Genomic DNA, 240,234 nt, shown 5'->3' with positions numbered 1-240,234 from the left:
AAAGACAAGGCAGTTTCTTCGCTGTGGTGTTTCTAAAAAGATGACTGAAACACAATTATGTGACAAAGCCTCTAGAAACTGTAATCAAACTGTCTTTTCTAAGATTATGGCAACAGCAATGATAATTTGTTGTCTGTATCATCATAAAAAATGTAATAATACATTAATGTCTTTTTCAATGCCGTCTTTTTGGAATTTTTAATAAGTCGGCGGAAGCATTCGATTTTACTGCACAGCATATCAATTATATAGTAAAAGCACTCTCCTTTTTTAGAAATTTCATATGTTATTTTCATGGCCCAGGGCAGCAAAAATCAGCATCTGTGAAAACGAACCATTTCCTCTGAAAGCTTCAGACCAGGAGGAGTCAGACTCTAATCTGTGGCGAGAAAATTATGTACAGCCTGAAGGGATACCACTGACAGTGACGACAGGAATCATTTTGTCATCTTTTACATTGCTTCATAACATGGTAAAGTTGTTAGAAATTAGAAATGTGCCATGATAATCAGCACATATACTCTATTTGTTCAGTTTATGTTTTTTCTCACTGCAGGTTAGGAAGCGCCTAAGAAATGAGTAAGTGAAAGAGAAAGGAAAAGTATCATGACCAAAAAGAGCTTTTAAGCCTGTTATCCAGTTGATGGAAGGTTCTGCAAATTAAAGAGGAAAACTTGAATTTGTGGAGAAAATCATCACTTAAACTAGACACACAGAGAGGAAAACAGAAAAAGGAAAGAAATGTCATAGAAAAAGTTTTTTTTATAGCACATTCCTGCATTACAGATGATCCTTGATGAACTTTGGCACATGAAACCAAAATTTGAATAGAAAAAAAATAAAATAGGACAAAGAAAAGCATTTAAATGAATGTATGTATACACCAATATATTCATTGAATACATTATATACATACATTAATACATCAAAATGCACATACATACATGACTCTCCAACAACTGGCATTCCTTTCCCAAAATTACATTTTAGGGCAGTTTTGAATCATCATTCCAAGCATCAAAATAACCCATAGTACCCTTTTCCCACTGCTTGGCATATCTGCAATTAGATGTGTATAGTCTGAGAATGCATCTGCAGCCACAGCTACTGCAGCTCTGACCTTTAACCTTTTACTTTTAGTTTATATTGTTCCTGACATCAGTGTCATACATGTCACTGTAAATGTGAGTGAGTGTTCAAGTTGAACTTTCTTAGTGTTCAGCCGGACATCAATGAGTTTCTTTCTCCTCTCTTGACCCTTCTAGAGCTAATTATCTTATGCATGCTGGTGTATTATGGGACTACTCTCTGCACAAAGTTCAATGAGTCATCTTGTCAAAAGGATTGACCGGTCAGTCTCCCTGGAGATGTTTTCTGCCCTTCACCCTCCTCACTTTCTCTTTCTCTGTCAAGATAACACAGTATTCAAAGACACATGTACTATGCTAGGCTGGGCTTCTCTCCATGCTTTTTTAAAGGGTATAGAGTAGTTGAATAAATACATTGTCCCTTTAATACTTTTCTTTGTCGGGCTGTTCATTACTTTAGTCAGAGGTCTAATGTGCTGAGAACAGACAAAGTGGCTGCATGACATTGATGTTATATTTGCATTGACACACAGTATGTGTCACTGTGTGTAAGTTGTGACAATATAGAAGTGGCCTAACAATACCAATAACACGTTCACATCCCACAGCATCACATCTATTGGGTCATAGCATTGTTGTGACTATTTTTATGCTTGTAATTAAATAAAGTGTCTTGTAGCGATGGAGCCACAGCACCTGTCGTTTCTGTAAATTGTAGTTTAGATTTACTGTTTTCATTCAGTCTTGATGGCATTTACATTGGCAGCAACACCCTGTCTTCACCACACCAACAGCAAAGTTTACAACTAACTAGTGAACATAGAACATCAATTAAGTGAAGGCCAAAGAGGAGAAAAAAAAGGATGAACATTTGATTTACATTCATCAGGTTTCCAGAAGCTTGACCTCAAATTAATAGTAATGCCACCTTATATCAGCTGCATGATTAAAGAGGGATCAGTCATGCTTCCTAACATGATATTATGATAATGATGGTGCTCAGAGCTTATTTTACTGTTTCCAAGTGACCCAAATGTAATTTAGTACAGGTGTGAGTCATTTTGTGAATTCTTTGTGCACTTTTTTTGTTATGTTTTGCTTAGTTTTTTCCAAAAATCACATTGAGTGCATGAATCATCAAAGACATCCTTTAGATCCCTGCCCAGGGTGTAGCATGGACCATTTGTACACAATAGATTTTCTGTGCAAGTGCCAGAAGAACTACTGTACATAAAATGATTAAATCCCACTTTGCAAACTTTTCATTTACTGTACATCCATGGGCGTCATGATTTAACTATTTGCCTGAGCCTCTCTGTTAGAACTGTAACAAAAACATCACAAAAAAACTATAGCAGTCAAATCTGCATCTCCCCTCTATTAACAAATCTACGAGTGCACTAGAACATTCTGCTTTTTTGCAGTCTCCATCTGTGGGTACATACAGGAAACCAGAACAAAATGGACAGCAAAAACAACCCCACTTTAATCTTTCCCACTGATGAGATCAATTTCACAAAGGAGACAAGAGCGAGGTGCCGCTGGCGGTCAAGCAGCTTCCCATGGGTAAGAGTGAGTGGGACAGACACTCCAAAGAGGATGAAACTAACATGAGTTAGAGAAAGACAGAGGGAACGGGAGCTAGTGATGCACCTGGACACCAGATGGTTCATCAGCAGGTCTCTCTTTGTCCTCACTCACAGGAAATGGATCGCTGAGGGCCACACTGTTACCTAATTACTACAGGACCACACACACAAAGCGCAAATACGAAGACATCCACAGTCCCTCAAACCTACACGTCTACACGTCTGCATGCTTGCTGTATACACCTGGATGCACACACACAAGCACACACACACACACAAACACAGGCACTGTGCCAGCTGTCAAATAGGCCACTCTCCTGCTTTCCTCTTTCTTTTTCCCAGAGTGCATTTCAGCACGGAGCTGTCAGATGGCTCTTTATTTCCGACTGTCCCAGCATGTCCTGCCAGGCCTCCACACACACACAGTGACAGCACCATTTACACACACACGGTAAGTAGCTATATACTGGATGATTTACAGACAAACCCACACTCGCTATGTATTATTTTCTTTGAAAACCACATTTTCATTCACCCATGCAAAGACACATGCCCAGATCCAAAACTGTACTACCATACAGTAGCAGGAAAAAGTATGTGAACCTTTTGGAATGTCATGTTTTTTTGCATTAATTGGTTGTAAAATACGATCTAATCTTCATCTAAGTCAAGAGTAACGACTTGTCTTTAGTGAGAACAACTATAAAAACCTCACAGTGCAACTGGAACCCTTTGAATAATGACCTGAAATAGAGCTACTTCAACTAACAAAAACCCCTAAAACTTTTTGAGTTTGCTCTACTTAATAAGAATACATTTGTGTCATACTTCGCCAAAAGAAGCTTTCAGAGGATCTACAGTCCAGTATTGATGATTTACATAAAGCTGGAAAGAATTACAATGTGATGTTAAAGACTATAGAAATTCACAAGCTTTTACAGTTAGTCAATCAATCTACAAATGGAGACACTTTGGGACTGTGGCTACTCTACCAGCACGTTAAAATGACCGTAAGAGCATAAACTCATCAATGAGGTAAAGAAACAAACCAGAGTGACAGCTAAAGATTTGAAGGCATCATTGGAACTGACTATGGCAGGACACTACGAAGGAAGCTGCTGCTTACTATAAAGAAACATTGCTGCATGTCTGAAGTTTGCCAAAGAGCACACTGACACTCCACAGCACTATTAGAAAAATGTTTTGTGGACTGATGAAACTAAGATTGAACTATTTGGACTACATCTGGTGTAAAAAGGGCAATGTGTATCACCATGAAAACCTCATCCCAACTGTAAAGTATGGTGGAGGATACATTGTGATTTGGGCCAATGGTCTAGAGAGATGGAGTGGCCTCAACCCATCAGAGATGCCATGGAAAGCCACAGACACTGGACGTCCAAAGAATATGACAGAGCCAAAGGAGTTCTTCAGGAAGAATGGGCAAAAATCCCTCCTCATATCTACACACACTCATATCTACATACGTATGCACATTTCACTCACATTTAAGCATCGTACATGTATTATCATCACGTTTATTCTAGCTCTCTCAGACAACCTCATATAAACAGACTCAACAAAACGGCATCTTTTAATACCCTTTTACAGTATAACTGAGGCAACACAGACACCCTGTTGGACACAGTGTCAGTAGCACAGCCCACCTCCATCATCGCTATAATCAGGAAATCAGCTGTCTGCTACTGTGAAAAAAGACTAATGACAGTGGAAAGGTCAGCTGATGGACGGAGAGGAGAGGAGAGGAGAGGAGAGAATTCAACACGCTATGATTGCATCAAACTTTTCCATTCCTCAATATATATATATATATATATATATATATATATAAAATATACAATCAGTTAAATGAGTGACTTTACTCATCTGAACTTTAAACACAGCGTGTGAAACCAAATCAGCATTCACAAACACATTCAATTTGTCTTTGAGGGAGACACTGCAGACTCCAGCTGAGTGTTTCCACTTTATCACGCCTTCCCTAGCAAGCAGTGCCTGAACTGTGAAGCATTTCTCAACATATACAGTCACTAGTCTTGCACAGTGACACAACTTTCTACATTATACTCTGTGTTTTTGCATGTATGTGTGTGTGTGTGTGTGAGGACAGAGAGTGTTTTGCCTCAGAAGAGGAAGTTGGCCATGTCGGTGACGATTTAGTCTGTTTTTGCTTTTAGGGTTCCTTCGCTGTCTGTTTATGTCCGTTGCCCGTGGAGTAAACAAACCAGGTGTGTTTACATCCACTGTTTCTCACCACTGCACCAAATTCTTGAGTCTGAAGAAACATTCTTTTGACTACTTCGTTCTCCTCCTTTATGCAGTATTTCAACAATTTGCAATTATCCAAATGTCACATCATAATAAAGGAACAGTTAAAATAGGTTACATGACACAAGCTGACCATTATTGCACTGCAATGATTTAGCAGTACGTGATCAGGTAATTAAAAGAACAGAAACACAAGCAAAAATCTAAATCAAAGCAGAACAGGCCAAGATATACCTGAATACCTGTAAACCTATACTGAAAATAACGTCCCCCAGAGCCCAAGAAAGACTTTATACATCTGTTATTCCTGGCTAAGTTGTGCTTACTCTGAAATGTACTTTTAATTTGTACAATAAGTGCTCTTTCATTTCTTCTTCCACTTTTTTCTTAAGTGATTCTAGTGATTTTACTGCCATTATGTTGTTCCAGTCACAGCAACAACAAGGGTAAGCAGGACTCTAATCTGTCATTTTCAATAGGTCTTGATGGGAAGCAGAGACAAAGTCTTGCTGTATTCAAAAAATGAACAAACAAACAAAAACCCCTCATTCACACTGATACAAAACACTGACACTATTGCACAAGTGTAATCCGTCGCCGGAGTGCGGATGCCAGCTTTTGGCCTGGTAAATGTATAAATTCCCAACCCTTGCCAGAATAACCCTGCCAAAACACTATCTCCATTACTGTGACATCTCTAAAGTGCATTTTACTCGTTGGCACAATATATCCAAAATGTCAAGTCTCCTGTTGCTGTTGTAATAAGCCTCTCGGTTGCCAACTGGCTGCCGCGGCTCACAAGTGGCGCACAGTTACAGCACCAGCTGTGCAGCATTAGTGTTTGCAGCAGTATCTATTTGTGTGTTCCACCAGCAGGGGTGTAGCAAGCAATTATAGGTCCATGTGGAGGACGGTGACTGTGCCACTTTTCTCTCCTTAATCATCATGAATATTTATCCTTAAATCAAACACAAGCTCTATCACCAGCCAGTTATGAGGTTTTAGTGAAGTAGTATTAGTGCTACAGCAATTGCTGTCCCAACTGGTGGTCCCCAAAATGAACCAAGGAAGTTTTGTTTTAGTCCAATCAAGAAAACGTTACAGTCAGATAACTTGAAAGTTGAAACTTGGACGCTCAAAAATCGACCTCATTAATTTATCTGATAATCTGGACTCCATTATGAGAAATTTGGAAATTGATGTTCAATGGCCGTGATCTTTCGACCCTCACGAGGCACTGCATTAAAAACAGATCTATTCTGTAGTGGAAATCAGTTCACGGGCTCAGGAACACCTTTTAAAGTCCCTGTCAGTGAACACAGTTTGCCACAGCATCTACAAATTCAAGTTAAAACCCTACCATGCAAAGAATTAAATATATAAACAAGTCCCAGAAATGCAGCTGTCTGCTCTGGGCACAAACTCATTTAAGGTGGGTGAAGTGGAAAACTGTCCCTCACCAGTCAAAATTGGAAATTGTTTTTGGAAGTCGTCCTTCAGGCTAAAAGGAGAGTCACTGTTCGGCTTGTTGCCAGAGCACAGTTCATGAAATACAATTTTCTTTTTAAAACCAAACCAACTGGTACAAAGTGTATTACTGTATACTGAACACAAACACACGACTCTCCCAAGTCATTTAAAGACAGTTATAGATTGCTATGACCCTAAAACCCATAGTTGTTCGGTTAGTAAACTACTCACAACCCCTAACTCCTGAATTCATCTCTTGAAAACGTCATTCGATTTTTGTTGCCAAAGTTGCACTTGAATAGTTCTACTTGATCTCAGTCTTTCATCTTTTGTACCGATGATTCAACTGGTTTCGTGCCAGAGCAAGTCGCAGCAATGTTCCAGCTGAGTCACAACTGTTGTCACAATTGAGTCACGTAACACCGTCTGAGAAAAACCAAACGGGACTTTTACTTCTGAGAAGCCGAAGTAGCTCCTCACACTTTGCAACTCCATATTGCTGTTGAGGAATCAGTGAGTTTTTATCCACTTTGAGTCTCGCGTGTTTACATGTTGGCTGTCAGTCATCCAGCCGCCTTGCTCCTTCTCCAGGCTGCTGGTGAATCTTTCCACCGTAGTTGAACGAGGATCTTTTAGCCTACATCTGTCTCTCTCACTCCCTCGCTCGGTTTCGCGTTGTCCTCATCTCACATCTTTAGCATGTCATTCTTGGATGAGAGATCCCTCCTCTGTTCTCTTCCTGAGATTTCCTCCATTTCTGTTCTGTGTTTTGTGGGAGTTTTGCTTTATCTGTTCAAGCATCTAAGGTCAGAAGGTTTTGAATGTTAAAAAACTCCTTGAGGCAAACTTGTGACATTGAGCTTTATAAATAAACACTGATTTGGTTTGCACTGGATGTTCCAATAAGCAGAATACTTTGAATGCAGAAGAAAGATAAAAAGAAGGAGTCTGTTTTGGGGATTTTTAAGCTCAATTGCTTGTTAATGTAGTGACTGTGTTGAGACTGTGAAGGTCTTAACACAGATTTGTGTGATTTGTGATGCAAATGAACTAAAACAAAGCCTGAAATATTTCTGATAGATAGTGAACTCATTCCAGTCCAGACACGTTGATGACCACCACTGCTTGGAACAAACCAAGAACCTGCCTTGACACAGTCCTAGCCGCAGACCCTCCATCTTGGAGTATCTGCATCTCCTCCAGACTCACTGATTGCAGCATCAGCAGTTAAGCGACTTCCAGCTGATGGATGCCCTCGATTCGACGGTGGTCAGTACAAGCCGGCTGGAGGGCGGCGTGTGTTCAACAACGGCCTGGAGGAAAGCCAAGCGTTGCCACGGTGACAGGGCTGCAAAGAAAACGTCTTTGTATTGTTACCAAGGAAACCACTGTGGTTATGTGGGGAGGGAGGGGGGGAAGGATGGACGGATGGGAAGAAAGAAAGGAAAAGGGAGAGATTAGGCAGAAGAGGCAGAGTAAAAATAACAGCATGAGGTGAAGGGAAGGAGAGGGGATGATGAGTCGTTGTTTGAGGTGCAGAGATATGAGCTCGGGTTTTATTATTCCTTCCATCTCGGCCTGTTTATGCTGGCTGATTCTCGACTGTGTGGGAGAATTTACAGTTTGCTGTAACCTCATCCCAAACAAAGTTACTCAGCAGATTCTTTTGACTCAGATGGATACAGCAGCGCTTCTTTGAGAAGCCAGCTCAAACCGAACACAATAAGTCAAGGGTTGGATAGTGTGGTGAGCTCTGCTACAGCAATCCCACTCTCCCTATTCGATACCTTCCTCTCTCTTACCCTTCTTTTCATCTCTGTGCATTTTTCCCCTCCCTCTTCACCTTCTCCTCGCCGTTATCTATTGCATCATTTATAGAGTTCTGAATAGTGACTTCATGTCTATTGCAGGCATTTTGATAACTTTGGAGCTGCTTTGCTCCAGGGCGTCACTAATTTCCATTGCGTTTGAATTGACTAGATAAATCTAACGGAAAAAACAAACAAATAGCACTGTGCATGTGTATGTTCTCGGCGTTTCTGGATTTAGAATATGTGAGTGTGAATATGTGTGAGACGAAGACACTGTTCTAAGTGGCTCCATCACAGCTCTATCTCACTATAATACATATAATGAATAATGAAATAATTTTACTTTGTTGCGAGGCCAGAGAAGTGTAGGTTGACAGAAGGACTTGACAGAGAGAGGATGAATGACTTTATTTCAACATGCTCTTGGTTACATTTGGGTTATTTATGCAAATGTATGCAACCCTCCCTTTCTCGGGCCGCTCGTTACTCAAAGCAACTGGAAATTTCTCATCAGTTTTTCTCCCCAAATTCTGCACTTCACACGCAGCTCCACACACTCTAATGTGCATGGGAGAGGGAGATTAGAGCGAAATTGAATCAAATCAAATCCCCCGAAATTGCACGGAGCTCGGCGGAAAGAGCATAGATCCACGAGGAAAGGTATCTGTTATCTAACACCAGCATTGCATCTCGTGTCTCCCATTTGCCTTCACTTGGTGAAGGGAGAACACAGCACTACTGAGCTCAGCACAAACTTTGCACAGTGGTCAGACTTCACCTTTTCCACGTTAAGAGTTTAATGCTTTCCTTCCTGAAACAATCAGGCCGTCGGGGAGAAAGCAGCACAACAGAAAAGCAGTCGAAAGAGAGGCAGAGCGGCGAGCGGCGCTTTGGTCTTAATTGATATTCCAGCTGATGAGTTGGAATATTCAAATGTCAGTAAGCTCTGTTATCTCATGAGGGAGTCTGCAGAGATTAGGGGATAGGTGAATGAGGGACACCACGACGTATCACGCTGCTAAATCCTGTCCCATGCAGACACACACAGAAACACACAAATTTGCTCGTGTGCAGTCATGCATACACAAAGTCAAATACACACACACACACACACACACTCTGCAGACAGGCAGTCCACCTGTCACACGCGCACACCTTTCTGCACCCTGTCACAACATATTCTAAAACGAACACACAACGACTTTGTCAGTCAAACATACACACTTCACCTCGGTTTTCTCATTCGGTAGTGTGTGCTTTCAGGCAAGTTGGTGAGTGAAGGCTATTAGCTCAGTGGAGTCTCTCCTGCTGTCTGTTTGGGCTCAGCTACAAAGACACATCACTGTTTTAAATCAATATTGCTGTGGCTGAATCCAGGCTGTTACACAGAGACTAGTGTGTATTAACCCTCAGCTAATACCAAACAAATCAGTTTCTTCCCGCTCTTCTTTGTACTCTACACTATATGGTCTGACACTATAATTCACGTAACACCTGAACTCTAAATGTACCAAATGTATTTCTCCTTATTTCTTGTAATTTAAAGGTTACAGCCTTCAAATTACACTATGACCAACTTGGAAACAAGGCACATGCACTCATCCATGCACACGCACAGGTACACTGTACACACTCTAGATCACCAAATACCAATATGCTGCAAGAATCAATATTTTATTTCATAGCTGACAGTGTTTCACCACTCGCTAGGCTGACTGCAGCAACCTGCAGTCAAAACACAGCATACACTCAACATTGATACTGTATGTACTGTACTAGTATATAAATGCATGGACAGACTGGTGTAGAGAGAGCTCCCTCTGTGAAAGCATGCATATTTTTATTCTCTAAGGGGTTACTCAATTTCTTCAAGAGCATTAAAATCAAAAGTTGAAATCTTGCTAAGTATTAAGATCCTTTATTGAGTTCTTTGTAAAAGGCCTTTTGACAGCAATCACAGTTTTAGGTCTTTTTAAATAAGTCACTACAAGCTTTGCACACCTAGATTTGGGTGGTTTAGTCCATTCTTCCTGGCAGATCCTCAAGCTCCGTCAGATTGGACAGGAAATATCTGAGCTTTGGCTGGGTAACTAAAGCACACAGACCTGCTCCGAATCCACTCCAGCATTGGGCTCTATACTTCTGATCGTTGTTGTGCTGAGCACGATCAGCTCCCTCACCAAGGTCCTTCTTGTCTGTTTACCCAGTTTGGCCAAATGTCCAACTCTGGGAAGGGTTGTGGTTCAAACATTTATGTTACTGCGCTCCATTTCTAAATTTCAGAAGTGACTTTGATGTGTGACTCTTCGAAGATAAAGTGTTATTGGGCAGGTTGTTTGGCGTTTTGGTATTTTAACTTTTTATTTATGCAGTTATGAAGTTTCAATCTTATTTATAAAACATTAATTATATTGTAGTTTCTATAAGTCAGTCATGTATTGCAAGATTGCAGGAAACAACTTAAATGCACAGTACACATTTATATGAGTTGTGTATTAATATTTGGCAACTTAACATAAACATTCATTAAAAATGATTTCTTCATAGTTATGTGCATATAGGTAGAAATTACTTTTTGTGATTTGAGTGAACTGATCCTTTAAAGCCCGAAAATCACTTTTCAGCAGCCGGTAGCCACTTTATGGTAGACATAAAATAATAGGGATGAAACGCATATTATAGTCACAGTGTTTTGTTTTTTAATCAACAATCAAGATATGACGCTTGAATAGAAAGTAAGTTAAATTACGTTTGGACTAAGAATGGTGCCAGAGAACAACAGACTGAAGATTAATAAGGCTAGAAGAAGACAGTAGAGGTACCAAAGAACAGTGAGAAGCAGTTATCATCAGTGATTCTTGGTAAAACTGTAGTACCCAGGAATTACTGAGTGGAAACATGACAGCAGTGATGACTTATACAGGAATTTTAAAATCAACATGCCAGTGACATTCCACTCTGAATCGGACAGAGACATTTCTGAGGAAGTCTGAATGTGATTCCATTGTTGGTCTGTTTTAATGAGCTTTGCCAGTAGCCTGGGGTAAAAGTGCAGTTGGATCCAGTGATAATGAGAAGCATTATGCCGCTCCTGCTGCCTCCTCGTGCCCTCCATTAAAACAGGACCTGAGAGTTGAAATAAGAGTTAAAAGAAAGGCCTGAGCTCGCACCAGTTTGGTGAGAGGAAAGAAGTTGAAGATGCTAGGGTGATATTTCTTGGCGTGACGACATTTTACTTCAACCGCCTTTAGGCAAAGCCATTTGGGGCCGTCTTCGTCTTTTTCATCACCATCGTCATCACGCCTCACTTTATTCTTTGAACAAAGAGTTTAGCTTGAATGCACGGCTTTTGTCACTCAGTTATTACTCATTCGGTCGTTACTCAGAGACTTTCTATCATCAACTTTCCCACTAACTCAGTAATTAACCAACTGAAGAATGAGAGTTTTCCCTGTGTCGTGAGCCTGGTGCTTTATCTGGTGTATGAGTAAAGTTGTTGTTTACTTATCCAGCAAAAGAACACATATCAATTTACAGTGACAGGCTTCTTGTAGGCTGCGTAAGATAAACTGGGAGTTTGTAAAAAATAGGCTACTTCAAACTGAAGACATTTATATACAGTACAATACAGCATATGTGACTTCTATGTGACAAACCTTGGCTTTAACCCTGGAGCAGTAAGCTTCAAGTTGCTAAAATGCTGAGTGGAGTCTGGCGTTAGTTCACTATTTGAGACTATAAATGATGCGGATCCCATTGCAGGTAATGATGTGATCCATTGTTAACATAAGTATATTGATTGGTGCAGCTTCAAAGGCACACAAGTGGTGGAGTTAAACCTAGTGAATCAGGACAGACAGCACGGCTTCTGGTCCGATATTTAATGACTGGGAGTTTCTGATGACTGGAGAAAGACTAAGCACGGTTGACTGCTCTTTCAATGATTGTTGTTTTTAATGAGCGGCTCTAACAGGTGTTCAGGTACTTGTTAAGAATCAGCGTTGTTGGTCTAGTTGGTCAAAGGGCAGGATTAAAGTCGACATAGTGAAGGCAGTCAGATGAAGAGACTAAAGATTCTACATCTTCAGTCTTTAGATGTAGAATGAAACCTGTCTGTTTTATTCATTAAATGAATAAAACAGACAGGTTTCATTTAGTAAGAACTGGCAGCTCTTATTAATTAGTGTTAGTAACCACTGAAATGTCTAGTGTAAGAGAAGGGATGGAGCAGATTGAACCATGACAGGTTCTCATGCATGAAGAAACAGCTGAATATGAATATGAGCATCACTCCAGACTGTATTTTGTCTTCGGTTTATTTTGTGCCACTCTGCTCTCCAATTATGAGGATGTGCCGGCCAAACAAATGTCAACATCTCTCTCTTCCTGGCCATTAACACGGGCATTTCGCTGTTATTTCCTGTAGATGGTTTGGAATACTTCCTCGAATCCAACAAACTCAGTGACGGTGTGTATGGGAGAGGACACTGGCTGTAATTTGGAGCCACCTGAGCTCAGGAAGGAAATGCTATATAGGAGCGTGCCCTTTATTAACTCAACTCTCTTACCTGCTTACTAATTGTACCATTCACTTGCTCCTGCTCTCTAACTCACACACACATAAAAACACACACACACACACACACACACACTCTCGGGGGCCCCTTACCACTCGTCCGTCCTGCTCTGGGCGAGGTGCCAGTGCACGCAGATGGCATTAGTGGAAGATGAAGTGCCCATTTTTGCAGCCAGTGAATTGTGAATGCCAGTTAGTATCCTAACTGCTATCTGATCAGCATCGCTGAGCGGCAAAGACTTGTTGACGCAGAGCACGATGAGCTACAGGTAAACCGTGCTATTGATGCAAAAAATAGATTTTTTTTACAGCATGTAAACCACCAGAAGATATTGAAATGAAGGGACGCGTTGTATATATCACTAAATCAGCTGAGTATTGTCCAGGTAGTAGTGAAGTGTCAGTGGCTGATTCTTTGCGTTCGTCTTCTCTTTGCGTTTGTTGGCATTAAATGAATAAAACACTGTGCTCCACGTACTAAAATGAAAATGTTCTGATCAGTGCATGACTCACACTTTGAGTTTTGAGGACTAAATTGAGCGTATAGTATTGTTGTGATTGTCGTACAGTACATTTGCACGTTGTTGTGAAAAGTGAGTCAAAGCAGTTGGAGATGACTCCGAGTGCCAGGTACAGCTGCTAATCAGTACCAGGCGGTCCTTTCTGCAGATTAGAAGTGGGCTGCTTGTGGCTCCAGAGCCATGTGATTGGCTACTTCTCTCTCATTCCCTCCATCTCTGCCTTGTTTATGATTCGGAGCGACTGCGTGGGTGAATTTACAGTTTGCTGTAACCTCATCCAAAACAAAGTTACTCAGCAGAATACTGAATCAGGAAGAGAAGATGCTGCAGCAGCAGCATCTTTGAGGCAGAATCAGAAATAAGACGAGTATGAGTTTGTGCTTTTTTTATTTTCTCTCTCTCTCTCTCTCTCTGATTCAGCATTTGTATGTTTCCAGGCTGGGTGGAGGATTATGCGAGATGTTTGTTGATGTGTATTTGTAGTTTCAATTCCTTCTCCGAGGAGGATGTGTGTCTCCACAGTGTGAGAGACCTTCAAACAAATAGACGCCCTTGTGGTTTTTTATCATTGTAGTAACTCACCAATTGGGCACTCATGTAATTACAGCAGTCCGCGGATAATTTCTGCTCTTGCTCCAACACATACACCTGTTGCCATGGCAATACATGTGGATAATTTCAGGTGCTTAATGTCTTGGCAAAAGCACCTCAGACTGGCATGGCATAGTATAGTAGTAAGGCAGGTGGGTTACACAGCCAATCACATGGGAGCACACACACACACACACACACACACACACACACAGTACATGCGCCGGAACAGTGAGCCTCCAATTAGATTACTCATTCCTAATCATAGCCTATTTCTTAATTCTAGCCTCTTGACATGATTAAAGAGAAAATTCTAATATTAACCCTGTTGTGAAAAAGCTGCTAAATGTGCAGTTTCTCCGTTTCTTTCTCTTATTTTCTTTCTTTTCTTTCTCCCTCTTGGCATTTTTCTTGATCTCTCACAGCGCTGTTCTGGGTTTTGGAGGTGATGGGTCACCTATCAGTGGGAGAGATAAGTTGGCTTTTCACTTTTGGAGGAAATAGAGCTGAAATTACTCTTTTGAACTTTGTGACTGCAGTTCTTCTGTTGCTCGGGTCTCCTGCTGGCTCCGCACAGCTTCAGCCTGTGCACTGATTGAAAACTGAGGTCGTCCAGTGGCACATCATCAAATCCATCTGCCTTCCAAAAGATTCTCTCTGGTATGCCACAAAAGGCTTTTACATATTTTCTTGTTCACCTATATATGCAGTTTAAATCATTTATAACATGAGCACTAAGAATTAGGCTGAGTAAATAAGTAGGTTAAGTATTATGTGCTGGCGAAGCAGTTAGTTGGAGTTAAAATGTAATAGGCAAATAATTCAAAAGGTCCTCGTTATCAGAAAGCTTTCTGTCATGCTGCTTTGAAGTATTCAAACATATTTATCCTTTTGCTCTGCTGAGAATGTACCAAGCAGTCTGGGCGCTGTTCAAATATCAAAAAGAAGCAATTTGGACTTTTTCATTTCAGCTTAATGTGTCTGTTGGTCCACGTACATTTGCAAAACTATAAGAGCATATCAGCACTAATGTTACTTGATTATCAGCTATCAAACTGTGCTAATCTTTCCACCACTGCAGTATTTGTTTCTCATTCCGGCATAATGCTTTCACTGCACAGTCAAGCTAGTGACTTCAGGAGGTTGTATTTTAACACAGCAGTGCTAAATGATTAATGTCAGCGTGTTACTTTGACCTGTTGAACACAGTTTATTCTGAGTGAGGGCACAAATGTCAAACGTTTCACGACAAGCAAGCCAATATATGCGACACTTCACTCCAAAACTGAACTGTCAACCTCTGTGGCATGGTTCACGGGTGATCAAAGATACTGTATTAGGGTAATGGACCAGTCAATGACTAAAACTGGAAAGAGAAAGTGCTTGAATTATCTTTATGGCTTAATACATGGACTGAACATCATGACATCTTCATGCACAATCTGTAATCTGTCTCATGGAAGTCTGCCCTACAACACGGAGTGCAACGCTAATTTGTGCGCCTTTAATGGCCGAACATGTTGATGGTGTAAAAGCATAATTAGTTAGAGATGTCCTAAAGCTAAATCAGGCTACACGACAATGTTTCTGGACCAGTTCCCTGTGTTCACAGACAGAAAGGCAGGTAGGCTTCTTCAATATGTCTGCCACGACCCCATAGATAAATGAACACATCACACCTGCTGGTAATTTAATGTCTGAAAATCACCTGAGTGCCGCGTCTGCTCTGTAGGAGGAGTGCGGATTTTCTCGCATTAACACCTTGATTCATGCAGGAACGGCACTGATGTGCTATACGGCTTTTGTTTATGCATTACGACTGTTTTATATGCATTTACATTAGCGCCACTCTCCTCATCAGCACAACTCTATAACAATCAATGTTTAACATTTAATGCCATCAGTATTAACCAAGTCAAGTGCAGAAGATTACTGTGCATCTTCTTACAGTTTTTCAGTCAAGCGCTTTAATAGGGACTGGATTTAGTCTGAGTAATTAGTGGAAACGTTCCAACAACACACACACGCACTGCCCTAGAAATGGATGTAAGTCTTCAAAAGCATCACGTCTGTCCTACAGTGAAGATTAGCTGTCTTTTTTTCTGCAGGTTTATGCATTAGAGCCAACACTGCGTTGATTGATGGAAATAATAATAATAATAATAATAATAATAACGGCCACATTTTGGAGCCAGTAAAAAAAACAGCAGCATATGTAGTTTTGTAATTCACTGGCTCTGAAAACAGGGAGGAGAAAACATGTGCTTCATGTTTTCTTGTGGATCACCTCTCAGAGAGCTCATGGAGGAGGTTGCAAATTCATAGAACTGCAAGGTGTGTGTGTGTGCGTGTGTGTGTGTGTGCGTGTGTATAAATAAATAGGAAGTGAGACCTGTTCATGGTAATACCGCTGCCTCATTTCCCTAGCTAATAATTGGCTTAGTCTGCCAAACTATTTCAAACAAAATAAGTCTAAAATCAATCTGCAGTGATGATGATTGAATTCGCACAACTCCAAACAAAACACGAATAAATGTACATCTTCACGGATTCAGAGTTTCTCACAGCACGTGTGGCAAAGTAAGAGATCAGTTCATCCCAACAGATGGATCCGAAATCTCTCAACTTTTTTCACTGTGATTGTGAAAAAACCCTCACTTTTTAATAAAGCTCATCTTTTTCATTCAACACCAGGCAGCTCCCAGTTAGAAACCTCACCTCATATGAAACTACATCAACATGGTGGTGACACGTGTCGTAAGCCATGAGAAATATGGGAACAGCTAAAAGTGATATTTAACACAGTAAAGACCGTTGAACCTGCTGTAGATGTAGAAACGACCTGAAGTGGATTTCGAGCATTGATTAAAATGAATTGCAACAATAGTGCAATGCAACAGAGTCATTTTTGAGCTTAGTGTGTCCCCAAACTTCAATGTACTGTAAGACACTAATTCCTACCACAACAAGAAATGTGCAATACATTTTTTTATTTTTTTATTTTTTTATGATGACTGGCTGTAGAGAACCGTCAGTTTATGTTGGCACAAGCAACCTAAGTGAAACTGAGTGGGAACTACATCCAACAATCAGCAATGTGACAGTCACATCACTCACTATTTTCACTCCTTTTTTTTTTGCCAATAAGACACGACGAAACATCCTGCGAGCATGTCACGCACTGTGCTCCAAAAGTGTATTTGAATAGAGTGTGTGTGTGTGTGTGTGTGTTTGAAGATATTGTTTTGTAATTGTTAATCCGCCTACACACCCATCTTTTCCAAACTGTGCTTGATTGACTGGCATCTCCCTGACCCCTCTTTCTATACCCTACCTAATTATTTTAGTCTGTTGAATTTGATGGCATCAAATTATCCCCAGCATATATTAGGAACATAACTAAAAACTAAACTAAACCACTTTTCATGATTCTTTAAGCGTCTTACACTTGGACTAGACTCATACAAGTAACGACTCATCAGCTCTGTCTTTGTATTATAGCTAAGAATAAAGGTTATGAGCCCGTCTGTAAGCACAAGCTACAACACAGATGACTGGGATTGAAGAGATTCATGGTGGATGTTAAAAAGGATTCTTTGTCACTAACCTCATGGTTCTTCCAACATGTGCACATCCTTCACTGTCACTGGCTATCAAAAGTGCTCCTGATCAGCCTCGCACACATTACTCTTTGATACAATAGATGTGACAGAAGAAAGTTGGTTTTCATAAGCCGGTGCGGGTCAAACACATGGCTGAACGATGATGAGTCCCGATGTGATGAGGATGACACGACCGACTTCAAAGGCACCAGCGGAAATCACATCAACTTTCTGACAGCATTTTTACACACCACTGGGACGCGCGTCACGCAGGCATGGGTGCACATGAATTAGCACATGCACAGGCACACGCAGAGCAAACAACAGGGAGGCATACAAACACCCATCAATCTTTTCCCCCTTCAGCTCTGCATCCTCTCTGCCTCGCCGTTAACTTTTTCCTCTCCTTCCTTGCCTTCACATACAAACACACACACAGCCACTCAGGTGGGGTAATTGAATGTGACAGCAAATCCTGAGAGGGTTGTTGGTGGGTTACCAGGTTAACCTATGAAACGTAACCCACCTGACATCAGCAGGTTGCCTCTGACACCTACAGCAGTCGTGATTGAATCATTCTAGCAAAGACCAGAGGCTAAATACAGTAGCTTCCTCTCCTTCAGCAGAGGTATTTTCACTTTTATGTGTGGTGCAGGAAAACCTCAGAGTATCAGAATGAATGTACTCACTCTTTATTGCAGCTGACAGAAGACTTCATCCTTGTCAGAGCAGTGCTAAACAAGGGAATGCACCACATTTAGGGCATTGACACATGGTCTTCACTTAATATGAGCAAAACTTGGTAAACTACTGTAGCTGGCCAGTTTCTGTTTTCACCTTATGAAATAAGAAAAAAAGGAAGTGGGGGAGAACCTGTTTATTTAAGCTTGCTTATTAATTTTGTCACTATGGGGCAGTAATTTCACACAGATGATGTCATATTCACAGGACACTGTATGAATTTACAGTAGATATTCAAACTTTAAATCAATCACTACTTTGTTCACAGTAAAGCCAAGTGAAACTTTATATGGTGCAAACATTGTATAGTGTAGCGTCAGAGGCAGGGGGCTGGCCTATTGTAGCCGTGCTGCTGCTTAGAATTTCAATTCATGCAACACAAAGGTCTTTGTACTGTTTTGACTGTGTCCTCAGTATTCACCAATGCTCTCATGTACTTCCATTTTTCAAACTTTGCAGCTGTATCCTCTGCTTCTGCTGCATTCAGACTCTCTCAATGGACTCAAAGGTTAATGGAGAAAGGTGCTTGCTAAATGCCACTAAAGCAGGAATAATGAATTTACAATATTAGATCTTTGAAAATAAAAACAAATGCTGCTCTTATGTGATACTTTTGTGTAAGGGAGTTATTTACAATATAACAAATGTCAGTACAACTTGGAATGAGGTTTTCTTGCTTCTGACGCTGACCCATGACAATTCCTGTTGGACTGCTCTGGAAGCAGTCGATTACAGCTATGGCTGCTAATCACGTTTGAAAAACCTCACTGGGCTTTTAGGGTTATTCAGTGATGAACTAAAAGAAAAGCAGTGTGTTTTCTTTCAGAATGAACTTTAGTCTCTCACATATTAAATACTTTTTTATGGTGTTTTCGCTGCACTTCAATAGTATATGCAGGGAAAAGAAGATAATCGTCCACAACAACAAGGAGATCTTCAGGATATTAGGTTGGAGCTAATATTGCACAGCCTCAGCTGTGTAACAACTTCAGGTTTCCTCTCATATCTGCAGTACATCTCCCCCTATGAGGAAGACGTAGGACCAAAAGGGAAAAGAGATTTTCATACTTGGACTTTCAGTGTCAAAAACATCCATCTGTGAAAGGAGATGTGTTGCATAGTTTAATTACACTTCTCTCCATGGGAAGTACAATATTCTAACAGGTCAAGACGGGATTGCAGTTGTCGTCAATTAATGGAGTGTAATGAGGAAGTCCGTCTTGAGGCACCCGCCACCACACTTCATTTATTGACAGCTCAAGAATCAACAGCGCACCCCCATAAGCGCTGGGTCGATGATTTCTCGTTTCAGCTGTTAAAATCTATCTGCAAGTCTACAACAGTTCAGCTCACACCAACAAAGCACATGCATGATGAAATTCAGCGCAATCACTCAGGAGCTACATGTTGTTGCTGTCAACCACTTCTTCCACACAATGAGGGAGCTTTAACTCAGCCAGTGCCACAAACATCAGTCACTGGTCTTCAGTCGCCAATGGCAGCTTTGATCTGCGGGATAAGGGCGACTTTGAGGCTATCTGCATGCAACCAATGCTTGACAACACGGCGATGAGATGAAAATGTAATGATGGAGACGGATTGAGATCAAGAGGAGAGGTCTGCTGTTTTCGTACTGTAACAGTGATACTGGGGGGAGATAATGAGGAGGAGAAAAGGAAGGCAGGGCATCGGAATCACGATGAGGATGGTGATGCTGATTGCACTGAGAAGGAATCTTTTAAATCCCACAAATGTAGACGGCATCTACAGTATCAGACACTGGGTTAGGCTTTTTTTTATCCATGGTGCCAGATTCTAGCTCAGAAAATGAATCTTAGTCACTTTGGTGACACCCTGACAATTATCTAACGCCACCATGAGGCTGACATTTTAGGTTTATAGTGAATCTTTCTGATACAGTAACTATTGGACTGCCATGACATTTTATATGACCATTCATGTCTGCAATTCCTAAATCTAAAAGGAAACACTGAGCTTTTAAGGAAGTTTCCCTGGCCTTCCCTCACTGATCAACTTCATAGTTTGTCAAGTGTGCTGCTGTAAACACTTTTGCTCCTGCAGTTCTGGCTCCATAACTTGGCTGAGAGACCCTCCACTTTCCTTGCAGTATATTCTTTTGATCTCATTAATCATGCTATATATATATATATATATATATATATATATATATATATATATATATATATATATATATATATATATTGTCCATAATCCATCCTCACAAATCAATATGAGCATTGTGATGCTGTGAAATCATCCATGCGGCGCCTCGCACATGTGCATGTCTGATAGTCATAGTTCTGAGCTGCAGAACTCAAAGAAAAGATTAGAAACTTTGCACTGGAATGAATTCTCGTCTGAATTTATTTCAAGCCCTCTCTATAAAGGATGTAGGGGGGTTTAGAGAGTATATCACAGGTGTCTGCGAGATAGATATGGCTCTTTAACACATTTATCCACACACCTGCAAACGCGCACACGCGCACACACACACACACACACACACGCACACACACACACACACACACACACACACACACACACACACACACACACACACACACACATATATTAATACGTAGCCAAGAGCAACAGCTGGATCCTTTCCCATTCCAGGAGCTAGCACTAGCTTTGCAGAGCCATGTGGCGTTTGCATATGCATATGTAAACACGCACTCACAGTGCAATGCTGGTGATTCCTATCTGCTCTCTGCATCAACAGTGGCATAGAGATATGTAGTCAGCGTGCATCAAGCTCTGTGTAAATATGCTCACCTCCCCTCCATTGGTCTATTTGTATATGCAGGTCTATTGTTTGCTCTTGATGTTGCAATTTGCATCAGCAATGATGTCAGGACAGCAAGACAGTTATCACTTATCACACTGTGTGTGTGTGTGTGTGTGTGTGTGTGTGTGTGTGTGTGTGTGTGTGTGTGTGTGTGTGTGTGTGTGTGTGTGTGTGTGTGTGTGTGTGTAATTTTTAGATACACGTACAAAAACTACAGAACATCCTCCACGTCTTGACCAACGTGCCTTTTCACAGCTTTCTCGTTATCAAAATGTTGCTGTCACTGGCCCTGTGCACTGTGGCCATGTGAGGTACAGCCTGAGTCATGTGAAAACAAGAAGCCTTTAATAATGCAGGATTCATCTGATTATTGCAAAGCTAGGCTTGTGCCCCGTAGGATGCTCACATGGGAGCATCTGGTTCCACATTACTGTATGTAACAGACATACTGTATATAGACAAACACAGCAGCCTGCCTGGATGCCAATCTCTCTATTATGGCTTTGATGTGCATGTGAGGCATCACTCCCGCAGGACGCTCTGCACTCGCTCCAGTGTGGATCGGCATTACTGGCAATATTACACACAGAATTATTATTTAGATTTCCTCAGAGGCAAAGTGAAAAGGGGAACGCTGGTTCTTGCATTTTATTTGAAGTGGGCTTTGTGCTTTTTGTTTGCACGTGTACAACATAAAAATTGCTCTTTCTTGTGCATGTGTTTAAATGCATTTAGCCACATATGGCAAAATACAGTATGTGTAGTGTACAAACAAAAGCACCGGCTCCAAAAGACATTTCCCCATATACATAGTTCAAATTACTGCAGGAAGTGCACGTACAGTATTGAATATTGCTCAAATGGTGAGTAGCTGCAAAAGCAACATGAAGACTTACTCAACACAGCCCAATACACAATACATCATGCATGAGCAGTAACAAGATTTAAGACATGATCAAATTTCTTTACAGCCTCATGAAAGGTATAATTTGAAACAGCAACTTTTGGAAAACCATCAGTAAGAAAAACTTCAGAGAGGTCGTGCATTGATCACACAGTTGCTCAGGAATTTTCTTTCGTGTTCAAAGTCATAGCAGCAGCCTCTTTCATGGGCTAAGGCCCCAGTAATGCATGATCCCATAAAGCAACCAGCTCCCTGGTTCAGACTTCAGGTTTTATAGGTGTGTCATGAATTTCCCTACAAGAATCATTAAAGTTGTCAAAATTTGTAAAAAGTTTATCAAATTGACAATATATGCATGTGATAGCAAAAAGTGCCTCCTTATTTACAGATCATACTTTATATAAACCAAATAACAAACTCCATTACCCGTCAGCTGAACTCCTTCCTCCCAGAAATAGTTTCAGCAGTGAAAGCATTGAGCTTCTAGCAAGTTAAATGATGTAGTTCAATTACTAGTTTAATACAGTATACAGGAAAAGTTCCTACAGTATGATTTACCGAGCTTAATCTGACTCTTATGGCGTAACATCAAATCTATACACATTTGCAGAGTTTTTATTTTATGAAGTTCTTTTGAAGATGAAGCTGAAGTACAGCGGTTCACACAGAGTTCAGGCTGATATTTAATCTGATGGAAACAAAGGGAGCGCTTGTCCTGCCTCTTTGTTCAGTCATGAGATCTGTCACAGTGATGTATTGCGTTATAAAACGTGAACTGGTGATGCTGGAAAAGATATCTTCGGTGGTGGTGGCGTGATAAGGTTCTGGTTAGAAACCCCCTAAACAAAGAGCAAAGTTGAGAGTGATGGGAGAAAAGCAACAACCAAAACGAGACACCTTCCCATTCAGGAAGGGGGTGGACAGGTAACCTAGAAGCAAAAATCGAACACTTAATGTCTGGTGGATTGTTGAAAAAACAAATCCTGGGAAATGTAGTTAATCAGTAACCAGAAAAGAACAAAACAGACAAAGTGGGTAAAACAAAAGACTTAATTATAACACTTCATCATCATCAATAACCAAGCTCTGACGACGCTGAACATCGCTGACGGTAAACAAAAGTGTACAGTGGACCCGTACAGTACATACAGCATGTTACAAACAGACAAGGGGCATCGGTGAGATATCCGCTAATTCAATTAGCACGGACAGAAGCTTTTAACCCCTAATTAACCCTCGGTTAATTACACGCGAGATGTTCAAGCACAGACCAAATCATTTCTTTTGACCCCGTCGGCTTCTAAACAATAAGAGTTACCAGATGATGAATCTCCTGGGCGAGATGCAGGACATATAGAACAGTTTTTAAAAGACGTTTGTGCAACTGAGCCCAATTGGTTAAGGTGATTTAACAGTGATTTTCTAATGACAAAGTGGAGATGACATCCAGCGTTTTTAATTAGATGCTGGAGGATCATCCAACTGATCACCGGCTGAGTCAGAGGGAAGCTCATTACCTCACTTGACCCTCACTTTAAACATCTCGACAAACGGCTCTATTTCTTGCATTTGGCTCACTGGGCAAAAACTAGCATCATGACTTCCATTATGTTTAATTCAGATTGCATTAGGAGCATCTGTTTGGGTGGATTGAAGCGGAGAGAATTTATTGGAGACCTCTGCCATCAGTGATTAGGTCACGAGCTCATGAGTATCATGAGCTCATCTCCATACAAGATATCGGGCACCCTCTGGATCCATATTCTCATTCTGGTCGGGTGTCCTCCGGAGCTGTGGTCTGAAAAGGCCAGGAGTTATTTCCATATTTATTGTGCTGTTTTAGTCCCAGATGAATAAATCAAAGGCGCCGCTAATGGCCTTCTACAGATTCCTTAATAAATCTCCGCTTTAATCCGCATCATTAAGTATTCGCTTGTGTGTGAGGTGGCTTCAAATGCCACAAGTACTTTGTTTTCATTTAGTAAAGAGTCCTTTCTAGCTCTTTTGGCGCAGCAGGTCTCTCACTCACTCTTTTTCCTGTCTGTCTCTCCCTCTGTTTTCCCGCCATGTCTTAACCTCGTGAGTTCTTAACTGTGGTGCTCTCTCTGATTAAAACCAGTGTACTAAGCCAATTAGGATGACCACAGGTGGGCAATTAGGAGAGCGAATGTGCAGCACATAGCTGAAGTGGGTCAGACAGGGCTACAGGTCCGGGACACTTCCTCCTTTGATTATGAGACACTTCTCTTACATCAGTTGCAACTTCTCTGTAAGAGTCATTAACACGGCTTCACTAAAAACAGTTTGTTTCCCCTCCTCTGGGAAAGAAACAACATGTGAGCGAGTTTCAGACTTTTTATGCTTTACCTTTTGCAGCATGAAGGGAGACTTAATAAAATCCTCTTCTACAGTACACAAGTCATTACAACATGCTTGAGGGGCGCCAGAAGAACAACTGAACACAAAGTCTGACTGTTGATGCTGCACAGGTGACATTAGCTTGGTAGGGAATCACCCCAGAGAAGCACCTAAGTGCCAAAAACATGTAATCTACATTTTACCATCAGTGCTGAGTGACTGTCTCCCATGTTGCTTCTCTTTTGTCCTCAGCGTGTTCCATGTAACGACTCGAAATGATGGTTTTATGCTTGCCAGAGCCAAAGAACCTGAAACAAAAGGCTGAATGTCTGGCCATTTAGCTGGCTGACGAAGACAGCGGCATTGCAGTGGGTGTGAAATGGGATGCTGGGCTGAGCATCGTGCATTAGGGAGGAGAACAGGTCTGTGAACGGTGTTTCGAGTTGACAGTCGGAGGTGCTGAACTCACACGAGCACCGCTCTCGCGCTGGTTCTTGGTGCATCATTTCTTCCTCATTTACCCCCTTGCCCTTCTCCTCCCTTTCCTCCCAGAAGCTTCATCATTTTCAAAAACACACACGCAGCCTCTGAGCCTCCGCCATCGTGCCTGCGTGTAGGAGGATCCTAATGGAACATCTGCATGAATAGGACATTTTCAGAATAAGCAGGGGAGAGGGGAGCTACATAAAGTAGTCAAGCTAAATGGGAGCTCAGCATGGTGAAGCAAAATTAATCATTTTAATATCTGCAACCTTAATTCTAATGGGAAGCTCTGGGTGCAGATACCAAACTCGTGGCAGGGCTGAGAGGAAATAACAAATAGCAAACTCCCTCCTCCTCCTCCTCCTCCTCCTCCTCCTCCTCCCTGGTATCCTCCACCAGCAGCATGGTGAGAAAAAGTTTGAATGCAGAAACTGAGCCTCAACTTCTCTTTTAAATAATTCAACAACTGGACAAGAAAAAAAAAAAAAAAAAAGCTTTTGGAAACAGAAACTTCTGGCAAGATTCTCTCTCCAAAGTCTCCTGCAGGGGGTTTTTCAGCAGGCCCAGGTCTGAGCAGAGAGGACTCTCTGGAGGAAGCACAGCTCGGAGGTAGGAATGGTTGGAGAAGGAAGGCGCTACTACAGCCACAGAGTGCTGTGTGATCTCCCCTTTCCCACCAGTTTGATGTGACTCACCACTGCTTGCCACTTTTCTGGCTGCACACACCTGCTTTGTTCATCCTCTGGGTATCACTTCTGATGTAGCCAACATGATTTAATTGAACAAGGTCCTAGTCGCCATCAAACGTAAAAGCTGCTACTGTTGTTTTCTCGGCCAGTAAAGTTAGAAAGTTACATCTGTGGGATTCAAACTGCATTAAATGACATTAACAAACAATGTTTATACTGAGTCCTCACAGCCCTCTGAATTCATTTGAACAGCTGCCTCAGCTCGACAAGTGGACAAACAGCTGCTGCAAACGATACTGAAAAACGAATGGTGCTTGTGTTGAGGGACAAACCTCACGTGGCCGGCTTCGCTCACTGTGGTCAGTCATAGTCCAGTAGGCATTCGGATGACAAACATGAAAAGATCAGCCTTTCAACACAACAGGGCTGTGCTTTTTAAACATAACAGAGGTATGATAATTGAATTGTAGATGATTTGACATGAGCCTGGATTTGTTGTTCAAAGTTGGTTTAAAGGGTGTTTTCAGAGCTCAAACCAACAAAAGTGCAGGTCACTGAACACTGGATCACGAGCAACATGTTTCAGCTTTTTGCAGATACAAATTATCCACCTTCTTATACTTGAGTTGGGAGACAATACCTCCTGAACTGAGTTGTCAGCCCTGTTTTGGAATTGGCAAGAGGTGACCCGAGAACAGTGATCTGTAGCAGCCTTAAACAAGATGACAACACCTTCAATCTAATCAGGAATACCCAGCAGAGGATCACCTTCCTCTGTCTAATCACTGTATCACTGCTAATTCAATCATTATGCATCACAGGCTCATATGTTTCTGCTTCGTACCTCTAATGGATGCCCACGGTGAATGTGGGGATTATGAAGGAGATGCTGACCTCACATCCACCTGTTTGACCTCCACTCCTCATGAGGAAGGTTTTATTGCATCCGCAACAGTTTCTTGAGAACACCGGTATCACTGCTCAACCCGGTCTCCTACAAAATAAGATTATTCATTTACGTTAGCACTTAGCTTCAGTCAGGCGTGTGCATCACTGCTGCCTGCATTATGATGAGACTTGTAACAAGTTAGCAAACAGTTGCTTATTTAAACATCCAGTAACATTAATATTCATTTGCAGTGCAGTGTTTCTCTCGCTCTCTGTAAAATTCTCTTATGTTCACCTGTTAATTGCTGCAGTCGTTAAATGGCCGGGCAGTTATCATACAATAGGTTTATTCAGGGTTTGTTTTCTTTCACTGAGAACAGCTGTCACCTGCAGAAAACAGAAAAATGTCGAGTGAATCGTGCTATTAAAACTGATTCAAGATGATGCCCAGCCGAGCTGCACGGGTATAATTCTTTGTGGCTTTATGTGTTTTTCTGTTACATCATCTCTGAACCATTGTTATTGTTATTTAATATTAGTTAGTGCAGCTTGATGTTAAAGAAAGTTGTGTGATTAACAATACTAAGAGTGCACAGTCATGCTAGAAGGTCCAGTAACGAACATTTGAAATCTCCCTGTGACATTTCTATGGGCTCCTACTGATCTTGTTTCTTCTGTGTTTACTCCACTGTCATTTAAATTCTCTCTCCATCTTCCACTTGGATCCACTTGCCTTGTTGCCCTCTTTCTAATTTCTCCTCTGCCTTCGAGAAGGTGACATCAGCCCTGAGCCCAGCTGTGCTGTGCCAGGCTCCACCATGCCCGGCCAACTGTCCTGCTCCGTTTGGCACTCCTGACTGGCCCTGGGTGTTTGCAGCAGCCCCACCTTCAAATCCCCACCATCTTTGTCCTGTTTCTCCTCCACCTACTCACTTTCACAACAATCAAACTCCACGCTGGTCACTGAGCCCATTTTCAGCTGTCATTAGCCTAATTGTCACACTGCCTACCTCTTTTCTTGCTTCCAAGTCTGGGCCTTGTCCACCTGAATGCCAAACACTCCAATCCAAAGAGCTACACCCCTCTGAGCCTGGCATGCTGTGCCCAGTCACATCCCAATTATCCCAACAACCCTGATTTTTCAACAGGCTTCTGTACAAAACAACCCCACATCTCTTCTTTCATTAACTGATGATTATCAGCTAAACTAGACCAGTAATGTGAGCACCTGTGTCATTACTGGGACAGCTACTTTATTTTACTCACAACATACTGTTTTCTACCTGCCCTGTGCAAGCAGCCCAGAAAATACACTTTCTGGTGGTCAAAAATCATTTAATGAATCTAAACCAACACCTTAGTTTAATTCCTGCTAGATTTTCTGCCTTTTACTGCAAACATTTGAATATACTGTATAATAAAAGCTTACTGAGTTGAACCTGTCTTGCAACTCTATGTATGTACATCTGAGGCATCATATTAGCATACTGGCAAAAGGTATAGGAAGAGAAAATGTACAATAGATGCAATAGATGAAAATGCATTAATATAGAACAACTCCTTTTTAAAGTGTAATTCTAACTTTCTGAAGATCTTTAGGAACACAGGATCAGTTTCCATGGATCTACTAAAGGTGTGAAATATAATTTGGCACTTCCTTAACTATTAAATGTCAAATGCTTTTATACAGAGAGACCTTTTAATTATAATGAGCAATCCGTTCATTTGAGGGATTAAATATAAAATTGCATTAAATATAAAATAACAGCATTACTTCAATAGACCACAAGCGTATAACAACACAACATTCATCTAGTCTCGTCCACATTGTATTCTTCATTATTACATGTGACCATGTCAGATTCATCATCCATTACATCTCACCTCCATCCATGTAGCTGATATTCAATGATGTGCCATTATCACTCACTGCATTAACACATTTGACATTTGTAGCCCATTATGCTGCACATTTCATTGCATTTTGACAAGGTTAGCAGCAATTAGACCACAACCAGTAGCTACATTGCCATTGCATTACTTCAGCACCAGCCACCGAGGGCAGACGAGGAGAGGAACATTTACATTTACATTTAGTCATTTAGCAGACGCTTTTATCCAAAGACACTTACAAGAAGGATACAAGGTACAAGGCAGGGTAAGCGCAATGGGGTCTTGCTGAAGGACCCCTACTGGAAGTAGGTCACAGCTGGGATTTGAATACCGGTCTCCTGCATGGAGGGCAATGATGTTACCACCTAACTATGCAGCCACTAGAAACAGGAACAGGAGGGGGGAGACAGTGTGAGGGCTAGCTTTGAAATATGGATGGATGACAACTACGACTACCCATATCTGAGATTTGTCTGCACTTTGATCCACGGCAGACGGCTGATTTATCCACAGACAGTCAGATGCCATCGTGAGTGGGAGATACAAGTGACAAATGGCAGCCTGGGACACAGGGTGGGGGTGGAGGGTTAAGGTGGAGTGGATATGAAAAAGGGAGGAAAGTGACGTGAGTGAAACTAAGGTAATATGGGGAGAAAGTGTAAGGAAGAGAGAGAGAGAGAGAGAGAGAGAGAGAGAGAGGCGGATTAGTAGACAGCTTGATAATTTACTGGTACATGGAGGACTATGTGTTTGTACTAACTAGAAATAGAGATTAAAGTAAAAAAAAAAAATGAAATACACAAAGAGTACGAGAGGAAAGAGAGTGAGAGATGCTGTGCTCAGTAAACTGTGATAAGTGGCAGGATGAGAGAGATGTTGTTCTGCCTCCAAATTACTGACTGCAGCATGTAAACATGATCCTGGACAGAATGAAGCTGCTGCTGCTGCTGCACTGATCATCGAGGGGAAAAAAGAAATCGTGAGGCGCAGCAAAGAGAATAACCAAGCACAATCATCTGTAATTGTAATCACAGGTGCTGCCGGCGTCCGCGTGTCTGTACCTGTGTGTTCACGTGTGCAGGCTGTGAGTGTGCGTGCGACTGAGGCGCACGAGGTAACGGTGCAGCCACACCGGAAAAAAACCAAACCACAAAACAACTGCGTTGTTTTATTCCATGCGGCTTGTCCTCTGAAGCATGAGGCACAGCTTGGTGCTTGTGAGCATCGCAAAAATGCAACAAGTCGGGCGCACACACACACACTAAACCCATAGTTGCTATGGAAACAGGGCCCTCAAAAGGGGCAAAGAGTTTTGAAGGATGCAAAAAATTGTACTCAGAGGTTCTGACTCACAGGAAAACAGCTTTATTGGAAAAGAAAAATGTAAGCACTTTTTTATTTTTTTGCTGCCATCAACAAATCATGAATACGTTTATGTTTTATGGATCTGTATGGTGGAGGGTTTTGCGTTGACACCTAACAGTGTGTATTAGCTTTTTCAGCACGCTGAAGACTCCCTGATATGCAGCACGGTGGCACGATCCACTTCAGTCAGGGGGGCATCGAACACATTTGACTCAGAAGACACAGATATAGTGAAAGGTTTAATCCTTAACTAATTCTACCCCAAAGTCCTTTTGTTTATGTCCTTCACATCACAAGAACAGAGAGAGACGTGTTCACACACACTCACACACACACACACACAGATGAGAAAAGAGAGCGAGAGAGGTATCTTATTCCAGGCTTTACAGGCCATTGTTATTTAGAGAGGCCCACCACCAGCCAACCACCCACACACACACACACACACACACACACACACTCCAATCATCCCCCACCCACGCTGCCGCCTACCATCCTGCCCACACCACAACGCGCGCACATGCACATCAATGCATCCTTTAAAAATGCCACTGCTGGCAGGGTGGACGAGCCTCGGAAGCAGCGTTTATGCATGAAACTCTTCACTGCAACCCAGACGGATGGAATCACATTCTGTCTGGCTTCTTTAAGGAACGACGATCCACAAAGCTCTACAGCAGAAAATCTCAACACACACACACACACACACACACACACACACACAGATCCGTGCGTCTTCTAAAGCCACCCATCACGCTCCACTATTTGACACTTGGTGCTTCTTGGTGCTCTGCCAGCCGGACTCTTTCGCTCCAGCAGGCAAACAAATTAGCGAAGGAGACTTGACCCCTGTTCAAAGAAAGGGCATCGCTGGGAAATTGGAATTCGAGAGTCAATTAGAGACTCCACGATTGCCGTCCACGGATGCGTCACCGATACGCTGCTTAAACTCACACGTGGTTAGGGGCTGTAATTAACACACGCCACTGATGCTCATCTGTGACAAGCATGGACAAGGGTGTGTAGATTCATTCTACCCAAGGGTGCATGAACGTACAGTATGTGCATGCTAATTGGTTATTTATCTACAAGGCATTAATCACCCCCTTTTTTTGGTTTGCTAGCTTTACATAAATGCTGAAACAAAGAAGATATTGAAATGTTAATCAAACCGTTGATGTCTCAGCACAGAAATATTTAGATTGTTCTGTTCAGCTGTGTGGGAAGCTAAAGCGACAACATCCCTTGTTATTCCGCTCACAAAATCATCTCCGACATCACCCAAACAATGTTGACAATCCTCATCTGTTTACTAGAAATTGCACAATCAAGCTCTTTTATTTTTTTTTAAACTTTCCATAATGGCTTTGTCGATATCCTGTCAACAGCACCTTGACACACAGCCTCTTTGCATTAGGCTGTCTCTTTTCGCACCTTTTCTTTCTGCCATTACGCCCTATTTATCTGTTCAATCTTTCTGTGTCTCTCCAGCCATCACAGAGTGTATAAATGCCAGGCTGGGAGTAAGGGAGCAGGGGTGTTTCTAAACCCAAACAGACAGATAGATTTGGGCTGCTTATTGAATCCATTTGTCTTTGAATTGGCACTAATGAAAGAGCTATTAGGCCGAGAACACATTAGGCCCCTGCATATGTGTGTGTGTCTGCAACTGTGTGTGGCAAAAAGAAAGAAAGAGCACGAGCGATAATGGGTTACCTTTCCGCTGGCCACTGAGGGCCGATAGTCTTTAAATAGAGAATATTAGTCCCTGCTACTGTAGGGCTCTCCGTAGCGGTCCTCTGGGTGCTATTAGTGCAACGTATATGGACTGACTGCATCACTTACTTACACACTCAGCATGACTCATCTTAACAGATGGGCAAAGGATGGGAAGAAGGGTCAGGTCTGTTTGTGGACCTGCACTAATTACAGTATTTAGACGTTGTAGTATGAGCTGTTTAGGCCAGTAAAAAGGAAACACGCGTGCCCAGCTGCTGTTCTGTCAGTCCAGATGAACATCGCTGTGCCGCTCCTTCGTTCCCTGCTGACATTTAAGTACAGATGAGCTGAGCTTCAACAAACAGGCTCCTCTCCTCTATCACCTCCACCTGACACTGCAAGTCTTCCTCTTTTATCTCTGCCTGTTCCTCCCACGAGCAAAGCAGCTAATTCAATAAATCAATCATTTGTTTCTGTTGTTATCGCTATCTATCTTGCTGATGGAATAGAGTCTGACTTCTGTGATTGTTTCCTGCAGTTTTTTTTTTTTTTGCCTAATTTCCATTTAGGTTTAGGGTTGATTATATTCTGGGCAAATTGGAATTTGAAGTAATAAAACAATTGCCAGCACAATAAATCCCATCGCTTCCTACCTACTCAAAAATAACTTTGTTATGTAAAACAGCTTCACATAAAAGGTTAAAGTTAGATTTAATTTAGACAACTCAAACTGGTTAAAGTTACTGTAGGATTATAGACTGAGGAAATAGGCTTTCACTCATTTATTAATCTTTCTTTAAAGCAATTGACGAACGCTTGGAAACATATTTTATTTTCAATTAAATGTTGACAAAGTTTGGAGTTGGGAGCCAAAATGTTTGAAAAGTGTCTGAGGGAAAAAGCGAAGAGTCTACGGAGTTACAGTTAATCAATAAACAAAACCAAATAACCAACTGACACAATTAAACCGATGACAAAAAAAGTGTTCAACATGCACTGAATAAAAATGTTTCTGTCTGTAAAGTTTAGTCCATTTAAAAAAACCTTTATTTGCCTAAAGAACACATCACCATAATTTCATATTTTTAATCATTTGCCCCCTTCTGCAGATGAGGTCTCACTGGAGGCGCCAGGATGTCCTCTATGTGTTTAAAGACTCTTTACATGGTTTAGAAGGGATTGTGGACTGAATTAATAAAGGAAACGTTGGCAGTAACTTGTGTTCATTTAACTCACTTTGTGAGACTTTAACCTAGAACTGATCTTTTTAAAGTTAGAAGCAGAACTATCTGTCCACAGGCCCCGTGCAGTTTTTACTGACTGAATTTCTACTATGCCGTCATTGTCAGACTGTGACATTGTCTGTAATTTTCTCCGCTGTGTTCTTCAAAAATCCGGCCTTAATAAGATAAAAAAGAAAGCCTACAAAGCCCTTGTGAAACCTCCTAACTTTCTGGCTGCTGAAACTGTAGCCGTCCACAGAAACACCCTCACTGAGGATCCATGAACACATCTGATGAGCTCTATTGTCAAGGCACTACATGATTTCGCAGCGTCTCACACTTCCCTTTGGCAATCGCAATTTACTCATCTATTACCGCGTGTAACATCATGGACAAGTTGCTCTCTCTGTCCTCCCCCCTTCCACTCCTTTTTTCTCCTAAAAATGCCTCATCAAGGTCTGAGTCAATGTGAGCCTGTGAGAAATTAAATTCCCCTAATTAGGCCAGCAGATTTGCCTGCTTTATCCTTCTGCCTCCCAAACCTCCCCTCGTAGAGACAAATCTCTAATTAATCGCCGCATGCTGCTGTTGACTATACTTCAGAGGCCGGGCCTCAATGGATGGTGAAGGGATTCTCATGCTTCTCCACTCCAGAAATAGGATTCTGAACTAAACTATTATAATCAGAGCTCTCTTATATGTTTACATTCTCCTTGGGGTTATTGAGTGTTTACATCAAAGGAAAACTGCTCGTGGCTGTAATTGAGGATTATGTACTTCAGTGAATTGAAGTTAGACATGCACATGTTAAATGAACCCTGTTTCCTCTCCTCTTACTGTAATGCTGTGGCAGACTATGTGTGTGTGTGTGTGTGTGTGTGTGTTATATATGGACAAGCGTGCATAACAAGGACAACAGGGCAAAGACGCAGGATTTCTGCAGATTTCTTCAGCTAATTAAGGATCAAAGTTGTCGTTTCAGCCAACTTGAGAAGTTCAGACCAACAACGGCGGCGTTAGTTTATCACTCTGCTCCTCCAAATATTGCACAGAACCACATGAAACCATTTCCCCACGAGTTACTTCCTTGATTGTTCCTGCAATTTTGGTCCATTTCAGGTGAACTCTAGTTGAACTGTGAGACATTTTCACTGCAAATGTGGGAAAAAAAAAAACACCTCATTAGTAGGCAGTAGGTCTAACAGGAGAGGTCGGAGCTTCCTTTTCCCATGTTTGCAGCCAGTTTGTCTAAATTAGAGGTCTGCATATTTTCAGCCAGTTCTCACTGCAATGGCGTTAAGATACTGAAGCTTCATCACGTCCTTTGGCGTCACATATAGATGCTGAAGGTCAAGCAGCATGAGTGGAAGATGCACAGGAATGTCAACTGACTTTCTGAGACACTGTATGCTTTAACTTAACCTAACCTACTTGTCTTAGTGCGTGAGGTCAATCCAACCGTGACATTTCCACCCTGTAACCAGTCGTTTATGACGGTTGTCATGACGAGAGGTCTGACAGGCAGCTACCATCATTTCCATGGTGTCAATTCATGATGCCACAGAGTGAATTGGTATGAGGCGCCAAGTGGGAGGCGTCATTATGTGACTGTGGGATGAGAACATCTTGATATTATACATGGTAGTAAAATAGATTAAATATGGCTTTTTTTTCTTTTTTAAAGGGCCTTTACTGTCAAAGTGATAATGGATGTCCGCCAAGACATATCTTAATCATCAGCGGTGCAGGCAGTTGGCTTTAGATGTCACATAATTAAGGAAATGGAGGAAATCACTTGCATGTAGTCAAATTCCAACATTTGGTTGCACTACACCATTCCCCAGGGTGCAGTGAAGTCATTAAGACATGTAGATAGAATGGCACGGTAATAAATCTACCAAGAGTGAGGCCTCCTCAGAAACTCAATGAGTGTTCAAGAAGGAGAGCAGTGAGACCAGGAGCCAAACACTGCACATCATCATAAAACATGGCGTCCCCAGCATGAAGCATAGTGGTAATAGCAACATGCTGTGAGGATGCTGTACCGCAGCAGGCCCTGGAAAGTTCGTGAGAGCAGGGAGAGCCTTTAGGCAAGAACCAGATGACATATGCGCGTGATCATGATCCTGATCGTGTGTACGCTTTAGAAAGCAGCTTTTAACATCAAACTTCATGTTATTACCTGCTGACAAACTGTAGCACTGCTCTGATTGACATTATGGGCATCTGTATTATTATTTGCTGTTTAAAGAGTCAAGCTCAAGCTTTACTGTACGTGGCGGTTTGGGACATAAAGGGGGTTTAGAGAAATTTTCAATTTCAAAACTGTACATGGAAAAACTGTGGCTGATCCAGACAGACTAAAGGATGTTATTGTTAACAAAGATAAGCTCTCTATTCACTCAGTTAACAAATATCCCTACTAATTTCCTATAAATGTACTATTCAACATAGCTTGAATAAAATCTACCAGGAAATAAATGTGCCAAACAATTCTCAGCACACAGATACAGTAAGCACCTCTGTATGCAGGTGTAATGCTTCTATTGAATCTCACTCTCCCCAGCCAATGTCCACACTCCACACACACACACACACACACACACACACACACACACACACACACAGCCGCCTGCTGTTCACCTCTCTGCTGCTCCTGTCCCACTAAACCTCAGTCTGAGATTGAAATGGAAAAACATCAGACTCTCAACTGGTTTAAAGCAATCAGTGTGATGGGATACGACTAGCTGCTGGCTTTACATATTCAATCTGTCTCTATCCTCTTTAGATAAACATAGCGTCTCAGGGTCCCCAGCTGGTGTTGCACAGCGGCTTCACTGGCTGGCAGAGATGAGGAGAGAGGCTCACCTCCTGCCGCTGTCTAGGTCAAGCCCAGTGCAGGTGCAGCTCCCTGCTGGACTACATGAGACTCCGTGTTTGTGTGTGTGAAAGTGTGTCACTGCTTGGACAGTCTCAGTCCTGCTCACACACACACACACACACACACACACACACACACACACACACACACACACACAGAATCACTTCACAAATAGTTTCTTGCAGCAGTGCAATCACCACATCTGTCAGAGGTTAACGCAATTCCTGCGAGCGTTGGGGAGAGAATGTATGTACGGAAATTGATTTTACCAGAGGGGCCTCTCAGCTACTTGACCATGTTTCTGTGGTTAACTGTGCTTGTGTGTGTGTCACGCTGGGGCCACAGCAGCAAAGTAAAGCTGGAATTAACCACGTCCCTCTCCACGCCCTATGTAAAAGACTGAAGATATGTTCAATAGCTTATTTTTCCTCATACACCCCACCCCACCCCACCCCAACCTCTTTGTCCACCTGGAGATTTCACATCGTGCCGTGAGTGAATGTACATTTGGGTTAAAATTAGTGTATTCGCTTAAATATAGAGTCTCTCTCATTTTGTCTTAATATCTGCTAAGAGACGGTGAAATTTAATGAACATCAGCGTTACCATGGCGATGTGCAAAGGAATAAAAAGGCTTGGTTGCCATGGGGTTTGAGGCGTATATTGAGTTAAAAGCTCCCTAAATACACTGTCAACACATCCAGCGGCCTCCCGGGACATAACAGGGAGGATCACTCGCACACAAACACACACACACACACACACACACACACACACACACTGTACACAGGCTGACTGACAGAGACAAGAAATGTCTTAACGTATTGACACCAACTTGTCAGTCATCAAGAAAATCTGATATAATTATGGATTTCCAAATTTATCAACGTGTGATTTGCTTTAAAGCTTCTTTTTTTATTATTATTATTATTTAAAGCCGCATGTCATGTGCAGAATGTGACGAAGCTGCTCCTCTGTCCTTTAAAAGCAGTATGCAGCATCAGCTACATAAAGCACACACACACTTTAACCTGTTATTTAATTAGGCAGAAGGACATTGCTTTCTGCAAGAACTTCACGGACGGCAAAAAAGATTTTTCTTAATTTGTCCAGCTCAATGTGGTGAGAAGCTCTTTGAAGTTGCGTTAAATCATGACCTTCTGAGAGGGTATTCTTTATCTTTTCATGCAACACTGACTTAATTGAAATTTCCCCCTGTCCTTTCTAGACCAGTGTTATTGTAACAAAATGAGGATTTAAGTGTAATATTCTTTATGATCAGCCCTCACACATTCAAAACATTAAATGAACTGTTAATAATTTCAGAATCGATCAGTCTATCCATCCAGATTCACTGATTCGCTGCTGATAAATTGTCTCGGGTTCTCCTGTGTTACCATCAGCTGTTTCCATTTTAAGAAAATTCTGTCTTACGCCAGGCGAGCTGCTGTAAGTTTGCACAAGATCTATTATTGTAAGTAGCAGCTACTCAGCGGAGTGTCGAACCAAAACAACAAGCAGCTAAAAGCCACAAAAAGCTGCACAGTCAAATGTTTATTCTCAGCAGTCCTACTGCAGAAACCCTTTCACTTCACAGCTTCATTTAACTCATTTCAAAAGGCCCTACAGGTCCACACCCTTAATAGACCACAGTGGAAATGCTTTGGTCATTTTTCCTGAATATACTTTTACTAAGGACAGAGTGAAAACACACAGACTACACACTCTGACTATTTTACAATACACAACATGAACGTGGTCATACAGATGAACGTGGAGAGAAAATATCATCCAACTCTACTTTTTATCTTCAGCTACTTTTCCACAGAGAGGGGGTCTAAAATAAAACATACAATAAAAAAATATAATAAACACAGGTAAAATGTGTGAAGCACCTTTTCAAAAGATTCACAAAATTACTAAATGAGGTAAACAGCGTCAGTCGTGTCTGTTCCTTTATTCTCAGCAGACAGACTATAAGATAAGCACTTTTAAAACCATTAACTTGCTCTGAGACCTGCCTTGGATATTTATTTATCCCCCCACACCATTTACTGCTTCGACTGGGAAAGAGAGGCTCAGTCTACAAATTTGCACACTGCAAAATACACACTAGATTTCACAGCGTGAAACTCGTGTGTCAATTAATGTTGTGTACTTTTGTGCATTTACTTTTGTTTTTAATGGTTAACATTGAGCATTGCCGGAATAATCCCAGCTGTGACTAGTAGGTCTCCTCGCTAATGACGTATATCTGAACAACAACATGAGAGTTGTATTAGCAGTGGAAATAAATCCAACAAAAAGTTACAACTACTGCTTGTTTTTGTCCCAACATGCGTCCTGAGAATCACTTCAACTTGCCACAGGTGGACTCTCATGTTCAAGAGACATCTCAGGTATAAATCAAGCAAACAGGATGCACCTGCCCACCGTCTGAAGTGCCACGGGACTAAGGACATCTTGCAGATGAGAAATTCTGTTTTCGATTTTTAGTAAATGTACAAATCCAGTGCTTTCTGAATCCACTTCAGAACAGAAGCCGGCCTGTTTTAGCCAGGCTGTGCCTTTTATCCGCTCTAATCCCCAGCACCGTGTCAGAGGACAGATGTCCCGTTCCAGTTGTAGGTGGAACCGTGGCTGTCTTCCAGATCAGACAAAGAGGAGACACCCTCTGCCCTGGGCCGCATGTAATTACTCCCACAACAAAAAGCACAAGTGAGCAGAGGAGAGGAGGCTGCCAGACTCATTGGGAAAATTGGCAAACTCGCTCTCCTCTTTTCTTATCTTTCTCGCTGTCTGTCCCAGAATTTTTACCCACAGTGTCCCCCACTCCCTTTCAATCGCGCTTTTTTTTCTCCCATATGCACTCGCATAAATAATGAACCATAACAACACAAGCTCCCTCAGCATCACGTGATTCAGTTGGTTCACAAGACACATACAGATGCCGCTGGGAGTCCCAGAGGTTTGATGGAGCGCTGTGGTTCACGGAGGGACTTCAAATACAATAGTGTGTTGTGCTCTGTCAAGGTTACCAGCCGGGGCTGTTGGTGGTTTAGCAGGGCTCTACCTTAATACAAATGGCCTCCTAACTGCTTCATTAAGTACTGAGATTTCTAACGTCCTGCTTTGTAATCGTGCAGCACTTTGTAGTTGTAGCACACTGGGTTTGAATCCACTGAACGGCCAGGTGCCTTTATATCTGTGGAGTTTGCATGTTGCCCCGATGCCTCTGCCTCTGTAGCATGTCTCTGTGAAAAAGAAACGCCACCTGTTTCGCAAAAGCAGTCACAGACCTGTTAAAAGTGAAACTGAACAGCCAATTGTCAGCTGTGATAACACTGTGTTTTTAAATGTGTGGATGTTAACCTGTGAATATGAGGTAACCAGCCTGGCCGACCCGAGACGGCGTGATGTTGCACTTCTCTGAAATAGCAGCAGTCCCCACTGTTGCTGAGAAATAAAGGTAATTAGCACAAGCAACTGAACAGTGCAGACACACACACGCTCGTGCACGAGCATGCAAGAACAGCCGTGCACACGCATTTAGATGAAAACCGGCGACAGTGAAGTAACATGAAGACACACACATTCACAGAGACGCACCTTCTTTCCAACAAAGCACCGACACTTGCAGCATGTGAGGGAAGCCTTGTGTGGGCGAGGAGGGAATCTACAGCACTAAGAGTGTGATATTTAACAGCTTAGCATGTCGTTGTTCACGGCGCTAAATCACGAGGACTCCACCTATGACTCAGTAGTTAAGAAACTTCTTTTTAATAACACGTTCAGCATTCAGAGAGGGTTGATGTGACGTGTGGGGGAAAAACAACACTTGCAGCAGATGCTGGCTGCTTTCAAGATGTTCTCAAAGTGAAATCCTTAAGATAATTTATCAGCTATAGTCACATTAAAACAATGTCTATTTAAATAAATATATTTTTATTCTTCTGTAAATCTAAAACATTAAAGTGGGGAAGGATATCTTAATGTCTTCCACTACTCTATTCATTTTATATTCCATAAGATCCTCCTCACAGCAAACGATTGGGGCTACAAACAAATTCATTGCTCCATATTAATTGTAAAACTGACATAGTTTCCACTGTGCTAACTGAAAATTCTACAATATGTGCAACTACAAACATCAATCAAATGAAAGCTCAATCAAACTGCAACAATAGAATCTGAATTATGGCCAACACGGCACGGCCCAGTATATTAAACACCGCGGAGAGAAAGCAAAGCCGAGATTCACACGACTTCAACGTGTTCCCTTTGAAACCATTCTTATGAGCAGCTGAGTGGGACAAACAGACAAAACGGCTGCCTCCCCGCTTGTCACTCGATATCAGGAATTGCTGACAGCATCTCTCAGTTGGCAGAACAAATAGCTGAAGTGTCAACTTAGGTAGATAGAAGATAAATTATCTATTTTATAACTCATTTATATTACCTATATACTCATATGTATTTATGTTCTACGGGTTTACACATGATTTCATAGTAAACCAACCCCCTAAATGAACTCATCCAGTTCACCACAGAGAGAAACAATAAAAATCAACTCTGATTTTTTTAATTTCTCACGTATTTCATCAAAGTTTCAAAAAGTCCAGCTCCCTGTCATTTCATGTTTTGGGGACGGACTTGTTCAGCATACAGAAGTCCCCACCTGTCACTTAGGGTCTTGACACAGCCCCGGAGAGTGAGCTTTGCCAAATACCATCAAACTGTGTGATTTTTTTCCCAGTGAAGGCAGCCTTTCATGTTCCATTTGTATTCAGTGTAGCAGTGGAAACACCGTCCCACATTCATGAGAAGCACCTGTTTGATAGTCAAATGTACTTCAGCTTGTGACAAGAACACAGAAGATGGACTCAACCTTCATGCTGCCCATTACTGACGGTCCCATCTTTCATCTGTTTGTGTCCCTTTGGTCACATGAAGGACCCCTTTACCTCTGGAGAACAGATGAGGCTGACCTTCCCCTGACACACACGAGATGGATCCTGGGTGCTGTGTCCGGCGGCGGCTTTGAATCCCGTCTCCTCTGCACGCTCCATTTTGGTTTCTGAAGAGGAGGGTAGGCGGGCAGCTTCTCTCTGTCATTTTGGTCCATCTTTTGTCTCTCTCTCATGATCTCAATCCTCCCGCCCCCCTTTCTTTCCACCCACGTTCTTCCTCTCTGCTCATTTCTAGTTCGTCTCTTTGTCTCTATTACTTGCTAACTTTTTTCTCATTTCCCTCTCCTCATCGTGTCTTCTCTTTTTTCCTCTCACTCCCAATCTTTTTCTGTCTTCCTGTGCTCCACCTTTATCATGTTCTGTCTCGTCTGCCCGACTGTCTGTAACCTTCCAACTTCTCTTTGGCCTTCTTCCTGCTTTCTGTCTATGTGCTCTGGCAGTAGAGAGAGAGGATATCTGTAGAGTCTCAGTGGTAATGACAGGGGTCACTATCCAGCGTCAGCTTTCAAATTTCTGCCCTACAGCTAACTGCTAAAAATGTAATGTTGTAGCCAGACAATGGAAGTGAAAGCTAGAGAGGGATAAGTCGAACCAGAACCTGACTGTACCTCTCCTATTCTAGTGTAACAAAAGCAGTATTTCACCTAGTACGGTCAGTCCGGCTGCATCAAATCATCAAAGACAGTCTTCTTCCACCACTACATCCAAACCTCCCTTCTATTAAGGGTCATCAGTTGTGGCCGTACAACACCACTTCCCATGATTAAGTGTCCAATTACGATCCCATTCTGCTCCCACGCTTCCTCTTACTCATAGCATAAAAGTGGATTTCAGATCACACTGTCTCGATCTGCCTGAGCCTCCGTTATTGATAGAGTCCGACTGGAGGGGAAAAAAACCTGCCTAATTTCTGAAATGTAATTTTACCTCCAGGAGCAGCAGGGTGGTTCAGTATCACATAACCTTTAAAGAAAGACAAAGGTTTGATGTAGATGCAGCGCGTTGGATTAACGGCTTTGCAAAGCTGCAGGGCCAAACTCCAGAGGCCCAGAAAGCTCCTTGCTCACTCAGTGTCAGATCCTGTGATGTAATTGGACACTTGTGTGGGAAGTTACATCACTTAATGTCTCTAATCTAAAAAGAAAAGATCCTGAAGGTACCTAACCTCTAGCTATAGTGTATCTTGATTCAACACGGTCGGATATTACCTAAAAATAAGAAACCACACTGTGCCACATGCTCATTGTCCAGATTCCTTCCTGACCTTTGGCCAACTAAATGTATTCAGCTCATCATCATTGAGTTTGGACACAGCACTGATCAGTTGTGTGAAGCGATTCCCAGAGCGTTCCTTAGATATCATGTTCACAAGAATCGGGTGACTGTTCTGTCGTCCTGGCTATCGCCAACGCCGAGGACTAAAAACCAGCTGTGAGGGTCGCTCCTTGTTATTCCGTGCACACATGCTTTAAGAAACTGGTGCCAGCTTGTGTTGGCAGAGAGCAACGTGTCCTTGAATAGATGTAGGAAGCCTTCTCAGTTATCCAGAGCTGACCTTGAAGTCCGGCGGTGTGAATGCAGCCTGTGTGACCCATGGGTGCAACACAATGGATGCCGAGTTTGTCTGCAGCCTCTACAACCTTGAAACAGACTAGGCAGGTGGAGAAAAGGGTCGACTGGAATGCTCCAGGGTCTTTTACATCCCTCATGTGCAGTGCTGGACTTAGATTCATGAAGATTCACAGTTGTCAACAGTTTGTGTGTTTGTGCTATAATTTCAACAGGCTTCTTGTGTGTGTGCTGTCGCCCGTCTCACCAGAAAACAACATCAGACAATTAATCTGTCCACTTTCTTAACCAGACACAATACGTGTGGCTTCACTTCTATCTTTTAGTAAATCCCTCACAGCATGTCCATGTATCCGATGAGTGACCTCTGCTCACCTTGCTCCTCCTCCCCTGCTCAGGTTTAAGCAGCCTTCGAGGACGTTCAGATCGAGCTTCTGGGTTGATCAAACCATCGCCTGGGGCTATTGTGAAAGCCTGTGATAGCTCGGAGAGGCAGGCAGAGCACACTTTGGCGTCTGATTGCATTGTGAAGGGAAGGCACCCTGCAGGTAAAGGAATGTCGAATGAGAGGACAAGAACAAAGGAAGATGAGAAATGTGGTTGTGTACAGTCAGGAGTGAAGACCAAACTGGAGCTCTCATGGTGGGGAAATTGGAAAGTTACCTGTTTACCTACAACATTTAAAGATTAAGCGACAGAACTGGGAGGAAAATCCTCCGAAGGGCTGGTTCTCTCTGTCTCTCCTGCAGCATCACTGAAAGGGTAACAAACAGAGGCTCAAAGTGACGGGCTGAGTAAATACAATGTGCCGAGCTGGCAGAGTCTGAGAGAGAGAGGTGTGAGAGGGAAAGGAAGCAGTGTGAGAAGGTTAAAGACAGAGATGATTGAGAAGATTGGAAGAGAGGTTACCGAAGATCAGAGAAAGGGGAGATAGTGAGAGGCGAGGTGAAAGGGGAGGCTTCTAGACGAAAGATTGATGGAGTAAGAGAAGAAGAAAAAGGGCGGGGGTAGAAGAGGGACAGAAAACAAACTGTGAACGTTACCCAAAGGCAGCAAGCTGGCAGTAGAATGGAAGATGAATCCGAGCATAGGGAGAGATAAAGCAAGAGGAAGACGGTTGAAAGAGTCGATAAGGAGAAGAGAAGAGGAGAAAAGAGAAAGTGCAGGATACAGACGGGGAGGCTGGGAAGGTGTTGTGCTATGTGTCGAAAGAACAGAGGAGGAGCCTTAAACCATCTGGGGGGAATACGGTGAGCCTTCATTTCAGCTACTGGGAAAAACAGGAGCCCGCGAGAGTGACAAAAAAAATACTTAACGCTCACATGTGGGACTTGTTTTCTGACAAATAATTCAAAACATGAAGAAAATAAAATTAAGAAAACAAACAAGCAAGGCTGACACACAGCCCGCAGGCTGCTGGAAACCGGCACTGGAAACAAAAGATGAGGGAAGGATGATGCACAGAGACGGGCCTAGTTTTGTCATTACTGTGTGTGAACAGTCAAAAACGTCACCTCTACAATGCATCAGTTTTATTACAAAACAGTTGGATTGGTTCCTAGTCAGCTGGTAGCCGAACGATGCATTGAATAATCCGGAGACTGAAAAGCTGCTATAAATAATAAAAGAACTAAAGATCTTATCTGCCTGTCGTATTAATTTGTACCCGACAGTAGTTTGAGGAGCTACTTTCACTTCTCTGCCGACGTACAGTCCGCGGTGCAGATGGATGCAGCCCAGCAGAGCTGACGGAGACCCCAGCATCTCTAAGGAACGTCTGCTCTTGCCCTTCTTGCAAGTACAGTATAAAGCACATGCTAATCTTGTTTCTTTCTTCCTGAAGGGCCTGCTGTCTATAGGGCGACTGAGACGTCAGCCTGTTTCTTATCATCATAATGAACCCCGCGTCCTAATGCCAAGTCCACGTAGTGTGTTGTACTGATAGGAGCACTGCTTATACAGTGACCTTGTTTCAACCAGGGTCACTGTCTGCTTGATGTTCCTCACGCGCTGCATGTACGAGCTTAGTAATTACATACAGTCCTGTAGAATGAAAGCCCTCATATCTTTAAGGAGCGGCAGGAGAGCGGGATAAACGGGGAGTGGACAGGGATGAGGAGATGAAACGTGGCAAATGTATTCATACCTTGATTCTTAGGTGTCAAAAGGACAGTTTGAGTTCAAGAAACACTCCCACTAGTGAGGGAACATTTTACTATGTTGATATACTATACTGTACTTTTCTACTGCCCCATGAAGCTGATGATTTTACATCAGGTAAAATCATCAGCCTTTAACCCATACTGGTTTTTAATTAAGACAACAGACTGGGAAGAGGCCTTGGTTTCCCGTGATACAGTATTTAATGTGAGAGCATGTTGTATTAGTAATGTCTGAAAAACAGCGATGCTGCAATGGTTGTTATTTAAGCAGCTGTAATTACTGTAATTGCTGGTGCAAATTTGCCAGACTTCTACTTAACATTCCTGCAACCCTAAAAGCCCAGTCCTGTGTTGTATGTTTAATGTGATGATGCTCCTATTGGTACGTTCCCCGGGATGGATGGAAAAGGTCTCACTCACCTGTTCCTGCAGGACGAATCTCTGTATTAACCAAACAACATATCATCCTTCTTCCAGACTGGTGCGGAATCTGCCAAACCCGCTGTAGGCCTCCACTGACGTTGGCTTGTCCACACCACGTCGTTACTAGGGGCAAAAATCGAATGATCGACTTCAACCTTTGCATTATTGCTTTACTGTTGTGTTGCGTTAGTTGCCCATTAGAAAGGTGACATCAGTTCTGACCCTCTGATCTCTGCAAGTTATAAGACAGACAACTGATGACAGTAACAGGATGAGCATCATGATGTGATGTATGGATTCTGACACAAAGACTTTTCTAACTGATGAATGTCAAGCGAAGGAGGTGTGTGTGTCAGTGGTTGTGTACTGGGCTCACATGCAGTCAGTTGTATGTGTAATGTCTAACAATGCTAAATGCAGCCACCCAGATTGTAAATGGGCTTGTAACCAATTTTCTGGTCAATGGACAATGAGCATTTAGTGCACCCTCACTATTCTTCTCTCTAACGACCCAGTGCAGCAAATCCAGCACAGGAAAAAAAAAAAAAAAATGCAGGCTATTCCCAAAAAGGCTGGATGGTTTGAATAAAAGCTCAGAGACGGCTTAGTGAAGCAGTGATAGTTAAATAACCATTCGACAAGCAAAACAGATGCCTGGACGGCCGCAGATGCTCAGATGACGGAGTTCACAGTATTAGTCCGTTTATTTAAGCATGCAGTTCTCATGCAGGATATAATGCGAGCGCTGGCGCGTTCAGCTGCATAAACACATGAACGCACACATTTGCCATGCATTTAAATGCCATTGTACACATTTAGCATATGTACCTACACACGCTTGAATGTAAAGATGTATACCGACATGCATCCACACACAGGAGCTAACTGCAGAATGGCCTTTTGTCTTCATCGGGTTAATAATGACATGTACACAGAGGCTTTGGTTATGTATGTTCTGTACACAATGTACTTTATTGTTCAGCCCCTCTTTGCTGTCACACTTATAGAGAAGGCCTGAATGCTGACAAAGGCGAGGATATAAAAGTACATAACAACAGACATGGCATACTGCAAAAGAACGCTTTGGCTGCACGTCGGAAAGCTAATGAACTTCCTTTGCTTGTAAAGTTTCATTGAAATGGCATTGAGAGGATGGTGAAGGAAGGAGACAGGGCCATTTTTAATTACTGATGTTTGATATCATATGATGAAAACATATGACTTGAAGAGCCATGTCCACCACGAACACCTCTGTACAGCATTGGCTTCTTTTGTAATTGTTAGTAAAGAGCTCAATGAAATCTGAGATGCTTGAAGTACTCATAGTATCAAGCCATAGCAGAAACATAATTCATAACAGTTTCATAACAATCCCTGATGGAACAACAAACTGACCGTGGTCATTGAGTTTCCCTGTAAACAAACAGAAGCTCATTTAAAATTCAGCAAACGAAATATTTTTTATTAAATACTTAAAATTCTGGAGTGTTGACATCCATGTGTCTTCACGACTACAGATGAAACAGTGACACACGACACGGCAGCATGACGGTGAAATCCTGGCTTCGAGTATTATAAACCACTGTTTAAACATATAAATCTGTCCCTTCAGCTGGACTTCACAGGTCGTATTTCATTGTCTCTGAGCTCAAACCCAAAAACCACACAATCAAACGCTGCTCCACAGCACGATCATGGTCAAAAGCTCCACAGGACACCTTTAAGTTGCCTTCTGGGACTCTTAGAAGGAAACTCCACTGATTGCTGATTTTTCAGATACATTTAAGGCAGTGCTACAACTGACACATTACCTGTTCGCCTGTCTTTACTGTATCACAGCAGAGAATAACCTTTAATAAAAAGAGTAATTATAGAAATCCAGGTTGAAGTGATACATAGGCAGGAAGCATCACCAGCGTGCTTTGTCAGCCTTATGAAAAAAAAAACAGTCTTGACATTATTTTATCATCTTTCCCATGTTGATGTTTCATTGGCCAGCTCACACAATCTCTCTGTAAAAGGTTTTATTTTTTTATTTGACAGCATCCCTGTGAGAATTTCCACTGTGTGCTCAGTGTTTACCAGAAGCTGGATACTTGTGAGGGTCATTTCCTGTGTAAGAATACCAACTTAATTAAAACCCACAAGCCATGTTTGTTCACCTCCACTTATCAACAGTGAACAGTGTTTACCATTTCACGCGCCGACCCTTTGATTTAAGTTTTCCGAAACCCTCCTAACACAATCGCTTCTCGTTTGAACACAGACTTGACTACTCTTGGGTAATCCATACATATGCATGAGCTTCTGTTTTACACACACTCGATGCTCAGCAGCCCTCTCCTTGCTCTCCACGCTGACAAGCAGCTTTTCTTCAAGTGTTTAGTCATCGTTAAAACATTCATTTGCAACATACCGCTGCATTAAATCCTGCTAAGACATATTAGTTAAACAATCATCAAACATAGATTTTTCTCAATACAAGTCAACCTTTGATGTAGGGGAGGGTGAAACCACTGAAACACGTCAATGTTAAGGGCAAAACAGCATTTCCATTCCTCTCGAAACAAATTACATCACAGCTCGTTTTTGACACTGTATATGAGACAAAATGTCAATTTCTACCTGTAACGTGTGCTACTGTAAAAAAACTGTCTATTAACATAGAAAGATTGAAGTAGATACACAATCTTAAATTCTTCTTCTTGTTGTTTTGAGTCTTTTTCTTTTTTCTTTAAAAGAGTTCATTTTCATACGATCTCAAAGAGATTTCAGTTTTAATAGTGGTGTCTAACCCTAATTCTGCAATACGATGAACGTGTGGAATTGTAAAGATATTTTTGATCATCACTGCATCTCTGGTGAAATTAATATGTTATACAATACATCGTTCTAATGATAACTGAAGTGGGAGAAAGGAATGCCCATTGTAATGGTCCACGCCACAACCAGAGAATGTGAACCATTGTGGTCTAAAATGTAATGGCAGCATAATCCTGGCACATAAGCTGAAAAACAACCTCTCTTCTCAAAGAGACAACTCCAATCTAACCCATATTCGCCTCTAGGTACCCTCCCCTCCCCACCCAGAGCAGGAAAGCAGCTACAAAACACTGTAGGCACTGTGACCATAATACACTTTAACTACAAAACTGAGCAGAGTAAAAAAAAAAAAAGAAGAAGAAAGAAACACCCCATTATCTGACTGTGTTTGTTGATAGGAGAGAGCCGTTCCAGGCTCATCCATGTGCAGTTGATAGAGTGTCTTTTGGTCTCTCAGTGAGGAAAGAGGTGCTGTGTCACTGGCTCCATCGAAAGAGTCATTTCTCCTTGACTGAAGGAGAAAACACAGAAGCATTTACACATTCTTGTAGAGAGGCCTGGATGTGAACGCACACACCTCCATTCCCTTGACTGAGACATTTTAACTGTAAGGCTTTGAAGGTCCGCTGGTCCCTTAATCTCCACCTGAAAGCCCACTGTGTCACTGTCCACACTGGGCATAGAATCATCATCCTCAGACTGTACAGTGAGAGATTATCAGTTTAAAGGCTCCGGGGTTAGAGGTCACCACTTTGCGGTTCAGGTCTGGCTTCCTGGTTGCGGCTGCGACCCAGTCTGGGGAAACGGGATGACGTTTTGGAACGAGGTGTCTTGGCGCCGCCGTCGTTGGCGTGTGGTGTGTCTCTAGATGATGGGGAACAATAAAACAAGTTTTAAATTGACATTTGGTGAAGTTTAGCATTAGGTTTATTATTCAAACAAACCAATGATGTTGCATCTAAAAGCTTAAATGCATTACTTCCTTTGCCAAGACTTTTTCTTGGAAATCCAGACATTAGGCAGAGCCACAAATGGAGAAGCTGTCATGCTCCAAATAAACTGAATCACAGTTATTGTACAGTAAATGAACTGACAGCCGTCACTGGAGGATTTTATCAGCTGCACTTCAGCTAGTATCAGTTGAACAAATTGAACGCTATCTTACGGTTTGCTTGGGTGAACACCTTCAAATCCAACACATATCAAACGAGAGCCATTAATGTCTTCCACACCATCTGGAAATACAACACAGCGGACGTGCAGATATGTTTTTGGTTTTGGAAAGGCAGAAACGAAAAGCCATCCTCCTTCAACTACTCTTACTCCAGCCCTGTGTACATGTGGAGAAACATCGACAAGACCAGCAGGTCTAGTCAATGTTGTTAAGCTACAATTGGACAACTGCTGTCCAAAGGTGGAATTTAGCAAATGTTGAATTAAATTCATCACATAGTCAGGTGGCATCAACTCTTAACCAACACAAGGAATCAAACTATATGCATTTCTCATCTTATTATGATGTCTAGGCGCCCCATTACTTGGCAGAAAATAATCCTGGACACTTGATGATATCATTGCCCTAGTTGCCCTGACGACCGTCTCCACAACATATGAACCCCTGATCCCTGAGTCTTACCTGATAACGATGAGGACGAATGAGGGGCACTTGTCAAAGAAAGGAAATTAATCACAGTGAGAGTGCAGCCCTGGAGTTAAATATGTTCTTGTTGTCTGAAGCACACTGAGCTCTCCCTCTGAAGCATTTCATCCCTAAGAAAGTGACCTCTCACCTGCTGCTCGTGATAAAGCAGTCCCTCTGTAATAGGATCTGTCAGTTCAAGTGCTTCTTTGACAAGGAGACTTGCAATAAATATTAAAAACAGCGAAGAGTCTGAGGGCACTTCCCTGTTGATGTCCAACTGCCCTATTTATTGACGCCCCAAATGCTAGAGCTGTGATTTAGGTCATCTGGGACATCTGGGTGGTCTTGTGACACACATTTGACTCCCACTCGGACAACACCTTGCTAAAAATAAACACACTCAGGGTGAGATGCACATGTGGTGGTTAAAAGTGTCACTGTGAGCCATATGCTTGCATGTGACGCAGCAGGGGCTAAAAAAGCAGCGCAGGGAGGCTCTGTCACGTAAAAATGGGCTGAGATATGGAAGAGACAGTTACATCGCAGCCCGGTAAGCACGACTTGTGACTCAAACTTAAGTATGAAAAATGTATGGCTGCAAAGTGTCTTTGTCAAAACCATCAAGATCAAACAGCTTTGGGAGTCGGTGTGAACAGCCAATGTGAGAACAGCCTGAACTTTGTTAATATGGTGAACAGGATTCCTTTTCATCTGGCACAAATGTTTAGCAGGGGCTCAAGTGCCACTTATTCCCATATCTCTGCACAAGGTAGCTGCAATCAAGTGCAGCCACACAATTTCAATTTGACCAAGGCTGGCCAAACATCGAGGCAACGGGGAGTTCTATCAGCAAACATTTCGCTATAGTGGAGGCAGCATGCAGAGCTAAAACTGCAAGCCATCTCATTTATTCATATCAAACTGAGTAATGGAGCTAAATGTACTAAATTAATTAGGCTTATGGAATTTTCTTTCTGGCTCTCAGCATGTGCTTGTCCCCCATTTGGACATGACATTGACTCGTGCATGGTAATAACTTTTCCAGGCACTGTTAGAATATGAATAATTTGACTGCACAGGAGCATAATTAGAGTAAACAGGTACACAAACTCAAGCATGCATCTAATTGATTGTCTAACAGCAAAACACTTGGTCCAGTGAACAATACAGTCCGAATGATAAAACTGCTCCATCTACATTTCCCTTCACAAAGAGAGACACACTACATTTATCAAGTAAAACCAACACACACACACACACACACAGGCCTATGTAGAAACAAATACATAGTTTGAGGCCACTACAATAAAAGGTTACTTCCTTATTGTGAAGTCAAACTGACAGCGCCACAAAGGTCTGCAACACTTATTTTCCAAGGCAGCGGGTCAATAACACAAGAGTCCAGATTGAGTGTGTGTAGTTTGTGGTGTGAGTAATCCATGAAAGTGTTAGGGTTGAGCTGCATACTAAGTGGCACATCTAAGGAGAGCTGTGACAGTGCCCCTGTTCCAGACAAGTAAGGAAAATTGCAGAAAACGTAAGGAGGTGAGTGTTTGTATGTGTGGAGAGGCACAAAGAGATCTGTACACAAGAATGTTGGTCATCAAACACCAACACTGCTGTCTGGTCTGTTACTCATATGCCTATTATTAGCTAATTGTACTAATGGCTGGGTCAGTCGTACGTGGACCAAAGAGCTGGACAAGCTGAATGGTACACTGTCAGCAATGTTGTTATTGTTGATCTGAGCAAACAGTGGCCATGAATAATATGTGATTCTGTAAAAGGCAAAAATCACTGAGATGTCAGTGTTAGAACAGAGATTGATGCTGGAATCTCAACCCAATGACAGGAGGAAGATATATAGAAGCTGCTGTGGTGTAATACATCAATGAAAACAACTAAATTCTAAAATACTCACCTACAGTACACAGTACACTGGCAGTAAGAGGTGATGGTCATACAGTATGGTGAACAGAATATTAATTCAGTGTTAAATTTGTCATAGTTTTCAGCTGCAAGTGCATTTGACTTACTAAGACTTGTGAACTTGTGAATGGCACAAACTTTCCTAAATCTATCATTCATGGCAGGCAGGATCTGTTCCAACAAGTGGTTCCTGGATGAGGCCCAGAGTTTTTTCAAATTACTATTTCCAAGGTGAAAAACGTTCAAGGATAAAAAGATTATTTCAGGTTCAGATACTGAATACTGTATCAGACAAATAACCAATTCAGAACACTGTCAACTGTACTAAGCAAGCGAATACAGTAAGTACCGCACACAATACTGTACCGAATGTACACTGCTGTTTATGTCTACTGGGAGCCGTCATTTGATCCTCTAAAAACAAGGTGTCATCCACTTTTACCTTTATATCCCAACCGCAACACATCAGTGTGATCAAATAGCAACGTCTGGTGTCTGGTGCTTTTGTCAAACTTCTGCTAAATGAAATCAAAGCAGCGGGAATGCTTCCAAGTAAGTTTTCTGCCAGCTCACATCAGTCTGAGTGGCTAATTATGACTAAATCCAACTAGAGGATTGGCATGTTAAATAGTTTTTGAAGGACTCAACTTAAAGCTGATATTTAAAGGAAAACCAAAACTGAAAATAACATCATTCGGGATGCTGCCAGTTTATAAGCAATATTTTCATGAGGCCTTCAGGTCAATGTGGCATCATCAAGGAGTTTTGAGATCTATCTGGCCTTTGGGTGTCTCAGCAGGAGATGTAAGGAGGCTGAATCTAAATCTGTCTTTCCCTCCATTTCTCCCTTTATGTTTTACTCTTTCCTATGTCTCCTTCTCAGACTTTCTTTCTTTCTCTCCATCCTCCACTGTCCCCTTCTCTTCATCTTTCTCACTAAACCACTTCCTGTCATTCTCTCTCTCCACGGGCTTCTAATTTTCTCAGTGCACCAGAACATCTGTCATATCCTGTTTGAGTCTCTCCACCCTTACACTAGGTTTGCCTTTGTGTCACCAATCTGCCAGCAACAACATCTGGCGGCATCTGGAAGATGCAGAGGATAATTGGTGCTATGCAGATAATTGAGAATAAAGAAAACTCATCAAGAAACAGATACTCATTAAAAAATATTGCTATTTTCTATGAAATTGATTCATATGATATTGTTAAGTGAAAAGAGTTGAATCATAATCCTGTAAGGTCTTAACCTTGCTACTGCCTTAAGTGCAGTGAGATGTTTTATTGTAATTTGGTGCTAAATAAATAAAAATACATTTAAAATAGAGAAAATACTGAAAAGAAAAGATATAAGACTTGTCTTCAATTGTCATTCAGAGTAAAATAGTGTGGGTGAGTAGTGATTAAAATGACACTTAAGATGTGGTCCACAGTTCAATGCTGTATATACCTGACAAAACAAATAGATGAGGAGGAAAGAGCTCTAAAAAGGTTTACTGAAAATGCACATTTTTAAACTGTTCATATGTGCAAATGCTTTATTTTATTTGGAAAAAAAAAAAAGCCAAATATAACAATATTTTTTGAAATGCTGAAATATCACACGTCACTCAGAAATTAATGTTCACGTTTAAAATGGATGGCACACTTTCCACTTAGGGCCAAGCATTATTCTACACTGTGTTTGCACCCTCTCCACCAAGCTCCCCCTGCCCCCCCACCAGCTCACAGGCCTGATGATGCTGCCAAATGAGCAGGCAGTTATGGAGTCCAGACAGCCACATAGCAACAAACATTTAAACACCATAAAAACACTGGCAAGTCTCAGAGCAACATTATTACATAGGGACTCTGGTGAGAAGGTAAGGAGCACTGCACAACTTCACACACACAAGCCAGGAATATTATAATATGCTGATCTTGTTGATCCAATGTCAACAGCAATTCAACCGAGTCATGGAGGTAAACACGCCAGTGTCACTGTCAATTACAACAGGTGGAGAACAAGTCCTTAACCACCAACTCTGTGTCAGCTGCCACTACGAAGTTTCATCAGAGGCGGACGTGTTTGCAGCCTCTCCCCAAAATGTTACACGACGTAATGCTCAAGATGCTGTGTAGTGTCACTGTTCTTGTTTCTGTTTGCATCATATATAACAGTCCATGACACAGACTGAACCAGGTCATCTACAGTAACATAGCAGATTACCAGCATCTCCTGTTGTTTAGTTGCTTCACCTAGAGTAGTTACACTAATGGTTAATCTGTTGAGTTCAGAAATAACTTGGAGCACTCAGAAATACATGCATTAACTGTGTAGGAATAGAAGTACGCTAATTCGACATCATGAATAAAGACATATTAAGCTCTGAATAACAATGTTTCAGAGTAGGAAGAACTGAAGAAAGTCATGTCTAGCTGGTTTGACACTGTAATATATCATGCCATTCAAAGATGTGGAATAGAAAGGTTTCTATTTCAGCTTGGAGATATGAGAAAGAGAGATATGATTATGAAGCCTCTCAGGGCAGACTAAATAATGAGCAGTGTGTGCTTTGGAGGTTTATACACGCCTGTGAGTCTTCTCTTATTCAACTGGGCTACTGGCTGACTTGACAGTTTGAACCCATCTCTACTTACAGTATACTATAAGAAATGTTTAAAGGAAGCAATACAGTAGTGTACATAAAGAGCATGTAGACCCTACATCTATGACAACTGGGTGCTTGTTGTTGTTGGGTTGGCCAGATGAATCAGATGTCTCGAGAAAGGAAAAAACATTCCAGTCAGATGGTGCGACAGGTCACACTCACTGACTGATCATGGTTAAGTGAAAAATGATGTGAATACTGACCGGAAATGACTGGAACATCTCATTTTCAAATGCACCCTGGTAGTTAAGTGGGTAGCTGAAGCATCATGCACTTTCACACTTGTCTGGTCTAGCCTGACTGTGTGTGAATGTGTCTGAGAGAACATATACATATACTGTATGTGTGAATAGAAAAAGTAAACCACAGGAAAATGCTGAAGTTTGTTTACAAGGGTTTTGGCGTTTTCAGTGACATTAATCCTCCCAGTAGCCTGTAACCACTACTACTACAAACACTGTGGCTGATCATTCTTTCTGAAAGTGCTGTAGATTAAATTGAGTATAATATCTACAATGCATCAATAAAGAACAAGTAGTTTGTCCTTTGAAGATGTTATCCTAGTAAACAATAGGATATCGACATTTTTAAACTTCAGCTCCACGTTATTACAAGAGTTAAGCCACATGTGAGTTTGATATGAACACTAAAAAAAGCAGCTCTAATGTAGCCAATATCTGAAAAAAAGTTTCCTGATTTCTTCTATGTCCTGCAGCTACACACAGGTTTCTATCCTTTTTCTCAATCCCTCTCACCTGCACATAGGGAAAAGCTAACATCCTGTATCGACCATTACTACCTGCACGCGTCCACTTACTGACAGAAAGGCAGCAGAGACAACAGGGTCGCTTTGGTGGGCCGGGCTGTGAACTCCGGCAGCGACTGGATTAGTTTGTTCATCACCATGCGAAGGTAGCCCTGCAGCTGCTTCCTCCTCTCCTCCACGAACTTAGCATCCTGCAGACAGAGTGAGAGAAGAAAGAAATATATATATAAAAACAGTTATCATTGTTATTTCTGTATTGTCAATTGAACATGAATATGCATATATTAAAAAGTTCTGATGAAGCCACATGCAAAGAAAGAAGAAGGATACAACACATGAGAAAACTAAAGCCAGCAAAGTAACAAAATACCTATAGACATGGCGTGCTCCAAAAATGTTGATCAATACTGCAGTGCAACTTTTTTAGTTTTCACTCTCACTGTTGTTTGATGTACCAATGTTGCTTCCCCCTGCCTCTGGCCAAACGATGTTACAAGTTAGAGAGCTGATCAAAATAAATAAAAAAAATAAAAACAGTTTGAGCTGCCTAGCTCAGGGGCAGGATGGTGAGACTCACAAACACATGCTGCCTTGAGGCAAAAAGTTGCATATTGAAACTTCAAGCCCAGTGAGCCTGGAATGCGATGTGTCCCTCTGAGTTTTCCTACTGTGAGACCAATAACATTTTTTCACAGGTATGTAAACCTCCAAATTTCATATCTCCTATGACAAGACACATTCAATGAAAAGCAAGCATTTTGAAGAGTTAGCTTGCCTCGGTATTGAATTCATTTGGTTGCTGAAGAAAATTTGGATGGTGTCAATTGCACATTCAGACCCTCTTCACTGAGCGACTCTGGAGGCACGGAGCCACATGGCCATTGCTAGCATGGCTAATCGATGTCCGGCAAGGCTCAAAACAAAGCCTGGGCAATGCTCTGTGCTACTCTGTGATGCTTGAGACTGGAAGCCACAGCCATTGCAGGAGGCCAACATCTTCCTGTTTTTGAAACTATGGTTTCTCTTTTGATCTACAATCCCAAAACCCAAGTGAATTTGTCTCTTCTTAAAATACACATTTGTTTCTCGTATACAAGAAGAATAAAGACTTAATGTATGTAGAAAGTGTATCATTTACTGTTTCATGGGAAAAATAAAGTCACTGCTTCTATTAAATATTTTATGCACGTTCCATGAAGTTAGAGCATTGATTCTAAAATTAATTTAGGGAAGAAAAGGAATTTGAGACTACACTGCTCCAGATCTGAAAGTTGAATTTGATTTAAAATGATTGATTTTAAATGGTGCAAAGACAGCATATTACAAAGAAATACATAGAAATATGATTGTTTTTTGCTATTAACCCATAGAAACGTTGGAACAGAGGCTGGCTTACCACTGTGTTGCATCACTTCTTCTTTTAACAACACTCTGTAAACTCAGAAGACCAATTGCTTTAGTTTTCAAAGAGACTTTCTCCCCCATTCTTACTCATATAATATAGGATTTCAGCTGCTCGACAGCTGTGGGCCTCGTTTGTCGTCTTTTTTGCTACGTGATGTCTCAAATATTTTTAATGGGTAGACCAGTTGTAACTTGGATTTGTTGATGCAGCGATGAACCACAAGCAATAACAATTAATAGGATGTCCCAATAACTGCTTAGAAAGCCTCCAGTTAATCCAAAATGCTGCAGACAGAGTTCTCACTGGAATTAGCAAGAGAGATCATATTTCTCCTACGTTATCTTCTCTCCACTGGCTCCCTGTAAAATCCAGTTAATATTATCTACTTAATAATCAAGCTCCATCATCATCTCAAAGATTTCATAGTTCTATATTTGTTTTCAGAGTGCAGGTTTTTACTTGTGGTTCCTAGAGTTTACAGATGTAGAAAGGGAGGCTGAGCCTGAAGCTATCAAGCTCCTCTCCTGTGGAACCAGCTCCCAGTTCACGTTCAGTAGACACTCTCTCTACATTTATGATCAGGCTTAAAACTTTCCTTTTTTATAAAACCTATAGTGTGGACCATCTCTTAGTTATGCTGCTATAGGTTAGTCTGCTGGGGGACCTCTATTGATTCACTGAGCTGCTTTTCTCTGTTGTTTTTTGTTTTCTCTCTCCTGTTTCCACTCATCCCAACCGGTCGAGGCAGATGGCCGCCCACCCACTTTCGCCTTGTGCTTGCTCAAGTGGGGTTGTTGAGTTTTCTATATAATTCTGTATACATTCATATTTTATAAGGTCTCAAACCGTAAACACTGTAAATTGCCTTGCAAGTTAGCTGAGCATCCTTGGCAAAAACAAAGTAACTGTTAGTGATATTCTCCTCAATGTCAGTAAACTGAAAACAACTGCCAGAAATGACTTTCTGCTCCCTCTCCTTCTCTCTGTCTTGCTCTGCCACACAAAAACCAGTGCTGCTTGTGCCAATTAGCTGTTATCACCCAGTCCAACACAATTTCTTATATCCTCATTTACAGAGCTTGGACAGTATACCACCACTAGATGGACAACTACAGGAACATGAGGAAATAAATTAGAATCATAGACTTTACCTTGAGGTTTTTTTAAGGAGTATGAATCTTACTTCTGAAAGACTCTTCTCTGAGGTGCTGTTTTTACCCAGTCATAACACTGCCCTGTTGCCAATTAATCTAATTTTAATTAGTTTAATTTACAATTATGGCAGAATGCAATCATTTTGGTTTGAACCTACTAAAAAGTTTGTAGATGACATGGAGTACAGTGGCCAGACAAATTTTAAACAAGGAGATCAACTGTTGCCCCAAGAATTTGACAAATACGGTAGTGTATGTCAATTCAGGAGAGTAGGAGTGGATAACTAAATGTTGTATCACACAGGGTAAAATGGACACGGTAGAAGCGCCTAAATGTGATGTGTCAGATTAGGCTGTGCATGCCAGTGTGGGTTTCATGCTATGTCAACACAATAAGGGACACCCTGACAGCTTTTGTTGATGTCAGAGCAGTAAAAACACTAATGGACATCACGACAGATTCATCCTCTAGTAAAGACAGAAAGGAGGGCTGAAGAGGTTAGGTGCTGTGTCTTGTTTGCAGAGAAGAATGAGCGGGCAGAACAGAGTCTGCTCTGGCATACTGAAGCAGGTACAAGGCCGATTCTGTCCTCTTACATCTGTCTGCTTACATGCATCTAACTCAACGCTGCTCTCTGCCAGCTCCTTCCCCTCCCCCTGCCTCTTCATCTCCACATCGCTGTACTGACATGACAGAGCCTAAATAAAGTACAGCTACCTGCACATGCAAAACATAAAGGTGAGCAAGGCTTTGTTTGAACATCTAACAGGTCTATTTTTGTCTTCTACAGGCTCTACATAAATCAAACATACCCTGTTCACCAGTACAAAGGGGGATATAGGAAGCTATACCACCCTACAACTACAGAAACTTCCTTTTTAATTAAAACTCTACATTTTGACAGCATTTTAATATACAAGATATGGTTTTACAATAGCAAAGTAGAAACTGCTTTGGAAATGTGCAGCAGCTACAAAACAAAGTAAAAAAAGAAGGCTATACTGCAAACAGAGATAATACATTCTGGCACTGTAAAGGGAACCAGAAGCTATCTGTGCTGTGTCGGTTTATGGACACTTTCTTCTGTCCGTTCTTGCGAGCCCCACATCTGGATGCCATAAATGTCATGGATTCTGGCTGCAAGATAAGTCACCTTCATAAAGTTCATATGCATCCTTGTCACCAGCATATGTTGAGTCAATTCGGCAATTATATGTGCACAGTGTATCACGATGATATGAGATTGTGAAATGGTCATGTGATAGCAGAGATAAAAGAAAAAACGGGATGTCTATGTATAGTACATGGACAAGAACACATACACACACTGCAGCTTAATGTCATTCCCCTCACAGAGCAGATAAGCAGCAAAGGGGAGCTGTGACATGTGCATCGGGGTCTCCACAACTGCTCGGTGAATTTGCAGCCAGGTTTATCACACAACTCTGGCTGAAAATAAATAAATAAATAAATAACATCAAATAGCACTTCTGAAGAACTAAATGTTGCCTGGCAACAAAAACACTTTTAGAAGTAAAAAGTAACTACACTCTACAGTACAAACTACTGCTCAAAAGAAAATCAATGCTTTTGACTGAAACTTCGATCCTGCATTACAATCAAGAATGACTGCGTGTTTACAGAAAATATATTCCTGTTGTGCCCTTTTCTATTTTATTTCTCTGCAGTGGAGAGAGAGACATATGGACATAATGTGATGGAGGTCCCAGGCCAAACTTGTTGACTGCATAATAAGCTGCAGTTCAGATACTTGCTATGAGCAGAATGCAAGGTAAAATGTAACTAAATGTTAATCTGGCCCCAAGTGCCAGGCATCTGTTTGCAGGAGTTTCTGAGCATCACATATGCAGTTAAAAAAAAAAACAATCACCCAGGTCATGACTTCAAACAAGCACATCAAGCTGGACTCTGATTTGAACCTACAGTCCACTTGAATTAAATGAGAGTAGACAGCAACAAAATAAGGTCGACACCTTGTCAGCCCACACTGGACACAGCAGTTCTGAACAGGCCGTACTTTCAGAGCTCTTATGTAATGTTACTGTAATCAAAATGCCATTAAGTCTCGTTCCTACTGCACCTACAGTAAGAAAATAACAATAGATGCTTTTAATTGTTCCTCTTCTCCCCTTTATAGATGTCGTTTTATTCAGTTGTTTCTGTTCAGATTTGTACTGTGCTACTGTTAATCAGTGATAAGCAGGACTGGCTTATCAAAACGATCACTTCTGCATGCTCACTGCTTTTAATAAAGTGTTTGGTGAGAAACAAGCTTTTGTCAGCAGTGGCGCACAGCATGACGCTAAATTTGATAGGATGAACATATTTAACCACAAGCCCAAGTAAATCCCAGTCTATAGCGTGTTTGTTATGGCAGTTAATGAGCTATGGTAGCGCAACTGTGAGATGTCAATTTATTGTCTGTTGTACAACTCAAATCACTATGTTTTTAGTTTCAGTAGTTTAAATGCACCCATCATGATTCAGTCTACATGCAGGCCCCTCTGTGTATCCCAGACCAATCTGCATTTTAATAGATCATGGGCTGAAAGCTAAATCAGAACTTAAACGCAGCACACAACTTCTTTAATGACAGTAACAGATTCAGTGGCCACCAACATTTGCACCAACACAGCAGGCAAATAATACTGCTGACAGATTATACTTGTCTGCTACACTGGTTTATATGACTGCTTACAGTGAATGGTCACTAGACGGCAAAGAAAAATTACCCTGTTGTTTTTTTTATGTAGCTCATGGGATATGAAAGTCACAATGTCTCAATTTGTGGACTTAAAAAAAGAGAACAGAACAAAATTGAAGAGATTTTTATCAAGGCCTACAGCGAGTGAGTGACTTTAATGAGCAGAGGGGAAAACAGTGATACAATGGGACCAAATGGAGGAATGGATATTGAATAAAGAGAACAAATGACAAAAGACCTTTGGTCATAAACCATAAAATCTGAATCAGACATGACCAGTGAGGAAACCTGACAGCTGGACTCTGGGGTTTGACAACAATGTGGCTTTCATGTCATTATTAGGAGGGCTTTGACAGACACAACTCGGGAACACTGGCCAGGTCTGAGACAAATCAGCTGGTGAAGAGCTGTCACCGACAGGTGGTGTGCATCTGTATTTATGTATGAGAGATAGTGTGTGTGTAACATCATCTATAAAGACTGGCACAGAGAAGGACGTTCTTATTAGCACATTAACAGGACAAGAGTGACACAGATGCACCCCAAAATGTCTAATAGTGACAAGGCCTTGCAAAGATATGGACTATCAGAGGTCAACTGAGCACCTGCTGTGACATAAACAAACCCTTTCCTGTCTAATTAGTATATACTTCCTCACCACTGTCAAAATGCATTATTATTTATAATTCAAAAAAAGGACACAGGAAAACAACTTCTAAACTAATCACACTTTCTTTACCAAGTAAGTGTAATTGTGATTTGACTCAAACTCTTATTAAGTTTACAACAACTCAGTCCATCTTCAATCAATTCTAACCCAACATATTGTATTGTATTTTAGCTATATCTCCTCTTTTCTGCCTAATTCCTAGAAATATAGGAGCATAATCTTTCTCAACTGTCAACCACATAATTTCAAACATCACTTACCCAATAATTGCACCTGAAGTTGGAGATCATATTAAAAATATTCTCCCAAATGTAATCACTGTTTCCACATTTAGTTTTCACATTATTTTCAAGGAGAACCTGAGGTAATTGAAATCCTGAAAGCAGTGTATCTTTCTGACCTTGGCAAAGCAAACGAATAATGTTTCAGTACTTTATTTAATAACCTAAATGCCTTTAAGAAACTCTGAAACAAAAAAAACATGATTTGCTCAAAATGAAGAGGGTGAGTGAGACACACAGTCACAGACACACACTGGATAAAATAAAACCAAAGTGAAAAAATCAAAAGGATCAACTTAAAGTAAAACTGTTTAAACATCAAGTACCAAGTGTTACTGAAACCTGGGCAATGTAGGCAAGTCGAAGCCGGCTGCCTACTATCAACTAAAATATCAAAGCAAAATCATTTGCAGTCTAAGCATGAATCATAGCTTGTGTATTACTGTGTGGACAAAGCATTGCAGACACTGTGTGCTCAAAAAAGTTCTAAAATCTCCTTTCTTTAGGTTTACATTAATAAATAATACCTTAATTATAATATAATATAATGGATTTGATTAAAAAAGGGCAAGATATTCAACAAATATTTTAAAAAGTCTCAAAAAAGGTTTAAACCAAGTGGTTAATATGCTGCAATAAACAACACACAGACTGGCTCATGTATCTCTTTTATATTAGACAAGATTCCTGTCTTGTCATTTAACATGCTACATGCCAGAGTTAAGCCGTCTACCATGATTCACCTTCCCTACGTGCTGCTGTGTTGCACTGGTGATGGGTCCTGACACCAAACAAGGTACAAGATTAGCTGAACAGTCCAATCACAGGGCACTGACACGCAAAGTGCCTGAGATGTCAGTCAAGTGTTTTCCCATACTTAAGAAGTGTGTGAGTATGTGTGTGTGTCTGCGAGCATGCGAGCTGTTACATGTGATATGCATGTGTAAGACGTTTTTCCATAAGTTTCAATGCGACATAAATCCATAGCACAGCTGATGCTCCCTGACAACTTTAGCTGTGTTTCTCTCTGTGCTGTGTTGTCAATCATTTTTAAAAGTGTGCGAGTTTGTGAGTGGATGATAGCAGACGTGAGGAAGCTGAGAGCACCCCTGGCATGTAATACAGTTGATAGGGGAGGGTGTGCATGCGTTTTCCCTGCTTCCTGATCTCCACTGACAGTTGGTGTGTTTCATCCCTACACGAGCAAACCACAGCAGAGTAGATATATATATATAATGCAGGTGAAAAAAGAGTCTCTACTTCTCACATCACACCAGCTCAGCCCCCTCCAAACATTAACATTTTGCCATCATTAGCTGGCAAAAGTGAGAGTGAGAAGCCCTGTGTGTATACAAACTCCATATTCTATATGTGTGCATCAAAATCAGTCTTTGATTTGCATTACTTGCAATGGATGAAAGCAGAAAAGATGCTGAAAGATAAACTGCAGCAAAAGCACAGAGATGAAGTTGAGAAACGTAGACAAACACATGAACACAGAGGGGGAAAAAACGCAAACAGATGGTCGGGGAAATTAGATGCAATGCAGCAGCGTTTTATCGACACAGGTGTTGTCGTAGTCCTTAACTACATTTCAATTCATTCAAAATATAGAACAAATTGCAAAGCATTCTCGTTAAGTTACAGGTGCCCTCTATAGTTTTAGACCACTAGAAGCATTAAAGAACAAAGTTTTTAAGTGTGGATCCATTCTGTTGTATACATCTCCTACACTTGCACAAGAACGTGTTCTACTGTAATGTAGAAAAACACCAACAAACCATTTATGCTAGCAAGCATAAAGTTAAATAAACAAGATAAGTCAGTGTTTCCCCCGAGGTGTTGTTTCAAGAGCAGCACCGTTGTGCACTGTTGGTGTTGCAATGCTTATGACATAATAATTAATCAAGCAAAAAAGCCATGCCCATAAAATCCCACTTTGGTATTGTATTGGCATTACTGGGGGGCTGACATAATAAAATGCTTTAAAATATTTAATATATCCAAAGTGATTTGAGCACAAATTGCATTCAAACTAATTAGAATAGTTTCTATAACCTGACCACTGGTGCAATGTCTACACGAGGTTTGGTAGTTTTCCCCAGTAGACCATCATACTGTTTAATTTGGTTGATGTGAAGTGTCAGTGTCAGTTCACTATGAGCATTCAAAGTCGGTTCTAGTTCTTATGTTATATATATATTTTCTACCGCCTTGACTATCTAGTAAAATACTTTGTTAGAAGACAGGTCTACCTTACCATATGCCACTACTCCTCAGGGAAAAGTCCAGCTGCTGCATACACGCTCAAACAACTTTGCTTTGTTTCATGCTAGCCTCAACCAGCAGGACCTGGTAGAGGAAGCTGTTGTACTTGTGTTTTATTGTTTGTGTGTATTTACAGTTTATTCACAGTTAAATGTAACACAACACTTATTATAATCAATAATCAATAAATGGTCGAAAAATATTAAATTTATTTTATTATTCAGTAACATTTTGTTTTTATTCATATAACTCCTTAAATGCTCATTTCTGTAACTTCAGCACAGCTTTTATATGAGTAACTTAAGCTCTGTTTATACTGTTTACTATTTTTATATTTAAGTATTTGTATTCCAGTGAAATATCTTGGTACATGTCCTCCCTGCTTTCAACAGCAGCATTGCTCTTCCCTTCCAGTACTACAAAGTACTCCTAGAGAGCTGGAAACAAACACTGACTCAATAGAAATAACGTGGAAACAGAGCACGGCAGGCCTGCTGATTACAACGCACTACGCAAACACACACGTATGAAATAAATACACATGAATAAACAAAATACACACTCCATGCTACAGAGACTCACTTCTGAAACATAAAAATATTTTATAGTATAGTTCATAGTTGTGTACACACACACACTCAGTAAAACAAAGAGAGAGAGACACACACACACACAGATGCACACATTTTGTTCCCAAACTTCATCAGTCTGGTAGTTATCAAATCTTTAAGCTATAAATCCTTCCACCTGCTCCTCATTTCATTTCAGTCTGGTCCTGCGGCCTTCAGCTCAGTTTTTTGTTGGCAAGTTTCTGTAAAACTTCTGTTGCTGGAACAGCTCGTTTAAGATATGTGAGCAAATTATTAAATTGAATTAATTTTAAAGTGCCTTGAGATAACTTCTGTTGTGATTTGGCATTATACAAATAAAACTGAATTGAAAATTGAATTGAATAGGGAGTTGGCATTGGGAAAATCTAATGTTAGCCATGGACGGTGTCAGAAAACACAGTGCATCTCACTAGAGTGTATCGGCTGTGTAAAAAGCACATCTCAAAAACACAGCTGACAAGCTTTCAGTGTAAATTTGGCTAAGGAGAATGAGAGTGACTTTCTTCAAAGCACATGTGATGCAAAAGGGGTCTGCCTTGATGATTCTGTTCTTTTAATCACAATTACCTTACATATGGAGTAAAATTAACTGTAGTTACAATTAGACAGATGTACAGAAGTATAATGTAGTCAAAGTCAAAGATATGCAACTTAGTTTGACCAAATTTGTGTCATTCATTTGAACACATTTCACATGTGAAAACACAAGCATGCATGTGTCTCATGCACTGCTTCCAGATCTTTAGCTTTTGTGAGACAGGCCCGTCTTGTTAAAATGAAACAGGCAAAGGAGAGAGACTCTAATTTTAGGTTTTAGTATCAAACATAAGTCAGATTGATCAACATGGAATCTGGTTTCACAGTGCAAACTGACAAACAAATCACTGTGGGTGCAGCAGATTTGTAAAGTAATAGGAACTTTAAAAGAGAGAAAAAAATAAATTGTGTGGGTGCAGAAAATGCAGGAAGGAAACCTCGAGAGGCATATAACAATGGCTTGACTCCATAAAATAAAATAAAAAAATGTAAAAACTTGATGGCAAACAGAGGTAAAATGATGTGGGTGGCAAAAGAGAACCGGACAAAAAAAAAAAAAAAAAGAATGCAACATTATAAGATAACAGAGACAAAAAAAGACAAGGCAGTGTCATTGTACTGAGCCATGAAATCACCCTTCACCAGACTCATGAGTACTAACCACACCCTAGGTACACCTCTACATCGCTGCGGGCAGGAGAGGCTAACTACTGGAGAAATAACTAAACATTCCTGTTGTGTAGTTGCCTCTGTAAGGCGGGGGTTCAGTGTGTGTTGGTCCAGCGACATGTGGTGCTCCAGCTTTAAAATGTGGTCAGAAAGTCAGGGCTGCTTTTTCTGCAGTGACGGGCGACTTCCTAGAGACGGTGAAAGCCAATAATTCACCCAAACCTGCAGTGTAATGGGCTTTCAGGGAGCTTTCCAGGGAGCAATGACACCGACTGTCTAGGCCTTTTGATAGACACTTCCACATGATTCAGCCACGCAAACCCACACACACACACACACACACACACACACACATTTGACCTCTTCTCACATTTGCAGTGCCTGCAACTCCACATTCAGTCCAGTTTCAAGCCGTGAAAGCGCTGTGTCTTTGATGGTGGGGAGTCAGACCGCTGCTTTCGGCTGTGGCAGCATCAAATCCAATCAGCCAGAGAATCGGGGTCAGAACCAAATTATCTCCCAAAGGTTGGAGGGCGACAGAAGGAAGGAGAAAGTAGAGTGGGAGAGAGAGATGGGGGCTCTCCTAGTTACTAGAGAGGTAGAGAGAAGGACTAGAGGGAACCTGGGGTGACTGCGACTGTTCCCTCTAGACAAAGAGGGAGGTTTGGTGTGTGTGTGTGTGTCAGCAAAAAAGGTAGGATGAAAGAGGAGTGGTAAACTGCACAGACCAGAGCTGGGCTACATTGTCATAGCTTGATGTCGATTTCTCTCATAACTAATGAAAATAATGTGAGGATAGTATCTTTTATAGGGGGAAAACCTGACTCTGATGTAGTTTTAGCTTTTTGACAAATTGTATTAGTTCACCTGAAGTTTGTTAGTTAAAAAAGCACTAACAACTAGTGTAAGTGTGCAGGCAATATTGTATATTGTATTGCAGGCAATATCAGCTGCTGTCTGCTGCTTTTTCTTACATTTGTGTTGCTTGTCCAGGTATTTATGCAAAGCTGTTACGAGTTCCTATTACCTCACCTTGTTTCCAATGGCTTTCTTGGGTGGAAAGTTAAAGGCGTCCACTTGTGGAAACTGGGTCCGCAGGTGATTGTGGAGCTCCCTGAACTCCGTGTATCGTCTGTACACATTCCACTCATTGTCCAGGATGCGGATGTACACCTAAGGACGGGACAGACACGTCGTCAGTAAACACCAGCAGCAGCAGGTTTAGATTTCAACAAGTCAGTAATTGAATGCAATTCTGTAGAAACAAACTGACTGGTCATTCAGTAAGGCAGCATCTCCTGTGAGAAATTAATCTAATGTTAAGTTCTAATGTGCTTTGCAATAAATTAATGCGATGAGTGAAAGAATGACTTTCTTTCATCGTTGTAAATGTGCATTTTCACTTACATACTGAAACACATAACCCGAGAAAGAGACCGTCTATAGATGTGACTATGCTACCACCATTTCCATGCACCATTAGCTGCTTTATTCAGACTCACGAAAGACAGAGGGAGCAGAGAGGGAAGAAAAGATGAGCCTATTACAAGATAGAGAGGGATAAAAAAGAGCAGGAGATGGGTTCCATTTTCACAGCAGAAAACAAGAAATACACAGAGACAAAAAAGAGAGAGCAGAATGGCTTTGGAGAATTCCATTTTAAAATGGAAAACATACAGAAGAGAGAAATTGATTTTAAAATTGACCAAATGTACCAAGGCATACTGCACCCCTACCAGGCAAATGAAAGAATAAACCAAACAAAGGCAAGAAAACTGTGCCATAATTTTGAACTGCATGTGTCCACATAGTGCAGACCTGAAAGTGTTCATGATGGCTAGATTAATTCTGTTATCATCAGCAAGAAGTGACACATACAAAGTAAAGAAAAGGAAGCCTTCTTGAAGTCTTTGTCTGGTTTAAAATCCCACCTGTCACCTACCACCAGTAGGGGTCCTTAGGCAAGACCTCCTTTCACTTACCCTACTTTTGCCTTGTACCTTGTATTTTACTTGTAAGTTGCTTTGGATAAAAGCGTCTGCTAAATGACTAAATGTAAATGGTTATCAACAGAGTCATAGATAACTTTAAAAAAAAACCTAATCGACTAAGGAAAAAGGTTTTTTTGTTGTGCTGTGCTTCACATTGGGACACTGATTCCCACTGAGCTATCCAGTTTCACTGCAGTCTGGTCGACTACTTCCATGTAACTGCTCCGCTGATCACAACAAAACAGCACAAAACACCACAACAGCAGCTGCTAAAAAAAATTCTTAAGGCACCAGTATACTCCAATAGAAGTGCTCGTCAGTGGTCCAACAGCAGCTGCACCCTCTAATCTGACATTGTGAAATTCATGCCCACATCGCACAGTAATTGGCCAGGTGTTTTCTCTAACTTCCTCTTATTTTATTCTTCAAACAACAATTTCCTTCCATTCATTAGTGTTCCCTATTTTTAAATCGGTATCATCCTTACTCACTCAGTCCACTTACAAGTGGGGCTAGGAGCAGATATAAATAAAGTGGTCAGACAGTGTTGTAGGAACCGGTTCTTTTAAGGTATACTCGAAGTTTAGGAATTTCTAATTAGCAATGAATGTCAATAGGTTTTGTATTTCATCATAAACCAAATTTAATATACGGAAGTTTATGTGAGGTATGTGTGTACCAAACTTAATGGCAATCCATGATTAAGAACTACTGGATGGGTAAAATTTCTGACCTGGTGGTGGTGCTAAAGGGGCGAAGCCAAAGTCATCATGGTTTTCTGCAGAAAATGTTATGAGAATCCATCTTTAACAGATGTCAAAGAAAGGACCAATGCAGTGGACCACGGCCATCCCAGAGTGATTCACTGCATGGCTGAAAAAGCTTTTTCTATTGTCCACGATAGCATAATGTAACAGACATTTGAGACTGTGACTGTCATTATTTGGCTTCAAGTCGACTCGAAAGGCATTTAATGTCATTTATGGCCCATTGAGAAGTGCAGACAATACTCTGTCAGAGCTGCAGGAACTCTGGCTAGATGCTGTGCTCATGCCACCCTTAATAAAGTCTTGATGGACATAGGAGCAAGTGGATCATGACACGGATATTTTTGTTTTGAGGTGACAATTCCTTTACTCGCGGTTCTTTTGGCGGCCTGCATGCTGCTGTTCAGTCTACATTATATGACAAACATGAGAAATGTGGCATTTAGGACAGTCGTTAAGACGAGACTGACAGCTGAAATGTTGTTAGCCGTCCTAAATGTCTCATTGTTAATATCCCGGCATCAGTGACAGACATGTCTAGACACTGTTAATGTTATAAAAAGCGATCAGAAAATGACACTTGATAGTATAGTTGAATAAATCATCTAAATAATGTTCCATCATTTAAATAGACATCTTCTGAATAAGTGGGAGGTGAGAAATTACACCATGTTTTTCTAAACCTGCAGTCTGTCTGCGTTATTAATTAGCTCTGTATCTGCAGTATAATCACAGAATAATACATTCTGTTATTTTACTTACAACATTAGCAAGAAAAAGTATGTGAACCTTTTGGAATTCTGTGGTTTTCTGCATTAAGTTGTAATAAAATGTGATCTGATCTTCATCTAAGCCAAGAGTATTAAGACAAATGATAATAATGATAATAAATAATAATTCAATAACTCTGTAATTCTGTTCTTTCATGTCTTTATTGAGAACAACCATAAAAACCTCACCACCATATATTAAGAATGAAAGCTACTCTGTTATGTAAGGCAGAATTACAGGACAAAGAAATGTAATCCTTGACTCTGGAAGAACAACCAATAAAGAGCAGACAGGCAAGATTTAAGGGCTTGATGGACACAATAAGGCCACGGAGGGAAAGACATGGGGCAAAGATTTTATGCGAGGTGAAAGATATGGGCTCGATGGTGGTGGAAAGCTGTTGGAGTTTGCTCATTGCTCATTCCATAAGCTTACTAACAAAGTCAGCAGTTGCAGCAGCCGCAGCAGCTGTGACAGGCAGTTAAGGTATTTTTTCCACACAGTAGTAGTATTAGTCACATCTGATCACGCAGACACGATACACAAATATTTAGAGTCAGTGACCCCTGTCTGTACATCAGTGGGTGAAATACACACCGTTTCAGACGGAAAAAAAACCCTGTTACGTGTTTGTAGAAAGAAAAGCAGATTCACCAAAGGAGAGTCCCGGATCTGGTCAATGACAGTGGTGGTTGACGAGATGGGAGCAGACAAGGCCACTAATGGACTGAAGATTTGTAATCTCAGCATTTTATGCTTATGTCTGACCTACAGGAGAACCTCTAAGTTTTTACTTACTTCTGTTTTTGCAAGTTAAGAGAAGCACAGATTTGATCTGGTCTAGGTGCGTGCGTATGTGTTTGCATGTCTTATGACATTTTCTATTTTGATCAAGATGATGGAAACTCATCTGACTAAACTAGGCCATTGTAAATGTCTTATTCAAGAAGAATCCAAGTTTCCTGTATGAACAATTTCAACTACTAAGGCATTCACACATTATACATGTTAAACCTATAGAACAGTAAATCAAGGTCAACAAGTTTAATTGTATGCACATAATCTAAAGCAATAATTTGTATTTGACAGTTTCAGTCTGCACATTTCAAAAGTGTGAAGGTGCAAAAGAAAGTTGAAAAATAAGCAGAAAAACATCTGAATTTCCATCCACATCTGTATTCATGTGTCAACCACTCATAGTAAAAGCAGATATGTCAACGTCAAAGTGTAAACCATGCTGAGCAATTACTGTAGCATTAGTTTGAGGGCTTGACATTTAGCATTTATTCTATGCGTAACTGTTCTAAGACTGTGCTGTTAAATATTCCATATGGTCTGCTGAAATGTACGGAGCTCCATAAGGGTCACAGAGGTGAAATTGTTCTGGAGCTACTTTTGCGTTCCCCCACAACACTTCTGCGTTATCTTTTGTCCATAGCGACTTATTCTGAGTATAGCCTGTATCATGCAGTAGATCCCCACGGGCTGTGGGTTCACCCTCAGCTGTGTCTGCTGAGAAGCAAGTATCACTGTACCTCAGCGAGATGGAGACAGTTAACGGAGGATAGAACCAGCACAGTCGAGGCTGATTGAGACGAACTATAGCTGGGATGGAGCCGGTGATTGTAACTGTAGCCATGTCCATGCTCCAGTTGTTATTATTGTATCTGCTCAGTATGAATAAACACTATATGAACCACTCAATAGAGTTAAACAGAGTGGCAGATCACCTGCAGCTACAGTGAATACCGCATACAGCTGGAGCTGATCCCAGTTGTCCCAGGATGAAAGCGGTGTACAGCCTGCAGGTCACTGTAGGTCTCAGATGTGAAATGGTCCTGTGGATTGTGACTACAGATATGTCTGTGCTTCAGTTGTTTTGCTGTTGACTGTACCTGCTAGTTTATGATGGTTAAACATCTATATGCAGAGTGCCCAAGCACCTATGTATCCTATTAGAGAGCATTTAAAAGTAGTAGCAATAAATGCATCTTGTAACATATTATTATGTCTGTGTTCTCCCCTGATACATTAGGGGATTGTAGTGTAACGGCAGTGACAGTGTATTAACTTATACATAACCTGACTGGACATACGGTTTGGATCATACGTGATCTGCAGACATAGTTAAAGTCTAATTAGGGATCTAACAAACCAGATCTGAGATATATAGCAATGTGTCCAGGCTGTACCCGGTTTTCACCCCGTGACAGCTGGGATCGGCTCCGGCATCCCCCCTTTACTGACAATATAACAGTGTATTTACTTTACGAATTTTACGAAACATAAATGTGTGTGTGGGTGACATTTCCTCAATTAAAATGTAACTTTTCACCATTGCATTTTCTACATAATCCACCGTGAATATAAACAATACTGTAGACACTATATAGTATCTTGCAAAGTGCCCCTAAATACTACATGTTATATACTGTAGACTCCTGGATCTGTATATATATTAAGAACTGTATGAGATGTGATGAAAAGATCAGTCTTATAGTGTCTGTAATTTCCCAGACATCAAATAGCTCCTCACATATGGCTGTATTAGCACAGCAAGCCTAATCCACTTTACACCATCTCATTGGCATATTTATTTATGGCATCGCATTTGCCTCTGCACACAGCTACCAGCTCCCTCCTCCCGACGAATCACAAAATGTTTTTTATTATCACCGACAATATTCTTGGCAACATCCAAACTGCGGCATCCTTGAATATTTGAGCACTGATGCTAGATGCTTTGATATCTCCAATAAAAGCTGTCTTCAAACAGAGACAGGGCCTCTAATCATGGTTCAGGGGGACCTCATAGAAAATTGTTAATGGACTGTTGGCTGTTGTTGAAAACTCAAATGTGATGGACACAGTCCTATTGTCAGTGTTTAAATGGGTTATGAGAAGATCTGACAAAGCATAATAATCAGTTTGGTTAGAATATGACCTCACTCAGTCAACATAAGAACATCCACCTTTTATTACTTTGATTTTTTGTGATATAATTTACTTTTTCCCACAACTGCCTCAACTTATTTAGGTAAAGACCCAGTTTCCACTGAGTAGCACCTTTGAGACAATCATGACTTAGAATCTGCAGACATGAGATGGACAACTGAAAAAGGTCAACAGCTCGGAAATATATCTGTCCATTAAATGTGAAACTACAGGCAATCACTTTTAAGCTTAGGACAAAAACAGGTAGTAGTGGGGGAAGGTTAAGAAAATCAACCTTCCAGCACCTCTGAAGTTCAATAATAAGCACATCATGTCTCTCTTGTGTTATCTTTAATTTCAAACACACTTTAAATACTGAAGTAGACGAAGTGTCATCATTTTCTAGCCCCTATAACGATCAGAAATCTTTGTGATTATCTTCCATGACTGTCATTTGTTCTCTGCTGTGTCTTGAAAGCTTAATGCTCAGCTTTTCTTAGATGTCCATTTCAATGAGCTGGACAAACTCCTAAATAAAATGGCCAAAAGACAGCAAATGAATAAAAATAGGATGCAAGAAATGTCAGCTTGTGCACATATGTGTGTCTTTTGTCCTTCCACTACACCTGAATGTTGACTCTATGACAACAGCTGTGCTTTGCATTTTCCCAGCTAGTTTAGAGTACTGTAGATGTATAAGATTCAAATTAGCAGACATCTCAGCGGCTGCAAGCTAGTGTGAGTTCTGCGTACAGTCACACACAATGATGCATGATTCAAAGTTTCTAATTGTGTGCGTGGAATATGGGAGGAAGTTCCAGCACTTGATGGAAACCCCCATGCAGCTGAGGAGAACATGCAAAGTGAAAGCTGAAAGGAAACCAGTCACCCATCTCTGTGGCCTTATCCGGGGTAACAGAGACAGCATGTTAGCTTCCAGAGGAAATAAATCATTGTAAACCGTGAAATAACTTCAGAATTAAAGATCTGAAACAGGAAGTCTGTGAGCAGATAATTGCAGCTTTTTCTTTGCTTGACATTTTTCTGGATCTTTAGCCTCAGGCTATTCCAACAAGCAGGTGGAACTAGGGGTAGTCATCACAGTTAGGAATTGCAGAAAAGTGCAGATGGATAATGATGCCTCTCTCCATTCTGTATCTCTCTGAGAAGACCCTGGTCTGTTGTTCCCCCATCTGACAGTCAGGCTAACTGTAGGAGTTCAGACTGTGGTAAAAGCTGTGTGCAAACCCATTTCCAGCACCACAGGAGACCCATACAGAGAGCCCTCTTGCTCACTTCACAGTTGGAAGACTATGCAAATGCCAGACACAGGCACAAGATGGCTGACATCTTCGATGAACAATGTACGAGATCACACAAATGACTGGTGTTTTGAGAGAGCTACTGTGTTCTACGTGTACTAATGAGGGCTATAGTTTACACAGCTTTAAAAGCACAATCAAGATGAATCTGCCACTAACCTGTTCCAACACCCTTCAAAGTGTTGATCAGACCAGAAAGAAGCAAAATTGGTGTTCAGTGCCAGACTAGGAACCAACAGTTAGGAAAGGGGAAAGCAAAATATAATACATATTTAAAGGCTGGGAAAGACATAAGTATAAAAAGGATGCAGCAGCAAAGAATCACAGAAAAGAAACATGTGTGCTTTCTTGTCTGAAACCACTGGATAATTCACATTCTATAGGATTAAACTGCAGACAGACTAATATAATACAAGTATTTCATTAATATTTTCAATAATAAAAGTAAAACTATATGGAGAGAAAGACAACCATGCTGTCAGTTTACAATGATATCATGGATGTAACCAAATTTCATGGTAATCTGTCCAACAGATGTTGGAACATTCCACTAAAAAGTAAAACATCAACCTTAAGGCAGTGACACACACAGCTGACAACAACTAGAGGTAACTTAGACAGACTGCTGCGTCCCATTTGTCTGGGCCAAAGAGTGGCACTTATGACATAACTTCCTATACCAGCAGGTGGTGGTTGATGTATTCTTCAAAAAGGGAAAGAAGAAGACCTACTGTAGGAATCCACATATACAAACTGTACAGTAAATAAAGCAGTTTTTGGCAGTTGCTTACTAAACAATTAGTTTAACACAGACAGTTTATAGCTGAGTCTTTTCAAGAACATATCTGTCATATGTGTGTCACTGAGCTGAACAGCTCACCAACGGGTCTGCTGCCGACTCAACAAGCCACTGACAGACACACCGCAAAAACTAGGCCAACAGATGCTCACCAGCAGCCTGGTGGTCAACCATGGTGACCATGAAAATCTGTATAAAACTTGTATTTTCGCAGCAATAACCAACATGGCCTATGAAAGCAAATAAGAAGAAACACAGTGACAAGCGATCACTGAATGTCACCTTAATCAAAAATCAAGAATCTTACGGATTACTAGTTAACAAGTTGGAGAATCCTTCAAGGTAATGTGCATGAATCTTCTGAGATCTAAAGTAATGAAAAAAAGCTGTAAAGGCAAAGAAAATTAGTGAGAGAAAGAATCAGGAGTACAGAGACGATGCCAAAAGAAATGCAGAATAAGAGAGGGTGATTACTACCTTGACTGCAGTAAAGGTGTTTATTTTAGAGCACCGTTGCTCCTGACATCCTACTGAATTAGATACTGTGAGGAGAGGAGATGTGAAAGAGACAAAAAAGAGGGGAGGAAGAAGAATGTAGTTGACAGACTGGAGAGGAGGTGGAGAAAGTTAAGTCATCGAAAACAGAGGGCAACTACAGCTGAACCTGAAAGAAGAAAAACAAAAAATAGGTGCAAGGGCAAGGAAAAAAGGAATGAAGAGGAGGAGAGAACATTGGTGTGAGGATGGGAAAACAACCAAGCATTTCTTCTGAGCATACTTGCTTTTCAAAACTAATGGCTGATTAGATGGTAAAATGAATGTCTGACTGAATGACTGCGTGCACAAAGAAATCAAGAACCAACTGCTGGCATCAAAGTGACAGCGTGATGAAACAACGGGCGGCACTTAATCCAAATACCATTGTTCTGTGGCTAAGTGGAAATCAATGAAAGTGACAAAGCTGCTGCACCAAACACCAACAGACTACTGCTTTTGATTAGTTTGATTCATGGATTCAGTGGTGCTGCAAGGACTATAATATTCTTTGTATGCTGAACTAGACCCTTCCACTGGCTGAAGTGATGTCTCTGCTCCTCCACTGCCTCCCACCGGGTCTTTGGTCATGCACATTCAGCGACTCCCATTCTACTGATAAACCTGAGATATTTATTTAGGATGACAAAATAAAGACATTAGCTTTGTGTGTCATACAGACTCTGTCTCTGCTTGAGGAAGATGGCTGGAGGCTTTGTGAGTTGTTAAAACACAGGAAAATATGCCTCTGCCACCAGCCAGATACAGTTGTACGCACAATTTCGGGCACACTTTGGGTGCACTTTGTGAACTTCAAAAATGGAAAATAATTATACTTTTATTCAATTATTTTCTTAGTAGCTTAATAACCCCTTGTTTGGCAGGTTTCACTGTGAAAATACTAACTGTTGACAGTCTTTCTATTATTGCTTTAGGGATTTTCATTCACTCATCCTACCGATCACTTGAAGTTCTAAGATATTTGGTTTGATATTTAGGTTGCCTTGTATGCACAGCATGTTTTGGTTATCCCCAAGGTTTTCTGTGATGTTCAAGTTGGAAGACTGAAGAGGGCCGTTCCAAAAGCATCAGACTGTTATAGAAAAAGTTCATAGTAGATTTTGAGGTTCAAGGTTCTTTGGATCACTGCTGTGTTTTAGAAGCCAGGCTCTTCTTTCTACATCTACTGCATATTTGCATCCAGAATTCTCTGATATTTAGTGGCATGTATTCCCTCTGTCTGTGCAATCAAGCCTGTGACACTGGCTGCCACACAACCCATGAAAATAACAGCTGGGAAGGTGGTGAATGTAGTCATAGAGTTCAATTTTAACTTTATGTCTTCAGCACTTGTTTCTGCCTTGTTGCTTTATCAATTTCAGCTGTTGACTTTTGTTTCAAGGTTGTATGCAAGGTGACTCTTCCATATAAAACCTGTTTATGCATTAACTCTGCACTTTGAAACAGTGGAACATCAGACCAGTGCTCTGGTGTCAGCTCGACCTTCCTGCAGCTCCTTGTAAAGAAGGTCGTAAAACAGCAGTTTTATTTTTCTGTTCAGCAGATGAGCAGTTTCATCTGAAGGTTTTTTTTCAAGACCCTTTCTAGGTCTTGACCTTTCCATCTCCCCTTAACCATTGTTTTAGGCAGGAAGTATTTCAAGCTGGAAGAGCTTCGGTGTCTTTTTGTCGCCTCCCACTGCTTAGTAGACATTAGATACAGTAGCTTCATTTTCAGGTTTTCTATCAGTTGCTTATTGTAGACCAGGGTTTGAAGTGAAAAATAATTTAGAAAGCTCTGGTATGGACCAGTGTTTTACAACTTGAGGGGCGCCCCAAATGTTTGCATATGCAGATTACTGTTTAATTATTTTCTACTTTTTAAGTTCCTGAAATTAAAAAAAATAACAGCAGTAGCACTGACATTTGACGTTTGTTTTTATTGCTGGTTTCGTGCAGGGTGTGTATTTACTTTACTCCATTATCCTGTAAAATGTGAGAAAAGAAGAGCAGTTGATGTTTCAAGGAGGATCCCTATCATTAAAATGTAATAACTGCACTGAGAGTGTGCAGGGAGGGCTTTTTACTAATTTTTTGTGACTACCAAAGCCTATTTCTATGTCAAAACAGCTCCTAAATGTGCAAGGGACCTATTATTAAAAATACAATTTCATATATCACTGTCTGAAATGAAGCAAATGTCACAGCACTCTACAGATCTTAGCAAACACCTACTACCAATCCCTAAGTGTATATTGGTGATTGTGAAAGAATTTTTCATGAGATTAATTTTTAATGAGGAGAATAGGGCTGGTTAGTAGACAGCATGAACATTAACAGTATATGTATCATTATTTAAAATGAATACAGGATCCATCACAATCAGAATCAACTTCTCAGCAGCATGCGATGAGGAGCAACTTCTCAAAGAAAGAAATCTCTGGTGCGCTGAGCAATGTACACACACTGGCCAAGGAAAACAACAACAGCTGATGAGAGCTGTGAAGAAAGGCTCTTTAAACTCTATTTTCCAGGTTCTCTTTCTCATACAGAACAGCCATTAATACACCAGACACTGTAAGCTTTTTATCATTCGAGGACTCGGCTCAAGTTCTTTAAAACCAGCAGGTGGTAACTAGATGCGACCGCTCAATGTCTAAGTTGCAGGCTATCTTGGAAGAACTGTCTGAAGCCACAGTGGGAGGAAAACGAGAAAAGTCACATCTCTGTCTTTTGTCACAATTTCTTCCTTTACTCTGTTCTGTTTGTCTACCACGACATTCTGTGAAGTCCTTCCATCCAACTTCTCTTTGTGTGCCCCCCCTCAAGCACTTGACAAAAAATGAATTCAAGACAGGAGACTATTCCTCTATCATCGAATGCATTTGCAAAGCAAGAAAGCCAGTAAGCAAATGATTGGGGGTAAGGCTGGGGAGAAGATGATGCAGAGCCATACAGAACTGAATGGGACAGAAAAAAGGGAGGGAAAAGTGGAATGATGGGGAAAAAGAAAGCATGAGAGGCAGACAATATGTACCCAAACAAAATGGGTAAATATAAATTAAGAGTAAAAAGGCAGAAGGAGTATAAAGAGCAGAGGAGAGAGGGGACATGTGGCAGACTGACATTTGTATTCCAACCAAGATCTAATCACATGTTGGTGCTAAAGCCAGGATGATCATAGACTCTAAAAGGACAAGCCCGTCACCAGTAAAATCCTGATTCCACTGTTGCTATCCCCACAGGAAGTGAAAACTCAGAAAAGTCCCCATCTCACCTCTCACATCCCCTTTCCACCTGCTAACACATCTTTGAAGATGTTAGAGTAGGTTTTTCCCGCAGCAGGACTTCACCTCTGTTCTGACGGTTGGGCATCTTTAAAGAGCCCGCACAGCTCTGTGCTTCCTTGCTGTGTTGAATAAGCTTAAAATAAGGACGACATAGAGACAAAGACACTGTTGAAGGGAGGAAAAGAGCTGCATGTTGAAGAAGACTGCTGCACTTATCAGCAGAACAACGCCTCAACTCAATATACAGGTGTTAGACACTGTGCGGCAAAATGAAAAATCCCCTGAAACAGACACCATTACTCCAAATTATAGGCTGTTAGAGGATTCTGGGCTTTATACCAATCCAGTGTGGTTTTATGGGCTCATATTGCGTATATACAATAAAAGACTGATACAATGTCATTGATTTCAAAAACACAGTACTGTAATACCTTAGGAGTTAATAAGAAATAAGTTTTCTGACTACATCTGGATGTGTACATTTTACTCAGTGCTAATTTTAGAGGTGGTATTTAGTATGCAGTGTATTATAAGGTGTGTTTCATACCTCTGTCTCTTCATGCAACATAACAGCATAACAAAATACAAAATGACTGCACAGTTGAAAATCACGCTATCTTTTTATATCAGTATCAGACTTTGTTTATTTTCCAAAATCAATGTATCCAATTAAAACAAAGGTGTTTTAAAAAGAAACTTCCATATGTTGTTCATATAAGAAAATTAGCTAACCAACACCTAAAAAGAGTACCCAGCAGGTAATACAGTTTGATTAAAGTTTTATTTTATGCTAAAGCTAAGAAATACCTTTATAATTACATGTATATAGTTATCATCATATTTAATATTTCTGGTCAAAGCTGCAAGCCGTGCTACTGCCAATAGAGGTCCCACAGATAAGCATCTTGTTAAAGAGCCATCAAACAAGACACTGAACTTTCCCATTTTGAATTGCTCAGTATAAGATAGATATCTTAAGTGCCTAAAATGGAAATGTAATGTAAATTACACTGATACTGAATTTGATGTGCTGCCCATGCTGCAGTATGCAGTAGTAAAACCAGTCTTTGTGCCTTCCTGAGGGTGTTTAATGTGTGACTGATGGATGTAAGACCAAGACGATTGTAATTATCATCATCATCATCATTGTAAAACATTCATCATTACCATCATCAACATAATAGTTATCTCCCTCTGTCACCATCGAGCCATTATCATAACCATAATCATTCACGTGCACGTCCAATTTCTGCACGTGCATGGCAACACACAGACATGCTGAAAAAATGTCCATAAGCTCATCAGCATTATCTAAAAACAGAACATCCATCTGTCTTTCAATCCAACATCGGCGCATACACTCAACTACACGCACACGCTGAAAGTTCAGATTAATACATATGAATGGATTATCTCATCTGCATTGCTAAAGCAGCCCATCGCCATGCGGTCTGAGCCTCTGGCTAATCAGAGCAACTCACAGTGAGCAGGTCTGGATGTAAAGCTTACTGCCTCAGCAGTCACAAGTCTCCCAAGTTAACCCAGCTCTACCCAATGGCTTATACAGAAATTACCAGTACCAGCACATTTCCCACATAGCATTTCTCTTGGGTATGGTCGTTCATCAGAAGCAGCGGTGCACACGTCTAAAAGCATGTCAGTGAGGACATCTCAATTATTCATTGAGTGGTTGATTTATGTGGTTTCATACAGTGCATATTAAAGGCTTTAGCAGGCTTTGCGGGGCACAGGGAAGCCAAAGATGGTTTATGTAACTTCTATTAATTGGGACCCTCATTCACTCTCTTTCTGCAAACTACAAAAAAGCTCCAGTAAAAGGTACTGTAGTGCATACGAAGAAGAGAATAAGCCAAAAAAAACAAAGGTACGTGCACTTTTTTTTTTTTAACCAGCAGTATCTCTTACATTTGATGCTCTTCTATAGAAAAAGTGTAGAACAAAGATGTGAAAAATAGAAGAATAGAGTGAGAAAAGTTTCAGTACATATTATCCAGTCTAATTAGCATAATTAAAGCAGTGAGCCTTTGACTTGTCCGTATGAAAAACACTGACACTGTATGAAAAATATAGCCTCAGCTTTTTGCTGATAAAAGGGCATAACTCATTTGGAATATACTGTATACTGTATCTATTAAATGTATATGTAAAACAGCCAATGAAATGTTGGTCAGAGGTAAAACTTCTCAACACTCTGCATACTGCAATTTCCATAAACTGTTGGTATGCCATTAGCAATGTAAGTGGAGTGTACAAACGTACACCGATTGTTTGGAGCCGTGGCCATTGTCCTGTTATTGGACTTAATTGGTTCCAAAATGCTGGGTATGGAATGATGTTAAAATAGAGTGATAGACCATTTTTCTTCAAAACCCCTTTAACCCTGTACAAATGTCCCACTTTACCACCACCAAAACAGGCCCGGGACATCACATTGCTTCCAACATGCTGCTAATGTCACTTTTTGTGATCTGGCCACCTCAAAATTAGATTCACTTTTTTTCCTTCCCCTGTCCAGAGCTAATCTTTTTATTGGACACTATGAGATATATCTTTTTCTTTAAAACTCTGCCTAGAAGGCAGCATCCCACTGTTTTCTCTTTACTTGACTTTGGGTCTAGTCTTTTGGAATCACTGTTGAATGAATCTGTCAATTGAGGACTTGTGAGGGGTCTGTTTTTGTATGTTATGTATCTAATTAGTAAGAAATAGTACAAATACAATACCTATACTGTATTCTGATCCATTTGGTGTTATTTCAGTGGAATAGCAATGTGCTTTTCTTTAAAAAAAAAAATCAGTAGATTTCAGTAGAAGTGACTCTAAAATGTAAACAGTGATGTATACTTCATTGAAGCTGTATGACATTTTACTCAGTGCTTGCTATGTTCAAAATATATGATGATATGTTTCGAATCTGACTTTTTTTTGCCTCCAAGTAACTCAGACATGCACAAACTCCTTTCATATAAAATCTGGCTTGGATACAGTATGAGGTCTTAGATCTGATTCAGTCTCTGGTTACACAACTGCTTCCGTAACAATCAGATCAGAATTTATGTTTTTTTTTTTGTTTTTTTTAACATCTCACTTCTCATATTGCCTGTGTTTCACATATGACAGTGAACACAGCACAAATGACTGACAACGTGAATAGAGAATCAAAGTCTGTGTAATGTGAATGTAGCTGATGGGTGCACGACTACATAAGTATCTAAACAAAATGGGATTTTGCTGTAAACAGTCCCTCGTTTATTTCCTCTGTGGGTAAAATACAGCTAAGAAGTGTTCAGTTTTGTCTTGTGGGAAGCAGTGTCAAGTTAAATGTGTGATTCATTGTTGTTGTCAAACTACTGTGGAGGTGGGAGGGTCCCACTCGTTTTGTCCTGGAACTCATCATCAAGAGTAACACCAGCCTCCCAACCTGTCCAAGAATGGAAAATGATTGGGAGAAGATTGATAAAAGAATGGAAGAGAGGCCAATAAAAAAGTGTGGGTGAAAAAGGAAAGAAAGGACTGAGTCGCAGATAATAAACAACAACAAGCTGTGTAAAGTGGGAGGGGGAGAGGTGGAGAGATGGATGATGATAAGCGGCTAAAATCATGAAAGGGGCAGTAAACACAGGGAGTTTGCTGGTCCAAAGCTCTTAAATAACATTCAGCTGAGATACTGAGGAAAAACATGAAGGTGACTTAGCTGCAATTCTATATTGATTTATTGTGTCCTACAAGTTATTAGAAGTCGTAGAAAAATAAACTTTTCACACTTCGTGTTGTCCTGACATCACTGACATATTAGCAGTGCATGTATATGTGTGTTTAGAGTAATGATTAGTATAGCTGTATGTAGCTCCTCAGCTGGGATGTGAGGATGTTTTTTTGTGTTTAGGTAAGACATGCTATAATCTGGCAAAGGGAACTGCATTTACAGTACCTGGAGTTCACACTTACAAGCAACTTGTCAAGTAACCACAGTTACGTTTTTCCTTTCTTAGACAGCCAGAGAAACTTTATCATAGCTCAATGACAACAGCAGCCGCGACACCACAGGTATGAAAACTGGCAATCATAATCAACAACCTGAAAGCTCCCATCAGACTGCATCACAGCAGTAAGCGTGTCAGCGTGACTACTCCAGAGTGTCTGGAAGAAAAATGTAAATTATCTTGAGCCAAATAACATTTTTTATGTTAGTGTTTTCGTTGTGAAGTGGTGAAACACTTCATTCGATGCCCATGTGACTCCACCATATCAAATCATGTAGATATTCCACTAGAAAAATTATTATTATTTATTTATTAGCTATTTCCAGTTACAATAGTCATGTAGAGCATTAGCAATGTCTACATTGTAGTTAAAAAACAATATTTTAAGTGACGCCAACCCTTTGAGCAGTAGTATATAGCTTAAATAAAAATCTACTTCCTAAAGCCACTTAGCTTAGCACAAAGACTGAAAATGACAAAACTGCTAGACTGCCTCTATCCAACAGCATTAAAGTCTTGCAGTACCTATAAAGCTCACTGACTTTGTGTTTGCATGTCCTTAAGTAACCTGGTTACAATTGGCTTTCTGCAGGAAGTTGATTTCTTGACTGTCATGTAAATGAGAAACGTGGTTTCTGTAATCAGCAGTAGGGGATTAGAGAAACGCAATTTCCCCAGGTAGATTTCACCTGGAGAATGCCAATTTCTTTGCTATGTATTTGCGTAACCGAGTTTCTAATTGGCTTTTTATGAACGCGCACATGCATGATTAAGGACTGCAAATAGGGAAAGTAGTGCTGTGGAGTTGCTAGACCAAAACATGAAGTGATGTCTCATCTTATTTAAGTCCCCCATAAAATCTAACTAAAATTGTAAGTAACACAAAGTGACCTGTTGAAGTCTAAACATGTTTCTATTGTTTTATTCTTTTTTTTGTTTTTGTTTTTTTGGACAGTTGCTGTGTGCTAGATATGTGCTCGTTCACTCATTATGCTGTCAATCGGTAACCACACACACTCAATATACAGCCTGTGAGCAATGCTTCCATAATATGTACAGGGTAGAGACAAAAAACTACTTGCTGCATGTAAATGTGGATTTACAGAAACAAGGTCACTTGCATGTCTTCCCCAGTTTCTTGGATTAACCTGATTACCCAATGTAAGCATGCTCAATTTGTACCCAATTTGCAATGCACACTCCAAACTTTACTCTTTTTCCCCAAAGTCTATATTTATTCTGTGTGTATGTTTTAGCAGGTTGCCCTATTGTACACACTGTGATAACCACACCTCAGATAAAGAGAACATCCAACTGGCCAGCACCTAATGTGTTTGAAAAAGAAAAGAGTACCTCATCAGTTTCCAAAAGATGTTCTTTTAAAGCCGCTATACCAGCCTAAAATACACAGGTAATGAAAGCACAGGCGCTCATACACACACCAAATGACTCCTTGTGTTCATTGACAAAGTGCAAATGATGCTTCTTTCTCTCCTCTCATAATATCCTCTATTGTTGGCATTGTGTGGGAGAGAGAGACACCAGTTTGCCGCGGCCAGTATAATTCTCTCATTATGAGTTCAGAAAGGGGAAAAGAGGCACAGGGAGGGATGAAGGCTCAGAGGCACAGTGTTCCACAAAGAGCAAAACCCAACTGATAATGGAGCAAATTCATCAGTCTCTGACTCTCCATCTCTGTCTGTCTCTCTTTATCCATCCACAGGCCTTACTGAGCTTTAGATGGAAGTCATTTCAGAAAGCTGCCCTGAAGAAGACCAAAAAGAGAAAAAAGGAGTACAAGCTGTCTTTTCCCGCACCATAATGTCATGCAATCTAGCACAGGAAAGGGATAGGGATCGCGATGCCTAAAAAAGGAGGAGGTCTGGGTCTGGAGGGAAAGAGATGAAGCAGACACTTAGGAACACACGCCATGTGAGAGTTTGTCATTAGATCAGCTTTTCCTCCTCCGACTGAGTTAAGCAGCGGCATAGAGCTGTTAGTGTATTTATTTTTTTAACCACAAGGTTGCTGTGACCTGACTAAAATCCCATTCCCTCCCAAAACCCTCTCCTACTTCGGCTATGGCTCATTGCGCTCATCATTGGTTCAATTTTGCAAGCATATGCATGTGTGTGCAAGTTCAAGAATGAGATAAAGACTAGGGAAAAAGTCTAGGGATCTGCTTCAGGGTATTTTAAAGAGACCCCTGCCTTCTCCTCTTAATAGTCTCAGGTCTTTAAGAGTGTTGGCTCGGTGTTCAATCACCATAACAACCTCACCTTAACAACAATGACTCCAGTAACCTTGGCCATCCATTAGCCTGTCTAAGAACAAAGGCTGTTTCCATAGGGAACCATTAGACGAATATAGCTCTGGGAAGGGAAATATCCAATACACCAGATGGGCTGCGCTTTATACCAGCTCCAGGGCTGGACAGCAGTCTCACACACTCTCTACTGAGATGGGGAAACTAGGCTAAATCAGTGCAACACATGAAAAAATGTTCAGGATCGATGCTGGAGTTGATCCACAAACGTGAATCTGCAGGTGGACATTGATGATAGCCCAAAGCTTGGCCAATATCTACAACATACTAAAGCAAACTATTTTTACAATATACTGTATTTCCATATATATTTAATTTATTTTCAAAAGAATGGGATTTCCTAGATGACTTCCAGATGACACTGATTTATTTCATTGTTTGTCAGTGGTTAGTTACTTAATGCTAAACCAGTTTCAAAAACACTTGGAAGAAGCTATGACTGCCAAGAAGACTGACCTACTGTACAGTACAGGCTCAGAGAAGCTCCACAGGAGCTCAGGGGCACCACATTTTCACTTGTCCGAACCGATTAAATCCTGCTGGTTCAGGCATTGACTGACTGATATACTGATTAGGATATAGTTGCAAGTAAAAAGTAATGGTACTTTCTGCAATTTCTGAGTTTTCTGCATTAATTAGTCATGAAATTAATCTGATGTTCACCACAGTCACTGAGCTGAAGCTCAGTAGAAATCTAGTGATGCAGCACGACAATGAGCCTTAACATCATAGTAAATCTATTACAGAATGGCTTTAGGGACATATAATCTGCTTTTTGCAGTGGCCCAGTCAGAGCACAGACCTCAATCCCCTAGAGATGCTACGGAAGGACCTCATTACAAGACCCATTCGCACCAGACGTCCTAAGAATGTGGCTGAGCTGAAGCCATTCTGTGTGGAAGAATAGTTCACAATTCCTCCTGAATTTGTGAAGGTCTTACCAACAGCTACATAAAGAAATTCTACAAGGTTATTGCTGAAAAAGATGGTTCAACCAGTTATGAAAACATTCTTGTTATTCCTTTTTTCACCATGGCTCTGCATGTCTGTGAAGACTCTCGGTCACCCACGTCATGGTTATCCCAAAATCGCCGTTCAGTATCAATTGGGCTTGTTTTAAGTTCTTGTAGACATTTTGCCTTCTATTCAGAAGGCTTTATAAGTTCTGGGTGACCAGCTGAAATCGCAGGCTTATAAACCCTGTGGAGTCACGGAGTGGTTAGCACTTGTTGGCCACCTGTTGTTCCACCTGGCTTTCATGTGTGTCCCTGTGACCACCTGAGACACAGTGTGAACAACTGTGAAACGACCCATTGTATGTGGTTTAACAAGGGTCATTCAATCTTGCAGTGGACTGCTTCCTTCACTACAGTTTTATTTTAACACTACAAGTGCCAAAAATGTCAGTTATCATCTCAACACATGAAACGTCCAAATATTTTTTAATGTTTGAATATAGTGTGAACAAGAGGAATTAAAATCAATCATCATGTTTTCACCCTGACAGGATAATGGAGACAATTTCACACAAATAGATGTCAAACAGCTCTCAGTTCGAGCCCCAAGTTGTGAATATCCATCTATTATGTATGAGTTGAGCTGGGCTCGGCTCAGTAACCAGCCAGTCCTGACTATCAGTTAGTGCCGAGGATGTGTCACCTGTCTCTTCCCGTCCCATATGGTTTTACACTGACTAACATTATAGATGTACCTCCTGGCAACTGAGTGGATAACAGCATAGTGTGCGTGTGTGTGTGTGTGTGTGTGTGTGTGTGTGTGTGTGTGTGTGTGTGTGTGTGTGAGAGAGAGAGCATGTGAGCGTGCACTAGTCTGTACGGCAAATGAATCTGTACAGAATGACACATGTGTCTACTGTACCAGCTCTTGCATGTGTAGCCATCTGTATCCGCGTGTTTGTCTGACCTGTATTTATCAGTTTCTGTAAATACCTCAGCAGGTATGTGTGTTTTTTCCTCCCTGTTGCGTGTATTCCATCCAATGAACATTATATTCGTGTGTTTACCACTATACACACGTGTGTTTATCCATGTGTGTCAGTGTGCTTGTGTGTGTGTCAAGAAGCTGAACTGAGGAACTGAATTTCTGTGTGTGTGTGTTTCTGTCTTTCTGTCTCACAGAGGGAACTGGGGGACGGCTGAGGTGTAACACCTTGTTAATGTGACAGACACAGTAAAACAGTCACACAGGGAATGAGCCACCGTTGTCTACTTTGCTCGATAACTTGACAGATGCAAGGAGAAGCAGCAGTTTGGTTTGTTAAGCTACTCTTGAGTCCAGTTCCCAATACACCTTACTTAGATAAGTACCTGGCACAGAGCTCAGGACCCACTATTTTAGCTAAGTGGAGTAGTGCTATTACTATTGGCGTAAATGCTGTAACAAACATAGAGGTGGCACAGACTGCAGCAGGTCACTATTTTGGGATTGATTTAGAAAGGCACCAATCGATGACAAGGGAAACCCAGCTATGCTGGAAGGATGACAGCACAGAAAACGGACTGTCACAGTCAAACGCTACAGACGTGGACAAAATTGTTGGCTGTTAATATTTTATTGCACAACCTTATAAAGGCAATCACTGCAATCAAGCAATTTCTGTAACTCTCAATGAGACTTCTGCACCTATCAACAGGTATTTTGGCCGACTCCTCACAAGCAAACTGCTTCAACGGTCTCAGGTTTGAAGGGTGCCTTCTTCAGACTGTATGTTTGAGCTCTTTCCACAAATGTTCAATATGATCAGGACTCATATAAGGTCTAAATAGTTAAATATAAATAAATTAATATAATTATCCTGTTGGAGGACCTATGACCTGAGACAGAGAAGTTTTCTGACAGCAGACAGCATGTTTCGCTGCAGAATGCCTTGACAGTCTTAAGATTGTATTGTACCGACTGAAGTCCTCCTCAATCGTTTCCCATTAAGTCCACTTTGGCTCAAACACTGACTGATGGTGAGATCTGACACTGATGTACCTTAACCTTGGACTTTGAAAGTTGTTCTGTCAGAGTTACTGACAGATTTTAGTCTAAACCACAGCAATGGAGTGACCAACATCTCTATCTTGAGGATGGTTGATGGCAGATTTCGCCGCGTCTACAAAAATCTAAGATGAGTCAGCGAAGTGTTGTGTTTTTGTTTGTGTTTACTTGACTAAAGTTGACTGTGGAGAAAAAAAAACTGAATGGAATGATGCTAATGAACACTGATGATGAGGTATTAATGCAAACTTGCTAATGTATGCAAATGCTAATGTATAATTATTTCAGAGCTTGCTCATTCGTTCCCTCACTCTGTGGCTTAATGAACTTCTAACTCCTTTCCTTTATTGTACTGTCTGTTTTTCAATAAAAATGATCACAAAAAACTGCAAACTATTATGTCTTTGTCCCCTGGGCATGGTTCTCCACTATGAATATAACATATCAAGCACAGTCAAATGTGAATAAATCAATACGTCCAGACAAAATGACTTTCAAAATGACTTACTTTCTAGTTTTCCCTAGTAAACAAAACAAGCTGCTTAGACAGAGAGATATTGTGGCTGAAGGTACCTGATAGACGTGGTAAGCATTGGCAGCTCTGCCCTGCAGGAACACAGAGGGGATCCACACGTTGATGAGCGCACGATGAGCCCTGAGTGACACAAACAACAAACCGTCCTCACTGCTGTCGTAATTATCATCATCATTATCATTATCACTGGCAGCAGCAACATCAACAGTGTGTCAGTACTGTGCTTGGACAGCTACAGCAAATTACAGCTCACTCTGGTAAAACACCTCGAAATCTAATTTGGTCATGAACTGAGAGTGGAACGAATGAATGAATGTATGAAATCAACCTGCGTTTGAGCTGTGTTCACAGGTAAATGTGAGAAAAAATAACTTAAATTTAATTATGCCCAGACAAGATATATTTTGCATTGATGAGATGAAGCTCTTACAACCTCCAAAACAAGAGAAACTGAATTTATAAGTGCAAAGGATTGAAGAAGGAATGAGAGAAAGACAGAGTGTAATAGAGGAAAATTAAAAGAGATATATTCTTACGTCTCAAAATCTGACAGGCTGGGGTCATCTGACGTCTGGCTTAAATCACCTGGAACCTGAGGGAATGAGACAGGACACATTGATGGAGAGTAAGAGAGGGGAAAAAAGACATTCAGTACAATCTGCACAAATTTATACACAAATATTATGTGTTCTGTCCAATATGACAGTGATTCTCAGTGTGTTGTGATAAGAATGTGTGAAAGCCAACAAGATAAAAAGTTAGAGCAATGGTTTAGTGGCTGTCACGTATGTAAAAGCAATTTATAAACAGCAGACATCATTATCCAAGTGAACTGGCTGAAAGTAATAAATAAACCATTTAAACAGTTATTTTGACTTTTGATTTTATCTAAAGGTTTCCATCAGTAAAGTTAGCTTTGTGAAATGACTAAATAGATACATTAGCAAACAAATTAACAAATTAATTAATTAATTTAATTTTAATTTTATGAAAAACATACTGTAACAGTAACCTTTCAATAGAGCTGTACAAATAACATACACTTTCAAATAAACTAACTTTTAACATTTCTGGAATATACAACTGAAAGTACTCTTTCAGTTGTATATTCCAGATTATATAAAAGATATATTAAAGAGGGGTGTGGGGGTACAGTACGGAGACAAAACAGATTGGAAACCACTAAGATATATAGTGTTTACACATCGTAGATAAACATCTGGAGCTCCTCTCCGTGCACATATGTGTCTCGTGTGTGTGAGTCTCCTCTACTGCTGTTGGGCAGCAGTGGTTGTCCTAAAGTGACACACTACACAGTTGTATGTGCATTGTGTTGATGTGCGTGAGTTCATCAAGCCTGCGATTTATTTCACGCTTTGCTTCAAGGTCCCTTGAGGAACCATATGACCAGGCCCAGATGTTGGCCTTCTGGATAAGTGTGTGTCTGTGTGCAAAAAAGAGCATGTGTGTGTGTGTGTGTGTCTTCCCATCTCTCTCATCCAAAACTGGCCGGTCAGCTTCTTGGTTCTCCCACAGAGAATCTATCTAAATGTGGGCAAAAACACTGTCACAAAAGCCACATGAGTGAGGTCTCCAGCCACCGGGCTTTGATGAAACCCTCCAAGAGTCACACACACAGAAAGCAACAGAGGAGTGAGACAGAGAAAGAGACACAGTGAGGTATAGAGGCAGAGATAAAGTGACCAGGGTTTGTCATCTGCAGCAGCTCATGGAAGCTGGAATCATGCAATAATCAGGAGCCAGACATGGACACACACAAACACACACACACACACACACACACACACACACACACACACACACACACACACACACACACACACACACAGACAAGGAGACACATAGACATAGTGAGCGGTCCAGCAGAGCAGAGCTGAGGCTGAGGGATAAGAGGTCCTATCTTCAGCCTGGGGCTGCCAACACTGCTGGTGTATGAACTCACACTGTGGACAGTGTGTGTGTTTGTGACTGCTTCAAGCTCTCTTGAGCATGACCAGATGTTGGCACTCTGTGTGTGCTGGTTGTTATTGTAGACGATGACTTAGTGAAGAAGTGAGAAAAAGTAGTTTCTTTGAGCTGAGTTTTAGTAGAAGAAGTGGATAGGCAGTCGCGTCCAGAAAATCAAACTTCATCAGCAAAGAAGCAGAAACAGGTGAGCAGTGGCCACGCTGTTTGACTGACAGATTATCTCTGTGAACAGCAGTGCAGCAGAGCCAAATAAAAATGAAACACAAGACACAAGAGAAGTGCAGTTAACTGTTATTGGCAGCCATTGACAAGAGAGAAAAACGAGCAGGGGACTGGTGCAAAAACAAAAAGTGGAGAGAGGAGATGAAAATCCAACAAAATCACTAGAAGAGTCAAGGAAATGGCAGGGCAACACGACAGGAAGGAGGGAAAAGAGAAAACCTGCAGAGAAAACAAATGAGAGGGGACACCAGCGTGCGCCTGTCCAATCACTCACCGGTCCTCTCAGGTCAATGAGTTCCTGTCTCATCTGGACAATGAGGTGGTCTTTGGCCATGAGGGAACGATACAGGCGCTCGTTAAACTCTATCAACTCACCGTGCATCTCGGCCACCTGCAGCACACAAACAAACAGACAGACAGAAAGAAGAAAACAAGAAAAGGCACTTAAAATAAAATAATCACAGTTATATAAGAGAGAATTCTGTAATATTAGACAAGAGAAAATGATGTAAACAACATCATGTGCAGCACGGGAACATTCAAGAATACATTTCAGTGTAATACAATTTGAGTTTAACACACAAATGGTAGAAGCACTCCAGGTGAGATGTAATGAATGTTGACAGCAGGACAGATTCTGGGGAACAGTCAAACCCCTCACAGACATGGGAGGGAGAGAGGGGTGAGAGACAGACACAGACACAAGGCGAGGGAGCGAGGGGTGAAGTCACTTCATATCTTAAGCAGTCAGACTCCTGCCAACCTGCTAATCAATTGTCTTCAGCTCTAACTAACCTTGACACGGCGTTATTCACGTGTGTATGTATGTGTGTGCTCATGCGAATATGGCCAATCTATTATGTGTGTGTGTGTGTGTGTGTGTGTGTGTGTGTGTGTGTTCTCCAGCCTGTCTGCCTAACCAGGCTGGACAATGTGGACAGGTCTCTGTCAGAAGACTGACAGCTGTGACACACACTGTGCTGTATGGAGGACACCTGCTGTCACAGCCGCTTTGGCAGAGCCCGGTGGCTGGCTGACAGGTGAGCCGCGCCGCCGCGCCACCGCTGCTCCAACACCGACCTCCATACATTAACTTATTCACAGCCCATTTAAGAAACCACACACAGCCGCAAAAGAGGAGGAGAGGACTCTTATGTAATAACTACGATGCTGATGATCATCATAAACAACTGAAACCAAGTTCACTGAATATTTTACTGTTTTTTGTAAAAGTTGATTCTTGTTTCAAGTTCATTTCTGAAATTTAATAAAACTAATTTTAGCTTTATTACAAGTGTGAGTGTGCATGTGATGAGGAATCAGGAACAGGAAAGCCTTAACCCCTGTAATATTGTACAAGCAGGTGAATATTAGGGTTAGCTAACTGAATGCTCGTGGTAGCCTTAACGTTCGCAGACAAGCATCAGTCGTCTCATCTAACCAACAGATTTTTTAAATATAAAGATTCCATCATAATGCAATTCCTTTCATGGGACAATAATTCCTCGAATTAAACAGGACTGGAAAACATAACTTTTTTGCACAGTGTGGGACCTTTACACTTTAAACATATCGGAATTGAAATGGTGTTGTGAAACGAACCTGAGCAGTCTGGGCTTTAAGATGGATTGCGGTCACTGACCACAGATCAGTCGTGTTCAAACACACAGACCCAGCCAGACACCGCTGCCCTCTGCATGTGATGCAGCAATGACATTACACAAGAACAGATTCAATGAATGTTTCAAAATTTTACAAATCTGCTGAATTCAGTGTATATTATATATTCCAATGGTATAAAAGTAGTTTCAAATCTCCAGTTGCCATGACAACGTGGTTTAAAATATACAGAAAGCAAGGCTACCCCAACTCTGGAGCAAACTGCCTCTGGGTCAAACAAACACTTCTCCTCGTGGAAATTCGAATCTGAATGCAATAGTTTGAACAAACGGAAAAAAGCATGAGATCTGGCAGAAATCTGGAAATATGATTTTAATACAGATATAAAACCAATAAAATCCGACCTGATCATAAATATGTTGAACATTAGATAGCTAAAAAGAAATAACAGCGGTTTAGTGTAGTAAGAGTGATATAAAAGACGCTGCTTAATTAACTAGCTTGACCGCCTATGCTTATGTATTCAATACATGGGCTGAAAGCAGAAAGCATACAGACAAATCTTTATTGTCAAATGTATCAAATGCAGTATTCACAGTACACATCAAGGCCACAGGAGATCTGTGGTGATTCGGTGCTATACAAATAACATTGAACTGAATTGAATTGTCTCCTCAGAAAGGCTGTGTAACCTTCCCAGTGTCAAACACAACCTGAGCTGTATAGACGGTAATCAATGCAAAGTATAAAATAAACAAATTGAAAAAAGATCTGGGAGTTTTGGAAGGCCTTTCGTCCACTGGAGGTGATTCAAGCAACTTCTAAGCAAGAACACTCACTTACAGGATCACATAGAACTGTACAGCAATAAAACACAGCTGATGATGGTGATCTCAGAAGTTAAAACCTGACCAACACCAGGTCAGAAATAAACCCCCAAACTTGACATCTTGATGTTTCCGTCTCTATCCTGAAAGAAGCCTGGTGTTTATTTCAAATACTGAAAAGGACGCCCAAACACACAGTGTGAACAAATGACCTTCTGTCGTTTTCAACTCAAGGAACGTGAAGTGGTTACAGCCTAAAGCACAGCGTCTGCCCTCTACATGCCAGCCATTCATCACCTCTATTTATTTTGCCGCCACAACTCTTAACTAGGACATTATAATAGAGGGAATTAATTTTAAGCGTGAAGAAACCCAATTAATTCTCAGTGAGAGGGAGCTAATCAGTTTGTCATTCTCCGGCCGTGCATGTGCGTTTGTGTGTACTTGTACAGTATTGTATGTGTATGTGATGTGTGCTGCTTTGTGCTAATTCGACACAACCAATGGTGGTCTACATTAAGCTGTGGCTGCGTGACTATGTGCTATCGTTGCCAATTTCTTTTAACGGTCAAGTTCATCTTCTCTGCTGGTGTTAACTCCGGGTCATTAAGAAGCACGACCACATTTCAGTGTTTCACTTTCATGCCTCCACCTTACATGCAATGGGCATTACTCAGCGTCATCATCCTGCTATCTAGACGACACATCTCTACCGAAGGTCACCCAGAGGTTGACCTCCGGCATCTGCAAATATCTGCGGGAGTAAGGTTAGCGAAGGGCTTCAGAACCATCCACGTCAAAATATAAATGAGAAACATAGAGATCAGTACAGCTCAAAATGGCCGTGGTGACTTCAGAGCTAAAGGGCACTGTCGGAACCAGTTAGGTTTAATTTCAGTTTAATGGCACAAACAATTTAAACAACGAAATAAATATGAAAGAATGGCATCACAAGCAATGTGATAAATTTGATCAAAACAGCGTAGTACACAAGAGATAACAAGATGAACAAACTAAACCAATGGGCCAAAGAAGGCAGAGCAATGCACCAGCTTTTATATGAAACCATTAAAACACATATTAAACATTTAACCCGACAGATCAACATTTCAAAGCTTGACAGGCTGCTTTAGGACCATCCACAGCCTTAAAGCAATGGCTGTATGGCTCCCACCTGGCATCTTACATTCAAGCGATCTGAATGAGTTGTAATGTTCTGCTGGAGGAGGATCGTGCATCCCTAAGCCATACTTTTAAGGAATGTCGGCACTTTGTGATCTGCTTTGCTATTCAGCATCGGTGCCAGTGCCATCTTTATATTCTAATAGGCCTGAGATCTTGAGATCTTTCCACAGGTGGGGCTAGCTTTGACTTGATTTCATTTTCTCCTGTTTTGAGGTAGAAGTTTATTTGCAATTAGTGATTAAAACCAGAGCCTGGTTTCCCACGCATGAAACATCTGTCTTTGTATATGTTTCTGCACTTTATAATGCTCAATAGATACAAATTGAAGGCGGTGTAAGAGAGTTAAAAACTGAACCATGAAAGAAACAAATAACCTTATGATCTGACCCAGTTTTTACCACATCCCTCTCATTATGTGATTAATAATGACAAATACACTATATACAATACGATTAACAGTAAACATTACCATGTAGGTTGGTTATTTCCTATGTAACAAAGACAAATTGATATCATTTATTTTATCAGTGAAGGCTGGAACTGTGCAGCTTAAGTAAATAAATACCCAAGTATACTTTTGTTCTAAAATGGTATTTGGGAAAATTGTAGAAAACAGACTCAGCTCAGTGTTTTTTGGTTCACATTTGTAAATAGCAATGTTATCCATCACAGTTATGTCACATATTCCGAGCGAGTGTATCTAATATAAATTGATGTTTGCTATCGGACACGTTCTCCGGCCTGCAGGGCCGGTTTAGCGTGATGCAACTGTCGGCACTGGTGGAGTCATCACAGCTAAGTGCCACCCAAGTGATGCTGACCGCGCACTCCCTTCACACAATCTCCTCCTTCACACAACGCCTTATCCTCCTCCTCTGCTCTCCTCTCCCATCTTTATAGAATCTCTTTGTGCCTCTTCCTCTCCTCTCCTCTCCCCCGCTGTATGATCTGATCTGAGCTGCGCCAAGCTGAGCGGGCCTGAATAAAAATTGCTAAGAGAGCCCTGGGTGAGCAGAAATACAAAAAAGAAAAAAGAGACTGAGAGGGAAAATGGGAACAAGAACAGCGGGGGTATAGCTGACCCTAAACCTAATAACCTTAATAAAATGCAACACATATAGAGAGTGGGGTAAAGCAAAATGAGGTCAAGAGAATCTGAAAACGGAGGCGGACAAGGGGCAGAGAGCTGATTAGAGCTCAGGTTCTACACAGGAAAGTCATTTTGTAATATGAACACACCCAGAACAGATCACAATTCACACACAACACGTTGTTCTAAACATACTGGTGCAATATTTATCACTCCATTAATATTGCAGAGGCATTTTTTTTTCACATTTTAACAAGTTATTCTGTTGCTCAAGCATTTGTTTTTTTGATTAAATATTAGTTTTCATCAGCTCCTCGAGTGACAGACGAGCAAATATGAATGAAAGGTCTCCGTCTGGAACAAACACTGAGGTTAGGTACACCCCAGAGATCCCCGTTTTTGATACTTGACTGTAAGAGTTTCTGGTGGAGTGGAGGCTGTTGTGCGACTGGGCAAAAACACAGTGTGCTTTCATTGTGCGTTCTCAGTGTATTTGTACAGTTGGAGGTCGTACAATGAATATGAATATATTCAACAACGTTCAAAGTCAAAGTTGCTGCCTTTTCATCATGTGCTTTTATCTGAAAGTTGAGAATTGAAAGGAGACTTTAAGGGGATTACACACAGTACAGCAAAAATCACTGTGACAAGCTGGCACTAAGTTTGTCTCTGTTAATGTCTATTATTTACATTATTAATAGTCACATACGTCTAGCACACAGTTCAGAAGTCTAATTCATGTAAATAATATCTCTTTCTTCCCAAGGCAGACAGTTAAAAATCTTCAGGATCTGTTATCATGTACTGTGATACGACAAAGACTAATGGCAAACAGTTCTCAGTCTTCATACTAAAGCTGTATACAATTTAATAGAGGGCAGAACACCACAACTTGAATGAAGATGAAGATCGGTTCATTTTTTCTTATTCACAGCAGGAGGGAGACCCAGTTGCAGAGTATCAGAGTATCAAAGGGTCATTTAAACATCTCAAAGTGGGTGAAGCGTCAATCACAATACAGCTAATACTGGGTTATTTCGTAATTCTGAATGCAGCTTGTGTCTCTGTCTGTGTCTCTGACTCACTTTAGCACAGCTGCTCCCAAACAGGAAGAGACACGGTTGAAAAATAAGAGGGGGAAAAAAAAAGGAAGAAAATTAGTGTGTGAGTGGACCAATATAGACATCACAAGCTGTGCTGTCCAGTCTGAACTGAAGTGGAAAAAAAAGATACAAAGAGAGATAGTGAGAGATGAGTTAAGAAGTGTGAGCACATGAGAGAGGCAGATGGACCAATAGAAAAAGCAAGAAATGGGGAGTTTATAGAAAACTCTAAATCTGGTCCGTGGTACAGACGTAGCTCTTTGTCACTGCAGCATCACACAGCAAGCTCCATGAGAGCTTGGATCACACATCGCATGGTTGTGTAGTATTATTACTTTGAAACGCTGCAGCGATGGCAATGTTCAAGTACAGTGTGTCATCTTTAATTTTGGGGATGTTTTCATCACGCTGGGATGAACGGTCAGAGAACTAAAGCTTTCATTTGGTGCATGTTCTCGTGTTCTATGCATGCCAAAAGTATTTGGATAGATTAAGATTAGGTCTGCTTTCAGAAAGCATTTTGCTATTCTCTATCAGGAGACAACATTTTAATGTGCACTGACAGGACTTTCCCAGTGTGAAGGTAGGGGATTAAATGTCACTTGGTAACTTTACGGATTACTATTGCACACGCCAAAATATGTTTTCACTTTACGTATCTGTGCTTTCAAGACTCTATGATTGCTGAACAACAGCTGTGAGATCAAAGCAAAACGACTTTCACTAGGCATTGCTGGCCTGTCGAGCCTTCGATTTCTCTACGTGTCAAAGTGGTGTGCATTCAACTGTCCTAAGAGTGATACTCAGCATTACAGGAGTTTGGAAGTAAGGTGTAGGCAATTGAGAAAATGGTGTGTAGGTGAAGAACATCGTTAGCTTAATGAATTAGTCTGTAGAGTTACAGGTGACGTGTAATAAAAGCCCAGATCTTTATTGGATTTAGAAATGTTCTCCAGGAGCCCTATTAACTAGCTTTACACTGCAACACAAGAACAACAGCGTGAACCATAACCACATGTCCACAGCTATACATGATCGTCAGCCGGCGAGGGCGCCGTCTGTCTGACGACTAGTCGTTTGACTTGATACATTACAGCTGGCTTCAGCTGATAAGATCTGATAGATACAGCTGTTTCCTGCCAACAGAATCTGCAGTGTCTAGCGAGTAATGAGAGGCTTCTTTTGTCTACCTGCTGCTCAAGAATGACTTATTTTTAGAAGTAAATCTGCCTCCATCATTACTGTAAACTGTATTTATGCCACATGAGAACAAAAATCTTAAAGCAAACTGGGCTAAGTGAACAGATTATGAGGCTGGAGGAAAAAGGAAAACCTAGACTTTAGCTCCTGCTGCAGAGCTCCAATATCACGTATATGTATAAACGTATTATTGCAGTAGTCTAGCTTAATAGCAACAGTAGCAGCAGCATGTATGACTTTAACATACATGTGCACTGTGAAGGTCTGTGGTAGGAACATTCACTTTGTACTGGTGTGACAATTATCCTGTGCTGTACCTCTTTAATGATTAACTGACAGAGACATAAAATGATCTCAAATTGTAACAAGATCGCGGAAATCATTCGTATTATTGCGTTATGTTTTTGTAGGGGGAGACTGTTTGTGTCCCAATCTGTACATAGACATTTCTACATTGGATCTAAATAAATTTAAAAAAAGGTGAAAAAACAAATTTAATACGGCCTAGGAAAGCTTTTGTACTCTGTGCATGTGCAAGCACTTCAAAGCAGATTCACCTCCATTATTCTGAGTAGAATAGCATGCATTATGTAGTATTTTGGCTTTTCAAGGGTCACATTCACTTGCATTACACAGCAAAGACAACAGGCATTATGCAGGCATATGGGTTTATATTCTCCTGGTTATTACTGTGTCTCCTCTTTCTGCACAGAGGAGATTCTGAGTCGGTGGCTTGTAATTGTTGTTCTTGTTCTTGATGTTGTTTATGGTTAATTAATGAGCTTGCGGATCAAAGGGAGAATCCCAGATCCCACTGGAAGTTTCGACCCATATCTTCTCTTCTCCATCCTCCAAAAGTAGTCTCCCTCTACTTATCAATACGACACAGCAGATACAAAAATACACACTGGGGAAAACTAAACAACAAAAAGACGTGCTGCAACACTAACTTCATAGTCACAAGACTCCTAATTTAGTTCGAGTCTGTTTGTTTATTGGATATGACTCAGACATCTGCGAAGAATTTGGATTGGGACGATCAGCCTTGGAGCTTTAGACAAGTTGATTTACAGCACTAATAGATGATGTAATTAGCTCTCAATGTGAAGCACAAAAGCCTCTTCCAAATCTGAATTACCTAAATAACTAAGGCATCTAATAATTTTATTTGGCAGGTGCCTTAAGTAAGAAGATACTGTTTCACAAATCTGTTTAGAAACTAATCTTGCAAAAGGTGCCAAATGGTGATCAGTGCACTGTTATATAGAGTCAGATAGGAAAGAAAAAAAAAAGCTCTAATGCCATACTTTCTTAAGTTTTACAAGTATTTATATTGCAGTTAGCCTCATTAACTTCGAAATGCATGCATGATTTCATTTATACTAGGTTCATAGGTCATTGTTGCCTCTACATCACAGAGTCTTTCACTTATATCTATTTATTTATTTATTTATAATTCTATAGTTTTCCTTAAATATAAAACTTTCTGAGCACTCCTTAAGGGAGGCTGTCAGCCTGAATCTTCTCTGGCAAGAACTTCTGGAGAGGATTTAAACAGACGCTGAACAAAATGCCAAACTAACAGCATCCCTGTAGAGGTGTGTTCACTCACTAAATAACAACCGCTTACTCAATTTCCTCACTGCTGCTTTTAGATAAATGAAACTGAAGGTGTTTTTAACAGAGCACATTGGAGTGATTTAGACAGCTGTTATTCTTGGTGAAAACATCTGGATTTATGGCTGATATCTTTATCAAAACGCCTTGTTTGCCGTCTCATGACATCAGGAACAACAACGCTTACGTTTCAGAGCGGTCTTAATGCATGGATGCATTGAGGATGTACCTGTGAACATACAGTTTTGTCTGTGAGAGTCGAACCCTCTAGCAGAGTGTCTTTCCACAGTGAGTCTGTAGTCTCCTCTCAAGCGTTTGGTGCAGTGCTGTTTTCACAATGTGAGGGGAACACAGGACACGAGAAAGTTTGAAAAAGAGATCAGATGAAATCACAAAATCTTTCTTCCTTGACTTTTGCCCCCCTCCAGTTGGTAGTGCCTGAGGGAACCGCTTACATGGCCTATACTTAAAAACATCCCTGGACATACGACATATGTAGCTGTTTATATTCTAGTAATCATACATTTCATTAATTTCACTCTGGTTTGTATACTTTCCTTTGTAGTTAGCATTCAACTATGTTGTAATATTAATATGTTCTTTATAAGAGGCTAATTTAATTTTCTAAAACATTAATTTTCCCAGGGCACACTCCAGAGTTGTCCTTGAATGTCTCTTACACACTGGCTACAAATGACTGAAAAGATTCAAGGTGAGTTTGAAAGTCTGAAGAGCCAGAGGAGAGGCAGTCGTTACTACTCCCCGTTTTATCTAACACAACAAACCCTTTTTTCTACTCCCTCCTCCATCGTTTCTACCCCTTCCTTATTCAACAGGGACTTAAACATTTATTTTTGACTTTCATTCTGTGTGTATGACAACTGAAAGTCATCAAGAGTAGCAATACTGACAACAACAACATCCTCATATAATTTATATCACACAGATTTAAAAAAAAAAAAAAAAAAGAGCACACCGTTCAGTAATAACACAATGCCACATCCATGCTGCAACAATCGTTTCCATTTCAAAATAGATTAAAGTGGTATTTAAAAATGAACAGTCACATGCTGGCGAGTGTGAATGATTTGCAGGCTGATAAGTTCAGAGAGGTGGTTGTGTACTGTATACCTCCCGCCTGACACCAACAGTCTGTGTGCACCGATAAGAGGTTACATCACTAGCTGCCCACCCCTTCCTTATCACTCAAGCCTCACAGATCAATGCCATGCAGTTCTGCTGTTTCTCAATCTCAGTGGACATGTTAACTGCATTATGTAATCTGTTTTATTACTCAGACACAATGAAAAGTGCTGCAATAAAAATAAAAATGCTTAAGCTCCTATTACCCCTCAAGTTGCTGTAGTTTGCTTTTTTTCCCTCTTTGATTTTATGTCTCTCTGCACCCCTTTGTCTTGTTCCATTTCAAACAAGCACCAGTCCACTGGGATATGCTCTTCCTACTTTTAAACCCACAGCCATGCAGATCCATGAGGCAAACCCCACACATTCAGAAATGAATTTACACAGCTGGTGAATGCATGAAAGCATACACAAACACACCTTATATTGCTTTCTTTCTGCGAGAGCTAAAAGATGAGGGGAGCTGCGAGGAGAAGTGAGGGAGAAAGAGAATAAGGTGGTAGGAGAAGATCCAGGAATAATCAGTGAATAAAAATAAATGCTTCCTCCACAGGTCACTGCTGTGTCTCAGTAGAGGGGCTTAAATTATGGTTCAATAAAAATAAAGGAAAAGATGATTTTAAAAATATAAAACACCGATGATCAGACATACAGCATCAGGTGGAATCTGTTAATCAAAGGGTGAACACACTGCCAGACAAACACAGCTACCCGAGATGGCACATTAACATAGCAACAGGAGGAGACCAGCGGGAAACCAAAAAGCAAAGAGCTGGAGAACATTGCATTTTCACCAACTCACCCTGCTGGTTAACTGCGTTTTTACATCTCTAAGTGGGCAGACAGTCTTTAACAGTTCCGAAATGTGTCACTTAAAAAAATTATCCAAGCAGCTGTGACATGAAATTCAACTAATCAAACAGAAATTGCGAATAGAAATATAGCATAAAGGAACTATATGTCATGGGAAAGGGGTTGTACCATAGTTACAAAACCACAGACAACCCCCACCCAGCTCCTTCCATCAGTTCAGATTAGCTTTTTTAGACTTTAGGTTTTCTGACTCATAAATTCTGGTCTAATTAACCTTGCTTTCAGACACAGCAAGCAGTTGTTCAGCAAAAACATACACCCACATTTCTCAATCTGCACAACCTGCAGGCTTCATAGAGATTTAGTACGTTGACTGGCTGATATACTGTATATGTTAACTTGCAGTGAAAAATGCACAGTTGATTTCCCCTTACTTAATATAGTTAAGTGCTTTTATTTTTATTCCTTAACCGCATCTACCGTGTCACATTTGATGGTTTGAATGCTACAATCGGCTTTTTAAAAAGGAGCCAGAACTATGGGCCTCCATTCAATGACAGTCTTTACCTGCAAACTGTCCTACAAGGTCAAACCACTGATTTGTTGGGCTGCACTGTAGCTTTCTAAAAGACATCCAACAGGTTCTGTTCAGTTAAGAAAAAAAAAACCTACCATCTTATTTTTTCATGGATCCATTAACAATGTGCTTCCCATCAGGACACATATGAGAAGATGAGGATTCAGGAGGAAAAGACCACAGAGCCCTTGAGATTTGACTCCAATATAAAAAAAGTCGATGCAATGCATTAGCATCATTGAATTAAAACTGAACTGGGTCACAAACACGGGCGTGTTTCCCAGGTTAATGAAGGCTGAGCCCTGTCCAATATTTATTTGTGTCTGGCAGGCTTGTACGTATCCAACAAGGCTCAATGTGACATTTTCAAAAATCAATAACTTTGTTGGTCAGAATTTGTCTCAGCTGCTGGAGCGAGACAGCTGAATCATGAGTGTTGACAGCTACTAATGTAAATCACATAATTTCTGAATCCTCACATCAGGGTCGACAGTGGTGCTGCTGAACCTGGATTAAAACATGCTGGCTCTCCCACAACTATTTCATACTGCATACTGTAAACAATATTACACTGATCCACTTTTCCTTTATGGCAACTAATATGATTATACTATAATATTAACTAAACCAGAGTGTTGAAAACACTGGTGGTTAACAATAATGAGAGCATTCTGCATCTGTTTGCTGAATATCTTTGTAGTCCCCCCTCCTCCTCTATGACTGTTCAGTTAATGATAGCAGCCAAAGAGCCAGATGTAGCCTCTTGCTGCAGAACCCAGTTTACAGCTTCTTACAATAAATATCGAGGACAAGCAAAACACCTGCATTCTGCATGACAGACTTATTTAAAGAAAGCCATTGAAGCCTGGCTGGTTTGGGACCAGAAGAGAGCCTGCGGTGTAATTGTGCCCCACTACCATCCTCCCGGCTTTCTGTGAAAGCCCAATCGAGACTGACAGAAAAGCAAATGAAGAAATAAATTAGTAAACACCATTAAAAATACATCACACATACATGTGCATAAATAAGTGAAAACATAGTTTGGCCAAACAGAGGCAGAAATATTTCTTATTTAAGAAATATAAAACAATGGATTAATTATTCATGTGGATAACCCCCACACAGCTCACACTCCATTAGAGGACATACACAATGCCTTGTATTTTCATCCGCGGATGTCACTCTCGCTGGGAGTGCTGCCTCGTTGGTCAATCTAACAGCAAACTGGACAACTCCCATCCTCACTCACACAGCTGGCAACTTTATGCCTGATGTCCAATTATTAGAGATCTTCACCATGCTCCGCAATCAATATACTTAAAAAGAAGCAGCAAAGGGATTCGCTCTTGGCTGTTAAAAGTTTTAAATCAATGCGACTGCAGAAAGCACAATTCCCTGCTTTATTTAGAAAGAGCATCTTAGTGAGAACTGTATAACCCTGTATATCTCTAAACAGCCCTAATTTAATCTTATCATTCAGACTTTTTCTTGCTCATGCACCAATTTAGATGTTCCTCAATGCTCGGTAACAGCAATAAATCATTATCACATTTAAATTAAATTACTGTCAACAAACAAGATAGCCCCCACACTGTTTTCTTTACTTGTACACTGTGTGGCAGCAGCTCTTACGTGGCCAGAAATCTAGTGAGGTGCCCCGTTCCTGTATAGCAGCAGCTGAGTTAGGGTTTGGCCCTGGCAGATAATTACAATTACTGAAATGCAAATGGAAAAAACATGTTTATCTCTTCAGTAAATCAAACCAGATAAACCTTAGATTGAAGAATCAAGTTTGTTTTTGGAGGAAGAAGCAACTGGGTTTATGTTACAGAAAAGTGGGTGTGACGAAGAGATCACAGTAGTGTTTTATTAATTTACAGTAATTGGATGAAAGAGGTAACAGTGAATTAGATGAGAAGATTGATGCGTTTCTTGTTCTACTGAAGTGAGCATAAAGACTGAAAACAGATGCAAACAGCTGGCCCGGTCGTGTCAAAACTATTAAAAACACATCTATGAGCTTGTACAAAGCTCAATAATCGATCTTTGCAAATGCTACTGTAAATTTTTAAAACATATTTGTTTCAGCAGTATTTCACTTATCCATAGTATTAAATAAATAAAGCACTCACCTCTATGAGTTTGCGCTCATAGCTAGCAGCCAGTTCCTCTACGTCACCCATGAACTTATTCTGCGAGACAGGGGCCTGCTCTTCATTTGACCGCAACACTGACAGAGCTGGAGTGGAAAGAGAGAAGGAACGCAGGTATATTTACATATTCAGGATGTACAGAGACTGTGATATGTTAATAACACACGCCGCAAGCCTCTTTTCACCACCAATTATAAACAGCAGATTTGTGCCAATTGTGGCGTCTTCTGTGGCAATCTGGGAAACCTGCCGCTTTTTGATGCTTTTGTTTTGGTGGAAAGAGAACAATACACAGGAGACAGCGGATCCATATGATACACATATTACTATTCAGGCAGGAGCTATGGATCTACATTTTATTTAATGTTTTGTGGTTTTGTGTTTTATTTAAGTTCTGTCAAAATGATAAACTCCCCTTCTCTCACAATCACCTCTTCTTTCTTTCTGTTCGGACAGGGATTATTGGTTCTTTGCACTACTGTAGCTGGCTAACCTGCTAAAGTAATCAAGACGGGGCCTAAAGAGCTGCTTTCTGAGCCCATAACAATCAACTAATCAGGTTGCCTCTGCAGAGAACAGCAGAACTTGAAGCCCTGTATCTTTTTACCGAGGGGTGGGTAGAAGACGCATTGTTTTTTCACCTCTGCGAAAAAGCAAATTAACACCGTTATTTCACCACCACACACAGCTAGACAAATACACTGAAGCTAGGAGGAGAGAGGGAACAATTGAGCTGAGACAAAGAAGAGAGGGAAATTAAAGTAGCAAGATAAAGATTCTGCATGTCCGCAGGCTGCACAGAACTTGGATTGATCACTCTTTAGGAGAAGTTTTAGAAAACACGCAGCTGGACTGGATAAAATGTGAAGCCCGGCAAGTGTGTGAACGTCTAGACAGAGCGAGGCAGGTATTGATGAAGCAGGTCGGCTCATTGTGGCTCTAAACAGATGGGACCTTAGGGAAAAAGCTGCTGAGGAAACCAGGCAGGTGCACAAACAAGAGCACTGATGGATAAAGTCCCAGAGGGTATTACAGATACACACACTCACATGCTCACCATGCACATGTACTGGCCTTTCTCCAACTACTTGTGCATTTTTACTTTCCTTCACAGGTCAATGAATTTTGTTTTCTGTACATGTGCACCAGGTACTAATATGGTACTTAGTGCCTAACTTACGGCTGGTACGTGTTAAGGTACGAGGGAGCAGAGCTGAATCCAGTTGCTTTAAAACAAGTCTACAAACCAATGCAGCAGCTCTGTACGTCCAGCAGTGTTTTGAGCCAAATGCTAACATCAGCATCCTCACAACAGCAAGTCAGACATGCTGATTTGTAGCAGGTTGACCGTGTTTACCATGCAAACTCGCCTTATAAACTCTGAACTGTTGTTCACAGTAGATGACAAAATAAGAAATTACTAAAGTAATTTCATATCACCCTGAGAAGGACATACAGGTTTGTATCTAATTTTATGCCTAACATAGAATCACTGACTTAAGTATTTCATTTCAGTATACTGTATACAGTATGCAGTATACAAAAACACCTGAACCATAAACACACACATATACATGTACAGAAACACAAACCTTGGAACAAAATGAGTGACATTCTGTTATGCCACTATACAGCTCACAAATACCAGCATAGAAGCAAAGTAACACACACACACCTACAGTAAATTGTTCATACACAAACACACACATACTGAGGCTGACAGAAATGCATTATCATGGCTCCTTAAAAGGGCCCAGCGGCACAGCAATCCCCAAGCTTATCTTTGGCCCACCACTAAGATTGTACTGTATACTACAGTCAGCAGTCTAATAGCCTAGAAAACTACTGTACACATACTGTACACACACACACACATAATGAAAATATATACATACTGTAAAACGCACCGTGGGACACACACACACACACACACACACACACACACACACACACACACACACACACACACACACATACTTGGGAACAATGAAATAAAGATAAAAAACAAACACACACGGTAGGTTGCTGACGGTTGTGCTTGCAGCCTCAGCTCTGAGGCATTGCTGTTACCTGTCACACAGATAGGCACTTAATAATGAAACACACACACAGGGTGTGATGGCGAATGGGAGAGAGAGGGCGGGGTGGGGGGTGAATTACAGATAGGAGGGGGTGCACACAGATGTTCCTGACTCCAGGAAATTGGGCACACAGCTGGTCTGTAATAACAAAGCTAACAGAGCAACACTCCCCAGCAGCTGTGTGAATGTGTGCGAGTGTGGTATGCAGAAAACCTCACAGCTACACATGAGCCATGTGTTGTATGACAAGTGCTGCTGAAAGAGCATCAGCCCATATTAGAAAACTGTCTATGGGTATGTGTGCGTGTGTGTGTGTGTGTGTGTGTGTGTGTGTGTGTGTGTGTGTGTGTGTATGTGTGCTGCGCTTCCCATTCCCAGAAGTGTGCATCCCCTGGGTTTTTACCTGAGTGTGTGTGTGTGTGTGTGTGTGTGTGTATCTCCTGAGACGTATTTGTAATGATCCCAATGTGTGAGATAATGAGCCAGTTTAGTGGGGGGGAGGTCTGCTGAGGGGTGGACACACACACACACACACACACACACAGGCCAGTGGCTGCATCTCCACGCTAACAAGGGTTTTCAAGAGATTGAATGTTCAAACCGCAGCACCCAGAACAATAATACAGTGAGGTTTTGGTTTTCCTTGAGCGGCTGTTGTTAATGTTTCTGCTTATTATTCACTTGGTGACATTGTCAAACTGCTTTCAGATGCAAAGCCAGTGCATGTTTATTGGGAACAAAGAACCCAGCTGACATGTTCAATGAGGACTGACTGCACAGAACCGTGTTAAATAAATGGGAGAATCAGTCAAGTCGTGTTTGTTTAGTAAAGATTTCGGAGACAAATGTTGATTGGTCTCAAAGCGCTTTACAATGTGTGCAACACAGAATTCCTGTGTTATATACACGTATTTACCAGACAAGTGTGTCTTGGTAATTTTCAGTTCAGAGAGTCACATCTGGTTGGGATTTTTGACAGAGGTTATCTTTCAGCAAATGTCAAACAAGTGGATGACAGGGTGGGGTGACGTTATGGCTTTTAGATTTTAAATTAGATGTTGGTAATCAATTATTCTGACATACAGAACATAGTTCATCACTAATGTGTTTCTCTGAGTATCAGGTCCATGGGATTTAAACAGTGATGCCTTTTTAATTCATTTTGGCTTGTATGTCATAATGGATTTAAATTGAATTAACTGAGATTTGCTGTAAATGCGGTAAATTGTCACTAATTGCAGTCAGATTTGAGAAACCAGTATATTGTGTAGTAAGAGGATAATGCCTGCCCCTTAATAGAACCAGGTGTAAAAGTTCCCCTGTGGATCAGGTGTCATTATCCAGGTACTATATTCAGATACAGATAGCATGTTGATACTGGGTGTAAATCAGGTCTCAGTCGATCTTATACAAAGTTCAGGGGCCTTCACCTTTGCCTTTATTGTTTGTACAGACCAAAAAATAACTGGGATTTTGAATTGATAACACGGTTTGTAGTTGATTTCTGAGTCTAATCAGTTTTTTTCTGGGTTTTCCACAGGCTCCCAAGAGTACAGAACTAAGCGAGCAGCAGGAAGATGGTTATCATGCATAGATAATGGTCTGCTGTGCACAGTGAGCGGATTCCCCACAGACCACAACAGGTCTTACACTAAGTGAGGGAAAAGGCAGACGAGACCGGTGTAGCGAAAACCACCTGAAGAGACAGAAAGGTTGGGGAAAAGAAGGTGGGCAAGACTGAGAATACCATGTTCATATACGTGGTACCTGTACAAAAAATAATAAATAACAGATAGACGTATGACATTTTTATTTTTTCCTAATAGTAACTACAACAACTACAATTTAGTGCATTTTCCATGCTGTTAGTGTTGCTGTGTTTTCTTCACCGGCTGAAATGATTATAATGGTGAAGCAGAGAGCAGATAAACACCAAAGCTTACAAAGCTAACTGAACTGTCCGAAACTCTCTAATCTATCTGGCCTGGGGCGTTGAGGGCCAAATGCTGAAAGGCTCCAACTGTCTGCAGGTCAAGAGATCATCAGAAAGATTTGCCCTAAAACGGACACGGTGCAGGGTGAAATATGGACCAGCAGTGGTATTTACTCTCTCTGGTGATGCTGTTGCTACCAGCTGGAAGGAAGACAGGGTAGGAGAGAGATGAAAGGAGACAGTTCAGTTTAGTTTGACATTACAACTGCTACATATGGTGTAGCTGTGGGTTCATACAATATACAGCCCTATACTGCAAGAAGATGGAAACTGGCAAGCATACAAGTAGGTAACCTAACCGTCCTGTGAAATCAAGAAAAGCCTGGAATATTCTCTGCTAAGTGGAAGCTTCGACTGGTGATAATAGTGTCAGTGCCAGCTGTTGAGAAAGCGGGGCAGAGGGCTGACACACTTGACTAATGCTGCTCTGTCCATTAGCAGTAAGGAGACGCGGCTCTGCTTCGGTGACCCCAAGCACACAGCAGGCTGCGCAGCAAACAAACGTCCATCCTGTTCCAGCCGGGACGGAGCACGCCTGCTAAATAAAACATGCGCAGGGCTCCCACTCCAATAGGGCTAATGCGCAGTCGACTGGAGCGCTCCTTGTAAGACCGTAACAGCACAAACCCGCGGCACTCACACCACTGTGAAATTGGGGCTCTTCTGAATCTTGTCGTCCGTATCTTATCTTCTTATGAAATCGCCCCATCCCTTCCAGCACCTACTTCCCATCCTTTGTTCTTTCTGTTTTGGTGCCCCTAACATCCTTTCATCTATTTCCACTTTAAAAACAGCTCCTTGTTTGTGCCGAGTCTTCCCCTTTACATGTATGAAGTATTTTCATTTGAATTTAGATTTTTTTTTTTCGATAGCTGTGTTGTTCTTTACAACCTTTATCCCTCCTAAACGTCCTCTCTCCTAACCCATTCATCATCCTCTTCATTATCTTACTCCCATCTTGTCTCATCCTTTAATTTCATTTTCCCCTTATCAAGCATTCATTGCCATTTAACTTGGCAGAAATCTGTGCTGGTGTGTTGCAGCAGTCTTGTGCCACTAATAAGGCATGTTGTCAAGGCCAGCTACTTTCCAGCATGCATATCAATGAAAACGTGCATTAAGAAGTCCATACACTCCAACACACACAGATGGAGAGATGGATGGAGGTACTATTTTCATTATAAAACTACAAGATTACAACTCACAAGACAACACACCTTCTCCTCTTTCCATACACATTCGCACACACAAAGTTGAGTTAATCATGCAATCAGGCCATACATTGTTGATGGGCTGGCTAGGGAGCCAGCATGCGGCTGACTGAGTTAATTAACGAGTGCTAATCAAAAGCAATCTTCTTTCATTTTCTAATTGTTCATAGTTCATTTCTCACGTTCCCCTCCTTCAGATAACAGAGACCTCTGTGTGTAAGTCCACGTATGTGTGCTGAGAAAGAAGAAAAAAAAAACAAAAGACACACAAGGACAACTCAGGCGAGCTCACTGAAGTCTCATGGAACATAGAGCACGGTTTTTATTCACACACGTGTGAGGCAGGAGGTGTGCAAATTGCTATTCTCCTCGCGCCGATGGCTCCAATCAGGGGAACTCTGCACCGACCTGGATGACTCAGTGGCCTGCTGATCCAGACCACACGTAGTATATGCAAAAAAAAAAAAAACCTTCACTGAGATGGCACGAAAGAAACCACACCAATTATTATGGGGGGGAAACGAGTAAACCAAGAGAACGGTGTGTTTTAGTTGTTTAGTGGGACATTTCGAATGAATCCAAAAAATGTGAAGAAATGGCCAACACATTGAATTCTCTTCTGAGTCAACTATTAAACAAGTGAAACTACAATACCCACCACATTAGCGCATGGTGCTCATGTTTTATATGAACTACTGTATCAACTCGCAGCAAAAGAGCCCGGTGTGCATAGAAATATAACTACAACATACAAACACACTCAAACCTATCATTTTGAAACCATCTGCCTCTGTGTGTGTACTCTCCCTTCACTTTTTGAGTGCTCTTTGAGCTTTTTTTTGCTATATTCTTGGAAGTGTGCAGAATAGCTCCAATCACAGCAAACCACTGTCATCTACCATCTATCATGACCAAATCACAGCCAGTTTCCAACCCTGTATCACACCAAAAGGTGAAAGTACTTTTCTTCCGCTCCAGAATACCTTTTTCTTTCATGCGGCACACCAAGTCAAATTATGTCTCAGCCCTTTGAATAGAAAGCTGTATTTCTTTTTTACTAAAATATCATGAATTTACATGATGGTGGGTGAGCCTTCTTGGTGAGCCATTAACACAATGTTGATCGTTTCAAAGCTCAAGCTGAACACCGTACATATTTATTGTAGGTGTGCAGTATGCAGATACTGGCAGATAGTGAGGAACATTAGAAAACGAGCATTTCCTATGTAAGAGCTATTCATAGAAACAGGCCAGTTGATTTAACAGCATCAAACAATGGCCATGACTAACGCAGAATGTTTGTGGAAAACATCAGCTGTGTGTCGGTGAGTCTTTTACACCAGCAATCGAATTTTAACATGAGCACAGTCAATAACACATAAACAGACATCCAGTGGTTCATATGCTTTTTTATCCATTCACGCCGCTACAGATAATATTTATTTATATTAGCTGGACGGCAGAAAAAGCAGTTGCATCAATTTTTTAAGATTGCAGTGGGTTCACACTGGAAGAAATAAACAGATTGTGTGTGCTCACAACTGTCACATGCCCCTTGACATTTGAGAGTGTACCTGATGGACACAGGACAGGAAGCTGAGAAACATTTTGCTTTCCATTTCTTACTAGTAGTAGACTTCAAAGTCTCCATTCAATTTCAGTACAGCACAGTATCAAGATAGTTCACAGCTAAACCCTCTCTCTCCCTACTGACATTTAAACAGTCTCACTATGTCGAGTATTAGTTCTCCTATCTCCTTTTTATACTGAAGATCACAAAAACATTCACTTCTCTTATCAACAGAGAAATCAAAAAATCTGTTTTATGTCCTGCGACATACACCTCTAATAGCTGTTACAGTAATGACCCAATTTACCTGCCAGGATCAATGAAGTTCACCCGACGCTCTTATAAGAACTCAGATGATTAAATCTGATTATGTTATGTTGAGGTTGTAATGAGGGATTCGGCGTGCAATCAAACCGCGCGTCTAGTGCAATACTGATCAAATAAGCAGGGTGATTGTTTGGACAAGCACATAATCCAAGTGAGCTCGTCAGTGCCACCTGAACAAGCTGTCACCGGGTTTGTGCAGTCGACACGCGTCCGTTTGTTGCTAAGATTTACGTGTGGCTTTTCTGCATTATAACACAGCTCACAGATAAGACTGGGAGATGCCTTGACATGTGCCTGTACAACCCTGGAAGTGTCAGTCTGTCCACATGAACACGTTTCTAATGTGCCGCTGCCAATAAACACACCCCACCCTTCACTTATTCTGTGTGTTATCCTCAGTCCAGTGTGTTCTTTGATTGTAATTACTTGCATTATCTTCTAGTCTCCATTCGCTCTATTCTTCTCTTCTACTCTTCACTTCTGCAATGACCCAGTTTCCCCACGGGGATTATTATTATAAGTTGCATTTTATCATCTGCTCTAATCTGAAGTACTCTGCCTTTGTTTATCTTTCACACCTCTCAGCATTACATGAGCAGATGACGTTACAGAGCAGCATGCGAGCAGTGTGCAATACTGTTTGATGTAAAAATAATAAAATGGGACAGTGCTCGGAGCGGTGGCCAGTCAATATTTGGATTCGGAGAATGGCATTCTTAAGAAATATTCACAGGGAATGTAAATCGAAATCATAAATTCTTATAATCTGAGTGAGAACGAAGTGCATCACTATCAGTGTCTTAAAAACACATCAAAAGCAAAAAGACATATGAAGAATAAGCTCGCAGACACACACACACACACACACACACACACAGAATCCAAACCAGCACACCTCACTTCTCCAGCTTTGCCATTCGAAAATCTCATTTCACAAAATCAAACCTGTGGAAAAACTTTCTTCGTCCACTGCATATTTACAACCTAACTTTCCACAGGGGAAACTCAAGTTGTGACAAAACTCTGTTTAAAGCACGAAATATAAGCCTTTTTGCTATGGTCGTGGAAACTTTTTAGCATATTTTGATGACAAAAAAAAAGTCTTTCCGCTTACTGTTGGTTTCTTTTACATCAGCATAATACAGAATACTTGCAGTACACTCAGTCATGGGGAAAATGAAATTATATAATGTATCATGTGAAGTTTTTCTGCCAGGATGTGATGATTCTATCCTAACAAAAAGACTTGTTCGAAAACTTGCCAAATTGCCTCTAACTCCAATGCACATTTGATTGTACGTACTTATAAGATAAAAAGACTCGGAATGAAGGAAACACTGTGGGGGGTGCTGTAATTGAATTTGTGTTTCTCCACCTTGAGCACAGCATGCCCAGCTCTATTCAACAAATACGTGACAGTTACCACAGCAGCTTCAAGAGAGTGATTAGGGCTTCTTATCCAGGCTTGGTAAGGTGAAGGTTCTGTTTAAAATCCACAGAAAGATGGATCTTCCTCTAAACCTCTGACCTGACAACACGCCAATCCATCTGTGTTCTGTATGTTAGCATTTTAAAGACACATCCCTGCGTGATGAAGAATGGGAGAGAAACGTGTGAGAGCAGGTGCCTGTGCCTAGTAGTGTGTGTGTGGGTTTTTTTTTTCCAAAGCAGGGAATGAAAAAAACCTAATTATTCCTGTGATCAAAGCAATTATTAGAAAAAAAAAAATGGTGACCCAAAAACGTCTCAGCTGGAATGCATCACAGCTCAATCTGCTGAAACCTATTAAAAGAGTTAGTGAGCATTCACAGAGCACCCTGACAAACATTCACGCATGTACAGAACCAATCACATGCAAAATGTAAACCTGTTTGCTTGAAAGTACGCCACTTTCACCCATGTGCTTAGACCGTGACGCAAAAACACACAACATGCACCAATTTGAGAGCAGGCATTTATGAGTTATGCATGAAACATTGTATTTACCTACTTACAAACACATGCGTAACAGTTTTTCCATGTACTGTATAGATGACAGCCGCACATGAATAAACTGCTACAAAAACACAACTGCTGCAATTTAAGCTCCTACACTTAAGTAAATGCACTGTACGTCATGTGTTATTCATACAGAAAGTACAGTAAAATAAACAAATGGTGTTTCACGACATGCATATTAAAGTCTGCCCACACTGTGCAGTGCTGATTTACGCAGGGAAATGTGTCTCGACAACTGCAATACTGCACCACGAATGCAACTTAAGGTCTTGAACTTTTGCTGATACAGTCGGGGCTATATGCAGGCAAACTTAGGGTTAAGCTCACGATGGATTGCAGCTTTTATTTTCATTGAAATACCTCAGAGGATACAAGAAACAACTATTTCTTTACTGTTAGTTGTAAACTGTTTTGTTTCCCAATGATGACTCCGATATGGTGTTAAAAGTAGTTTTTTCTTTCCTGCTTACAAAATGGAATTACTCTCACATATTAAAGACAAGCACAGAAGAAATGTGTGTCTTTGGCTTGTAATTTTGGGGCCTTGCCAAATGTACCGAATAAAGGTTTTATTGCAGATCTAAACCCCTGAAAATGCCAAAGGACCAACCCGAACGAGGTTCTAGCTACTTTACAGTTCACTTGGGTCGAGTTAAGTCTTTAATTGCTGTTGTGACTGATACACAAGCAGCGTTGTTGCAGCAGGTAATCAAAATGCCCTAAACATCGGAACTGATGTGGCTCCATCATATTAGAGAACATTATTGTTAAAATACACATCTATTGATTTCTGTGCCAGCACATAAGGGCAGCTTCAATGATTCAGTATACACCACTGTCCTCTTTACCAGCAGTCATGCATATTCACAGCCCAACAAAAGATAAATATGATATTCACTCCCCACATCACAGCTCATAATTCTGTCTTCTGCACATACAGTATTTACAGATGTCCACTTATAACCAGCCCACGAAGCCTGTTAGTGACTAATAGGAACAGAATATAAACAGAGAGCCTTGCAACCTTCAAAACAGGTATCAGCCTTTGATGCCTGGCTAAGGCCATCCAGTGTATTATCTTGTCTATTCCCATGACAACATTTCTTATTTCTTGTCAAATCTGTTCCCTTATAGGAGGCTGCACACTGTGAGACTTCATTACAGGTACAAAAGCACACAATCACACCTGGTGATGTCCTGACATCATTTATTCTTCATTCACTCTCCAAGTAGGAGCCTGTTCTTATTTCCAAACAGGATACAACCAAAACATCTCAGAGCAAATATGTTCATTTGCATGGGGAGAAGAGTGCCTTTTTCATCATTTTCTTTATAGCTGTGCACTTCTCTCCTGAATAACAAATAGACTGGGCTCCACAGGCAGAAGGGCATGCAGACAGAAGTGTTCTTTAGGATAAATATTTTCCACCAGCACACAAAGCACTGGAAAAGTCAAGTAACAAACTTGACTTTTCCAGCTTACAGTCCTCGCAGTCATTCAGTCACATTCATAGAGACCCAATTGAAATTTCAAGGATTAGGTCGCTCCGTGTCTGTCAATCTAGCCCTGTGTTTGTTCTGAAAGGAAACGTGAGATTAAGACAGATGTCTGCGCAACAAAACTTTGAACAAAAGACTGCTAAGCTGCAAACAAAGAAACTCTGCAGCAGCATACCCAGTGAAGTTTATTTTAAGAGAAAGTCTTTGTGTCGGTGGCCCTGAGAGCTCGACACGCTGCAACTTAACAAAAGACAAAAAAATTAAGAAAACAGCTTCACAAACTAGGTAACATAGGTGCAAAAGTGCAGGTTCTTCCTCTGTTCCTCAGGATACTTCAGAATAAACGAAACGTGGATCTGAACAAACAAAATCTATGTTTTAAATAATACTGTACTTTGAAGTGTTTTTTTTTTTTTTTTTTAACAATAAAGGAAAAGTTCAATATTTTTCTGAACTGGTTTTAACACAAAATCAAGGCACATAAATGCAAGTTTCAATATTTCTTAACTTCCACAAGGGCAGGAGATGTTTTCACCTGTGATTTATTGTAGCCACACTGTGAGAAATGAGTGCCACCACTCGTCCACTTGAGACTCATGAAACATCAACATTTCCACTAAACTAAATTGAGTTGGTGTCTTTCAAAGTTACAGTGTATTTAAGACAAATTTCTTCCTTCTTTAAGAACATCTTCTACCAGTCACCGGCAGAAGATATCACTCCGCCACAGCTCAGGGGAACAAAACGAGTGAAATTTGTCTTAAATGCACTGTAACGCCAACTCGATTTAGCCCAGTGGGAGTGCTGCAGTTTTATATGAGTCTTGAGTGGACTGAAGTGCATTTTTACACAGATATATTCCTTTAAAATCTAAAAATAAAAGCCGGGCTTCAAGACGTGATGCTGAGTTCCATTCAAAGTAGCTTAACAGCAATTGGGAGAAACTAAAATGGTAAAGAACTGGAACTAATTCGGTGTGAGGAAAAGCAGAACAGCAGAGTGGTGAGTGTGTGGTGACTCCACTGTTAAACCGACTGAACTTGTCATTACACTGAATTTATGAAGAAAACAAGTAAACATGGAGTTTGGGAACAAAGGCTCTGGCTCCTATTGTACAGATAAAGAGTTGTAATCTCACGTGTATCTCCCAGCGACATTAGTTTGTTTCTTGAAGTCAGCAGCTACACAGCAAGCCAGTGTCCTTTCATGGGTTTAAGCGAAGGCAGCAGCATGTCCTTTCTGTTTCAGGGTTCCTCACACACCTCTCTCTCCCTCTCACCTCTCCACCATGCAGTACATCAGCTTTCCTAATTGACTGCCATTTTAGAAAGTCAACCTCATTGCTTTTTGGTTATTGTGTTAATAGTCTCTGTGCTGTTAAAGGGCACCTGCACTGCTAACATCCAACTTAATCACACAGACCTTTCGTCTGGCGCTGCTCTGACTGCTTAAAGCCAACCACTGACCAACCACCATTTAACACCAATAATTAATGATAAAGGTTAAAGAGGTCAAATTTGTAACAACCTACGTTATGACACCTTGCAGCAAAACCTCAAGGTGAATTAAACCAATTAGATGGTGGGTAGAGAAGGGATGAAGACGACTTAGAAGAAGTAGAATACAAGTTTAGACTGGATATTTTAGGACTCGAAGGATAAAATAAAGTGGAAAATTTGATGAAGCTGGAAAATCTAGGTGCAAAAAGTTAATAAGCAATTTCTTCTTTCAAAAAGTACTGTCAAGGTGCCCTTAAAATTAAAGCGCCCTGAAGTAAAAGACTGGTTGTGCTGGGCAGGAAGGCATTAGTGAATAGATTATGGGGGGAAAAAAGCCTCGTTTGTTTTGCTTTCCCTGGTGAAATAAATATTTGCAGGATTGAGAAGTGAACTGTTGAAATTCTAGTAAGAGCAGTCACTTTGCTTTGACAAGAACAGCATGTATGATTCTCCTTGCCTCTGCCGAAACTGTGAAAGCAAATCTTGTGAAGATTTAAAATGAAAATGGATTATTATTATTATTTTTTTTATTTTTATTTTTAAAAAAAGGTGCAATTTGAAAATAAATGCCACATAACACAATGGCAGAAAAAAATGTAACTATACAACCAGAAAACATCTAGTCCTGACATTTAGAGGTGTAAAGCGGTGGAGATGCTCGCATACTTAAAAGTCAGCACAAAGCCATAGTAACAAATGAGCACATGTAGCCATCCTGTCTGCCATGGATCGCTGACCAAACATACACTGAGGCAGCAGCGGCGGCAGCGACGACGACGACGACGACTGTGATTCGACGCCACAGCCGCTTTGACAGAAAATACAATGAAACTTCACGAGTGAGAGCACAAAATGTTGATGGGAAATAATGAATAACATAGCATGCTCTGACATGACACTGCATTATAGTAGTCTTACTGTGATGAACAGAGAACAACCTGGCAAAGAAACAAGAACATCTCTTGCCCAGGTTAGAGTTAAACTGCATTTATTATTTGAGCATGTGATCAACAGAAAATATCACAATAACGACCACAACCCTAAGAACAGAAAAAATAACTGCATGAATCTATTCATTAACTAAACCAAAGCAAGATCATTCAAATCATTAAAGGTTTTAGCTCCATCTTAGTGCCATTCTCTACAATTGCCCATTGGTGCTCTCCTAATGTACCACAGACCCTTTAGTGCCCTCCTGCATGAACATACCACTATCTTCCATTGTGAGCAATTCTAACATTTATTCCAATATTAGCTGAACAAGTAGCACTTTTTCCAGTTTTAAAACACTTTTAAAATACGTCTTCTTGCCCCAAAGCATCGAAGTCAAGCTCTTTCAAAGTCAAAGCAATCAGCACAAAATGTAGAAGAGGCTGTAGAGGCCGCCAATCACCTCAGTGATTGCCTCATTGATGAGAGCAGTCACTCTAATGTCTTAAAATTAATATGTTAATGATGTGTTGATGTGTATGCACTGCATGAAGTCCTTTTAATGAGGACTCAGCTCAGGTATCCTGGGAGTGTTTATTGAAAAAGAAAAGATGATATCTTCTTGTAGGTGTTTCAGATGAGCGATGTGAGATACTGAGTGTTTGAGATGGTGCCCTGTGCTCTGGTTTAGTATGCCCAAAGGGGGAGGAGGAAACCAGCATGGCAGAATTAGCATTAAGAATTGATGTTCCCATCTGGAGGGGAGAGGAGAATCATTTTTGTCTTTTTATTAAGAGTTGATCAGAACAATCCTTTCGTTTAGTATCAAATGAAAATTGTTCTGTTCCCTAATGCATCAAAAAAGGAAAACAGAAGGAGGGAGAGGGGAAAATAGGGCTGCTGCAACCTATTAGCAAGTGTAATTTAGACATTTCCTGTTTTAGAGCTTAGGGAACACCAGAGGGATCATGACAGAGAGGGACAGTACTGAGAATGACAGAGAGTGAGAGAAAGATATGAAAGGCAGAGTATTAGACCAAGAGAGATATATAATGAGAAACAGGGGGACAGAGAGAGCAACAGGACAGAGGTTGTTGACAGGATCAGCAGAGCTCTTTGATTCGGATGGTATCAGTGGGCTATTATGAGTTTAAAGAAGAACTGTCACACATACATACACTGATAGGGAAAAATAAAAAAAAAGATAAGGCCAGGGCTGCACTCACTTCAGAAAAACAATTCAAAACACTTACTTTAGGACAAAAAAGCATAGACAAAAAAATGCAAGCACATACAGAACCTCATCTGTATTCACTGGAATTATTCACTACAGCCTGCAGAGGTCGGGTGCTAAAAATCCACGTTTGGAGTTTGGAAAATATCTGAAAACTGTTGAAATTCATCTCCTCAGCCAGTTTGAGGTTAACCTAATATTGCAAAAAAAAGTGGCATTGCTGCGTTTGCAGAGACCTTATATGAGTACATAACTGCAGTGTCCTGCAGAAACAAATGTTAACATAACAACATGCTTGTAATCTTCATTCTAGTGGTTTTGTCTTTAAATTAACTATATTTACATAGTTTGCACATACTGACTCTGGTTTCAAGTGGCTTTAAATATACTGTAAGTACACATAGTACAACTCCAATATGACATAAGATACATATGGACAAACAGCAAAGCCTGAACAAAGCTGGACGAAGATAATAGAACACAAAGCTATGACTTTTCTGTACTATGTGAAAATGTGAAATGACGAAAAATAGACAACATACGTAAATTAGCAAGTCAGTGTGGAAGAGTACAAGGAGTAATGAAATATAAATTGAACAGATAATGTAACACGGTACTTTATAGACATACAGTTGATGGTTCTGTTGAGAGGTGCCATTGCCTGGGCTGTGATTCAGTCAGAGGAAATTCTTGCCTATCAAGTCTATCAATACTTCCACAGGACTGATTTCCCTTATTAAAACCCAGAATTCTGGTCCTTCTCCTCTTGCTGCCGATCTCTAATGGACAAGGAGAATGACACAGACGGCTGGCTCCATAAGAGCCTCAGGAACAAAAGATAACCTTAATTGAGGGACCCAAGCAAAAGGACAGAAGGAGAGGTGGCATGTTCACAGTAGAAAGGCTCAGAGCATATGAGTGTGTGACGATGGCGCTTGTTACAACTCTCTGCTACCATGACCTTATCAACAGGTTCAGATCACTTCATCCCACGTGTCGACAAAAGAGCAAAGATAAAAAAGAAACACGGGACTGTGACAGCTTTTTTTTTCCCTTTGTCCTTTCTTCCCACTTCTTCAGTAGGATCATTAGTCAAAACCTTTGTCAAATCAATGATCTGGTCTGGTGCATCGCCAGCTCATAGAGCGAGGTCAGGCCACAGCAGAGTGGAGCAAGATGTCTTTCCAAACTATTTAACAGTGTACATCTCATTTCCCTGCAGGCCATTATGGTAAATCTACATTACAGAGGCCTGTCAGTGGCTGTCTGCCTCTCCTCACACCATTACAGACCAGCAGACACATAGACGCCATGCCGGAGATTCATAGATACACTGCCATCTATGGGTATGAGATGTAGACCTGCAAAGAACTCCTGCATAAAGAGCTTGTCACGCAAATGGAGACAGAGACAGGCTTACTCTCATAAAAGCCACTACGTCAATCAGCATCCTGCCTGCACTGCTGTAATGACTGCATTAAGTGGACATACAATAAATATTAGAAGATCCATCACTACCACATCAGCTGCTAGAATAGAGAAAGCTGAAGCAAATGATATTAAGTTCTGCTGCAAGGAAACAGCTAAATATTCTGTGATACAGCATCATTAAAGTAAAAAAAATACCGAGCCATTCACAGTACTGGTTTTGTGGTGATGAGAGCTGTCCATGGTGCTGATTCTGGAGCTGTCCTAGGTGCTCCTTCACATGTGCACTAGCTGGAACTCCCCTGGTGGGGGCTGATGGGTAATTGACTCATCTATTTCTACATTTGTCTGCCTTGATAAGTAACTTTTTATATACTGTGACACACATCCTAGCTTCTGCAACTTAGTTGTTAGTTTCTTCTGCGTCTTACTTTTACAATTGAAAGTACATCAATAAATCCATGTTACAGGTGGAAGTACTACTGACAAGTCACCATCGGTCTCATTTTGTACCTGTGTATTATTTTGTAATGCACTGAAAGGTTGTTTTTTGTTTTTTTTTTGTGGAATTATTTACACAGAAAAGAGTTTAAACAGATGCCTGGCTCTGCCAATGTCAGAAGACAATCTCAATCAATACCCGCACACAGGTGAGACACAGAGGGAAAATGTATATGTCACATAGGACAATTAACACCACAATCACACAAGATCAAGAACTTTACTTCCTTAGTTCCCAAACAAACATTACAAACTGCATATGTTATTTAATCAATACAAGAGCCAATTATGCAGGAGATGAGGATGCTATTACACACTGAAGTTCTGACATAGCTAATCACTGGAAGTGGCAGCAGCTTTCAATCAGGGCCACCTGCTCTTCACTCATTGCTCTTGAAAACAACTGTGCCGTGGTAGATTTTGTTTACGTAAACTCTTCACCTTGTATGTGATTCAGGAGGCCGCCTCATGCATACCCGCAAACAGCCTCAGTGTGCCTCAGTGTGCCGTAGCTAATAAGTTGTGACACCAAAACTTGTCAGAGTTTATTAGGTGGCCTTTAATCATGCTGACTTATCTGCAGACATCCACGCTTTTTGGCTGTCGAGCCTAATCAGCAGAGTAGTCCTGCTGAAAACAGAAACCTGTGATCTGCTGAAACGGTGATGACCCCTGCTGTTGGGTGGATGTGAGGGGTCCACATTAAGCCAATGATTTAAATGACACAAATGCACACGGGATCACCTGTCTTGTTGTGAGCATATGCAAAATATACACACCCCATGCGTACAATCAGTAAGCAGTGAACTGACAGGAAGTAATGTGCAACTTTTGATGTCAACAGCTTCCCCACTGAAACATCCTGACACCATATTCATATTTGCACAAAGAAAAAACTAAAGGAAAAAAACGGCACTCCAGAAGCTTTTTACACATGCAGAGGATGAAAAGACGTGGAATGCAGCAAAAACACTTGGAAGTATACTTTTGTGTTACATACTTTCCTTTTTTCTTTTAACTGACTGGCTCTATTATTTTCTTTGTGATAACAGCTCAGTCACGGCAGTACCTACAAAGGCAGGTTGATTTTAGCTGCTTTCAATGGGCAGTCAAAGGTGCAGGAGACAATCAAATATACATAGAGCTTCTTATTTATATCTCCACATCCACTCTGCATTAGTGTGGATTATTAATGCAACAAGAGAGGTGGTGAGAAAGGGGATAAACGCGAGAGAGTAAAGACTGGAGGACAGGAAAGGAGCAAACAGGAGCAACTAAATGTAAAGGAAAGGAAGTACAAGTGAGGGAAGAAAGCAGCAGCATGAGAGAGAGAACGACATTGCATGTGGCTTGGTGCCAGCATTAAATATTTCAATCACAGACTGAGTTGCGATGAAAATGCTTTTGATCCAGACTCCAAAGGACTTTTACAAAACAAGCATTTCTTTGAGTTGGCTGCAGCACAGTGGGATTCACCAAGGGAGGAAGTCCAAAAAAAATGCTCTGAAGGAAAAAAAATAATTCTCACTAAGTGGATTCCCTCCAAATGAGTTATCTTCATTATGTTGTAGAAAGTTAGTTTTTCATCTTCAGCAGTTTTGTTCACCTTCCAAGATAAAAGACGCAGTGGGTTTTGCATGTATGACGAGTGTGAGGAACATGTTAATTTCAAGGAGCAGCACTTTTTCCAGTTGAGAGGAAACAGTGAGTTACAGCGGGCATTGAGAGGATAAAACCATAATGAGCATTTCAGTCTTAAATTCAGTCGACATTTCATATTAATGAACCCAAAGTATCAACATCCGACACAGTATTGAATTAAGGAGGTGTTAAAAATTATATACAAGTAAACACAACAAGCTAAAGCAAAGGATCAGACTTTCATTGATTGAAAAATATTTTTTTATAGAGCACTTGTGTAGAAGTCCTCCTGGATAAATGACTATATAGGACCCTTGCAGGATCCAATGGGAAGCAATCTGTATTGAGAGTCAATAAGCGCCTGAAGAAATGCTTTGCTAAATATGTTTGTTTTCTTGCCAAGTGTTAAATGAGAGGATTGATGCCAGTTTCACGCCTGTATTAAATATGAAGTCAGAGCCAGAATCACGTTAGTATATAATGTCTGGAAACAGGGTTAACCAGCTAACGTGGATATGTACAAAGGTAAAAGAAAAATATAGAGAGAAATTATTTTTGTATGGATTATACAAACAAGATACAAGTAGGAGATGCTAGTAGGTAGATTATTGTTTACCTTTACACTGAGCCAGGAAACCAGTTTCTCCACATTTCAGGCGTTTTTGCTAATCACCTCCTGGCTGCAGATTATTACTAAACTGATATTCTCATTTATCTCTCTTTGAGAGTCCCTTTGGTCCCTTTGAGTGTGATTCCAAAAAATGTCAAACTATTGATTAAGCACAGCTGAAAGATCTAAAAACCATCAACATCGGAGATCAACGGGTGAATCATCAAGTTTGTAAAAGTTTTAAATTGCACACTGAGTCCAGAGAAACCTTATGTGGTTCTATTAAGACACAATTTGAATACATCATCTGTCATTTCTGTCACACTATTGTATACATGTACATATCAACACAGACGATGTTGATGAGAAGGCTGAGAAAGATGTGAAAACTAAGATTGCAATTCACTTCTGAATACTAACATCCAACAATATATGGACTTAACTGTCATGCTAAAAACAAACTGCAGATCAAGTTAATCTCCACCCTCCCCCATCTCTAAACCCATAAATCCAAACTAATATCATAATCAGACATCTGCCAGAAACGGAAATTATATTTATCTCCACCGCATTCACAGGCCTTGAGCATTCTCAATGCACAATCTACACACAATCTATTCAGATCCATGAAATGATTACAGCAGCTCAGATGAATCATACATCAGTGCTGGCTGTTGGAAATCTGTTCACTCAGTCAACATTTGCCTTTTACGGAAAATCTACTGTTTACTTCTGTCTCATTGTCAAATGCAGTGCATCTATTACTTTCACCAACTTTTCGGTCCGGACCTTTAGTGTTTGTATTTATGTAGAGATTTTCCTCGTTCTCTAGCTCACAAATTAAAACCTGAGCATGTTAGTGTAGAAAATAAATTACTTGAAAGTGACTCATAATTGCATGTGTGTGTTGCTGCAGAATATGCTGCTCAGCAGACAAACCACTACACCTCTTCATTAATATTCTGATCCTGGTGTGGTACTGGACAGTACAGCAGCTTGGGCAGGTAAAGCCTACAGTATGTCCTGTGTGAGGAGAAAGGAAAAAGAAGAAGCACACCACAGGCCTTTGGAGACTTCTCTTCATCCTCAGCAAAATAAAATGTTGAATTCAATATCTAATTCTGCACTTTCACTCAGTGTATACTGCAAGCTGCAGTTCTGTTTCACCATCACTGGACAGAAAGTTTAGGAAGATGGACTGTAATCAAAGTGCAAAATGTAAGAACCAAAGACTGAGGCAACATCAAGCTGTCCACCAGGTCTTTAACTGAGCTTTTATTTTTGTACATATTTTAGAAAGAACCTCTTGTGACATACAGTATCTTCTGTGCTGGAGGTGTAGTTTATTAAAGTACACACATACAGCATTAACAGTACAAAGTGAAGACATATTGTTATTATGCCGGTATCTCAGCAAAAATCTCAGCTTGACCAACATGTTGTAAGTAATTATTTAAGTCCAAATTCTTCTAAAAGGATTTCCTTTATTATCCTGTCGGCCCATTCCATACATGGAGGGTAATACTGTATAACTCGCCTAACCCCCCCGCACACCTTCATTTGTCCTCTTAAGCCACAAGGTCTTTGAAAGAGCAGAGAGCAGAGCAGGACTAAGCTGTTTATAGAACATGGCTGTTATCACATAGCACATTAACAAGCTAAACACTGTGACATTAGTCAAACACACACATACATATGTATATGAAGGGGGGTCTTAGAGGAAGAGGACTACAACTGGTGATTCAGTTTGAGAGGAGGGGGCACAATGCGCCATGAGGCACCAATAAAGAGGCACACACGTGCTGGTTTACTGGTGCCACTTATTCAGGAGAGAGTTGTGGCGGCTTCTCAAAGGCTCCACAGGGTTTCAAATGAAGACACGCTCATGGATAGTCATCTATGCAAGACTCTGAATATTCATATCCAAATCTCAGCAGTGCTCCAAAAAGGAAAAACAAAACTCCTAATCAAGCCGAGACATATCACTCCCACATGTTTGGAGATGCAATCTGAAACCAGACGAGAAGAATGATTCTTTTGTGTTGTGCGACATCCCTGGGATCCTCAAAAAGCAGTCAAAGCTAATGTTTTATTACTGTTATTATTACAGGAATGCTGGGGAGCGGAGTAAATTGGAATGTCTTTGTGCGACTCTTGTTTTCTGTCATTTTCACAGCACCAACTTTCCTCTTAGCACTCCAACATGAAGATGCTCTGGTTGCAATAATTTGTCATGACACTGACCTTTGCAGTCCTTGTACGGTCTGCTTGTAATCTCACTTTTCAGCGCACAGTCGCTCATCAGTCTGCACTCACTGAAAACTATTATTAAGATATTAGTAATCAAACCTGGCATTATTTTTCCGTGGTACATACGTAAATTAATTCTAATACTAATCAGGATTTACATCAACGTACACCTATCTACACCTAACCCTTTGGGTTTGCATGGAGATATCCTTCATGGAATTTCATTCCCTCTGCTGGATTTTTCCCTTCAGAGAATTTCAACTTTTCAAGTATACCAATCAGAAACCAGTACAAACGTATGACTGGTCTTTGGGCACAGGCCTACTTGAGGGAAGGAGCAGATGCACTACATCCCACAGTAAAAGCCATATTTAAAAAGTGAGTCAATTGTTTTTGACAGTCATGTAGTCATTAGTTTGATCATGAGATGAGATGTGTCGATCTGATGATCTGTCAGTCTGACAGCGAATGACTGATCATATTTTACATTTGCTTTGTGGCAATTAATCAGAGCAGCACGTTGCAGTAGTGGGACAAACAGACAGAAACACTTAGGAAAAGTAGAGACATTACAAGCAGTGTATCTGAAGGCGTTTAGCTGCTTCTGATATTTTCCACCTGGCATCACAAATCGTGGAAACATAACAGGGATTGTACTAAGTCAGCTGTCTAAATCAATAAACAGCAAAATTATCTTCTACATTCAAACTAAATTATTCGGAGTCTACCTTTGAAACTCAGGCAGCACGTGCTGCAGTTCATCTGTGATTTAAATTTACCAGTGGATCTGGTGATGCAGCCATTTCATCAGAAATAGGAAAGCTTTTAAGTTAAAGCGAGAAAATTAGATTATGTAGCTTCTTCTGATACAGGAAAAACCAATGAGCAACTTGTTAGCATCAAATATATGAATATGCAATATATAAATATAGGGTCTCTTCTGACTTACAACTATAGCATTTTGACTATTGTAAGAGATTTCTTTACTCACTCACTGACCTTGAAAACAAGGTCAAGGTTAATAAATACACTGCTCAAAAAACAAAGGGAACACATTCCAGTGTAAGTCCACGTCCATCTCACTTCTGGGATATCAGTTAGGAAGTAACACTGATTGTGAATTTCACTTGCTGTTGTGCAAATGGAACAGGCAACAGGTGGACGGTACTGGCAATTAGCAAAACAACCCCTATAAAGAAAAGGTTCACAGGCTGATCCAACTTCCGTGGAAATTCCTCAAGACAATTAAAAATGAGACTCAGTAGTGTGTGTGACCTGTGTCTTAGCATGCTCCTAATGACCGTTTCCCTGTCCTCATCCTTCCTGGATGATTTTTGGTCATTTTTGCACAACAACCCAGCAGCAGGACCGCTATCTGCTCCTTTGTGCAAGGAGGAACAGGAGGAGCACTGCCAAAGCCCTACAGAGTGACCTCCAGCAGGCCACTGACATGCATGTTTCTGCTCAAACTGTCAGAAACAGACTCCATGAGAGTGGTATGAGGACCCGACGTCCACAAGTGGGGCCTGGGCTCACTGCCCAACACTGTGAAGGCCAATTGGCATTTGCCAGAGAACACCAGGATTGGCAGATTCAACATCGGTGCCCTGAGCTTTTCACAGATGAGAGCAGGTTCACAATGAGCATATGACATACAAGACACAGTCTGGAGACGTTCTGCTGCCTGTAACATCCTTCAGCATGACCTGGTTTGGCAGTGGGTCAGTGATGGTCTGGGGAGGCATTTCCTTGGAGGACCGCACAGACCTCCATGTGCTAGCAAGAGGTGCCCTGACTGCACTTAGGTACCGAGATAAGATCCTCAGACACATTGTAAGACCAGAAGCTAGTGCAGAGGGCCCTGGGTTCCTTCTGATGCATGACAATGCTAGGTCTCATGTGACTAAGTGTGTCAGCAGTTCCTGCATGATGAATACATTGATTGGCCTGCCCATTCCCCAGAGGTGAATCCAATTGAGCACCTCTGGGACATCATGTGTTGTTCCATCCACCGGTGCCACGTCGCACCAGAGACTGATGCCCTGATCCAGGTCTGAAAAGAGATCCCTCAGGAGAACATCCGTCGTCTCATCAGGAACATGTCCAGACGTTGAAGGGAGTTCATAAAGGCAAGTGGAGGCCACACACACCACTGAGCCTCATTTTGAATGGTCTTGAGGAATTTCCACAGAAGTTGGATCAGCCTGTGATCTGACTTTTCCATTTTAATGAATCCAGACCTCCATGGGATAAAGATTTTGATTTCCATTGATGGAACATGAATAAATTAATAAAGATTTTCAACTGGAAAATTTTATTCATTGAGATCTAGGATATGTTGTATAAGTGTTCCCTGTTATTTTTGTATTATCCAACACGATGGGTAACCAGTAACAGTGGGCTGGACAAAAGAGACAGATGCTCCAACAATTTCATTATCACCTCTGTGTGTGGGACAACACATACAGTAGGTAGGCTGTCACAGAGCACCGATCAGCTCTGATTAAAATCCCCTTCCGTCAAAGTGAACCAATAATCGCCACGAAAGCACGTCTGTAAGCCTCCACCCTCACACCCATGCCATGTACCCATGTACAGCTGCTCTTGTAATTAAAAAGTCGCCCCGTTTTAAACAAGACAACATCAAACACACAAACACACACTTAACCTCAAACTGTCCTTCTCTACTTTGTGATGCACACACCCAACTGTCACACCACTTCACAGCTCCACCACGCTGTCACAGCAACAACAACGGGTCTAAGTAAAAACAACAGCCAGCAAAACAAGTGGACATCATGTCATCCGGATGTCCCTGACATCTGCTTTCTGCACCCTAGACCACTTAGCCCTCACACCACCAGACAGCATGCTAAAGTTAGTGTGTGCTGTTATCATCAGCGCGGCCAGTCATGCAGTAAATGGCTAGCTGGCCTCTGCTAATACAGCACCAGTTCCTACACTGGTTGGGAGGCAGGCAGGCAGGCAAACTGGGACCAGATGTAATCACTCTGAGATAGAGGTGGTAGGCAAGAGGAGGAGACAGACAAGCAATGGTAAAAAAAAAAAAAAGAGTGTGTGTGTTTGTGAATGCTATTTCTCTGATAAACACAAACCACACACACACACACACACACGTAAACCTGTGTGGTTGCAGAGTGGCGAGATGCAGCTTGCAGACACTGACTACCAGCAATTGCCTGGAGGTACGTGTGTGTATGTATATGTGGGAGAGCGTGCGCATGCATGTGTGGGGATTCAAAAAACACCCCGAGGCAAGAGAGGAGGAGAATCTCTAGATGCATCACCTGACGGCTTCCTGCTCCCCCTGTCTCCTCTCTCTTCAGACTTGTGGCTGCTCTCTCTTTACTTAATCCAGTCTCAGAGACGGACACCTCACCCCATTACATAGCTTCAAGAGGATTGAACAGGCACAAATATTAGAACTGTCTTTAAATTGAGTTGCTCTCAAATTTTGCACACAATGCCTCTGTCGCCCGGAAGCTTAAAAATCCCTCTGTAACTCTGTAAGCTCTTCTCTGATCCCTTTTGAAGATGATCTGATAGTTGAAACAGCTAAGGGATCTGAGCGTTCACTGAGATTCACCTATTTGGGCTATTCTAAGTAACGTAGTTTATGTTTGACAGTCTTTCAAATACATTTCTCAGGAAAATGTATTTATAAACTGAGCCAGACTCCCCTGGCAATTCCCTTAGGAACCGACACTCACGGGTAAAGGTGGAATTAATCAGTTCTCATCCAAAAGCAGGCAGGGGGGCGCAACAGTCAGCTCCTATGGGTTGTTTGGAAAGATGCAGAAATATTCTTATCTTACACAGCGACAGCTAAACAAACTTTGAGTTTGACAAAAATTGAGTTGTGTCTTACACTGCACTTTGTGTCTTGATTAGATCTTTTTATAAATGATAGATGTTGAAGCGATTACCATCACTTCTAACATTAAGTCAGACAAATTAAATGTTTTTTTATTATTTTATTACATTACATATAAAAATTTAATTAAATATTCAACTATTGCATCAAAACTACATTAAACAAGTTATGAATGTAGGAGTTGGGTTGCTGGAAGGGTCTTCCAACTGAATTTCTGCTTTGTTTTCCATGTACACAACTGTAAAAACGGACTTTATTACTGTAAACGAATGCTGAGTCATCTTTAAACACAGTATAAACATTGTCTGGGAAAAAAAAGATTTTATACAGAAAGCTAACAAGCAAAAAAAATCAAAAAGTGGCATTATTTAGATGAACACTATTTAGAGACAGAGCATTAACATGAACTCTTTACATCGAATTTGTGACGTTTGTGACAGTGAACAGTGGATATTTGTGTTAAGATATTGTGACAAAATGGTAATAAGTCAACAAACTAAGGTTTGTTGCTAAAGACACATCAAATGGGGAATCTACACCTCACTCTAGTGCTTTCCCTCCACACTTTTCCATATTTATCTCTGGAAAAGGCGGACGTGATGACACCCAGCAGGTTCTGGCATTTAGCGAGATGATTAAAATGTTCATTAACACCGATCCGTCCAGGTGATGAAATCGTTCGCACACCCCTACTGCGCCCACATGGAAACGCCTGTGAGATATGATCCTGCAAATGCATAAATCCACTCACACACGCCGCACTCGGTCGCTGACCACCTGGCCCCACCTGTGACGAACAATATGGGACGTCGCCTCTCTTGTGCCAGGTGAATAAACACTGTCTGTTGAATTCATTGTCGGATAGACACACAAACAGACCACCCTCCGCTGATTAAATGAAAGTCCCTCACACCTTTGTGCTGGTAAACATGCCCGATCTGCTGGATTAAGACCTGAGAGGCTAAACAATGTGAGCTGCTGCCCAGCTTCTCTTGTTATGATCTGAGGCTGTGGCTAAATGTGTGGGTACAATTAAGCTTAATCCACATAGAGAATGACTCATCATTTGCTCTTTTATAGTCGGCCTTCTGGGACATAAATAACCTTATAACATAAACCACTTACACACAAGTTACAACAGTTTCATACCCACCTACAGCCGCTAATAAACAGTTTAATTTAGGCCTCGTTCTCACACGCACACACACACTTCCATAAACACGGTTTCACCTACACTCAAGGGGACATGGGATTTAAAATACAATTAACACGAATGCAGTATATAAACATGCATACATATGCACATTTGCCCTGACAAAACACATACCTACACACATTTGTTTAATAATGATTCCCCTCTCACCATCATGACCTGCTTTTCTCACATTAACCCCCAAACACACTCAGCTATTCATAAGTTCACAGGTAATGAAAATCCAACACAGCACACACACACACACACACACACACACACACACGCACGATGTAACAAGTCTGCCCCAGAAAACAATATAACTACACACATCCCATTTTTTTATTATCCAGTAAACATACCTTCCCAATTTTCTGTGAAGGTAAAGCAAGCTTGCAACGGCACGTTGCAAATGCTTGAACTTTCACAAAATGTGAAATGTAGCAAATAGAGGGACGATACATGCAGACGTATGTGTGTGTAATGAATAAGTTACACACTCCTATCAGTGCAGGCAGCAGTGACAAATGCTTCTCATTCACTCATTAGGCCACTAGCTGTCGGAGGATGCAAGAGAGGCCACGGCACAGTGAGGAAAGCTTATTGGGTTTTAAACTGCCATGTAATCCATTTCCTTATTGAAGATGAATAAGCTGCTGTCTGTGGCAGGTTTATTTATGGACGAATTAAACACGTACGCAGTGACAGGCCAAAAGCAGAATGAATCAAAGCACTGGACTGCTGCTGTTCATGTCTAATCCTAGTCAGAAAACACAGGTGAGATGGAAAAATGCAGGGAATAAGGGGGGTATTGGTATTAGGCAACCCATCCAATCAAAAAATATAGAAATACAGATCAAATCTGTTCCATGAACAGTGCCAGGAGGAGTCTAATGTGGTTCAGAGTTACTTTGAATTAAAAAAAATTTAAAAAGGCAGGGAATGATGAATGGCTAAAACAATGGTAATTCTCTTATTCTCAATGTTCTTTTTATATCCTAAGGTCACTTCTTCCCATTTTTGCCATTTCCACAAAGAAGCATTAATGGAAAAGAGTGATGAACTGTGGAGATAAAAACGAGCAGCAATAGAAATTCCACAGAGCTCTTAACAATAACATGGAGAAAGAGGGAATTCCATCTTGCCAAACTAAGTCGCCTCTGAACCAATATTGATCTCCTTGAGTGTCCTCAGTGTGCTCAGCCAGCACTTAACAGGTTAATAACTCCTGATCCCTATCCCACTAGTGTCAGGGCAATCCTTTTTTATATACAGCACCGCAGGCCCATTTCAATAACCGAGCAGCTCAGAGGGAAGAGGTGAAACCCGTATCCCCAAATTTGGTGACTGCCCCCCTAGGGAATCAATCCAGTGAGCAAGGGATTCGGTCAAACAGCAGCCAGGCTTTAAATCTTCACTTGGGAGAACAAAACATTATCACCTGACAGACAAAAGAGCTTCCACTGAGAGCGAGACAGAGTAGGTTCTCTAAGAAAACTAATGTTTTTTCTTATCCAGGCAGTGCCTTTGTCCCATTTCCAATCCTGGCCCTGTATTATTGCACCAATTGACTTCAGACAAGACCACTTTATCCTAAGTCCCACTGTCTTGAGAGACTGTTTCTCACTTTGTTTTTCCCAGTGACCTCCTCCATCCAGAGCCTTGAGAGAAGGGTTGCCACATTCACATGAGCATTACCTTCTTTGTTTTCTATAACGTCATCATCATCATCATACTATCTTCAGGTTTGGTGCCGAGAGACAAAACAAGACGGACAAAAATAAGAAACATGTAGTTACAGCCACGGTCTGTGTGTTAATTCATAATGTGTACACCCAAGTGGACCCAAGCATTCTCGCTCCCAGCTCTGATACTGATATAAATACTGCTTCTTAGTCATCTTCGGTCTATTTGGGTACAGCGCACTCTGTAACTGGTCTACTTCTCCTCGGGTCTACTCCAATCTAGTCTAACTGCGCCCCAGTCTCTTTCATTTTGGATCTCTGTTTCTTTGTGAAGCAATTCATGCAGGTCAGGTTTAGGTTTCTGGATCGGATCCCAACAAAGTAGAGAGAAAAATGCAGAGAGTCGGGGCGAAATGATGAAACTGGGTGCAAACATACAGCATCTGGATTTTTGTCTAATAAAAAAAAAGGTCCTAAAAACTAACTAAAGCACAATCTAAGTTATACTATCAGTATCTGGGAGGAGAGTGTATTTGAACTTTATTCTAGGCACAGACCTCCTAGCATCAGTATGCGTAATGTGCAACAAATACTGTAGGTGGGTAGACGACTTACATCATTTATCGTGATCTGAAAAGTCATTTAGGTTACTTTCAAGGCCCCCTTTCTGTCGAAAATAGTGAGATCTTCAAAAACTGGGTTAATATCTGTGATGCTTCCACGTGCCGCGAGATGTTTCTCCCTGGAGATTTCTCTTCATCTAACTCTACCTTACAGTAAATATTACTGTCACTGCTACACGACATGTCCTCTGGGATTCAACTAATGGCTTCTCCTAATGACATACACACATGCAGAAGCACAAAAACACATACATGCATGCACACATCTGACTCACTTTGATGTCATACAAATTGGAGTAGCGCTAATATGATATGTTAATATGATATGTACATCCTGTATTTTGCTTTCTTCCTATGTGAAATTTGTATCATTCATGTAACATGAATTTGAATCAACACTCACACTGTGTAAAGCACATGCTATAACATAAGTACATTATTCGCTCATATGCTCCAGTGTAAGTAGAGAGGGGAAACCCCACAAACAAACACAGATAGACAGCATAATGCAGGAAACAATAATTATTACTCCTCTGAAACAGAGGGAAAGGAGAACAGTCTTTTGTGGGTTGTCAGTGGGGTTGACAGCGCCTGAGGAGCATTCAAGAGATCACATCTTCAGTGCTATCATTAGGCAGGAGGGGTTTCAGAAACGCAGCGCACTGATCACAGGGAAGCATGCTGACAGCACATGAAAAAGGGCACTTTTGTATCAATTCATCCACGTCTTTTTTTTTTTTTTCTCCCCCCAATTTTTGCTCCCCCTATGCCTACTCCTCTACTCCCAACACACACAAGCATTCACCAGCAGACTCTGGTAGTCAGCATCAAAGTATGATGGAACGAGGCACATCATTAGCAGGAGAAGACAGAGGCGAGGGAGGATGAAATCATTTAGACGCCACTGTGGAGAGGGAATTACTACGCCTGTCAGGATGTGGGGGAATGGGGATGGAAGGAGAGAGAGAGCAAGACAAGGGGAGGGAGCGGAGGGGTGAACAAGGAGAGAGAAAGGGTACAAATGATGGAAGAATGAAAAGTCAACATGTGTGAGGAAGATAATGAGTGGTGGCAAAACAAGAGGGCACAAAACAAACAAGAAAGCCACAAACTCAAGAGAAAGCCACAGCAGGTTGGTTAAGACTACGGAGCTGAGCCAATCATCCAATCCAATCATCTCCCATCGTCAGTGTTCCACCCTGCTGTGCTCTCCGGTGTCAGCGGGCCAGGTGGCCATGTGTGACAGGCTGAGCATGGTAATTGCCAGGAACCACAGAGACAAAAAGTGATGTTTTAAACATCACAGCCGTCACAGGCTGAAGTTGCACAGGTCTGTGCTTGGATAACAAGTGGAAGTTGTCATCGCTCCACATTGTTTGATGGTTCAAACTCTTCTCAATAACTGCATTTTTCCCCACAGAACCTATCATAAAAATTGTGTAGTCACTGGGTGATCCATGTCTTGTATGTGACCATATGGAGACTGGCTGTTTATGTGCACAATAAAGAGAGATGCCAGCTTAGTTTTAGTAGTTTTGGGCATTATTCTATCTATTAAATAACAACAGTACTGTCCTTAACAGCTCAGTTCTGAGAACAAAGCAACAAAAAACACAAGTCAGATAATCGTACAAACTTAGTGTTTGCACAAACACTAAGTTTGCCAAACGTATATGGAAGAGAAAAGCAATTAATTATGATGATGATGATAAAATCCCTATCCAACTGCTACTTCACTGTACAGTAAGAATAGTTTGTTTTCTATCATCAGGGATAACTAACGGTACCTAACCACAGTCTGGCTGCCTCTTAAATCACAAAGTCTTATTTTATATTACCACACATTTATATGGAGACATTCCTAACTCGGTCTAACGTGCTATTAAACAGGATTTTATCCACACCACCATACGTACATCCGTAACACAAACAATTGTCAGATTGTCTGCCTGCTCCTGAACGACTATTAATTAATAATGCTGAAATATTTGCAGGTGAATTCAGTTGCCAGATTCATATTCGTCTTTTCTGATAAAAGGGAGGTGCTGGCATTTTGTTGTATTATTAAATGACCTAAAGGAAAAAAAAATTATTAATTTGCTTTATATTACAAAATACCTCTCTTTTTCACAAAAACACACAAACTCACAAACACATAAAGCTTTCAGGACGTCACAGATAACAGCTCTCCTCTCTATCCCCCAAAATGCAATTAGCCATTATGTGGCCCTCTATAATCTGCCATGTTCGTTTTATTTGCCTTTGATACAGCAGGGGCTTATCTCGCCAGTCTTTACACAGAGCACCGCTTACATCCTCCAGCAACAGAAAAACAAAGTGAAGGTTATCAAATCTACCCAAAAACTAAAATAGACTCAGAGGCAGAAAGACAGAGGAGAAAGAGGCGCATTCAGATGGACAGGAGGCACCATGAAAAGGGAGGTTAGTCATCTGGTCCCCTGAGAAATGCATCAGAACTGATCTGGGATGAGGAGGAAACTGATGATGACCTTATTTTTCTGTGTATGCATCTGTGAGCGTTTCAGTTTCAGAGCAAAATAGATGGACTGGGACACAGATATGAAATCTAATTTCAGGTCATAATGATGCAGAGAGAAAGAGAGAGAGAGAGAGAGTGTGTGTGTGTGTCATTACCGTCATTGCCCTGGCTTCCCTCTCTCTTCAGCATCTGTACCGCCCCCACATACTTCTTCAACTGGACCTTCAGGACCTCGTTCTCCCTGCACAGACAGACACATACACACAGCCTAAAACCAGAGCACACGAAAAAACATAATTATACTATAACTCCACAACAGAAAAGGTGAGTTTGGACGAATCAATCATCTGCTGCACATAGTAAGAACAGGTGTATTTTCTGTCCAACAAGCTACAACTTGTCAGTTGTAGGAACACATTGACTCTGTCCTCTGTCATCAGATTTTCTACACTAATGGAAGACATCTCAAGTGGAAAAGCACGCATGGATTCACTGGGGATCAGATCATCTATAACAGCTGTGTAGGTGGAATGACACATACTTTGACTTGCATTTTTAAACTATTATCCATACAGGAGTTGCAAAAACTCTTATATGCGATTCGTGTAAGCAAAAACGTGGCAAGTTGGCACATAACATGGCATCAAGCAAGCTCACTGGTTTATTCACCTTCAATAGAGAGGCAAGTTCATGACAGAAACCACATCAGCTACAGTCACGCCAACATCTCCAAGCGACCCCTATATGTGCTCTTCCAGCTTTGTGGCAATTGTCTGGGGAAGACTCGTCCATGACTTTGGTATGAGATGTTAAGCAATCAAACATGGGTGTCCATAGACCAAATTGAAAATTGAAGTCACCAGACTTTCATCAAGGCAAACAGAAAGTCAATTCTCGTAGGGATGTCAAACATTATTCAAGTCAATTACAGTTTGTAAAAACTCCACAAATATCACATATTCCACCGATACAGGAACACAGACAGAAGTTAGGAAATCAAATCAGCAAACTAGACTCATATCGAAGGAAATAAAATAAAAAGAAATACTGCTCCAGCATCTGGGAAGTCATAATGAAGTGCAGTATTGACAACTCTCAAACACATAAATTAACTTTATCACCTGCATAATGTTCATATGTGATTTGTGTATACAAGAAAGTTTAACATGGGAAAGGTGTTACAAACCGCTTTGAATGTACAGTTGCAAAACAAATCACATGATCTTCTCTGCATTAATTGGTGGTGAAATGTGATGTAAATGTTGAAATGTTTCAGATGTAGAATCTGGATAGAAGATTAATTCTAGGTGTAAATGAGGTCAAAGTTACAACCCAGTTTAGATACAGTCCTAGATGGTTTGTGTGTTCGACTGAGGCTGAGGACGCAGACACAGTGATCAGGAAACAAAGTAAGAGCAGAGGCAGTCTCTTCACAGACCGTAACCAGTTGAACATCATCGACTTTGGGGAGGAAATCAATCAGAATTGGAGTGTGGCTTTATGCTCTTGGCAGTTAAATTTAACAGCCTTTGTCTTGCTCCACCGCCATCCCCCAGCCCCTCATTCTCTACGGGTGATTTTCGGTGCCCTGCTTATCAGCCCTTATTCCCCACCAACAAAAGAGACGCCTGCCGGGAGACCTCCTGAATCCACATGACGAGTTCTCGAAGGAGCCGTCCCCGTCGCCGTTATCAGAACCACCCGCAGCACAGACACTGTCCTAGACTGATTACTTTATAGCTAATACACGGCACTTGCACTAAGTAAGTGTGTTTTTGTGTAGCAGCTCAGGGAGATACACAGATATTCAGAAGCACCTCATTTTATTACAAATGAATCTTGTGTCTGTTATTATACAAGCAGGTGGATAACAGCATTTGACAAAATGCGAGTGACCTGGCTTTGATACCCGATGATCAGGTTAAAACATTCCTTTAGCAAATGGAGAGCTCTTTCCTATTACTGCTTTAATTAAGCTCTTTTGTATTTTAGGTTCTTTTTATCCTTACACAGACACCGAGGTGACACCATTTCATCTTTTACACAGGTGAATGATTTGTCTTTAAGTGCAAACAACTACTGGATCTGTGTGTACTTTCAATGTACACTGCAATGTTTATCATCCACCGGGTGCTTTTAATGTTTGGGCTGATTGGTGGGTCATTGCTATCCCTGTTGAGTTCTGCTTTGTTTCTCTGGACACCTTCAGCAGTATACACAGTGTTTATACTGCATCCACATATTTGAATAGTTTTTAGCTATTAGCTTAAATACCCAATAAAGTTGCACTGCTAGATTGCTGGGCTGCGTTCACTTGCTCAGCACCTCTGGCAAGTCCATCATTACAAATTCAGTTTGGTAGACAAACATCATTCAGACCCACAGGAGAGAGCATGAATGATGGATTCCAAACAAAACCAAATTACACTGCCCCCTGGGAGTGACAACAATGTGCAATTTTCTCAACTCAAAACTTGTAGAAAGAAAGTGCAGATCTGGCTCTCTGTTGATGTTATTAAGACATTAAGATGCTGGATGCTTTGTTTGTAGTGAATATTCCATCACTGAAAATGTCAAGTGCTTGAAACTTATCTGAAACTTTGCGTCTCGTCTGCCCTGAGGGATAGTGAAGTATTGAATGGGTGTGTCAAAAGTGAAGTACTTGCTTGGCACATATACTGCAGAAACCATCTGATGTGTGGCCACAAACAGCTTTTTTCATTAAGAGCAATAGTCTGACCCAGAAATATTGTTAGACTGAATGTCTGCTCGAGGATCAGCCAATTAACCACATTGGTTAATAAAACTGTTGAAGTCATTTCAACTTCATCCATGTGAGAGACCAGTCAGAAAGAGAGTGATTGTGCACAAGAGGATTTATAAAAGAGTTTGTGATTGTTTTGTGTGCAAAAGAAACAGTGAAAGAAATAAAAGCTGTGTGCTGCTCAGAGCCAGATTAAAAAATATACTGTTTTGTGTGTAAATGGAGATGGTGAAAGAGCAGGAAACGGCGTGCATTTGAGAGATAAAGAAATTGTAAATATTTTGTGTGAAAGACCGAGTGAAGAATATAACATTTGTGTGTGTGTTTTATATTAAGCAAATACTGATATACTGTAACTTTTAAAGAGAGAGAAATGACGGAGAATCTTATCTTCTCTGGGATTACAAGAAAAAAAAATATCTCAAGAGGAGCTGAAACTTAAACTACACACAGTAATTACTTAAGTTGAGTCAAAGCCCTGGGGAGATTTTTTTCTCTCCCTGCACCCTTTCCTTTACTTTATTATTCCTGTGCTCAGTAGTCGTCTTAATGTGCAATAAACACAGCTAAATTGGCTGTTCTTCAGGTACGGCCTGGTTTTGTTTTGCAGTAGTAAGTGAGAGGTACAAAGATGCCTTCAGAGACAGGCAGCTCAGTTGCTGGGTAATACTCCTGAGTACAATTTACTTTTGAGCCTTTGGAAAAAAATTCACTTCAAGTATAAACACTTATGTCACACTTCCGAAGACACAATGCCCAAAGCTGCATAAAAAAAACACACACACAGATATAAGCGTATGTACATACAGTACATGCTGTAGCTACATCCTGGCCCAACTAGGCCACGGGGTACGATGCTTTGCCCTCAACACTGAAGTTCAGTGTTGAGGGGAAAAGCCCCCCACCCCAGAGTGACATAACTGACTTCCCTGAGAAAGAAAACAACAAGTCTAAAAACTCCCAACAAGTAAACTATGCAAACTGCCACTTCTTAAATCAGCCATACCAGACTGCATGGAGAAAAAAAAAAAAGATGACAGCTTTGCCAGCTAAGAAAAAGGCATCTGCTCCCATTTTGTGTGTGTGTGTGTGTGTGTGTGTGTGTGTGTGTGTGTCCGCGTGTGTGTGTGTGTGTGTGTGAGAGAGAGAGAGAGAGAGAGAGAGAGAGAATATGTGTCCGCCTGTCCAACCACCCCCACTCCCAGTGACGAGGTACCACTTCCTGGCCTGAGCCCACTCGACTGGCGGCCTTCCCGTGTTCCTGCTGCGAGAGGCCTGCTTTCTGCTCTGCCAACTGACGTCTAAAAAAGGGGGACAAGAAATAGTTCTGGGGACAGATTTTGTGTGTGTATGTGTGTCTCTCAACTCTCATCCTTAAGGGAATGAGTGTGGGGGTTAGACATGCACACTAAGGCCATTCTGGTTATTTTTCTGGCAACAGCTCTTTGTTATACCAGTGCCCGCTATGATTAGCGCCGACAGTTACTAATAAAAAGGCACTGTGGGATTAATACAACATGTGAGAGCAGATATGTGGGATCTGGTTTTCATAAAATGTTCAAATTTTCACCAAAGGGAATTCATTGTGATGAATGTGCAACTTCAAGTTTAAACACATGCATTTTGGGCCCTTCTATAAGATGCAAAGTAGTGATATGAGTTCACCAAAAATCAATAAAGTACCTTTGAAATGTGAAGCATTTCTGTGTAATCAAATCTGTTTGTGGTAGGTTAAGGTAAAGTAGTGGATTTTTTTGTAAGTTGTATAGGCTTGTTGTTGAGGTCCTCGATTATTAGTACAAAGTATTAAATATAGTCATTTGGAGAAAAGCAACATACAGTGTACATAGTCTTCTATGGGAAATGCATTAGCCTTGTATGAGTACCACTGTTATTCTTATGGTTTAATAATAAAGGTAATATCAGTATTCAAAAGTGACAAGTTACTCAAAATGTTCCCGTGTGTAATTATGTCAGAACACCAACAGCGATGCCCCAAATTCTCTCTCACATTACTGATATTACTGTGTTCCGTCAAAGTTATTGTGATAGCTGTGAAATGCTCATTAAAAGGGATGCAATTACAATGATTGAGGATATTGCACATTTACCACTTAAAAACAGATCTTGATGTTTTTAGGCACCAAGAGTTTTATGACGTTCCTGTGAATCTATTTTAAAGTGTGCGCATATGAAAATATATGAGGATTGTTACACATGCACAAGAATTTCTACAGTCTGCGGGGATCTTGGGAGTGAAGATGTGGGCTGCTATGTGTCAAAAGGTTTTACATTTTCATGTTATATTTGGATGGATGTGTGAGTAAGGGTCCTGCTGTACTATATATCTGAGTTTGGTGTGTGAGTAACTCACTAAATGAGCAGCAGCTTGTTTTAGCCCACCCCCCTCTGCCAAGTCTACGTCAGCCGAAATCTATCTATGGAGGCTCGCTCATCCTCTGCCGCCCACATATACAGCCAGGCTCAAGACACACGCACGCCATTTCCTTGGGTTTGGGTGCTGTTCTACTATAAAAGTAGTATTACTAGAAGAAGCACTAAAATAAGCAAATGACTGCAGTGCCTTCCACACACAGGGGGGCCATCTGGTGCTGAAGATAAACACTCAACCTGAAAATTTCTGCTAACAGCAAAGTGATTTCTGTCAAAGTTGGTGCAAATGAAACAATCTGTCTCTAATAAGATCTCAGTTAAAGTGGCCACGCTGTGCTTAGAGGTTATATTTTATTCTGAGGCTTCATTGGTGGATGAAGATTATATGGTTTTCAAGTTTAAAAAGTTACAATACATGTTATAATGTCTCTTTGTGCAACAGCTCCTCTGTTCAGAACACAAAAAGTACAATATGGCCACTTTAATAGCACAAAAGTAGTTCAGTTAGTTGTCGGTCAGTGTTAAAACTGTTCTATGGCCCCATTTTACTTCAGGCTTTCTGACTCCCAGTTCATCTTGAGTGCAAGAGATTTACAAAGAATTGTGGGATACATAGCAACAGTTGCCAGCAGTCACTTTCACTGAATGATGCTGACAGCTTCCAGCCCTCATTCAGTGGCTAGCTGCTCCTTCAGTGGTATTTATAGCTGCTATTGATCGAGACCGATTTGGCTGAGAAGGAAAAGCGGCACTTGAGACTTAGTGGTGTACTATAGAATAGACTTAGTATGTCTGAATCTGTATACGTGCGTGTTTGGTTAAATAAATTAAAAAAGACACACACACACACTGTATGTCAGAGAGAGTGAGGCAATTAGGAGGCCATCTTTTATTCCTTGCACAGTCCTTTTCCCTTCCTCTTTTGCCATCACTGTTCCATGTGAAAATCATCACATAATGAAAAGCTCTAGCAGCTGCTGCACTGTTGTCTCCAAACTACAACCCCATCAGCTTTAGCAGTCCCTCCACATTTAACTTTGAGTCACTCAATCAATTCTAGTTGGTGGCTTGACTTACTGTAGGAGGCAACTATCTGAACACAGACTTGCTTGGCCTTTCTGTTTACACTGCTGAGGGATGACTAATCCTCTATTTAAAGGGCTCAGGGTTCGACTGAAGACTTCTGGCACACAGGCAATCAATTGTAGATGCCGAGGTGACGCAATTCACTTTCAGGGAAACTGTAGGTGGTCACTTAGTGTTATATGTGTGATTTAGGGAAGGGAAAGGAAAACTTGGCAATGAGTACAAAAGGAAAAAAAGTTCACTATGTTGTTCTGACAGAACAACATAGTTGCACAAATATAGTTCCTTTTCCTGTCTGGGTAAAGATCTTGCCATTACATGGTGTTGTGGTAATTACTGTGATTATATGTAAAACAGTCATGCAGCTACAGTAAGTATGAGGCACAGCACAGCACAATCAGCAGCAACAATGCAGCTTTAATCACAGACATGAACATCCTCTGAGCTACTATAGCTTTACACAATGTTTACAGTTGCTGGGTGCTGACTGAGTCTTTTTAAATTAAATTTGGAGACACATACTGGCTGACAAAATGATGAAGGAAAACTAAAGTTCTGGCTCGTCATCTTTTTAATGACTGATAGGTGGAGGTGTAACGAAATTTAATGTCTGAATCAAAATGTCTCCTGCGGGTTGTGCAAAAAAAAGTAACAGCACAAAATAGTCATAATTTATCTGCAGAGTGTTGATAGTTGGATGGTCAATACCAGGGACACAACCATCATAAAGTTAATTTCTGGCTTTTCTAAAATGCTTTGCTGCACTATGCTTTGGAATAATTCCTACCACCAGCATCACCGGTACTCTCCATTTCAGCTGGAGATGGAGGCAACAATGTTCAAATAACCTGTGTCCTCACAACAAAAAGGGAACATTAACATAGAACACTCTTTTGCAAAAGTACCGTGGCCAAGGACAAGGCAGTAACACAAAGTTTTATAAATAAATATTTAAGACGATATTAGGTTCTCTAGCCCTTCAGTCTGTGTGTTACCTGGCCAGTGCCTGGACCTTGGCCGTGTGTCTCTCCTCCAGCTCTGCCAGCTTCTTCTTCAGCAGATCAGTTTCCTGTCTGAGGCCTGCAGAGTGCTCCATCTCCCCATCCAGCAGACTGCGAAGAGACCTGCCAACCGCATGAAGCAGATCACATGTTCCATGCTTGTACTGACAATAACACAGCTTTCTGCCCTAGATACAGAGCACATTTTCCCCCATTTAGACATACAAAATCGTGACATTGTGGTTGTTATGTTTTTTTCATAAAAAAGTAGACTAGATAAACACAGTTAAGCTTTTTTAATTGCTGTAATAAGTGACTGGCTGAATCGCATTGTGCTCTGATAGAGAACACTTAATCAACATACAACTGTGACTACATCGCTGTTAATTTAATCCCTATATTTTGCCATTTTAGCAACGCTTCCATCAATTTAAATCACAGTCTCTGGTGGATTATTGCTAAAACAAACACAACAAAACTGTTTCCTGCCTCAAGTCAGCACAAAAAAAAGCTTCTTGTCTGAGGATAAACAGAAAACAAGCTGACACAATTTATACGGAAAGGTCATTCGATATCTTCTTCTACTGTGTGTGAGTGTGAATATGAGTGTGTGTGTTTGTGTGTGTGTGAGAATTTGAGGGTTTGTGGGCAGCAGATAAGGAGAATATATCCCAACGTACGTGTTTTGCTCCTCCAGCTCATCCTTTCTGTTCATCATGGCTACAATTGCCTGACGCAGCTCCACTGCAGAGGAGAGACAGCAGGGTGAACATGTGAAATACACACAGACGCTACACAAAACAATATGCATAAACTCCCACTTTCACTCCGCACTCATTGGATTAATGCTGCATTTTTGTTCTCTCCCTAAGCAGCATGCAGGTTTCATGTTTTTCCACTAATGGGAATTATACAGACTAATGTCTCGCTCATGGAAAACAGTTTTATTGCTAAATCATAGCACTAGTACTTTAACGGTAGCTCCTGAAACACAGAAGAAAGTAATATGAAATAAACAACGAGGAAAACGCTGGCTATCATTTGTATTTAACAATATTTTCAGGAACTATAAGAAGAACTCAACTTGGCCATTACTACATATTTCAGCTGCACATTAATGTGTCAGGCAGGAGAGCACACACACACTAAATGTCAACTAAATAACACAATTACTCCTAAATTATAGTCGGCTGAATATCTGACTGCCATTTGCATATAGGGCATTAGCGTTTTTATAACTCACTGTAGTAATTTCATCAGTTCTATGCTGCTAAATTGATCATGGGAATCTCGAGTTGAATCCTCCTTCATGCTCAGTCCCAACCCTCCATACAGCTGAAATCCAGTGTCATCAGGGTCATAATCATCACGGTTATTACTGTCAGCATGAGAAACCACTCTTCTCTTTTCGCTGTCCGTTTCAACTGATGGATTTTTAAAACAGTTACAGTAGCTGGTAAAAGAAAAGTTGAACCAATTTCATTTTAATGATTTTACCGAGGGCCGGGCCCGGGCCGGACCTGGGCCCGGGCGAGTCAGGAATTCATCCCTGCTTTTTGCAGATGATGTTGTCCTGTTGGCGCCTGGTTGGAGGAGAGATCCTGTCTCAAGTGGAGGAGTTTAAGTACAGTATCTTAGGGTCTTGACAAACGTGTTCAGTAGCTACGCTTTATCATGAAAATGTTTGCATATTTATATATATTCTGAATCTGTCAATGAGGGAGGAGAAGATGTACAGTAGTTTGAAAAAAATCACCGTGTGAAAGTAGCATATCCGACACATGATGATTATTTTTATATCTCAACATACAATTACATAACGATAACTCAGTTTCCACACCAAGAAGATTACACTGTGGAAGGTTGAGATGAAAACTACTAACGAGTAGAGCAGCAGAGTAGTCCAGAGAGAGTCCACACAGTGTTTATTTTCCTTTCAAGGTGTGTTATCAGAGATCTTAATTTGGATCACTTCTAATTAGCACTGAAACAAACTGCCAGTTTAAAGGGAACACGCCAAATATTTGGTTTGAGCTTCTCAAATGTGTGAATTGTCTGTTTTCCTTTCTTTTTTTCATGTTTACACATTGACTATCTTTGGGTTTTGGTCGGTTGGCTGAGCAGTCATCATTTTCTGCTACAGATACTACAAAACAGCAGATACCAAAAAGTTCAGCCTATATTTCTCCATCCATTTTTGAGCCTTATAGGGTCAGTCAGTTAAACAGCGTCTACTACAGCCAAAGTCTGCAAACGGCTGCTGATGCTAATGTCCATCCTCATATTAAGGTGAGTTACCTCCTTAGCTGTGCGTGTAGGTGCATGTAAAGGTATCAGGACCCTAACTAGGCTGACACAGTTTCCAAAAATAACAGCCACGAGACAAGGAGTTAATCTATGCTGCACATTACATTCCACTATTCTTACACACTCACACACACACACACACACACAGAGACCACAAGTCTCTTCTCATAACTAATGTAGGGTGTCGATGTAACCCCAGATACAAGTAGGTCTCCTCCAGCCCCAAGCTAAGTGCTTGGTTGAGGGAAAAGGAGGAGAAAGAGCCAGAGTGTGATGAAGAGCACATCAGAGGAGATAAGAGTAAGTCTATTATCTCCTCAGTTCCATTCTGCACATCAGCAGGCCAGAAATAAATGTGACCTTTAGTCTGACCACGCTTTCACAGCAGGTGCCACAGCCAAGCCATTAGGGACTTCAGTAGAGCCAGACGAACCTCCGTCCTGACGGAGGGGGGGCATCAAAATACAGCACGTGTATGTGTGTGTGTGTGTGTGTTTGTTTGCATCTCCACCGGAACCTTCACGCTTTTGCTCAGTTGTTCTAACAACATGCCATGTAATCCAGGTGCATTATAGACTCTACAGTCACCAATGAGCTGCTTGGCCTCACGTGCCATCAGAGCCAAATTGAAATCACTGAGGGAGAGAGCTTGTGCTACAAACTTCTGTTTCTGTCTTCTACCAACACTCGACTTTTCCACTCAGTTTCTTCCCACACACATAAAAAATCCTGCATGCTTTTATTGATCTGTGCATGTTTTACAAAGCCTTAATCCCCAAAAAGCTTAACACTTTAGCACTAAGCGTGCACACACTGGAATGAAATACATCTAACTTACATCTGCATATGGAGCTAATGATCTGCTCGTTTTCCCCACCTTATAAACAAATGACAAAAAAAAACACTATATCCACTTTCAGTTCCTCCTGACTGGCCAATACTTTGAAACTACTCACCTTCACTTTAAAGCACAGGTTTTCTTCTATAAAGGTCTCAAGCCCAAAGTGAGAACAAAATAATCTTGATGACATGTGACATGTCCATCCAGAGCCAAAGAAGATATTACACAACAATTTCACAGACTATTACTTTCCCTTACAAGTACTCTCTCGTCCATATGGGAGAGTGGCGAGGTGTCTCTTTAACCCCTGCTTTTAATAACATATAAGTGGAGCGTATCACCAAGAAATAGTGATAAGCATAGAAATAGTCTTGATGTTGCAAATAAGGCCAATTCCAAACGTGTCTTACTTGCTCAATAGGATAAATCTACACTGAGTTCTTATCTTTTATCATCAATTTGTAACAAAAGTACATTCCAAGAATTTCTCTCCAAGTCATTTTCCCTCGACCTGTCTTATCTGCTTCCTCAGTTGTTTCCTACGTTTTCCATGACCAACTTTGCACAACTCCTGGAGAATACAGCTGTACTTGTTGCTTTGGGTTATGTGAGTAGGCGGAGGGAGCAAAAGCTATAGCATCACCGATAGCAAGAGCAAGAGAGCAAGATTTTTCCAGTCGACAAAAAAGTCATGGTCTCTTACTCAAAATGCTAAATCGGTTTTGGATCAGTTGCGTTCTCATATATCGAGTTGACAACAGGCATAGAAATTGGTATCTCTGCATCTGTCGCAATGGATTTCTCTGATTGTGACTACTGGATGTCGGAGAGTCTGGATTCCAAAGAAGCCGACGCCAAAACCAACAAAAATCGGATTCATGTCTGATATCTGCTGTTTTACATCGTCTCATGGAGATCTGTGCCATGTAGACTACTGTCTCTGCTTCTACACCAGCAATTTTTAGATCACCAGCTCTCTCTGGGACCCCACGGCCTCCTCTGACTGAGGGCTAATAGATCGGACAACAAATGACAGCTCAGGCCTGATGTCTACAGGCGGCTGCACTCACTTTTCCTACCGTCGATCTCTGTCTCTTTCACCCTTACAGACACACACTCACAGAACCCAAGAAAACATACAGCATCTGATTAGCCCCGGGGCACTCATCAGAACACCAGCCACACACACATACACACAAAATGCTCATTGAGTAGTTTTTAGAATCACATTTTTTTTTATCTATATCTGAAATCTCATAGCTGATGTAAATTACAGGCATTCACACAATCTCACTTTCTCACAAGCAAAAACCTTTTGAGAGGAGTATATAAGCATGTATGGGATCACAAGGATGTGTGCGGACACTGGACCAACAGTGCCACCTGGTGGATCCTTTGCTATCACAACGTAAACTGAACAGTCTCTTTGTTGGGAACTTCACTCACAGCAATTACATCATTTTAAACTGCAGAGAAAAAACAACACAGTTTGGAAAACACTAATCAGCGAGCTTGATTTAATTTGCTGCAGACAACAGCTGTTGTAAAATTTCCAGACAAAGACACGTCAGGAGGTGCAAAGGATTCATTAAGGTCACAAACTTCTTAGAAACGTAGTCTGAGATGAAATTGTCTTCAAATAAAACCTCAAGAGTATGTGACGACTCAGCAATGTATGCAGTCCTGCCATGTCTAATGTGAATCATTTGTAAGGCTGATGTCATTTATTGTCAGCACTAGTTTGTGGGGGAGTGTGGGCAGACTGTTGTCTCTCCAGTTACTCCAAGTTTTCTCGGAAAACAATCTAATCTGAAAGTGCATCTCTGAGGAGTTGCAGCGATTGTAATGAGTGTTTTAGACCGTGACAGTCCAGTTTCTCTCTGAACATTTCTCCACGGATGTGATTCGTGAAAAACAAACGTCCGCACTGGCTTCTGCAGTTAGAGTGATTTCATTTCTATGAGCGAAAGACCTGTGAGAAGACACTAATCTGTTGTCGTGATGCTGGTTCAACATGTGACAAAACTCATGGCGATTAATTCCACAGAACAGGTTTCAGGGCAACACAAACAGGAGGAGCAAGAGAGAGTGAGAAACAGTAGGAGACAGACAGATGGGGGAATAGGAAAACACTCACCCACTGTCATGGACTCTGGGAGACCAGATGTTGGCAGCACATTGGAGAGAGGAGCACACTGCATTGGAGGACTGGACTCCATACTGCAACACACGTGGATTCATGATTGTATTTATTTAGTTATTTCATATTTTTCTTAAATCCAAGGCTGAAAACCATGCTGATTATCCTGTGGCCAAAGCTGAAAGCACCGCACAGGTTTCCTATTAAAACATATCATTCCCTCCCGAGACAGTGGCTCACTTGAATGTTAGCTCCGATCTGCTGCTTCCACAGTTTCCAACCGGCCCTGCTGACTCACACTGAGCAGGAAATGCAGCCGAGTCCTCCACAGAGCTCACTGAAACAAAATTAAAAGTGAAAGTGAAGGTGCAGAGTAACACAGAAAGTCCCTACGTTTCATCTAACGGTAAACAATCCCTGCGTCGAAGCCGTGACTAGCAGCAGTCAGCAGCAAGTGTTCTTAATATGTTCCTTGCGGGAATTTAGAATTAAGTCTGTGGCTCTCGTGTTGGTGTTCGCACCTGGTTGAGGGTCTTCAGTGTTTAAAGGAATGAGGATGTCTGAGCTTCTGTGGTCAGTCATCACCTGTAGAGGACTCCACGTGGACACACTTGACAGACTTCCCACCACCACCCTACAGCAAAACAATTTGGATTCAAACCTCCCAAACACACTCTGTAGTGTACACCCAGTGAAACTGTCTCTAACAAATAACCTGCAGGAGCCCGTGAGGCAACTAATAAAACAGGGTGAAGCCAAAAAATATGGGCACATTTTAATTACTGTAATTGTTTATGATCTTGTTTTTAATTTCACAGCATGTTATGAACAACCCCCAAAGGGAGTTCATTTTCCTGCCAAAATGTTTTAAATCTGTGGGATATTTCTCTTTATAACCAAACATTTAGCTGAAGTCATCTCACTTACTGATCAGAGCTGGTCCTCTCCTCCTCCTGGCTTTGTGCTCTGGGTTTATACACCTCCTCCTCTTCTTCCTCCTCTTCATTGTCTATGTTCTTACTGTCAGGCAGAGAAGGTGAGGTTATAGGAGCTGTACGTGAGGGATGGGGGGACCCCACCCAGCTCATTACTTCCGGCTCAACCAAGCCGTTTTGGGCTGGTGAATGGGAGAAGGCCGGCTCCAAAGGGTCTATCCCTTCTTCCACACTGCTCTGAGCAGGAGCAGTATCACTCTTCCTCATTGTGCCCTTATGGGAGTCTTCCTCTCCTTCCTCCTCATCCTCCGCCCCACCGTTCAGATCATCATCAAAGGAAATGATATTGGTGATCTTCTTTTTCCTTCGGCGCTCTTTCTTCAGTCCTGAGTCTGGACAGGAAAACGTGATAAAAAGCTCAATCTTAACATTCAATTAGGTGAAACTCTGTCTAGACTGGCTAACTGGAAATGTTTATTCAAAGTTTAGTAATGGTGACATCAGCTACTTACATTTATTTCAATTAGACTCCTAAAAGTTCCTGTATAACTGACAGTCTGTGTTTATTTGCTTTTTAGAGCCAAAAAGGCTTGCTGTGCAGAAGCTGTCTTCATTTGAGGTCAAACAAGGAAAACCAACGTTCTGGACATTTATTCATAACACGGGGGATTTCATCACTGCACAGGCTCTGTGCTGCAGAAGCCTTGTGTTGCATCCGCTAGATTTGTTCGAGCACAGTTATTATGCATGCTCAAACAGAACCGTATGTTGTTTTGGTGCTTGTGCTGGTTCCGGGATGACTTTGTGAACTAAACACATTTTCCCAGAGTAAACAACAGTGTGCTGCAATCATAAAATACAGCATGTCAGATTCATTTCATGTTAGAGCCAGAGGAGCACGACATATATCTCACTTGTAAGTGTTGGACTAATAAACAGGAACACCTTACAGAGTAACAGAATAAGATGTTCACTTTGTATAAGTGATTGTCGCTGCTATAAAAAACATACTACTACATATGTTGAAGAAAACTGTATTAGCAAAAATGAACACTTTGAGCACCACCATCTGTTGCAGCAAAATAAAACCTCCTTTTCCCTACCAGCGGAGGTGCTGCGTGGAAGCACAGGTAGCGGATCGGAGGCTCCATCCACTCTGGGGGTGAAGCCGGGCACCACGGCCGTGGCAGTGCCGATCTCCCGCAGCAAGCTAGTGACGCCCTGAGTCGACTCCTTCCACAGGCTGCCGATGCCCTGCGTGGACTCCTTGAGGAGGTGGGACACCGACGAGCCGCCTCCTCGCGTCACAGCACCATTCAGGTCACTGTTGTCAATGTTGATGGCGAACAATATGGAGTTCAGACCTGAGTGCAGGAGGGAGAGACAGAATATAATTCACTACAGATCGAGCCTGTTAAATGAAGCTTCTGAACATCTGTATAGTGCTTGGCAAGGAACCACAGCCTTTACTGTTTCAGAATATTTAACAGTGCACAAATAACAGGGCACAATTTTAGGTAAATAAAGAGTAATAACTGTTTTTAAAGGCTCAACAGCAGTGGCACTATTGTATTTCACCTTTTGTAGTATATTTGTAGATTATCAGGCTTAATTTAATTTTAGCTGCACTTTTTTAAGCTTACTGCTACTGTCAGCATATTTAAATGGTAAATGCTAACATGTTAACACATTAACTGCACACTGTTATGTTAACTGAACACGTTTTGGCATGTCAAATTACCATTATATGATGCTATGACTGCGGTAATATTATATATTATATATATTATACCAGGTTTACACTTTGAGTGACATTTCAAACTCCTCTAACACCACATTATCTGAAGTTAAAACACAAAATCACCTGCAGCCATGGTGGGGAGCATACTCGCCCTCTCTTCGTCAAGAATAAAAGCCCAGTCTTCATAGTAAATGCTAGAAAGTAAAGGTGAAGGAGGTGAAGTTACATCCATAATCAAGGCATAAAGAGGAAAACACACACACACACACACACACACACACACGCACATGCACACGCACACACACACACACGCACACGCACACGCACACGCACACACGCGCACGCGCGCACACACACACACACACACACACACACACACACACACACACACACTGACCCCAGACGTGGGCGGTCAGCCAGCAGTGTGTGCAGGTAGCGCTCCAGCGAGTGCTCGTTCAGGGCGCAGCGCAGCCACGCACGACCCCTCCCGAGCTCCGAGGAGATGTGGCCTAATGAGTAGAAGCGCTGAAGCTCGTGGCGGTTCAGATGATCCTTCACATAAAACCAGAAAGTCAGCTCTGGAGGAGATAAAAAGACAAAGGAGTGTGAGCGCACAACACCACCTCTCCATCAGGACGTCCTGCGTGTTGCCACTCCATATCCTGCACTGACCTCAGAACTCACACAGGGAAAAGATTAAAGATTATATGTGGATCTGCTTCTATGTGAGGTTTTCCGAGTAGCAGCAATTAACAGGAATGAGTATAATGTTACTTTTTTGCATACTATTAGCATATGACCTCAGAACAATGCAGTGGAAGGATGACTGCTATGTCTGGCTTCATTAGGGAGCTCCGAATCCATGAGCTCAGCCACAGTCCTTTCTCCTAATTGACTGTGAAATACTGGGAAACGGCAGATATGCTAATGGTTACATGGCTGTGAGATACTAGACGTCCTATTCCTTAGTGTACTGTATACACTCCCTGTATTTGAAAATATTAGAGCTACATATTAGTTACTATATAATGAAGCAACTCAACCCAACGGCTGCATCATTACAGCAAATGAAAAACATCTCGGACGTCTTCTGTGTTTTCATACAAACGGTTATTGGATTTCCTAGAATTGCACCGTGCCACAAGCTGTGTATGTCTAACGAGAGTGAGATTCAGCACATCTCGTGTAATTTTTCTTTTAGGAGTGCGGCGTGTCGGCAGGTGTGCTGAAGCAGAGAGGCAGAGGTTTCTCAGACAGTCAGGGCGAGCACGTTAGAGAGAGTGACAAACTGGAGGAGCTTTGAACTGTACGTGCAATCGAACCATCTGGTCTCGCAGTCGGGTTGCGTGCGCGTGCGTGTGGTATATCCTGCAGCTTCGAGCCTCCCGCTGACACATCTACGTCCTTCAACCCTCCATGACTTCCAAAATAACAAGCCAGAGAACCATGTGGCAAGGTCACAGCTTCCCCTGGTCTCCGTTGCAGGCTAATTTTTAAGACTGAAGTTTTCAACTTTAGACCTGAGATTAAAAGACAGTGCCTCCTCAGACAGCGAACAGCCAGTTAATGATTGTACCTGCTTCGGTCTTGCTGCTGAAGCCCGCAGCTTGTTTGAGAGCAGCAGCGGTGAGGGCCAAACCCCTGGTTTTCCTCAGGCCGTGCTGCAGCACCGCTTCAAACTGGGCACAAAGACAGATCACCCTGCAGAGACAAAGACAGGTTACTATAAAGATAGGACATCCTCTACCAGAAGTACCAGTTTGTGTACCAAAGGAATCAAGGTGGATGTCATCACCAATGAGATAAAACCAGACTGAACTATTCTTCCTTTCACTATATTCATGTTACTAAGCACACTACGAGCGCATCCTGTACTATACAGTGACTTCAACTGACACACAGAGAGCCATTATCACCTTCTGTTCGATTTAAGGCAGAACTACTTCAGTGCTGAATGGTAATTAATGCTCGAAAGCTGATGTTTCAAAGTGAATATGATATCAGGATATGAAGTTCTGATGGAATATTTTCTCTATTACATTCCTATGCTCTGATTACACAAAGCCGGTAGATCATTTTTCATACTTTTTCTTTGTTTTTGAATTTCCCTAAACTCAAACACTTCCCTATTGCCAGTTAAGATAGCTTTGTTGTGAGGAAACTGATCCTCGACCGAGCACATTTCCGGATTGCTGTAGAGAAGAGGTTCCAGGTAGGATGTGCACACACTCCAACAACAACCATAAAACAAAGCTCCTCAGAAATAACAGAAATAACAGGAGAATTTCTGGATAACGAGCAGCTTACCTGCTGTCTGAGTCTGTGGCGATCTCTTTCCTTCCTCCGAAGCGGATTTGGCACTGGAAAGATATGAAGGGAATGATAATAAGCTCAAACTGGACTCCAGCACATTTTTAACAGTTCAAGGGCCTCACCTGCTAGAACAGACTTCTTCTCATCAGCTACACTAGTGGTAAACTGTACATCACACACTTGGTATCACTTTAATTGTGCCTAAAATTGAATCCTGATTCCAGTTAAAAGGGAACTGCAATGACACAACAGGAAGCTGATCTCAGTTTCAAAAACATATGTATCTGTCTGCCTCAAATTCCCACTCCGTTGAGTGTCGTCACCTGCACAAAGTACATCTCCTTGCTGCTTATTGCTCATAATGGCTGCTTGCAGAATGCCGCATAAATGATTAATTGATGTTGCAGGGAAGCATGAAGGACGTTGCTCACTAAAACCTTGCGTTTATGTCTCTGAGGTTACAAACACCTCTGATACGCAGCACTGATATCAGTTCTAGTTTTCAGTCCTTCAAACTGCACTCAAATCCAAACGGACTGTGATACTGAATATGCTGCTCCTACTTTCACTTTCCCTCTGAAGCGCCATGAAGCCGTAATTGCTAATGTTTTTTCTGAGTCTTTCTTTTGCACCCGGTGTGTTAACGCAGTTAATTCAACAGAAGATCAACTCAGAACTAACACACCCCAGAGGGGTTTTACTTCCTCTGGGGTGTTTTGGTGACAAGTAAATAAAGGAACTACAAGTGATGAACTGATTTCTCATCTAAACAATCTCTATCTAAAATGATGGAAATCTGTCTTTCTCTCTCTCTTGTTAAGTTATAATTTACAGCAGTAATTCACGTCTGATTCAACGCAGATTTCCGGACCATCACATATAAAGAACAGACAACAGACAATTTACCTGTTTGACAGCGTCCAGCAGCCTCTCCAGGAGGTGCTGTCTTTTGGTATCACTCTGCTGCGTGCCTGCAAAGGTAAGTAATACAACATATAATAGCAATACAAACTCATTTTTCCCAGTAATTGCATGTTGCTCTATGAAATATTCATGTCCAAAGGGAGAGGAAGAATATGTTGTATTATAAATATAAACAAACCAGGAGATGTGCAGTTCGTACACAGTTTCTTTCTTTCATTCCCATAATAATAATAAAGTTCTGATTGTCACTGTGGACCTCACTACCTGATCATGCCCTGCACCAGATCTACCAGCTTAAAGCCTCACACAGTGCTTGAATAGCTAAAGGTTTTCATTCTTACTGAAGGAACAGCTGAGCATCTATTGATTCGCATGCTGTTAATAGCTGCTGGGTCTTCAGCGTTGAAGAAATCTGCAGAAACAGCGAACTTATTCTCTGAACACAGGATCTGTGAACAACTTATTGGATTTCCTCTTGGATCGGTGAATGACAAACAAACAGCAACACAACACAACACAACACAACACAACACAACTCACCGTTCATTGTGACAGGCAGCACTGACATCCAAGCTATGAAACACCACCGCCGGTATGATTCATCCCCTTCAGTCGCTTCTAGCTACAAGAAGCAGAGGGTCAGCGATGGACCGGGACCATGCTGCCCTCCGTGGCCGAGCTGGCCCCACCTAAAGCGGCGTGAGGACTGATGCTCACTCGGTGAGCAGAGAGGCCTGCCGGGGAGCCGCTGGGACTGTGGCTCCACTGCACGCTGACATGTAAGAGTTGTGCAAAGCCAAATCCGCAAATAAAGTGCACTGAGCACAGGTCGGGATGTGACTTAAGAGCCACGAAATCCCCTGTGTAAAGAGAAATGAAACGTTTTCAGTTTGGAGCCTGTGACACCGCGAAAAAGGGAAACGAAGCCCTGACTGTGCGCTGACAAGGTCACATGACACAACACACAGCTGTCACATGACCCGCAGGCGCCGCTGGGAGTCGTAGTCTTCCTGAAGACACGTGCTGGGAGACAACGAGGCTCGACAGCTGGCTCTGTTACTGAGGATGGAAAGATGGGAGTTGTATTTAACAGTCCTAAAACTTCCCCCACGTTTCATAATCTCTTTAAAAGAAGCTTCTCTTTAATTGCATTAGGAATCTGTCTGTCATTTAATGTGAGGCAGCCTTTATTTTCTAATTATATGCATGTGACTAGAAGGGAAAAAAGCAAAATATGACTTTCATTGTTCATTGTTACTTTTATTTTTGCTTGTTTTTTGTGCTTTTTGTTTATTGTGCTTTTATGAGCAATCTAGAAGGTGTGCAAAATATATATTTACTCTATTTACTGCATGAATACTCACTTAAAGCCAGTATTTTTACTGTACTTTTACTTTGTGCTTTCTCCTCTTCAATCCACTCACGTTTGACTGGTGGCCTTGGTTTTGGCTGTGCTGTGAGGATTTTCTTTACTGCACACACTCCGTGCAAGAATTAACCTGCACCTTTCTTCTATTGAACCTGACCTTGGAGGTGCGTTGTTGCTGTGCAGACTACACAGAGGACACAGTCTGGGTGTGGGAGGGAGCAACAGCTCAACAGGGATGGAGAGACAATGTGGGGGAGCACTTGAAAAGCAGACAGTAGGTGTTATGAATACCTGCAAATGTAAAAACTAAATTTATGTGGCCATAACCTACAGCTGCGCTTTGCCTCAAAACACTACTGTGCCTACCTTCAAAGCTGATAACGTGGCTGGTACTTCAGCTACTCACAGATTGTGAGATCAATTTTTTATTTTCTCACCAGGGCATTTAGGACTAAACGACAAGTCTTGAGGTGCAAACAAGGCCTGCCTTAATCTGAGCCTCCAAATCTGTCTCTTCAACATATTTGGTTCCTGTGCAAATGAATCTTTTATAAACTGAGATGGAGAAGAAGAAGAAGACATATCGTTATTTAAAAACATGAATTCAACTGAATGTTTTTAGCAGATACTTGAACGCCTTTATTAAAATGTTTCTCATGCTTATTTCCCTTGAATATTAATTAGTGTGACTGTTTTTACAGATTTATTTGGACTAAAATTTCATCTTCCACCATTATTAACGACATCACATCTAATAATCGAGCCCATTAAGATCAAATATTCTCATGTGTGAGACTTGAGCTGGAATCTAGCGACTGGAAAGAAATAGAGTAAATGTTGAAATGTACATTTTTACATCAAATAAATAGTTATGGCTTCTCTTTCTAGATGCTGTTGGTTCACACACACTCACACACACACACACACACACACACATAAAGCAGCTATAAATGACCTAGTTACAGATCATCCTAATAAGATTCAGATGTCTGTCATTCTTCTATTTACAGTCACTACATCTCTACCCTACGTGAGTCTGTGACTCAACCGAACATGACTGGTGGTCACGTTACACATGACAAAGCTGTGATCTTCCAAACAACGCTTTGCTGTAGTGTTCAAAGTTGATCTCTTATCAGCTCTTATCTGGACAAGAATTCAGCTTTGTTTAATCATTACTCGTTCATGTTTAGCAGAGCAAATGCAGAATCCATTCCAATGGAATAAATGACAAAGGAAACAAATGCAAAGATCCAAGTTCGGTGTCTCTCGGTGTCATTGCAGTCTCTGGCCGATTAGTTCATATTGACAGTGTCTCTCTCACAAGTTCTTTGGATGATGAGGCGATGGTGTTGTCATAGATGGTGGACAGAGACAGGTCTGTCCCAGTGTTTGCAGGGCCGTTGTTGTCCTCTCTGACGGACCTCCCGTTCCTTCTAAAAGAGTTCCTGATCCCGCTGGAGAGCCGGTTGGACACGCGTCTCACAACCTGGCTGAGTCCACGTTTCTTCATTTTAGTCATGCCCACGTCGTCCTCCAGCTCCTCTGGTGGCACGTCAATGTTCCCTGTGTACCAGAACACCCACCAGATCAGGCTGAGGAAGATGACAATGGCCCCAGCATAGATAAACAAATCGTGGATAACCAGGCCTCCAAACACCCCCACCATCATGATGAACACGCCGAGTATGTCGTGGGCCACTGCAAACCAGAAGGAGCACTTGCAGCGGCCAACTCCTCCATACCTCCTCTCCGTGACTGGGTCTATCTGTACAGATGTTGACATGGTGGCAGTGGAGATCCTCCAAAACCAGAACCTGTGTGGCTTCTGCAGTCCAGATGTGGAAACGAGTCCGAAGCGACAGGTACACGCAGCTTAAGTGTAATCCTCACTGACAGAAACACAGTAAACTATCTGCTGTGACACTGGTCAAAGTGCAGTGTGTGCAAGCAGTTATCAGCAGGAACCACACCAGCTTTGTGAATCCACTGAGTGTTTCAAGGGAAACGGTTGCATCATCGCTGAAAATCACATTACAGAGTCATCTCCATCTCCTATTCATCTCCAGGTTGAATGTACAGCTTCCGCCTCTGCTTCTCTTTCAGCACGGGGATCCACACCAGCCCCATCACAACAAACATGAGCCCAATGGACAGGCAGGCCGAGGCTACAGAGTGGGAAGCCTCGGTCACCCCTGAAGAGTGGAGCAGAAAGAGGAGTCCGCCTGCAGCAGACATCAAAGATCCCATCACTATCACTATGATGGGCTTGTGAAGGTAGGCCCAGCCTGGGGCATCTGCAGTGTCTGAACGAGGGTCTGGACATAGGGTTTGACTCCCAAAGTTATCTGGAAATGAAATTAGTTCCATGGTTGCTACGCAGAACGACGCTCGTCTGTCTCCTCTGCCACCGGTTAACACAAGTAACACAAACACCTTCTTTATTTCTCTCTCAGGACGTCCTGCACACTCACCTGGTCCCTGTTGAACTGAGCTGCAGGTGCATCCACCTCTCATCAGTCACACAAAGGAGCTGTAACCTCTATAAGACCAACTAGAGAGTGTCTGCATGATGCATTTCTTATTCTCGTGCCCAGTAACCCGTGAACACACTGTAATTCCAGATGGCCCTCCACACCCACACAACAGAGGGAGGGCTTGGATGAACAGACAGACCCGGCCCACCTGTTGACAGCAGCATCATCACTACTGGCTGACTGTCCTTTTAATGATCATCTTGTTACATTATACTCTCAAATACCAACATACTTTCAAATACAAATGTAGGAAATTCGTAGTGATTTTAAACATCAGCTTGCAGATATAAGGTTTGTTTCGGGGCAGAGGCTTCAGGCACACAGCATCTTATATAAAGGACGTAATTGTTCCGCATAGCATTATTTCATTCAAGTAGCAGGCAGCAGCTGTACAACCCTAAATATAATCCCACTAACAATGAGCATGTCATCTGATACAGCTGGCAGGCCACACATGCACGGATCTGATGGCTGCATCCATCGTGAGCAAACACTTCTCAAGGCTAATAATGACAAAAGGTGGATAATGAGTTATGAGCGTTGTGTATCGTCCAGGCTAATGTTAACGCAGTGATTCAAAGAGAGGTCAGGCAAATATTATTCTGTATTATTATGAATTATTTCATCTGTAATTTACAATGACAAAAGTTCATTACGTGTCTAAAATGGTCAAATGTTTGCATATTTGAAATTTTTGTTTGACAAACTGAAACGAGCCAATTTGTGGAATAGATGTCAACTAACAGGAGGCACTCTTAATGATGGAGAAAATCATTACATCTGAATGGTAGAAATGATCAAATGCTCTTTGAGAAATGACTTACACAACAAGTGTAATATTTCTGTGATGTGAAAATGATATTTTACTAATGATATTCACTACTTTAGAGAACACAACATAACCAAAGACATTTTTTAGATAAAGTTTATAATCTGTTTCATACAAACAAAAAAAACATACAAATAAAACAGAATATGTATCGACTATTCTTGTGAACAACCTGGTCCTGTGTATTGTGTACTAATGTCCATGTTGAATGTCCAAAGACTCAGACTCATTTCACTTTAGGCACTTTTCTTTTTACTTTGGAGTCAGTCTTCTGTGCCAGTTTGCCCTGAGCTCTTGTTCCTTTCTTGGCTGCTGCGGGTTTAGGCGCCTTCTCCAGTGGCTTCTTTTTTAAAGGCTTCTACGAGAAAGAGGAGGAAAAAATAATGTTTGCACTATTTTTATCTGAAACACAGACCTTCCTACACATTCTCCCTTAAAACAATCAACAGTAGTTTAAGTTTTTAAACTCGAGCGGCACTGACCTGCAGTTTAGGTTTTTTTCGTGGTGTTTCTATGGGAACCAGCTGTGGGATTTCTTCCTCCTCTTCTTCTTCCTCCTCCTCTGCTTTCTTTTTCTTTTCTTTCTTCTCTTGTTTATCCACTGTGGTAGTATCCGTTTGAGTCTTCTCCTTTGTCAGTTTTTTCTTTGACTGCTTTTTGGCTGCAGCTCCCTGAAATCCACACATCAAACAAGCTGGTTCATTCATTCATTCAATAAATGGGGCATAAACACAAGAGACATTTGAGGACAAGCTTGTTCTCACCTCTTCCTTGGGGGTCTGAGCACGCTCATCTGTCTCCTCCCTCACGCTGAGTTGGCTCAGGTCTGAGGTGTAGATGGGCAGGGCCACTGACGTTTGACTTTTTATATGGATGAGCTTCATCACTGGTCCTTTCTGAAAAGAACAGTAACAGAATAATTAATAAGTAATAGTAACAGCTAACAGCCAAGGTAATGCTGCAGTTATTATTTCAACTACCGTTGTACAGTTTCAACTAGTGGCTGTATATGAGAAAAACAAACAAACAAACAAACAAACAAACCAGGGCAGGTTCAACATTTCTAGAGCCAAACTAAAATAAGGAAGGTTGTGCTGGGAGATTCACTTAATGATTTCAGTCCATGACTGATAAGCCGTAATAAATTAAAACCACATGTTTCTGTCGTGATAGACTCACCATACGTAATTTAGCCACCACCGTTTGAACAGCAGCCTCAATGTTTTCTGTCACCTCATCTGCGGTCATACCAGAGTGGCCGACACGAGCCATGCTGCAATAGAGGAGCACAGCACAGGACAATGCAGGGTTTAGGGTGTAAAGTTCGAAGACAGCTTTGGTAAACATACTTGATTAGTACACACACACGCACAAGTAGACATGCAGATGTTTTCATATCTGGCATGAACTTGACATTACATGTTGTGTATCAAAGTTGTAGAGACAGCTTCCACAAAGAGGAGCACCATCTGGATTTACTTTGACTTTCTATGGCACCAGCGTCACCCATATCAAATACTGAACACAATCGACAGGGTTGTTGTGAGGTGCTACTGATCCTACAGCAAGACAGCATACTGTGTATTTAAAGATATGTACATGCAAGAGATTGTAGCTGATTCAGCATGTTAGGAACACAAAGAGCAACAGGGGAAATCTCACCAGCAGCAGCCCTTATTAGTAACCTTCAAGCTGGTGCCCTGGATGACCCTGTGGATGTCCATGGCCAGATGTTTGCTCTGGAGGTTCACAGTCAGCGGCTCTCTGGTGAAGAAATGTGGAAACAGAAAAACACGATGAACAGAAAACACAGAAGGGTTGAGAGCATTGAGCAGGTCAATTAATGACGGGTTAAGTCACGAAGCAATTTATGTCACCTTGTGGTATCATATTAAAGTTCTTACTTTTTTCTCTGGTAGAAATGTTTTCCTAGGTGGGTTGGCAGCAGGCGCCGGATGCGGTCATCAGAGAGAAACATATCAAAGTTCCCCAGGAGGCGACGCTTGGCTTCATATGGTTTGTACTCCGTCCTCAGGAGCTTGTAGGGGATGATCTGCCAGAAGGATTATTAGTATGTCTTTATTTGGCTTGTGAAACACTAGTGGTTTACAAGATTTAGGACTTCTTGTTTTAGACCTTGGGACTATGTCTAGTCTAGTAAACTAACTTTACTATTAACAGCGTGTGTTTAAACTATTATACTTCCCTGTACATTTGTAGCGTACAATGTCCTTATCTGTTTATGCATTTCAGAAGGACTCTGACTGGTAGGTACCTCAGATATGTTTTTGACACCCCTTTCATCCAGCAGCTTCTTATAAAACCTCTGGGTCTGCTCTGAGGTCATGTTGGGCTCATCTCTGGTGAAAAGGCAAACCTCATCTGTGTCAGGCCGCTGTCCATGGGGCAAGGGACTGAAGAACAATCAAACACCAAATTAGTCGTTTCAGATTTGAGAAAATAATCGAAACAGTAGCGGCCGCATGTTCCGTGCTGTGGGACTCACATGCGAATTGTCTGCGCCTCTTTTGGGATCTTCCAGAGTGTGAAGAGCAGGCTGATCTGCTGAGTCTCGTCCAGGAACAGGGACTCAGAAGTGGACTTGGTTTTCAGGAAAGCCTGCAGCGCTTGTACGGCCTTTTTCACCTGACAGAGACATTAGCTACAGAGTTATAAACGACAACACAAACTCACCGACAAATTTTGATTTCCACCAGATTCAGACTTGTTGCTGGGGCTACTATGAATTAGCTCTGCAGCTAACTTAAGCCACTCAGGAGTCAAATATGGTAGCTACTGCTAACTAGTTCGTAGCTGTTGTTGAGTCAATACTAATAATTATCCGGTAAACTTATATTAACCAACTAATCGTTTATAAAGAGAGGCATTTTACCTGTGCCCGGTCTAACACAACGTCTGATTTATCCGCCATGCTGTCTGCTTCACGTGTGGAGCACGGCGACGCATGCGCGCATTCGGTACGAAGTACGTCACCCAATACAATGAAACTTTATTTGTACAAACAGTGTGAACACTCAGTGAAGGACAAGTTGTGTCCCAGTGTTTGAGACAGGGACAATTTAGCAGGAGTCAAAATACTGAGTCAGGTGACACTGGCTCATAAAGTGTTCTGAAAAGTCAGAACAGATTATCATATAATAAATAAAAATAAACCCTCAACCACTTTTGTCACTAGAATCAGGATTTGTATGAAAACTAACACATTTTAAACTTTTATTTAGCTTTCACATCATCCAGTGATTGATGTCTTTTAGGTACTTTTCCAACAAGAACTGTTACTAGCTAATTGGGCAAACCTCTACTGATACCATTTGCCACCAGGTACCTGTAGCCAGCAGCCCATTTTATTATCAGTGTATTACAGTATGTATTATTTGATTTCCATATTAGTCGACACAGACTTCTGCCCATCCCAAATACTTATACATAATAAAATGAAGACAAATACAACTTTATGTTTGCAGCTCAATCATTTATTTTCAGTTTAGATTATGTAACAGCTGTGTATGTCTGTCTGCGTGAGTGTGTTTCTCCTTGGTTCATCAGAGTAATATGCCAATCCATTTAACCATCACAAGTGGAGAGAGACCAAACTAAAACTTCTGGTACAGCAATCCTTAAAGCCAAATAAAATGTCCGCTGGAGTCTTAATCCCACTCTTAAACAGGGAGATGCACTTTGCAAATTATAATTACAGACTAACTCTGCTCTTTTGAAGGATATGAAATCTTTCTGTGGGTTTTTCTTTCACTGCATCCATCTCCATTCTAAAAACAAATGGCGTGGCCAGCCGGCAGCGCGGTTAGCCATGGGAGTACAGAAGGGGGACATGTAGCTACATTAGTGGCATAGCTGAGCTCTCAATATGAGAAAGCTGACACACTGGACTTGGTCTCTCGTTTCATATTGTTCATCATAAAAACTGATTCAGTCTTGTTTTCTTCATTTGATGCAATTTTCTCCTTCTTCGCTCTTTGTCATTCATCTCTTCAGCATAGTTGTGTGTAAAAAGAGAGTAGCTGTTTGGGTCGGCTCTAGCAGCGTTTCTCCTCTGGTGACGAGTGGAAGAACTCCATGCATGCTGCCACTATTGCATTTAGTCCTTTTCAGGCACCAGTTTCAGCACTTTGCCAATGGCGATAGTTTTGCCTGGTAGAGGAGTGGATGAAGAAATGTGAAGGACAAAACAGTCATTTGAGACTAGAAAAATAATGAGAAACATGAACACAAGCAAATCAAGTCTATAGCACATGACTATTCTTAAAGGAGCAAGCTCCGGCTCTTACCTTCGTCTCTCAATGTGAATCGTCCCATCTGAGGGAAATCTTTGAAGGTCTCTAAGCAAATGACTCCTGCTGCCCGGAGCCTAGCAATACACACCTGGTCCTGTTTAACAAAGCGTGGTCGTGTTTTGCTTTTCTCCCCCGTCTTCTTGTCCACCAGACAGATTAAGGCCTGTAGTAAGGATTTAAACAATTTAACCAGAGACCAGTCAGGCCAGGGGCCAATCACAATGCAGCCTAACACCATAACATTCCCAGCAGTAGTTTGGAAAGCAGCACAGTAACTTACTGTGATTTGCACTTCTTCAATGCAGGTGTGGATGTGAAGAACTGCATTGTAACCAGGACAAATGATTGATTTGTGCTCAATGATCACAATCTGAAATGAAAAGGATCAAAGCAATTCAGCAACAAAAACAGTAGATATGACCTACTCCCAGTATTTCGTCTTCAAACAGCGCCATCGGGTCTTTACCTGTGCATCAAAGGTGCGTCCAGAGTGACAGAGGTTATCAGGGCTACAGAGGATAAAGCCAGGGAGGATCTCTTCCTCCTCAATGCCCTTCAGCCTCAGCTTCAGATTCTCTCCAGGACCTGCATCATCTGTCTCCACATCATCACTAAGCAGGCTCAATACCTCCACTGTGTGCTGCAACACACACAAACACAGTTATGTGTAAATGAACACAATGTTCCTTTACTAAAACGAAACAGCACACATTGGTAGAGCTGAAAGTTCACTTCAGGATCTTTTCTGTCTAGACTGCAGCACGTCTAACGTTAGAACGAGGCCTTGAAGTTATTTCCAGCAGAAGGATTATTGGTGCCATGGGAGACGAAGCAAAGTCATACAGAGGAGATCTCACCCGGTTTGGCATCATGACCAGCTGCTGGGCTTTACTGATAGATCCAGACTCCAGCTTCCCGAGGATGACTGTGCCCATATCCTGCAAAAACACACACATTGACAAAGATGAGACCAATTCAAATCAAGAGAGATGAAGCATGTTTGTTGGTGAGTCGTTTCCAGTCTTTGTGTAAAGCTAAACTAAACTTGTCTGCTGGCTGTAGCTTCAAATTTTGACACGAGATTGACAGCAATCTTCTAAACTCTCTGGAAGAAAGCAAAGAAACATTTTTTTGCTCAACCCATTGTTTGAAGAAAGGTTACCTGAATTTCAGACACATTCTAAAATCACCAAAACAAAGTATTCTGCCTTTATGTTTGTTATAATATTACCTTTTCATCTTTCTATTAGCTACGATAATTTAAAAACCTTCAGTCTTTACAGGCATTACCAACACATTACACAATATGAATCACTTCTGCCGGGAGCGATCGTGGCTGATGTTTATATTTCCAGTCCCTAACAAAATAATCTGAGTAATCACTTTATCCACAGCTGTGTGGCCCTGCTCTAAGTCTTGGCAAGGCGACCATCAGCATTCACCACCCAGTTAATTGAAGCATAACAACACCAGTTGGGACCACTTAGTCACATAACTGCTATGTACAGCCATTATGCAAAGGCAGGGAGAGAGGACTGTTTAATCAACAGAAAGGCAAGAGGATAAATAGAAAACCTGACATATGAAGAAAGGATAGAGCTGATGGCTAATGTAGGAAACAGGAGAGCACTCCAAAATAACTCTGACAGTATGTGCTGAACTGTTATCTACATCTAAACACAAACACACAAGTGCCAAGAAGCTGAATTATCTTAAAGAGAAATAATGCTGCAGAGGTGGCAGTATGTGTGTGTGTGTGTGTGTGTGTGTGTGTGTGTGTGTGTGTGTGTGTGTGTGTGTGTGTGTGTGTGTGTTTAAGATTGTTTCTGTGCTCTTAGAAAATAACCCAAAAGGAAAGAAAATGACAAACTGGAGATGGAGCAAAAAAACATTTTGGCCAAGTAAACAAAACCCAAAAGAAATTTTCCGCCCACTCATCTGCTGAGGACAGTGCAGTAGAAAAGACAAGCTGCCACAGATTTGCATTTGTCTGTTCTGAGAAAGAGAATCAAAGCCCTCCAGCTGCTCACCTTGTACTTGTCGACAATAGGTAGTCTGACTGGTCCATCACTGGATCTGGTGAAGTTTGGCAAACTGTCCAGGTGGGCTATAAATGGCAAACCCCTGGTAAAAGAAATATAAGAAAAAGATTATTCATCAGCTCGAGTCAATTAGAGGTCAATAGGTTACCAGAGGACAAATCTGCTGAATCCTTTTTTTTGTTCAGACCTGTGGGAAAACTTCACCAATGAAGTATTAAATGTTGACAACCTCACATAAAGCCACAGGGTGAACAAATATCCAAGTTGTGCTTCACTAATCTCAATGAACCTGTTTTCAGCAGGTTCTTAAATGTGTTAATTACACCTCATAAGTACAAATGAACAAAAAAACATTTTTAAAACCTTTCAGGTTAAAAAGTTGTTTCATTATAAAGGCAGATGAAATAGGGCCAATACTGGGAATTAACATTTTGTCAGCGCTAGTGAGCTCTATTCAAATGAGAGACACTAGTAAATTTATACCATAAAATAATACTAATGTGGGATTAAAGGAACTGAAACTGTTCGATGGTTCCTCAATGTGCATTTTGTATTTGGAAAGCACCAAACCCACATTTGATCTGGCTTGAAAACACAAGTGTTGAACAGTGACTTTGCGGCCCAGGCACGAAATGAACCTTGTGTTCTCTCTTCATGTCCTGACATGAAGGCTGACTCCAGAAATTGCTGCAACGCAGTAACGCACAGATGCAGTGATTTCCTAATACTGCTTTGTGAACAGATAACAAAGCACCACTGTTTAGGTGAATGGAGCTTGTCTACATAAAAGACGCAGCACGTCAGCAGAGCAGCAGGAGGCGTCCAGGTACAGTTCGCAGTGTAGGTCACAGAAACACATTCACAGAACTGACTTACGTGTACCAGGGGCATTCGGGTACAGGGTCCTTGAGGTTGGCACCTGTGAGTCCAGAGCAAGGCATGAAGTGGATGTCCTTCTTGGGGTTGAAGCCCACTTTCTTTAGAAATGGCACCAGCTTTTCCTTACACTCCTCATACCTGTGAAAAGTAAACATAAAGATGACATTGTCATGTAGTGTTTCTTTAAGTAATTTAGTGCAGAATTATCACCCACATCGTGTGAAGGCTAAAATAAACTAGTATCTATTTTCATGTCTTTTACCTTTCTAGGCTCCAGTTGACAGTGGGGTCATCCATCTTGTTGATCAGGACAATGAGATGCTTGACTCCTGCTGTTTTAGCCAGCATGGCATGCTCCCTTGTTTGTCCACCTTTTTCAAAGCCGGTCTCAAACTCTCCCTTTCTTGCAGAAATCACCTGATACAACAGCAAAATAGAAAAAAAAACATTTAGTGACCAACATTTAGCAGAAGTATAGTATATCTATACATACAGTATCTATCCATGATTTCATTAGCGTATTGGTTTCTTGTTAGACCCTGTTCATCTCACCAAAACTGCCAGGTCAGCTTGTGAGGCTCCACCAATCATATTGGGAACAAAGCTCTTGTGGCCGGGGGCATCAAGGATGGTGAAATGTTTTTTCTCAGTCTCAAAGTAAGCTCTCCCGACCTCAACAGTCTTCCCCTTGTCTCTCTCCTCCTGGTTTGTGTCCAGGGCCCACGACAGATACCTGCAGCAACCATATTTATTTGTAAATGTGCGAACACAGCCCTTGCAATATATACTTGAATAATGAATTCATAATTTTATCTATGGTGGTGAATCACATTTAGGGCTCTTGGATCTTATATATTTTAGACAGACAGCCTATTGTGTTACTCTACAGTACAGTACATTAAATGTATTCAGCTAAAGCTACAACAGTGTTACAGTAGGCTTATAGCCGTATTCCAATTATCAGAGAATAATCAGCATTCACAGACGTAACACATTTTTCTAAAGAAGAGCTTTGTGTGTGTGTGTAAGATGTAACACAAATGGTTATAATATCAGAGATTTGAATGAGGCTTTTGAATTCCACTGTATATAATAAAGTATAACTAAGAAGAAATGGCATTAAAACCTCCCTAAAAGCAAATACACCAGTCATCAGTTGCTGTGCGGAACAATTAATCTAAACATCACAAGCCTTTCTCACCATGTCTCCCTGTTCTTTTCTTTCGCTTCTCTTTCATATTTTTCCAGCGTTCGCTTGTCCACCATTCCAGTCAAGTACCTAGCAAAGAACACCAAGAAAGTGAAACCTGACAAGATAACAGCAATTTTATCTAAGGCTGAGGCTTAAACTATAAAATATTATTGCGCAACAGTCAGCCTGTTGGTAGCTGAGAGCCATGTTAGTGCTGCTTTCCTGCTTTTCCAGTTGTTGATTTCCTCAACAGTGAGGACTTCTTATTTATCATAATAGAATGTTTAAGGGGCGACTTCACTGATTTTTACTTACATGATCTGTCCTCCGATAGTGGATTTGCCAGCATCTGAAACACAAAAACAAGAAAGTATTTCATCAGATGAAATAAAGTTTCTACAATATCCCCCACAACACAAAAATAATACTTTATATATCCAAAAGAGACGCACCCACGTGACCAATGAAGACCACGTTGACATGTTCTTTCTTGGGGGCATCTGGCGGTGCTGGGGCCACTTTGGGCATTGGTATCTCTTCCTCTTCCTCCTCCATCATCTCCTCATCCTCTTTTCTTGCAGCACCTTCCTCAGAGGCTCCACCTGGCGTTACGTCCTCCTGTCCGCCACCACCGCCACCTCCCCCAGGCTCCTCCTTCTGCTCCCACGTCTCCTCCTCTGTGGTCATGTCTGCCTCTGTGTCTCCATTCTCCACTGGAGCTGGAACCACACACATTTACTACACCTATAGACCTGTTACTTCTGCACGATGTCTGGTACACAGCCTACGGCTTGGAGGGAGGAGGAACATGACACACGCCTTGGCTAGGATGTAATTCTGCAGACTGACCATCAGTGAATGACTCTGAATCATAGGCTTCATCTGTGACGTTTCTGCCAATTCTTTCTCATTACCACATTTGGAAATGAGATACAGCTCATACGCACTCCAAAAAGAAACTGCACTGACTCAAGTCACCTCATTCATCTGTTCACTGTGCACCATCATTATCATTCACATGCTTTACCTCAGACATTGTGCTTCTTTTGAGCATGACTATTGGTCACTATTGTGACAGGTTTCTGATCTACTGTATCATAATGTGACTGCAGGTTTAGCATGATTTACGTAAATAAAATAAACTGGCTTACAGTATGTATTCCCATACCCAAATTAGTTTTGAACCCTGGTTACCCACCCACTACTTTTATTCTGTTAATGTTAGAAATCAGTCATCTACAAAGTATGTCCCATGTTTAGATGGTGAAACATATATAACAATTATGTTATAACGAAATACCATGGTGCATGCTACTATTGTAGTACTCTTGAATCTACATTTACTGTAATGTGTCACTGTGTTTAGTCTACTACCTGTGTCCAACTAGTAACACAATCATTGCGATGTTCCATGGAGCAAACAAGTGCCAAAAGAACAAGCCTATTAAGAGTACACTGAAATCTGCTGAGCCCTGCAGATGAAGCATTTTCGCATAGCAACACACAAATAAGCCTCCCATTTTCGTAACTATGAAATTATGCAGCCCAGCAGTCATGTACAATGCCTATTTTCTTCTCAAGCCTCGTTGTTTATAATCAGCCTGTGAGAACGGCCGCTGGAACCTCAGAAAGCCTTTTGTGACTTTGTTCATGCTGGAATTATGATCTGTCTTAAAGACATGTTTTGTGATATTTAAAGGGACGAGGATCACCAAGAATAAGTCTGCAGAAAATGATTTTCACTATCTGATCATTTTATTTTTCCTACCTATGTCACTCACAGCTGCAGAGCTCAGCCCCTGGTTCAAAAACCACCACCTGTTCTCTGTAACTTGAGTAGAGCTACACCACTTTAAATTAAATATCTTTAAAATGAAAGATTGATTAAAAGGATAGGTAACAAAAGCTGGCAGTATTTCTCTTAAGTAACTAAATTCATTGAAATTGCTCTGAGGCACAGAAGAAGGGTTAGGGTTTGACATGCAGAGTTTGACACAGAACAGTGTGTCTGCCAATGGGATGTCTATTTCGGGCATGGACAAGTGAGGTTGCATCATATCATACGTAGGCTGCTGCACATGGGTTTACCATTGCCAATAAGTAAAGTTACACCAGACACCTCAGGTTTCCCACTCTACCTGACGTTCAACCTGAGATTTCCAATCTGACTGCATGTAAATGTGCACACTAGGTCTCTAACCACAGCTGTTCTTTGGTAATAATTTGTCTGACAGCCAGATTTCTAACTCAATAGCCGGAACACTGTGGATGCATACCAGCTGTTTCTGCCACCTCCATGCTGGCAACCGGATCAGGGGCACCTTAGAGGAGAGAAAACAAAGCATGTCAAACTTTCATCAATATTTATCAACCCATGGCGGTCACGTTTTACGTGCCGTTGCGTCTGTTAATGCGTTATAAATCAGCTACTACACTTGTACAACTCATGACTAACACTGCAGACTTGTTGATTAGCTGGTGGAAATGCGATCACTGTGGAACTGGCTAAACTGAGCTCGGCGAGTTGCAGACAGGAAGGCTAACTTAGCTGGGTTAGCATGAGAGCTAGCAAGTTAAGCTAACTTCAGGCCACCTGTCTGGCGTTCACCTACCGTCTGAAGACGACATTTCCACGGTGCCGCTTTGAAGAAAGCTCGGTACGAACACCGGGGCGTTAACGTTTGGGACAAACGGCTTGGCGTTAACGTTAAGAGCGGCGAATGCGGTCGGTAGCCCCGCCACGGCAGCCGGGGCCTCGGCATCCTCCTCCAGCTCCCACGAGTCCGGGGCTGTGTCACTCGGGTCCATTGCTGCTATCTCCAGAGTTGACTACCAGGAAACGTGGATGATTTTCGTGGTTCCGTTAATACGCGTTTAGTTGCTGGTGTGTTTTAGACTCTCAGTAGCTGATTTGGAGAAGTTCCCATCGCTTTGTGAAGCCTGGCTTTGACAAGCATATGGATCCGTAGCCGACGAGAAGTGGTATTCAGCAGCTGCACGTCCTGCAGGCACCGCTAGGGGGCAGCAGCGGAGTCCTGCTCACTGGACCTTCACGTTAACACGAACTTTCTTTAATTCGTATTCATCAGATTTCTTTTATATCATGATTAAATATAGAAAAGAAAACAGACAAGCAGCTGTCTTCTATCTTTATTGTTTATTTTAACATCTCTGAAACACATGAAACACAAGACATACATATAAAAAGCACCACAGAGGTTTTCAGTGTAACAAGTTAAGATTCAATAAAATAAAAACTTTCAATTCAGTGGAACATGGAACCAAGTTGAAATCTGTCTCTCTTCCTTTTATCCATCACTCTTTGGCATCAGTAACCCCTCCAGCAGAAATGGCAAATGTGGCCTCGTTTTCAGGCATATCCGGACTAAAAAAAAGGAACAAGAGAGAAGTTTCAGCCTCAAATGTGTCTGAAAGCAAAGTGACCAAACTGTGTGACCAACTTCAGTCACCGACATCTTCACCATTCAAATCTGTCCAAATCTGAGGCTCAGGCCAGATGCAAGTCCTCAAAATAAAGTCTAAAACAACACTTGGTTCTAGTTATAAACCCCAAATAACTTATTTTTCACACTGCTCCTCCTGTTACCATAAAACCCACATACTGGAAGTCCTACACTGTGCACAGCAAGCCCACCCCGTATCAGTTCATCCCACCAAAGTTGTGTTATAAGATACATTTTCTTATCTTCTTTCTACATGTAGGTCTCTGTTGTTGATAAGCAAACAAACATGGGTTTATCAAGGGAGTGTTTACTACTCATATAAAGATAAATTTGGGCTGGATTATCAAGATGCTTTCAGGCCTTGAGCTTTTGAAAAACACTTGGTATATAGACCTTGTTGTCATAAAACAATATCTATTTGGGTGTGGAAAATCACATCTCATTTTGTCTAGTTAATATTTATATCTCCAGCTGTCATTTAGTATTTAAAAAATCTTCATGGGAGAAAACTCACTAACTTGCTTTGTGAATTATGAATCATTTATAAATATTTAATAGCATTATTATCATTCAACGATTACAGAATATTACTGATAAATATGGCAATGAAAAAGAAACATCATAACCTAAACTTGCTTGACTTAATATTATATAATAATATTTGTCCATGAGTTTTCATTGACATGCTGAAACAAGGAAATTACACTAAAGCTGCTGACTACCTGTCAAAAATCTTAGCAATTCTCATCTCCCCACGCCCCTTCCTCAGACTGATCCGTGTCGTGGAGGCATGGGCGAGGATGTGCCCACCGATTGGCTTCTTGGGATCAGCCTGAAACCTAAAACAGAGAAAAAGTAAAATGTTGTTATAAAACCTAAAATAGCTGTAATGAAGTAATCGCCCTGATACAAATAAGAGAATGTGCCATTGTCTTACGTCATTCCCGCACCAGGATCTGCTGTCATTTGGTTGGTGATGAAAACAGCTACATTGTACTCTAAAGACATCATAAATTAAAGAGAACAAGTTGGCAAAATGGAAAATATATTATTAGTAACATTATGCTTTATAAGCCACAAAGCTGACTTAGTCAAACAGCAGTGTTACTTTCTGAAGTTCCTTGTGTTATACAACATGAGAAAAATGGCTGAAGTCTATGGTTTTTACATAAAGGCACATTCCTGGCTAAGACCTTCAGAGATTTTCTGCAGCCTGGAGAGCATCTGGGCCAGTTTCTGCTGCCGTTCAGCCAGCTCTCCACGACCAGAAAAGTCTACTCTGAACAGAGCCATGATGGAGTCAATAATCTGGTGACAGGACAGAGCAGAAAAGGACGAAGAAAGGTTGGAGGATGGAAATCACTACTCTTGGAAATTTTGCCTGAGTTTTTTCTTCTACTCACCAACAGTTTGAAGACTCCTCCTTCCTCATGGAATTTGGCTGCTACAAAGTCCAACAGCTCCATCTGGTGTTCACCTGGCAAGTGAGTAAGCAGCAACTTCAACACTAAAATATGGAAACTATATTGCCAGAAAGGTTTTTAGTAAAGTGTTTGTACTGGTATAGGCCCGGGCGTAAAGCACATTGTCCAGCACAGCATCATGGTCCACATTAAACCTGTCAGCGATGTCTCTCAGTCTGTCTGGACGACTGGAACTAAGTCAAGGACAATGTGAAGCATATTAACAAGAAGGATTCATACCGGCATATAAACAGTTATTTATAATCATTATATTATGACACCTCCTGAAGAAACAGCTCTCACGAGCATGTTTTCAAACTGTTGCGTGTGTTCAAATGTTATATGGTTGTTCTATTCATCGTATGGATACAAGGTGTTCTCTGTGTCGATGAATATGACTTTTCCACCCGAGTACCCATTCTCGCCAGGCAGTTGAGCAGTGACTGGAAAAACAGCACAGAGTATGTTTTATTGAATTTATTTGATTACAGTGTTTTTATTTTTTACTGCTTTGGTGCAGACATTTTAAAAAGGCTCCTGACTCACCACAAAGTGTGTGGGACAGCTGGGTTTTCCCTGTGCGGAACTCTGCATGATTAAATAATGAAAGGAGCTCTGAGTAAGTCCAGCACATTGACAGATTTGATACATTTAAAAATGCACAGTATACTGTATTTAACAATTGAAATACATAAATAAAGAGCATAATTACCTCCAAAGGCCTCTGTGATAGCCATACTCTCTACACCTCCACCCAACAATTTGCTGTAGAAATAAAGTTATAAAGATAATAAGCATATATAACACACAATGAAAACGTTTTTTTTATCTATCAAGTCAGTTTCTGCCAGTACATCTAAAATATCTAATATTGAATAGTTAAAACAGTCTAATGACCAAAGTAAACTTAATTGTCTGAACTAATGACCAGGATAAGATTTAAGCTATATCACAATATCTTGACCACAAAAATGAATCTAATCTGCTCTGCAATTATCAATATTACATCAGTACTGTATGTGTTCAACAGTGTAAATCCTACAGTCTACAGACTATCAGCATTAACAGCAACTCTTAACTCAAACTCCTGGCTCCCAGATGTGATGTGAAACACCTGCTTCCTCCTTGCACTGTACTCAAAGGCCGTCTGGAAACCGACATTCTAAAATGTAAATAATATGACTCTATGTGGATAAAATGTTAACGAAATTATTGTTGAAATTATTATTGTTATAAAAGGTTGAAAACTCCACGGCAGACAATCCTTTCCTACCAGCATTTTCCCAGCCGCTTCCTTGATCTTTTCCACTTTTGCTTCTGACAGGCCCTTGATGTTACTCAGAGCTTTACGTGTAGTCATCTGGATCCCCTTCACCGTACAAATGCCCACCGACTTTAGCTTTTTGATGTCTGCCATGTTCTGTGGTCATAGGTGGGGAGTGACAGGGATGCTTAGATAGACAACTGACTTTTGATTTGATGAGAAGACTCTGAATTAGTTTCATCCCTGCTGTTTACTCACAATCCCATGTTTCTGTAGGAGGTCGATATCTTGGAAGAAGGACTCCTGTTAAGGTACAAAATCTACCTGAGACAGTTGTTAAAGAGCAAATTTGATTGTTGAAGAGAGTTCTTGTGTCTCCTCCAGTTTGGGAGATATGTAAATATGGTGATGATTGGTAATCGAGCTTCTGACAGGGATCTGAATTTGTGCTGTGGCAAAGTTTCTAACAGCTTGTGTTATGTTTCATGCTCATCTGATTCATTCATAGCGCAGCAATTCTATTCTATTCTGACATTTAACATTCAACAATTAGTTAACTGTGTATTGATGAGAGGGGATTTTCAAGTGAAACAATATTATACGTAGCAAGACCTAATGTTAACTTAATTAAAATGAAATGTCTCACCTCATCATCCTGGAAACTAGCATCATCTTCAACAACCTGGTCCTCGACAACTTTCATTTTGAGTGTGGTAGAAAGTACAAGTTCAGTGTTAGCTAGGAGCCCTAACTAGCTAGCTAAGGTAGCTAGCCTTAACGATAATGTTAGGTGTTTTCTCAAGGTAAGATGACGCTAATCTGATCTTTTTTAGCAGCTTAGAAGACCAAAAGCTAATAACTTTAAAACGTGTGTGTTTTCAACTACAGTAAACAACAAACGACTATATATATAATGTTGCTATAACAGAAATACTGTTGTAGTTAAACATTAGCTGCTGTTTTGCTAAATTGATTAGCTTGCAGTAACTGGCGGGAATTTCCGATTTAGGATTAATTCAAAGGCTTCTGGAAATTACACTTTTACCACTTGAACTAACATAACTGACCTATCACTTGTTAATACTTTTGATTTAAAAGTGTGTTTCCCCATCTTTTAAGCCATACCGTACCTAAAGACCTTTATGAAACAACATTAACAAGAAACTCTTTAAAACGTTATTGATAGCAGTTCTGAACTTTCAAATTAGTTCCTGTTATAATTGCCAATTGTAATTATAACTACGAAAACCAGGGACGGAAAAAAGCAGTAAAGGCAGCATGTGGCGCAGGCATTTAAAATGTTTAGATCAGGACTTATTTTTATTTATGGTGTGTTGTAGGCACATTTTTATATGTTTTATAGGTATATAAACAACACAGTAATTTAAAACCCGACATTAATGAGCTTAAGTATTGCAGAAACACGTGTCACGTGTAAAGTAGATCATAAATTATGGCTCTATTTGCTTTATTTGCTTTGTTTTCCGTTCTGAATTAATCAGGCTCCTGTGCTTCTCCTTAATGCTAAAAGTTACATTGAGATGATATAAAATAGGTTTGCTATTAAAAATCTGCAAAATCTTTCACAGTTCTAAGGTTTGTTATTTGTTTTAGGTTACAAAAATAGAATCAACAACATGGTCATTAATTCCTAAATCCTTAATGATTATAGACAGGTGAAGAGCAAATACACAAATACAAGCATTTCCATTTGATGTGGTGTTTTATTCGCAGCATGTTGAATACGAACAGTGACATGGGTTTTGTGTGATGAACAGAGAAAAGACACTGAAATCTTCTCACGTGGACGACAACAGAGAAATGTTAGAATATTCTGTTTGGATTGGACATCAGAATAATATTAAGACATTTAGCTTCAAGTCTTATCAACAAACGCAACCACAATTGTCCAAAAACCTACGATGCTTTCCATCTATGAGGACAAAATAATATTGCATTTCTCATAATATCAATGGCCTAGGATATCTTTGAATTGTGCAGCATTCAATCTAATGTTGCTGCATTATACAATCTATTGTTTAAAACCAGAGAAATATAATATGGAAATATAATTAAAACCAAACTGTGGCTTGTTTGAAGTGAGAGGAATTGCACTTTGACAGTGTGTAAATGCACTGTCAGATTCGAAAGTAATCCAGCTCGTCACTCTGTAGACTGCACTCTTATCAGTTAACATTGTCTACAGGATGATGCACTTGTCTCATCGTGAACTCAGATGTTCTCTTAATATTATTCTCCACATATAAGTGGAACCAGCAAGCACATGATGATGCAAATACAAAAAAAGTATATCTGCCGACTGCAAACACCAAGATGCACAATGTCCACATTCTTTTTCTGTTAAATGTATCCACATGTACAAGTTTCACCTACAGAACACATTATTTACGCGGATACAAGGATTTCTTTAATAAAAAACAAAAGAAAATATAGAAGCAGTGCTCCTGGAAATCAGTCCTTGCATGATGTTAGAGTTAGGAGAGACAGTGAGAGAGAAGCGTACATACATCACATCCTCCTCCTCTGATTTGATGAGCCAACTCAATATGTTTGAGCGAGCCTTGGTTCTGTTCAAACACATCTTTTTTTGTTTTTAAATCACAGTTCTTGTCCTTCTGTGTCTCTCTGTCTCTCCTTTCGACGGGCCCCACTCTATCGCTAGCAGTAGATCTCAGATTCATGTTAGCTCTTCTTGTCCCTCACATCTTGCCAGGTGCGGGAGGCATCATGCCCGGCATCCCACCAGACATTCCAGTGTTGGGACCCAACAGAATCTGAAGGGAAAAGAGTATTGTCATTTTTCAACCGGTTCACACTGCATTTACTCCTTAGAAGAGAAAGAAAAGAAGTTTGGGTGTTTTACACAGCATTACATTCAGACCTCGGTTTTAGCAGTCAGGTTAAATCTATTGTGAAATCAGCTTTTTGAAAAATAAACACACATTCTGAGATTTGGTGCATGCACATGATCTGGACTTCTGTAATCCCCAGTATTCAGGTCTCCCAAAGAAAACTTTAAAACAATTGTTGTTCAGAATGCTGCAGCAAGGATGCTTAAAAGAACAAGCAAAGTAGCACACATTACTAAACTTTGCACTTGCTCTATTCTACTCACTTGTCTCTGCTGCTGTAACTGCTGCTGCTCCAGCTGTAATCTTTCTGTCTCAAACACCACTGGGAGCACCAGGATCATGAAGGAGGTAGTGCCCACCCAAAGTGCAGCGCGGGAAAAACTGAAATAAGTTAACAACTTAATTAGTTTCTAATGTGTCAAGATCTGTTTTATCTCAGGATAAAGGATTAACAATCTGTTTTATCACTGACATGCAGGCTGTAACAAAAAAAAAAGGGGTAATAACTGCTTAAGAGAAAAATTCTTTGGACACATACCTGTAAAACTTCTTAACCAGTGAGAGAGAGCACTGCGCTGACACCTCAGCAGCTGTGCGTACTGTGTCAGGGAACATCTCTGTCAGACCCCACAACCTCTCCACCAGTGTTTCATCCAGCTTAACAAGACAAACAACAGATAATAAACATCACAAGAAGACTATCAGTGAGCGAGATATCTCAGGAAGAAGAACATGCAGAGAAAATAAATACAATTTCATTTAGCAATTTAGTAAATACTATTCGTCTTTGCTGCATTTTGGTAGCTTGCCACACTGGGAGATTTACTGCTATAATACTCGAGAAAACAACATAATAAGTAAATGAATTATTAGTCAGACAAACATTTTTTATAATTATAAGAACATTATAACAAGAACATCGTAACCACACTCTTGCAGTTTGTGTCAGCCAGAACAGCCACCCCAGTTAGCTAACTAGCTTCGATGTAGCCTGCTAGCTAGCAATGTTTAACCAAGAAGAGGACAAACTAGAAATAGGAAACAATGACTCCGTGTTTCTTTATTCTGATTAGCATTCCTGCAAGTACTCCTAAATAACCAACTACTTACATCTTCATCTTCATCGTCGTCAATCTCGTCCTCAGGGGGCCGGGTAGATACCGGGCCCGCAGCGGGGGAAAGCTCTTCGATCGCAGCCATGTCTCCTGCTAATTCCCTCCTCTAGGTCGGGTTGTTTAAGCTGTGTGTACGACGAACAAGTCGCTAAAAAACACAGTTAATCCGACAGTCAGCTTAGATACTTTTCTGACCGGCTTTCAATGAAGCTAATGCTAAGAGGCGTGCATCGACTCAACGACTGTCTGAGGTCACTGTAAGAAACGTGAGCGTCAGGGTCAGATGACGACAGCAGAGCATGGGTCAGTTTGTAGGTTACAAAAAACCCACAGCGCCACCTGTCGGACAGGCTGTCTAACAGCGGATCCTGTAGTTAAAAGGTACATAACATCTAGTATTCATTAATCCAATCTAGCCAGATAGATAGATAGATTACTAATATATATAATTATAGCACTAGCATCGGTAAACCACTCGTATGGAGTTAGAAAACTAAATTAACATTAGATCGCCACATACCACGAGTAAGTTCAAATAAAGACTTTAGGGATCCTGAAGGAAGAAAATTCACCTGTCACAGCAACGTAATGCTAAGCAAAGAGAAGACTAGTAAAATATTAAGACACACTAAAAAGGATAAGCACTATCTGAGTAATAACCAAGGTAAAAAGGGATATCAAACAAAACATTAAAATAAAGAAAAGTTTAAAGTATAATAATAGTAGTAAATAATGGTAATAATAATAATATTGTTATTAACATTAAAATATATACAGTATAGTATACAGTATTTACATTGCAGAAGTGTCTGGACGTTTCATATTTGTAACTGATAATAAAACACAAGTGTACTCTACACTACAAGTAGAAGTATCATTTCAAATATTTTAAACACTATTGAATGCTGTTGATAACACCAATGTAGCAGTCTAGCCAAGATTTGTACTGCAAATAGTTAAAGTTACATACAGAGAAAATAAGTAATTTAAAACATAAATAAATCAATGAAAAAATAATAATAAAATGGACATTTTGAGTGCATCAAAATTGTAAAGTAAATGTACTTTTCCTTTATGTGTTTCACTTATTATTAATTTCACTGGAAGCTACAGAGGCTCAGAGGAAATGTAAATATCCAGCTATATACAAAACGAACATAGTCAGCACTATTCCAGCACCACAGACACTTCTACGCAGGAGCATGTGCAGTGAAATCAACCTTGATTTTCCAACATTGTCATCATTTGGCCGCTCACATTAGACAGTGTCAGTAAAAGGGTGACGTTTATCCCTTTCCAAAGAGGCTTTCCTTGCTGGGAACAGAGAAGTGTCGGAGGTCGTGGATAAACTTCCTGGGATGCAGGGATTCCTTGTTTACATCCTCCCGGAGTACACCGTGGGGGCGGGGTTGGCTCCGCCCTCATTCTTTACGCCTGACGTCATTGTCGCTAGTGTTTTTTATGAATGAAAGAATCCAACCTCAGAGAGCAGCGGAGTAATTCCGGGAAAAGGCGGACTGACATTTTGTCGCCAGAGTTGCCTCGATCAAGCAGGTAAATATTTCTTTTATATAATACCAAACGTTACAATATAGAGCAGGAATCCATCTTTGGGACCCGAACACCAGAGACGTGGTATCGGTCGGACAGTGGCCGCCGAGCGAGCAGGCAGATGTTCGCTTTACTCGCTTTAGCTCGTCACAAGCCGTTGACGGTAGGTGCTAACTGTTAACAGTACTAGCATGTTGGAGATGATGCGGACAATTTGGCCCCGCTCTTCTTATTTAAGCCTCTATACTCGTAGTATTTGACAGCCACAGTGTCTGCGCGCTTCTTTTTTCTATCTGTGTGCGTGGACGCGGTTTAAATGGATTATTTCAAGTGTTATTCAAATGGATGTCGAAGCCACTCGTGATGGCTGTTTACTACTACAGCAGCAGCAGCAGCAGCAGCGCCGTCACCCGGAGCTGAAGCTGCTCCTCTCTCCCTGTAAGGATATACTGGCGGATTGTGGAAGGAGAAACAAGGACAAAATACAGTTTCCGCGTTTAGCTATTTGTTATGTAGCCATTTAATGGCGAGGCTCGTTGAAGGGGAGACGCCGCGGCAGTGGTAGCTGCCAGTCGGCGGTGCTGCGTTCACTTGTTGAGCTCCACTTTGGTGGCATTTGCTTTAAACGTGCCCGTAAAGATGGGGCTTCGAAAAGTTCAAATGTGGATTTGTGTGTGCTGTTTGGACACGTCCGTGGTCACAGCTTGGCTGCTCGGGGGTTTGGACAGACCGGCAGTCTTGGCGGAGCTCAGCAAACGGTTTATTGCTGAATCACCCTGACTTTACGAAACGGCGGTCTCATCGGTTTACAGTCCGCCGGCTGGTTGGACAACCGCTTGCTGCAACCTCCACTTCCCACGCCTTTCGGGAAATGGAGTTTATTGTGATCAGACACATTATTATAACAGGTGTTTGATTTGGCACACGCGTCTGGACCCGCATGTGTCGTTAAGACGCATTGGTGTTATGGGCTCCAGGTTTACGCAGTAGAAAACAGCCCTTTCAGAGGAAATGTGACTCTTCTTTTTGAAAAGTTAAATTGTTGTTTCTTTCCTTATATGAATCCACTTTTCCTGTGTGTGTGTGTGTGTGTGTGTGTGTGTGTGTGAGAATTTTTAGTAGAGAAGTGTTGAAGCCTAGAAAAAAAAGCCAAAACAGAAGGTCATTGAAGGAGACTTTCATGTAACAACAGCTCACTTCTGCTATGAAATGAAAACGAAAACGCTTCATTTATAGTGTCTGTAGCTGTGTTTTAAAATGATTTGGATGATTCAGCGAATAGCATTCATAATATAATTGAACAATCCACATTCAATTGCTCAAAAGTCGTCAATACTTGGGTAACAACACCGTATTTCCTTATTTAGTTTCTTTCACTACGCTGCTTTCCAAATAAAGATCATGCCCCCCACATTCAAGATCCTAAAGTATTTCTATAAAAGGGCAAAAGATATGTTATAGATCATAAATATACCTCATAATCAAAGACTGAAATCAGGAAGTGTAATAGTGTAAAAGTAATTCAACTGCCCCTTGACCTGGGGGCAGACCGGGGTTCCAATCCCAGCTGTGACCCTCCTCCAGTAGGGCTCCTTTGCCAAGACCTCCTCACACTGACCCTGTGAAATCGCTTTTGATAAAAGCGTTTAGTGATAAATGTCTAAATGTAAATCATTCTCTAAGTGGTATTTGGCTCATAACAGAAGCTGCCAAAAGGTCAACAGCAACCTCAAAGCAACCACGGGCTGCGTCTGGCCGTATGCCATCTTGCTGGTTCACTTTTTTTTTTTTTTTTTTTTAAACATTTTTCTTTCTCTTCTTCTGAGGTAAAGAAGTGTAGAGTACAAGTGACTAAATGAAAGCCCACTCACTTCGTCAAAGAAAATCCAGTGTTCCAATAGATATGAAAGTGAACGTATTTGCTCTCCAAAAGCTACACGGGAAAACACCCTGTGGTTTGATGATGTCAAGGTTGAACTTGTTGGTCTTCATTACATTTTAATGTCAAAACATTTTTTTTTTACCTAAATAGCAAACATACCCTGGAGACTTTTCTATCCTGTGAGGACAGAGGTGAAACAAAAGCAGCAAAAAAACAAAACAAAAAAAAAAAAAACAGAGTGTGCAGAGTCATTTTATCAACATCTGAAGCCAACAGCCAAATCAACCGAGAAATGACTAAGGGAAAAAAAGACAGTGTACGTTGGCCCACTTAGAGGTTGGACTTTAATCCCACACAGCAACGTTTGTGAGCTGACCTTAAGAGGAGTGTAGGAAGTCCCCACACTGCCTGTGTGAACCGTTCAGCAGGGAGAATGACACAAACTTTCTGCATACAGTGGAGTTAAGGCAGTACAGACGTAAACACAGCTTGACCCAAGCATGACTTTTTAGTTCTGTACGTGTCTACCTTACATTTAGTTTATTCAAAATGCATTTACAAAAAAAAACACCTGCACATTTTGGCTTCAAGTCAGTGCCTGTTATAATGTAGTCGTATTATATTTTAGTTTAAAAGCAGATTAAATTACTGATAGTTTAACAAGAGAGAGAGAGAGAGAGAGAGAGAGAATCCCACAAAAGCAGTTGTTTGTTCTTAGACTTTTGCACAATGAGATTGTTGGTGCTGTGTTGACAAGAGGAAGTGTTGAGGGGATTGGTTAGGACACCTGCTTTGAGCAACCAGAGAGCAGAGACATGATAACTTCCTCCTCACTATTCCAGCTAACAGAAACGGGCATGTCACTTTCAAAACCTCCTCTTCCTTTCATATCAAGCCGCAGGGTTTAATGAAAGAGCGCGTTTGGAGAAGCATGAGAGATCTGCGGGTTCTCCTTTTTCTTTAGCGTGCATGACTGACTGTCTTGTGAGCGCATGGTGAATGGCCAGATATGGACCAAAATGGCACAAAGTTGTGAGTCACATGTGATAACACACATATTTATTGGGTGTGCGTATGTGTGTGTGTTTCTGCCCTTCCAGAGTGACTATATCTGTGTTGACTCGGAGGAAAACTGAAGACAGTTGGATCATGACGGAAAGAAGCAGCAAGGCCCTGAAGGTAACAAACAGCCTGAAGGAAGCAGCTCACTTTTATCTTAAGGAAAAAGTCAAACTGTTTTTACTGTAGGGAACTCTGCGTTGTTTTCTTCATCCTGACGTCCTCTCTCTTCTCTTGTCTTCAGGTGAAGCAGGAATGTGGCGAGAACGTGCCCTTCCTGTCGGACAGTGAGCTCATGTCCCTTTCAGTCAGGGAGCTGAACCTCCACCTGCGCGGCCTGCCCCGCGATGAGATCCAGAAGCTGAAGCAGCGCCGGCGCACCTTGAAGAACCGGGGCTACGCCGCCAGCTGCCGGGTCAAACGGGTCTCCCAGCGCGAGGCCCTGGAGCAACAGAAGATGGAGCTTCAGAGGGAGGTGGATAGGCTCGGAGCAGAGAACGCCGGCATGAGGAAAAGAGCTGGAGGGGCTCGGCGCACGCTTGGCTGCCCTCCAGAGATTCGCCAGGGGTCTAGAAGCTGGAGGGGGCAACCTGCTGGCTACAGCCCCGCGCCTCAACACCGCTTCAGTCATCACCATCGTCAAGAGCCCACCACAGCCTCAACCACAGAGAGAACAAGAGCCGTCCTAGAAGGAGCTGCTGGAACCAGACTGGGGAGAGGGACGCACAAACTGCAATGCAAACACACTCACCTGCAGGCATACATATACTACACACACACACGCACGCACGCACGCACCGGAGAACAGGAAGAAGATATTAGTAGGAAAATACTAAACACTTGTCTGCATCAACTGCTCGTTCACATTATGATACAGCGGAGTAATTCAGTCCTGTGTGCCACAGTGTTGACAGAGTGGTGTGTAATGTCACCACACATACAACAGCTGCGTTATGGTGGAGGCGTCCTCTGCTTAATGCCACAGCTTAGTCGCCTGACGTTTAGTGAAATGCATTTGTTTAGAGCTGTGTTCAGAAAAAAAATGTAATGTGAACAAGGGGTTGAGCACTGACTCGCACACAGACATGCACGAAATCCTCACACTCTTTCCCCCGAATTGCACGGGGAGCAGACGCCGACCAACTGGACTCTGACTGAAGCCAGACGAACCCACCCCGAGTTACTGTACACCTCCACCCCTCAACAGACCCAGAGCTTTTCTCTGCTTCAATTTACGGCACCCAACCAACAGCCAAATGTCAGGGTGGATGAACGTGCAGGTTCCTTTACAGACTCGGCATTCCTCGTACAGTTGCAGTGTGAGGTTATTGTCTTCTTCTCACAGCAGGCGAGGATCACGTGTCTCTACTACCATGCAAGGATCCCAAAGCACGAATCACTTTGGAGATTCTCAACCCTGGTGTCACTTGATATGCTGGCAGGTCGTGGGATATTTTCTAGACAAAGATGTGTAGTTTTTTGTTTAAAGGGTAGCTTCACTGATGTTTCAGCTTGTTTCCTGTGGCTCCGGTCTGGGGAGTACATCTACATGAATGGTATTAAACGTCCCTGTGCCTTCCCTATCTGAAGACACACCTCTGATTCTAGCTAAAACTCCCCTAGATGTTAGAGGGAGCATGCTGAAAATCTTTGCAGTCACCCTTTAATGGTTTGCATCAATCTGGATACTTGGCATAGTTTTCAGTGTGTCACACTCAAACTGATTTGACAGTTCTCTAATTGCTCAGATAATGCGGATTTGGGATTGTGGGAGCTAAAATTGCACAGTCCAGGAAAAGGTTGGAGGAAAAAACAGTGTTTGTGAATCATAAATTCCTTCAAGCTGCTCACTCAGTCAATGCTTCCTACCGACTCATCCCCTCTGTATGAGGGGAAAGTAGTTCTGTTCTGCTTGTGTACACATTTCTCACGTTAACGCAGTGCCTTCAGCGTTTGTACGAGTTGAAAGAATGCAAATCTAAGAGGGGGAGGGAAAGGTTAAAACCAATCTGTAATCCCAGTTTCTTGTCGCACACTTCTCTGGTTTCTCCTTCTTTAACTGAGCGATAATCCCACATTTCCCATTTCACAGTCCCTACTGTGCAGTGACTCTGCTGCAGTCTGCTGTGGCTTCCTTTTTCATATCTGCCTCCCAACAACAGATGTTGGTCATTTTGCTAAAAGTATGGCAAAGCAGGGTCGCATCTGGTAGGAATTACACTCACGTCGATGCAAATCCTCTGCATACATTCCTGTTTTGTGTTTTTTTTTTTTCTGTTAATGTTAGTATGTGCCGTTGAGAGACAAAAATGTTGGGTGACATTTATCAGAGATATATTCTATATTTTATTTGTATTTAAAGGTAGATATTATGAAAAGACAAGCTAACAAGTGCTGTGATGTTCTACATTTTTTCAGAAGTACTTACTTATGAGTAGTCGGGGGGGGGATATTCTCATGTCTAATTATTGTGTTGTGTGGCGACGACGATTACTTCACAGTTTGTTAATTATTAGCAGTGTAGAAATATGCTCAAAGCCAATGGCCATATTGCTGTATGATGATTTTTTATGTGTGTGCGTTTATTGTTTTTTGTTTGTTTTGTTTTGTTTGTTTTTTTGGCATGTTTGTACTGGCTTGTCACGGTGGATCATCGGAGGGATTTTATTTTTCTATGGATTTGTACATGTGTGGACAAATTAAGGTCACTTTTGAATTGGCAGGGTGAGGCAGAAACGGGGGACGTTAAAGAAAAGCAGGTGAGCGGAGACGAGAGGGAGAGAAGGAAGTTGAGGAGATGTTGGATGATGGAGAAAGCAAGTAGGAAAGGTGGACTGGGAATAGAAGGTGGGGGGAAAAGGTGGTGCTTTATTCACTTGAAAACCTCCATCAGTCCAGGAGGCCTGTTTGAGTCAAGACGTGCACAAACGGGCCTGGATGTCATGGAGTCTAGGCCACTGAATAGTGCTAGCAATATCATTTATAAGCAGGCATTGTAACACATTAGAGTGTGTTGACAAATAACTCCTAAAGACATGAGGCATATATTTAGCTATATGAATATCAGTGTGACAAAGCATTTATTCTCGATATTTTAACGTCTGTCAAATTGTGCTGGATGTTTTGTAATACTTGCAAAACAAAAATGGTCTTTGTATTTATTATATGTACTGTATTTTTTCTATGGTGAAAATTTAAGTACATTGTCTATTTTATATATTAATTATAATAAATGTTGTACATATTGTACATAAAATGGCGTGTTTGTCGTTGTCAGGAGTAGGGAGTGGATGTCCAGGACGTGTTTTTATTTATCACTTAATTATCACTGCTGATCAGAGGAGGAAATAATTATTCATCTCTTTTGTCTTCATATTTTTTTTTTATCTGTTGCAACATAATTTGCTGACTCAGGTACACCTGCACATTGTTCATGTTTACTTCAGCTGCTCTGCTAAACCCCTGAGGTTCTGCTGTGAACGTCAGGGGTATTTCAGCTGTGGCCCGGTGCTTGTTTTCGCTGTGTTTTCACATTCTGCAGTACTTGCCATGACATTGAAGTGTAACGATTCAGTTCGTTTTAATCTTTGATACTTTCTCTTTGATAGTAGAATACCAGTAACATTTCCTTGTTTCATTTTGTACAGAGCTATTAAATAGTTTTAGAACATGGTTGTGTTAATTTTTGGCATGAAATGCATTTGTACACTCTTTTCAAATAGCACGGGAGGACAACTTGAGATCTAAATATAAAATTAAAGTTGTGCACAGTGTACCAAGAGAATATAATGAGAACAGAAACCTGATAGTTCAGCTGGCAGAGCAATCTTCTGTAAACCGCAGGGTCAGTGGTTCGAGGCCTGGCCACATATTGAGGTTTCCTTTGACAAGACAGCGAAATCATGAAAACGAAATTTTGTGTTTAAAAAAAAAAAAAAAAAAGAGGTGCAATGGAAAGCACCCACAAGATGAATCATAACATGAATCAGACATAACGCACATTAAATAAAAAAAAAAACACTTAAATACGGGGGGGTTAACTTAAATACGTTTTATTTCTGTCAATATTTATATATTTGACTTAAAATAGTATCATGAACAGCTTTAAAATGTACAAAGCATTAATAATGCTCCAGAAATGGAGTCAGTCACTGAAATATAAAGTTAAAATACAAAACTAGTTCTCTGTTTCTCTTGAGCTCAACCTTTACACAATATATGACTATTTCAACGTACATCAATGTGTTCCTCCTTTAGACAGTACAGTAACTTCTCAGCAATAAATACGTCTGATAAGAACGTTGAACATGTAACCAAATACAGAATACAAGAGTGTATGAGAGTGTCTTTAGAAAAGTGAATTATGGCATTCACAGGGCAGTAAGATTCATACACTGTCTACTTTGTATTTAAATTGTTAATTGAATTAATGCCTTGCAAGGTAAACCTCCTTTTAGAGCAGCAACGCACAACATTTTAGATATTTAAAGAAGCAAACTAACACATGTAAACATATAAATACCGAGGCTAAAGTTCTCAGGTTCACCTGCTGCAGCATGACGCTCAGTCACGGTAGAAAAATAATAATAATCCGTTTGGAACGCATGCCAACACAACTACCCAGACAGCCTTCAGAAATGTCTAAAAATAGCTGACTGTGCACAGACGTGGCTTCTCTCCTATTTAAAACTACTATTATTGCAGGCAGAAGTAGAAATAAAAAGAACCGTTACCACCGTCTGAGGCTGCGGCTGGCTTCTATTTTCTGATGACAAAGACACACAGTGATGAGAAAATTAAACAGAACCTAAGGCAAAGCTTTTTTTTTTTTCTCCTTTCTGTAAAATTTGCACCAAGTTTGCAAAGTGTCTCCCTACGTGTCCTCCCCATAGGCCCCTCTGGTGTTCACAGAGAGCTACAGCAGAGAAGTGAAAGCAGTTACAGTAAACATGTCAGCAGACTAGGTATGATTCACTCACATGACTCATGAACTCCAGTTGTGAGTTAAAAAATAACCAGTGCTGACTGTGGTGAGATGAAATCAAACAACAACAACAACAAAAAAAAAGACTGGCTGGAAGGACAGCACAGCATTCAAGTCAAAGAAATGGAACATGAAGTTTATTATTTTTAGCCTTTCCTACCTTGTTTTTGTTTTGTTTTCTGTAAAAGACAATGGGAACCACTAAGGAACATAAACAGAGCAACGGTTTGATTCCCATCACAGAGCTCCTCTGCTGAGAACAAGTGTCTAAAGTTAGTGTTAACCTATATTCCCTCAGTCTCGTTAACCCACATCGCGGCCCGCAGAGGTCTACTGTCTGAGTGGACCAGCTCCAGCTTTAATCCCAGCCGTTCAAATAATGCTCCAATTACACCAGTGTAATCCTGGCCTACTCTCCTGCTGCTGCTGCTTCCCTTCACTCTTGCTGCTCACTGCAGCAGATGCAGTGTATAATCTATAATCTGCTCGCCCTCACTCTCATCCGCTTCACCAATATCAATAGCAGCATTGATTCATACAACTGGTCTCAACTCTCGTTTCTATCATGGTTTCCCTTTAACTATCAGCCCACACTGCAGCAAAGCATGTCCCTTAAAATCCCACACTACATCAGGGTGCTATATCTGCCAGCCTCTACTTCAAGCAACATAATGTATTTACAGGCCAATAGATTTCTCACATTCAAATCAAACATCAAAACATAGAAAACTTATATTATATATTTTCCATTTTTCGTCACAAAAAAAAAAACATTTGCAGGATTTTCACAAAGCAACAACCATGAAAAAACAAGTCAACGATCATCTCTAAACACCAGAACCAGAACTACAAAAACAAATCCAGCAGGCCAAACACGGTGCCTCTGAGAAACGTGACTGAGTTGAAATGTGGCATTAAGCTTCCGTCGAAGCCAGAAAATGTTCACTCAAGTCAAGTATGATTCCAAATATACACGGGGTGACTCACAAACTTTCCAAAAACTGACACAAGGCTACCTGCATTGTGGACGACCCCACCCACCCCTCACACCCAATCTTCACACTTCTGCCATCAGGGAAGAGGTTCCGGAGCATTCGGGCCCTCACAACCAGACTTTTGAACAGTTTCTTCCCCCAAGCCATCAGGCTCCTCAACACACACACAACAAACTGAACTGAGCACACATACTCGCTAGATTCGACATGTTTCCATCCTTCAATTGTAAATTGTATTCATTTCCGCTACTGGTTGCTGCTGTTTTGTGTTTTGTGTTCTGTTTTTGCACTGTCTTCTGACGTCTGTCTGCACTTTTTCCTTGTGTTCTTGCACTGTTTGCACTAGGTTGCACAGGATGCACTTTATGTGTTTTGCTAGGACAACTTAGCAGTCCTCAGCCCCATGTTTGTCTTGTTGCCGTTTTATGTAGCACCATGGTTCTGGAGAAACGTTGTCTCATTTCACTATGTACTGCTTCAGCTATATGTGGTTGGAATGACAATAAAGCTTCTTGACTTGACTTGACTTGACTTGACTTGACACAACCCTCTTTATTTTCTGGCCAGTGGATTTAACACCAAATCAGCTCAGAGTGTTCCCACCAATTAAGATGCTTGGGAAATGTGGGTGCAGACGTGTTTACGCAGGAAGGTCCTCGCTTTCGTGCTCGAGTCTCAAAAACAGGAACAACAAACAACTCTCTAATCATTCACAGTTTAAAAAGGACCGGCTGCACGGGAGGATTTAGTAACATCCACCATTGAAACACACTGAATAAGATTCAGCTGTGCTAAGAGGGGAGTCTCCCTGTGGTGTTTCCAGCTCTAGAATTCATCATCGGAGCTGAGCAGGAGCGTCTTCTCTGTGTCTCCATGGGCACCGACAGCGCTGTGGGCGCGGGACGCAGGCGGAGGGGCCCCCTGCTCCAGAGTGGACTGCTGGGTGTACTGCTGATAGGCTGGGGAAAAGTTGTGGATGGCATCTTGGACCATGTCACCTGGATTCATGGTCTCCTTCAGGCTGCTGGAAATGCTTTTCATAGGGGCACAGCGACCTGGAAAAAAGAGAGAGAGAGTGTGTAATGGGTTAAAGGAAGAGATAAAAGACAACTGAAAGACCGTATGAATGTATAGGTGTGATTTAGTAGAAAAGAAAAAGTAGAAAATAGGAAAACATTAATGTAAGTTGGTGACTGGTTAAAGATGTGGGAGAAAAAACACTGAGAAGAGGTGAAAGGAAGAGAATATATGAATGACATAAGGTGGGGTGGGAGGTGAAGAAGGCAGGATGAGAAGCAAGGAAAAAACAGAGGAGAAGAGAAGTGATTTATTAAAGGAAGAGGGAGAAGATGGTAAATGAAGTGGTAAATGGAGCATCAGTGATTTAGAGGAGGAGGTTAAACAGTGAGACAAAAGGAGGGAATGAGTGAGGGAGAAATGGGGGACAGGAAGAATTCTGCAAAGACGGTGGATTTAGGAGGGAGGAGAGAAAGAGTGCACACAAAAAGACACACAAACAACAGAAAGACAGAAACAAACTATTTATTATCGAGACTGTGGAGTAAACATGATCAGGATTGAACCTACCAAACTCTCCGTATGTAGGAACAGGTCCTTTTATGGCGCAGCAGGGAAGAAAAGACAGAGATAAAGATGTGCAGGAGGTGTAAGAAAGGAGAACAGGACCCATTTGGTGTCAAGAACATGTGAGCGATGAGGAGGAGGAGGGTGCACAAAGTTAGAGGCGAAAGATAAAGGGAAGGAAAAGAAGAGAAAGGGAGAGACAGTAAATAAAGGAGCAGATGGATTAAGATTCCAAAATGAAAGCAAAGGAAGAAGAAAATCTGCAAACAGCAATAGAATAAAGAAGAAAACAGCATGTAATAAGTGTCACTGTCAATACTCTCCGCTCTTTCTCACCTTGTGAGTCAAGGCTTTTGTCCATGTAGACTCTGTATGTGAAAGCGTGTCGCAGAGCCAGAGCTGCGAAAAACATCTCGATGCAAATGATGAAGTTCTGGTAACCAGCAGCGACTGTGCCCTCGCCAACAGACACCTCCAAGGAGTTGATCTGAGGGATGGCCCCGCACTTCTCCAGGATGGCCAGCAACATGCCTAATCACAAAAAAAAAAAAAAAACAACAATGAAGAAATAGGACAGGGTGTCACGAAATGAACCATCTTCACAGTAATATCAGACGTGTTTCGGTTTTAATACCAGCTCTCATACCTTGCCAGAAGGAGAGGAAGATGACCGACTTCACCATGAAGAATTTAAGAATGGGGCTGTAAGGACTGAGCAGCTCCCGTGTGGCAAAGTAAAAGAGGAAGAGGGCATACAGAGACAGGCTAACGGAGATGTTGTAGATGATGGTTACGTACAGGTAACCACTGGCAACACTGTGGAGACAGAGATAGATGACCATGGGTCATCAGAAACTGGTTCTGTGATGATTATCTACTGATGTAGGTCATGCACAAAAGCCTACATTTCCCATTTGAGATTAAAGTTCTATACCCAAACGTTAAGGGAGGGGAGAGGAGTCATCCAGAAACTCTTCTTTCAAACTGCTAAATCTATTTAGCCAGAATTCAACGCTCACTTCCAGCTCCTCTAATAGCAGCTGGTAGATCTTCTCCATCTCCTGTTCGCAGCACTTACTTGAAGTCTCCGTCCTTGTATTTCCCGTAGGCCTGGAGGATCACTGTGATGACAGCCATAAGAGGTTTGACTACACAGAACTGCAGAGTGGCCTGTTTACAGAACCGCAGGAAGCTGATGGAGTAGGCCTTTCCCCTGAGACAGCAGGTACCATACATACAGCTGGACCTGATGGGACAAGAAGAAGGAGACTAATGCTTTAGGCTTTGTTCAGAGAGACTGCGTTTTAATGCAGCCCTGTGCGTTTAACGAACACTGAATGTTTTGCCTGATGTGGGGAATTCAGACATAAATGAATAAATTTTCTCAATTTAGACAATAAAGGAATTGTTATCTTGTTTAACTGGAACTCACTCGATGGGTTTTCCTCTGATCTCAGCCATGATGGCGCTCTCTCCCCCGAGGTACTCGTAGCACAGACTCAGGAAGTTGTAAATAACAAACGCTGGAGAGAAACAAGGAGAAATATGATTATTCAAGTTCATTTGTATTTATTTTAACAACTGCTTTAACCTTGGACAAGCAAGTAAGATATTTAAGAAGATATTACTTTACTTGTGTGGCAGGAATCAAAAATAGATAATGTATGTGGTTATAATTTATGTGTTAATGTGGTTATTTTAAATAACTTAAATCTGTATTGTTGATGGGGTTTTTTTTGTTGTTTTTTTTTTTACAACAGCCAATTTTGTGATCTTTTTATTATATATATTGTTCTTTACAAAGTCGCTGAATGTTTCATCCTGTAATAGACATGTGCTCTAAAACGTCTTGTGGAGACATGCTGTTGATGCCTCACTCACAAAACAGCCTGGCAGCTCTACACAGATATTTTTGATTATAAATATAAAACTTTTGAGCGAGGCTCAATTTCAGCGCTTCCTGCTTGATTATTAGGTTATGCATCATTCTTATTTATTGTAATCTCATAATGACTAATATCTCGAAATGGGGTTTGTATTAAATATGTACTTGGAAACTTTGCACAACTGGAGCTTCAAGTGGCAACGAGAAGTAACAGTGAGAAAAATATTTAAACTGCAATACCACAAACTAAATTCAGCAGTATGATTCATCCAGTCACCCGCAGACCCCCACCCTCAACAATCACACAAGCACAAAACACATCATTTCCTGTCACTCTTGATCTGACATTTCCAACAAAACATATTGTGTTATTTTTATGTGATGTTCTGTATCGACTGTAGTTCAATAAATAGCTGCTCGCCGCGCCTGGTACAGATGCAGAGTGCTAAATGTATATTATTTCAGTTGGTCAATAACACGTCAGTTCACACCAAAAGTTTCAAAAACTGTACTAAGGGATGGCTGCAAAGTGCCAGTGTCAGTTTTTCTAAACAGGAAGCACAACCTGGTGGTTATAGAGTCGACAAGAATATTCCTGAAATTGTTTAGGGCAAGAAAGGAAGCTGTCGTCCTAAAGCAGCTGTGACCTGGATCAGATACCTGCAATATTTATATCTGCCCTAAAGCTGAACTCTGATTCAGATTATGACTGATGGCATCAAACTCACAGTCAGAGTCAGAGTGGAACGTCTCAGATGTAATATCCATAAATACATCCATGTGTGTCCCTCAAAACTTTTCTTATCTTCTCTTCCCCTCACTGTGCGGAATCATCTTCATGTCTAGAGAGTGGTTCTCACGTGGACGGGAGACCAAAACTTCAACACACACACACACACACACACACACACACACACACACACACACACACACACACACACACACACACACACACACACACTGACAGAGAGGCTGTGTTTGATAACTGGGCATGTGAGATAAAATATGTCGAGCATGACGGGTGTGTATCAGTTAGCTGTGAAAAGATAAATCATGGGTGTGTGCCGTGGTGTGTGTGTAGTGAAAGCGTTGGTGTGTTGCAGTGTTGTGTCAGACCTCAGCTGTGCAGCTGGAAAGATTCTTGTAACATCAGCTCTCCCCAGCTGAGTTATTATATCCTCATTTCTCCCTCTGACTTTACCTCTACTCTACGCCATCCACCTACACACAGATACTACAACTTAATTACTGTCTTCCCTACAGTCTCATGTCCGACGTCACACTCCTGTCAAACAATGCCTGAGTAATAACATGCCATACATGCCAGTTCCACAGATTCAAACACAACAGCACAGAGTTCAGTGATGAGAACTGCTTCTCTGCGTAGCTGTGCCTGCGTCTCAGCTGTTTCCCATTTTGCTCCTTCACTTCTCCCCCGTCAGCACTGTTCGTTGTCACAGTGATACAGTAAGCCCACACACAGCGAGAATGGGAACTTTGCTGTGAGGTTGGTTGAGAGAAACTCATTATCTGATGCAGTCTTTCTGGCTGACGGGGAAGATTTGTGAGAGCAATTGCCATGCAACAGGTCGGCCAGCCTTTCTGAAGAAAAGGGCTGAGCAGCATTGTGGGAAGGAGAAGGGAGGCACAGAGACAGGAGAAGTGGCAGAGGAGGAGAGAACAAGAAGTGAAAAAGGATGAAACATAGGTGGTGGTTTGTGGGGGGCAGGGAATGGATGAAAGATGACGCTAAGGAAGGAGTAGGAGTAGGAGTAGGAGAAGGGACACCATATGTCTGAGGGAGTGATATGACAAACTGAGCACTGACGGAACTTCCTGCCAAAAGCAGAGTCATACACAGAGCACCTCCAGTCCATATTTGAATGTGTGTGACGACATCTGTTAGCAGAAACAGGAAGTGACGCCTGAGCTGAGTGACACAGTGAGAGGACTATTTTTATCCTGAACGTCACAAGTGACTGGAGATGTGGAGCAGAGGCAGTCAGCTGCCTTTAACTGCTTCTGCCAATTTATGAATAGTCAGAGTTTCATTGCATCAGGCAGCATTTGTTGTGTTTGCATCTCCTATCTATTAGGAAAACTAACAGCTCGCCTTGTACTCAACTTTTCTGACCTGACAAAAATAGGAAAAACAGTTTCCATATAGTTATAGAAAACGTCCAGCTTCATCTGTGTTTACGTACATTCTGCTGAATTCTCCTCATAACAAAAATACATTTCTATTTCTGTGATATACATACACAGCAGATACGACTCGTTTCTAGAGTGGTCTCATTTTATTTACCTAATGATTTGAGAATGAATGAAGAATGAATTACGGACTAGACTCAGGGACCATATCAATTATAACTATCCCCAGCATTCTTCAAAGTTCTATATAGGCTCATATCAAGCATCTAAGTAAAAAAGAAGTATACAGCATTTTCTATGAAGTTATTGTGGTACGGCCGATATTGTTTAATAAAGTTTCTTAAACAATCTTATCTTTATATCTACTAAAAGACACTTTTGCAAACAGGTAATTACAGCTTCTGTCCACAACAGAAAAGGCGGGAATCTAATCTGGGTGAGAAGGTACTTAAATATTTACCATGTGGGTGGAATAATCTGTTAAGGATAGTCAGACTGTTCTGTACATCTCCAATCTGAATTATCATAATGTGTTTCAACAATTCAACTGGAAAACTTGCCCACCATGAGGTGGAAAGGATTTCATCAGTAACTTCTATCCATTTCTTTACATGGCAATGTCAGCATTATTTTAAGTGTACGTAATGTGGAGTGGTTGGATGTTGTTTTTCATGCACCCATAAATCGCTTCTAAAATTGCAGTGCAACAAGCAATCCTTAGGCAGGAGCTGTACGTGTGCACTGTACTTGAAAAGTAAATAAATGTTTTGCCTCTGCCATGGTCTGAAATTAGCAGTGTTAACAATACTGAAACATCACTGCAAGTCACCCAACCAGCACCACAGGACAAAGACAAGATCATGTCCTTACCCTCATAGCAGTCCCTGACGGTGTCAAAATACACATAGTACTGGTCGTTGGTGAAGAAGAGAAGACTTAACCAGGAGTCGAATGCATATATAGGAACGATGAAGAGGATCCTCACAATGTGGCGCTGCTCCCTTGGTGCACTGTAGAAACGTAGGTGCATATAGATCTGGGGCAGACAGAGGAAACAACATTTTAAAATTTGACTCGGCCATGAGATCCTGACCAGACAGAGCATTTTTTGTAGGTTGCGTAATATAAGATGCATCGCACTGCTCTTTTTGCTTAAGTATATATACTTCATTTAAAAAAGAGAAGCTTGCTGCAACCTTTTTTACTGTTACTAAGCAACCACTCAATCAGTGTTGCTTGGCTAATAGCTATTTAAACATTTATACAAAAATTCAGCATTTATCGAAAAATCTCCATTAGAAGTGCAGTTGCAAAACATGGAAGGTGTGTAAAGTGGGAAAACACAAGGATCTTAGCAATGCAAAACACTTCAGTCTCAAGCTGCTCCAAGCTAGTAAAGAGCGCTCTGTCTAATCAGATGGAGCAAGGAAAGCTCCTTCCCAGTTGATTCTGTAGGTTTACATCAATAGACCTACAGTATTTAAAATAGGCTGAGTGCTGTTGAAGCTGGAAGAGAGTTTTTAACTTTAAAAACAACAGCTTCTACTGAATGAATCTCAACTCTAGAGTCATTCGGCCTTCTGATTTTCTTTCTTTCAGCTGGATTTCATACAGTGCTTTTCGTCCACCTGGATCAAGTTCACCTTTGTAAATGGGCATGTGTGTTTGTGCGTATTCATGTTTCACATAACAAACACCTCCAGAGGGTTTGTTGCCAAGCAACCGCTGTTCTTGTCTGTGTGTTTGTGTTTGTGCAGGATCACATCACATGTGCATTAAACCACACAGACACACCTGCCTTCCAATCCCAGCTTATCTATGTGAGAAGATACTTAAGAATCACCAGTCTGCTTAATCAAAACTCACCACCCGTGTCTCCAGTAAAGACAACTGTAACACCCTGTTGAAGTAGAACTAAAGACCTGAGGATTTACAGTGTACCATGTATTTCCTTATGCTGCTTAGAAGCTGTTACCTGGTGACAGGTGAGGATGAGTGCAGTCCACACAAAGAAGCCTGACACAGCCTGCGCCGCAGGAGTCATGAGAAAGATAGGCTGGTCTGGGCTCAGCAGTGGGGCTTCAGGGAGCCATGAAATATTGGGGCCCATCGGGGCTGCGGTGGGTGGTGGGCCGGGTGCAGCTACCAGAGGAGAGTCCTCCCCCAGCCTCTCTGAAAGAGGTACGTCTCGCCTCCACAGCCTCAACATCTGGAAGTGACACAAAGTGTGAGTGACTGTGTGACACAGTCCATAAAGTATGAACATTTACTTCCACTAGTAATCATCAACCAGATATATAGACCACACAATCAATGTTATCAATGTTATGTGTCATCAGAGATAGGAAGACAGAGACAAGGTCAACATTTCACTATGAGTCAAGAATGTGTGGAGCGTGTGAGCTTGATAGCATACTGCATTTTTCTAGTTCATCCTTTAGCTGAAAGGCTTTTTCAGGCTTCAACGACACTGAGAGCTTTCGCCTTGTCTTGTTAAACTGAGCTTGGGCGAGACAGAGACATTGATGGTGTAGAGCTGGAGGAGTGACTGTGATGCAAATGCACCCACACATAAATTCAGAAACGAATACATCAATGAAAAACATAAATAAAAGAATAAAAAGTTCTTAAAGTGGTCAGTCGCTGCGGAGTTCCCCTTCACTATGTCTCGCCTGCAGGGGTGCAGCGTGACAACTGAAAGGCACGAAGTGTAGAGACCAGCGAATAATGACAGGCTGCTATAATGCCACCCCAAACACACACAACACTAATTAGGTTAATGTCAAGTGATTCAATGTGGTGGTTCAATAAAATGAACTAGGCTCCTTTCTTATGTGAAATAGAGAGGCATTATGTGTGTGTGTGTGTGGAAAGTGAATGTGTAAGAGAAAGAGAGACAGACAGCAGGTCATTTGTATTGGTTTGCCAGGGATCAGCAGAGCCACATGTCAACAAAGACATAAAGGCATGACACACACACACACACACACACACACACACACACACACACACACACACACACACAGTGTGAACAGTGAAATGATGTTGTACTGGAGCAGAAAGGACATCTGTGTGTTCCTCTGGAAGGCAAAAAAGGTCACACACACACACACTCACACACACACACACACACACACTCACACAGAGGAATAATATATTAGAGAAGGGTCAGGAATAAAGGAAACCAACAGATGGAGAGGGGTGTTGGAGGGCAGACAGGGTGAGTTTATAATACTTAGCAGCCTATGTGATGATATGGGTGACAGCCAGACTGGATTATCACAGTATCTGAAGCTGCAACAACAACAACAACAACAACAACAACAACAACCTAAATAGTGGGGATTTCTAGAAAGCAACACTTCCCTCTTTATTCTAACGTGACTTTTGTGAGTTCATGACATTTGACTAAATAAGTTAAGATAATAAGAATGACATGATATATATGATAGGAACCCTACACTGCGAGCTTTTAAATCACTCACCTTTGCTAACAGTTAGCACCAACAGGTCACAGAGGAACTTGGATCGTGAACCTGGAACCGAAGAGGACAACCCTTTATTTAGTGTTTGCGTCAGAGAAAGGCATCTATAAACTGTGCAAGCGATTAGACTCACCTGGTGAACAGGGTGCTACTTTCAAATCCTCCTTAGCCTCGTCGGACAAACGCACGACCAGGAATAACCCAGAATCGGCCTTAATTCCCCCTCAGAGCCGCACCGCTGCTCCCCGGAGATCCATGTTGATGCCCCCGCACTCGCCGACCCCCAAAAACTCGCCTCTAAAGTTTCCCTTTCATGTCAAACAACTTGTAGGTGAATCTTCTGACAGTCGTGTGTGTCCATTTGCGGCGTGTGCCCTCGCAGTTTGTGGAGTTAAGGCAGTGAAGACGCTCGCTCCTCCGGGATCCTGCGTCTCCTCCCGTCTGACTTCAAACCGCCGCTGTCGGACCGACTGCGGAGCAGAACAGCCCCGCCCATCCCGCCAGGGGCCAGCCGGCTCAGCCAATCAGACTCCGAGTCACCCAGGAAGCCCGGGGGTTGTTCGATGGGCACCGCGCATGCGCGAGGCTATTCTTGACAGTGAAAACGTGGGGGACGCACAGAGGGATGAATGAAGATCCTACACTCTTGATTCATTAAGTGATTAGATAACAACTTCCTGTTCGGAACATATACATAGTTATACCCACATAGAACTAACTTTTTTAAGGATTTCCAATGCCAATCTGTGGATGGTTTTCAGAACCGTAGCACAGGTACTGCTAATAACATGGTAGTCAGGTGCCTTTATTATGCAGTGGTAGAAGGTGTTTTCATCTCATTCATCAAAGTTTCCTTAAGTTTTTTAAATTTTTTATCTTCAGTTGTGTTTCATGGGCTTCACCAGTGCATATCTCAGCTCCGCCGAGAGACTTTTAATCCACTGACACTGTAAGATGCAGTTAAAAGTTCAGTAAAAACTTGAATGTGTTCAAGGTTTGGACACGCAGAGAATGTATTTTCCTCACACACCATCACAGCAGGGAAAAAAGAAAATCAAGTTGATAGAGCTACGTGGAAAGGAAACGTTAGACAATGTTGGATACAATATTTAAATATAATACTAAAGTAAAAATTAACATTAGATGAGTATACCAAAATACAGTGACAAGAAAAAGTTAATGAATGCAATTTCAGATTTCATGACGTCATTTAACTTTTTCACTTACTTTTTCTTGCCACTGTAAATTTAACATATTCTCATTGAAATAAAACAATCAGATATTTGTAAGCTGTGTATATTTTTATTGATTCAGAAAATATACACAAATATCATAGTAATAAAGTTGAAGCATGGTAAAGAAATGTACAGGACATCAGTCAGCTCCTTCCTATCAATGACATCCATCTATCTGTCAGGCCTGGGTCAAAGCAATCCCCGAAATATTAACACAAAGCCTTCTGTCATTGCCTGCCAGGGGGACACCAAAACACACACTTGTGGCAGACTCTAAAGGTTACTGGTAAAAATTTCTGTTTTACTTTTTGTCCCAGGGCTGGCAGGAGGTAAACAGTACTCTTCTCTCCAGCTCTATCTTTAAACAATCTGTTACATTCTGGCAAAAGGTATCTACACATTTTACATGTATTACAAACCAAAAAAAGCAAAGGTAAAGAACCAAAATGAAATGTAAGAGCAGACTTGTTTACCACCAAGATCTTAGAACTTTCTCAAGTCTTTTCATACCTGGAGTTACAAGCTGGACTAAGGCTTTTTCAAATCAACAATCATCACAATTCTCCCATCACCCTGTCCTCAACTCAAGGCTGTGTCATTCATCTTCCTCTTTTCAATGTCAATGTGCATGTTGCAATCTCACCTAGGTAAGACAAACTTTCAAATGAAAGGTCATCACATCTGGGGCAGATGTGTCCCTCCTTTCTCCAGACTCTGTGAAGCAAAGCCGAAGCCAAAACGAACACTTAAGACGATAACACACAGACAGACACTGACAATTATTGACAAAAAGCAGCCTGGCTGCCATCTACGAATTCACTGAAGACTCTCTCACATTCATGCGTTCTCTCCGATCTTCTCCTTGGTCCATTTTCAAGCACTTTTTCTGTCTCATCGATTACAGACCTGGATATATTGTTGTTTTGTGTTTGTCTCCATAGTAATTTACATATTTATTTATTATCAAGAACACCATAAGCAGCAGATGTAGTACTCAAACATTGGCAGGTTGATAGTTGACTTTCAAAATTTAATTGCAGGTGTAAAACACACGATAACTAAATTTTTGTCCGTTTTGTGCACTTTGATGTATTTGTTTTATTTTATTTTATTTATTTTTTTGCAAGTTGATCCTCTGAGTCAATGGGCAGGTGAATATGAGTGAAGAAAGGGTGGGACCTGTGAGTTTTTTCATTCCCTTTCTCCCTGCGGCTGCAGCCCGAAAAGCAGTACTAACCCGTTTCACATAAGTTCATTTGTCTCACTGGTTTTCTTCCATATCAGTGTTCTTCTGAGCACTGAGCATGCTCACACAGCATACTGACAGACACACGGACGCCTTCAATCCCCCTTTTAAAGGCCTGCAACACCTTCACCACCTGCTCCACTTGTCCTCCTCCACTCATTCATGTCTTCATTCATCCATTTGAAAAGTAAGGGGTATTGGATACCCTGCAGCTGCTGGACCACAACAGACAAGACAAAGAAAAAACATGTTAGTAAGTTGGGGTTTGTTAAAGGATAAGACCTGTGATACACTATATTGTTGTTAACGAATTAGTCTATCTTTAAAAGAAAAGATCACAGATTTGCTGTCTTGAACAAAGATCAGAGCTGTTTTAACATGCCCTGTTTCTGTGTGTGTGTGTGTGTGTGTGTGTGTCAGGTTTGTCCATACCTGCCACTGACCTGCAGGTCAGCCAGGAGAAACTCACTTTGCCAGATGTTCAAATGGCACACTGACCTAGAGAATGTGAGGCAGAGCAAAGCCAGATTATACAAATGTAGTTTTATTTCGATCGTAGGTTAAATGTAATATAATTATATCGTGAAACTGTTGGAACAGCTGCTGTGAGACTATGGACACAAGAAGGCAAATTAGTTTATTCTGTGTTTATATCATATCAGACTTAAAGTGCACAGTCACAAAAACACTTCATATCAATATCCTGGTGGTAAAAATGAGAAGATTATTTTTTAATATTTCCTCAGTTCAAAATCCAATTCCAACTCCAATTTCACACTATGAATTATGAATTTCTATCAAGATGAGTGGCAAGCTTAACTGCACCACATAAAAGCATCACAGTGAATCCAGCAATCTCAGCAGTTCAAGGTAATGAAAATTCTTCTGATTAATTTTTCTCACAAAGAATGCATTAATTTCATCGAAGAGAGTGCTGCAGTTTATTTATGCTTCAGTAAGAGTCTGCAGGTATGTCGGATGATGAACTTGTACAGTAACTGCAGAGGGGCTTTGAGCTAAATGCTAGCATCATCATGCTAACATTATGCTTATTAAAATATACATGCTAACATGATAATGTTAATAAGTGTAATACATTTATTGAGCATGTTTGCTTGCTCACATTTTGATAAAAATGTTTCATCTGATGATGGTTTACATCCAAATATATTACCTTATAACCTGAGGAGCATGGTAACCCTAACCCAAATTTCACAGTAATTCAACCAACATTTGTTTGACACAATAAAAAATAACAACAACTTAATGAACCTGTGAAGTCAGAGTGTTCCCACCTGTGATGCAGTGATGCGTGATTGGTCGAGGCGTGCAGTGAGGTCAGAGGAGGAGACGTTAGCGGGGGCCCCGCGATGAAGCCTCATGGCCACCTTTCTCTCTCGCTCAGCTCGTTCTGCTCTTCCCGCCTGAGGAGAGCGGTTACCTGCAGATGCACACACGTAAAGACATGCATGTAAAACGAAAGTCGATTTAGTTGCATCTCACAGTTACTTCCAAACATCCAAAACAATACTCCAACATCCTGACCTGACTGCTGCACCCCACGTGTGGCCGGGATAGAGGGAGCAGCGTCTGCCTCGTTCCTGACTCTGTTGGCTGCCAAGGGGTTCGGGCCGGGCGGCAAAGCTCGACCACCAGCACCTCTTTGGCCTCCGCCCGCTCGCTCCTCCCCTTCTTTTACCTCCCTTCTCTCTCGCTCTCCATCCTCTGCTGTCCTGCTGGCCCCCTGAAACACAGAGGAACAGCATAGATTTACTGACATACTGTATGCAGGCCAGAAGGAAAAGGACGGAAACAGAAAAGATTTCATATTCAAGCTAAAATCAGTTAGAAGAAGCACGACACTCACAAACTTCAGCATGTTCCAGTCAAAGACGTAGTCATACGAGAAGCCCTGTCTGTGGAAGAGGTTCCTGAAGAGCTGCCTCAGATACGAGTAGTCTGGCTTGTCATCAAACCGCAGGGAGCGGCACAAGTTCAGGTAAGTAGAGAATTCAGCTGGGAAGCAAAAGAGAAGTAGATTTTACAAAGTGATGAATTATTTTTCTCTATTGTATCATGTTACTCTGCCAAAGCTCATCTCATCTAATCTTGACTCACAGGGGTATCCCTTGCAGAGCACCTCAATGGGGGTGGACATTTTCTTCTCGCTGATGCGTTCATACTTCTGCCTCTTGGTGGCAGCTTTGAGACCCTGCCAGGGCAGAGAGCCCAGGTTAAAGTACATGAGTACATATCCCAGAGACTCCAGGTCGTCTCGTCTCGACTGCTCTGTGCAGGAAAAGACAGAAAGGAGAGAGAGAAGAAGGGTTTGAGGGAGAGAGGATGAAACAGGAGAGAGAGAGAAAGGGGTAAAAGTTAAAAAAGGAAGGAAGGAAGAGGAGGAAAAGAGGTTTTAGTTCGGAGGATCCAATCTTTATTATTGAACTTGCAAACATCCTACATCCTGCTGTGATGCCAACACAGTCATCTAGGACAATCCCTGCGTGTGTGTGATTGTGTCTTACCGATGCCCAGATGGGTGTTGATGGAGGCATAGCGGGCGGTTCCTGTAAGGTTCTTATTCTCCCGGTAGGGGATATGCTGGTGCGTTCGGGCGTCGCGATATTTCTTTGCCAGGCCAAAGTCGATGATGTAGACCAGGTTTCCCTTCTTGCCGAGCCCCATCAGGAAGTTATCGGGCTTTACGTCTCTGTGGATGAAGTTCTTAGAGTGTATGTATTCAATCCGACTGATCTGGGTCAGAGAGATGGGGAGCAAAATTAAAATGGGTTTAAAGGTGAGGGATAAATTGCTGGTTTTCCATGCTGTAGCCCATTAACAGAATATGCAATCCATAAAAGGGTCAATTTGGGTTGTTAGGGTTAGACCTTCTGTGTCTGGCGCCAACATCTCACAGCTCAAGTTCATAACACTGACTTGTATTTACACATTAATGCCACTGTAGAATAAACTCAAAGCCAAGAAACTGTGGACATGAACAGATTTACACAATGTGAAAAGCCACGCCATACATATTTTGGTATTTCTTGCATTTAAATAATTGCTCTTATGCACACAACTGCAGTGTAATATATTAAATGTTAGAGTGTCCTTGAATGCACCAGCAAGCAGGAGTTACAAAAACAGTCAATGCAAATGAATTTCCACAGCACAGTTATAAAAAACGTAAGACATTAAGTAAAAACAGAGATGGACTGCCTAACTTGCACAGGTTTCACATCTCTCCAGGTGTCTGCTTATCATAAGAAGTGGCTGCTTTCAAGTTAAAGAATGAAACTAAAATCATGTGTGGTACGTTTTAGCAAAGGGTGGTATTTAGACAGTAGCATAGATCATGCAGCTGATCCTGTAAGTCATGTATTCAGTGAGGGTTTTGAATAAAAAAGGAACTGACCTGACTTTACTGGTTTAACAGGTAATGTTATGATGCTGGGAGTCTTTGTATTCCAATAGATTCAGAGTGAGTTGGTTGTAAAGTGAGTTTTATCGTCTAATTCCCTAATGAAATAATAGTTCGGCCATCAGTGTTGATCAATAACCTTGTCATTCTGTTTGCAAATACATAGAGGTAAGGTAAGGTAGAGGAGAGGAGAGGAGAGGAGAGAAGAGGAGAGGAGAGGAGAGGAGAGGAGAGGAGAGGAGAGGAGAGGAGAGGAGAGGAGAGGAGAGGAGAGGGAAAGAGGTCAGTGTGGCCAAGACAAATTGGGACAAAAAGAACAAATGTGCCAGTTGTAGACTAAAGAATGACATATGAGGGATTAAAAAGGCTCAGAAAAACACCACAGGCCTATCTCTGCAATGAGAATTAAGCAGTCTTGTGGAGTATTTGTGTCATAGATAGGAACTGAGTATTATAGAGGAGCTGACTAGTCAGAGATAGTGAGGGGATCAGCTTTGTCCTGAGCCAGACAAGAGGTTTAGATGAGAATTATTCTCTAATTTCAAATGATCCATTTAGCCACATCTTTCTTCTGAAATCTGTATCATTTCAGTGCCTTTAAGGCAAGGAAAGGTGAGAGGTTAAACAAATGCAGTCTTCTTGACTGACAGGAATAGCATATTGAATGTGTATCTTTTACATCTATTGTTTCTCAGCCTAGGGGTCCTAAGGAGCCTATTTATGAAGACCAGTGAACAATAATGATTTTTCCCAGGACCATAAAGTGGTTCAACGATGTCTTAAAGTAATTAGTTACTACTAGGAAGTGTGTGCTAAAACTATTATGTTTGATAGTGAGTGACCGCCGCAGGCAGTCTCACCATCTGGTCAGCCAGCAACAGGACTGTTTTCAGACTGAACTTGCGGGAGCAGAAGTTGAACAGGTCCTCCAGACTGGGTCCCAGTAGCTCCATCACCATAACATTGTAGTCGCCTTCGGCGCCGCACCACTTAATTGACGGGATTCCCACTGGTGGGAGAGTCAGCAAGCAGAATAGTGTATAATAACACACAGTGGAGAAAGTATCGTATATACATATTCAACAATGCATTATTTGATGTCTACTCTACGTTTAGTTTTTTAACAACAATGTATCCAGCACTGTTTGCAGCACTTAAATGTCTCTCAACAGCTGTACCTTCACTTCCAATCAAAAATGACCCCTGTGAACCTCAAACATCCTTAAATGCGTTTCAAGGTCTCTAAATGCCTCCTGAACAACTGCAATCATTGTTAATATCTCTCAACAACTGTAACAGCCGCTTGGCAGCACTGAACACCCCTTAGTGCACCTACTCTCCACAGCCTCTCTGTGTCCCAGTATAAGTTTCCAAAGGCCTGAAAATGGCTTCTGTATGTCTCACCTCCGCCCTGCATCATTTTGTAGAACTTGCTCTCAATGTGGAGCTGTGGATGTTTGGTCTTCACACATTCCAGTTTGATGGCTACTTCCTCTCCTGTAGCAATGTTAGAACCTGATGGAGGAAGCAGGAGAGATGCAGTTACACATACCAGCAACTTCTGACACAGCCAGGCTAGGCTCTCTTGACCTGCAAAATGTAGGTGTGAGAGCAATTACTCCAAATTCTTACCAAGGTAGATGTCTCCAAAAGATCCACTCCCTATCTTCCTCCCCAGGCGGTACTTATTTCCGACCCTCAACTCCATGGTTCCTGAGCTGTTCAACTCACTGAAGTGGTAAACACACACATGCAGATACAAACACTCACCACACTGTCATCAATTACTAGTGATCAATAGAGTAAAAGGACACGGTGGCGCAAAGCTGTACACTATAAACTCAAACATATGAGCCCCGTGGCTGCTGTATCATGAAAGAAAATGAAAGTGGAAGGTGGAAAAATCGACCAGAGAGATGAGAAAGACTGAAAAGTGCAAATTGCTGAGCCAAAACAGTGACGTTATGCAGCCTGCGTTGAATCACTGGAGCTAGGAAGGAAAATGCTGCTAACGTCCAGACATAGTGACTTTATGTGACAGAGCCCGATGCAGAAATAAAAGCATCCTCAATAAACACAATCTAATGGAACAACGGCTGTTTTGTTAAGTCATTATACTTTTGGAGGATGCAAATAAATCCTGGTATCTCAGAGGACAACAATGTAGGCCAATGAAGTGTTTATAAAGTGCATGAAGAGTGAAAAGCAGTGCTTGTAGTTGTATAACATGATTTATTCTGAGCTGCAGGGGGTGGGGGGGGGGGGCCTGGATCAGCATCTCACACACTCTTCCCAAAGCACTTCAAAAGACTCTGGTCCTGTGTAAAAGTGATTTGCATAAACTCCCAATTTCTGAGCGGAGTCCCCTGACAAAATTCAAATGAGTCATGTTTTCCTCACCCAAACCCCCCCTATCTGTGTGAACAGCCATGAAACAGACACTTAAAAGTGGAAAATGACTGAGGGCTTTTGTTTTTTTGAAGCTTTACAAGCCAGTTTGACATTGCGCTACCTGCCTACAGCCCCTCCATTTAAACTATACAGGGGAACAGAAAGCAGAGCACGCTCCAGCTGCACATGATCAAACCCTTCACCTCGGGTTTCTCCAGTCATTTTCCTCTCCCAGCCTCTTACCCAGCCGTGTTACAAAACTGAGAGCCACTACTGCTGCAAAAACGGGCGAGACGTGAGATTTCCAGAGGACACTTCATGCAGTTGCCCCAGATACCAAGAAAAGAGGCAGTAGGGAAGATGGTGAACGCAAAGAAACCACACAGTGCACTGATCATCAAATTCCCATAACCGCACCCTCCATGTAGGACCCCCCCCCCCCCCGGCCCAACATGACTCCATCTGGACTCTATTCATATAACCCAAACCCCATCACAGACAGCACCGCACACACACACACACACACACACACACAAGCCTCCAGACACCTCGACCAGCCACAATACACACCCACCCCACCTCCTCCTCACTGGGTCGTGTCCGGCTCCGTGGTCGACACCGCTCGGCTCTCGTCTCACTCAGGACCCTGGACAGCGACGCACCGACGCGGCTCCGGACGGCTCATAACCTCGCAGACCCGCTCCCCGAAAATCCAATGAATAAACAGCCCAGCTGATCCGATCCGAGCGCTCCCGGGTCGACCTGCGAGTCTGGAAGATTCTCACTGTCACGATATATATATGTATATATATATATATTTTCCTTTGGAGGAAAAACGCCGACACCAGACACCAGGTCCTCCTCTCGTCTCTGTCTCCCCCTCACACACCCCCACCCAGCCCTCTCTCAGTTTACACCATTGACAATATCAATGATGTCATGCACAGGCTCGCAGAGATGCCCGGATTGTCTTAAAGCCGCCGCGCTGCACGGACGGACGGACCGAGGCACCAGCGGAGCTCCTCGCTTCAAGCTGCTGTATTTAAAAATGAATAACTAAAGTTTAATGTAGGACAAATGCTTAGGTATTATATGGAGGAGGGACTGTATCTATGTCAACAACCTACTTAAATATTAAAACATATAGTCTTTTTCAGGATGGGCCCTGCAACAAAAACACCTGGGAAAAGTTGTGTTTTTGCAGCTGATGCCTGAAGAATACAAATGATTAGTTTGAGTCACGGAAATGTAAAAGGCTGAATGGAAATATGTAAACAAAGTGTGGCCATACAGCAACCATATGGTCATTTATCACCAGAGGGCGACTTTATCACACCCTAATGACAACAAGTGCAACCTTCATTAGTTAAACTGACACCCAGGAAGCATACATACATAATAATAATAATTATTATTATTATTATAGCGTTAGCGTCGGTTTGGAAATTACTAAGACGAGATGTTGCTGAAGTTTTGCTAGCTTAACAGCTAGCTAGCCTAAATGTGCAATGAAAATATTCACTAGAAAAAACTGACTTTCATTGTATTTTCACGGGTTTTATCCAGAAATTTTTGGAAATACAAACTATTTTCTTCTGAAAGTACACAAGTTTACATGAAAGCACGTCCTCTTGATGCTTTATGCGAAGAGATGAATCAGAAACGCACCGCGCATGCGCTAAAATAAACTTCCATAAGGTTCTTAGTAACCTCCTCTTATAATCAGATTATAGTCTATACATGAGTTAAAACAGAGGGCTGCGGTGGGAAATCAAGCACTACTGCAAAACAACCACAGCATATAGCCTAACAAAGCTTGAACGTCTCCTAGGAAGTTTGGGGGTTTATTTAATTTAAGTAAAAGCTCCACTCACTGGATTTAGTACAACACTGCATTACCAGACTTTCTCATGAACCCCACAGCTCAGTGGTACATGAACAGCTTGGGAATTCATGGGATGGGTGGCATTTAACCTGAAAGAGCAAAGGAAAATGTGCTACGAATACCTGGAGAACACAGTTGACACAGATCAAACAACAAACCAGCAGACTTCAATTCAACCTTTATTATCTTGTTCTTTTCTGCTTTAAATTAATTTCCTCTCCATTTTGTAACATCTGAAATAAATGGAAACATCCTGAACAGGAGTGATAATAAAGACCGACTTAATTTAAATTGATACATAACAAAAGAAAAATAAAGCAGTAAATAATAACAAGTAATGTCTTTAACGTGTCTGTAAAACACTGTTCCAGCTCAGCTTGGTATGGTAGGATTTGGCATCTTAACAGAAATGCCTTCAATTGGTTGCTTCGTCTTAAAAACAAAATAGTCATACTCTTATTGCATTTGACAGAAAATAATACAAACAGGAACAAAATGCTGTTAAAAACAAAACTTAAGAGACAGATGCAATAGTGCCAATGTTTTTGAACTTTTAGCCGTCACAATATCCAGTCAAGCACGCAAACATGTATACATCCATACACAGAATCCTTTCTCTGCAAATGCAAGCTGTCAGATTAACATCTTTTCACTTCCCTGACTGGAGCAGATAAGTGTTCAAAAGCACACACACACACACCCTCACACACACGCACCTCATGAATCTCTCATGGACAAGAAAAAAAAAAAACAAAAAAACATTCAACATTGTAGCAATAACACACACTTCCAAGATCATTATCGTCTTCATCACATCCTCCATTCTGTCATACTGTCAACACTCCTTTCATGCACACACAGGCAGGCAGGAGGGCACCTTGTACAGCGAGTAAATAAGTGATCATAGTCATCAATAACATTATGACAATATATAATAACCAACTTGATTTCTTGAGTAAGAAAAAATACAATAGCGAGGTCAGTGTTTGAAGGGCAAAAAGAAGGACATCTCTGGATTTTTCCACAAGGTTTCACACATTTTTCTTTTAAAACAGAAAAAAAAAAATTTATGATAACAACCGACGTACATCAACAAGGAGATACAATTTGCTTGTCAAATATAAGAGCAGTGTGTAACTGATGAGAAGGTGTGATGCTGCTGACATGGCGGGCGGCTGGCCGCTGGGTGTTAGCCAAGGCCACTGCTGTTGTAACATTTAGTTGTCCTGTAAGGTCTGTGTAGTTTCTGTGTTGTAGCTCTGTTTCAAAAAAACTGAGGGATTTGTGGAGGATGTATCAACAACAAACCCAGAGACATATAATGCAAGTTTGGCTAATGTTGTTATGATATTTTTACCCTGGGTCCCATGTTGATGGCATATTTCCACCAAGGTAGAGGTGTCGGTACCTACTATAAACACACCTTTTCCACATCTCAAAGGTTGCTGATCGTCCATTTGACTCAGTAGTGTGGTGCTGTCCCAAATTTTATACAAACTCTAGATCCTTCCCCACTCTTGAGCTTCCAAACATGAGAACTCAGAAGCACAACGGCAAGTTCTACACGGGCTCAGTCTGCAAGTCTGATTTTTGAGATTCAACCATTAAATAGTAATACAAAAGAAACAAAGTGGCACACTAAAAACAGCAATAGCTAAACTTGTTGACATGTACGACTCTGGCTGAGCCTGTCTACAGTGCATGCCTGAGTGATCGGGTCTCTGAATGCAGATGGTGGGATTTGGAGTACAAAGACAAAGAGCTATCCAGTTGAGTCCTAAAGAGTTTAATGGATTTCACCTTTTTCCCCCGGTTCAAGTTTTACTGTTGTCTTCATTTAAAGTTAAGCAGTTTAATGTGTATGTGTGACAATGTGTATGTAGCCTGTTTGAAGTATGTTGAGTGTCTGTGTTGGGTCACCAGTGTAGCTTTAATTCAGGTCATCCCTGCGTGTAAATAAATACAGAGTGACAAGTATTACAACTAGGGTGTGTGTATGCATGTGATTGTGTGTGTCAGTTGGACCCTCAGATAGAGTCGGCCCCCCCACCCAGCAGGTCCCCTGGCAGCAGTGAGGCAGGACTGCCCATCTGGTGACGATCCTCCAGTGCTGGGGTACCCCAGAGGCTACTGCTGGGGTACCCCGCCACGCTCATCCCACCCATTCCCCCCATGCCCCCCCACAGACCCTGCCTTCCAGCCTCCACACTTCCAGCCCCGCCCACTCCAGTCCCATTGCTGCTCCACTGGGCAAAGACTCCCAGCCCTGGCCCCTGGGTGGCAGATTGGTCTGATGAGCTGCCTGTGCTGTCCAGACTCTGCCATCCAGAGCTGGCAACTCCACTTCCTGTTCCTCCAGCTGTGGAACCTCCTTCAACTCCACCTCCCCCACCGCTGCCTCCCGCTCCACCTCTTTCGCAGCTCCCTCCGTTACCGTTAGTCCCCACTACAGAGGTTGCTGTAGGTCCGGAGCCTGCAGAGCCAGGTGTGGTTCCTCCGCTCCCTGCTCCTCCAGCCTGGGAATGTGCAATGTAGCGAGCAACATCCTCCTCGCTCACAAACTCCGCCAAGATGGTGGTGTTACCCAGAACACACCTGGTATAAACAAAAAGTCTGTGAGCAACTTGTAATTGAGGTAGGTTTTGAAAAGATCAATTTTTTTCCTTTCTGTCTGAATGAACCAAAAATAAAACTTATAGATCACAATAAATTCAGTCTTGTTTTTATTTATTTATTTATTTTAAATTAAACATTTAGTCAAGAAGCTCTCACTGTTCTGCCTGTGGGACAAATAAAAAACTATGGCAGCATACTACTACTAGCATATAAGCATAAAACTGAAGGCAGTCAGAGACAGCTAGAATAGCTCTGTCCAAAGTAAAAAGACACTCAGTGTAACCAGTTTGAAGCTAAATAATTTATGTCTTCTTTGTTTGATCTGAACACACAGGTGTAAGCGACTTTTATGATTTTACAGATGATTACATGACTGTCTGCTTTTTCCAGTAACTTCCTGGAGTCTCTCCTGGTTGCCTGGCAACTGGTCCAGGCCTGGAAATAGTCTATTATTATTATTATCACTATTAAATAACAAGGTTTTGCTTTTACACTTTTTTAAACAGATTAAACAAACAAGATATGTTTTAATTAGTGAGCGTGAAAGATGATGGGGGACAGATTTTATCCTGTGTGGACAAAGCTAGTTCTTCGCTTCCATTTCTGCTGGTTCCAGCTTCAAAGTTACCGCACAGACTTGAGGGCGATATTATAAGGATGTTATCAAAATAGAGAGGCAATAAAAAGTATGTGAAAATCAACTATTCTGATCTTTCATGTCTATATTGAGAACAACCATAAAAACCTCACAATGCTAGTGGAAAAGCAGATTGGGTCTTACATGTGGAGTGCGCTCTGTGCCTTGGCTGCCTCCTGTTTGGAGCTGTAGCGAATCAGAGCGGTGCCCTGGGTCAGGCCAAGGTGAAAGGTCAGCAGCGGGCCATGCTGCATGCAGATGGTCCTCAGAGTTGAGCCATCAATCTGCAACAAAAACACAATGGGCAAGAGTGATTAAATGGAAGACTGATGGGCTGAGGTATAAAACTCAGGGCACCGTTTTGGGTTTTTGTGCTGCTTTATGATGATCAGTGAGATTAAATAAACCCGTCTGGTTACTTAGAGCTCTAGATCATAACAAAAAACATAAACATCAAAACAAACACACTGCAAACATTGAACTTAGCTTTTTCCCCTAAAGCAGTTTCAAAATGTCCTTTATTACCTGTGGTGTAAGGTTGCTGAGCACCAACCAGCAGCTTTCCCGAGAGCCGCCATCACTCCATGTCAAGCCTGCAGAGACAACGAGCACAGAGTCAGTCTTTTACACTTTCCCTGAAAAACACAATTCCACGCTGTTCTTCCCTTGGCCTCTCAAATATAATAAATAATGAATACCTTGCCTGATGATTTGAAAAGTCTTGGCTGCTCTTCAAATCAAATATGAATGAACAAAAAGAGTGCCGTACTGTCAGAGACAGCTGTTTTATCTCCTGTGTACATTTAAATGGGCTTTAAAACTTTTAACCAAGCAATTATGAAAAATGCATTTTAGCATTACCAGTTGTGCCTGAGCCACTGCCCCAGCCCCGGCCGGCTAATCGAGGGGCTCCTCCTGACCAAGGGGAAGGTGATGGCTGCTTTTGACTGGCTAGTCCTGGAGGTGGGCGGGACAGCTGGGACTGGCTGCTGCCACGGCTGCCTTTCCACAATGACTTGTGTCCGATGGGCTCTGGGGGCCAGCTGGTCTTGTAGTCAGTGTACTTTGCTGTAGGGAGATAGAAAAGTGAAGTGAAGAGAGTGTCTGGTCTAAGCATCTTTTCTGGTAAATATCAATATGTAACAGTTACAATGACAAGACTAAAGTTTGTGATTAACATATACACTAAAGTACATGTTGATAGTCAAGATAGCTCACAGCTTTAACAACTTAGTAACTAAATTATTATGTTATTATTACTAAATTAGTCATCATGTGTTGTCATATCAGGATAACAAGCAAGGAATAATGTTTTACCCTTGTTTGACACATTTTCAAATGATATACTGCGAGATTGCTGAAACACTAACAATTTCAATTGTTATGTGGCAGGGACAGGCTTAAACATAAATTCAAGACAAAGCGACACCCAAGAGTGTGTTTGAGTGTGTTTACCTGAGTTGTGTGCGTTGTTGAGGGGGCTGTCTGAGGCACTGTAGGGCCAGGCACCAGGTGAAGGCAGCAAGGTGTTCAGGGGAGGGGTGGAATCTGACACAGGTAACAACCAAAACAACATATGGTTATATCATTCACGGAATGACTAACTGCTACCCAAATAATCAGATTCCTATACATTTATTTATGAAACACAAAAAAAGGCAAAAAACAAAAAACAAAATAAACAGCGGCAGTGGAGCTGCTTAATGCTTACCACTATTGTCTTGTAACAACTGGTGCTCGGTATCATTGAGGCTGGGGGATACGGCGTTTCCCATCATGCTCCCTGGGGTCATGTAAGGGTCAGATTCAGGGTCGACGCGGTCAATTCCTTTCCAGGGTACGCCAGGCTGAAACTCTAAAGGAGGAACACACATAAGGTCTGTGAAAAAACTGTTCTTAAAGACGTGAAATGTTTAGTAGGTAAAAAAGTGGGTACTAGCTACCTACACTTAATTATAATTATTCATTTTCTTGAATCCTGTGGCTTTAAGCATAACTAAACTATAACTGTAACTAACCAGGAGGCCAGCTGGTCGTGGTGGGAGCCTTGGTAACCATCTTGCCAGGTGTGCGATGCCAGTTGTCACCCAGCCCGTCTCCCACCATCATTTCATACTGAGAGTAGGGTGAGCCTCCTGGCATCTTTATGGGTGTGACAGGACCTGAAAGGTTATCGAATCATAATGCATCAGTGAACACCAGGTGAGCCCATACACACTTTAATATGTGCTTATTAACACACATGCAACAACCTTTCATTCCATGTGTCCTCAAAAACAAGGTCCTCATAAAGAAAAAGACTCAAAGACAGCTCACCATTTTTGTGAAACGCATTCTCAGGTGAGGATGTGTCTGGTGAAGACTGGCCCTCCATCATCCATTTGAAGCGGGACTGCTGACCACCCAGATCCTTCATGGCCCCAGGCCCCCCCACCACAGAGCCACCCAGATCCAGGCCAGGGAGATTTATTCCAGAGGCAAACCCTGTTTAGGGAGAGACAGAACCGGACAAACGTGAAGGTGATGATGTTTTAACATTTATCTGCTTAACAAAACGAAATCACACAGCAACTTACAAAAGATGCTTTTCAATTAATTCAGTGCAAAATTTCACTGTGCATGTAGACAACTGATATACTTTCATATTTTTTAAATGCTCACCAGAGTATGGTCCAAGAGTTTTCTGGTGCAGATCAGCCACAGATCCTGCCAAGCCTGGGTGTGGTAGGGGGTCAGCCCCAGGCAGTTTGGGGCCCCCTGCGACACCTCCACCATGGTGAGAGGGAGAGAGTTTGGAGCTGGCACTTAAACCCCCAACCTGCTGCTGCCTCTGCTGCTGGAGCACTGCCATGATCCTGGCCAACTGAGAAGACAAAGAAACCAGAGTCAGAAGCTGGGAGGAAAAAGTAAAAACACAGCCAGTGATATGTTAAGTATGTGCGTGTATGTGTACCTGAGGGTCAGCCTGCTGCCGCACATTCGGCGCAAACTTCCTCTGGTTTTGCAGTAGCTGCTGTTGCTGCTGTTGTGGCTGCTGCTGGAGAAGCAGCTGACAAGCCTAAGCAAACAGACAGAACAGAAGAGTAAAGGAACAATAATGTACTCTGCACAACCATTTTTAAGCTCTACACTGAAAAACTCTACTGAAGTCAATGAGTCAAAGTTGTAACAAGTTATAATAAGTATAGTATAATTATGCTCATCGTCTCACAGGAGTTTACACAGTTTCAACTTTCAAAAGCCCTTTTTCTCACCTAACTGTATGGTTTGATTTCACAGACTTTGTGTGTGGTCAGTGTAATTAAGGGTGAATGGAAAACATTAATCTAAAGCCCAAATGTAATTATCATTAATCCTGTTGTGAAACTTTCAAACTGCTAAGGATGGTAAAATAATCCTTTCTTACACTCCAGCAGACCTGTGTTAGAACTTAGAAAGTTGTTGCTTTCAGAGTTGCACTGTGCTACTTCTCACCAGCTGAAATTGGATGTGAGGTGGGTAGATACTGCTGAGCATGGCAATTTGCTGGGGGGACAGCTGTGGAGGTAACACACCACTTGTGAATCCTGCCACTCCGCCCATGTTGCCAACACCCCCCACACTCCCACTGGGAGGGGGCATCTGCTTCAGCACAGAGCCTGGCACCTGGAGACAGACAATGGCAGGCAGGCACACCTGTTATTACAGAAACGCTTTGGTGCTGTAACCGCTAGCAACCAAATTACCCTACTGTTCCTCCAAGATCAACTATAATTGTCTTCCATATTCTCGTTAGCTGATGTTAAAAAGTGACTAGAGCTCATTGAGTGAATGAAACAGTCAGTTCCTGGAAAATACATGTGTTTCACTTTACATACATTAGCAACAAAGAGAAATATACTCTTCATGGACTGAGGAGTGATTATTCACTCTGGAGGCTACATTAGGAAAGGGTGCTTAGAGTATTTTAAAAGAGAATAACAGAAGTCATAAGTATTATATAATAAGAAAAACTACATACATAACTTGCGTTTACAAGCAAGAAAGTAGAAACAGGCAATGCAAGAAATTCCACTAATTCCCCAGCTGAAGTAATTCTTCTTATTTACTGGTTTCTTAGCAGCAGACAAACAGTAAAGATGACTCTCCCCCACAACCACAGTTCAACACCAACAGTCCACCCACATACTTCCTGTCACAATGTGGAGTGTGAAACTCATTATCAGCTGGAAAGAATACTGATCAGCAAAGTAAAAGCGTAAGTGTTGGTACCTGTGGTGACAGGAACTGATGAGGCACTTGCGCCCGCATCCCTGGGGACTGGTTTATGGGTGGGACACTTGGTTGGTGTCTTGACTGAGCCATACCTCCACTGCTGCCAAAGATACTGTGAGCTCCCTATGATTGAAGATGGAAAATAAACCTCAGTAAACCCACAACTGTAAAAAAAATATCTATACAAGAAATGTAACTGTGATTGTATTAAAGAAGCTAATATACAGATGGCAGGACAGGAACAAGAGGAGAGGTTATCTTACTTGTCTAAAGGGAATAGTGTGGTTGAAGAGAGAATGGGGCTTGTAGACAGTGGGTGGTGAGTACAAAGAGCAAGGACCCTCCTCCCCAAGGCACCCATCCTGATTGGTCAAAGGCAAGGTCTGTCAGTGACAGCCAAGGGAAGACCAATTTGAGAGGCGATGAAGGATGGTAGAGGAGGGTTGACGCAAGGAGAAATGGGGAAGACGAAGAAAGGATAGAATCACAAGAGGAAATAAAGAATAGTGATAACGACAAAATGTTATTTAGACACAAAAAAGACCTATTAGACAATGGCTTGCTAAGGCAGCACGGAGTTGTTACCTTGTCATAATAGGACCCAGCTTCAACAGGTGCTGCCTCTTTGGAACCAGGTGGACGATAAGCCACCCCACCTCCTCTTCCTCCCTTTCTCAAGTCTCCATTGAAGTCGTTCATTCCCATTCCTCTTTTTTCTGCCTCCATCTTCTTGTCTTGCAGAGGACCTGGAGCCAAGTCGATGTTTGGGCCACTGGAATCATCATTCTGTTCAGTAAGAAAGGACATTGTGAGCATGACCATCATCACTGACAGCACTGTCATCATTAACATTGATGAAATTTCAACTTGAGTATGTGGTATGGGGCTACAAAACAAGACACTGGAAAAGATAAAAAAGTATTTTCTGCTTTGTTCTGTCACAAGAAAACTCCTTGAGTTGATGAGTATGATGCTTGGACATTTTCTGTCTTACCAGCAGTCCCATGTTGGAGAACTGTCTGTTAATGGGGCTCATCCATGAGTCTCCCCCACCTGCCTTCAGTGGACCCTGAGAGAGAAATAATGTGAACCAATGATTATTTGATTGCTCTTTTCACATGTGAACTCCAGACTCTGGAGAATCAGCGGTGGACATTGTCCTGAGTTACTGTTTCAGATGTGTAGCACACAACAGGAGATCGTCAAAATGAGATCTATTCTCACGTGGGGAAATACTGTGTTGACAAGTGTTCAGTTGCTCCACACAGTTAACTGCTGTATTTATTAGGGCTATGGGTTATTTTAGCAATGGAGCATTCTATTGATTATTCCAGCTATTCAAGTAACTGAATAAGAAATAATTTTGCTTTATTAAGGAGCAGCAGTAAATATACAAAAAAAAAAAGAAAAGAAAACGCAAGTCTCTTTGATGAATAACCAATAGGTTTTTCTTTTAGAAAATCCTTTTAGTGCATTTAAGGGCCATTTAACATTTTTATAAAGAAAACTACCACTACTGTAGTATTACCAATGACTAGAGGAATATTTTTTAGAAAACAACTGTCTTTAAAATTTATTTTCCTACAAAGATATTTCCTTTATCTCCCCACCACTATCTCACCTTGTTGGTGGGCTTCTTCCCAGCGTGACTCTGCCCCCAGCCTCCGTTGCTTCCCTGTCCCCAGGACGAGCTGCTTCCCTGGGAGCCTGTGCTGTTCCACATGCCACCTCCCTCTTCCTCATCCTCCCAGCTTGAGTGACGCGAGGCTGCAACAGAGCCCTCTTTGTCCCCCCAGCCATCTTGCATAGACTTTGACCCTGTAGGGGAAAGAGTTACAGTTAACGTCTTTATTAGATATGAAATGTTCCTTCTTACTAAGTGAACTATCAAGCATTAAAATGTCCTAAATGCTATGCATTGTTTTCCTGCAGCTTAAGGATCCAAAACCCCAAAATCAAAAAGTATATATATTCCCCAGATAGCAGTTAATTTTTAAATTTTTGCCACATATGCTCTATTTTTAAATAGATTTTCTAACCAGATTTGACAGGGTTGGGAGAAGGGTTTCCCCAGCCTGTTGTCTTCCCTACAGCATCATCAGGGTCTCCCCATCCAGTAGGTGTGTCACTAGGCTTTCCCCAAGCTGCTGTACCATTGTCTACTGTAGGGCTAGTTGGAGAAGTGCCACCCCAACCAGACGGACCTGCAGAAACAAATGGGCAACACAGGTTAAAATGCACAATCCTAACTGGGACCCTTTCACTATTTTACTCAGTCTAAGTGCAATGTCTGAATTCAACAGACCCATATAGCAACCAGCTGCAGCAGTAGACTTATTCTGATATTCACAAAGACTGTTGAGCAGATCTGTGCAGGATTTTAGCTTTTCCATTTAAAACATTTTACTCAATGATAGATTAGAAGTAAGCAAAATAAATTGTTTAAAAAGAGATTTAGAAATGACCTACCTAGAGATGAAGCTTTCACAGACCCAGTGTTGAAGTCTCTGTTACCTCCAAGCCCTGCAGCTTGCCTGTTAGGCTGCTGCTGCACTGGAGGTCCCTGCTGCTGAACTGAAGGTCCCTGCTGCTGCACTGGAGGTCCTTGCTGCTGCACTGGAGGTCCCTGCTGCAGCTGCTGCTGGGCCTGACCCTGGCTATGCGGCTGCTGTCCAGCAGGGGTACTGTTCTTATCCCACAGGTTGACCGGCTTGTAGTTGTAATGGGTTGGGTCTCCCCATGCTGATGTTCCATCGTCTATTTCGTTCTTCCTGCTTATAGATTGCGGTGAAGGTTCCTCCCAGCCGCTTGGTTCTGATCCACCTACAGGGCCACCAGGGACGGGCCCTGGGTTCCAGCCTGAGCTTTGGTTCTGATTCTGGGCTTGAGAGACCGGTTTCCTCCCCCCGCCTTCTTGCATAGCCCCTTGGTCCAATGCTTGCTGTAGCTGTGGATGCTGATTGCGGGGCTGTGATTGTTGCTGTTGCAGTTGTGCCTGTGGGCCTGTGATGGAGCCCGATTGGCTGTTTGGCATCTGGTGCATTTTGTTTCCCCCACTCCAACTTTGATGAGATTTGGGCCCAACACCACCCATCCCCCCTGCTCCACTCGCTCCTCCCCCTGTGCCTCCTGCTCCCCAGGTTCTCCGGGGAGCACCATCATCCCAGCTTCCCCAACCACCCACACCTGAATCCCCACCTGAGTTTCCTGTTTTATTCTTCCTGTCATCCTCCCATCCCCCTCCCCCACTATTTGATTTGGATTCTTGTTCTCCCCAGTCTCTACCTGTACCAATTTTCTGTCCTGATCCCCACCCACCACCTCCTCCTCCTCCATTCCCACCCATGTCTTTCCAACCCCCAGTCCCTTTCTCCTCCTGACTTCTTCCCCAGCCTCCACTTGTTGGATCACCCTGTTGCCCAAGATCACTCCACCCTCCTGCATTTCCTCCTCTACTACTGTCTCTCCACTCATTTCTCCCCCAACCCTTGGCCTCTTGGCTGTCCCCAGCCCCCATCCCACCTCCACCCCAGCCTGTAGCTTTCCCCTGCTGGTTATGTCCAGATATCACCCCGGACCCCATAACCGGTCCTGTTGTTGTCACTGACCCAGATTGTGTGACGCCAAGATTCCTCATGTTGGGGCCTGAATGTGGTGGGGCTCTCCCAGACAGAGAGGCCCCACTACTGCTACTGTTGCTGCTGCTCTCCCAGCCCTCTCCGGAGGACCCAGCAGATGAAACCAGGGAAGGACCAACCACTGGACCCACTGATTCAGTGATTCTGGATCCACCAGAATACTGAGAAGAACCACTAAGAGAAGGTGGGTGTTTTGGCGTTGCTGATGTCGATCCACATTTACTCTGTCCCCCATGTTCTTCAATATCCCACGACGTGTTTTGTCGGATCTGTGTTTGACCCCAGCCTGTGTTGGACAGGACCCGTGGGTCCAGATCAGACCGGTTGAGCAGGCTCTGTAAGGCAGCGTCAGTATTTGGTGCCTGGCGGCGGGAACGACTGTGACTGCCTTTAGACACACTGTCACTTCTGGAATTTCCACCGCTGGATGAAGAGCCTCCCCGTGCTTCCTGTCCTCCTACTCCCCCACCCCATTCCCCTGTCTCACCCTCTCCTTTCTGATTGTCCCAAGCTCTGGTCATAGTGGTGGCTGTTGAGGAAGAGGAGGAGGTAGCAGGGGGGTTGCCAGCTGTGCTGCCCCCACTACTGCTGCTGTTACTGCTGCAGGCTCCACCCATTCCTTCTCCTCCTGGATTTCCTCCACCAATAGCAATGGAGCTACCACCCCAATCACCACCAGATACCGCTCTGTCTCCTGCTAGTCCTGATGATCCCCACCCTCCCTGAGATACCCCGGAGGTTTGACTATTATTCCTACCACTTCCAGCACCACCCCAATCATTAACCCCACTAGTGGATCTCGGATACCCCCAGACCGAGGTCCCATTATCCCCCTCAGCAGCTCCAAATCCCCCTGTGCCACCTCCTCCATCCTTCCATCCATCAGTTCTTGAGGCACCCGTTTTGGAGTTAGCTGCAGGGTAAGAAGACGGGCCGCTCCATGGGGAGGAAAGGCTGTGGTCTTCCACACTCATACCGCATCCTCCCTCACCATGGTCCAGCCCTACTCCAACCCCTTCCCCCCCAGCAATTTTTGGTCCCGCTGATTCACTGTCCCACTTCCCCCCTCCGGTCTCTCTGTCTCTGCATTGCATTTGGTGAAGTTGGTGCTGATGAGGGCTTGATTGATTCACAGATAAAGGTGGGTGACCCCCCAGCACCCCGACTTGTCCATTTCCAACCCCCAGGGAAGCAGAGCTGTTGGCAGACGAAGCCGGTCCAGGGCCCTGGTGACGGAAGGAAGACAGACCTCCTTCCCCTGTAGCAGCAGGCCCATCCTGCTGCACCAGGGCAGGCCAGGCCGAAGGGTTGGCATTTGGATTGAAGTTGGCACCTGGAATCCCGCTGCTGCCGTCGATGGGGCCACTGGCATCAAGGCTCCCTGGCACAGCGGAGGCTTTGGAAAGCGAGGAGGGCTGTTGTGGCAGCGGCCCAGCTGGGACTACTGCATTCCCTCCTCCAAGATGACCCTGGGAGGCAGACGTTGCCCACGCCACACCATTGGACGACTGCATACATTCATTGGGCAAAGAGAACGAGGAAGTGGGTGAGGATTGGTTGCCAGAGGCACTGATGCTGTTCACAGACATTCCATTGTTGCTGCTGCCCCCTCCAGTTCCGGCAAAAGAAGCTCCTCCTCCCCCATCACTGCCAGCAATGCTAGGCCACTCCTCCAGGTCATTGCCATCAACAATCACCTTCTCCCTGCCCTGAGAGGAGGCCTGGCTGCCTGAGCTTGCCCCCCACATGGAATTTGCATAATTAGAAGTAGTAGAAGAAGCAGCAACTGACGACGAGGTGAGGGCCAATGAGGAGGCAGCTGCACCAAAATCTGTAGAAGAAATAACCCAGAAAACAGAGTTAGGATCAAAATGAAACAATGTTGAAGAAACATAGATTAAAATTGTCTTTACAGAGAATACCTCTGTTCTCAATCTGATAAACACTTACCTGAGACAGCAGCCACATTTGCATTGGGGCCGTCCCCTCCTCCTCCCCCTCCCAGCAGCATGGAGGACAGTGGTGGCTGACCCCTCTTCAGTAGCACTTTGTGGTCCTGCTGGCAGCGGAATCGCGGCGGCACTTCTCTCGGCATGTAGCGCGGTTGCTGTTGAGGCGCCTGGGATCCGCCCCCGCTACTTGTACTGCCGTTTCCAGCAACACTGGGGCTGCCAGAGGTGGAGGAAGAACTTGTAGTGGAGGTGGGCTGTCCGTTGGCCACTGCCAGGCGCTTGGCATTGTTGCCGCCCTGTGAAGGGGTGGCAGCACTACCACAGCCGGAGGTGGCTGGAGATGGGGAGGCAGAGGGGGTGGGTCCAGGGCTGGGGGAGGCAGAGCTGCTCTGAGTGGCAGGAGAGTGGGCTGATGCCGGCTTGGTCAAGTCTGGCACTGCAAGAAGCACAAGGCAGTATAAAAAAAAACAATAACCACAATCAATTATCACAATTAATTTGGTGAATCAACAAACACTGTGTCAAGTATCAGAAGAAATGCATCGGACAATGCAAGTGAAAATAACATTACCTTTGTTTTTTTGTTCTGTAACCTGAAATGAACAGAGAAACACATTAATTTATACTATATTCTTTAAACGTGAAGTTAACACGAAAAACACATTTACTGAAACGTTAGTGTGCAGTAAAACAACAGAGCAGAGAAGAGATGAAAATGAAAGTGTAAAACAATAGACAATGTTGGTGAATCTGCGATTGCGGTTTGTAAGGAAAAAAAAAACTGCTGAGTCTAGGTGTGCCAGGATAATACCATCCCCCATTCAAGACTCTGTAGTTGTTGAGGCCTGCCATGTCTTCTGTATTATCATCATGACACTGACAGACATAACATCTGGACATGTGTCATTCCATCAGCAAGTTAACACAGTCTTAAATTTAGGATTATTTGTACTTAAATTTGTTGAAAAAAAAGTGATTATACCACTATAGCACAAGCTATTAGAAACTAAAAACTTTCTGATTTTAACAAAAAAAAAAAAAAAAAAAAAAAAAAAAAAAAAAAAGTTTTAGCCCCTGAAAGACTCCAGCTTCCATCAAAACAAACTACAAGTGCAAAGAAAAGATAAACTAAATAAATATTCTATTGCTGGGTATTTCAGAGCAGGTTGGCCTATGTTAAGAGACAAGGTTAAAACAAGGTCTGTGCATCTTGACCCTGATTTCTTACAGGGCACTGGTATTCTGTGTGAAATTTGAAAAGATGTATTTAAAGAAAATAGGAAGCTGTAGTGACCACAAGCCACTGCAACACAGAGATAAGAACTTCAAAATTATAATAACACCCCCTTGTAAGAAAACAAACCCTATAATAACATTCCTATAATGTTGTAAAATTGTAATATGGTGTAACCTTAACTCACCCACACAACTATCCAATACTGAATAAGGATATTTGCACAGCTAATAGGAAACGTAATGCCCAACAATATACTCTAAACTTAATTTATTAAGTATTGCTCGAAGTTTACAACTGTTGAACATGGTGCTGGTACAGTTGTTCAACTGTGTCCACAACAGTTTAGGGAGTTTCCAAGTGACTGTACGAAGAAGATGTACAAGCCAGATGGCAAAAATTAAAACAAAATATAATTCTTATATTTTGCTATTAAAGACAATCACTTTTGGTCTGTCACACTGTATGCAAATTGGGTGGCTATGCTGCCTGTATTTAAGTTATCAAATAACCGCTCAACCACACATATATAAACAGAGAAGAATTAATTTAATAATATTGCTGGCCAAGAGTATCACAGAGGGATCTAATCAACTGACCAGATGAACATGCTCACCTTCTGAGAGGCGTCCCTTTTCCTTTTGTCGTCTTTTTTCCTTTTCTTGTCTTCCATGAACTACTGCTCCGGTCTTGATACTCCGTTCTTCTAGAGAAAAAAGGATATTGCAAAGCATGGTCACATATTCATGATTGAAAAAAAAAAAAAAACATTAACTCCCTGGCTGTGTCTTTGCACAGTGCCTTTTAAGTGTTAAGTAAATGACTGCAAGAAAAAAAAAAGAAAACACAAACAGTTAATGATAGCTGCAGAGAAAAACCAGGGGAAAAAGCACCACAGTTGCTATGTGGCCACGTGAGCCTGCATCCATGTGTGTAAGCGACAAGGGACCACATGCTTGATTGGATGAATCAGTCATCAGATGCTAGAGCTAAGAATACTGCTGGACGTGTGGGCAACAAACACAGTAATTATCCCTATCAGAAGCATGCAGAATACGTTAGCTGATCACACTGGTAGGTTCGACCAGTTTAGATGGTTTGCAAGAGGCTTCATTAAGTCAGCCAGCACATCTTTTCATTAGACAGACAGAGTCAGCATGTGGCTATGGAAACTTTAACAATTCACCAACAATTTAATTGTTTGTAGAAGGGAGTGTGAGCAAATCTTCAGGGTTAGGCTCTTTAACAACTGTGAGAAATTTTGTATAATTCAGGAACACCTAATGTGGTTGTCATTGGGATCCTCAATGCAGAAAAACCCCGACTTGGCTTGACTGCTAACTTGACAAATCCAACTAACACAATATTTTTCAATCAATCAAGTGGCTCCCTCAATACTTAGACTGCAATCCGACTTTAGTGTTGGGTTATGGCTAGACATATTTATGGGCACTGATTTATTAACTATTACTGACTGAATTAGTTTAACCTGGCTTTCACAGGCTACCATAAAGCACTTAACTTAAGACAGTAGTATATTACAATATGGCAATAGCCAAGTCCCACCTATCTAGGCTCATATAACCAGGTCAAAACACAGGTAAACTCAGACGAAAACAGACTGTTAAATGATGAACCTGATGAGCTGCTAGGGCCTGTCTTTAGCTGGTTTCGTTTTTGCCTAGCGTTAGTGCCGTAACATTTCCAGGAGGCTGATTCCTAGATCCACGGAAAACGAGGCTAACGTTATCATCCCACCTGAAGCATTTTAGACCCCAGGCCTGACCGATCAGAAAGTCTGATTATAAGATACATTCGTTATTATGAGCTTCTCGATCAGCATACAAGCGTGTCCACCTACCCCTCAAATCACTGAAGTAAGCGACGCCAGCTAACGCTAATGTTACCTGTTGTCCTGTCAACATTGTCAGCATGTAGGAAGCTAATGTTACAGCATTAGAAAATCGGAGTATTGTCCTAAAATCTGAAAACCTCCCTAAAATCAACCTGATTTTAACAATTGTTTCAAGTGAACAGTTAATGAGCGGAAATAGCAAAGCTCGTCATCACTATCCTAACAAGTTTGTCCAACCGACAATTTTATAGTTGCTGCTGGTGAAACAATTCTTCAATGGCTAGCTAACGTAAACTAACAATAAGGAGTGGTTTGAGTCAATACCTGCAAAATGCACAGACACAGAGCGGCGATCATTGACAAAAAGCAGTAACAAAATCAACCAGCTGTCTGTTCTGTGTACACAACGGTCCTTTACAGCAAATACACCGAGCTTCGAGCCACACACCCGGCTCTGCTAACCCACAAACACTGCTACATCAGTGCTAATGCTACTGAACGTTAGCTAGGTTAACAGCTAGCTAAGTTAGTTGCTACCTACAGCAGCTACAAGTAGCCAGACTAATGGCGTCTGTTAGCTAGGAAACCCAGTGTTTGCATCATGCACGCACACAAACGATGCCAAACCGCTTAGAAATATAATATACATATCCATCTACTTTACTCACCTCAGGAATCACATATGAAGAAAAGCCAGCCTGCTAGCTAGCTTAGCTAAAGTGCTTCAGTGCAGTTTTTTTTTTTAGCTTTTTGAGGCATTCGTCGAGGCTACAAGAACAGCGACGCCTGAGCGGATAATCAAGTAAGTGGCAGATGATGGAAAATGTACGCGCAGTAAGCTACTGATGTGTAAAGTAAGTACTATTGTTGTAATAGTGTAAACCCTAATGTGCAGAAGAATTTAAATTTCAAAGCGCCGTGGACTCAGTCGGTTGACGGGCGGCCATTTTGCTGCTCAGCATGAAGCGCCTCCAATGGCCAGTCCGTGGCAGCTGCGTGGAAGTCGTCTGACTGGCTGCTTCCTACCAGGAGGGACGCATAAAAGACGCTTTCTGACCTTCGTAAACTTTTGGCTGTCAAGCTTAACAACAGTGCGCATGTTTCGCAGCTCACCTATCCTCACAAACGCCTAGCCAGGGAAGTGATTAGCATTAAACGATCAGCTCCTTGCAGATGTTTTTGCCAATTCATAAATGTCTGTTGCTAGCAGCATGGGCCCGAGAAAGACAGGAGCAAAGAAAAGAAAACCAGAGGAGGCACTGGGAGGAGAGAAGAGGGGAGAGGACGGTGAGGAGAGAGAGGACAGGAGGAGGAAGCACCGTGGAAATAAGAAATACATCGGAGCTCATGTTGGTATTCAAGGTAGGCCACAGTGTTCAACCTGAAGTAATTCAAACACGCAGTCACGCACATTAGCTTTGTTGCCTCTTTAATTTGTCCCCAGGTGGGATTTGGAAAGCAGTGGGCTCCTGCATAGAGATGGGAGGCAGCAGTTTTGCCCTGTTTCTGGGCTCTCAGCGGTCATGGAAGAGGCCTGTCCTGGACCACACAGCTGCAGACAAGTTTCGGGAGCAGTGTGCACTGCAAGGGTTTGTCCCAGCTCACATCCTGCCTCATGGGTCCTACCTCATGAACTGTGGATCTCCTAAAGAGGGTGTGCTGACTTCTCTCCCTTTCTGTCTCCCACTCGGCCCACTTTCATTGTCTTGCAGTGGTTATGTCATCTTCCCAACTGTCTCCCCTCTTTGGTTTGCGTGTCATGTTGCACCCAGATGTGTTCGAGAAGAGCCAGGCCCTGCTCGTGGATGAGCTCAGCCGCTGCAGCCTCTTGGGCCTCAACCTGTACAACTTCCATCCTGGTTCCTCCCTGGGCTCCATCACCACAAAGCAGTGTGTGGACAAGATAGCAGGAGCCATTAACCATGCACACCAGCAGATACCTGCAGTGGTTACAGGTGGACAAAATTGACAAACACCCTCTACTATGAAGTATCCCACATTCAGATGGAGCACATAATGTCTGAGAGCTGTCAGGAGACTTGTTTTTATGGCCTAGCTGTTGTGTTAACATGTATTTAGTTCTGTGTTGCTAACTTCCTTTTACTCACATTTATTGTGATACTTTTTAGACCCTTGCTTTGCCCTGTTACATAATTTTGACAGATGCATCTGCAATTCATACAGGGATTACTGTAGAACACATTTACAAAGTTACCAAGAAAGACAGGGACTTGGCGCTGAAACGAGGTCACATAGTCACTAGTAAGCATTGCAAAACTGCAACATTATGTAACGTTGCAAGGTAAGAAGTGTGTCAGAAAACCACAATGAAATATACTTTTACACAGGAAAATTGCGTGATCGAAGCACAATAGTAGAAATCCTCACAACCTGAATCAACAACAACAATCAAATCTGATGTATAGAAATTCAAATTGTGTCACTAAGTACCATGGTTTTTTTGTACGTACTAATAAAATTAGACTTTAATATGTTTTGACCCTCTTTAGGATCATCAGTATTTTACTACCACAAGTGAGTTGTTTAATAAATTAGTTGTTACATCACATTTTTTCATACAAAACCAGTTTACTTCAGGTTGACCTTTTGTTAATGCATAACTTTAAATTTGGAAAACTGACAGCAGGCTTGACACCTTTCGTTGCATCGCTTGTGATTCACAGCAGGAACCACTAACTGCAGAAAGGCTGAAGTAGCAGTGAAACTCTCCTCCCAGCCATCAGGAATCAACAGCAACAGTCAAATCACTTATACATGTGCAGCAGATGTTGCAGAGGAAAAAGGTTTGAAGTGAGTTTAAAGTGGGTTTTTTTTCTTTTCTTTCTTTACCTTTTTCCCCTTTGCTCTCCATGTGGTCAGTGTTGGAGAACATGAGCGGTCAGGGCAGCACGGTGGGCGGGAAGTTCTCTGAGCTGAAGAGCATCATAGACGAAGTGCGAGACCAGACCAGAGTTGGAGTGTGTCTCGATACCTGTCATGCCTTTGCAGCAGGTGAGTGAAATCTTATATACCACATGTTCTTAGTTTGCTGATAGTTCATGGTGTAAACTGTAAAAAAAATCTTGCACTTATACCCGATGAAAAGGAAACGGCTCTTCCTAGAGCACTTCAAAGTTGTTCACCTTGGCTTAAATAATTTGCTTGGTTTGTACCTTCTTGTGAATCACTTTAGATAAAATCCTCTGCCAAATTATTAAATGTAAACTAAATAAGTGTTGTTTCCTGTCTTGGTAGGTTATGACCTGGCTGCTGAGGGAGGAGTGAAGGCTATGCTTGATGAGTTTGATCAGCAAGTAGGGCTCCATTACCTCAGAGCCATCCATCTCAATGACTCGAAAGGTCCAGCTAATACAAAGACAATTCAGACAGAGATTAACAAGATGGTTTATATTTTGCTTCAAGAACTTGCTTCAAGTCTTAGTTTGGCTTAATATGTAATAATATGAAACTGACGTTTTTCTGAATAATGAATTGCATGTCATTTAATAAACTCTGTTATTGTTTTTTTCTATTTTTGGGACTTGCAGGTAAACTGGGCTGCAACCTCGATCGCCATGAAGACATCGGTAAAGGACACATTGGGATTTCTGCGTTCCGAGACATTGTCAATGAGCCCAGACTAGACAACATCCCTCTAATCCTAGAGACACCAGGACGGTGAGATAACTGCAGTGATGATAATAAACATGTGACACTGTAAATCGATAAAAGCATATCTGCCTAAATCGAGATATAAATCATTAATTTAGTTTTCTTTAATGTGTAAGATGGATTAGATACATCTTGATTTGGTGTTGACCTTTATACAAACTATTGCCATTTGATTTATTCTTATCTGTCCTTTTCTCGCAGGCCAGGATTTGAATATGCAGAGCAGATTGAGCTTCTCTATTCCCTATGTGAGAAACAATGAGAAACGCATGTATATAGCACCATTAAACTGAACCCTGTAAAAGGACCTAAATGGGTCGATGACAAAGCTCAAGAATAATCGTTTGTTTTCCCTGTTTATCACAATGTGACTGTCTTCAGTTTGGAGTTTACCTGTGTGTAAAAATGAGTTGAATAAATGTGTTTCTGTGTAGACTGTGTAAGGCTCTAATGAACCTTTAGGGGGCAGCAAGAACATACAGATATACCATAAACCTAATGTCAGGCTTGTTTCCTGGATGCAGAGGATGCAGACAGAGTAAAAGTTGTGAAATTTCACATTTACATCTGGCAATCACATTTCTCCTGGTGTAGTTAAGATGTCAGTGGTAAATTCAGTTTCCACTCAAATTCACTTCCTGTTAGCCACACAGTTTACCCTCCTTTTAAGGCCGGTGTACATAGATTTATTTGATTGATGGTTCCTGGAAAGAAATTATGAAGACGTAAAGGGGAAAAAAAGCTGCTGTTTCAGGTAGTATCCAAGTGACACAATGTACAGCATGTAGCAGTGATAAGTTTGTAAGACATACGGCTGCTTACGTGGCGCGAGATAAAGATAGGATCTCTTTCAGACAGGACCAGTGCCACCAAGACATTGTGCCATCACACATTTCAATCATTTTATGTAAGTTCCTTGTCAGATTAGTGCAGCTGTTGACCCCTGGGAAGGTCGCAACTAATTGTCACGCCTACTTAACACCCCATGGTGCACGTAAACATGCATGAAGACACACACAGGAAAGCATGACCTTATATTAAAGGGCCAGGAAACATTTTTATTTGAGAATGCAGCTGAGAAAACGATTGGGGACAGCATAGGAACCGGTTTGTGGGATATGATATGCGTTTGCCGTCCTGTGACTCAATACAGTAGTGCAAAAACAGATGCACACAAGTTTGATCATGTTACAAGGCTTGACTGTTAAACTGATTTAAAAAAATGAAAAATATGGACCGTCATTACTAAATGTCTGTCCTGCTTGTGTCTGCCTACACAATAATGTTTTGTCCCATCCATTATCAGAGCAGACTTACTCCTATGATTACCTGCAACATTAGGTATCTTGTGATTTGAACTTAATCTACTGTTACATGCAGTGTGGATAAGAAGAGTGTAAAGCGAGAGCAGGTCCAGACACTAAGTCTTTCAGTGGGGTGGTAACAGAGACAGGAAGTGGAGGTGCCTGGCCCAAGAATGTCTCTGCTTTCAGGTTCCACCCACAGGAAATGCCTGTCCAGTCTGTTTGAGTCTGCACTGACAAAAAGAAGTCTCCTTTTAGTGCAGTTTGAGTATTGATGGAGGGAGTTTGAATTAATGAGGAGGCTGGTCCTGGTCCTTGTATCCTCTGCTTGGTTTAGATAAGCAAATGTCTGATGGTTATTAGACATGTTCTGGGGATCTGGTTGGGTCAGGGGTTACAACTAAGGGGAAACTTAACACTAAACAGTGAACTCACATTCCTAAAGTGTAAATTAATCATTTGCTGCAATAGGCATGCGAAGGAAAACACCAGTGGGAAAATCAAATGGCGTTCCATTCTCTAACTCTCCTGATATGTGTGGTATTAGCTGGCTCTGTTCTATTGTGTGCCCATGTTTTGTAAGCGCTTGTCCAGAGGTCTCTTCTCCTCTTTCTCTGTCATTACATTATGCTACGAATATTTTCCACTGCAGCCTTAAGCCACTGATTTAATTATCCAACATTCTAAATACTTCCAGATACTTTGGGTTTGACTTGTCTTTCCAAACTCATATGCAAAAGGGCTTGTGAATAGCCAAGTGATGATTTCTAGCTGAAATCAGTTTCCATCAGCCTGATGGTAGCTGTGGGAAATGGATATGAGCGTCTAATGATCTGCCAAAGAGAGCTGGGGAGAAATCTCCAACACTTAAAATGAAGACATTCTTTGTCTGTGTTTGTGCTCAGTAGCTCAAAGGGGAAGAGATAAATTGCACTGGTATGCAAGTACAAGTTTGAAAAAAATAATACTAGAAATAACATTTAACACATAATGTATTTTTGGTTTGATGTTAAGTATGAAAGAGACTTGCAAGCAATCATTTTATCTGTTTACTGCACTTTATCGAGGACTGGTTTCACAACCTGCCCCGGTAAGTAACCACTTTTTTTTTGACTAACTTGGCTACCTTACAGGTCTGTCTTACACTCAGCCAGCTGGGCATAGTATGGTCCTCCCGAATTCTTCCACAAACTGGCCAATCAGAAGATGTTGGCCAGTTTGAGAGCCAAGAGCTCAAGAGCATCCCAATACCTAATGACACTCAGAGTTCTGTTGTCTGGCCTGTAGAGGTCTGTGCATCCCTCCATATTCATCCCCAGACCATTACTGACCAACCACCTAACTGGTCATGCTGAACGATGTTTCAGCAGCTCTGTGAACAAAGAGCAGATACTGGTCCGGTTGATGGGTTAAGGACCTTCTACAACCCTGTCCAGCTCTCCTGGAATCTCTTCCATGCTCTTGCTTGACCATGCTGGAAGACAGCAATATTTTGCCAATGGCACACTTTATTACTTCATGTTACCAGTAGTGACACTGGACCTAGTCAAATGCAAAACTAGTGAGAAACAGTTCGAAAAAAAATGTCAGTGGCCTCCACCTGTAAAACCATTTCTGTTTTAGGGGTCATCTCATTGTTGCCTCTCTAGTTCACCTGTTGTTTATTTCATTAACACATTAACAACTCTGATTAAAAAGTGTTCCTTTAGGTTTTTAAGCATTGTATAAACCCTAAACTAAGCTTAATATGGCCACTTTAAAGACACTGACACACAGGTGTCGAGTGAATTCAACAAAGTTTCCAGCAAATCTGTGAAGGAACTATAAATCCAGTAATTATTTGGCTTTGCTTCTTGCACCCTTCAGGACTACAGTCTTCTATTTTATACTCACTAATTTTAGTTGAGTGACCTGTAGCCTATTTAAGCTGCTAAATTAAACCACGGTCTGACTGGACTGCTTCACTGGACAAAGTCTACGCTCACAAACGTTGTAGCCAGGACAACAAAGATTTGATGAGTATGTTAAAATGTGTTTTCCACCCTTTTTGACTGACTCACAGCCGTATCACATCAGTGTCATCTGCCACACGTTAGTTAAAACTGATTTTAAACTGGGTGTTTTTATAACTATAAGAGGAAAAGTGATATTTGGAGAAATGTGCTAGTTCATTTTCTTGCCAAAATGCAGTTGCAGGCCGGGCCAAACTTTATCCGTCTCTACCCACAGTCTGACTGCTACATGTGCCAGCAGTTCCCAGAGAAGTTGCCCACACACAAACACTCACACACTGTACACACACACACACACACACACAAAAAAAATCATCTGTATTGCCTGGACACACATGCTCCTACAAGCCTCACAACTCACATGCGCACATGAACCAAAGAGCTCAGGAGAAATAAGATCCGAAGGGCAGGGTGGAGTCCTTTCTGCTTTCTCAGCAAATCCTTTATTTTTGCACCTCAGCGGCAGCACAGGCATCATAAGTTACCTTTAAGATATGGCATTTCATTCCCCACTGCTATATGTATTTTAGTTGACCCCTGCGTGGTCAGACTGTGTGGGTATCCTGTGGCCTGAGAGAGAGGGTTGTAATGAGTGAGAGGCCGTCTAAGAGCACCTATAAACAGAGGGGCTGTAAAGGAAGGTTTATGACTAGTGTGCGCTATATAAAAACTGGAAACGACATACAGTTAGGAGAAGACGTTTCTTCTCTCCTCCTCAGCAAAGTCATCAAAATATAACCTCTCACTCTATATAAGGAGACCTGTTCTTTCTTTTGTTCGCTCCATTTGTCCTCCTCTTCCTCCCCCTTGGATCCCTCTCTCCCCTTTGGCTCGGCAGGAGGAATGCTGCCTAGTGGTGGCTGGGCATCAGGCCACGAGGAGACAGGCAATTACAGCAGCAGAGCAGCAAGAAGATGAGGAGAAAAAGAATAAGAATAAAAAAGCAGAGAACAGAGAGATGTGATAAAATGGCAACGAATAAAACACTGCTACTGAAGTCCTCTCACTTGAACTGCGGTGGTTCGAGCTCCTTATTACTACTTATTTTCATTACTATCACTGCAGGCTCTCTTTTTTTTTTTACTGTGCTCTCTCAACATGTAGAAGTGTTCAGTGAACACCTACTGTAAGAACAACACAAATTAAAGAACAAAACCACTTTTTAAAAACTGGTGTTGGTGAAACATAAAATCAAAAAATTCTATACTTACTTAAATTCTATATGATAATGGAAAATAACAATGATTGATGAATGACAATTGTAAATTCCCATTCACAGAAAAACCTGCTTCTAACGGATCAGCTGTTTCTTCCTCATCCTACTGAAATAGAAAACTCTTCACACACACACTGTGCTACTTTCACACTTACAAACCTACCACTGTAGCTAAACACAGTTATTTAGATGCCACTGGGCCAAACACCAAGACGTAATTACAGTGAAGTGAGTGAAATCACACTGGGGCCACCACCCGACACAGGCTGGGCCGGGATCAGCATCTACTTGTTGACAAATACGAGCGCTGTCATGCATTTTTGCCTTTTTTTTTTTGTTTAGTTTTTTTGTAGTGCACATAATTGGGATTTTTGTTCCTGCTTCAGATATGAGTCAGTGTCTGGGGTGTGTGTGTGAGAGTGTTTGCCTTTGTGTCTGTGAAGGCAGGACACACAGGGTCAGTCTTTCAGGTCAATCATTCTACCGCAAAGAGCACAAAGGTTAGATGCTGACATTCCTCACAGCACCGTGCACTCTTGTGAACTCATGGACATTTCGAACCAATAGATCATATTATTAATATTATTTAATAATTATTATTGGATTATTACATGGTCAAGGTCACAGACTGAAACACACGAATATGGTGATCAGAGACCAATGCTGGACAACTGTATGTGTTCATGTGGGGTTTTGAGAGGGTACAAATTCTTTTTATTCTTTTTTTTCTAATTCATGGCTTTTGTGTCCTCATTTATAATCTCACCTACAAAGCTCTCATTGGTTGATAGCTTCTGCAGTCTATTTGAAAGATGTGACGAATTAAAAATTAATAAACAAGAACCCAAGTTAAAACGTGATCTGCGGTCTGTCCATATAGGCGCCTGTATGTTACTGTAGAATGTGCCCTGTTCCTAAGGTGTGTCCGTATCCATGCACCTTATGTGAGTGGATTTATACCAGAGTAATGTGTGTGATTTGTACTTATAATAGTTAAAAGAACAACGTCCCAGCGGGAATTTATGGAGACTGAAAAGATGAGTGACAAATTCCTTTCCTGCTTCTCATACAAAAGGAGTTCATTTAGGGTTGGGTCTTGGGCTTAACGTGGGGATTTAGATTGGGTTCAGGGTGAGGGTTAAAGATTAATGTTACTTAAAGGTAAGATCAGGGGAGTTTAAACAGTGGAATATGGTTATAGGAGTGTTTGTTTAACTAAAGGATAAGGAACATGACTGTCTTTGCTGGGGTATCTCTTACCCCTTTCTGACCAATAGAAATTTGGTACTAGGTCTGAGCTAGTGTGATGAATTTAATGCATGTGCGCTGCTTGTTGCTTGTAGTTAATCTGGTTGGTCCAGATAATCCCCCCACCCCTAGCCCTTACCACAAGTTCTTGGTTCTGTACCAGCTGACCAAGACCCAGTTCTTTGGCTGTTGTGTGCGAAGATTTAGTTCAAAACTAAGCATTGGCTCCGAACCAGCCCTGGAAGTGGCTTGGTGAAAAAAATGGTATGTGACTGTGAGTGTTTGTGCAGGTTAGTGTGTGCATATGCATGCACCCATCTTTTCCTGTTTTAGCCTTGCATGGACATAAAGCGTGGTCTTACAATAGGCCATTGTCCCGTCTCCCCTCCACGCTTCCTGTCAGGTCAGAATTCACGGAAATAAGGACACAGTGCAAACAAACAGCAGCGGCTACAGCTCTCCACCCACTGTCGGGCCCTTCAGGAGGAACCCGGCTTCGACTTGTGGAGTGGGTGGTAGCGTTCCTGTCAGGAAGCTAATCAGCATTGCATCCCACTTTGACAAATGCAAGAGAGCTGCATCCACAGTGTGCATGTGTGTGCTTGGGTGTATGTGAATGTGGAGTGATGGAGACTGGAGCAGGAGGTGGTAAGGGGTGGAGGGTGGGATACAGAAGAATTGGGGTTTGAAAAACTAAACCAGGAATGGTGGGGATTTCCAACAGAGGCCTTTATGGTTTATAGAATATCAAATAGAGTGTGATTACACCAACAGTGTGTTGGTTTTCTTTGGTGGGAAAGTGGCCTTTTTATGTTTGCTGCAGTTAAAACATGACCACCCTCTTGTCAGCAGCTTGGGTTTATAAGGTAAACGGCCCTTTCATTTTCTACATAGATATCTCATAAAATCACTACATAAAAGAGTTTTGAGCCTTGATCCAAACTAAATAGCGATAACACAAATGACTTTATGACAACCGACTCACATGCAGTTTTGGGAGATAGATCAGATGTGTCATTATGTGGTTGTTTCAGCCGACTGAGCGAGAATGACATCATTCTCATCTTCACAAACTACAGTCTAGAAGAAGAAGTGACTTGCTAAATAGCTGAAATACAGATGAATTATATTCTACAACCCCTGTAAGTGCAGTTATTAGTACCGCACATAGGTCTGCATGCAATAGATTTCCATCTTACAGGCTTCTTTTGTAGGTAAATATTTTCCTATACGGCTTTCTTTATCCATAGACATAATGGAGAGTAAATATTCAACAGTCATAAGAACAATATATCTGGAAATATAATATATATAATATATATCAGAATAGTAAAATAGTTCCTCCTGAACACATCATTCAACCAAAATCCTGAAGGGACAAAGAGAGAGAGAGAGCACCTGTATCCACTGCAGACTCCCCAGACGAACGTTTGGTTCCAGACTCCTGAAAAACACAGTAGCTGCTGTTATTCTAGGAGTCAAATTAGCAGACGGGCCGCTAAAGGTTGGAGAGGCCTAATTTAAACCAGTCTGGCCACTGGGGAACAGATCAGGCTGCAGAAACAGGATTTACTAACCGGTGCTCAGTGCCTGTTTTAATGTGCACCACTGTAATTAAAAAAAAAAAAAGTAATAATAAAAGTAAAAGTAAAACTGAGAACTTGAATTGAATTAAGTTTGGTTTTGTTTGAAAATGAGAATTTGTACTTAATGAAATAGTCTGTTGGGAGGCAAAGTATCTCCTGTAATGTCCAAAACGCACACAAAAGACACTTAAAAACATTTTACTTTGTTCGTTTTACACAAGTGAAAAAAAACAAACTACAGCTGCCTCCCTAGTGCCTGTGAATGCATTTCTGAGGTATGCTGATGATGGGATTAGCTTGTTTTGGTGTAATCCAGGCATATTTATAGGATCAAGTTGTGGCAACACTCTAACATTCACCCGAAACAGTACACAAGTCTACAACGAGATATTCTTTTTAACAAACCATTACTCTTTTAATTTTAGACTGCTGTAGTTTATTACCTGCAAATGTCTCAAATGAAAAGACGTTAGAGTTCACAGCTGGCTCACAGGGGTTTCTTTGACTTTGGTTGAATTTCTTGGGCTTGAGCTGCTGGAAAAGGTTTAAGTATATCTGGCAGGCATTTGCACTGTGTTAAAGTTGTTTCCTGGAAAGACATCCCCACGTTCAGTCTGTGAAACACTCATCCTGTTTCAATTCACTCCCTTCGCACCTTCCTCACCCAGTCTGCCTTTTTCTGTCTTCCGTATGCTTTTCTGCAACTCGACTTAATTTTTCCCTATTGTCAGTCAAAAAACTGACAATAGGGATGACTATCACCAACAAATTCAGCTGCTCTCTAAGATTATATTGCATTAGAAACAGTTGCATTATACATTACGTCAAACAACAGACTTGGCAGACAAGTAAAAACACTGGTTAAGACATCAGTACATGCTGCATATTGATTCCTTGTGCTTTTGCTCTCTTATTTTTGGTTTCAAATCTTTTAGACCCTCTTCATGTATACTGCACTTACTGCAGTCCTAATCAATGCTTTAACATGTGGAGGAATCCAAAGCCTCGGCTGCTTCGTGCCTTCGTGTTACTGGCTGATATGTGATTGGAGAATCGCTTTTCAACATGCGGTTCAGCAAATGCGCTGCTGCTGCCTGCATATGTCATAAGAACCTGTGACAAACGATTCTGCTTTTACTGCCCATGGTTTAAAAGGCGAACATTCTCCTTTTCCCTGAGCAAAAATGCTGTGATTCAATCCAGTGGATGCATCACTTGTCGTCATTTGCACACTCCAGCTGACACAGATCATGGTTTAATCTTCTCTCTTCCAGACGCCACTTGGAAGAAGTCGCTGAGGCAACAAGCCACAGACAAATTGCTGAGGCCGGAGGAGCAGCTTGGACACTCTCAAAACACAAAGTAAATCACACGGAGCAGTTAACAAGCAAGTCAGACGCCTGTTGTCACACACCTACTTACGAAGTACAAGGCAGGTTTGAGGGTGTATTTTGTGGATGGAGGGTGCAACAAACATACACTGGAGCCTGTTGTCCTCTTTTTCCTTCATCCAGTACCTCCTGCTCCTCCCTCCATCTCTCTCACCCTTTATCCTCCTCCCTCTCGCTGTTGTTTCCCCCCTGGTTGGATATAATTACCCCTTCATCATTCTGAGGAAAGCAAAACAGTGATCTGTATCTCCATATAGGAATGGTGGCCTAGTCTAAACACGGTGGCTTTGTTGTTGTGCATATGCATGTGTGTTTTTGTGTGTGTGCTGGGATATAAAAAGAAACAGATACCAGCAGCATGTGACACGCAGCGAGCGTGTTTGTCTGCGCGTGTTTTAATGGACTATAGCAAAACGCACCTTAAATTGGGTGCCAGAACACTTTACTGTCATTGTGATTGCCAGCGTATATGGATGTGTTGGTGTGCAAAAGTGTTTTAAAGAATGCACACACATAAACACGGTGATGATGTGAGAAATTTGAGAAAATACGATAAATACTGGGGTATAAAAGGAGAGATAAAATGTAATTTGTGGTGGAAAATGTTGAATTTAGAATCGATTTGGAGGCAGACAAACACGCAAGTGTGCAGACCACACAAGGCAAAGTGAGTGAACCCAAAATGCAGAAAAGTACTGAATGTCCTACGCTTTATCTCAGTATAACACAACATAATCTGATTTCCCTCCATACAAACACACACACTTAACTCATCCATGTCATCAGAGGAACGTCCACTGGAGGTCATTAGTCAAAAAAAAAAAAAAGGTTTTCAAAACAAGTCAGTGATAAGAAAATGCCAAATTGGGAGTGTTTTGCCACAGAGTCACTGAAGCGAGTGTTTATGTGAGTGGCTCTCAAAAGGACTTGACACAAGCTGCCCAAAGGCATGAGAACTGGTGTTCTCATATTCGGTTCTTCCCTCATGTGTTTGTTAAATAAGAGTGCTGAAAGGTCCTGATCGAAAATAAATCTGTTCTCCAAACAAGAAAAGGAATCTGAAGACTCTATTTGGTCAAACTGGTCAGAACAGGAGGTCAAACATAAGGGTGACAGGGCGACAAAACTCACAAATCCAGGACTCACCAAGCTGCAAAGGAGATATAAGCCATGAGAGAGTTGGACGGAGGGGGGGGGAGAGCAGCACAGACCAAGAAAAATGAAAAACAGAGGGAGAGATTGTGAAAAAGCACTAAATTTGTAATCGTGCCTCCCTTTGGGGACCCAGCGCTGAACAGCATCCAAAAACTTGTGAGGTTTTTTGAACAAATAGCTGACATGCCTCAGAATAGAGCTTGTTTATCTTGGGACGAAGTGTAGAGGAGCGAGAAGAGGGATGCAAAGAAAGCCTGGGAGAGCGAGGAGGGAAGAAAACAGGAACAGAGAGATGGACAGCAGGATTTGAGATGCAAAAGAAATAAAAGGGAGGTAGATGCGAGATGAGATGCTTGGGAAACGTATAAACAAAAAAAAGACAGTTTAAGGAGATCGACTAAAATAATATTTTGCTTCTCGAACCCACAGCAATGAACATTTGAGCAGCCTCAAAATCTCTGTGGACTCTGTGGAGTCGGCAGGAGAAAAGCTGATGGATTAAAAAAAATGCCACAATATTCACTTACATACTTTATTTGTAACTAGAGTGCCGACTTCATTCAGATAACAGTATAAAAAAAAGCATAAAATAATCACTGAACATGCTTTCATCAGAGCAGCATGAGAGTGATATCAGCCTAGATTTGTCAGTGATTCATTTCCAGGTGTGTGTGTGTGTGTGTGTGTTTGTGTTTGTGTTTGTGTATGTGTGTATGTGTGCGTGTGTATGTGAGATGGGGGCGATGTGGGGGTCGGTACACACTAAAAATAACCCAATTACACAACCTCCACCAGTCATATTTCAACAAAGGAGTCATGGCTTAAGGAAAGTGCACGGCACTGTAACAACAGGACACATGAAAGTAAATATATAGAGACATTGGAAAATCGCTGTAATGAATCAGCCCTCAAACACTTTCAGACCAGAGTTTATCATTAAACCATGGCTTAAAAGCCTCAAGGAAATAAAGTGCATTTCTAACTCTCTGATGGACCACAAGTTGTACCGTAAACTCCACACAACTAAGTCGTAGTTTTTATACTGTAATTTCACATCTGACTATACTCATAGTTATAAGACCTTCAGTGTTATACATCATTATATCACTATTTGATTGTCATGCAAATGCAAATCTGCGTAGACCATGAACACATGCACTGAGTTTACAGCTATTTCTAAAGCATTTTACTTTCTTCTCCTTGGCTTAGATACTTGCTTGCTCTGGATAAAAGCGTGAAAGTGCCAAATAACTAAATGTAAATGTAGATATTTACAAAAAGGTTTAGAAATTTCATTTACCAACTGAGCAATGTAGTTTTCTATTTGGAAACGAATTTACTAGTACTATTTTGAGCTCCAGATGATTCTCCAGTGAGTATTTGCTGCAGCAGGAAAACAAACTGCAGTTTCCATGTGCAATATAATCAAGGAATGTGTCACAAAGTGCATGGCTATGGCTCACTGGTGTTTCTAAACAAGGAAAAATATATCTCAGGAGCTTACAACACATAAAAAACATATCATTAGGATGAATTTAATGTGTTGGTCTTTACATGACAGGCACGGACAAAAAGAAAATGTGCAATATTACTAAATTTGTAAAGTGGAGAAACACACTGATATTTAGTGATGTCCTGTCCTGGTGTGTTAGCTGAATATTTATGTTCTGTTACCTCCTATTTACTGTGGAATATTTAGAAATTATAATAAACTAGATCAAAATGTGATTCTGTGAGCTTGGTGAATATGACTGGAAATTGTATGGAAAGTTGCTTGGAAATACAGTCAACACACATCCAAAGTTAGTGTCACAAGAAGCCTTATGAATCTGCTGAAAGCTCTGTTGATCTCTTGGTCGTTGGCTAAGTTGAATGAATCTGTGTTGAAGCTGGAGTGAGGGCACGGGAGCTGGGCCAGCGCTTCATTCCTGAGAAGTGTGGGCAGAGGTGGCAGCGGGAGACAAAACAGATGCTAATCCCCAGATGCCCTCAAGTGCTGTATCCGCTGGTTTTATGTGTGTATTAAACACTGTCCTTACAGGAATTCAGCCATTTTGTAACTAAACAATGTATAAATCAGCTCAGAGAGTTGATTAAACAGGTGAATTAGCCAAACTGAGTACATTTGACAACATATACTGGGGCTCTCTGGCTTTTAGTTTAGACCAATCACTGAGAAAATACAGCAAGGGACCACCAACATGCATCATTCCTCCATCAATGTGGAACAGAGCTCACAACAGAGGAACGGACAAATGGACCCCATCAAGAAAAGAAGAAAAAACCTGGTTGATTTAATACTTTCTAGTTTAAATGCAGCAACATATCCTGATTGGATGGATTTATTTTAATTGCAGGCAGTCAAGAGGAAGTCAGATAGATTTTCATAAACCAGTCCATACTTCTGTCTGTTTCTAAATCATGGGTATACACTTCTACAACTTAAGCTTGTGTAAAATGAGGAAGGGTGTTGTCTGAAACGGTGAACCGCAGTGACTCTCCTGATTGTGTGTGATTGTGTTTACTTCCGTCTGCCTACGTGTGAGCATGTACTGCAAGTGTGTGTGTGTGTGTGTGTGTGTGTGGGGGTACCATGAGCGTATGGGCAGCAGGGAAGTGTTGCAGCCCATTCAGAAGTGGCGTGCGGCTGTGGTGTCATCGGTTGTGGTGAACTACGGCGGGCTAGTAGGCCACCTCGAAGCTTTAACGACTGCCAGGCCCGCTACAGGCCTCTGAGGACGGGCTGAGGATGCTTCTGTTCCTGTTGATAAGGCTCTGTTTCCTGTTGGACAGGTCAGCATGGGACCATCGGGGGAGAGGTTTGACCAGTGGTCAGTCATGGACAAGTTCATTTAACTGAAGTTTAAAGCTGAACCTAATGATGTTTGATGTAAAACTCTACCCCATCAGCAGAAACCTCTAAATGGGTCTACAGTGAAAGGAAATCAACTTGGCCCAGTCTTGAAAATGCTGTACTGTAGATTTACTAGTTTTTACTCTAATGAAATTCAGATAACATGTGTGTACGCCAGTCAAAACAAAAACCAAAACCTCTCATGTATGGGTAAAAAGTGGTAACGTTAGGTTATATTAACAGACAAACATTAAAAACAATTCAATTAATTAAAGGTAAATTACCACATAGTAACAAGAGTAGCAGTAAAATGTGGGTATATTAGTTTTCTTGCCATTAGTTAGATGAGATGCTAATCTCCTGTCTGTCTGTTAGCTAAAAAAGCTACCTTAGTTTAGCGTAGCAGGTGGGAAACAGCTAGCTGCACATCTATCCCAGCAACTATTCTCTGGTAAACCTTGAATTGCCTTTTTTAACATTTCAGTTTCTGTTCAGAATAAGCAAATTAGATTTCACCTTTTCCATTAGTGTGCGTCATTGGCGTATATACACAGATTTGTTTGCTCCAGAGAGGGGGACACTGTGACAGTTTCCACATTGGCAGTGTTTGAGCTAAGCTAAGCTAAGCTAAGCTAAGCTAATTGTCTTTGCTAAGTTTTGAAATTTAAGCCAAATAAAAGCCGTGAGTGAAGAGTCATTGTTGGGGCTAGTTTTCAACTGAGTCACATTAAAGTGCAGCAAGTTATTAGATATTGAGCAAACTGAGTCACTCTGAAACTATTTCATAAGCTTGTGTTTCCCTTTAGCTCAAAGTCATCAGATGCTCAGCTGATAAAACCTGATGACGAGCACTTGATCCTCACTGCTCGTCCTATTTGTCACTGTCTTCATCACTTTTGGACAGATACGTGTTTATGGATCCAACACACCCACACGCTGCAAAACAAAACACCCCCGCGACACTAACTCGTTTCTTCACACCTCAAAACTGAGTGTACTCACACTGAATAGAAAGCTCATGTTATAGCGCCACCTGTGCGCCTGTGCATGCACTGCGTTGTTCCTCCTGCACGTTCACTCATTGCCTCTGATCGTGTTGACAAGTCAATTGGCTTGTTGCAGAGACATCAGGCTGAGGTGTTAACCATGGAGCTGGGTGGGAGTCCCTGGTGTGGTCCTCTGGACGGCTCCTTTGGTATTTGATCCACGTCCCGCCCCTTCCTCATCCTCCGCGCTGCGCCGCTCCGCACACCCGGCGCACCAGCGGCGCAGTTCGGCTGCACCAGCGGCTCACTCGGACCTATTTCTGTAGGATAGATCATTACATCGGAGTCGACCAGTCTGCTTTTCTTCTTGTGGCAGTTGCCTGGGGTGAGTTTATATAAAATGTTATGAAATCACTCTATAATATTTTGAGTCTGTAATAGTCGTGCAGAGCTTGAGTGTGTTTGCACAGTGATTGTGTTCCATGTTGAGGTGAAGAGTGAGACTTAAAGTTTATCTGTGCTATGTAATGTCACCACTGTGGCTATTTTATAGCCCATATATTCTATAATGTAGCTACAACATGTGAATAACAACTCTGTTATATGCACTTAGCAGCATTAGATAGTATTTCTGTGATATATGAATTGTACCATCAGATAGGTAGGCTGCAGTACAGGGACCCACTTTAACAATAAATAACTTCTCTATTGCCTGTTTAACTAATCATTAGATGCAGGTGATCATGTGATTAATTATTAGCGATGCTGTTTTTTTCTTTCAAATATTCTAGTTGTGTTAATAAGTCAAAGGAGACCCCCCCCCTGCTGTGCAGAGACAGAAAGCAAACACCTTAATCTTTCATTTCAGATAAAGCAGTTTCATAAAGACATGAGGAAAAAGTTGATTGAAACGAAGTTGTTTAATATAGTCGGTGTTTAGGTTTCTGTGCAAGTTGTTCACAGATGTGTGGCATGAAACGCAATCTGATCTTCAACATTTTTATATTCAGCAGCAGCAGTGTATCATTACTATTCCCCCACTACTGCCTTGGTCAGAGCAAACTCTGGCACCAAAAAAAAAAAAAGAAAAGCCAGGCAGTGCTTTGATTTTTATCACGCTGCCTCGTAAATAAGAGCAGTTACGTGACGCAACCTGTCAATTTTCATACGTCATTGAAATGACTAAGATGTAAAGAGATTCAGGGGAACATGACATGATGAAGTTGAAGTAGGTGGCCTTGAAGTGTTTTAATTACGGAGACAAACAGGCAGGACACTGCTCGACTCATTACAAGTTGGGGGCATGTGGCTTTTTGACCCTCACAACCTGTCAGCCAGACATGAGGGAGGCCACCATGTGTTATACCACACACACACACACACACACACACACACACACATTAATAGAAGAGCTTGTTGACCTGCCATGGCCCGCCAAAAAAAACAAACAAACAAGCCCAGCGGTGATCAATAAAAAGCTCAGCCTGCTTCAGTAATAATAACAAAGAAATCCAATAAACATGGTGTAGTGATGGCTCCAGTTTCCCTTACTGTGGATCTGTGACTTTTTTCTTTTTCATGTTTCACTGGCTTTGTAATTCCCCTTGTTAGTTTCCCCAGAAGTAGGCGTACAGTAAATCCTCCTTGAGAACGTGCTTTGATAGTTCCACAAGCACTCAGCTCAGCCTGCAGCAGACGACCAACGCGCGCGTGTTATATGTTTTCCCTACACCCCCTTCGTGTCATTTACTCTAATGACATGGTACTTTTCAAAGCACTTGATTAAGTAAACCAGTGCAGACATTCCTTGTGGTTTTTCCTGTCTAGCTTTTTTTTTTTTACCTGAGTTCTACATT

The 240,234-nt window shown here is 41.6% G+C and overlaps 12 protein-coding genes and 1 non-coding gene across 17 annotated transcripts in view; 3 read left to right on the top strand and 10 right to left on the bottom strand.

The window, feature by feature from the left end:
* Positions 1-45,561: 45,561 nt before the first annotated feature.
* On the bottom strand, positions 45,562-152,607 carry snx29 (sorting nexin 29). The gene is made up of 21 exons (XM_026351345.1): positions 152,215-152,607; positions 151,657-151,721; positions 150,745-150,797; positions 150,014-150,138; positions 148,835-149,015; positions 148,561-148,631; positions 147,800-148,060; positions 146,689-147,088; positions 146,283-146,395; positions 146,002-146,098; positions 145,759-145,841; positions 141,154-141,217; positions 140,468-140,596; positions 133,384-133,469; positions 102,540-102,646; positions 89,507-89,623; positions 87,558-87,613; positions 87,060-87,141; positions 65,779-65,919; positions 54,477-54,616; positions 45,562-48,301 (listed from the first exon to the last, which is right to left on the bottom strand). The coding sequence occupies exons 1-21, from the start codon at positions 152,240-152,242 to the stop codon at positions 48,175-48,177; spliced, it is 2,526 nt and encodes an 841-aa protein (XP_026207130.1). The 5' UTR covers positions 152,243-152,607; the 3' UTR covers positions 45,562-48,174.
* Positions 152,608-153,683: 1,076 nt separating this feature from the next.
* On the bottom strand, positions 153,684-154,940 carry LOC113156503 (transmembrane protein 238-like). Its single transcript, XM_026351682.1, has one exon. The coding sequence runs from the start codon at positions 154,827-154,829 to the stop codon at positions 154,344-154,346; it is 486 nt and encodes a 161-aa protein (XP_026207467.1). The 5' UTR covers positions 154,830-154,940; the 3' UTR covers positions 153,684-154,343.
* Positions 154,941-156,255: 1,315 nt separating this feature from the next.
* Positions 156,256-159,385, bottom strand: rsl1d1 (ribosomal L1 domain containing 1). Its single transcript, XM_026350593.1, has 9 exons — positions 159,303-159,385; positions 158,916-159,055; positions 158,685-158,823; positions 158,314-158,462; positions 158,072-158,173; positions 157,589-157,682; positions 157,174-157,305; positions 156,892-157,080; positions 156,256-156,767 (listed from the first exon to the last, which is right to left on the bottom strand). Exons 1-9 carry the CDS (start codon positions 159,339-159,341, stop codon positions 156,636-156,638), a joined length of 1,116 nt encoding a protein of 371 aa, XP_026206378.1. The 5' UTR covers positions 159,342-159,385; the 3' UTR covers positions 156,256-156,635.
* On the bottom strand, positions 157,832-157,960 carry LOC113156947. The gene has a single exon (XR_003298380.1). It is a non-coding gene; the product is annotated as a small nucleolar RNA SNORA55 (small nucleolar RNA).
* An 800-nt stretch (positions 159,386-160,185) lies between the features above and the next one.
* On the bottom strand, positions 160,186-167,848 carry gspt1 (G1 to S phase transition 1). The gene is made up of 14 exons (XM_026351478.1): positions 167,448-167,848; positions 167,112-167,156; positions 165,288-165,554; positions 165,151-165,184; positions 164,845-164,922; positions 164,196-164,376; positions 163,906-164,060; positions 163,641-163,781; positions 162,753-162,846; positions 161,580-161,660; positions 161,189-161,362; positions 161,003-161,092; positions 160,717-160,885; positions 160,186-160,579 (listed from the first exon to the last, which is right to left on the bottom strand). Exons 1-14 carry the CDS (start codon positions 167,641-167,643, stop codon positions 160,527-160,529), a joined length of 1,758 nt encoding a protein of 585 aa, XP_026207263.1. The 5' UTR covers positions 167,644-167,848; the 3' UTR covers positions 160,186-160,526.
* A 134-nt stretch (positions 167,849-167,982) lies between these two features.
* On the bottom strand, positions 167,983-172,000 carry dmc1 (DNA meiotic recombinase 1). Of its 2 annotated transcripts, none has more exons than XM_026352224.1 (13): positions 171,673-172,000; positions 171,285-171,350; positions 171,036-171,182; positions 170,842-170,924; positions 170,475-170,527; positions 170,309-170,350; positions 170,133-170,205; positions 169,859-169,950; positions 169,703-169,776; positions 169,493-169,607; positions 169,237-169,297; positions 169,022-169,138; positions 167,983-168,220 (listed from the first exon to the last, which is right to left on the bottom strand). In XM_026352224.1, the coding sequence occupies exons 3-13, from the start codon at positions 171,177-171,179 to the stop codon at positions 168,151-168,153; spliced, it is 924 nt and encodes a 307-aa protein (XP_026208009.1). In that variant the 5' UTR covers positions 171,180-171,182; positions 171,285-171,350; positions 171,673-172,000; the 3' UTR covers positions 167,983-168,150. The 2 variants fall into 2 exon arrangements, with proteins under 2 accessions (XP_026208009.1, XP_026208008.1); XM_026352223.1 differs by having other exon boundaries at positions 171,285-171,329.
* A 730-nt stretch (positions 172,001-172,730) lies between these two features.
* On the bottom strand, positions 172,731-175,294 carry tomm22 (translocase of outer mitochondrial membrane 22 homolog (yeast)). The gene is made up of 4 exons (XM_026352225.1): positions 175,010-175,294; positions 174,438-174,556; positions 174,163-174,280; positions 172,731-173,821 (listed from the first exon to the last, which is right to left on the bottom strand). The coding sequence occupies exons 1-4, from the start codon at positions 175,097-175,099 to the stop codon at positions 173,747-173,749; spliced, it is 402 nt and encodes a 133-aa protein (XP_026208010.1). The 5' UTR covers positions 175,100-175,294; the 3' UTR covers positions 172,731-173,746.
* A 1,174-nt stretch (positions 175,295-176,468) lies between these two features.
* On the top strand, positions 176,469-180,343 carry maff (v-maf avian musculoaponeurotic fibrosarcoma oncogene homolog F). Its single transcript, XM_026351665.1, is given in 4 exon segments — positions 176,469-176,568; positions 179,548-179,626; positions 179,751-180,017; positions 180,019-180,343. Coding segments are annotated over 4 exon segments (612 nt in total). The 5' UTR covers positions 176,469-176,479; the 3' UTR covers positions 180,196-180,343.
* Positions 180,344-183,546: 3,203 nt separating this feature from the next.
* On the bottom strand, positions 183,547-195,041 carry tmem184ba (transmembrane protein 184ba). Its single transcript, XM_026351758.1, has 10 exons — positions 194,724-195,041; positions 194,591-194,641; positions 193,081-193,314; positions 191,976-192,141; positions 188,502-188,592; positions 188,148-188,315; positions 187,716-187,885; positions 187,406-187,600; positions 186,023-186,540; positions 183,547-185,491 (listed from the first exon to the last, which is right to left on the bottom strand). Exons 3-9 carry the CDS (start codon positions 193,312-193,314, stop codon positions 186,311-186,313), a joined length of 1,254 nt encoding a protein of 417 aa, XP_026207543.1. The 5' UTR covers positions 194,591-194,641; positions 194,724-195,041; the 3' UTR covers positions 183,547-185,491; positions 186,023-186,310.
* An 892-nt stretch (positions 195,042-195,933) lies between these two features.
* csnk1e (casein kinase 1, epsilon) lies at positions 195,934-203,740 on the bottom strand. 2 transcript variants are annotated; one of them, XM_026350601.1, is made up of 11 exons: positions 203,463-203,740; positions 202,125-202,222; positions 201,897-202,007; positions 201,353-201,501; positions 199,597-199,825; positions 199,190-199,360; positions 198,939-199,087; positions 198,617-198,815; positions 198,367-198,512; positions 197,504-197,569; positions 195,934-197,286 (listed from the first exon to the last, which is right to left on the bottom strand). In XM_026350601.1, the coding sequence occupies exons 2-10, from the start codon at positions 202,198-202,200 to the stop codon at positions 197,537-197,539; spliced, it is 1,263 nt and encodes a 420-aa protein (XP_026206386.1). In that variant the 5' UTR covers positions 202,201-202,222; positions 203,463-203,740; the 3' UTR covers positions 195,934-197,286; positions 197,504-197,536. The 2 variants fall into 2 exon arrangements, with proteins under 2 accessions (XP_026206386.1, XP_026206387.1); XM_026350602.1 differs by having other exon boundaries at positions 195,934-197,283.
* Positions 203,741-204,929: 1,189 nt separating this feature from the next.
* tnrc6b (trinucleotide repeat containing adaptor 6B) lies at positions 204,930-221,757 on the bottom strand. 2 transcript variants are annotated; one of them, XM_026350797.1, is made up of 22 exons: positions 221,623-221,757; positions 219,716-219,805; positions 218,437-218,458; positions 217,864-218,301; positions 214,745-217,744; positions 214,315-214,479; positions 213,897-214,093; positions 213,270-213,344; positions 212,861-213,061; positions 212,539-212,658; positions 212,273-212,398; positions 211,496-211,666; positions 210,975-211,079; positions 210,683-210,884; positions 210,338-210,505; positions 210,040-210,183; positions 209,733-209,876; positions 209,477-209,569; positions 208,883-209,089; positions 208,547-208,614; positions 208,166-208,305; positions 204,930-207,363 (listed from the first exon to the last, which is right to left on the bottom strand). In XM_026350797.1, the coding sequence occupies exons 2-22, from the start codon at positions 219,770-219,772 to the stop codon at positions 206,796-206,798; spliced, it is 6,411 nt and encodes a 2,136-aa protein (XP_026206582.1). In that variant the 5' UTR covers positions 219,773-219,805; positions 221,623-221,757; the 3' UTR covers positions 204,930-206,795. The 2 variants fall into 2 exon arrangements, with proteins under 2 accessions (XP_026206582.1, XP_026206583.1); XM_026350798.1 differs by lacking the exon at positions 212,539-212,658.
* Positions 221,758-222,114: 357 nt separating this feature from the next.
* Positions 222,115-225,086, top strand: si:ch211-141o9.10 (probable endonuclease 4). 2 transcript variants are annotated; one of them, XM_026350801.1, is made up of 7 exons: positions 222,115-222,316; positions 222,399-222,608; positions 222,727-222,909; positions 223,835-223,966; positions 224,210-224,268; positions 224,503-224,632; positions 224,828-225,086. In XM_026350801.1, exons 1-6 carry the CDS (start codon positions 222,148-222,150, stop codon positions 224,596-224,598), a joined length of 849 nt encoding a protein of 282 aa, XP_026206586.1. In that variant the 5' UTR covers positions 222,115-222,147; the 3' UTR covers positions 224,599-224,632; positions 224,828-225,086. The 2 variants fall into 2 exon arrangements, with proteins under 2 accessions (XP_026206586.1, XP_026206585.1); XM_026350800.1 differs by having other exon boundaries at positions 224,210-224,314; positions 224,828-225,077.
* A 13,527-nt stretch (positions 225,087-238,613) lies between these two features.
* cdc42ep1a (CDC42 effector protein (Rho GTPase binding) 1a) overlaps positions 238,614-240,234 on the top strand; it is a 9,977-nt gene continuing 8,356 nt past the window's right edge. Inside the window, exon 1 of the mRNA XM_026350738.1 lies at positions 238,614-238,763. The gene's annotated coding sequence lies outside the window, so the exon portion shown is untranslated. The remainder of the gene's footprint in view (positions 238,764-240,234) is intronic.

This window comes from Anabas testudineus, chromosome 19, assembly GCF_900324465.2.
Source record: "Anabas testudineus chromosome 19, fAnaTes1.2, whole genome shotgun sequence".
Lineage (NCBI taxonomy): Eukaryota > Metazoa > Chordata > Actinopteri > Anabantiformes > Anabantidae > Anabas > Anabas testudineus.
The sequence above is the reverse complement of the archived record's forward strand: the minus strand, read 5'-3'. Positions and strand labels throughout refer to the sequence as shown.

Excerpts from the sequence above, each read along its gene's own strand:
- snx29 (XM_026351345.1), bottom strand. The coding sequence starts at position 152,242 with ATGTCAGTGCTGCCTGTCACAATGAACG. Across the intron at positions 145,842-146,001 it reads AGATCGGAGCTAACATTCAA|TATGGAGTCCAGTCCTCCAA; the intron begins GTGAGCCACTGT and ends CGTGTGTTGCAG. Across the intron at positions 102,647-133,383 it reads GGGAAGCCAGGGCAATGACG|CTCTGTCAGTGTTGCGGTCA; the intron begins GTAATGACACAC and ends TTTCCACTCCAG.
- csnk1e (XM_026350601.1), bottom strand. The coding sequence starts at position 202,200 with ATGGAGTTGAGGGTCGGAAATAAGTACCGCCTGGGGAGGAAGATAGGG. Across the intron at positions 202,008-202,124 it reads TTTTGGAGACATCTACCTTG|GTTCTAACATTGCTACAGGA; the intron begins GTAAGAATTTGG and ends TTCCTCCATCAG. Across the intron at positions 199,088-199,189 it reads GCTCTGCAAGGGATACCCCT|CTGAATTCTCTACTTACCTG; the intron begins GTGAGTCAAGAT and ends TTTGCTTCCCAG.
- dmc1 (XM_026352223.1), bottom strand. The coding sequence starts at position 171,729 with ATGAAAGTTGTCGAGGACCAGGTTGTTGAAGATGATGCTAGTTTCCAG. Across the intron at positions 170,206-170,308 it reads GCTGTCCCACACACTTTGTG|TCACTGCTCAACTGCCTGGC; the intron begins GTGAGTCAGGAG and ends CTGTTTTTCCAG. Across the intron at positions 169,139-169,236 it reads GATCCTGGTGCGGGAATGAC|GTTTCAGGCTGATCCCAAGA; the intron begins GTAAGACAATGG and ends TCTCTGTTTTAG.
- LOC113156503 (XM_026351682.1), bottom strand. The coding sequence starts at position 154,829 with ATGTCAACATCTGTACAGATAGACCCAGTCACGGAGAGGAGGTATGGA.
- gspt1 (XM_026351478.1), bottom strand. The coding sequence starts at position 167,643 with ATGGACCCGAGTGACACAGCCCCGGACTCGTGGGAGCTGGAGGAGGAT. Across the intron at positions 163,782-163,905 it reads GTCAACTGGAGCCTAGAAAG|GTATGAGGAGTGTAAGGAAA; the intron begins GTAAAAGACATG and ends TACTTTTCACAG. Across the intron at positions 161,093-161,188 it reads GACGCACCTTTGATGCACAG|ATTGTGATCATTGAGCACAA; the intron begins GTAAAGACCCGA and ends TTTTCATTTCAG.
- tmem184ba (XM_026351758.1), bottom strand. The coding sequence starts at position 193,314 with ATGTTGAGGCTGTGGAGGCGAGACGTACCTCTTTCAGAGAGGCTGGGG. Across the intron at positions 192,142-193,080 it reads TCATCCTCACCTGTCACCAG|ATCTATATGCACCTACGTTT; the intron begins GTAACAGCTTCT and ends TGTCTGCCCCAG. Across the intron at positions 188,316-188,501 it reads ATCAGAGGAAAACCCATCGA|GTCCAGCTGTATGTATGGTA; the intron begins GTGAGTTCCAGT and ends TTGTCCCATCAG.
- tnrc6b (XM_026350797.1), bottom strand. The coding sequence starts at position 219,772 with ATGGAAGACAAGAAAAGGAAAAAAGACGACAAAAGGAAAAGGGACGCC. Across the intron at positions 210,506-210,682 it reads AACTCTTGGACCATACTCTG|GGTTTGCCTCTGGAATAAAT; the intron begins GTGAGCATTTAA and ends CTCCCTAAACAG. Across the intron at positions 210,184-210,337 it reads GAATGCGTTTCACAAAAATG|GTCCTGTCACACCCATAAAG; the intron begins GTGAGCTGTCTT and ends ATAACCTTTCAG.
- tomm22 (XM_026352225.1), bottom strand. The coding sequence starts at position 175,099 with ATGGCTGCGATCGAAGAGCTTTCCCCCGCTGCGGGCCCGGTATCTACC. Across the intron at positions 174,281-174,437 it reads CTGGTTAAGAAGTTTTACAG|TTTTTCCCGCGCTGCACTTT; the intron begins GTATGTGTCCAA and ends AACTTATTTCAG. Across the intron at positions 173,822-174,162 it reads AGTTACAGCAGCAGAGACAA|ATTCTGTTGGGTCCCAACAC; the intron begins GTGAGTAGAATA and ends TTTTCCCTTCAG.
- si:ch211-141o9.10 (XM_026350800.1), top strand. The coding sequence starts at position 222,148 with ATGTCTGTTGCTAGCAGCATGGGCCCGAGAAAGACAGGAGCAAAGAAA. Across the intron at positions 222,317-222,398 it reads AGCTCATGTTGGTATTCAAG|GTGGGATTTGGAAAGCAGTG; the intron begins GTAGGCCACAGT and ends ATTTGTCCCCAG. Across the intron at positions 224,315-224,502 it reads CCATCTCAATGACTCGAAAG|GTAAACTGGGCTGCAACCTC; the intron begins GTCCAGCTAATA and ends TGGGACTTGCAG.
- rsl1d1 (XM_026350593.1), bottom strand. The coding sequence starts at position 159,341 with ATGGCGGATAAATCAGACGTTGTGTTAGACCGGGCACAG. Across the intron at positions 158,174-158,313 it reads CATTTCTACCAGAGAAAAAA|AGAGCCGCTGACTGTGAACC; the intron begins GTAAGAACTTTA and ends TTTCTTCACCAG. Across the intron at positions 157,081-157,173 it reads CTCAGACCCCCAAGGAAGAG|GGAGCTGCAGCCAAAAAGCA; the intron begins GTGAGAACAAGC and ends TGTGGATTTCAG.